This window comes from Balearica regulorum, chromosome 2 (assembly GCF_011004875.1).
Source record: "Balearica regulorum gibbericeps isolate bBalReg1 chromosome 2, bBalReg1.pri, whole genome shotgun sequence".
In the NCBI taxonomy this organism is placed as follows: Eukaryota; Metazoa; Chordata; class Aves; order Gruiformes; family Gruidae; genus Balearica; species Balearica regulorum.
In genome coordinates, this window is record NC_046185.1 from 17,010,021 (window position 1) to 17,298,378 (window position 288,358).

Sequence of the window (288,358 nt, forward strand, 5' to 3'; positions counted from 1 at the left end):
TAATTTGAAAGAGTAAACCTTAAAATAGTTTTAGAAGAAATGTAATGTGGAAATAGTTTATAAATTGAATCCAGAGATTATATAAGTCTGTGCAAGATTTTCCTTTTGATTTCAATATTCTTTCCATTTGATACAGTGAAAGAAATTTGGTCTCCAAATAAAATTTGTATTCAAAGTTGAAAACTTCAATAAGAAACACTTTCCACATTTCATCCTTGTATTTCTTTCTTATAATCAATCATTTCAACACTTCAAGTTTGAATATACAAACTTGATATGAAACTTAACAAACTAGGAAATGCCACATTTCAAGTTATAGTCACAGCACATGAATGACAATACAATTTCTTTCTTTGTGTGACAGACCCAGACAAATGATTATGATACTTTTAATATTCAGTTTGCTTCCTTTAGTTAACAAAAAAAAAAAAAAAAACCCAACAAAAAAAAAACAAAACAAAAACAAACAAAAAAAAATCACCAAAAGAACAAACCAACAGTCTGAGGACACATGCGGATGACATTTCTAAAGCACATTTTTGTGCTGCTGCTTTGTTCAAGGAGAGGGGAGGAGAGGAAAGGAAGCTGTCTCAAACCAATTTATGTGAGCAAAGGATTAATGAAAATGCTACTAAATTATATAATGGCTTCAGGCTTGAAAAATACAACAGCACTCTTGTTTCATAATGGATCTTTTGAAGAGAGTTTTATGCAACATTTACATTTTATTCAACTCTACATCAAGTAGAATTCCCACATTTGACTGCTGAAGATGGTAAAGGTAACATTGGAATACTGTCTTGATTTTAATTTTTTTTTATTTTTACTGTAGTGAAGTTATAAGGACAATGATGCATACCATGTATAAATTTTATGCTTAAGAAAGCAATTTTCAACCAACATTTCTGCAGAAGACAGGAAATGTTACCCATTTAAAAGTAAGTATCAAAAATAAGAGGGAAAGAAAGCATCAGTATTAAACCCAGTTAATTTTCTTGGCATAATCCTGCTTTTTACAATATACGTAGTTGAAAAGGCTTCTCTAATGGCGTTTGGTCTTTTAGAACAGAGACAAACAAATTTCAGCTATGCAAAAGATCCTATCCTGACATCGACAGTCAATTTATTATTACTTACATATGAAGTACACGTATTAATGACCCTTCAACAGCTAGTATGTAACTGTACTAATGATTCCATCATTTGTGACTCCTGGCATAAGATACTTCTGTCAGAGAGAGAGTGTTCCTGGAGTACATGTCATCTTTATGCATCCTTGAAAGAATTTAGATTGTTCTATTTTAGCTGACAGGTAACATAGGTTAAAGTTATGGTCCTTGCATACTTTGAAGTTCCAGGAAAATCAAAGTAATGAGGATGGATCAGCACAGCATATTCAAAGATTCACAATTATTCGTTGCATTTGTTTTATAAAAATGTATTAACAAGTAATATCTTAATGTATGCTGTATTGCCACATTATGTTATACAATATGTTAAATCAAATTCCAGGGAAATTAGAGAGAAGAACACAGACATTAGGAGTAAAAGTTTGAAGAGGTACCAGGAAGCTAACCTGCATTTCCAACGTCTCTGTCAACAGGTAATTTAATAAATAGCCTAGTTATACCAATATCTAGTTTCTAGTTTTCCAGTGTAATAGCTCAGCACACAGAATACTGGGGAAGTGGGGAAGGAAGAGCAAAAAAAGACCATCACTCATAAGAAGAAGGAGGATCTTATAATTTAGTTCCAGGAAAGCACCATATTCAAATAAAGCAAATTGCCAGTGTGGTAGGACTTAGACCACTGGGAAAAAAAAATTGAAAAAAATCTTGCAAAAGCACAGAACTGAGTCTGTATACATAAGTAACTCTGAAGGATAACAGATACAAAAATAAATGAAAATAAAGAGGGCAGAAGGAAGAGTTGAGATGTGCCAGCACTATTTTGGAGAACTCAGAAGCAACTGTAAAAGTGTTTAATTAATGTTGCAACTGTTGAAGGAGGCTTATTTTCTTTTTTTTCCCTTTTTCTTTTTTTTCTTTTTTTCCCCCTTCCCTTCCCTTCCCTTCCCTTCCCTTCCCTTCCCTTCCCTTCCCTTCCCTTCCCTTCCCTTCCCTTCCCTTCCCTTCCCTTCCCTTCCCTTCCCTTCCCTTCCCTTCCCTTCCCTTCCCTTCCCTTCCCTTCCCTTCCCTTCCCTTCCCTTCCCTTCCCTTCCCTTCCCTTCCCTTCCCTTCCCTTCCCTTCCCTTCCCTTCCCTCCCCTCCCCTCCCCTCCCCTCCCCTCCCCTCCCCTCCCCTCCCCTCCCCTCCCCTTCCCTTCCCTTCCCTTCCCTTCCCTTCCCTTCCCTTCCCTTCCCTTCCCTTCCCTTCCCTTCCCTTCCCTTCCCTTCCCTTCCCTTCCCTTCCCTTCCCTTCCCTTCCCTTCCCTTCCCTTCCCTTCCCTTCCCTTCCCTTCCCTTCCCTTCCTTCCCCTCCCCTCCCCTCCCCTCCCCTCCCCTCCCCGCCGCTTCCCTTCCCTTCCCTTCCCTTCCCTTCCCTTCCCTTCCCTTCCCTTCCCTTCCCTTCCCTTCCCTTCCCTTCCCTTCCCTTCCCTTCCCTTCCCTTCCCTTCCCTCCCGTTCTTTCTTATGGAATGTTTCTAGATTGCTTTCTATAGAAGATAATTTTGTCCACCTTTCAGTATCTTCAGAAATTTATCACACCAGTTGCTGTAAGATGAATTCTCTGGCAGACAGTGAGGCAAAAATGTGATCAAAACCCCTGACTGCACTGTGTGCCACAGTACGCAGTTCAGATAAGGCTCTACTTTTTGGCCATTTGAGCAGGATATTTTCTTCTGAGTATCCATTACAAAAAATTAGAAAGAAAAAGAAGAAGAAACATTGTGGCAAAATCCTGTATACTCATCGATTCACCTCTGGAACTTGTATGCACTACACCAATCAATTTGTAGACAGAGACTGCTAATTCTTCTTTTTAATGCTTAACTCTGGCACTCATTTACACTGGATCCTGCCATCTGTGGTGTCATGTCTACATCTCACTCTTTCCTGAAGTGTTATGCTTGGCTACACTCTAGGTCATCACACTTTAGGCAGACATCAGACTCTTTGTCCATTAAATGCATGCCAGCATTTTCAACACAAAACACTCTATTTTTTTGTCTGCAGTTCACAGCACTTCCATAAATAAGACAGTGTTAAGTCAGTCACATCTACTAAGCAAACCATTGCACCCTAGTGGGACATCATCACCTGTGGGTGCTTACTGAATAACTCACACTATCTCTGGGTTGGCTGGTGATAGTTTGAGCACCGTTCTAGGCATTTATCTGTCTTTTATGCCTCTGATTGACCTGTTGCATACTAATATTTGGAAAACTGTGTATAACTTCCATGTCTTCCCATGATCCTTTAGGAAAACAGTGTAAACCAATACAGTCTTCCCTGTAATTTTTCAGCCTTGGTCCATGAGTTAGAAAAGTACATCCTGGCACGGGCAGTGAAGCACAAGACCTAAGGACTTAAGGGAGTTTATTCCATCTGTTTGTGAATTATATTGCCTTTATTTTCCCATGTTGCCAGATATAAATTAAACACAACTGTTTATAAACTCTTTCAGCCACATTGTCAGAGATTTGTGGAAGGGGAATAATTGCAACAATGTTATATCTTTTGTAATACTCTCAGGTGTGCAAGTACAGCAATCTCTAGGCATACCTTTCTATCTTGAAGTATAACCCAAACTACCCGCTTCTGACTTGCTTTCTGCCCAGAACTGGTCCAGTTTTGCATTGATAAACTTTTCTAATACTTAACAGAAGTCCTCCATACATCTAAATTGTTCTTCCTGTTTTCATATCACTGAAATAATGATGTAGTTTTCTTTTTAATCCTCACTACCTTGGCAATTTATCCCTTACAGTAGACCCTCCCTGAAACTAACTATCCAGGCTGCAGAATTTGTAGGTTCAAACAGCAAATTTCAACCTTTTAGTTCCATTATAGAGGGATACAGTGCGTTTTACCAAAGAAAACAGGTTTCTTGCCACATAGATACCTAAAACAGATAGGTGAAGTTGTGTCATAGAAACTACTCTTCACTTCTTGAAGAATGTCAGTGCCTGTGCTGTTATAAATAAGAGTAGAATCTCACTAAGCAATTTTGTTCCTCATCTCACAAACAATAAATCACTGAAATAATGATCTATCTGACACAATCTTACCTCCAGCGTAATAATCAATTTCCAAATTCGTACTCCATACTACTCATGTGTTGCACAGATACGAGGTCTTTCTATGGACATGGATTTGGAACATAAAGCTTGATAATTCAAAATTTCAACTGTGCAACAAAACTAATCAGTAGGTGAATTGATTCTTTCATTGCCAGATGGCTGCAAAATCTTGAGCATTGCTAAAGTCATATCAAGTGACCTGGGTCAGTGTTACCCTTCAGTCCTGTAAACAGACACCCTCTGTAGAAAGACTAATTATGCATTAATGAGTATTCACCAAATCACATTTTAGCATCATTTCTAGATAGGAGTTTCATAGTTCTCTGAACTATGGACAACCCTTTTTTTGTCCCTCTTGCCCATGTTTTTCTGTAATACTGCTCTTCTACTCCAATGTTGATGCTACTTTCCTATCTTCCTTTTGACTCCTCATAGTTTCTAACAGAGCTTTAAAGACTTCAGTAACCCCTACTGAAATGCTCTTCTGGTTACAGATCATGCTCTGCCAAGCCCTGCAGTCCTCTTTCAATTCCCTTGCATGTTGCCTTTTCAGATGGTGAACATTTTCCCCATAGGTTTCACTCCAAGTGCTATGCAGGAAGACATATTTAGCCTATCTGTAATTGATAGTACAATTGTTCTTGGAGTTATCATAAGAAGTTGTGCTTGTATCAAGTAGAGAGTAGAGAATAGAACAGAGCATTGCAGTCAAATCCCTTGAACTAGTGCCCTTTTGTGGGGAACAGTTTTATGTCCAGAAGCAGCCCTGGGGTAAAGACTCAGATCCAGCTACTTTTTTTTTTTTTTTTGACTATTCCTTGATAATCACTCTTGTGTTTACAATAGAGTTCTTAACCTTCATGAACTGATTTTTGGTGCCCTAAACTGAAAATATCTTCTATCATGTGAAGTAACATGCCTGGAATTAGGGGGTTCCCTCTGAGCCCTTCTTGCTACAACTTCACCTGCAGGTACCAGGGATTTTGAGGTTTTCTTCTTCAGTTTCCTGGAGGCAACTGGTACTGACTGGTTTCCTCAGTACAGAAGAATCTCTGCAGGACCTTTGTCTGTGGGTGGCTCCCACAGCTTCGTGTGTGAGACATCAGAGAACTCTGCATCTACATAGCAGTCAGAAATTGTTTGCCTTCGAGCAAAGTGAGCCAAAACTAGCTGGATCCAGCAGTTGTATTTGCAGATGCAGAGGTTTTAACTCTGGTGTACTCTGTACATACAGAAATTAATAGACTGTACTTACCAAGTTTTCTGGTATGCACAAATCAGCTTTATGACTATATACATTACACATTGCCTCCTGACATGTGAAATGAGCCTAATGTGTCCAGGAAATCTGATAAAGCAATGCAAGGGGGCATTAGTTCATTACTCAAAGAACTATTGCACTACTAGGTGGCAAACACACTGCTTCAAACTTATAGCACATTTGTGCTGACACTATGCCAAAGAATTACACTAATTAGACTGAAAGCTATTAAACATGTTCTCCATAATATTTAACATAATTTCCTACAACAGCATGCTGTAACTTTTCTTGTCCAGACACAGAATTTATATGCTGGCTTCCTCTGTTCCTCATTCATTAAAACCAAGCAACACTGTATCAGGTATTGTTGCAAATCCTTTAATTCAGCCTTCTCCAAAGGCACTGTAAAGAGGTTTTGAAGTTTTGTTTATTGCAGAGTGATTTCTCAGTCATTTTTCTTTCACTCTTTAAGAGATGAAATGATTCAGTGACCTTGTCTCCCATTTGTGATAAATGTAGCTTTCTGTTAAAACAGAAGTTGATTTTCTTCATGTTAGCCTGTGAATATTTAAAGCATTGCCCTTGACCAAGAGTTAACAGTGAGCTTAGTAAAGGGTGTGATCACAGCCTTCGGGGCAGCAGAAGTAGCAGATTATAGAGCATTACTACTGGCAGAATGTAGTTTTGTATACCTCTATAATGTTAATACCATTAGATGAAACAATGGCCTGCCCTCATCTGTATCAAGCGATATGCTTGATTCTGGTCAATCAGCCTCCAGAAAGATAGAGAAGAAATAGCAAAAAATAAAATTAATTTAAAGTTAGGAGATGAAAAATTATTTAAAGACTTTGAAATGGAAAGAGATTTGAAAAATATTAGGGCTAAATCATTTAGGAAAATGATTAATAGGGAGCAAGATAAGAGGTTATTTATGAAATAATGAATTGTATAAAAAAAGAACAGAATTCTGTTTGTCTTTCTGCATATTACAAAACTAAGGGATGTGTGCTGAAACTAGAAATTTAAATTGTAAAATAAATGTATGTTTAAGCAACATATAATTAGTATGTAGATCTCACTTAAAATACATACTTTTAGAGCCTACTGCTTCAAGAAAAAACATATGTGTGTGGGGCAAAATAAATTTCCATATCAAAAAACTGCCTGAATTCTGGTTCAGATTTGTCCAAGAATAAAACTTGTCTAAGACTTAAACTAGTTATGAATCATTGAAGGCTGTGAAAGGTTCCATCCTGACTTTAGTGTGATCAGGTTTGGACCCTCTGTGCATGATAAACATGATTGCTTGGCAGAAAAAGGTAGATTTAAAATGGGAACCTGGTACATTTTGAGTGAAAGAACATGATACGGATGATAATTTGGACTGGGAAGTAGATTTGCTGAAAAAAGGATCCTCTTCCAGCCTTATATTTCCATATTTTATTTTAAAAAAGTGTATTAAGGCAAAATAAATGAATAATCTTTATATTTTCATAATGTAATTTTTAGAGCTGAAAGAGATCTCAAGAGATCATATTGCACATTCAAGGCAGGATTAACTATATCTATGTAATTTTTGACTGTCTAGGACTACTACACCACAAAGAGATCATAAGTCCACACTGTCATCATAGAATCATAGGATGGTTTGGTTTGGAAGAGACCTTAAAGATCATCTAGTTCCAACCCCCCTGCTACGGGCAGGGACACCCTCCACTAGACCAGGTTGCCCAAAGCCTCGTCCAACCTGGTCTTGAACACTTCCAGGGATGGGGCATCCACAACCTCTCTGGGCAACCTGTTCCAGTGCCTCACCACTCCAACAGGGAAGACTTTCTTTCTAACATCCAATCTAAATCGACCCTCCTTCAGCTTAAACCCATTACCCCTTGTCCTGTCACTACACTCCCTGATAAACAGTCCCTCACCAGCTTTCCTGTAGGCCCCTTCAGGTACTGGTAAGCCACAATTAGATCTCCCCAGAGCCTTCTCTTCTCCAGGCTGAACAAGCCCAACTCTCTCAGCCTGTCCTCAGAGGAGAGGTACTCCAGCCCTCTGATCAGCTTCGTGGCCTCCTCTGGACTCGCTCCAACAGCTCAATGTCTCTCTTGTGCTGGGGCCCCCAGAGCTGGACGCAGTACTCCAAGTGGGGTCTCATAAGAGTGGAGTAGAGAAGGAGAATCCCCTCCCTCGACCTGGTGGTCACGCTTCTTTTGATGCAGCCCAGGACATGGTTGGCTTTCTGGGTCAGCATTGCTGACTTGCGTTGAGCTTTTCATCAACCAACATGCCATTGTAAAAACCCAGATGTTATACTCAAAGTTGTAAAAGACTAGCAAGACCTTATTTTAAGAAAGATGTCCATCTTGGTCTGCATTTAAAGTGAATGAATCCTTTCCAGAGACCCTGGCAGAAGGCAAGGAGAGTGATCAGAATGCTAGAAAACATGGCCTATATGGAAGAATATTTGAGTGAATTACTGTTATTTAGTCTAAAGATCAGAAATATGTCATGAGTCTATAATAGCTATTTTCAGATCATTAAAAGGTTGGTTTGAAAAAGGAGAGAATAGTAGAAATCCAACTGAATTTTTTTTTAATCTTTGTTTATATAATTAATATATATAAAAAATAATATTTTGTGTCAGACAATTCTCATTCTAGTAGAAATGCTCTGGCTTACTACTGTATGAAAATCACTGGGATTTCAAAGCAAAACAATGAAGTATCATATTTGTTAGGTTAATTGAATTGGCTTTTAACGTGATTAAATAATAGTGTTATAAACCACAGACGAACCAGTCAAGATAGGCAGACTAATTACTTACCATGAACAAATAAGCATTTGAATTGGATAGCACACAAAGAAAATATTATATAAAAAACTTTTAGAAAGAATCATGAAACCAAATTGAATTTCAGAACCTGTGTTTTCTAAGCTGGTGAAGTGTGCTGCTGTTAAAACATATTTTCATGTAGTGTTTCATATTCTGTGAATAAATGTATTCCACTGAAACCGAAAAGTCTCATTCTTCTTTATCAAGCTGAGAAACCTTTTGCATTTCCCCTGGTGTCTGTTTGTTAGCATGCTGGTTAGCCCTGCTTAATTATAAAATAACTTTCTAATTCTCTAACAAGGATCGCAGTACCACGTGTCTCATAACGCACTGACAGAATTTAAACAGAACTGCCTGTTGACTAGTTCTTTCTGGACATTATCCTTAAAAACTGGTATTTCCAGTTCTGACACGACTGTACACTCGAAAATGGTAGTACAGATTGCTTAAAGAAATAAAACATGTTAAAGAAAACATGTGAAATCACTATTTCCTCCACAAAGGATAATTCTATAATAGTTGTGCATGCAACATTGTCAGCTATTTAATTCCAGCATTTACTATTTGACGTGAAAAGAAAGTAAATTAGTTACTTTGGATTGTTTGACTATTTCAGTATCTGAAGATAGCAATTCAATACCTTTTGTGAGCCTATTTGATAACTGTAAAGCTAATGAAGTAAAATTAACTACATCCATGACTTGCAATGTGGGTTGCTAATCCCCACTCCAGTGTTCTAAAAGCTGGGTGTTTTGCTTAAGGTAGAAATATGGTCTATGATCAATAGCAGTCAAGGAAGGTAAGCACCAGAGGAAACTTCTGTATGAATCCCTCTTTTATGAGATACAATATGATACAATCATTTCATGTGTTATGTAGCTCCTTTTTCCCCCATTGAATATATTAGTAAATGGACACAACTTCAGAAGGTGAAAGTTGGTAAAAGATAGGAAAGATGAATCTTCCATTGAGTGTACTAATTCTGAAAATGAAAATTTCACAGTTATCTTTCTTACCTTCCCCAAGCTCTTTCTATCGCCAGCTTTCACCACTTCAAACTGACTCTAAGTTTTTATTACTTTAAGCAACTTCTGTTACACCATTTCACTTTTATATGCTTATTCTATGTTCTTTGCTTCAAAAAATTAGAAATGTATTCATGCAAGGCTCATAGAAGATAAATTAATAAATATTTTGTAAATTCAAAAGCTCACATTGTTGTTGGATAAGAAAATAGTCTTAGATACTCTGTTTAAGCTACCATGGATTCACAAATTTCTTGTCGTCAGCCAAGCTAGAATATCTGATCAACGTGCATGCTCACTGCCCTTGACAAATATATGACTATGTAATTTGACTTAACTCACAATCTACATCAAGCAAGACAGCAGGTGATAAAAAGTCCACGCTTTTCTGGGCATAAGCTGAGTGCATATCCATGATATTAAACTACCAGCCTTGCTGCAAGCTACCTTGTATCACTCAACCGAGTGAAAGGGTGAGACACTGCTGCTCACAGGTCTATTGACTACCTGTTCTGAAGACAGAACTTAGTCAAATTTCAATTTTCATTCTTCCTCTTCCAGGCTTCCCACACCCCAAGCCTCCCCAAGAAAAAATTCTTTAAGAGCTTCCTACGTGAGAGGGAAGTCTGGTTTGACAGCCATACAAGCCTACTGGCCTCAGAATCCTGGGGTAGGAGGACTTCCCCAGAGAGAAGCCTGTGAATTTACAGCCTATTCCAGAACACGACCAGTTGATGGCAACCTCATTATCTTCAGTGCAAACTGGAAACTCCACATCTTTGATCCTCATTTTCCCACAACACCAAGACATAACAAGGACAATACATAATAAAATAGACTGGAACCAAAGGAAGACAAAAAGAAGAAAAATTATATATTGTGTGGGTATAAGGAGGCATGGAAAACTGTAGTGATCAGAACCATATGAATGAGCTTATAGCAAATAAACTCTGTACCCTGCTTCTTTTCTTAAGCTGAAACTATTCCAATCTACTCTGCAGCTAAAAGTACGTGAATTATCTTTACCTATCTATCTGCAGTGCTCTGCTTCTATGATCCATTTGCACATTTTTTCTAAATCTCACTTTAATACCTTCTACTTCTCTTTAGCTGGTGATTGACTTAGTCCTTAAACTGTTTTGTGATAGTAATTTAAGAATGCTGTATAAAATGAAATTGTTTTGCACTACTCCATGGAAATACAGTTTGGATCAAAAGCAGATGACTGGGTTTTCTTTTCAAACTGATTTATCTCTTGCAAACAAGATGCATATGCTGAAGAACGAATTACTTTGGGACAGAAATAAAAGAAATACATATAGTTACAAGAAATTTCACATGCATGCTAGTAAAAGGAGAAGCTTGAGTTCTTCATGTTGCTTTATACTGGTGAGGGCATCCACAAGCTGTAAGACATTTGTTGAAGAGCCCTGATGAGTAGAGAAAAACAAGAAGAAACAGAAAAATAATTTTTACATTTTGAATTTGAATCATCAAAGCAATGCCCAAATCAAAATGACCACAATAAACTGACAAAAATCACAATATATTTTAGGAATTTATAATCTACTGAAACCCTCTTTAAAGTTTCATATATTCTAGTAAGGACTGGTTTGGTTAAAAAATCCTCCATGTTTAAACCCTGTCTGACTTCTACTGTGAGTGTTTATCAAATCATTATTTTTTTAGTCCCTTAAGCATACAGTTATCTATCGATAAAGCTGAGGTTATCCGAGTTTCTGAGAAATTATCTGAGAAGTTCTGAGAAATTTACCCTTAGGAGAAGATTGAAAAAGCAAAGATCGGCATTGCATTGATCATATTCAGGTGTAGGTATAGCTCTAGGTGTTTGAGACCTCACTAGATGGCACTGCCACATATAGACTCCTACAGCCTTAAAATGTGAGGAAGTGTTCAACTTTGGGAAGAATAATTATGGTGATCTCTTCGTCACTCAGAAGTCCATGTGCATGCAACACTCGGAAATTTCAGAAATGTGCATTTCAACAGAAGTCAAATATTTATTTTGCTTTTGATAAGATTCAAATCTAGTAGTGAAGTTGTCTTATGGGACGTGGGGTTTGGAGCACTTAAAGATTGCTGAAATAAAACATTGATCTCATGTTTCTTTTCCACAGTTAAACAGTATGCATTTTCTGTGTGAATCCAAGGAGGGCTGTTGAATGCTGTCTTGCATTGCTGTACATAATCCACTTTCTGGTCAGTATCAACAGCTCCTATGTTGTCCTCTACACGTATGCTTGTGTGAAGGATTGGTTTTGGGAGCTCTGATAATAATTTCTATTCATCTCAGATTGTTTTCTTCTCCTTAGAGTCTTTTTGCAGATTGAAAATATTCACTAGATGACAAAAAGAATGCTCCTCTTCCCGTTTAAGGTATTCACCTGGGAAATGGGTTGCCAAAATTCAATGCTGCTTCGTCGTGTAAACTTTTTTGAAGGTAGAGCAAAATTTATAGGAATGACTGAAAAAAAAAATAATGGAAGCCTGGGAATGAAGAGAGGCTGAGATATTTGGGATTGTTCAGCCTGGAGAAAAGACGGCTCCAGAGAGATCTAATTGCAGCTTTCCAGTACCTGAAGGGGCCTACAGGAAAGCTGGAGAGGGACTGTTTATCAGGGAGTGTAGTGACAGGACAAGGGGTAATGGGTTTAAGCTGAAGGAGGGTCAATTTAGATTAGATGTTAGAAAGAAAGTCTTCCCTGTTGGAGTGGTGAGGCACTGGCACAGGTTGCCCAGAGAGGTTGTGAATGCCCCCTCCCTGGAAGTGTTCAAGACCAGGTTGGACGAGGCTTTGGGCAACGTGGTCTAGTGGAGGGTGTCCCTGCCTGCAGCAGGGGGGTTGGAACAACTAGATGACCTTCAAGGTCTCTTCCAACCCAAACCATTCTATGATGCTATGAAATCTCTGCTGTAAATCAGAAAGAAAGGCAATTTATTGAATTGGGTATCAGTCAGAGTATGCTGAGGAATATGTACCATTTTAAAATGTATTGTCCATTGAGATTAATTTCCCTTCAATATACATAATCTTTTCTTGTAAGTGTGTGTTGGGTTTGCATGGCAAGGTTTTGGTAGCAGGGGGCTACAGGGGTGGCTTCTGTGAGAAGCTGCTAGAAGCTTCCCGTGTCTGACAGAGCCAATGCCAGCCGGCTCCAAGACGGACCTGCCACTGGCCAAGGCCAAGCCAATCAGCGCCTCTGTGATAACATATTTAAGAAGGAAAAAAAAAAAACAAGTTAGAGGGAGCTTTTGCAGCCGGAGAGAGGAGTGAGAAGATGTAAGAAACTTTGCAGACACCAAGGTCAGTGCAGAAGGAGGGGCAGAAGGTGCTCCAGGCGCCGGAGCAGAGATTCCCCTGCAGCCTGTGGTGAAGACCATGGTGAAGCAGGCTGTCCCCCTGCAGCCCATGGAGGGAGGATGAGGGGGTGTAGAGATTCCACCTGCAACCCATGGAGGACCCCATGCCGGAGCAGGTGGAGGCACCTGAAGGAGGCTGTGGCCCGTGGGAAGCCCACACTGGAGCAAGCTCCTGGCAGGACCTGTGGCCCCATGGAGAGCGGACCCCATGCCACAGCAGGTTTGCTGGCAGGACTTGTGACCCCGTGGGGGACCCACGCTGGAGCAGTTCGTGAAGGACTGTAACCCGTGGGAAGGACTCACGCTGGAGCAGTTCTTGAAGGACTGTCTCCCGTGAGAGGGACTCCTTGCTGGAGCAGGGGAACGATGAGAGGAGTCCTCCCCCTGAGGATGAAGAAGCAGCAGAAACACCACGTGATGAACTGACCGTAACCCCCATTCCCCATCCCCCTGTGCCGCTGAGGGGGGAGGAGGTTGAAGCCGGGAGTGAAGTTGAGCCCGGGAAGAAGGGAGGGGTGGGGGGAGGTGTTTTAAGAGTTAATTATATTTCTCATTCCTCTACTCTGTTTTGCTTAGTAATAAATTAGATGAATTCCTTCTCTCAGTTCAGTCTGTTTTGCTCGTGACGATAATTAGTGAGTGATCTCTCCCTGTCCTTATCTCGACCCACAAGCTTTTCATTGTACCTTTTCTCCCCTGTCTAGAGAAGGATGGACAGTGACAGAGCGGCTCTGGTGGGCACCTGGCCCCCAGCCAGGGTCAACCCACCACAAAGTGTCAAAATATAATTGTATTGGGTTTGCGTGGCAAGGTTTTGGTCACAGGGGGGCTACTGGAATGGCTTCTGTGAGAAGCTGCTAGAAGCTTCCCCCATGTCCAATAGAGCCAATGCCAGCCGGCTCCAAGATGGACCCACAGCTGGCCAAGGCTGAACCCATCAGTGATGTTGGTAGCACCTCTGGGGTAACAGAGTTAAGAAGGGGAAAAAACTGCTGTGCAACAGCAGAGAGAAGAGTGAGAATATGCAAGAGGAGCAAGCCTGCAGACACCAAGGTCAGCAAAGAAGGGGAGGGAGGAGGTGCTCCAGGCGCTGGAGCAGAGATTCTCCTTCAGCCCGTGGAGACCATGGTGAGCCAGGATGTCTCCCTGCAGCCCATGGAGGATGATGGTGGAGCAGATATCCACCTGCAGTTCATGGAGGACCCCACACTGGAGCAGGTGGAGGCACCTGAAGGAAGCTGTGACACTGTGGGATGTCTGTGCGGAGCAGGCTCCTGGCAGGACCTGTGGCCCCGTTGAGAGAGGAGCTCATGCCGGAGCAGGTTTGCTGACAGGACTTGTGACCCTGTGGGGGACCCACGCTGGAGCAGTCTGCTCCTGAAGGTCTGCACCCTGTGGAAGGGACCCACGCTGGAGCAGTTTGTGAAGAACTGTAGCCCATGGGAAGGACTCATAATGGAGAAGTTCATGGAGGACTGTCACCTTTGTGAGGGACCACATACTGGAGCAGTGGAAAACTGTGAGGAGTCCTCCCCCTGAGGAGCGGCAGAGACACTGTGTGGTGAACTGACCACAACCCCTATTCCCATCCCCCTGTGCCACTGAGGGGGAGGAGGTAGAGAAATGGGGGGTGAAGTTGAGCCTGGGAAGAAGGGAGGGGTGGGAGGAGGTGTTTTTAAGATTTGGGTTTATTTCTTATTATTCTACTCTGATTTTGATTACCAATAAATTAAACCAATTTCCCTGTGTCCAGTCTGTTTTGCCCATGACAGTAACTGGTGAGTGGTCTTCCCTGTCCTTATCTTGACCCATGAACCTTTTGTTATATATTTCCTCTCCCCTGTTCAGCTGAGAAGGAGGAGTGATAGAGCAGCTTTGGTGAGCACCTGGCGTCCAGTGAGGGTCAACCAACCACAATAATGTTTCAATATTTTGTGTGCTTTCTTCATTTGTATTTATGGAAATTATTTACTGTATTTAACCTCAGTACATAGATAATTTCAAAATTAATGTAACTACAATCCATAGATGTTCTGCCTAAAGTACAGAGTATAGTGCTCCCAAGGAACTTATAATGTCACTGAAGTACACTAAACCTCACCCTCTGAGCTGTGGTAATCTTTTTTGCAGTCACAAAAAGCCAGCCGAAACTGAGAGTTATCTCTGTTACAAATAGAATCGAGAAGTAGTCAGAAAATCCTACTAGTAATTGGATGCTTCTACAGTGGAAGATGGAAACCTCATAATACACAGATAGAGAAAAAAGAGCATAAAAAGTCCCAACAATCAGTAAATATGATATTTTGAAATAATTTTCATTAACAAATAGTATATGTGCCAGCACATATTAGCCCCATTATGCAGATTTTCTTATGATCTGCTAGACATCATCATATTTCTTACAGTCATTGTTTCTAAATTATTTTTCTTTCTACAGTAGTGTGATTAGAGGTTATTAATTTCAACTTTGCCTACATAGTTTGAACTATTATAAAACACTTGAAACTAGTTGACCAACAGAATTCAAATGACATGATGACTATTATTAACAGTGTAAATAATTTTTTCAGTGTCCTGCCTCAATCATAGAATCATAGAATTGTTTAGGTTGGAAAAGACTTTAAGAGCATCAAGTCCAACCATTAACTTAGCACTGCCAAGTCCACTGAAGAAACATAATCTCATAGCGGAAAGATGGTATCAATCTTTAGTATCAAATGTAAAACTGAATAGTATTTGAATATTACAATGATTCTCAAAAGGATCTAAAGGATGTCTCTACTTGACAGGTCTGTCAGTGTGACCTTGGTGCCAGGGAAGGTTATGGAGCAGGTCATTTTGAGCATTATCATGTGGAACGTACAGAACAATCAGGTGATCAGGCCCAGTCAGCATGGGTTTATGAAAGGCAAGTCCTGCTTGACTAACCTGATCTCCTTCGATGAAGGGGTGACCTGTTTAGTGGATAAGGGAAAGGCTGTGGATGTTGTCTACCTAGACTTTAGTAAAGCCTTTGACACCGTTTCCCACAGCATTCTCCTGGAGAAACTGGCTGCTTAGGAGTTGGATGGTGTATGCTTTCCTGGGTAAAAAACTGGCTGGACGGCCAGGCCCAAAGAGTTGTGGTGAATGGAGTTAAATTCAGTTGGCAGCCAGTCACAAGTGGTGTTCCCCAGGGCTCAGTACTGGGGCCAGTGCTCTTTAATATCTTTATCAACGATCTGGACAAGGGGATCGAGTGCACTCTCAGTAAATTTCCAGATGACATTAAGATTGATGGGAGTGTTGATCAGCTTGAGGGTACGAAGGCTCTACGGAGGGATCTGGACAGGCTGGATTGATGGGCTGAGACCAACTGTATGAGGTTCAACAAGGCTTGGTGCTGGGTCCTGCTCTTGGGTCACAACAACCCCATGCAACGCTACAGGCTTGGGGAAGAGTGGCTGGAAAGCTGCCTGACAGAAAAGGACCTGAGGGTGTTGGCCGACAGCCAGCAGAATATGAGCCAGCAGTGTGCCCAGGTGGCCAAGAAGGCCAACAGCATCCTGACTTGTATCAGAAATCGTGTGGCCAGCAGGACTAGGGAAGTGATTGTCCCCCTGTGCTCTGGCACTGGGGAGGCTGCACCTCGAGTACTGCGTTCAGTTTTGAGCCCCTCACTACAGGAAAGACATGGAGCATGTCCAAAGAAGGGCAACGAAGCCGGTGAAGGTTCTAGAGCACAAGTCGTATGAGGAGCAGCTGAGGGAACTGGAGTTGTTTATTTTGGAGAAAAGGAGGCTGAGGGGAGACTTTATTGTTCTCTATGACTACCTGAAAGGAGGTTGTAGCCAGGTCTCTTCTCCCAAGTAACAAGTGATAGGACAAGAGGAAATGCCCTCAAGTTGCCCCAGGGGAGGTTTAGATTGGATCTTAGGAAACATTTCTTCACCAAAAGGGTTTTCAACCAGGGAAGTGGTTGAGTGACCATCCCTGGAGGTATTTAAAAGACATGTAGAAGTGGCACTTAGGGACATGGTTTAGTGGTGGACTTGGCAGTGCTAGGTTAATGGTTGGACTTGATGATGTTAAAGGTCTTTTCCAACCTAAATGATTATTATGATTCTATGATTCTATACACTGGAAATGAGGATGGTGGTGTAACACAGTAGACCGTATAGTCTTAGAGATCAATCAAACCTTTTTCCTGTATCCTACCTTTGTCATTGAACATTCTATCATTCTGCTGCAGTCTCTATATATTAAGCAATAAAAGATGAATGCTGGTCTTCTGATTGTTTCCCAAGTCATTTACTATTTTCCTGATGATATCAGAAGCAAAAATGTCACAATCCTTCTTTGTCCAGAACATGATAGATTTTACCTGCAGTGATAAAGTTCCTGTTGCTGAAATTCAATCTGATTTGTTTTACACATATTAGCAGGTTGAAAGTTTGGAAGATTTATATTAACACATGTAAGCACAATCCTTCCCTTTCATTTGAATCCCTGTAAGATTAATGTTTGACAGAGAGAAATACAGTTTCAGAAAGATCAACCGATTTTGTAGTGTTTAAAAAAACCAGTCACATTCCTAATAAAACATGTTTGTAATTACATGTGCTTAAAAATTTTCTACAGGTGTTACTTCTGTAAAGCACAGATCATAAGATCTATGTTAATCATAAGAGCAGATGACAATCATAGAAAATGTAATTTACAAACTAGTTTGATCTGCTCTAAATCTAGAAGACTGGCTGTGGCTATAGATTAAAAAAAAATAAGGGAAAGAATGCAAGAACTGAAAATATCTGAATAACATAAGAGAAGTTAACACTCAGTTATGTCAGCCTAAGTCTGAAGGAAGAGTAGTTCAATGAAAAAAAATCTTAAAGGGTCAAAGAGGAACGATAAACATAATGTATGTATGAACATCTAATGAAAAGCTTAGAGTTATTTAATCTGCCTAAATAAAAGAAAATATAGGATGGAGGATATACAAAATGTACAATGGCCAATGGAGAATTCCAGGCTAGCATCATATAGTACAGATTGCTGAGATACAGCACATTACAGAATTTATACCCTACACATCTTACCCTTCAGTAGAATCCATGGACAAAAAATTAGTTAATCAGGGCCTTTACACACACATTACACATACACATATGAACAAATATAAACCTACACATATACAGGACCTAACTCTTTCTACATATACATGGTATCTGTTTGGGTTCCATGTTATGATGGAAATCCCTTAATATAGAGTACAAGAAATGTTGAAAACAGGGTAGGCACAGGCGCAGAAATGTGCACGTGGGGGAAAGGGGCACAATAACCTCCATGATTTCATCATATTTAAGGATTTGCAGACATTTTGCTACCTCAAATCTGCATTCATATCCCTGACCTGTCTCCTGGAATGCGGTTCCTTACCTGTCCTCTTTTGCAAAACCCCATTATCAGCTCTGGGGAAGATGGCAAGTTAAACAGGACAAAGGATCAGATTGTTACATTCCTAATGAGAATTTTGGCAGGGGTACAAAACAGTATAAAATTGCAAAAGATACACAAAACCTGGAGCTGTAGAGAGACTAAAGTAATCAAATCCAAGAAAATGAACACTTATTAAACATTATGTGTTGATCTAGTCCTGGATTTCTCATCTACTTCAAATGCCAGCCAATGTCAAAGAGAACATAACACATCCAGGTATCATCAGCCTGTTTTAAGGTATCATCTGTTTTACTACAACAACAATAATAGCCCCCAACAATAATTATGAATGACAGAAAAATACAAAAAAAGAACAAAAGAAAAACTAAAAGGTAAACAACTTGACCTTAATTCACATACAAAATAGATTTTTGGTTTCCTTTTTTATGCAGTAGCTGAGAACTTGAAAATCTCTTGAAAGCTTTAGTCAATGTCTCATTGGTTCCTCTACGTGATCACTGTGGATCTTATGGCTAGCAAGCTCACAGATCCCAAATGTGTTGGAATTCATCTCAAACCAGATGAGGGGAAACATAAGTGTGTGCCAGTCCTGTCTCATCTTGTGTCTTAGTTTAACTAAGAAACCTATTCATACAGACTAGAGAAAAAATAAAAGCATTCTCCAACAGTAATTTAAGTTGTTTGAAAACTGAAGAGATTCTCCACCGTAACAAAAAAAAAGTCTTGCCAGGTGCATGGGGTATGTTTGAGAAGAGAATTGTTGTTTCATAAAGCATTATAGTGTTTTCTTTCATACATTTCTATTCTGAGCCAGTAGGATATTTTCTTTGTTTCAGTGTTGCTGAAAACAAGAGGTTTTCTTTTCTACATGTTTCTGTGTCTTGAGAGATAGCAGTGCAGCTACCAGAAAGAACTGATGAAATACATGATGGGACATTTGGGACTACAGTTTTTGTAACTCTTCTTCATCTCTAGGTTTACAAATCATTCAATTTGAATTCTTCCTTCCATTTCTTCCTGGAACCTTTCCCTTTTGTATAACGTAAGCATCGCCTAACTCATGGTTCAGTCTTGGGATCTGAAAGGGAAGACAAAAAGAGGCATCTGTCCATACCACAGATATACATTTTGGTATACATTTAATGTGCACAGAACTGGAGGAGAGGTGTGATTTTTTATTTCAGGAGTCATACCACTTCCTCACTTGCACATGTTCTTTCTGTGGTGATTCATGAATGGTGATATATTTCCTTGTATAGATGCAGTTCATATTGACAAAAGGAGTTTTTCTGCTATTGTAGTTATACTATTCCTAGAAAAGATGCTTGCTAACTTAAACCTTCCATACAAGGCTATTACAGAAAAGATGATTTTATTAATATCTTGAATGAGTATATGTAAATATTCTAATTTTAACTATATGTCAGTTTCTCTGTTAAAATTTTAACAGCGCTGTTATCGTACCCACACTAAACCAGGACTGTGTTGTTTTCCGTTTCTGAAAAATCATGTATGTCATTAAGAGGAAAAGAGTAATCAAACAACTTGAAAAATACTAAGGAAAATGCAGTACTCGACTTTATATACAGCCTAATATTATAGTTGTTGGCTAACAGCACTTCATTGCTCTTATATTGGGAATGCCGTGAAATGCAATCAGACATGACAGGATAGAAATTTGTAAAAGCCTATGTTTAATGGTTATCAAATTTGAACAGAAGGTTTTCTATAAAACTATTTAAGAGTGTCACACCCTGAAGCTAGGGATTACAGATAAGCTGCTGTCTGTGAGACTATATTTGATATACTAAAGAGTATGAATATGAATCCAAGAAAAATATGATAGAAAATTCCAGGCTTTGGGATTAACTGTGCATTTATTAAATGCATGCTATTTGAATTCCAAATTATATTTTCATAACAGGCCACATGTTCTATGTATCAGCTTATGCAATAGAGTTGGTCAATAGATTTAGTTCAGATGTTTTTCAGTTTGCGATGATTATATAATTATGGACAGAAACTATGTGGTTTATACTTTGAAAGTGAAGTTTATGGATTTTCTTATCTTTTATGGAAATATACCAAAGCTAGATTCTGGAGGAAGAAGACATTCAATGTATGAAGCAGTATGATTCTTAAAATAGAAGAATGTTGGGAGTCTTTTTGCCTTTTTTTTTTTTTTTTAAATTTGCATTTGTGTTTGTATTTGCAGGTCCCTTTGAGTGCAACAAGTCAGGTATACAGATCAACTTTAAAAAAAGGTTGTAATAAATTTGTTTTTTTAAGGCAACAGTGAAAACTAGCATACTACAAGTCTACTCTTACTGATGCATAACTCCTGCTGGAGCCAAGGTTTTAGGATGTTTGGGGTTATTTTTGTTTGTAAGCTTAATTTAAAATGAAATTCCAACTCTTAATTTCCCTGTTTGACAGTAGTACAAAATGAATAAAAATGAAGAAAGCAGGACTGAGTAGACTTGCAGAGCCAAAGGTATTGAAACCTCAATGTTAATTTAAAATGAGAGGTAGCATCAAAGGCAATGAATTTGTGCATGCCATTACTTAGCAGCATATAATTTGGGTTATTTCACAGCTCACAAGTGAAATGAAGTTCCATTTCAGAACTGCTGCAACACATTTTGCTATTTCTGCTATTACCAGCTCTCCTAAGAAATAAACCCCCTAAATCAGCCCATGACTATCCAACCATTACACGTAGAATGTTTTAAAGACTTAGAAGTCATCACTTATTTGAAAGAGGGTCTCCATGATAAAATAGATCTGATGCTTCTTCAATATTTCAGTGTAATGAAGTTTCAGTGTGCATTTAAGTTTGTGGCTTCACAATCAATAAAAGCCAAAGTAAACCTTTATTATTCCTTTAAAGTAAATGTTCTGTCTTTCTTGGTCCCCTTCTCCACCTTCTCTAATACCATATTCCCAATTCTTGCCATTCTAACCAACACTCGTGGGGTCACACAAACAGACAATCAGGTCAGTATTTTGGAAGAAAGTATTTTTATAGGGTTAATTTTCAAATGTGTCCAAGAGCTTCTAGTGTTGACCTCTTCTGTGATCATTAGCTTACAACAGCAAAGCCACTCATGAGGCTACTCTCTATGATTCTTCAGAAAAAGAGTACTTTAGGGAGACAAGTAAAATATGGATCTAACAACTTCAGTGTAACGTAAGACTCATTAGCAATTTCTTAAAATATCCATCAGTAAAATTAAATGCAACCTTTATACCAATGCTGCATTTATACCATTACTGTATAGCACTACCTTTATATCATCATTTGTGGTAACATGAACGGAATGTTTTTGAATTTTTTTTTTTTTTTAAATTAACTGCTGCAATGAAGCAATAATTCCTATATAGCCAAATTTCTATTGCCAACTCTGAGAAAGTAAAATCTGCCCATCCAATCGCCTTTGCTGATTTTTTTCTCTTCCCTTTGCTAGTCCTGTTTCTTTTGAAAACATGAAATAAGACATATCATTTTAGTCGGAAGTAAGTTAAAACATCAGAAAAAACATGAAAACTGTTAAGAAACTCATTGTAATTTGTATCAGGTTTGTTCTTCTTTTCAGATTCAGGACTTTGAGCCCCATCACTGAAAAGCCTACCATCAAATGCAACCCAGGTCAAATTAAAATTGTAATCGAGGCATTTGGCCTAGCTGTGTCAGAGCAGGCTTTGCTTTTTTCCTCCCTGGCAGGTTGTGGAGCCACAGGATGCTGGAATATCATAGATTATCATGAAGCCAGATCAATACCTACCTCCTTGTAAAACAGATCTGCCACTGCTAGCTCAGCTCAATCCAATGCAAACTTGACAATACTGCTGTAGCTATCTGTATCGGGTGCTGTATCTGTATCTGCATCCCAGTGCTATGGACAAAACTTGCTCATCCAGAAGTTGTTGGTGAATTTACTTGTAAAATCCATTTATTGCATATTGTCTCCTGAGCAGTTCTCACATGCTTTTGTAAATGTAGGAATAATATACATTTATTATCACAGTTAAAACATATAAATTTTAAGTGAAGCACACAAAACTCAGTTTGAAGTATCATTTAATGCATGCTACAGCTGTTGAGAGCAGACATTTCTTGTTCTCCACAGTAAAGGAAGCAGAAATTGTATTGAATTATAGGCTTTTAAGGAATTGCAGTTTACTATAGACTCAGCAGAAGCTGGTTAGCATCCATCAGTAAAATCTCCAAAAGATTCTGCCTGCAAACAGCCTTCTCAGCTCTGCCCTAGCATTCAGTACAACCATGCAACACATATGCAATATAGTGACTCTACAAAATATTTGCAATAAAAAGCTGGGACTCGGAAGCACTTACACGTAAGTAAGAGGGTGATTAAAGGCTGTAGCAAAAGAAAAGCAAAGCAATGAACTGGAAAGGAAACAAGGGACTAGCCAAACAAGAAGTAGGGGGCTGGAGGATTTGTCGGGCAAGGAGACAGGATGTCTACAGGGGTGGGGGAAACACTGGAGAGATTGAGACAGTGGAAAGAGACCTCTCAGTATTCAATTTCTAAGGATTAATCAAAGGTTGTAAAAAGTTGGATGAAAGCTTTTCAGATTTGTCTCAAGGTCCCTATTCTTTGAAACTGCACTCATTTCTTAGCTTCTAGTTCCCCCAAGTTAATGTGCCAAGTTTCTGTCCCTGGAGAGAATCTATTTTCCATCTGAAGCAATGTATGTTGTTTGGCTACAAGAACTGCTTTAGAGAATCTGGCTTTCCACAACTCAGAGACCTTCCAAGATGCTGGGATATATCCCAAAACATAGTTCTAGGAAGTATTACCATATTCATCTACTTACCGTTATCAGATTTATCTTCTACCTTATTTTAGCCAAAAGAACTGAAGTCTGGGACAGTCCCAAAACATCTTGGTAATCCACAACTCCAATATATCTCCTTTGGCAGAGCACGTGTGGGACAAGTGCTTGGGCCAGTCTTAATCATAATCAATAACAAAGTTTTTAATGTCTTTCAAGATGTTTCCCCACAGGCTAAGGTTCATTGATGTACACAAATCTTAGTCTGAGGACTGGCACCAAACACTGAAAATGGGAAAAGTCTTTTGGGCCAGTTTCTGTGACAGGCTGCATGCAGCTGACTGCTTAAACCTGATACACTCTTTTCACATCAAAAGTAATATCACTGATTAGTATTCTCTGTCCTGAATGAAAACAAAACAGAAAAAAACAAAATTAAAAACCTCAGGTTCTTAAGGATATGTTTGTTCTTCAGATTCGATGGGTTATATATAGCCTATATACATTGATGGCTGTGAATACTACAGTGGTTGAAGTGGAGCCTCTGAAATTAACTGAATGATACAGTCTATCTTTTTATCCATCCACTCTCACATAATATTTTTTGTTGATTTTCTGATACAGTCACCCAAATGTTTAGAAGTAACTTCCAAGAAGCGATTACATGTAAGTTTATGTCAAAGTTGTGTATATTGTCTGGTAACCGGTGTTGCAGGAGGCATCCTGCAGCTTAAGCAGCAGTAAGCTAACCCCAACCACCCTGTGAATGAGGGGTGAAACCTTGGTTTTGCCACAAAAGTTCAGCAGTGCTGCATTATGAAGTTTGGTTTTCTAGAAAAAAATGGTCATCTGAAAGAGCTGCAAGATGGGCACACAAAAGTTTCTAAATCAGACGAAGGCTTATTGCAACAAATTATTTTTTTTTCTCTTATCTGCCTGCAAGAAAAATACTTAAAAATCAAGTTAATTTTCCCACACTCATAGAGATGAATGATAACCAGGAGACCTCTTAGGACATGCAGAGTTATAGAAGGCATGTTCATTTTGATAACATTAATTTTGTCCTAGAGGCTGATGGTAAGGTCTCTCCATCTGCCAAGATCTCTGAGATGTGCTCTAAATTAATTTTGAGCAGATTTTCCATCTCATTGAAGATAAGCATCAAAGGAACATCATTAAGATTGTAAAATCAATCATGTAAAAGGTAGAAAATGCCAAAATCTTACACTGCATATCCAGAAGTGGCTGGAATAGAGATTGCTATACAACCTTAATTCAGTCCATTGCGCAGTCCTTAATTTCCACCTGCCTTAATCAGGGCAGTAAAAGATTTGTATCTTTAAGCAACAGAGAACTGAGTCTGAGATCTGACATGAAGATTTATTATTCACATCCCAATTTGTAGGAAGCAAAGGAGTTTTGCCTACCATAGACTGTAATAACAATTTTGTTAAAGTGCATTTCAAGGATACATCTTTTCAGCTTTGCTCATGGTTTTTGCTATATAAGATCTCCAAATCCTTGCCTGTTTTGCTTTCATTGACATATTTTTCTGTTTAAATTAAGGAATGACTATATTTAAAATTATTTGTTTCTTGAGGGCTAGTAAAAAAAGCTGAGAGAGGAAGAGTCTGTTCAGATTTCTCAGCTGGTTACTAAGTTAAATTTAAAAACTCGCTTGTGCCTGCTGTCAAGTTGACAGAGGAGAGTTCCAAGATTATTTCATTTATAAATGTCTACTCTCTTCACCCAATAATTCTAATTTATCTCAGAATAAAAGAAATTTAAATGTTAATTTCTCCTTGCTGATCAGAATAGTTGCTGTTTTAGGTTAAACATCTTGTTTAAATCAAGTAAATAATTAGAACATGTAACAAGGCACAAACTACACGAGTCATGTCCTGAGAAATTACAATACATGCATATATACAGCTTTGATATATACATTATGATTTTTGGTGAAGAAGTTATATTTTAAATTCTCTGACCAGCAAATCTTTTCAGAGGCTATCACTGGTTTATTCTTAGCTTTTCCTAATACTACTCAGTTTTGTGAGGGTTTTTTTGTTGTGCTTTTTTTTTTTTGGGGGGGGGGGAGGATGGGGGGGTTTGGGTAGATGGTAAATGAAGGCATAGAGGGATTAATCCAAAAGCATCCTTAAAGTATGTATAGCTATTCTGGGATTCTTAAAACTTAATTCTTTAGTAAAGTTATTATGCTGGATGTAAACTTAAAGATCAACTCCCATTGATTTCCTTTAATGATTTTCCTCAATTATGATACTCAGTACTAAGTAATAGTGTAGTGTCTCATACTTTTCACCTGGAAAATCAGAAATATCCAGTTAGCCAGAGACAATGTGTATGAAATCAGTCTTGAAGATTTCTTCTCTCTTTCCATGGATACTAGAAAAAAGTATAACACAACTAATTACACTTCTAAATTTATATACCTCAGCAAAATACCTACAGGGAGATAACTACATTTAGTATGGCAAAATTAGGCCTCGATATTATTACCAAAATGTTTGTTTCCTTTAAAAAGGAAAAAAAAGCCATATGGGACTTCATACCTATGGAGGATACACAGTGATACTAAACCAACAGTCCTTCATGAAGATCATTGGAGTACTTTGATACCAGTTCTCTGTCTTTCAGTCCCTGGTGGGTTTATTTATTTGTTTGTTTTATTTTTAAAAAGATTCATTGTATTATCCTTGTTTTGGACTCTATTTACCTGTTCGTTAGTGACTGAGCAGGTCCAAAGCATCCCCACATACACTAGATCATATCTGCCTAGAGTTTTACACCATTAATTTAAGTGATACAAACTCAAGCCAATATCTTCACCATGTTTTGTAGAGTTCCTATGTAAAGTAGCAATGTTCTGTTAAACTAACAACCACACAGTGGATTGGGACCTACAAATACAGGCTGGGATGAAGACTACAGGATTAGATACCTGCTGCACGTGAGAGAACTGTCCCAGAGGACCCTCTGGACTGAGCACAGCCAGTACTCTCTCTGCTCTTTAGAAAGGAGGTGAGAAGTTAGAGCTCTTTGTGACTTTTACATCTTCTGCTGCTGCACGGGAATGAGTTAGCTCCATCGCATTTCACGCTTAATCTTTTGTAAATCTGATCCATGAGGCTAAAAGCAAACAATCAGCTACAGATAAGCCATTGAAATTTGTATCATGGATGGTAAAGATAAACTAGATATGTTTTAATAAGATTTGACTGAGATATTTAGTTGATAGTGATTTGAAAAATCTGCAGTCTTTTGACTGTATAAATTCTGCATTCCTTCTCATGGAGATCAAAGGAAAAAAATTCTAGCCACAATTTGTGTGACTGAGACACTCAGACAAGGTCAGAATAATAGAGATCATGTCTTGCACAGTTTGATAAGTAAAGGTGTTTTGGGGGATATGAAGAACCTGTCTTCCATCTGACTTAAGCAGAGTAGGAATTCAAATCTCACATTATTGGTCATTAGCCAATGCAGAAGGCGCTGAATCAGGGCTTTTTTCTCTGGCTTTTAGTGCCCTGCTCATCCTGACACAAGGTAAAGCTAACTGTTGAAATCTCTGCAGATTTTTAAGGATTAGATTCTTCTTCTGTTAAGTAAAACCATATTTTTATCTTCTTCCAGTTTATACCTTACAAAATATGGAGTGAATGCCAGAAACCTAACTTTAAATGTTGACTCCGTTAAAAAGGAATCTATTTCATAGTATCACATCATTCTACCACATCAGTCAATATCAATTGTTCGTCACATTAATAACTAATTATATGGCAGTAGTGCAGCTCCAACTAGAATATTGTGTTACATTCTGGAAGTGATTTATAAGAAAGATGGACATATTGGAGTGAGTTCAGAGAAGAGCAACCAACGTCATTATGGAGAAAAAGGGAATGACCAGAAAAGCCTAAAAGTTTAGGCAGCAGTTAGTTACCATCAAAATACTGATGTTTACAATTTTCAGATAATTAGTCACATTTTTAGTACCACATAATTTTAATTGTGACCACACTAGTTTAGTGCAATAGAAGATGATAACAGTCTATACGCACCTGGTGTGCATAAAAAAGTAGCAAAGGAGAGAAAATATTTAGCAAAATATTGTATCAAAGGGAATATAACAAGTCATGACTATAGATTTTTGGTTTTTTTTAAATGGGGAAATATATAAGGACTAGAAGCAAATTCTTGACACTGAGCACCATCAGCCTTTCAACTGACTTCTCAAGGATGACAAAAGAAAACCTAGACCATGGCTTATTCAAACCTAGTCTCACAAGATACCGATTACATGTTCAATCCCTGACCCAGGGACAAAATGGACAAATGTTATAATAGTCATGTTTCATGTTGCTTATTCTATCATTTTCTGATAATGTCACAAAATGAAGATAAAAGTTTTCATCCCTCAGAAGTATTTAGTCATTAGCCCTTTTTCAATTTCCAGAGTCACTTTTTTTTAATCTGGACAACACATCCAGAAGTTCTGTGACAAAGAATAAAGTGATTGCTAATAGCATAAATGTCCCCATCTTAGGCTACTAGGCCATATTTGATAATGTAGAGATGTTTATGTTGGGGAAAACCCCAATTAAAAACAAACCCCCAAACTCCAGCTCTAACAATATAGCAATAAACATAAATAAAATAAAGGAATGATAAGGCTTTGGTACTAGACTCGGTAGTAGATTTGTAAAATAAAAAGGAGAATATAATTTTATATAATTTATGTGGCTTAGATTGCATTTTAAGAAGAGGTAATTCCGTTTTTTTTTTAAGGACAGTTAAAATTATTTTATCTACCTTTACAAATTCTTTTATGCACATACTATATATATGATTTACAGTTGCTAATTAGGATAACTTTCCCAGATGTAAATATGATTTGTCTTCCTTTGGTTTATTATCTTTTTACCTATCTATCTGCCTGATTTCCCAGCTTTCTCTTATTTCTTTACTCTCTGTACCAAACCACTTGAAGGTGAAATGTGAAATGACTTCCTTTCCATTTTAGCAGTAATTAATGCACATTTTCCGAGAGCTGCCTGGTGAAGTATAATCTTTGTCATAAGAGAGCTAGGGCTGGAAGAACGTCAGAGTGTCTTATAGTCTGTTGCCTTGTTTTAAGACAGGGCCAGCTTGTCAGGATCTGTTCTTAAAGTTTTCTGCTGGTGGAGATCCCACAGCCTTCTCAGTCATCACATGCAAGCAATGAAATATCCAGACCATTATCCTTTTAGGAAGTTTAAAGTAAATGTCTCAATTAACTCTTTCCCAATACATTTTATTTTTTCTCAGTTTCTACTATAAACACAGATAATAGATTTTGGAGGTTTTATTTTAAGCCTTCCCCCCCCCCCCCCCCCCCCCCCCCCCCCAGATTTAAATGCTCTTAAAAAACAGAAAATCAGTTTAATATACTGGGTGGCTGGAGACAATTAGGAGCAAATAACTAATGGATGTTTAATTTAATTTTTATTCAGTATAGCCTTCCTAACCAATCACTTTTAATCTTTATGGATTTTTGGCTTGTTGTGGTTTGAATATGTACTCAGTCTCATCATGCTTATAATGCCAAAGAAATATTGGCCAGCCAATCTTGCCTTTAGCTGCAAGCCTATTTTAGCCTCTGCTTGATTTTGATCATTGCCCCTAATTTGTGGTGCTGGGCACTTTTGACTCATGAGAGAGTATAGAAACTCTCTTACAAGTTGCTGTTATTATTATCTAGACTATTTAATTAATCCTTATATTGGCCTCTCTGAATGTCTGCAGAATGTCAGGTACTTTTTCCCCCCTTGTATTTGGTATTTATATTTAGGTTTTCCTACAAATATCTGGCTAAAACTAGTTGTGAAGAAAGGTTAGCTAATTAGCTAATGAAAAAGTTCAATGATGTCTGGTCTTGCTTATTGGCTTCTTAATAGCAAAAAGGACAATGGTAACAAAATGTTCATGTCAAAATGAGATGTCACAAAAATTTTACAGAAGGAGAGAAACAACTCAAATTTGGGTACTAGATAAATTTTTAAAAAAGGAAGCTATGGGAAAACATCAATGTTTAACGTGTAGAACCGCACAAAACCTGTGTATCCTTCATTTTTGGAGACCAGCAGAACTGAGCAATTCTATGTAGGTTTATTTAGATGTCACACTTCTAGTGCAATTATGAACCAAGCATGACCTGGTGCACACCTGAGCCTGTACAGAACCTAAAACAAGGATTCTGAGTTGACCTGCCTTCCTTTTAGATCCTTAATATGTCATGAGGGTGCAGCCTTCCTTCAAAGTTCCCTAGAAGTGGGCAAATTGGAGATCAGGAGTACAGGAAAACACTTGAGTTAATTCTTCTGAGTACAAGAAATGATGACTAAGTGAAAATTTGGAGTCTAATTTGCTTAGAATTAACAAACACTGATGATTAAAAAAACTATAAAACTGCCAGGTGCACAAGAAGCTGGGAGAGCACAGCCAGGACAGCTGACCCAGGCTGGCCACAGGGATATTCCCTGCCATAGAACATCATATCCGGATATAACTGGGGAAGCTAGATGGGAGGTGGGATCACTGCTTGGAAACAGCCTGAGCATCAGATTGGTTTGGGTTTTTTCCACGGGTGGTAAGCAATTGCATTTGTGCATCACTTGTTCTATTATTATTGTTTGTTCTTCTTGTTGTTATTTGTTATTGTTGTTGATTATTATTATTAGTAGTAGTATTAGTATTAGTATTATCATGATTTTGTTATCCTATTAAACTCTCTTTATCTCCACCCACAAGTGTTTTTTTTCCATTCTCTTCCCCAGCCCCTTGGGGGAAGAAGGGTGAGTGAGTGGCTGTGTGCTGCTTAGTTACCGGCTGGGGTTAAACAACAACATCTAGAAAATATGATAGCAATTGATAGATACTGGACTGAAACAACTGGAAAACATGCAATCAAAATACTCTCCATTGTAAAAAAAAAAAGTTTTGCAGAAAACACTCACTGATGGATAAATAGTATTGAATTTACTGTGGAATATAAGACTTGTGAAAAAAAAAAATATTCCACCTTAATCTAGAATATATAGGATACAAATAAATACTTGCAAATTTTTTCAAGATTTGAAGTCTGTTCATGCTAGAAAAGATAAGTGGGGAAGATGCAGAAAAATCTTACAGTATTTTGAAAGAACTGGTCCTCAGAATAGCCTGGAGGTTGTTGAGCTGGAAGCTAACAAGTAAAACAGATACTGACGGTGAGGGAAGCATAAACAGTACAGATGCACTGGTTTAAAACAGAATCAACTCGATGATAGACTAGCTCTGTCAGATTTTTTGCTACTTCTTTTCCCCTCATATCTCTAAAATGCTAATTCTAAGGCACTTTCATTGTTTTGGGGACAAAAGAAAGTATATATCCTTCTATCTATGCTTTATATGTTTCTTGCATATGTATATGTCTTTCTGAGATATCCCTTCCCCAGCTTTTTGCTACTGGATGCTCTTGCTGTGTGTGTGCTTGTGTGTGTAATAAATTATTTATTTGTCTTAGACAAAATAAAAAAATCAGAATGATACAAGAAAGAAATTCTCTCTTTGTGCACTTACCGTATGTTCATCTATGTACAATTGCATTATTTCTACAAGAGCAGGATGGCTGATTTTTAAATGAGATATTAATTGGAGAACTTGTTCCAGTGAAAAAGGGTACTTCGGAAATCCTCCAAATAGATGACAAATCCTGAACTGGGTAAGAAGCAAAGATAGAGGCTGCTTCAGTTAAATGATGGATCAAAAAAGAAAATAAAGAGTAACAATCTGGAAAAAAAAAACACAAACAAACAAAAAAACCCCCAAAAACCAAACAAAACTCAGAAGCAGCATTCAAAATTGCACTACCTCTCTGATCCTAGGAACCTATCTGAGTCCCGATGTACACATTATAGTACCAGTAGTACATATACACAACAAAATTATCCACGTCTTTTATAAGAGACAAACAGTAATTACTCTTGCACATGAGATTTCAATGAAAATGGAAATCAGGACAGGTAACATTTACAGTCGCACTAGAAAAGGTTTGCAGACTCAAGTTATAAACTCTTAGAATTATTATTTCCCACTGGATACATCAATGAATTGGAGAGGAAGAAGAAGAATTTTAAACCTCTGAATTTAATTTTAACAATAAGAGGCATTAGTGTTCAAACTTGCACATTTATCTCTTACCAATAAGGGATGTGACACAGATGAGGTCCTCCAGAATTTCCCTTCTGTGCAATTTGGCAAAAGAGTATTGCTGTTTCCCAAGGCTATATTTTAACTCTATGAATCCTCAATTATAATTACAATAGTTGAATCTTACTTTTAATTAAATATTGGTGTCTGCTACAATTTTCCCCATTTATATTGCCAGCAAATACTATATCTACAAAAACCGTGGTAGATTATTTGTTCCATGTATAAATGAGGCAGAACATAAAGGAAGATATAAGAAGGGATAGTATAAAAATTAAGATGTCGATGACATTTTGTTTACCACTATACATTATGCTAAATTGCTGCACCCAAAGCCAGCTGTAAAGCTAACAAAACTAATGCACGTTCAGCTGTTCCCATCTGATCAACAGAAATTAGTTCATCTTCCATCCAGATGTTCATTTTAAAAAAAGGTCAGTAAATCTAAATGTAATTTAATGTTAGGAAGAAAAAGAATGTGTTGAAGAAATATGTAACTCAGAGTCAAAATAAAGATGGAAAGGAACAATGTAACAAATACCAATGTCACCAAATCTGACAGTGAAGGGTTATGCCTACATTCATAAATATTTCACATTGAGTTATAGGAATCATTTTAAACTATTCACATTCTAAACTGACATCACACATGTGAATTTTACATTGTGTGTTACAGGACTAGCAAAATATTCTAACTGAAAAGTTTAGCAGCAAAAATTACTATGAAGGATTAATTCCAGATCAGAGCAAGCTGAAAAATCCCTATTTCTCAGGAATGTTCATGATATTCCTGATTTTATCAGGACAACCTACCTTGGCTGGAGGTAAAGAGTAAAACATCAGGAAAGTCTAAAAAAACTTTTGCATGCTCATTCATTGCAGTTCCCTGTCTCCTCCGATTCTTTTAGAGAAGTGGTGATGCACCTGAGGATCGCATTCTCTGAAAACACCTCTTGAAGGATGCAGGGTTATTTGAGATCAGGCCTATGGCCATATACAGCACAGTATTCCTAGTCTCCATTTTCACAGCTGGCAGAATTTGTATTCAAGTACTGAAAAATCTTTTTATAGTTCTGCTTCCCAAAAAAGAAATAGGAAAGAAACACCTTGGGTGCCAGGGCAAGTTTCAGATAAAACAAAGTATTTAGTTGTTTGGTTTTGTGTGTATGCTCCCGTCTGAAAAAATTCTGCAATTGATGTCTGACCCATAATTCAGTGGAAGCACTTTTTTACTCCTCCTGTAATATTCAGTGAGCAGAAGCTTCAGGCAAAGATGCCTCATGTAACATTCTGCTCCTTTCAAGGCAACGCTTATGCAGGGTAACCTGGCCAGCCTTCAAGGTGCCTATTAGCTTCTCCAGGATTAAAGCCTGCAGTTCACATTTTCTTGGCAAGCTCTGTGAGGGGACTGAAATGGCTCCTAACTCAGAATCACCTCCCCCTTTGCTACAAACTTTTAATACATTTAACTCTGTCAGTAGAGAATTCTTGCAAACATATTAGTCCAACCTCTTTGTATAATTGCCAAATAGCAAAGCTTCTGTCATTCCCACCAGTGAATTGTTTCTTATGATATGCTGAAATAGCAGGAAAAATTTCTGCTAAGCTTATGTAAAAATATCAAGGCATATATTAGATATAAAATACAAGCCAGTGAGCTACAGTGGGCAAAAGCAGATCTACAGAAGGTTGAACTACATACTCTGGCAATATTGCAGGCCACCTACATGGCATACTAGCAAGAAGATCTTCTTTTCTATTTTACTTGATTCTGGGTTTTCCTTTTCTGTGTAACACCTATGGGCAAAATTGTACTTTCAATTTTAATGCAGGGAGAGGATTTACAGCTACTTTAGCACCTGTGAGTTAATCCAGGTGAGAGAATAATTTAGTTGCATCCATTACAGCTGAACCATATGCATTTCTGTATTTGCAATGCCACAAATTGCTCTTTTTTAGGATCCTGCCTCTGGGCATTTTCACTGGCAAAGGGTACCATTTCTATAGACACAGAATGAGAGGATGACTGAGGCTTGCTGTCACCTCTAGAGACAGTCTAGTCCAAACTCCAGGTTCCTCAGGTACATTTCCTGTCCAGTTTTGAATGCCTCTGAGGATGGAAACTCCACAAGCTCTCAGAAAAAACTTATTCCAGTGTTTGACAACTTTCACAGTAGTAAAAACCAAACAACTCCCACCCCCACCCCACCCCCCCAAACTCCCTTATGGTTAATTGTCATTTCCTGTATTTCAACTTGTGCCCATTGTCTCTTGTTCTGTCACTGAGCACCACTAAGAAAAGCCTGCTATCTGGCTCCATCTTCCTTACACCGTTCCCTCTAGTCCCCATCAGATATTTATATACATTGAAAAGATCCCCTGTACCTTCTCTCCTTCAGGTTGAAGAGCCCCAGCTCTCAGCCTCTCCTCATATGAAAGATGCTCCAATGCCTTAGGGGACATACTGCAGTCTGTCCATGTCTATAACTAGGGAGCCCTGCTGCACAGCACTCCAGATGTGCCTCACCAGGACTGAGCAGAGGGAAAGGATCATGTCCCTTGACCTGCAGGCAACGCTTTGTGTAATGCAGCCCAGGAGACTGTTGGCCTTCTATGAAGCAAAGGCACATTGCTGGCTCACGGATAACTTGGTGTCCACCAGGACCCTCAGGGCCTTTTTCGCAAAGCTGTTTCCCAGCTGGTTGTCCCCAGCATTTACTGGTGCATGGGATTGTTTCTCCCCACGAGCAGGACTTGGCATTTCCCTTTGTTGAATTTAATGAGATTCCTGTTGGCCCATTTCTCCAGGTCCCTCTGAACGGCAACACAACCATCTAGTATCACCTACTCCTGCTAGCTTCTAGCTTTGTATCATCTGCCAGCCTGCTGTGGGTGCACTTTGTCTCATCAGAGACATTTCGTATCTTGTTAATAAAGATACTAAACAGTATTGGCCACAGTATCTGTCCCTTGGTACACCACAAGTTACTGCCCTCCATCTGGACTTCATGCGCCTGATCACAACCCTTTGAGCATAGCAGTTCAGTCAGTTTTCCAGCCACCTCACTGTCCAGTTATTCATATTTTGTCAGCTTGTCTATGAGGTTGTTATGGCAGAGAGTGTCAAAGTCCTTACTGAAGTCAAGACAAATGAAATCCTCTGCTCCCCACTTGTACACTAAATCAGTCATCTCATCATAGAAGGTTATTAGGTTGATCAGGCATGATTTCCTCTCTGTAAATCTATGCTGACCACTACCAAAGACCTTCCTGTCCTGAATAAGCTTGGAAATGGTTTCCAGGATTAGTTTCTCTATCACCCTCCCTGGGATCAAGTTGAGGGTGACCAGTCTGAAGTTTCCCATATTATTATTCTTGCCTATTTTTGTAAATGGGAGTGATGTTTGCTTTCTTCCAGCACTCAGGAAAATCCTCTAGTCACTATGATCTTTCAGAGGTAATCATGAGTGACCTCACAACGACATCAGCTCAGCTCTCAGCTGGCTCATTATCCATCCCAAGGTAGATCTGCATGCCTTGCCACCGCTCTATCATATCAAGGGCTACTGCCCCTCATTGCTATCTTGGCCTTTCCATCCTGAACAGCCATTGGAGCACTCCAGTTGTGTGAGATACCCCATGACATCTCTGGGATCCTAATGACATTGCAGCCCCAGTACTACACACAGATCTCTTCTCCCTCTCCTGACTGAAAATGGGAGACCCAAAGTATCTCCAGCTATCTCTGAGTTTAGCCACATGTATATTGCTGGATTCAGCTTGAGGCAGAACAGACAGTGGTCTGAAAACTCACTGCATATTTGAAAAGTGAACATTTCATCAAGTAGTTCTGCTATCACACTCTTTGCAATGAATGTTGATGGCATTGGCTATATACACAGACAATGCTCTGCATGCTACTTAACCTTTCTAATGAATGGCTTCCTATTATTTTCCTTAGCTATAACTTATTTCAGTTACCCTGACAACGATAATGTATTAGCATATTAGCCCTGGCACCCAACATACACCAGGCTAAGCATAAATTGCTAAAAGATGCATTCATAAATAAGGAACTTCAGGCTCTGGCACTGTTTCTTTCCACTCTTCCATTAAATAACAAATTTTCATGTGCTTAGTGCATCATGATTATCTATTGATAATTTTTACTGTTCAAATATCTTCCAACTTTAAAAAAAAACCAAACAACAAAACAAAAGCCACTGATTTTATGGCATTTTAAAATTGTTAATTGTTAAAAATTCTTTCATATCCAATACCACCATCCAAATAAGAATATATTTCTGTCTTTTCATACTCACTACTGCTAAATATTATCATAGAATCATAGAACGGTTTGGGTTGGAAGGGACCTCAAAGATCATCTAGTTCCAACTCCCCTGCTACGGGCAGGGACACACTCCACTAGACCACTTTGCCCAAAGCCTCATCCAACCTGGTCTTAAACACTTCCAGGGAGGGGGCATCGACAACCTCTCTGGGCAACCTGTTCCAGTGCCTCAGCACCCACACAGTAAAGAATTTCTTTCTAACATCCAATCTAAATCGACCCTCCTTTAGCTTAAACCCATTACCCCTTGTCCTGTCACTACACTCCCTGATAAACAGTCCCTCACCAGCTTTCCTGTAGGCCCCTTCAGGTACTGGAAGGCCGCAATTAGATCTCCCCAGAGCCTTCTCTTCTCCAGGCTGAACAATCCCAACTCTCTCAGCCTGTCCTCAGAGGAGAGGTACTCCAGCCCTCTGATCAGCTTCGTGGCCCTCCTCTGGACTCACTCCAACAGCTCCATGTGTTTCTTGTACTGGGGCCCCCAGAGTTGGACGCAGTACTCCAGGTGGGGTCTCACAAGAGCAGAGTAGAGGGGCATGATCACCTCCCTCGACCTGCTGGTCACACCTCTTCTGATGCAACCCAGGACACGGTTAGCTTTCTGGGCTGCAAGCGCACAATGCCGGCTCATGTTGAGCTTCTCATCAGTCAATACCCCCAAGTCCTTCTCCTCAGGGCTGCTTTCAATCCATTCCTCGCCCAGCCTATAGTCGTGCTTGGGATTGCGCCGACCCACGTGCAGGACCTTGCACTTGGCCTTGTTGAACTTCATGCGGTTCGCACAGGCCCACCTCTCCAGCCTGTCAAGGTCCCTCTGGATGGTGCATCCCTTCCCTCCAGTGTGTCAACCACACCATACAGCTTGGTGTCATTGGCAAACTTGCTGAGGGTGCACTCGATCCCACTGTCCATGTCACCACCAAAGATGTTGAACAGTGCCGGTCCCAGGACCGACCCCTGAGGAACGACACTCGTCACCATTCTCCACTTGGACATTGAGCCGTTGACCACAATTCTCTGAGTGCAACCATCCAGCCAATTCCTCATCCACCGAGTGGTCCACCTATCGAATCTATGTCTCTCCAATTTGGAGACAAGGATGTCATCCGGGACAGTGTCAAATGCCTTGCACAAGTCCGGGTAGATGACAACAGTTGCCCTTCCCTTATCCACCAACGCTGTAACCCCATCATAGAAGGCCACCAAGTTTGTCAGGCACGATTCGCCCTTAGTGAAGCCGTGTTGGCTGTCACCAATCACCTTCTTATTTTCCATGTGCCTGAGCAGAGTCTCCAGGAGGGTCTCCTCCATGATCTTGCCAGGCACAGAGGTTAGACTGATCGGCCTGTAGTTCCCTGGGTCTTCCTTTTTACCCTTCTTAAAAATAGGGGTTATGTTCCCACTCTTCCAGTCAGCAGGAACTTCGCCAGACTGCCAGGACTTCTCAAATATGATGACGAGTGGCCTGGCTGCTTCATCTGCCAGTTCCCTCAAGACCTGCGGATGCATCTCATCAGGTCCTATGGACTTGTGCACCTTCAGGTTCCTTAGATATTCTCGAACCTGATCTTCTCCTACAGTGGGTGGTTCTGCATTCTCCCAGTCCCTGCCTTCTGTGACTTGGGGAGTGTGGCTGAAGGATTTGCCAGTGAAGACTGAGGCAAAGAAGTCATTGAGTGCCTCAGCCTTCTCCATATCCTGGGTAACCAGGTCGCCCATTTCATTCCGGAGGGGACTCACTCCTCCTCTTATCACTAACATACCTATAGAAGCTTTTCTTGTTGTCCTTGACATCCCTGGCCAGACTAATTTCTATCAGGGCTTTGGCTTTCCTAACCTGATCCCTGGCTGCTCGGGCAGTTTCTCTGTATTCTTCCCAGGCTACCTGCCCTTGCTGCCACCTTCTGCAGGCTTCCTTTTTTTTTTTTTTTATTGCCTCTCTGTAGCTCAATAAAAGCATGGAGACATGTTTTCTGTGACTGAAAGTCTTACCAGACATCTTTTGACACCACACCCAGATAATCCACCTTGTGGATAGGTTTGGTTGTTGTTGTTGTTTTAAACTGGTACATCTAAGTATGAACAATACTGTTTGGAATATTTTGTTTCTCACTGAATATTTTAGCTGTATTCTTACAGGTACATTTTAAAAAATGGGGAAGGAATTGGGAAGTAAATCAGACTAATCTTGGTTCTCCTGACATGCTCTCATCAAACTCCATTCTAATGAAGGTTTTGAAAGCAGCACTAGGAAAATAGGATGAGAAAATAAGGTGAAAAGATTATAAGTTTCGTTCACATGTTCTGGGATTCTGTAGATAAGTAATGGCTTTACTGAATCTCAAAGAAACAGAAGCAATGAACATAGGGAGGGGAGAGAGGAAAAAAGCATAGCAAGACTAAGACCACAAGAATTGCCAGAGGCAAAATATGTCTGGGGAAGGGGAATGTTAACAACAGAAATCAGTGCTTTCGAGAGGGGAACTTAACTTTTCCTTCTGTTGCTGTGTCCTTTTTTCTTTGGGGTAGTGTTCATTGGACAGTGGAATGCAGTTCAAAAGACTGGAACTGTTCTTGGTCATTATTCACATCAGTCATGGAGGAAAGCTTCTATCTTGTGCTCAGGAGAGGGCTAGACAGTGCTTTGATAACACTTTACTGTGTTAGTGCTGGCACCCAATGTACACCATACTAAGCATAAATTGCTAAAAGATGCACTCATAAATAAAGGACTTCAGACTCTGGCATTGTTTCTTTCTACTATTCAGTTAAATACCAAATTACATTGGGTGCCAGCACTAACACACTGACATGAAGTAGGAGTAATGATTGAGGTAGAGCCAGCAATACAATGGATGTTTATATATGAAATGAAGTATTAGAGCACTTGTGTTCTTTGCTTACTCGTGTCCTGGATGGTCCTATCATAGTTGCTGTACTATTATTTGCAACTACATAGTATTTTTGTGACTGAAAACAATTTATAGTGTGCAAGTATTTTACAGAAAGATCACCTGTTCTGGTTGCAAATCTTCATGGGTTTTTTGCAGGCTGAAATGGTTCTTAAGCAAATACAAACCGGTTTCTGAATAAAAGCCTTCACCAATATTTCTGTGGTGTATCTTGCTTTTCTGCAGTTAGAAACAGCCCTGAACACAGAGGAATTTTTCCTGAATTTTTGACAGGCAAAGCAAATGGAATTCATAGGGTTTGGAGTGGCTTTCCTTGTACCATCAAACTTTACAGGACATCCTCTGGTGCTATGAAGCTTCAAAATTGGCACAGGATGACAGAAGAGGCAAAATAGTAAGCTAGGAGTGCATGCAGTTTGCTCTCACTGCACTCTGCTGTGCAAGTCTTAGCTAGCAAAACATTGCACAGTGTAGTCTAACTTTCTGGAAGATCACATGACGTGAAGAGTGCAGATATCATTCTTTTATTCTTCTGATCCTTTTTCTTCATTATTCATTCCTGTCCACGAATTTCGAAAATATCTGTATGATCATATATGTCTATGTTTCCCTCAGTTTACATCCTTTTAGTTTCTGACTTCATAACCTTAAAGAATAAGATAGGCTGAAAGGGATGTCTGGAGGTCATCTAATTCAATATCCCGGTCAAAGAAAGATCAGCTTTGAATTTAGAACCAACTGTGAAGCTAGATCAGGTCGTTCATGACTTTAGTACAAGTAAATTTATTTTACAGGCAGGCTATCTATATAGGTTTACTTTCTTGCGCTAATTCAGCCTGCATGGATTTATTCTGATCAAATAATAGTTGACCAGTTCACTGCAGCAGTACATTGTCTATTGGCTTTACCAACAAATTATTGTTCAAAGTGCCATTAGTGGACACCATAGAGCTTTGAACAACATGACTTTCTACTCATCAAATCATCATTTACAGACTTCCTCCTAACATTTAGAAGTCTTTTTTAGGATAGAACTCTGTAGTTAATGCTCCTGAGCACTAACCAACACTATTTGGTACAGCTTATCATGTATAAATGTGTCTGAGAGATTAATCAACAGGAGTGCGGTGCTGTCATCACCCAAGCAAATCCAACTTAATCTGTGCAAAAGTTCAATTATTGCAGGTTAAGCTTGTGAGAGCAGTAGAATAGAATGCTTGGGATAAAGTTTCTGGTCTGTTTTGAATAATATTGCAAAGGAATGATGGGGGTTATTTCATTTTGTTTCACGAGTTGCCTCTTGTCTTTGTAGGCAACAGGATTAGTATCATGTAATCAGACTATCAATTCTGAGAGAAGATAATTCTCATGATTAAGATATGTCTGTCCTACCTGGATGTTACATAGACTACTACTAGAATCACTGTGTCCAATGCAGTGTCTTTACAAATAACTGCATTTCCAAATCCTGCAATGTCTAAAAGGAATTCTGCCCTTATGGAAATGTGGGAGGCTTTGGGCAAAAGCTTAACTGATCTTCAAAGTAATTTTCCCTTTATCACAGTCCTAAACATCACAAAAGCCAAATATTTCATCATTAATGTGTTAATATCATGTTTGCTAAAATGTTTATGCCCTTTCTACTGACACTGTTTCAAGTACTATCTGTGTAATTTCTCACCTTATAATAGATGAGGAGACGATAGATTGAAAAAATAAATTCTAATTAAAAATGCCACAGAGCTTATTTTTAGACAACCCAGTAAACCAACGGAAATTAAAATGTCGTTCCAAAATTGTGTTTGAAAAACAATGTTGCTGACTAGTTTAAGGTTGCTTGTAAAGCTGCAAATCCAGAGAAGTTGTTAAAGTTCTATATTTTTACTGAACTGAATCAATATCACACCTTTGATAAAATAATATTTGAGGGATTAAAAATATGTATCATGTCATTATGATGAATTTACTTTTATCCACTTGTTTCATCTTGTGTTTTCCATTTCATTTGAGCTTTCCAAAATCCCCAGTGGTGCCATAGTTTGCCTACTCATTAATTTACTGGATTAATCTATGCTGCTTTTTGCTGAGTGAGTAGAACCCCTTTCTTAAAAAAGTAGACAGCTGAAGATTTGATGAGTGGTTTTTTTTGACAGGAGGGCACAACCAAACAGAAAAAAAACCAAACAGTTATTATTACAAATGTAGGAATATAAATATTTAAGATAAAATGAATTCTCTGTATGTCATGGTATCAATGTCAACTTTTAATGAGTTACAATTGCACAAAGAATTAATTAATTGCAATTAAATAATTCTATGGAATGAATTAATTATAATGAAGTATTAAATAATGTTTTTATTCTTATACAGGATAGGTGGTATTTTTAGGAGTAACTTCTGTAAACTCTATTTCTTTGAGAATTACATATTTGCATTGCGGTCAGACAGTATCTGCTTATTGTTAATAAATTTTAAGTATTTTATATCAAGAAAAGCAGATTTTTCATTCACTAGATATGCAGTTTACTCAAATCATGAAAGGAATCACTAATAAATACGTTGCTGTATTAATTTCCAGAGATATGTGTTATGGATTCTGTTTCTAGTAAATTGAGTTAAATATTCCATAATAGCTATTTGTTCATCGTAACAATAATATTTAATTCAGCAAATTCATTTCTTGTATCCAACCCTATGAGGAAAGTTAACTAAATAAAATGTAGATAACAAAATTATTTTCTACTAAATATGTACAGGTTGAATTTAATTCTGAGTTAGGAAGCCAGTTTCTTTCCTTTATAAAATTAATAAAGATGTATTTATTTCTTATTTCTTATTTCCTGATTTAACATCAAACATTGACAATCTCTGGATGGCAAGAGTTTAATAGAAGGAAAAGAAAGAAGAAGAATTTAACACAAATTGAACTATTCTGTTTAGTGCATCCTCCTATACTTATTGAAGGAATTTGTGAATGTTCAGAAAAAAGTCCTCTGCCCCTTGCATGTATTTCTTGAATTCTTTTTAAATATGGAGTTGACATATAAACATAGAACCACATAAACCAAAACAACTGACAAAGAGCAGCAGTTCTCCTTTAAAGGAAAGCAACAGTTGTAGCCATCTTGATTCAATTTCTTGTCAATTTTCTAAATACTATTTTCTAAATACTATTTCATTGGCTAAAAAAATCTCCTTAAGGGAAACTAAAACTTAAATTATCTATCTGGTTTTAATATGATAATATTGAATTCAATAGCTATTCTGTATGTGGTAATTCATATGAAAACTTTTAACTACAATAGTACTTAAATTAGATTCTTGCTTTACTTGAGCTAAATCTCAGTCTGATATAGCCTCAAAGATGTTCTCAGGAAATAATTTTGTTGCTAACATTCCACACTCGGATTTATTGATTCTTGTAGGTCAAACTTTGCTTTACTAATTTTTGCTCAGAAGCAGCAAAACAAAAAGGTTTGGTGTTTGACCAAAGCTGATGAATTAGTGCAAGCTCTCTTCAAGGTTTTCTGTATCAAAATGAGTCTAAGATACTTAAATGAAAAACTGCATTGCTCAGAACTCTTATTTTGCTCCTCTGTTAATTTTGAAGCTACCCAGTATCCACACATTCTGTGTGTTCTTGGACCTGGCCATATTTTGATGGGCCATAGAGCTCAGCAGCCAGAGCATGCCCATGCCCATGCTCAATACAGACTCTGAAACTGTCTGTAGTCCACAGTTAGGGATCTGCAGGATTGAAGCCCAAGAATTTTGTCCGACCATGCCTAACACATCTCACAAAATACAATGCTGACCAGAACTAACTTTTTTAAAAAGCTGGATCATGAAGGAAGTGATGGGTTTCATACTCATTGAACAGCTAATATTTATATATTTATCCAGAAAATATCAAATATGAGTTTTTCTCATATGAAATTTTATATGAGTTTTTCTTCCTGCCAACCCCAATCATTGCCTGTAAAAGGAGAAGGGTCAGCAAATTCTCTACCTCTCTTAATAAGGTGTGCAGCAAGACCAGAAACAGAGATGCAGTATAACAAGGAGAGAGTTTTATTTCTGCTTGCATAACTCCTTCCTTATTTCATCCAATGTTTAAATAAAAAAATCCCACACACAATTTTATCTGTGAGAAGACAGTGTCATGAATTCTCTGTCCTCTCTCTTTCCATCCCCATGAATCCTTCCTTCTTTCTTGTCCCACAACACAGTGAACTGAACTGCTTCTGCTTGCTGGTAAGCACCTCATCATTGTCACCCTTTTGTAAGGCACTTCTTTTCTCAGGATCCTTTCTGGCCACCTGAGACAATTTCTTTATGATATTTGATAATCTCTTTATCTATATGTGGGCATCCTGGATACATGAGAGAGGTCAAGGCAGTGCTATATATCATAAGGTGCCTAGGAGACATCAGCCATTATAATATTTCATATTGTATATTTTTTGAATATCTGGAGTCACGTTTCAAGGCTCAGATTTAAGACAGCACTAATATAGTCAGCTCAAAGAACCACAGTTCACCACTGAAAGATATTTCATCTGCGTGAATCTTCTAACATAATCTCCTTCTATAGTTTATTTAATGTTTTCTTAAAGGCCATCATGAAGAAGAATAATTGAGAAATATGACTCAGAGGACTAACAGATATTTTACTGCTAGAGCTCTAAGTTTAAAAGTGTAAAAATACATAAAAGCACAAACTTTCTATGTTAGCTTTCAGTGAAGATTGACATGTATGGTTAAACTACATCAGATTAGTAGTCATTAGGCAAAGATGATAAAGTAATCTAAATGTAATATTTTGGGCATAATTTATCAATTTTTAAATATTTTTGATCAGATCAGACAAAAAGCATTTCTATAAAGTTCTTTCGAATTCTTTTAAGCACTGGATGTTACCTCCAGAAACCTGTTTTTGCACAAGCAGTCTAGCAAATCAAGTTACTCACAGTGAAGTTAACACAATGAATGCTTTTAAGGGACCATGAAAGAAAACTAATTTCTCACTGAAAATAGTTAATGCTTACCTCAGCAAGGTAAACTATGTGCTTTCCCTGTCAGGGGAAAATATCAATAGCTGTCAGTATATTTGCCTTGTGTCTAACAAAATTACTAACACAGACAACCTGCAGTGAGCTGCTCACAAAAAGGATAAGATTAAGAACTTTTCCGTGGGTCAGTTTCTCTATTTTGTGCACCATGATAGTCCTAAGTGACACTACTGATCTGCCACAGCTCAATAGACACCTTCATATGTGGCCAGCTGTAGAGTGTTTTATGTACAATCTGCCTGCTCTCTGAGCTATTAGTGTTATTTTACAGTCCTTAACCTATGGAATTTGCTGTAGGAAGAAAGGAAGTAATTGCAAAAGTAATTACAAAAATGTGACTATTTATCTAACAAAAAAAGAGGTTTAAAAAAACCCCCAAAATCACAAAAATATCCTCTTAGAAATTCATATTCCATTACTGTTTTCTGCAGCCTGAATGGATTTATAGTAATTTTTTTCTTCTTCTTAATTTTCTTTCTGACTGTGGGATGTTGACAGTGTCACACAAGATTGGCCTGATCTAGCAAGAAGGATGGTAACTGTCACGAAAGCTTCCATGAGTTTGGATCAAACGCAGAAAAGAGAATGATTGCTTTCCGCTGTCTGGGTCTGCTTCAATTGAGCCAAAGCAACCTCTGGACTGATTGCAGGGGAATTCCAAGAGCACAGATGAACAAACTGACTCTCAGTGCTCTAGCTTATCAGTCCCCTGAAAACTAAATGGAGCTACTCAAATCAGTCTTGCAGTGCAACAAGATGTGTCCAGACATAAAGATTTTCTTCTCTCATCAGGATTTTGCAGTGCCATTCACCCTGCCATTTGTTCTTCAGGCCCCTCATCAGAATTTACATTTCTGCAAAGCCAAACCCAGTTTAGAGATGTTTCTGCTATGAGATCAGAATACAGGACCTACACAACAGCAAAGATCTGTTCTTCTTGATATGTGATTGTGGTGGGTTGACCCTGGCTGGGGGTCAGGTGACCACCAGAGCTGCTCTATCACTGTCCATCCTTCACTAGACAGGGAAGAAAAGGTACAATGAAAAGCTTCTGGGTCGAGATAAGGACAGGGAGAGATCACTCACTAATTATCGTCACGAGCAAAACAGACTGAACTTAGAGAGGGAATTCATCTAATTTATTACTAAGCAAAACAGAGTAGAGGAATGAGAAATAAAATCAACTCTTAAAACACCTCCCCTCACCCCTCCCATCTTCCCGGGCTCAACTTCACTCCCGGCTTCAACCTCCGCCCCCCTCAGCGGCACAGGGGGACAGGGAATGGGGGTTATGGTCAGTTCATCACACATTGTCTCTGCCGCTTCTTCATCCTCAGGGGGAGGACCCCTCTCATCATTCCCCTGCTCCAGCATGGAGGCCCTCTCACGGGAGACAGTCCTTCAAGAACTGCTCCAGCGTGAGTCTCTCCCACGGGCTACAGTCCTTCACGAACTGCTCCAGCGTGGGTCTCTTCCATGGGGTGCAGACCTTCAGGAGCAAACTGCTCCAGCGTGGGTCCCCCACAGGGTCACAAGTCCTGTCAGCAAACCTGCTCTGGTGTGGGGTCCTCTCTCCATGGGTCCACAGGTCCTGCCAGGAGCTTGCTCCAGTGTGGGCTTTCCATGGGGTCACAGCCTCCTTCAGGTGCCTCCACCTGCTCCGGCGTGGGGTCCTCCACAGGCTGCAGGTGGAATCGCTACACCCCCTCATCCTCCCTCCATGGGCTGCAGGGGGACAGCCTGCTTCACCATGGTCTTCTCCACGGGCTGCAGGGGAATCTCTGCTCTGGCACCTGGAGCACCTCCTCCCCCTCCTTCTGCACTGACCTTGGTGTCTGCAGAGTTTCTTACATCTTCTCACTCCTCTCTCCGGCTCCAAAAGCTCTCTCTAACTGGGTTTTTTTTTCCCTTCTTAAATATGTTATCACAGAGGCGCTGATTGGCTTGGCCTTGGCCAGCGGTGGGTCCATCTTGGAGCTGGCTGGCATTGGCTCTGTCAGACACAGGGGAAGCTTCTAGCAGCTTCTCACAGAAGCCACCCATGTAGCCCCCCCGCTACCAAAACCTTGCCACACAAACCCAACACAGTGATAAAGCATGAGAATACCTGTCTAGAAAGCTTACAGTGACAGCTAAATAATCCTTCAGTTTAAGGGAACATCCAAAGCCCTGCAGTTATTCTGTGGTATGGCACCAGTTCACAGTTTCCTCAGTATAACAGATGTGCCAGAAATGGGATGATGCATAAATTATTGTTGTATTTTAGTATGCCCCATAACTCTGAACCTTTGCATGGCGGTCAAATTCCTAAGTGACACGAACTGAGCAGCCAAACCTCACCTCACAAGAAGTGTGAGATGAAGCCATATTTTTCCCTGCTACATTTTAGCTCAGATGAATTTGGACACAGACCTTCAGAATAAAACAATGGGGCTTCTCAGAAATTACAGATTTAATATAACTGAATCTGTGTTTCGGAAACTATTATATTATGCATAATTCGTTTAACAAGTTACATAGTGTGAAAGCTCATTATGAATACTATCTGTAGCTGCCTAGATCAGTCTGAGTCCTGAGTAACTACAGGCATCACTCATGGCTGCAGACATTCAGGCTTTGCCTGGTGAGCCTTAGCTACAAAACATCCAAAATGTCTGGTCTGTAGAGAGAGCTAGCTAGTCTTCTGAAATGTTATTTTGGTTCTTTAGGGATCATCAAGACCAGCAAAAACTTCCTTGTCTGAACTGAGACGACTGCAAACTTTCCTTCTTTTGATTGTTAGTATAAAGGTTCTGATTCACAAGTAGTTTGGCATTAAAAATTTGCTCCACAAAAATTTAATCCATTTTGGAAAGACACAATCCCTCCTAACTGTATACAGGAATGAAATCAGTAGCCTATACCAAGAAAATTTATTTTGCAAATCCTAATGAACTAATTGCAACAATTTACAAGCAGACAAATAATTTTTCCTTTTTCTCCTGAGATATTGCTGGTGTTTGCTGGTGGAAATTTGGTAGGAACTGAGCTGTTCTGCTTTCCCTCAGATCTATTTTATTTTCAGAATCTATCTGACAGTAAGAAAAATCCAATGGCCTCATAGCTAGATTGCTTATTTATTGATTATTCCATTTCCACATGAGGTTATTTGCTTACCTTATTTTTGCAATTGTCAAGATTTAAGGGTTTGTTTATGCTTTTTCTTTTTTTCTTGCAGCTGGGGAAGTACCTTTGTGATTACCTTACAGAAGTACACAGTGCTTTAAGGTAAATCCACAAAATATTTATTCATCTGGTCAGTACTGTATGCCATGGACTGTTAATTTGATTTTGACTTCATACCTACCCATGGTTTATTCCTGACTTCTCCCAGTTGTCTGTCAGTCAAGTTACCAGGTACACTGTGCTGCCACCTGCTACATTTCAAAAGATGGTGGGACTGTGACTCCAGCACGTACTTTCTCATAGCACATTTCTCTGGATAGTGCAGGTGCTTTGCTGTCACTCACAATGTTAAAAATGGAGTAAAATAACAAATTGTCATGCCTGCCTTTGTGGCAGGATATTATCATTACACTAGCAAATAAGGAAGGCCATAGAGTAACAGTTCTGGAAAACGTATTTTCAGAAAGTCTCGGAAAAGCCACTTGTAAGATGTACATTGAGATGACTTTATTTTTACTTTAGTCCCTTAAACCAGGACCACATTGGAGATGTGAGCAGAGGACTCCTCATGGCAGATGCTTTGAGCTCAGTCAAACAGAAGGGTGGGCGGTTTGGGTATGCATGGATAAGCATGCATGAGAGAAGCAGGAGAGGAGAGACCGATGGTCAGTTGTCTCTTTACCAGCTGTTCTTCTTTCCTGTTGATCTTTTGGAGTGCTCTTTCTTCCTCAAGGAAAGGGACTCAGTTTGGGAAGGCATATATATATTTTTTTTTTTTTTTTTTTTTTTTGAATCACCCACAGTGATTTCAAAAAGCAATTAATACAGCCAGATGACATACCACTTTTCTGAGTTGTATCAGTTGTATATTGTGAATTCCTCATTTATGGATGGCAATCACTAGCTAGAAAAGCCCATTATAATAGGAAACAAAGTTATATCTTAAGTATAGATACTTCCACTAAAATGAATCCTTTCGTAGTATGGGATTTCCAGCCTCTACTGTTTATATTGCTCCGATGTTTTCTCCTACAATGTATGCTGATTGCATACATTGGTCTTGAGTCCAAAATATTTTTCAGATCATATTTTGAATACAGTGACCTCTTATTTCAATCAGACTGACTGACTTTTTGAATGTATAAATGAATGAAAGAATGAATTAGATGTTAATGTAGTTAATAATGGGTAAATTTACTGTCTAGAGATAAATGGGTTATTGGTAGCACTATAAAATCCTCAGATAAGTATTGCCACCATAGCATTACATTTTAGCCAATACATTCATTAAACAAAACAGGCTTTGTGACACAAGCAAGATCTAAAAGGATTAGTCTGGAAAACTGTTTTTAAAAATCGTACTTTTACTTGCTTGTTTTCACTCATACCATTTCCTATATTCCTGACAAGCAGCTTTCTGCTTCCTTTGTCCATGACTCTGTAATGTGCAAACTAGAAGTATAATGAGGAAGTGCTTAAATTGAAACACAATATGCATTGATTTCTTCTTAATTCCCTAACAAATTTTTCTTAAAATGTTTAGTAAGACTATGTCTCAGGATCCAATGGGTTTTTTTAGGACCTATACTTTCTCTTAAAACAGATATTTATTTTTTTCCTTGACACATTTCTCATTCCAAATATGTTTTCTTTTTCATCTTCTACCGCTAATTACTGTTATTGCATTTCAGAAAACTATTACTGGTTAAACTCTGTGATTTTTCTTTCTTTTATTTTTAATATTTTTTTAGAAATCTAGAGCCTAATAATTTCATTTCCTGTATGATTGAATTTAAGAGCTTCTCATAAAAAACAGCCAAATTCTGTGGAGGAACCTGTGTTTTAAGAGGAAGAATAAGGCATTTTTTGGATGGTGATAGACACATTTGATCAGACGAACCTATGCTAAAGCATGCTGAACAAGTCTGTGGCTCTCAGAATACTGGGATAAAGGGTTTTCTTCTCATCTCATAACTGAATAACAGAGAAAGTACCTGGTTCCATGCTACTGTCCCAGCTACTTGAAATTCAAAGGTAAAAATCTAAATTATAAACACCATATATTTCTTCCTTACTATTCTGAAATTTCTTTCTGAAAATATAAATCTTCTAAACGTGATGTCTTATAATTGATAAAGACCAGATCTGAAACCAGGTTTCTGGGGGGATTTTGTTTGTTTGTTTGGTGTGGGGTTTTTTATTTGGTTGGTTGGGTTTTTTTGTCCTTATAGGATTAGTTGCTATAGGATTAGGATTTAAAAAAAACAAAACAAAACAAAACAAATAGTCAGTGGAGAATTAAGGAGCAGCAGAGGCCAGAATATTTACCACTTGCTTGGATGAGTACTTCCCGTAAAATCCATGGAATGATTCACATACACAATTCCTACTCATCCTGACTTGAATTTCAAGAATTATATAACTTAAGTGTATGTAGGAATAATATATTGAAAAATGAAATATTATGTATTTGTACTAAAATCACTGGTCTATATAGAAAATTGACATCCCTATGATGCAGGATAAAAGAAACTCCAATTCTTCCTACTGTGTCTGCAAAAACACAGAGAGCGCAATAAGAAAGTAAGAAACATTGAAGTCATGGAGAACCAGGGATCACAGTTTATATGTATTTATTCAACATGATGTATCCTGGTATTCAGAAGTGAAAAAAGGTCATCATTTTTTAACTGAGATCAAAATAGAATTATTTTAAATGAACTGAAACTGCATAATTCACGTTTTCTAAACTTCTGATTTGTCTGTACATTTGTTTTCATGGGTGATCTCTTTACTGTTTTTCCTCTGTGTGGTTTTAGGGGATCAACCGGAAAGATAGAAGGGAATAGAAGGTTATTTGGCCAAATTCCAGTAAATCCAAGAAAATTAAAGACATAGTATTGAAAAGTGGGCATAAATCTAGGGTATCTAAATGACATTTTTGAAGACGTAGAGAGAAGATAGTGTTTTACATCTGTGGTTAAAACTTATGTTTTTCAAATGACACCACTGGACAGCTAAATTTGTTTCTAGATGACAGGGCACGTCTCTGTGGACCGTGTTCTTGCCAGAACTGTGTATCATCTGACTCCCAAAGAAAGGCTGAGCTTCACTTTCTTTTAAATCTGCATTCCTGGATTTTCTTTCCAATGGAAACTAATTCACAGGAAAGACTGACATATTTGAGATGCAGCTGATTTCACATCATCAACCAGGAACTGAAAAATCCAGCTGTTTTTACATAGCTTATGGCAATCAGAAGCAAATGCTCAGAATCAGAGAATATTATAAATTAATATCTATCACAGGGATTATATAACGATTTTGAAAATCAATTAATCAAACAAATAAACAAAAAAAACAAATAACCCTTAACATTTTGTAAAATGGTGGTCTCTTTTTTCAGGATGCCCTTGATATAGTCACATGGTGTATTGGGTCTGGCTGAGATGGAGTTAATTCTCCCCACAGCAGCCCTCATGGTGCTGCGCTGTGTGTTGGTAGCTAGCAAACTGTTGATAACACACCAGTGTTTTGGCTTCTACTGAGCAGTGCCAGCACACATCAAGGCTGTCTTTCCAACATTTCTTTTTCCCCAGCAGCAGGCTGGGGGTGGGCAAGATCTTGGGAGGGGACACAGCTAGGACAGCCGACCCAAACTGACCAAAGGGATATTCCATACCATATGATGTCATGCTCAGCAGTAAGAAACTGAGAATAGGGGGAGGAACAGGGCGGGGGCATTCGTTGGTTTTTTTTTAACAATGTTTGTCTTCCGTAGTAAGGGGCACGCATAGTGAAGCCCTACTTCCCAGGAAGTATCTGGACATCACCTGCTGATGGGAAGTAGAGAATAATCTTTGCTTTTTGCTTTGCTTCCGTGCGCGGCTTTTTGCTTTAGCTACATTAAACTCCCCACGAGTTTGGGGTTGTTTTTCTATCTTCCTTTCTGCCCTCCCTGCCTTACTGAAGAGGGGAGTGATAGAGCAGCTCTGGTGGGCACCTGGCCCCCAGCCAAGGTCAACCCACCACAGTCTTTTTTGGCGCCCAACGTGGGGCACGAGAAAATCGAGATAAGGGTAGTAATTGGAAGAGGTAACGGGCAAAACATTGACTGAATGTAACTTGAGAGTGAAATAGTGGTGAAGGGACAAGAGGTGGATCCTGTGTGTATTGTCTACTCTTGTTTGGTGTTGTGATAGTGTTTAGATTTTGGTGTGGGGAATTCTTTTTTCTTTTTCGTTGTTGATGTGATTAGTGTTTGTGAAGTTTTTGTGTTGAATGTATATTTTAATGATAATTCTTAAATATGTGATTCACAGAGGTGAGGGGTGGAATGTGTTCGGTTTGCATGGCAAGGTTTTGGTAGCAGGGGGGCTACAGGGGTGGCTTCTGTGAGAAGCTGCTAGAAGCTTCCCCTGTGTCTGACAGAGCCAATGCCAGCCAGCTCCAAGATGGACCTGCCACTGGCCAAGGCCAAGCTAATCAGTGCCTCTGTGATAACATATTTAAGAAGGGGAAAAAACCCAGTTAGAGAGAGCTTTTGCAGCCGGAGAGAGGAGTGAGAAGATGTAAGAACATCTGCAGACACCAAGGTCAGTGCAGAAGGAGGGGGAGGAGGTGCTCCAGGCGCCGGAGCAGAGATCCCCCTGCAGCCCATGGTGAAGACCATGGTGAAGCAGGCTGTCCCCCTGCAGCCCATGGAGGAAGGATGAGGGGGTGTAGAGATTCCACCTGCAGCCTGTGGAGGACCCCACGCCGGAGCAGGTGGAGGCACCTGAAGGAGGCTGTGACCCCATGGGAAGCCCGCGCTGGAGCAAGATCCTGGCAGGACCTGTGGCCCCGTGGAGAGAGGACCCCACACCAGAGCAGGTTTGCTGACAGGACTTGTGACCCTGTGGGGGACCCACGCTGGAGCAGTTTGCTCCTGAAGGTCTGCACCCCATGGAAGAGACCCACGCTGGAGCAGTTCGTGAAGGATTGTAGCCCGTGGGAGAGACTCACGCTGCAGAAGTTCGTGAAGGACTGTCTCCCGTGAGAGGAACCCCACGCTGGAGCAGGGGAACGATGAGAGGAGTCCTCCCCCTGAGGATGAAGAAGCGGCAGAAACACCGTGTGACGAACTGACCGTAACCCCCATTCCCTGTCCCCCTGTGCCGCTGAGGGGGGCGGAGGTTGAAGCCGGGAGTGAAGTTGAGCCCGGGAAGATGGGAGGGGTGAGGGGAGGTGTTTTAAGAGTTGATTTTATTTCTCATTCCTCTACTCTGTTTTGCTTAGTAATAAATTAGATGAATTCCCTCTCTAAGTTCGGTCTGTTTTGCTCGTGACGATAATTAGTGAGTGATCTCTCCCTGTCCTTATCTCGACCCAGAAGCTTTTCATTGTACCTTTTCTTCCCTGTCTAGTGAAGGATGGACAGTGATAGAGCAGCTCTGGTGGTCACCTGGCCCTCAGCCAGGGTCAACCCACCACACATGGCTACTGAAATAAGCCAAGAAGTCAGTCAGCCAGACTTTTTATTCATCACCACTGGGCAGTAGCTGTATGATATGCAAAAGTATTTTAAATGTTGTTTTCCATTAAAAGTGAGCATGGGTTAGTTGTCACATCACTGTACATCCAGACACTCTAAGAGACATAAAAAGGATTTTTAGCTTTCAAATTGATAGTTCAGTAGAAGTACACCTAGACTGCCAAATATATCTATTCTGGACAGGAACACCACTCTGCACTACTGTAGTAGATTGACTGTTTCCAGCCTGTCTAGAATTTGTTGTGGTTTTATGTCTTATGGTTGTACAACCGGGGTTGAAGGTCTTCAGTCTGAAGCATCCAGATAATAAAATGATTATGATATGATGTATCAGAATGCTCATTATGTTACAAAAGTGAGAGTATGTGCTGTGTCTCCTAAAAGTGACATTATGGTGGAACTGTGCTGAACAAGAAAAGCAGAAGAAGCTGAACCTGATGTCCATTGCATCAGAAACCTAGAGTGGTCTGGAATCACACACAGATTTCATTCCAGAAGAAAATTATTTGTTCACACCAAGAAAAAACCTGGGAATAAACAAGTATTTATGAATTTTGGGATGATCAGTAGACCAACATTTGGGACTGAACCATAGAGATAAATTATTTAACAATATAGATGTACATTATACTCAAAAGTTGCTTCATAGAATCATAGAATAGTTTGAGTTGGAAGGGACCTATAAATATCATCTAGTCCAACTCTTCTGAACAGGGACAGTACAAGAAACACATGGAGCTGTTGGAGTGAGTCCAGAGGAGGGCCACGAAGCTGATCGGGGGGATGGAGCACCTCTCCTCTGAGGACAGGCTGAGAGAGTTGGGCTTGTTCAGCCTGGAGAAGAGAAAGCTCTGGGGAGACCTTCTAGCAGCCTTCCAGTACCTAAAGGAGGCCTACAGGAAAGATAGGGAGGGACTGTTTACCAGGGAATGTAGTGACAGGACCAAGGGTAATGGGTTTAAACTAAAAGAGGGTCGATTTAGATTAGATATTAGAAAGAAATTCTTCCCTGTGAGGGTGATGAGGCACTGGAACAGGTTGCCCAGAGAAGCTGTGGATGCCCCATCCCTGGAAGTGTTGAAGGCCAGGTTGGATGGGGCTTTGGGCAACATGGTCTAGTGGAGGGTGTCTCTTCCCATGGCAGGGAGGTTGGAAGTAGATGATTTTTGAAGTCTTTTCCAACTCAAACCATTCTATGATTCTATGATTCTATGGTCTTCAACTAGACCAGGTTGCTCAGAGCACCATGCAACTAGGGATGTTACTAGGGATGGGACAACTACCACCTCTCTGGGAAACCTGTTCCAGTCTTTCACCACCCTCATTGTAAAAAAATTCTTCCTTATATCTAGTCTAAATCTACCCTCTTTTAGTTTAAAACCACTAACCCTAGTCCTCTTGCAACAGGCCCTATTAAAAAGTCTGTCCCCATCTTTCTTATAAGCCCCCTTTAAGTACTGAGAGTCTGCAATAAGGTCTCCCCAGAGCTTTCTTTTCTTGAGGCTGAACAATCCCAACTCTCAGTCTCTACTCATAGAAGAGGTGTTCCTGCCCTCTGATCATTCTTGTGGTCCTCCTCTGGACCCACTCAAACAGGTCCATGTCTTTCCTGCACTGAGGACTCCAGAGCTGAATACAGTACTCCAAGTGGGGTCTCATCAGAGTGGACTAGAGGGGCAGGGTCACCTCCCTTGACCTGTTGGCCACTCTTCTTTTGATGCATGCCAGGATACAGTTGGCTTTCTGGGCTGCGGGCACACATATCTGACTCATACCCAGCTTTTATCCACCAGTACCCTCAAGTCCTTCTCCTCAGGCTGCTCTGAATCCCTTCATCTCGCAGCTTGTATTGACACTGGGGGCGGGGGCTGGCCCAACCGAGGTGCAGGACCTTGCACTTGGCCTTGTTGAACCTCATGAGCTTCACATGGGCCCACTTCTTGAGCTTGTCCAGTTCCTTCTGGATGGCATCCTGTCCCTCAGGCATGTCAACCACATCACTCAGCTTGGTGTTGTATTCCTTCTTCTTATTCTTAATACAAGTTATATCATTGTGTAGTGTCATTGTTTGTGATGTGACAAAAACGTTTCTTAGCCATACAAGGCTGATAGCAACTCTGTCTTTGATTTACTGTACCTTTATTAGATGCTTAGTTTTATTTGTCTCCCTTCACTCCACTCCCTCCAAGGTGAATTACTTGCAAAATTCATGAGAATTGACACCAGTGGTATTCAAAACATTTATAGGCTTTCTGTATTATTTTTAAGCCCACTATTACATATTCTGAAATCATTATTAGAAGAAACATTTATCATAAAAATATTATTTTAACTGCATTTTTCCATTTATTCCAAGCATTACAGAGAGAACAAACCACAGAAAAATGACAGAAGATAGATTGGCAGATGGTTTGCTTTTGCTCTGCAAAACTTCTACCTTCTTCAATCACAACGTTAGTTCTAGGGAACTTCATCAACAATATCTAGAAGGAATTTTAACACTCTCTGTGTTACATTTTTAAACCTTCCAGTGCTGAGGAAGAAAGAATGAAGTGTCCTACCCTCTTGAGTATGTGGGAGGACCAAAAGCTCCTACTGTCTCTGTAGAAGTCTTGTCCCATCAGGTACTGAATATAACTGCTCTTGACTTTTAGATCATCTTGTTCGGGAGAAATTTCCACATTTGAGAAAAATTATTACACAAGTTTTTAGTGATTTTTTTTTCCTTTTAAAGGCAAAAGTTAACTCCATAAACAATGTACAGCTGTACTGACTAAATGATGCTGAGGTGTTCAAACAGGATTGCATCATTCATGATTTCCTGTCATTTTAATAGAATTGCTACACAGAAATTCTTCCAACATTCATAAGAGTCAAAGAACAGGAAAGGAATCATTTAAATAGGAATTTAAGAAGAAGAAGATAACATTATTCCATTATCAGGAACTTTAGCAGGAAATACTTTAACTTTTCCTCAGGTATTTTTCAGCTCCCTCACATAAGTTAACATGTCCTCTAAAATAAGAGCAATCTTGAAGGGCAAAATACATCTGTTTAGTGAATGTCAAAGCACTCAGTAAATGTTATCTTGGAAAGCCTCCGACACTATTTTCTAAATATGTCTTTAGCAGATTCATGACATATTGACATATTTTCAAGATACTTGAAATTCATAACTTGTATCATACTCCACTGACTTTCTCTGCTTTTGTGGTAAGTTCTTATTTTTCCTCTGTGAATAATGTCATTAGAGCTTTACTACAGGGTTTCAAGGTTAAGGTTGTTTTTTAGTTGTTTTGTTTTGTGTTTTACTAACCTTGATTAAAATCTATTATATCCTTTTCTTTTTGCTAATACAGCCAGTAAGCTTTTGGATTTCTTTGCTGCAATAGCATAGTGCTGACTCATGTTCAACTTGTTTTTCCAAGAATTTTCTGCAAATGCTGGGGGAAAAGTAAGAGTTAACCATACCCACAGCAACTCAGTGAAGTAGAATATGATGGAGAACTTCACATCATCCTGTTTCCCATCCTGTTTGCATGTGCCTACAAACACTTGAGATGGACCTTGGTCATGCAGCATTCACAGAGGATGTGTGAGAGCTTTGCCCATCACGTTGTCCCCCAGACACTTCCCTCACTAGGCATTAGTCTTGCCCCCATGACAGCTGAATCCTCTCCCTGCTCAGCAGTGCTCAGATATGTAGTGCCTTCTCCTACCTCTTTCTCTTTTCCTTCCTTTCTATGCAGTTTTCCCTATGTTAATATCGTAAGTCAAGAGAAATTGGTATACTGAATGTAACCACAGTGGAATAATTAGGGTCTGTTACTGTGCTGCATCTTGCAAAGTAACCCAAAGGTGTGAATGTGTCATGCCAGATGATTGGAATTGATAATTTTATTTGGGCTATATATTTGCCTCACCCCTAGAACAAGGAGACAGGAATTGGCTGATGTGTGCTGCTAGATCATCACTGCTATATAACAGCAATTTAAACATTTCCTTTGGCTTGGTGCTATGTACCCATGTTAAATTGTGTGACAGAAGAATGACAGAAGATGCACATTTGGGTGTCTGTCAGGAGCACTGCATTTTGGAGATTCTGAAGGACTCAAATTTTGAGAGTATAATCTTCCCAGACCATGTTCGTTTGGTTTTATAACCTGGCTTAACATGCTAAACTAATAAAATACACTATGTGATGACTATGCCTGCAAATCAGATGTGATTATAATTAATAATCCTCCCATTTTAAAGAGCAATTTAAGAACTTTGAACTGCCAGTATTTAAATTAGTTCAGTTACACTCTGTAAAGCTCCATAAAATTTACAGCTTTATAAGACTAGCTTGGAGGGCTGATAGCGCTGACAGCTCTTCACAGTTTGATAGACATTCTAAAGATGTTAAGAAAAAAAAAAATAATCTCATGTAATAGAAACAAGACCTCGCATTTCCTTAAATGTTTCAGGAAAATTTGCAAAAGTCAGAAAAAAAAAAATCCTCTTCTTCTCACTTTCCATTTTACAGAAACAGTTTAGTTTAAGTTAGGGTATAGAGCAGAGAAAATGTAACATTTTTTAAGTAATTGATTAAAAGCAAATCACCCAGAAAAGGAGAGAGAGGAGATGGTATATGGAAAAAAGGATGTAAGTAGGAATCACTACTGCGTTTGAGAAGCAGGAGAAAATAAAATAAGGTTTAGAGCAATGGCTCCCAACTTGCAAATGAATCTAGCTATTTCTCCCCAAGGCTTTGGAAGAAGAATAGTGAAATACTTTGTCAGTATTGTCAATTTCAAAAGTTATGACTTAGGTCCTCATATGACATAGAAGTCTTGGACATTTTTTTTTTTTTTTTCCCCATTTAAATTATACATCTGGGGAAATTTTTATTCTCCAGTTGGGTTTTCAGTTTTCAGAATGTCCTTGACATATTTTACCTCAGTCATGATACTAAAATTTGATCTTTCTAATGACAGCTAACATTCTTACAGAGTCTGAAGGCTGAATGAGTTGCATGCAAAACCATAAAATATCCTTATAAAAAGTCATAGAGATGCTAGCACTGCATCTTGTTAATCCTTGTTTAATACCTTATAAGTGCTGAGGCTCCTCAAAATTATTAAGAAGCTTTAATAAGAAAAAGGAAAAATGGATATCATACTTTGTTTGAACTTCATTATGGATCCTCACATCCAAGTTCTTTCTGTGTAATATATCCATTGAGAATTTATCATATGGTTGTTTGATTACTACAACATCCTTTACAAATGAAATCTTCCCATATTCCCCATCAGAACCCTGCTGGAAAAAACATTTTCTTATTCTGTTAACATAAGCAATCTTTCTGAATCTCCCTATTGGTTCCCAGTTTTCTTCTACAATTAACTATTGATTCTTCTTAACAAATATTACAGTTGAGTCTTCATAATTTATTCTAACTGGATTTCTTCTTCTCTGATAAATAAGTTGTAATATACACAAAAATTATTCTGCAGAAGGCTTATTGTCATTACTATCCAAGAAGTTTATCTAGATGATATAAGGGTCCCTCACTGTTTCATAAGCTGAAAATTAAAGGCATAAATATGAAAAATTTATCCAATATAGGGTTAAACTCTTGATGAACTGAACACTGGAAAAGAGTTTGCATGAACAGATATAATGACTGTGTTACAGCACTCTGCACTGTCTTGACTTGGGCTGAGCACACTGGTTTGTTTAGACTAAAGAAAATGGATATTGCAGAATGAAATCATAGTGGCAGGCCCTGGGCCAGCTCCTACTGATGAAATTGGAGATTTCTTCGGTGTCTAGAAATAGCATCACATAAATTCTGCCAGATATCATGGTTCTGGACTGATATTTGTAGGTTTGGCACGGTATGTTAGATGGATTCAGATTTCTAGAGAAATATTTTACGCAGCTCAGTCCCAGATGCTTTTTCAAATCCAGAAATGTAGACAGTATCCACACAAATTAATTCCAGTTATCATGCTAAGCAAATTTTTCATTCAAAAGAGAATATTTATTCATCCCAATTCAGTTGTAATCTGGGTTCTACTCTTTAAATACAGGCTTAAAAGCCATTTGCACTAGAAACTGTACTGTTTGTATGTGCAATAACAGAAATACTGACAATTTCCCAAGTATGGAGAAATCAACTATAAAAGAAGATCCATTACGTGTATAGACTAATGATGCTCAAACTTATGTGCTTATAAGCCTTAAGTACAAAGTTATATGATAGTATAGTATGAGCCAAGCTTGAGTGTAGATGAAACCACGATCACTGAGTATTTTCCTCTCACTTCACTTCTGTATTGTTCATCTTGTTAAACTACAGTAATGTTAAAACTATGACTGAAACTAAATTAGTCATATAAGATCCTTCTGTAGTCAATGAAGAGAAGTGAAACACTTTTCAGTGGAGTTTATTCCATCAAAAGACATCTGTCTGAGTGGATGAATGTCCTTATGAAAGTGCTTGTCTTTTTTCGCTGATCATAAAAGATCCTAAATGAGTAGCAAAACCCAGATGTTAAATTTTAGCTGGTTAAAGTTATGTAAGAATAAACCTGCAGCCAATCCTAGAGCCCTTTAAGCCTGTCTATCTATTCTAGGATTCATAACTTGTTTTACAATTCACTACCTACACAAAGAAAGTCTGTTTCTTTTTGATGAATTTTACCTTTACTTCAGTTTTCCAGATAGACCAACTATCCTTCCTGCACTAATGAGACATAAAAAGTATCACACTAAGCTCCAAGCTACAATTATTGGGAAGGCTTGTTCTTTTGGCCTTTCTGACAGTGGAAGTTGTTGAAGTCCTTCTATTTTATCTTTGCTAAACAGAGAGATATGAAGGTAGCACTGAAAGTTTTGTTTGTATTACTACGGTCTTTCACTCTAGTATAGTCAATGTCCCTCTAGTGAAGCAGAGAAGGATGATGCGAAGTGTGCAACATGCTCATGTAGGAGCTGCTAATGCTGCTGAACGCTATTCACAGTCAAGTATAGGACACGGTTGGCTTTCTGGGCTGTGAGCACACATTGCTGGCTCATATCCAGCTTCTCATCCACCAATACCCCCAAGTCTTCCTCCACAGGGCTGCCCTCAATCCCTTCATCCCCCAGCCTGTATTGATACCAGGGGTTGCCCCAACCCAGGTGCAAGACCTTGCACTTGGCTTTGTTGAACCTCATGAGTTTCACATGGGCCCATTTCTTGAGCTTGTCCAGTTCCTTCTGGATGGCATCCTGTCCTTCAGGTGTGTTAACCACACCATTCAGCTTGGTGCTGTCTGCAAATTTGCTAAGGGTGCACTTGATCCCACTGTGTCATTGATGAAGATATTAAATAAAACTGGTCCCAATATGGACCCCTGAGGGACACTGCTTGTCACTTATCTCCATCTGGACATTGAGCTGTTGACCACCAAACAATTCCTCATCCACCAAACAGTCCATCCATCACATCCATATCTCTGCAATTTAGAGAGAAAGACGTCGTGGGGGACCATGTCAAATGCCTTACAGAAGTCCAGATAGATGACATCCATAGCTCTTCTCTTATCCGCTGATGTAGTCACTCCATCGTAGAAGGCCACTATGTTGGTCAGGCAAGACTTGCCCTTGATGAAGCCATACTGGCTGTCTCAAATCACCTCCCAGTCCTCTATAGCATAGCTTCTAGGAGGATCTGTCCCATGATCTTCCTGGGTACAGAGGTAAGGCTGACAAGTCTGTAGTTCCCAGGGTCCTCTTTTCTACCCTTTTCAAAAATGGGTGCAATATTTCCCTTTTTTCAGTCACCAGGGACTTCACCTGACTGCTATAACTTTTCAAATATCATGGAGAGTGGCTTGGCAACTACATCAGCCAGTTCCCTCAGGACTCTGGGATGCATCTCATTAGGTCCCATAGACTTATGTGTGTTCATCTGCAGTAGAGAAACACACAAAGGCTTTTTTGTTACCTACACATAAGAAAAACCATCATATGCAGCTTTTCAGAAGTGGGCTGTATTGAACTGAGATTTCCTGTTCCAAAAGGAGTCAGTTACCTTACAAGTTTCTGCTTTATAATTATGACTATGCAGCATGCTCCGCAGGAGCTAAATAAAAGTAATACTGCACAGGACCTCTGGGAGGTAGAAAGGAACTGATATAGTTAAGTGACTCAGAGATAAAATGGTAAACATATTGAGAAATTATAAGAATAATTTCTTTCCTTAAAGATGACACAGCAATGAGATTTCAAATATCAGCCTTCAAGTATGAGTTGTAATCACTCTATTAATCATCTGTAATGAACTAAAGTATTTCAAGCAGAGATGTAGTCTTTTTGTAATATATTGGAGGGAACTACAGGATGACAATTATGACTACATTATTAGAAATATACTGCAAATTTATGAAATTTAACATATATTTCTTTAATAATCTCACAGATATTGTCGTCTGCCATCTACTATGCTTGATATCTCACTACTTGAGGAGCACCCGTTCACAGAGCACCTAGAATAAAAAAGCAACAGGGAGACACATAACAACTGAACTTATTCCATGACAATCCACGTGGAATGCATAACAAAAATTGAAGAGCATTTTGATTGAAACTGCCTGCTAGAAATCTTTGGTCATTTTCTGTAAGAATGGAAACAAAAGAAATGCTTCATTTCCCAAAGGAGAGGAAAATCACAAAAAAAAAAACAATCAGGATTGGAACTTCTAGGCTGCTAAAACTTCAGCGGTTTTTTTCCCAGCATGTAGAATTGCACATCTAATGGCTAAATTATTTTTTTACTAGATGAATATAGTATGGAAGTATAAATAGAATTAAAATTTTAAAATCCTAAGACATGTATTCCTTTTAGTATTTATGATGGCTGTAGTCTGACTTCCTTGTAAAAAAACATATGGCTCAGAAAAACAAAGCAAAGAAAATGGATAGCTCTTTATTGTATAATATAAACAGTAAACATGAAAAATGTCAATTTATATTATCATGTCAACTATCCTATTCAAGTCAGTAAGTAACACCATTGCTAATAATGTTCTACTTTTCAGCTTATTTTCTTTTAAAATATGCTTACTGTGCACAAAACAACTGAAATGCTTCACAAAAATGGTTATATAATCGCTCACTGCACTAAGATGTTCAGAGAAACAAAGTCCAAGTTGCCTTTTTAATTTTTTTCCCTTTAGCTGTGGATTTCTTTGCAGTTTCATTTTGCAAAAGATGATTGTAATTCATGAGTTTCTTGCAAGGTTGGCGGGTTTTTTAAATTTTTTTCTCCCTCTTTTCTACAGAAAGTACACTTGAGTCATTTTAATCGTTCTGTTAGATTATACTCTTTGCACAGATGAGTATAAGTAGAGATAAGTAGAGAGAGATAAGACTTTAGTGTACAAAATGGTGCAAAGACAAGCACAGAAAAGTAGTGTTGGTCTCAATATTTGACAGAGCTTAATATAAACCCCAAACTCTTCTGAACATATTCCTTGCTGTTCGAAAAAGAAAGGAGTTCACAAATTCTTCTGCCCTGAAATAAAAGTTGCACAAAGTTGCATGTGTCACAAAGATACATAAATTATATCTCTGTATTTACACCACAGTTTTTCAATCACATGCCATGTCTGTCTGAATTCTAATTTTTAATATATTTTCATTCTGTTGGTCTATATGATATCATCAATAGAAATTAAACAATTTATACGTCTTCTGGAAATCTTGGTGTTTAGTAGGGATGGGAATACAGGGAAGTATATTTTATTAAAATACAAAGACACAAACTTCTACTTGACATAAATAAATAAGAAGGCAACATTTGCAGGGCTACCAAGTTTGCTAAATCTTATAGGACCTTTTTGAGACTGTTCAAAGCAATAGGTAGGCAAGATATTTGTAGAGGGAGTCATCTGAACAGGGAAGTGAAGTGGTAACTTGCAAAGGCCAGAGAAGAGGTGACTGAAGTTGTCAAGATGAAAGATGATCATTAAGTCCTAATATTAGGTTTTGGAGGAAGAGCAAAGCAAGTGCTCTTAATTTCTTTTCTTACCTTAATGGATAGCTGTGGAAATGTTCTTATCTGCAGAGCTTTTATTCAGGAGTTACCTCACAAAGATGTCACTAAGGCTTAAATGCACAAATGAAAGATACAGGATAATAGACAGTGAAATTTAACATAATTTCTAAAAACGAAGCCTGGAAATAAATCTCAAAACATTTAATTATAAAGTAAAGTAACAGACTACAATTTATATTCTTAAATGAGGCAAATATTTTTTGAAAAATATAATAAGTATAAATCTCATATAAAAAAAAAATTAAATTTTCCCATCATAAGGAAATCTGGAAATGTATTGAAAAATTTAATTAATCTGGCCTCACTGTGCTGTGTAATGAACAATGTAGCTTAGACCCAATGCCAATGCAAATAATTTTCTTGAGGGCTAGAACATCTCAGGTTAAATTCTGAAAAACAAATCTTTTCTCTTGAAAATGTCAAGGATCTACCTAGTTTTTTTCTACAACCATGCAGTAACTTTCAAGCCATTGGAATTCACTGATTTTAAAAGAGCAAGTTAAACAGAATAACTTGATTAATTCATTCTTATTAATCCATTTTTTTCAAGCCCAGCCTTCCACATATCTGGCCTTTATTTTATCCAAACTAAAGCCCCTTCCTTCCCAAATCCAGCTTCCAATGGAGACTCCTAACAAACCTGCACAGCCAGGCTACTTTCTTGCACTTGCAGCTCAAGTCTTCATCAATAGTCCCTTCGCTTTACATCACCTCCCCTACCTCTGCTCTCCCCATTGCACAGACAGCCTCTGTTTCTTATTTAATTAATTGCTTTTATGCATTTAGAGTGTGCCTCAGCCTCATTTGTAGCTTTTGGCCCCATTTGCATCCTTGATTAGTGCCTCCTTTGGCTGAAAGGATGTGTTATGCTCCAGCAGTTGTTACTGGAGAGGAAAGAGAAATAAAAGAAAAGGAGGAGGTGAGACACAAAAGCTTGACAGATTTTTTTCTTGAGCTTCTTGAACTATGGCAGTTTTTCCTTTCTCTAGTTACATTTCATGCTTCCCTGACAGTGTTTCCCATTATAGAACCACTGATTTAAATACAAGATACGAAAGTTTTCAATAGTTTATAAAAATGTTCCTGAATCCTAGGCCTTTTCTATGAGTGAGCAGTCACCTATTCTGGTGGGAAGCTGGAAGGCAGCAAAGGAATAAGAAAGCAAAATAAAACTATCATTCAAACTTCACCTAAATTATAGTTTAAATTAGCAAATGAGTAAAAATCAAGAAACCTAATTCTATGGATGTGTTGCTGGGAAACAAACATGATGATATGGTGGAGTGGAAAAACATACTCCCTTCTACTCTAGAAAACAGCTTAATGTTTGGTTCTGTGTTCATCTCTTTCTCTTACTTTTCCTCCAGTCCTAAAATACATGCCAAAGTACATACTTACTTACAGATGTTCATTCTAATATTAACATACATAATGTTAAGAATAAAGATAGAGGGAAAATTGTAACTGCAGAGAAGACATTTTCTTAAAATTATTTTGATAACAATGAAGAAAACAGTTTCCAGCAAAAAAAAATAATCCCCAGAGAGTAAATAAATTATGACATTGTCATTGTTAGCTAATGTCTTCACTATTGAAAAAATAAGTAAACGTATTTTTTCCACTCAAAAGATTTGACCAGCTTAGTTCTATCTTACATAATCTCACTGTCACTCTATATCAGCTATTACAATTGTTTTGGGAAACAAAGGAACATCAGCAGAACACTTAGGATTAGTCTTCTGCAAAGGCATCTTGATGTCAACATCACTTTTTATAAAAACATTTTACAGAAGCATGAATAACAACTGTTCACTCTTATTACTAGCAAGTAATGAATGGCTAGAGATAGTCTGATTTCTTTCAGTCAAATAGGAAAGAGGCCAGTTTCCAAATTCCCTTAAGCCTTGCATCAATAAAATTAAACCCAGAATCAAACTTAATGTATTAAAAACATGCAAAGGCACGATTGCCTAAGTCATACTCAGCTGAGCATAAAAACAGTAGGAAAAAACCACTACTAAATATTGGCCCACTATGGGTTTAGCTCCTTTCACTTATGTTCATTGAACTGGTTTATTAGTGACATCCTGATGCTCTCACTCACCTGACTTCCATGTTACCACTCAAAGTGGTAATGAAGTTTTTAAAGAACTTTTTTCCCTGCCTGTCGATAGTAGTCATTCTTGTTCATCCTATGTATCAGATCTTGGTTCTGTCTGCATTTTGTTTCCTTGATTGATTCCTGTTTCCCCAAACCCTCTCTCAGGCTTAGTTCTTGACTAGTCTTTGCACAGATCTTGTGTGTGAGTTTCATGCTCTACATCATGTTATGGCTTAAGCTGAAGTGAAATTAATAGAAATTAATGATAGACAAGAACTCTGAAAGCTGGAGAAGGACTTTCTACAAGGGCATGTAGTGATAGGACAAGGGGGAATTGTTTTAAACTGAATGAGGATAGATTTAGATTAGATATTAGAAAGAAATTCTTCACTGTGAGGGTGGTGAAGCACTGGAATAGGTTGCCCAGAGAGGTTGTGGAGGCCCCCTACCTGGAAGTGTTCAAGGCCAGGGTGGATGAGGCTTTGGGCAACGTGGTCTAGTGAAGTGTGTCCCTGCCCATGGCAGGAGAGTTGGAACTAGATGATCTTTAAGGTCCCTTCCAACCCCAACCATTCTAGGGTTCTATAATTCTGTGATGATATGATTCTATGAACTTGTTAGCTCATCTATGAAAACCAACCACTCAGTGGATTTTTTAGCAGAAGTATAACAGAATTTTAATCTAATGGAAGGTCTAAGAATTTGCTTACTCAGGAATATTTAAAATAAATTGAGGTATTTATATCTTCTTTTTTTTTTTATGGTATTTCCTCATTTTGCCAAATATTTGGCCATCTCATACACTTGGCTAGTGTTTTACTAATTGCAATATCAAGGATCTGCTTGTCACTGCTGATAAATTGTATCTGTATACTCTTTTACCATCCTTTCAACTTCTTAGTTTTGGACTTTCCTCCTATGTATTATGTTTTAACTATAAGACACTGGGCATATTTAATTTCAGATCTAAAGCACTATAGCTAAATTTGATCCACTGGGGGGAAAAAAAAAAAAAAAAAGGTCTTTTTGATTTCTAACATCTTTAACAGAAGTTCCGGATACAATATTAGGAGCAGTCTTGGGGGAGTAATTAATGTAATACACTGTAAAGATCTTTGTCTTCTATGTACTGTTTTATGCATTGTCTTCTAATAGCTACAACTTCCCCAGACACTCAGTTTATATACCACTTCTGAAGAATTGTTCTCCCAGTTTAAGAAAGTGGACTTTAAATTTATTCATATATCTTGGTATTGGCAGTCACTGAAACTTCTTGTTACTTCCAGGTGCATTTTCCTATATGTCAGTTTAAGCTTCATGAGAGAATGCACTACAGCTCACCTACCAAGGCTGGATAGCAGATAGTGGGTGCAATGTAGCCTTTTTAGCTGTTTAAAGTGTTAATTTCAATTGGTAATTCTGAGACATCTCTGCCCAGCTGGGTTCTAACATGATGTTAAAGATCATAATGTAACCCTGTAGCCCACAGTAATGTGCTATCGCCATTGCTAGTAATGGGCCAAAGACTTTGTACTCAGTTTGCAAGGCTTCAAGAGTGAGGCTTTACAGGCTTCTCTGTTGTAGTTCTCCACCCCTTATTCCATACCATTTGTGTCATGCTCAAGTCCAACTTACTTTAATACATGTCCTTTTTGGCACCCACCATGGGGCATGAGGAATTCGAGATAAGGATAGTAAATGGAAGAGGTAATGGGCAAAACGTGGACTGAATATAGATAGAGAGTGGAATAATTGTGGAGAATTTCTGTTGTGTTAATTGTGGTGAAGGGACAAGGGGTGGATTCTGTGTATAAAATGTCCACTTCCATTCAGTGTTGTGATGATGTTATTTTGATTTTGGTGCGGGGACTTGGTTTTTTTTGGTGATGTGATAGAAGTTTGTGAAGATTGTGTGATGAACATGGATTTTAAGGATAATTCTTAAATACGTGATTCACAGAGGGGAAGGGTGGAATGTATTGGGTTTATGTGGCAAGGTTTTGGTAGCGGGGTGGCTTCTGCAAGAAACTGCTATGTTTCCCCTATGTTCGATATAGCCAATGCCAGCTGGTTCCAAGATGTACCCACCGCTGGCCAAGGCTGAGCCCATCAGTGACAGTGGTAGAGCCTCTGGGGTAACAGAGTTAAGAAGGAAAAAACCCAGAAAAACTAGTGGCAGTTTTTGCAGCCAGAGAGAGGAGTGAGAAGATGTGAGAAACTCTGCAGACACCAAGGTCAGTGAAGAAGGAGGAGGAGGTGCTCCAGGTGCTGGAGCAGAGATTCCCCTGCAGGCCATGGAGAAGACCATGGTGAAGCAGGCTGTCCCCCTGCAGCCCATGGAGGATGATGGTGGAGCAGAGGTCCACCTGCAGCCCGTGGAGGACCCCACGCCAGAGCAAGTGGATGCACCTGAAGGAAGCTGTGACCCTGTGGGAAGCCCACGCTGGAGCAAGCTCCTGGCAGGACCTGTGGCCCCATGGAGAGAGGAGCCCATGCTGGAGCAGGTTTGCTGGCAGCACTTGTGACCCTGTGGGGGACCCATGCTGGAGTAGTTCATAAAGAATACAAGATTGTCTATGTAAAACAAGATATTTATGACTCTAATAATGATGTAATGTAGAGAAATACAGTCCTGGTACAATAACAGAAGCCTTGAGATGTGGAGATGCAGGATGGATACAGAGTATACAGGCAGGGGATGAGAAGAAATGGGGCACAGGCTGGGCACTTGAGGGCCCACAGCTCAGCAATGGTCATTAAAGAAATGTAGACTTGGAGCTTGATAAAATAAGGTTTTAAAGGTGAGAATGAGAACAAAGAACATAGAGGATAAAGCTCAATAACATAGCTAAAACGCACCATACATACTACATGTGGAAATGCAGACCAATGTAGAAAGAGTAAAGTATAAAAATGTGGCAGTAAAACATATAAAAATAGCCTCAGTTGAGTTAAGAAGGAAGTGAAAAAAGTGAAGGACAAAGGAGAAGAGGAAGGAGAAAACACTAACATCAACATCATACGCTTCCCAGAGAGGAAATCACATTGCTGTACACCCACCAGACTGAAGCCATTAACCAGAGAATAACATCAGAAAAAGAGGCAGAAACTAGGAAAGGTGTATATAAAAATTTTAGCTCCATTATAATTATGAACTCTTTTTTTTTTTTTTTTCCTCCCTGTGTAGCAGTATCCATTTCTTTATTAACTTTTTCTTTCTTTTTCTTTAACATTTAGATCTTTCCTAATAATAAGTCTTGCATTAGACAATTATAATTTCAATTTTACTAAATAAGTATACACATACACACTACATATATACTATATATAAATATTATATGTATACATTCACAGAGTTAATTATCTTCATAGTAGATCCTATGGAGTTGTGTTTTGGATTTGTGACCAAAACAGCTGATTGATAACACAGGGATGCTTTAGTTATTGCTGAAAAGTTAACAGGGTTAACCTACAATATTAATATATTTTTAAACATGGAAATGTTGTATGTAAGGAGAATTTAAAAAAAAAAAAAAAAAAGACATTTATCTAAACACCAAACTCTGTTAGATTTTCTCATACAATGAGAAAAATTGGTCTAGCATAGCCAGAAGAATGCAGTGAACCTAAAATGTATATGCATAGATTTGTAGTCTACAGTACACATAATAGCTTTTCACTCAGATCACATACCATATGACAGTACATGCAGAGAATGCTTTGTAAGAACCAATTCAAAACTTCATTTTAATAAAATCACTGAGAGTTAGTACCTCCTGATTGCAGATCAAATACATAGATGAGAATTTCAATCTGAGGATTTACAAATTATGTTTATACATAGGTACCTAGAGTGAAGTCAGTCAGGGTGCTTAAATAAAGGGATTTCTTGTTATGGCCCATTTAAAATTGTTTGTGCAGTGAAATTCTGGTTTTGTAAACATTCCATTTTTGTTGACATTTGGAATCAAAGCCCATCTTTATTTCGTTCTAGTACTGTGACTACATGGTGATAGAGCATGAACCTGGCCCATTCATGAGTCTCACATGGATTAGATGGTTATTTCTACATTGCCTCCAAATGATGGATGAAATTCATACAATGTCGTGGTAGTTAGGCAATCAATATTTATGAGCATTTTTTGGTTTTGCTGACAAGTAGAAATAAAAACAATAATTTCTGCAATGTCTTAGAAAACAAACAATTCATAATTGAAAATAAATCATGGTCATAAACTAATCCTGTGGAGATTCTCTGTCACAGCTTTATATTTGAAATAGACATTGGCAAGGACTGAGTAGACTGGAATTCTTCATAAAATCTTTTTAAAATAGATGCATGCTGCCTTATATGATGATTTTTTTTTTGAAAAAGTGTCTTTTTAAATGAGGATATGACCATTTAAACAAAGGAAGGCTGAAGAATCAAGTAATGCAATGAGAGAGAAGAACGCTGAGCTCAATCAAAGAGATCTCAGTTTACTTGAGGAAACTAGAGAGGAGTTTCACCACATGTAGCAATAAGAGAGCAGGCAGGCATATCTAACTGGTAAAATATATGAAGTGAGTAGAGGCTCTTTCTTTCCACAGAAAGGATGAACTGAAATAAAACACATTTCCCAGTAATCTGCATTATTTTGTGCTTTCTCTCATCAGTGAGAAAAACTATGGTGCATTCAGAAAATGTGGTACAAAGTCTATGTGTTGCTGTATGTGCTTTTCCATGGCAATTAAGTGTCATCTGAAGAAACGTAAATAGAAAAAACCCCAACCAACTAACCAACCAACCAACCAACAAACCTAGAAAATTCACACCTTCAGTAAGGTCTGAGGAAATCTGATTGGACCAGGAGCTCTGTCTTGCAGGGGCACACATGATACGGCCATTATGGTGAGGAAATATTAACACCCTCCAGAACCCAGCGGTAAAATCATTGAATCTTAGAATCATAGAATCTTAGAATCATAGAATAGTTTGGGTTGGAAAGGACCTTTAAGAGTCACCCCTTAAACAACCTCCCTGCAATGAGCAGGGACATCTTTGACTAGATCAGAGCGCTGTCCAACCTGACCTTGAATGTTTCCAGAGATAGGGCATCTACCATGCCCACGATGTGGGCACTTTTGGCTGTATTCCCTGGAAGAAGTCATTGGTGTATAACAGCAATCATTCAGCCAGCATCTGCCACAAATGACTTAGAACAGTATTTCCACCAGCCAGTGTTACACTCACTCACTTGTATAGATCAGCTTGCAAAGTAATTTCCACCTACATATGGGAAAAGCTACTTTCAAATACAGCCCTGAAACCCAGCACTAAACAGCTCTCCTCTCAACACCTTTCACTTCAGCACATTGTACTATGCTATTCTTTATTTCCCCCCCCCCCAAATGTAACTCTGTTCATTGTCAGGTAAGCTCCCTTAGCAATCTTCCACTGCCAACAGCACTTTATTAAGAGCAGTTTCTAAACTTTCCTCACGGGATACTTTTTTTACACACCATGAATTTTATTGGCAGAATAGAAAGAAACTTTCTATTTTAAATACAAAATTATGAAGCATATTTTACCTTCTTCTTCATGTCTTAGCACTTCTCAGAACTAGTACTCTGTGAAGTGAATCACTGGTCACATCCACACTGTATACTGCTCAGTCTGGATCTTCCTTGGCGTTAATGTAATACTCCAGTGCCCTTAAAAAAAAAATCTAAGTTTTGTTTTGTTTTGTTATTTTTTCCATTTAAAATTGTCTAAATGAAATAGCAGCACAGAAGTTCTTTTTTAGTTAGAGAGAGAAGTCAGAGAAGTCCCTGGAAGTCCTGATAGACAAGAAGTTAACCATGAACCAGCAATGCAGCCTTGTAGCAAAGGCGGCCAACAGCCTCCTGGGCCACACCAGGCAGAGTGTTGCCAGCAGGTCAGGGGAGGCTTTCCCACTGCTCCAGCCCTGGTGAGACACATCTGAGTGCTGGGCTTCCCAGTACAAAACAGACATGGACATGCTGGAGTGATTCCAGTACAGGGCCAAGAAAATGATTAAGAGATTGGAGCAGCTTTCACATGAGGAGGGACTGGGAGAGCTGGGACTATTCAGCCTGTAGAAGAGAATGCTCAGGGGCATCATATTCCTGTGTACAAATACCTGATGTGGGACACAGACAGGAGTGTAAAGAAGATGGAGCCAGACTCTTTTCAGTGGTGCCCAGTGACAGGATAAGAGACAATGGGCACAAGCTGAAACACAGGAAATGCCAATTAACCATAAGGAAGATTTTTTAAAAATTATTATTATTTTTTATTATTATTATTATTATTATTATTTATTGTGATCGTGGTCAGAGAGGTTGTGAAGTTTCCATCCTCATAGATATTAAAACCTGATGGCACAGCTTTGGGCAATCTGCTCTAGCTAACCCTGCTTTTATCATGAGTTTAGACTAGATGATTGTCCGAGGTTTCCAGCCCCAAATACGCTGCGATTCTGTGAGTGTAGGTTTGGGACTGTATGGAAGTGCAAAACATATGGGCAAAGTATTAGACCCAAACTTGATAGAGACTTTTTTTTCTTGGAATTGAAACTGAAACTATCCTCCTTAAGAGTACGTTCTGTAAGTTATTAAGTTTCTTTTTACAATAGCTTTTCTACAAATATGAAGATTCTATTTAAACTAAACTACTCCAACTCTTTCTATATTTTAAATCATGCTTACTATAATTCTGACCATTATTTAACATTAAAGGTGCACATTTCTTAAGAATCAATTGATTTTCAGAAAACAAAAATGTGTTAAATCAGTGTCAAGAATAATATTGCACATAACATCACTTATCAGCACTGTGAGGGACTTTTTCCTGTTATACTGGAGTTATGTAATTTATATATGATTTCTTTTATACAGTTCATTATCAACCTTCTGTTCTCATGTAATGGGGAACATTTAGAAACTATTTCTGCAGAAAAAAACCCCAAAACATTGTTTCATTTTTGATACATCTCAGCAAATATTATAATCTATATTTTCTCTTTAAAAACAATAAAGCTTTCAGCTATGAAAATTTGAATTATTATTTCTCAATAGCAGCTTGACTAAAATTCCAATGGAAAGTGAATGGAAATATATTCACTGACTTAAGTGGGTTCAGGGAGTAGTCCCAGTCCAGACTTCTTGATTTTGACCAAATGTGTACACTTTCTAAATACAAAACTGGCAAGAAATATTTAGTATTTCCTCCTGCTGTACATGACTATATAATACAGCAAATTCATATGAGTTCAGATCTTCTAAAATAAAAAGATTAGACCTAGCTGACTTTAAACACCTACACATTTTCCTTTGAATAATTATCAGAAAATTGTTTATATAATTTTGTAAGTATATAACTAGTTGTTAGAACTCAATGGGAAAATATTAACTGCCTGAAAGCACTATTATCCATGTAAATTGCCTTTTTATTTTTTTTCTTTTCCAACATCTCATCTGTTATCTGGAGCAGAATTTCACAGTGGAGTAGTTGCTGATTTTTATTCCATATTCTTTCCCATGCTTTAAATGTGGTGGGATTTTTTGTATGAGTGGACAAACTTAACTGTGGAAGAAAATGTCCCATAAATTCAAACATTCATTGCAGCAGGTGTAGCTGAATGTCATCCAAAAAATAGGTAAAAATAAAAAAACTCTTGTAAAAATAAAGGGTATATAACAATGTAACTGAAAAGATATAAACTGTGATCCTACATTCACATATGGCTAGAAACAACTCAGGACAGGTAGATACTGGAGGATGTCCAGGAAAAGCAGCCCAATAAAAGTAAGTTTCTTCAATCTGTCTCCAAACTAAAATTAATATAGGCAGTTCATAACTATGGAAAAAGCCATCTGCTAACTAGGAAACATAAGGTCCACAGAGTCAGTATCATACAAAGCCAGAGTCAATTAACTTTTATTTCATAGAATCATAGAATCATAGAATGGTTTGGGTTGGAAGGGACCTTAAAGATCATCTAGTTCCAACCCCACCCTGCTGCTAGCAGGGACACCCTCCACTAGACCACGTTGCCCAAAGCCCCATCCAGCCTGGCCTTGAACACTTCCAGGGATGGGGCATCCACAACCTCTCTGGGCAACCTCTTCCAGTGCCTCACCACTCCAACAGGGAAGAATTTCTTTCTAACATCTAATCTAAATCGACCCTCCTTCAGCTTAAACCCATTACCCCTTGTCCTGTCACTACACTCCCTGATAAACTGTTTGGTTCCCAAAGATCTGAAAGTTCTGCTGAAATGAATCACAAAATGTTGAGCAAACTTAAAATCATAGAAACAAATTCTGATATAATAGAAGAATTATGTCTTTTTTATTTACTGTCTCCCAGTAGGACTTCCTATCTTCCAGAAAGTCCATGGAAAAGTGAATCCATATTCTCATTAGCTTTTATATCTCTTATTGCTAATTTCTGAGTTTGCTTTGAAGATATATAGTTTTTCTGGCAAAATCTTCCTTCTTATTTTTTACCATTTTTAAAAATCAAAATGAATTTCTGAGGAGCATAGAGATGTAAATCTGACTTGTTAAATGAACAAATCTCAACTTGCTTCTTCCTACCCCACATTCTAGTTTCTACTTGATGATGAAAATCCAAAGGATTATTATTTTCTAATATAAAACTGCACTTATATGAACACACTGCCCTTATTTTGAGGCTCAAGATTTGATTTTATTCAGCTGATTTTTAATAAAAGAGGAAGAAAAACATTATTGTTTTTTGAACTACTTCCTATTGAGCCAGCTAATGCTATTAAGTGAAGTGTTCATATACAAAGAATATACCATGTTATTTTTCTCCCATCAGGAAAAAAAAGAAAAAATTAAGCAGAAAACAGTTGAGTCACTTATATATATATATTCCTGAAGTTGGTTAATCATGTAAATAATATGCCAGCAGACTTTGTTCAGATACAAGAGTGGTCCTAATACTCATAGTCAAAGACTATTCTTTATTCTCAGTAAATTCCTTATTACAAATGTACATGTCCCTGTTTTGAGTAAAGTAGGCACCTGTTTAGGTTGGTAGCCCCGCTTTCATTTCATACAGACTAACCCAAGCAAGGTATTACTTTAAAACACACAGGTCTCAATGAGATTTAAACAAATCAATTACAGCTGTGCAGCAGCTGTTCAGAGGTTCAGCAACCCACAAGTGTTTGTAACTGACGTGCAGGGTGTGATAAACCTTTTGGGCTGGAGCATTCCCAGACAAATTATTAAGTATAGATACTATCAGGGGTCTTGCTTGACCTGCTGTAGCTCACTTTACTTCACTCTTTCACTCAAGGCATTATAAGGTGATAACCTGTTTTAACAGTAGTGCCTCTACAGATTGTACACTCAATGTCAAACTTTACTTGTAAAAGTTAAGAATGAATTTACTGGAGAATCTGCAAAACCTGAGGTGTTTGTTAGACTACCTAATACCAGAATAAGAAAGAAATGTTACCAAGATCTTGAAATAGCTATTGAAATTTTGGGATTCGTTCCTCAGTCTCTGAGTCTGAATGGGAAATGGAAATGAGAATTCTGGACAGTCTTGGAAATCTGACTTGATACTTACTTACCCCTTTAATTGTTTATGTGTGCAAAGACTTTTATAAGTATCTTTTCCAAAGTTAGTGAGTATAGTATCTGTAATAATATATAATAATTGGATAGATAAAATAGCTAATACTTCTAAGCGTCTGAGTCTGCAGTATGTAAAGATGCTTACAACCTTCTTTAGCTAGTAAACCAACATCTCATCCCTAATTGCACAATAGCAAGTGCTTTAGGCTATGCCTATAGATTATCTGAAGTCAGACATATTAAAACTACCTTGAAGCAATGAAAGGAATCTTAGAAAACGCTTCTGTGACCAGGTGGAATGTGAAACATTTTTAGGCAATCACTGTAATTCAAACTGTTGATTCAATGGCAAAATTAATTAGAATTTTTTTTTTAAATGCTACTACCTAAGTTTTTGTGGAGCTCTTTAAGGCATACAAAAAATCAGTAAGATTTCACACAGAAATTCTGATGATCTGTACATTCTATAAAAATAGTTCTGAAAGAAATACATTTTTTCCTGAAGGGAAAAGGCAATAATTGCTTTAGGTTTGACTTTACAGATTGTTCTTTCTTCTTTTATTCTCCACTAATTTTCTGTTTTCATAGACTTTAGAGCAGATAATGCTATATTTGAGACATGTCTTTCAGTTTTCAAGACCGAAGCTCAACTGTCCTTTTATGTCACATCAGTCATTGATAGGCACCTACTTCAAAAGCAAAAAAAAAAAAAAAAAAAAAAAAGAAGTCTTCTTACTTCGTATCTGTCTACAACATTTACACAAAGATTTTACTGCTCCATTTAATGGGAGGCTATTTGTTTCACTGGTATGAAAATTGGCAACAAAGATGTTTCTAGTATAGAAATAGAAATAATAACTAAACCTAACAAGTCTGGAAACAAAAAGTAAGAAATAATCACACATTTTAATGTTCTTAGGAAGTTAGCTTACTGTGGTTTATTTTTTGTTTTTAATATGAACAATTTTTTTTTTTTATTTCAGTCCTATGAAACAGGCTTCTCAGATACTACACACACACAAGTATTATCAAATTGTATAGACAACAGATGCTTGATCCCTTATACTGCAAGTACAAGATGTGAGGAAAACAGGGGTTTGGTGTGTTAGAAAACACTTCTAGTGTTCCATAGGAGTTAAACCCTTTTTCCAGTCTCCCTTGAGGTTTCCCACTGTGCCTGCTAAATTGCAGCATGTTTTGCTGAATATGGCAGAAAAATGAAATAAATTAAAGAAAGGTGGAAAACAAAACAAAACAAAACCCCACAAGCTTCCTTCATATTTGATAGTTAATGCTTTGATATCATAACACTTGGGAGTTCCATAAACCATAAAATAAGACAGGGAGGTGCACCATCGTCCTGAAGTGTTTCCTTTAATACCTGTTCATAGGACACATCAAATCAGGTTTGGCAAGAGAAGAGAAAGACCTACACAGGAGTAAAGGCACTTAATGCAGTTTGCTCTAAACTTGTTCCATTACCTTAATTTTAGCAGTCATACAAATTTCTACCAAATTTTAAAATGTCACATATTGCCAGTTTGAAACTTTTTTTTTTTTTGGTAACAGAAAGTAATTTTCTGAAAAAAAACTTCAGAGGACTTGTGTGAGTGTGGAAAATCCAGTGTTAGCCTTGCTTATATTTGAGACTAATTCCACAGTTCCTTCAGCATGATTACATTGATTTGTTTGAAAAAAATAGTAAAAAAAAGAGGATGGATTTTCTTGGAGCCTTTTCTATAAAAATAATTTTTTAATTGATTTTAAACACAGGTTGGAATAAAGCTTATACATTTACATAAACAAAGATGTTAAAGCCAATGTTGCAGAGACTTATGGTTAAGTCACTAGTGTCTCCTGGCTCCTGTGTGTTGGCTCTTAGGTACAGAGTGTTTAGGTTTGTACCTTTGGGTGGCTTCAGAGAGGTTATCTCTAAGAAATGTCTGTCAATTCTGAAGTACCAAATGATGAAGAAAAATATTCATGGGATTTACCTACATGATACCTGGCTGCTGTAATGAAGTAATTTCAGCAATTTATCTGTCCAATGGCACTGGAGAAGATGCATTTTTTGTCCAGTTTTGAGATTTATTTGGGTCAAAGTATATTTTGAGAATATACTTTCAACATATTGTAATGTATTATTTAAGTTCTGAGCCATATCTTCAGAAAATCCTACCTTTGAAAGATTACATTTATAGAATGTATGCTAAAGCTCTGGAAAAAGTGTGAGGTAGGCTAAATAAATGGTAAAGAAAGAGGGAACAAAAAAGCAAAGGGGAATGGTAAGGAAATAGCAGTAAATGGCAAAGAATAAAACCAGGATTATATGTATGTATGTATATTGAGAAATACATTCTGCTATAAGAAGATGGAAGCAGAAGGGAGAAATGGAAGAAAAAATACAAGTTGTGAGGGGACTAGAAATCAAAAAAAGTAAAAGTTAATGAAAATGAGTTGTCCTTGTCCTATCACTACACTCCTTCATGAACAATCTCTCTCCATCTTTCCTGTAGGCCCCTTCAGGTATTGGAAGGCCACAATTAGGTCTCCCCGGAGCCTTCTCTTCTCCAGGCTAACCAGCCCCAGCTCTCTCAGCCCTTCCCCATACGAGAGATGCTCCAGTCCCCTCATGATCCTTGCAGCTCTCTGCTGGACTCACTCCAGTAGTTCCCTGTCTTTCTTGAACTGGGGAGCCCAGAACTGGACACAGAACTCCAGATGTGGCCTCACCAGGGCAGAGCAGAGGGGGAGGATAACCTCCCTCGACCTGCTGGCCACACTCTTCTGAATGCACCCCAGGATACCATTGGCCTTCTTGGCCACGAGGGCACATTGCTGGCTCATGGAGAGCTCGTTGTCCACCAACTCCCAGGTCCTTCTCTGCAGAGCTGCTTCCCAGCAGGTCAACCCCTAACCTGTACTGGTGCATGGGGTTATTCCTCCCTAGGTGCAGGACTCTACTCTTGCCCTTGTTGAATTTCATTAAGTTGAAACTAAACTAAGATATTATTAAAACTAAACATATTATTGAAACTAAACTAATATATATATTTTATGAATAGTGGCCTTTTTTATTAAAATGGTGTCTGTGGTGGTCTCTAGAAAGTGCTTGCTTTTATTTTTTGTAATTATTCCCATGCTTAAACTGATAAAAAACCTCCACTAAATGCTTTTTAGAAATCATCCCCTTTTCATTCAGGTTTTCTGACTTTTCAAAGAAAGCAAGTACCTTTTTCATATATAGTCCTTAAATCTCCTGCTAACCTAATAATGAAAAAGATCAGAGTTTAATGTCCTTCTTCATTTTCTCTTCCCCTTCAAAAATTATACCAGGCTTCCTGAATATGTTTTCAGAAATCTATTTCAAATAATTTATAAATGGCAGTAGAACACAGGAAAAAAATTCTCCTTGGATTTTAACATGCACTGATTGTAACCATATTTTATACTATAAAGCATTCCTTTCCCTTTCCTTGGATGGAAAAGCAAAAGCTAATTTAATGCCTATTTCTAAAGCATTTTGTTGTTGTTTTACTTTCTAAGTGGTTCCTTGAATTTTGTTCAAGCCACTGAGGAACCAAAATATAACTCTAGCTAATCTTTGAAACTCACATGGAATGGCTGGTAATGACATCTGGATTTATGCTTTTGAATAGTGGGCTATTTTCAGAAATTACCTTCAGGTTCCTTCACAAAGAGACAAACTTTTAGAGTCCTATCTCTTTGACAAGCAGAATGACTCACTGACAAGATCCTATTAACCTCTTTTAAATTATGCTCTGCCATTTGTGAGGCTGCTTGGAAGTGCTGGTTTAGGGAAGGGAAGCCCATAACCAACATTGTGCTGTGTGAAACAGCAATTTAATGAAAAAAGTCAGATGTTTTGGAGGTAGATGAAAGAAGTGCCACTTAGTGAGGTTTCTTAATACATAAATATATAACAGCTTGAACGCAATAGGAAAAGTTGAACTTATTTCAAGTGAAATCTATATTTTTGCAAGATATCTAGAGAGAAGAAGAAAAGGAAAAAAGTTTGATTTTTTGGGTTCTTTTTTCTTTTTTTTTTTTTTTTTTTTTACATTTGTCAATGTGGTTTAAATGAAGGATCAGGAAATGGAATATTGCAGAAATTGAATACATTGAGGGCTTCTAATGATTTTCATTATATAATCCTGTGGTCCATGTTAGGTTTTGCAGAGGTTTGGAAAATGGATTTACTAGGAAAATATATGTAGGGCTATTTCTTTTTTCCTTAAATGGATAGATTCTATTGGATGATAAATAAATAAAGGCTAGGGGGCTTTCTTTCAACATAAGTGACTAGGGTTCAAATTCAGCAAGAATCCCATTGAAGTAATTTGTGCTACTCTGTGCTTATAGCGACCGACATTCTTAAGTACTTTGCTGAAGGGAGACCCAAAAGGCTAATTAAAAGTCTAGGGAAGTCTTGGATCATAACCACAGCTGGTGGTGTAGCTCCATAATGGATGGATTTTCATAGAAATTGAGTTATTACCCAGCCTGCCCCTACCCCACTAATACAAATCTGGACCACATAATTATATATTGCAAATTACCAGAGCTAGGCTTCCTTTGTATTACAAGCACAGAAGGAAAGAAAAGTGGCTTCTTATATCTTACTTTTCTTTCTTTCTCTCTCTCTTTTTTTTTTTTTCTCCCTGAAACTATGTAAAAATAAAGAAAATTGTCCTTGTATTAGAAACTCTGTCTTAGATCTAGCTTCATTTCACCTAATTTTGGGCATATCACTTAGGAACATAATTACTGTAAACACTTTTTATAATAGTTGAAGAAGTTTTACATCACACAGGGTGGTATAGCCCCCACCCCCACACCAAGGCTGATTGCATTTCTGAAATAGATCCTTACACGCATATGACCAAATGATGTAATTCTTAATGCATTTAAGCTCATTCATAATTATTTAACTTGATTTTCCATCTGTCTACAGACCAAGTGCAATCTGATACATTTTTGCACAAAATATAACATCATACCAAATTAAAAGAGTATAATATATTCCCTTTACCTAGAATAGCTACTGTAGGGCCAATAAATGCACAGTCTTTCTTGCACTGGTGTGCAGGTTTGTAGTGGTTTTTGTTTAGAAAATTTACAAATAAGAGTGAGAGAAGAGTCAACATTCTGAGTGACTTGCTACCTAAGACCTCAATTGCCAGCCCCCTAAAAACCCTATAAAAAGCAGTCTTTTTTGTATTGCAAGTTCAACATAATTTTGAGAAAAATACATAAAATTTAAAACTATGTGCATATAATACTCTTATCAAAAAGTTACAAAAGTGTCAACATTATTTTTGGGAGAAAGATGTATTGGGATCAGATGTCCAGCATAGTGTGGAATTATCGATTGCCTTTGAACTGCCATGTAGGTCACTTTTATCCTCTGTATACAAGGGCAAATCCCTCAGGATAGCTCTACTATATTTTAAAGGGATATATATGTCACAAAGAATGAAAGTTGACCCCTAAAATGCATTCAATACCTAAAATTCATTTAAGAAAATGCAAAATGAGTTTGCATCCATTAGTGCTTTATCTGATTAATTAACACTGTATCAAGCTACAAGACAATAATCAAATTACTTTAGAAGATAAAAGTGCTTTGTGTTTTATAAATTAGGGGGTTTTCCAAGTTTACACTAAAAATATTACATAGTCTATCTCAAAAGTAGACTCAGATTTAGTCCCTTATACTTAAGGAAAAATACTGTTGAATCCGAGGAGAGTTTTAACTGATTACATTTTGAAGAACTTGGCCCAAATTTTACATCATTTTGCTCTCTCTCTTTCATTGCTAAACCACAAATTGTTGGTAATTTCAGAACAGGCCATGAAGGTATTTATATTTTAGTCAAGGAACTAGAATGTAGCAATATACAACACATATCTGTAACAGAAACTTCATTTTGCAGGTGACTCATATCTTCCAGATCTAGAAAAATCTTGTTGTGTACAAACCTCAATCTGTCTTGTTATACTTCTGAAATTTTTAATCAGTCTTTGAAAAAACCTTATTTTTGTTGTTAAATTCTGAAGACTTTTACGAGTAAAGAAACATAAACTAGCTCAGTAGAACTAAACTCTTAGCTGATCATTCTTATTCTTCTTTGGACAGCTGATTAGTGTCCTAATAATGCTCTGACTTCCCCCCGCCCCCCGCCAGGTAAAGGTGGTGGCTGAAATTAGTTTCAGAAGAATATCACCACACTCACGTCTATTCAAAGCATACATTCAGAGTATACATAGAGGGCAATGACCACAGTGAAATAAAGATTTCTTGACTGCTGTGTACTATGAATTAACAACTTTCCTTTATGCTTTAAGCATAACCTTTCTTAATTTCTACTGAATTTTCTATGAAGTGTTACTTTGTAACTACTTTAACTATTCATACTGCAAATTCCATACCTTGGGTAGTGTATTGAAGATTTATCTGTTTGCTAGGTTTCTTTATTTTGTTCTCAGTGATATAACATATTCTTCTATTCCTATTAATTATCAAGAGTAAAGGAACTACAGAAAAAAGGGGGATTAAATTTAAAAAAAGGTGCCTTACAGCTTTTGCACTCTCAGTCTCAGCAGTTCATGGACTTCACTGAAGTGAATGAAGGAATGAATTTTATCTGAAAATAAACCGCAAACGACATAAAAACATTAAATAATAATCAGGGAAAAAAATTAATGTAATCCAGCTCAATACTGGAGCTAATAGTTCAGCCTTACACATAGCCAAATATATATGTTTGTTGATTTACAGTACGACTTGGCCATCAAAGTATTCCATGATTGACCAACTGCAAACTCTGCACTGGAACACTGAGTTAAACCACGACAGATTTTTATGCTACATTGTCACCAATTTTTGTCTCTCTTTATTCCTTTATGCCTACTCTGCTTTTATTCTTATTACCTATATCTGGTCTTAATTCATGCTGATAATGTACATTTAGACTACTGTGGACTTCAAGAGCACTGACATTTAACTGAAGAAAGATATCTGACATCAAATGTAAGGCAAACAATATGAAGCACTCTTTTTCCCAAACAATGAAATCGTGGATGCATTGTATGGGAAGATAGGGAGTACAAAAGTATAAATGGCCTTAAAAGAGGTCAGGAAAATTTACAGTGAGCATGTTCTCTAGCAATTACTATTATGATTGTTCAAGAGGAATTTGTGGCTTAGGATGTTTCTAAAACGCTGGTGCGTAAGGATTTCAGCTAGATCTCTAAATCTGTGGTTATTCTTGTGTTTTTTCCCTATGTGATGTTAGGCTGGAGATAGTTATCTAGACTTATTTGTTAAACTATTAAAAACAAGTCTCTAGTAATCTCTGCTCCCAAAGCTGTGGGGTCATGGCTCAGTTCAGATAATGGCAACTTCTGCCAACTCAGGGTTGCACCTATATGACTATATACTTCATCTTCTTTGCTCTTGGTCTTTTGCCCTTACTCCAAAATAACTGTAATTATTCAAGTCTCATTCTTCTATTCCTGAGCACATAGTGTTGACTGCAGTTGGAAATAAAAAATGGGGTCATGGGACCTTTTTCTGATTTGTTTAGTATGGCAGTTCTTATGTAAGCAGAGAAACAAATTTAGCAGAATCTTCACCACAATAACTGCATTAAAAATGCAAATTTGTCCATGTTCACTGCATCTTGATTAAAGTCTAAGAGTTGTTCTGCTGCATGTGAAATAGATTCCTACAGGAGAAAACTAAACCAGAATCTTTTTCCTCAGTGTGCTTTAGATGTGCTTCAGCCATCCTTGGGAAGGATAAAGACCTGAAACAATGACTGGGATTGCAGATAGCTTTAGATCATGGACACGGAGGGAATATGTGTTACAGGAAACAAGAAAAAATCTAGCCTTAATTAAATGAACTGACTTGCACATACCATTTATGGAGGTGACTTGCACAAACAATTTTGGTCTACTTCTGTCAAGTCAAACCACTTGGCAATGTAGTCATTGCTCACTGAGAAAGGTGAAGAGCATGGAGAATACCTCACACCAGAAAGCCCCAGCTGGCTTCTGGCCAGTTGGTGCCATGAGCATTAAGGAAACCCCAACCTGCCCCACTCAGTTCCAATACTGGGAACTGCACAGAACCAAACCCAGGTGAAAAAGCCACATAAGGCTCTGTTTAATGTCCCTTACTGCAGCCAGAAGAACCTCAGAACCTGCATCACAACAGCCTGAAATACTTACCATTTTGGATCAATAACATTTTATGTTCATCTTGCTTCACAGAGTGCTGGATGTACTTGGCAGTGCTAGGTTAATGGTTGGACTTGATGATCTTACAAGTCGTTTCCAACCAAAACGATTCTGTGATTCTATGCTGGGGAATCAAGTCCTGGAGATTTTCTAAAAAATTGTGCATCTTTTCATTAACATTGTTACTGATGTATATTGCTTATAGTTCATACTTTAAAAAGACACACCTCATGGTGTTACTGATCAATGTATTAGAAAATGGCTTAAGTGACTAAACGATATGAGTTAAAAACTCCTAGCAAGGTTTTTTTCTCATACAAACTCTTCTTAAAATAAACTGGGGATGATATTTAGAATTGTAAGGTGTCAAGATTTTTTTTATCTTCCAGATTCAATGGTGGATTGTCTTTCTTATTTCACTTTATAAATTTTTCTGTTTGTTTTCATGAAACATCTATGTGTAATCTTTCCAAACATAGAAAATCTTCTTGAACTGAAGGCATCATGTGTGAGCTGCTGTGTAAATGCTATGAGTGAATAAACAGGTGATTTCGATTCTCTCTCTGGGAAAACATAGGGTGAAATCTAAAATGCATCATATCCCTTCAGTTTGACATTTAAAATATGAATGGATTTCAAAATACTTGAAAATGGTGCTCTGTGTGTGGTAATTGCCTTAACTTTTGTAATTAATTTGCTGTTCAATGCTTGTTCACAGGAGTATTCATTAGTGACATCAGCTCCTAGTTAATGCAGTATAGTTGTACTTAGTCCATGAGAGTTAGATTTGTGATGTGGGGAGATGACCTAACCAGGGCCATACTGTTGCAAAGCCAAACACGTATTTGTGTCTGTCCCTCAGCTTTAACTAACATACTTTTGCCTCTGGCACTAGAAGTTTTATTTGTGAAGCCAAAGTACTTTGGCAGTCAGAAAAGTTTTGAGTAAAAGCTGAAGAAAGCTTTGAGCATTTCTTAAATTAACTTTTTTAAGTCATAGCCAAATCAGAGATTTAAAACAAACCAAAGCATGTTAAATGACCTCATAGGATCTTATTTTGTAATATTACTATTCAACTATTTTAACTTTCACCATGATTACCATTATCAGCAAATTTTGGAATTAATTTTACTTATTTTAAAAACTCTACATTGTTGCTCATGTATAAGGTGCTGTTGGGATGAATAAGTGAGTGAAATTTCTGTTCTAAGGACAAAAAAGTACATCCCCCGCTAAAATTCAAAGCGGCTTGTCAAAATCATATGAATTACTGAATGGGATTTAAAGAAAAAAGAATAAGGTCAGGGTATGGTTGCAACTGCCAGAGAAAATTAATGGCAATTAGGTGCTCGATTCATGTTTGTTTTCAAAAAACCCAATCCATAGACTAAATTTGCATGGAAACTGAAGTTAAAAATCCCAACCCACTCACAAAATAAAAAACCCCAAACACCTGAGAAGAGCTTACTACAAGCAGAAAAAACATAAAGACATATTAGTCTTCTTTTAATTAAATGCCTTCATCTCCACTCAGGTGCAAAGCAGTATTTGCTACTTCTGCACCTGACTCTGTGAGCACTTACTTCTCTCAGAGACTGGTCATTACTGAGGATCTGAAATGGTCACCTACTCCAGCTCACAGCCAAATCACCTATCCATGCAGCCACCCCCCCACTGCAAACATCTAATGACTCTTTTCTCCAGTGGCCTTATTAACATAATAAGCAGTAATTAAGAGCACCTGTGTCTAACCAGGGTTTAGCTTGGATTTTACTGCTTCTTGTCAGATCTTATTTATTTCTTTTAAGCTTACAGTTTAGCCTGGTAAAAGCTATTACCTCTCCCTACAAAATGTTAGCATGACCTCTATCAGCTTTCTCTTCCACAGGTCAAGGAACACCAGTAGTTCAATTGGTCTTCACAGAATACATTTTTGAAACTTCCAATGACTCATACTGTACCTCTTTTAAAAAAAAGCTGTCTTTCCTCATGTATTTAAATTTGTTATCCATGCTTAAAAATTCACATACTGGGAAAAGGGCATGTATTATCCTTTTATTTTATAATAAATGTCTATTTATGTGGGGTAATTTCCAGCATAGCTACACCAATTGAATTATTTTACTCTAGCTATGCTTATATAACTCCCCCATGTGGACAGTCAATCACTGAGTAAATCCAGCTGTCCTCAAGATTAATTACTTCTCAATAATAAAAACACTTTTGCTCCAAAATAATTTTGACAGTGGGAAGTCATATCAGAATAGTTTAAAGTTGACTAATTATTCTGCCATTTTTATGCCTGGAAATTTCTCCATGCAGATAAACCCTTCAGTTTATGCAAGCTCCTTTACATAGTCAGTCCCACAGTGGGAGCACAGCGTCTGTCCTTCGCTAGGGAGACCTTTTCCTTATGCCATAGGTGTCTGTGGGAAGAACTACCAGAAAGAATAACCACAGCATGATTATGAAACACCATGTTTTGATTTCCTGGTACTTGTATTTTATTCTCACTACTTCAGCAGTTTCTCTGACTGATTTTCTTTCCCTTCTTGCCACCCCCCCCCCCCCTTTTTTTTTTCATTTCAGTTTAATTTCCCCATTCACTTTAATTAAGCTCTCCCCAGGCTCACATGCTTGCAAGTTCTTATTTATTTATTTTACAGCAAGCTGACTAACTAGCCAGAATTTCCCCAAATCTCTAAGCTCTCATTAAAATCTTCTGTCAAATCCTTTCATTTTATTTTTAGCGAGACAGAGCTAGGCATAAATTGGAACAAAAGAAGTAGGGGGAGGAAGAATTACGCTATATAAATAGAATAAATTTATGACTACATAGAAGTAGAAAAAATAAAATAGGTAGAAAGGTACACACAAGTTGTTATTTAGATTACAGAAATAGGGAAGTTCTAATAAACCATTCCCTCTCCAGTCACAACCATCAAGTGCTGCTTGCTCTTTTCACTCCATATTTCCATGGTCTAGAAGAATTCACACAGTAACCCAGTCTCAGTTTCTACATAATTTCTTAGTATCCTTCTGAAATTATCCACGTTTCATGTAAAATCACTGCATTTATCATTGTCCTTACTATGCAGAGCGGTCATATGACTATATGTTGTGGTGGGGAACACCTGAGTGAGTATAAGGATTTAAGCACAATCTAGCTTAGAGAAAGATATGACCCCCATTTAAATCAGAAAGAAAATTACTAGAGACTTTCTCTTACCTGCTCTCCACTCATGACTATAAATTTTCTTGGAAAAAAGCAGGAAACTCTCCACAGATTTTACCTCCAAATTCTCCATCAAATTCCAAGAAGAAAGTACATGCCTAAGAATTTTAAGCATATGTTATTTTTATCAACATACAATAGGTAAAATAAATGGAAAAAAGAGAGACCAGATCTTATGATTCTTCTCAGAAACTTCTCCACAGCAAAACTGGAATGATTATCATGATTTATGATTCATTGCTGGCTGCAGCCCAGAAAGCCAACCGTATCCTGGGCTGCATCAAAAGAGGTGTGACCAGCAGGTCGAGGGAGGTGATCCTGCCCCTCTACTCTGCTCTGGTGAGACCCTACCTGGAGTACTGCATCCAGCTCTGGGGGCCCCAGTACAAGAAAGACATGGAACTGTTGGAGCGAGTCCAGAGGAGGGCCACGAAGTTGATCAGAGGGCTGGAGCACCTCTCCTCTGAGGACACACTGAGAGAGTTGGGCTTGTTCATCCTGGAGAAGAGAAGGCCTTCTAGCAGCCTTCCAGTACCTAAAGGAGCCTACAGGAAAGATGGGGAGGGGCTGTTGCAAGTGCATGTAATGACAGGATAAGGGGTAATGGCTTTAAACTAAAAGAGGGTAGATTTAGATTAGATATTAGAAAGAAATTCTTTACTGTGAGGGTGGTGGGGTACTGGCACAGATTGCCCAGAGGGGTTGTGGAGGCCCCATCCCTGGAAGTGTTCAAGGCCAGGTTGGACGAGGCTTTGGGCAATGTGGTCTAGTGGAGGGTCTCCCTACCCATGGCAGGGGGGTTGGAACTAGATGATCTTTGAGGTCCCTTCCAACCCAAACCATTCTATGTTTCTATGATTCTTTGTTTATGATTCTCCAATGATTTTTGTCAGGCTCTGTGGTAGTGTTCTTATCTGAGCCAATTTGAATTAATTTTTTTGTGGTTTCACAACACAGCACATCAAATGCTTCAGTAAAATCTAAATATATTGCATCTGCTATGTTCTCTGAAACCACTAATCCTGTAATTTTATTAAAAGCAGCAATCAGACTTGACTAGAAAGATTTAAACATCTTAATTTAATGCTCCTCATTGCTTGAATTTCAGTTATTTCTGTCATGAGTTGATATTCTGCAGATATATATTTACACAGTTGCTTAAGAGTATTTTGATGGATTTGAATTTTATGTGATAATTCAAGGGTCATTGCTCACCAGCACAGGTAATGGAAAGCTAAATACAGAGTAATCATAACTTATCTCCAATAATAATAGTAATGATTTTATTTTGGTTCAGCTATTTTTCATAAAGGATATTTCATGCCAATGTATTTGTCATTTATTTTAATATTTTAAAGGTTAGCCTTTATTGATTACTTTGATAAGGTAAGTATGGAATTGCTTATTGATGAAACAGTTACTACAAGGAATATTATTTTCAGAGGAACAGTACAGTAGTTCTCAGATAAACCTCTCTTTTCATTATCATAAACAGTGAAACTGTGCATTTGCACAATGCTGTGTCCTAATGGAAGACCAAGACATATCTTTAGAAGAAGGTACACTAAGCAAAGTGGTCAACCTTCGTTTTTAATATAAAACATTGTACAGTATGAGGAAATAATACACTGTTTATGTAAAATAATGCATATTTTAAAAATAAAATTGGTAATTAGTTAATTTTTCAGTTAGACAATCTTGATTACTTGATCATTATTTATGAGCACTCTTATAGCTGGAAGTTTCAGCTAAAGAAAAGAACTAAAACTTTGTTGAAGTCATCGGGCCTTAATGTGAAGAAACATTTCCCAGATTCTTTCAACACAAATAAGAAGTAAAATTACAAGCAGGAAGTGAAATTAGTGGTATCTTTTATGAAAAGTTTGTTTATTCCCTGCCCACAAGTCCTGTCCTTTTCCTCCTGTTCTTGAGCATCATACATCACCAGTACTAACTGATGAACCTTGCTATCTTTCTAGCGTATTGACACTGTCCTTTTATTTTTCAACAGCAAAATATGACAGGAACATCAGCAGGAGAGTGAAGTTCTTTCATAAACAGAGACTACTTAGAAATCATTAGAAATCAGACTGGATGTCCATATTCATGCTACTGAAATAGAAACACAACTGGGAGGTTAGATGTTTGGTAAAGAAAGGTAAAAAGACATTTGAGTGAAATACACCAAGTTATGCAAAGCTCCAAAGAGAAGGATCATGGGAGACATCAGAAGAATGAATTGAGATAGTCTCATGGTAATAAAGTAAAAGGAAATGTAGCTGCTGTCAAGGCTACAGAAGATGTTCTCTCTCAAAACTAATGTAAGGAAATTACAGAGAAAGCCAGCAACCTGAGGCGATCAGAAGAATTTTATCAGCAGCATAGTGAAGCGAACACTGGCACGACAAGTATCACTTCTTGTTTCCTTTCATATAATGACATTTTAGTTAAAAATTCTCTCATTGCAAGGGTATTTCAACAGAGATAACAGATAGAATTTCCTTTAAATCTTCTTAAACTGGACTGCTTCCATGTGGCAATAAACAAACTTTTGGAACGTATGAACAAATACAAGCCACTATAGAATTGACAGTGTTCATCTATGAAAAAAACTGCTGACAAAGTGCTGAGCAGTCAACAACCTGTTCACCTGCAGAGAATAAAATTCCTGTGAAAGCACTCCTGTGTCGCAGAATGAAAAATGTGAAAAATTTATGCGTATATGAAAGATAGATGTCCATGGTGCTTTTGTAACAAAATGTAGGCATTATTCATGACATCACAGCCCCCCTCTGATGTCTCCCTAAACAGTCTGCTAGAGATGTCATGAGGTAAATAGAACTTTATCTAACAAAAGCACTGAGCTGTGATGTCCTGTGAGCAGTTCTGTCGAAAAGGATGGAAATTCTAAGCAGAAGTCTTGTGAGACATTACAAGTCGGATTAAAAAAAAAGAGAAAATGAAATAAAAAAAAAAAAGGAAATTGGAGAGAGGAAGACCTTGGAAAACATCTTCATGTTTATATGTGTGTTATTCTAAGTAAATATGTAATACATTTGTATGATTAATTGTGTATGAAATAAGTCTGTCAGAAACTATTACCAGATGAAACAGGTAGCCTGCAAACATATAGAAAGTGAAAGTACTGGGATAGGAAACCTTTTGAGTGAGGAAGAGACAGAGGTCAAAAGCCTGAAGAGAAATCTTAGGGAACCAGAACTGTGTTACAGTGCATCACCCATGCACGGACAGAGTTAAATGGATGGAATTTAGAAATGGTATATAAGAAAGAGGAAGTGATTTTATGAGCCCTTCAAGGAAGCTCTTGTGTAGTGGAGTTGTTGAAGAGACAGAAGAGATTAGAGAAGCAGAAGAGTGATGACTGAAGGGACTGCAATAGCAATGGATGCATAGAAAGTTTCTATCTGGATTGGGCTTAAATGTCAATGTAAGATATAAGACACATCTTGAGCACTTTGGAGAGCGGTGGAGTTTCACTGGTAAAAATGACAAAGATAAATGTTGATAATAATGATAATTTGCATACATTTATAAACTAGAAGAATGTTGTCAATCTTCTAAATATACTTTGCAACAAAAGCTTTGAATTAAGATCTTCATGTTGTCAATGCTTAACATGCATTTTTTATTTGTCCTAAAATTTCTGAGTGCACACCGATTTTCAATATAAAACAAAAAAGTGTGACAATGCTTTAGTGACCCATTGAGTGAGTTAGCTTTCATTCCTTCCAAACTAAAGTCATACTTTACTGAAAAATTCATTAAGTGATAAATCTATGAACACTGGGTATGTTATATAATATTTTATGAGTATTATCTGATATAGGAAATTATGGGGATAAATGCCTGGAAGTATTTTATACATTTGAAAATTGATTATTTTGGTAATAGTTTTAAAGTCTTTAAAACACTTTCCTAAATTCTTCAGTAGTGATAATTAGAGTCTTGCAAATTTTGTCATTGTTTTAGAAAACTGGCTCCAGGATATTATTCTAGCTATTCTGTCTCTAGTCATGCCCTCTGGCTCCTGGTTTGATGCCCATAAAATTATGCAGAAAATGCATTTCTACCTACAGAAATTACATACAGATTCACTAAGTGGCTTAAAGTTCAATTTTAGCATTTCAAAAAGGAAGAGACCAGCATAATAATCTTTAAGTCAGAGATCAATGTTGCCACTCTATCTATGTGTATTTCACGCATATGGCAGAACTGATGGAATTTGACTTCTGAGTTTAGAAGAAATTGGCAAAAGAAGCAAGAAAATCATTTTCACACAAACAATGCTTTGTTCATTTCCAGAATAAGCAAGGTGGTTTTTTTTTTTCTCCTTAGTAATATTATTTTGTGTTTGGTGGCCTTTAGATATATGAAGAGTGAAGATGGAGATATATATTATATTGTATTTCCTAAAGAGGGATTTTATAAGTGAACCTGTAGGCATGTAACTACAAAGATAGGAATTCCAATGAGGATCCTGTAAAAGAAAAAAAAAACAAAAAAACCAACCAGCAATGTATATGTGTGTATGCATGCTAATTTAACATACACTGAAAAAAGAGGATTAAAATTTTAATTTCTTATTAGAAAATTACAGTGTATAATAGATATGTTTAATAACAACTATTATTGTATTATACTGAAACATGTCCAACGGATGAGACAAGAATAATACTTCTCATAACTAGTTATGAGCTAGTACTACCTATTCTGGGTATTTGATATTTGCTGTGCAAACTGTTTCAGCAGAATATATCTCCACTGACAAAAAGTGACTGGATCTTCTCCATGGCCAAGGTGATACACTTCCCTTCAACACAGACAAATATAGACTGGAAATTTACTTTGCCTCCAGGACTACCCAGGATGTTTTTTCATCCCAATTATATGAAGACACCCTGTTCAGAATGATACATGTCAAACGACGACTTTGGTTTGTTCAAACAAAACCAAAGGAAGATGACTTAGTTTATTGAATGAGAACAGAAAGAGTAGAACCATTCAATGTTCAAATAGAGCTCTGGGGTATGAAAGCCATTTATTATGACAATTCTGTCCAAAGTACACTGGCCTAATGCCTCACCTTCAGTGCATTTCTATTAAGTATTTGAAAATGCTATGCACAGTTAAAGCTGTCCTCTGGAACAGCAATAAAATCAGCAAACTATGGTTGTTAAAGACCTTGATAGGTGCTTATGGGACTTGTTTGAAGTTTGAATAATGAATCTAAAACTGTTCCCAGTGTTTTGTCTGACATGGCGTGCATGACAAAGATGAAAAGAAATTGGGTAAGGATATTTTCTTGCAACACTCCACTAGTCAGGCTGAATTATCTAGACTGTTAACCATCAGTGCACACAATGCTTTTAAAAGTATTGTAAAAGACTCTGACAATCATTACTACTTCTGAGTAACTCTATATTAGTGGAAGAAGAAAACATAACGTTTCAGTTTTAGGTGTCAAATGCTTTCTTCAAGTCAACTATAGTTACAAAGAAGCAGTAATTGTTCATTGAAAATTCCCATACCTTAACAGAGAACAGAGGTTTGACAAGTGCAGTAAGAGACATAAATAATAACTTGCCATTATTAAGGTAATGATAATGCATGATCTATGACAACCTTTTGTAAAACAGAGCAGTGCTGAAGACAAATAGTGTCTATAGTTATTTGTATGAAACTGATATTGCTCTCTTTTGGCATATAGGTGATGAATTAAATGCAGATTAGAAAAAAAAAGTATGTAGTCTTGCACTTTTAAATAATGAAATAAGTAATACATTTTATGTGTCTTCACAGTGCCCAACATTGTGCCAAGAATATATTAATTAGTATTAATTATTGTTACAATATCATTAACATCAAGGTTCAGATACTGAGAGCTTTTTTGTAGCATATTTTGTACGCTGCATGTATCAATGTACTTAAGTATGAATTTGTATATTGTATGTGTCATGTTTGGAAATGAATAGAGGTACTATAAAAGACCATTTCCTACCAATTAACTCTGTAAAAGTCAGTAACCTTCCTTTCTTACCTCAACAGAATAATGTTACTCTTCCAATTACATAGAATTTATCTTCTCTCTCATTACTTGCAGGCATAATATTTAGAGAGAAAAGCTGGTGTTAGTTTCACCCAATCCTCAGGGAAGTTCAATGAATCACTGTGCATGTTTATCTAACTCTTTACGAAGTACCTTATCCTGTACTGTAGAGGGGTCTAATGCTTAGACTTGATTTTATAGCTTTTGGATGGATGAAGTTAATTAAAATCAATCCCACTATAAATGTATTGCTCTTTTAAATAATCTAAGTTTCTAATAACCAACGTACTGGTCATTAGGCATTTCTGTTTAGTAAATCAAAATTCATTACCCAACATTAGATTAATTATACAGAAATTTTACCTAGAAAGGCCTGAATAAAATGCAGTATTTTCCACAAGCTTATCAAAGCCATAAGAAGCCATTTCTGTATTTTGCATTACAGAGGTATGTTGAATAATGAAGATTATAGTTTTTAAATGGTAGACAGTAAAGCAAAAATCAGTAATAGACAGAAATAATTCGATATCTTTGACCAGTGGTAGCACTAATTTGTAATGCTTTCAAAGAAAGCAATATTTCATAGTGCTTTCAGAGAAAGAGGACATACCTCTTAAATGATGTTATAAAGGTAATAGAAACTAAGCACAGGCAGAGAATATCTAGCAGAGAAGCACAATGTTAACAAAATGCCTAAAATGTACAGTATCTCTTAATATACATTAATTACATGGTTTGAGTTTTTAATATGTAACTGCAAGGTCATATAAGTATTCCTCTTCCTTAAGGAATCTCACTTGCTTGTCAATGTCTTGATTCTAATATCTACTGTTTTTCTCAGCTTACCTTAGAAAATGTTCACACAAGGACATTATGCCAAAATGAATGTGTAGAAAAAGAGACAGTGCCCAAAGTTACTGTTCCATATTGTTTTATGTTGCAGAATTTAGTGCTAAACTAATACCTTTTCCCAAAGAGGTAACACTTTTTACTAAGCATATCAGTTGAAGATTTAGGACAAGTGTTTTTAAAAAAAAAAAGATAAAATAAAATCAGACATTCAGCACTTGCACTGAGATCAGCATCTTTTCCCATATGCTTATTCTAAATTAGAACCATTCTATGATTCTAAATACTCTTTGTGACTGAATCAAACATGTTAAGGCAGAAAAGATTACTATATCCATCTTCCTAGGTTTCCTTTTTTTTTCTCTGTGCAATTAAGAAAGTATATTTATTGATGCTAAAATGTAATAAGAAATTAAGAAAGCTTAGGAAAACACATTAAGCCCAATGTTAGCAATGAAAAGCATATCATACAATCATAGAATCATATCATCATAGAATCATGGCCTTGAACACTTCCAGGGAGGGGCATCCACAACTTCTCTGATGAGCCTGTTCCAGGGTCTCACAGTGAAGAATTTCTTCCTCATATCTAATCTATATCTACCCTCTTTCATTTTAGAGCCATTACCCTTTGTCCTATCAGCTGGCTTGGGCTGAGTAGAAATCATATATTAAGTTTCAGACTCCAAAACAAGGACGTCGCCTTTTCTACCTGCATGGAAGATTTCCTGGGCCATGGTGATTCCTCAGCCATGCCTGAGTTGTGGTCCACAGTTGTGTTACTGTGATTCTAAGAATTTAGTAATATAGAAAATGAGTTCCAGGAGTGTTCCCAGGTACTTTTTCAGTAATTAATAAAGTCCTAGCCCTGCAGAGCTGTTGCATAGTCACATGTAGATCACTCAAACTTTTTTTTTTTCCCCTAAATCTTTGCTGAGGTTAAACATATTTAAACTTCTTGGGTTACGTTTATTTTTTAATAAAAAAATATATGAAAAAAATAAACTTCATATACTTTGCTACTTCTTTTGAGAATGTTGTGTGTATGTTCAGTTACTGTATTTAAGACCTATACAACATGAATTCCATCATGTTAATGCTTGTGGTTTAGTTTGTTTTTTTTCTGTCCTGTTAAATTTTTTACATTGCAATAGTAATAGATATACGAATAGTGGCACAAATCAGATGAAGATTTATAAGAAAAATTAGGGAACCTTAATCTTGTAGACTCACCTTAGAACTGTGATAGTCACCAGTGATATAGTTTCAGCTACTTTTTTGTGTAGTCTTTTCCATTTTCTTCTCACCTTCTTCTTCCACCTACATCAAGAAAATTAGGACTGCAGGTTCAAACAGTCTGCAGCATAATTCAGTTTTCATTCATGTGACTTTCTAAGTAACAGCCCTTTAAAAATGATCTTGACAGCTGAACAGTGAAAAAAAGTGATGCATAATTTTGTGCAATATTGATGGACAGAATTTCCTCACAGGTTGCAAGTATTTGGGAACAGCCATCAGAAAAAAAGTAAGAAGGAAGTAGTCAGTCTCTATTTTAAAGTACATTAAGCATTCCTCACAATAGTTTTATAGTTTATGTATCTAAGTTCAAAGCTGACACTAAAAATAATGAGATTCTGGGTTCAGGCTCTCAAACTCCAAGAGATTTTGCAGACAAATAATTCTCAGAAAGAGCTTCTCAGCAGCTGTGTAAGTAGTTGTTGTACATTATTCATCAGAACACTTAATGCTCTTTTAGAACTTTGATTCCAAAAATGTATAAACTTCTATCATTTTATTCTCAGCAGTCAGAAAAGAAATGGGTGTGGAGAGCCTTGAATGCTTATAGAAGTTAATGGAAATCTCCTGCTGATTTCAGTGGTCTTTGGATCAGTCTGTAAGTGTTCTTCTGCCTCCTTACAGTTATTTTCTGTGGCTCTGAAGTAAGCAAAGATCCTACTGAGTTTTAGTCACCAGGAAATTGAAGCAACCAAATAGACTACAAACTGCTGAAAATATTGTTTTGATGCTGATCGTGAAGAATTACATGAAGAAGTGGAGAGGTTAAGGAGCATCAGAGAGGCAGAAAGAGAGATAGACTGGTGGAGCCAAGCTCTGCCCTCCCTGAGGCAGAAACAGGGACAGCCAACAGACCAAAGCCAAAGTGAAGGGGACCCTGTATCCTCCCCTCACCAGGCAGAAGGCAGCAGCCTCAAAGAGGGGAGCGAGTGGAAACAAGTACATGCTCGGTGTGGCAGGCGAACCTTCTCCTCCTCACCCACCTCACCTTCCCATGTACCCCTGTGCAACAGGTACGAGGTTCTGGCTGTGGAAAGCCACTCAAACAATGATATGGATGACAGTCAAGCTACTCCAGAGGTAGCACCTAGGCCCAAAAGGCCCATGCCTCAGGTCGTGACCACCCCAACAGGTTCATCACCCCACCAGGCCTGATGAACCCTGATGGGATTCATCTCTCTCAAAGGGGGAAGAGGATCTTTGCCCAGGAACTAGTGAGGCTCATCGACACAGCTTAAAACTAGGCTCAAAGGGGGAGGGCGATAACATCAGGCTTATCAGCGACATGTTGTGGGATGATGTGCCCAGGTTGGAGGGACGGGGCGCTGGCGAGGGCCCTTGGCTTACTGCTCAGAGACGTGCTGGATGCACTACAGCATGCTCGAAGCCTAGAGGAGATGAGCCAGAGGCCTCGGATGCAACAGGAACCAACAGGGAAACACTGGGAGAATACATCAAAAGAATCCCAGCCACCCCAGCCAATAAGTCAGCCTCATTGGGGGCACAACTGAAATGCCTCTACACAAATGCACGGAGCATGGGGAACAAACAAGAGGAGCTGGAGACATGTGTGTGCCTGCAAGGCTATGACCTTATTGGCATTACAGAGACATGGGGGGATAGCTCCTATGACTAGAGTGTTGGGATGGAAGGGTACAGGCTCTTTAGGAAGGACTGGCAGGGCAGGTGAGGAGGGGGTGTCGCCCTCTATGTCAACGACCAGCTGGAGTGCATGGAGCTCCACCTGGGGATGGATGAGGAGCCAACTGAGAGCCTATGGGTCAGGATTAAAGGGAGGGCTGGGGCAGGGGACATCATAGTGGGGGTCTGCTACAGGCCACCTGACCAGGGAGACTGAGCAGATGAAGCCCTCTATAGGCAGATAGGGGCAGCCTCATGTTCACAAGCCCTGGTCCTCATGGGGGACTTCAACCACCCTGACATCTGTTGGAGGGACAATGCAGCTGAGCGTAAGCAATCCAGGAAGTTTCTGGGATGCGTTGATGACAACTTCCACCTCCAAGTGATAGAGGAGCCCATGAGGAGAGGTGCCATGCTGGACCTTATTCTCTCCAACAAGGAGGGCCTGGTAGGGGATGTCAAGCTCAAGGGCAGCCTTGGCTGCAGTGACCATGAAGTGGTGGAATTCAGGATCCTCAGGGCAGTGAGGAGGGCATGCAGCAAGCTCACTACCCTGGACTTCAGCAGAGCAGACTTTGGCTGCTTGAGGGATCTGCTTGGTAGAATACCATGGGACAAAGCCCTGGAAGGAAGGGGGGCCCAAGACAGCTGGCTAATATTCAAGGGTCACCTCCTCCAAGCTCAGGGGCGATGCCTCCCAACAAAGAGGAAGTCAAGCAAAATTCACCAAGAGGTCCCCCTCTGGATGAACAAGGAACTCCTGGGCAAAGTCAAACAAAAGAAGGAAGCCTACAGAGGGTGGCAGCAAGGGCAGGTAGCCTGGGGGGAATACAGAGAAACTGTCCGAGCAGCCAGGGATCAGGTTAGGAAAGCCAAAGCCCTGATAGAATTAAATTTGTCCAGGGACATCAAGGGTAACAAGAAAAGTTGCTACAGGTATGTCAGTGATAAAAGGAAGACTAGGGAAAATATGGGCCCCCTCCAGAATGAAACGGGTGACCTGGTTATGGATATGGAGAAGGCTGAGGTACTCAACGACTTCTTTGCCTCAGTCTTCACTGGCAAATGCTTGAGCCACACCGCCCAGGTAGCGGAAGGCAAGGACTGGGAGAATGCAGAACCACCCACTATAGGAGAAGATCAGGTTCAAGAATATCTAAGGAACCTGAAGGTGAACAATTCCATGGGACCTGATGAGATGCATCCGCAGGTCTTGAGGGAACTGGTGGATGAAGTGGCCAGGCCACTCTCCATCATATTTGAGAAGTCCTGGCAGTCTGGCGAAGTTCCCGCTGACTGGAAGAGGGGGAACATAACCCCCATTTTTAGGAAGGGTAAAAAGGAAGACCCAGGGAACTACAGGCCGGTCAGTCTCACCTCCATGCCTGGCAAGATCATGGAGCAGACCCTCCTGGAGACTCTGCTCAGGCACGTGGAAAATAAGGAGGTGATTGGTGACAGCCAACATGGCTTCACTAAGGGCAAATCGTGCCTCACAAACTTGGTGCCCTTCTATGATGGGGTTACAGCGTTGGTGGATAAGGGAAGGGCAACTGTTGTCATCTACCTGGACTTGTGCAAGGCATTTGACACTGTCCCGCATGACATCCTTGTCTCTAAATTGGAGAGACATAGATTCGATGGTTGGACCATTCAGTGGGCAAGGAATTGGCTGGATGGTCGCACTCAAAGAGTTCTGATCAACGACTCAATGTCCACGTGAAGAATGGTGATGAGTGGTGTTCCTCAGGGGTCGGTACTGGGACCGGCACTGTTCAACATCTTTGGTGGTGACATGGACAGTGGGATCGAGTGCACCCTCAGCAAGTTTGCCAACGACACCAAGCTGTATGGTGTGGTTGACACACTGGAGGGAAGGGATGCGTCATCCAGAGGGACCTTGACAGGCTGGAGAGGTGGGCCCGTGCAAACCGCATGAAGTTCAACAAGGCCAAGTGCAAGGTCCTGCACGTGGGTCGGCGCAATCCCAAGCACAACTATAGGCTGGGCGAGGAATGGATTGAAAGCAGCCCCAAGGAGAAGGACTTGGGGATGTTGATTGATGAGAAGCTCAACATGAGCTGGCAGTGTGCGCTTGCAGCCCAGAAAGCCAACCGTGTCCTGGGCTGCATCAGAAGAGGTGTGACCAGCAAGTCGAGGGAGGTGATCCTGCCCCTCTGCTCTGCTCTTGTGAGACCCCACCTGGAGTACTGTATCCAGCTCTGGGGGCCCCAGTACAGGAGAGTCATGGAGCTGTTGGAGAGAGTCCAGAGGAGGGCCACGAAGCTGATTGGAGGGCTGGAGCACCTCTCCTCTGAGGACAGGCTGAGAGAGTTGGGCTTGTTCAGCCTGGAGAAGAGAAGGCTCTGGGGAGATCTAATTGCGGCTTACCAGTTTCTAAAGGGAGCCTACAGGAAAGCTGGTGAGGGACTGTTTATCAGGTAGTGTAGTGACAGGACAAGGGGTAATGGGTTTAAGCTGAAGGAGGGTCGATTTAGATCAGATGTTAGAAAGAAATTCTTTACTGTTGGAGTGGTAAGGTACTGGAACAGGTTGCCCAGAGAGGTTGTCGATGCCCCCTCCCTGGAAGTGTTTAAGACCAGGTTGGTTGAGGCTTTGGGTAACGTGGTCTAGTGGAGGGTGTCCCTGCCTGCAGCAGGAGGCTTGGAGCTAGATGGTCTTTGTGGTCCCTTCCAACCCAAACCATTCTATGATTCTCTCTGCTCATACTGCAAACAATATAAACTGGGTGCATCTACAGTTTTATAAAAAATATATATTATACTAATGAAGCACAGAATTTAACACAGGTCAGTTCAGCCTGATATATCAGGTTATATATGCCTGGACAATAAGTCAAGCTGTATCCTATTACTTTTAATACTGGCACCACTGGCATGTCCTATAGAACATAACTGACAGTAACAGCTTCAGAGTGGCTGGCCCGTTGATCCAGTGACTTTTTTTTTTTAAGTTACATTTTTTATGTCTGCATTCTCTAATTTTTAAGACTTTTAAAAATGTAAGAGCATCTCTTCAAAGTATTTGCATTCTTGGAGTTATCAAAGATGTATCTCAGGTTATATATGCCTTTCTGCAAAGCAAAGTCCAAATGAAAGAAACTTATCTGACCTTGGAGTTTCCCTCCTCATTACTAAAATGGCTAGAAAGCAGAGGACACAGACAAGGGAGTATTAGGTTGAAAGTTCTCAACAGTAAGAGTTGGAAGCCAGCTTTACTTTCATTGACAATTTGATAAAATTGGCAGTTATTGGTGGTTTATTGAGGCCAATTTTTGGCTTTATTTTTTAAAGACCATGAAGGACTGCTAAGATTATCCAGTGTGACCTGCTTACCATTTCTGATCTGTGTTAGCAGGTAATCCTTCCATTGTACCAGTAGCCTGTGGTTTGAGGCAGGCTGAAAGCATCTCCTGTTTTGTCTGTTGAAAGAATTTTACCCATTCACACAGAAAATGCTTGTTTGTCTCAGCAGGAAAAGCCCTGGGCAAAAGACAGGAAGCTGAGAAAAGATAGAATAAACCATTAAAAAAAAATTACTGTAGTTTAAATATGTCAAATTCAGCCATTAGCCAATGAGGATAATGAGCAATAACAGAGGGAAGGATTTTGCCCCTTATTGTTCAATATGTGGGTGGTCTGTTCACTTTCACATACAGCTGCTTTGTAAGCAAGCTGGATTTTGGGCTGCAGCTGCTGAAACAAACAGTATAAAATGTTTTTGGAAAAAAAAATATGTTGGTACTTCCAATAGCAATTTTCTAAAACCCTTCTCTGCCTTGAGTGTCTTGATTCACCAGCTCAGTCCTCTTTAATAAGAGGCAGTGAAGCAAGTAAAAAAAATCAACAAACCGTGTCAGTACAGGTTACAATTTTGATCAGTTCTTTAAAAAAATAATGAAAATTCACACTGCATATTGTATAGGCTGCATACTGGTTTAGCACTCTTAGATCTTTAGAGAAGTTTGCATCCAAGAGACATATTTGTTTAGTCACAATTAAATCTGAACTATGTAGATAGTTTTAAATAATCATGTGTGCTGATTCCACCTGCAGCATGTGTTTAAAGCAGTATTCGATGAAAGTCTGTTTTTCAACTCTTAATTATTGAATTAATTTTCTTTTTTTTTTTGATAAGTGGATATTATTCATTTATATGCACTGTAATTGTGTGTGAGGGTATTAGGCTTTTTAATGTACTATACCATTTAGTCACTGAGAAAAAAATCTTTGCCTCAAAAAGAGCTGATTTTCCTCATTTTACATTTTTGCTTTTCTGAGGGTAAAACCAAAACAGCAGATGGTATCTAACAAATAGCATAACAAATATCAATATTCTGATAACTGGTTGCATCTTTTGTAAATCCCATAGTGCGAGTCTGCTTATCTTGTGTAAGAAGTGCCCTGTCTATGCTAACAGCCATTCAAAACTATGGGGAAAAAATGGTTAATGACCTCATTAGATCCACATTTCATTTAATACTAGTATTTCTTTGAGAAACTGTCTTAAATATTGATATGCATAGAAGTCAAAGCAGATGCAGAGGAGGAAACATGGTCTTTATACCAACTCTGTGATGAATCTGAAGATATTTTACTACAATTTTGAGTCATGTAGTCCTGTTGTCAAAATCAGTAGTCATCTTCTCAGACCAACATATATGAAGATACAAAAGATAAACAGAGCTTCAGAAATCTCCATCCTCTGCTGTGCAGGGAAGAAAGGAAAAAAATCCACCCCACCCCCTCTCACCCTCACCAACAGTGTAGCTCCAGAAGCTCTGCATGAAATGTTTCTGCTTCAGGGAAAACAATCTGGCCTCATCATGCCTAGTTGGAAAATGTTGTAATAACTTCCTTTTCTTTAGGCAATTTCCATAATCCAGCTATCAGTTATTCAAAGAAAGAAACACACATTATGCTACTGTATAAAACACTGCATGTTTACTAATCAGACTGAATTCTTTGAAATGAGCCCTTTCCTACATTTACATTTCCCTGTAGTGTCACACAACAGTAGCACTGGAATCCCTGTAATTGCAGAAAACTATTTGATTTCAGCTTCTTTTGCTTAAAATATGTTATTCACAGGAAGCTTTGTTATGATTAAATGCATTTCAGAAGCTGGATATCTTGATATGATCTTGAAAGGTTAAATGATTTCCCTTGGAGTACTCTAATTTTCATATAAATTACATTACTGAGGGCATAAACCCTATCTTCATAGATCTTGAAGACCCCATTAGCTGAATTAGTTGACAATTTACTAGTATCACAAAGTAGCTCAATGAATCTATGAATGTCGGTGTTTCTTAAGACAAGTGCTGGCTGAATTTCCATGTTAGCAGAGAACCACAAATGATAATGTCATTTTGGATAAAGTATATCAACATATTTTTACTAAGGTTAATGAGTACAAATATGTGTAGTAAGAAACATAGATCACCATAAATCAGCATGATAAGGTTTGTTATAACTGGGTATCTGTTGCTTCATTGAATGTTTTACATGGATGGCAGAAGCACATTCAGATTTGGTTATGTTGCAATTAATGAAAAGCCTGTGTTTGCACAAAGTTTGCAATAGAATTTGTAACCAATATAATTCACAGAGTGTCCTGCAGATACCTGGACAACAAATATACATTTCAGAGCTTTAAAAACATATCCTTCCTTGTTTTGTAATGTGCTCCTTCTTATGGCTTCAAATAGGCATGTCAGACCTGACTGTCCTAAGCAGCACACATACTTAACAATAAAAAGATTTTTCCCACCCCAGAAAATTTCTGATTTAAGTTCATACACTAGAACCAGTTAAAAACAGCATAGGAAACAATCTACATTTTGAAATAAAGTACAGATTTGTTGTTATTAGAATCAGGTCATCTGCTAGGCTAAAGCCAAAGCTATGCTCAAAGTTCCTATAATAATCAAATGTTTATGAATCATAATTGATATAAAGTATATGCCTGATTTATTTTATTAAAAACAAAGGAACTTCATTACAGACACTCAATCACACCACAATGGTTTATTAACTCTTCTCTTTCAAGAGCATTGGTCATTCAGATCCTGCTGCACTCTTGCAAAGACATAAAGAGACTACTTGTGAGCTCAGTGAGGTAAATTTTGATACTTTCTGGGCAATACAAGGAGTTATGTTATTCTCATTCATTTATTCTTGAACAAGTAGATAGTCAAGAGTAAAAAAAAAAGGATCTAAATGAGCTTGTCTACAGACTGTATTTAGAATGATTCTCGATAATCTATAAAATTACATGTTCTGAGCAGAACCTACATTGAAGAATATACACAGTTAACAGCGCACTTGTTATTCATTCTTTAGAGACTTTTCTCATGCTATCAAGTTGGAACAGATTCTCCAGGATGAAAATCCGTGTCCAAAATATACACTACTACTAATCACTGTTAGTTTTAATCAGATACGTCTTACAAGATAAAAGCCTCCTTGTCTGAAAACTGAAAACAGCAAAAAACTGTTCCGAAGTCATTGCCAGTGCTGTACACAAGCACACAATAATTTACAGGCCTCAAAGGCCTTTTTATGAAAGATAACTCTGAAATTGTCAATTAATCCAGGAATAAATATTATATTTTTGCCATTATAAGTCATGTGAGATATTTATCTATTTTTTAAAAGTATAGTTTACTTCAGTTTTATCTATTGGTGCATTAAGTCAACAGTAGCTTTATTAAACTGCATAGTGTAACATCCAGGAACAGGGAAATATGATCCAACAAGACTATTCTTCAATATCAGGTTAACAGAACTATGGGATGTGGGTATGTATTTGCTGTATTGAAAACAACTGGAGACATCTGTTCTTTTTCTATGGCACCTGTCACAATAATATTCAGGAGTTCAGGTAATTCCATTTCAAAGATTAAATAGCTCCTATTGCCATACACACTTTAATATGCAGGCTTAGGATGGACTCAAACTTGGCTAAATACAATCTCTGTAAGATGAGACTTCTGTTTTGGGGATTGTGAAATCCATCTATCTGGATTTAACTTCCTAAGCTTCTTTCATAATCAAAACCTCCAGAGGCTCATCTGGTCTTTTAAAGAGATGAGTAAGAGTATAAGGATCAGATCTGTTAGACATCTCCACATCTTCAGTGATTTCAAATCCAGCCAGACAGCTCTCTGGTGGTTAGACTGTGAAGACCATACTGCAAAAGACTGGTGTGGTGCTGTGCATATTCAACCATGGGTCATGACAATCTGAGTCTTAAGTTCTATTCACTTTAATAGGATTCAACCTTCATCCCACTACAGCATCATAACCAGTAGGTATTCTTGGCCAGCAATTCCTTCATCCTTTTGAACTGAGGACAGAAGATTTTAAGAAACAAACTTTAGCCTAGTTGTTAAATAATTTGTTTTAAACTAGAGACTAGTTCTAGAGTTCTCTAACCAGAACTGTTTCTTTGTTCATTCAATCAAAGCCTAAATAAAATGCACACACATTCACAAAAGCTGGAGTGAGAAACCTCTGCTAAACTTTATAGCTGAATGCCCAATGTACTAGGACACTTTTAGGCTTAGTTGCATCTTCAGTTAAGTGCAGAAATAGCTAATAGATGTAGGTATAAGGGAGACCTGAAAAAATGATGGACTGTATTGCTAACTGAATCCAAGACAGTCTTTAGAAAACAAAGACCTAACCAAGGTCAGACTGTATCTCATCTCAGCCCACAGAATAAGATGTGTTATAGAATTATCACAGCATTAATGTCTTCTGCTTTAAAAATAAATATCTTGGCTTCACCTCTACCTTAGCATTCATGCTTGAAAAATATCTTCTCCTTAGTATGACATTTATCAATCTGATCTTCCGTATTTCGTTGACGTTAGGCCTGTTAGAGGTTATAGTGAAAATAATTCATGCCATTCATCCTTTTTCTTTAGTATTTATCACCATAATATGTACCTATTGCTTCAGTCATTTAAGTTCACAAGATGGCTAATCAACATTTTTGTGTTCGTTTGACATGCAAAATTCCACCCTGTGGGGTTTTTTGCTATCTTTTCTTCTATAATAAAGATGTATTATAGCTTGGGCCAGATTGCCCTCAGGTTTGAAGAAGGAAAACAAATTATTTTGTCATGTTATTCAATCCACAATGTTGTGGAAAACTGTATTTTTTTTTTTAAATTGATACAGGATCACTCAAAAAATGATTAAATTATGATTTTGCTTACGATGCTAGGTTTTTTTCCTCGTTGTTCTGCACAAAATTTAGAGAAGGTCCTATTTAAGGAAACAACACTCCTTTCTCCTCTCCCTTTGATTTTTCGTGTAAATACTGCTATATTGATATCAAAGATGCTCGCTGCATCTTGTTGTAGTATGAAAATGCTCTGCAGCAATACAGAATAATTTATTGCAGTCTTAGGCAAGTGTTCATGTAAGTAAAAATGAATGTAAGTAACATTCCTTGTAATATTGAGATATTGCCAGAACTTCAATTTTCTGGATCTGACAACCAATTAATGTTCTTATTGAGAAGCAAATAAAAACTTTTGAAAAATATTACTCAATATTGATTTCAGGTATGTTTCTGATTAAAAGATTAGAGACTGACAGTTCCATGACACTATTAATTTATCTTATTAAAAAAATAAAATAATAATTTTGAAAAATATTATTTAAAATAATTTGTCTATATTTGCACAGCAAAGAAGTAAAACCTTTTTTTCTGCAAAACTTACAAAAATTTAATTGTTTGCTGAAATACTTAAACCAACAGAAAACAACAGCTATGTATTCACACCAGTATCCATTATCTGATTGCTGTGGAAGATTATATACGTTTTTCTTTTTGATTCAAAAGTCAGAGGGTGGTTGAATTATTTCAAGACGAGTTCTGTAGGGCATTTCAGAGACTCCATAGCAACTGTATTCAACTTGTGGCATCTGCACCACATGAAACTCTTCAGAGCTCTACTTCTTTGGGTTCAAGGAAGGTGTCATACTAAGTAATAATGTCATGTAGAGATTGTCAAAGGAAAACATGTCCATTATAAAAAGTAAAATAGTGCATATTGAATTAGCTTGGAATCTTAGCCACATGGAAATGGTAAAAACATTCTTTTTCTGGAAATAGCAATGAACAATGGCAATTCCTCTATTTTCCCCAAACTGCAAGCACTGAAAAAACTTACTAGGTAATGTGTTATTAAAAAAGATGTCATGTGTACTGTTGTACCCAACAGCATTTCCAAGAGATATTTCCTTACTTCTTTGTCAAAACTTACAAATTTTGTACTGTTTTCCTCTAAGGAACAATAAAAAATAACGCTTATGACATGTTTCTTGTGGAACTTTGACATTATGGTAACATCATTTTATAAATATGGTATAATTTTCCTGACTAGCACTGGCTGTAGCCACTGATTATTGCAAGTGTAGCAAGCATTATCATTTACAATATTTTACAACAGCGTATGTGTTTAAGAGCAACCTGGAGATAATTTTACACAAATGACATCAACCTTCTGCTTCCTTTCTTTCCCATTTTTTAAAAAAGGGGCCTAACATTTCCTTTGCTTATTACAATATGCTTTTTCCTGTTTTTAACTTCTGCTTTATCTGGAATGACAAATTTTTACAGATAATAATTGGAGCAGAAAGAAAATGATTATTTATAAATGTAATGAAAAGAAGTTGTCTGAGCAAATGACTTTCTCTTATAACTGTTCGAATTTCTGCTTCTCACCTGCAGTGCCATTGTAGTTTCATTAGTTGTCTGGTTAGCAGCTTTTAGATTATGTAAAATACAAAATTTAAGTGGGAATCATAATAAAAATTGCACATTTCAGGTCATCTTTTTTGTAACAAAAAGTCAACAAAAGGACAAAAGCCCTTTCTTTGCCAGTAGAAGACTTGAATAAGGCTGTAACAAGTTTTAAACCATACCAAGCAATGTTGTCATTGCTTTTATAGTTGCTTTTATAATTACTTTTTGTGTTATTAAGAATCTCAGACATGCACGAATCCAGGGTGGCAGCCTCCTGAACTGCAAGATTTACATAAAGAGGTCTTCTATATTACCTATGGTTATGGGATATAGGACACATGAAGTGTCTCAAGTGTGTATCACACACCTAAAAAGAGGGTGAACTGTAAATATAAATTAAAAATAGATACCCTCAGCTACTTCATTATGTGATTTGGATAGGCTGAGTGAGTAGGGAAACACAGCAATGGTGGTCTCTACATTTCTTGCTTGCTCATTTTATCAATAGCCATGAATTTGACTCCTCCAGCAGCCCCTGAGCCAGCTTATTCACTATTCATATGATATAGCCTCCAATGCAGCACGTATATTTAAGCAAACTCCATGTAGCTCATGAGGTATGTCTTGGTTATGCCAGTGTTAAATCCCATGCAAACATTCAAAAAAAAAAAAAAAAATCATTTTGACAGACAGAAATTATAGGTATTTATTTATTTATTCAATGTGCATTTCTGGTAGTGCCCTAAAAATAGGAGACACTTACTGAAAGAAAATGAAGTTCAATTCACAGGTCAGTGAGTATCAATATTACTACTATTAATAGAAATAATTTTGTTTCTCAAGTTCACTTTGATGCTGTAACACCTTTTTCCCCTCTTAAAAAGTGAATGATTAATTTCTTGAGTAAATGCAGACTTCAGCTAAGCTTCACTGATAATGTACTACCATAAGCTCTGAGGATACGAAGACATTTTGTAAAAAAATGGGTGAATATTACCAACATTTTATTCTTCTACTGTGCCTTCTGTGATTTCCTTACTTCTTGATCTGCATAGTATTCAGTTATTCTCAGTGCCCAGTGCAGGTTTTGGAAACAAAAAGTAAGCTCATTAGTTAGTTAGTTACTGTATTTTTAATAATAATTTGGATTGAAAACATCTACCATTTTAGACTTGGATCCTTATTGAACATCTTTCTTTAATAGCTTTTTTTTTTTTTTACCAATGTATGAAAGTATCAGACTAACCATACATGAAGAAATAAATGATGTTTTATTACCACTCATTTGGAGCCACACAGCACTCCACTTTATGCATAAAAAGTATTTCCAAAATCTGCTTTTCAAAGATTTTTAACCTTTACAAAATCTGATGTTATGTCAAATTCTGTCACTCCTGAATTTTTTTTTTTTTTGCTCTGACAGATCTTACCTGCTTACACAGAGTAATACTGAAATCTAATCAGGGGATCTGAGAGAAAGAACTGCAGAAATGATGTTTTCAAAGAAAATATGATGCTCAGAACTTCTTGGTTTAATTAATTTGTTTAGAGTTAGTGGTTTTACTAAACAGTGTTACAGACAGACTCATATAGCACTCACTAGTGATGCATTTAGAAAATGGGAAAGTTTGGCATTATGACAGGGTTTAACATTCAGAAATAGAAATATTTTCTTAAGCAAAGGTTGTAAGTCTCAATACCTCTATTTCTTGTCTAGCTTATTCCATACACAAAAGTGAGTATTCTGTTGAATTCCAATTGTTTTTCTTCTTTATCAGCTCTCCTTGAGCGCACTTCACGTACTTTTCACTTCTGATGTTATCAGCTGCTGAAAGGCCCCTCCAAATCAAAGTCTCTTAAGTATTAAGCCATATAACTTTGCACCAAGGTTCGCATATGAATGTCAACCAGGTAGCAGAAATATATGTAGTCTGTGACAGAATATCTGAAGGTAAAGAACAAGTGCCAATTTGTTTCAAAGTTCTGATTAGGGATAAATTATTGAAACATTTTTGCCTTCACCTATTACAGCAGGAGATCCATTAATAGAATTACCAAACAGAAGCAGACATGAATAGGATTGTCCTGGAAAACATTAACATTCTCATTGACAAAGTCTCTTATCTGGAAATTCATCTTGTATGTACTTCATAAATAATGCATAATCCATGTGTCAAACTTATTCTCACATTCTTATACACTTTCCAAAGGAAAACACTGTCCACAGTAGGAATTAAGCTTTTTACTGGTTTTAAATCCAAAATATAGCTTTCTTAATCATTGCTTAGCTTCTTTCAGACCCTGGATGTCTGAAATGTGTAGTTATCTACATTCCTAACATTGTGTTTCTAGAAATTGCTTTCTTGTAAGTCCACAAATGTCTCAAACTTGACTATGCTGACTTTTCAAAGTCTTCTTGTTAGTTATCTCACATATGTAGTTGCTTCACCTCTCTCACTGAATACAACCATGTCAGAAAAAGTAGTGATGTTCCACTGTATCTACTTGCTCTGTGATTGCTATGTGTCTGTTGGAAACCGTAAGATTATACAGAAGGAGAGAGCATCTCCTCTCCTTCAATGTATCTGGTCAAGGACTTTCTCAATGAAAAAAGAGGATAAGAAGAAAAGAAGACAAGAATATATAGAGACAAATCTGACTGACAAATGATAAGGGAGACAGGAACGAGAACCAAACCTGGTCAGTCATACTGACTGATAAGGCTACATGGAATGTGGGAATATTTATGTCAGTAAGATGATCTGATTGAGGACCTTGCCAAATGGGATACTAAGGAAAAGGGTGAAGCAAGGAACAAAACATACAGTCACAAACCTGACAGATTAATGTAATGGAGACAAAGACAAGAAACAAACCTTGTTAGTTTCACTAATCGATGGCCTATCAAGAATCTGCAGGCAAACCAGGAATTTGCAACCAATAAGGATGAAAAGATGAAGATTCTGGGATGCTGGGAGCAACGGTGTGGGGTGTAAGTGAGACTGTGCCAGCTGATGAGGGAATGTGCAGGGAGGTGAAGGGGCTCAGGGAGGAACAAAGGGAGTATAAAAGGAGCTAGTAACAAGAAAAATGTGTGTATTCATTATGCCTGTCTGACTGAGCCCTGCACCTGATCACTGCGGTCTGTCTTATCTTCTCAAACATTTTCTTAACTGTCTCTCTGCATATGTCACCCTCTGTCCCATATGCGTGAGTGCATATGTCTTTTTGCTAGCAAGCACCACACTGGGACAGGCGGGGAGTAGGAGACCCATGGGGTAAATAAGTGGGCCAGGCAGTGGTATTGGAGAGTTGTGTACGTGCCCGCATTAGTGACCTTCTGCCTGTGCCAGCCCAAGGAGGAGGGGACTTGGCTGCCTGTGCCTGTGTGCATGTGAGCCCTGTATGCAGATGCTGCTGAAGGCAGCACCTTCTCTGTGGAAGTCTGTGCGCCCAGCCACGTCAGTGTCCTGTGCGTGCGTGTGTGTCTCTGGGACCTGACCTCAGCTTCGCTACTGGTTGACCCTGCAAAGGGGAAAGCGGCAGCCGCATCCCTCAGCCTGGGTCCCTGGGCACTGGGCTGGGCTTCAGCAGCTGGGCGGGAGGGTCCCGGGCCAGGGCTGCTGCAGGAGACAAACACTCCTAACGTCACAAAGCAGAAATTACTCTACCTTTATGGCCTTTTTGCCTCCTACCCTTAGGTGCCTAAATTTTCCGATACAGAGGAAATCTGGGGAGTGGTAGGTTCCCTGGGCAATTAGCCATCAAAATGTCACATGTAGATCAATGCTTGGGAAATTGCTTTTCTTTAGGTTCTGAAAAAGTGTTAATTTTCAGTTTGATGCTCTTCTATGTAAATGAATTTTTTCTTCAGACTCAAGAGGTTGTTCTTGCATGTTTTTGGCTCTTTTCCTACACTATGCCAATCTTTGAAAAATAATAGCAGTTGTACGAAGAAGGCTTACTTGAAACTTTTCTTTATTTGACTTGAAATGAATTCAGATAACTTATTATAGGGATTGAGTTTTATGTGATGATGCATTTCTCATAACTTCAGAAAGTGAAATAAATGAGGAAAAGTCACTAAATTATTACTGTTTATCTAAGAGAGAAGAAAAGTTTCATGTAGGCTTTTTACTCCTTTTCACCCTCTAAGCATTAAAATGTCACTCATCATAATTTATTTAATATATTTTGCTAATTAAAATGAACTTACTAAGTTTAGATTTAAATAAGTTTAAATTCAAGTTCATTCAAAAAGGAAAGCATGACTTTTATTGATATTATAACTTCCTTAAAATTACAGATTCTGACAATGATTCACACATCCTTTTACAAAGCTAAATGACATTTTGGGCATCTTGGATGCTGTTATCTTTGGGAAGATAACACTACGCTGTGTGAAAAATTCATGCGTAGAGTTTTTAGCTCAGTTCAGTGCAGATCAGCTCAGTGCTTCCTCATGATGTGCCGCTCCTTTTATATCAAGAATAATAGTAGAAAAAAATTCAACATGAAAATAAAAGAATATGGAAGGGAAGCATAGCTTTTGTAGTTACAATAAAGAGAGGGAATCAAGACAAAAATTATAATTTTCAGCTATTACATAGATGACAGACATTGCTTTGGTAACAATCTATAAACAACCTCATGGTAAAAAGTAGACATCAACTGAAAATGCTAAAAAGAAAGCCTAAAGACAGAAGGTGAAGACTGACAGCTGAAGACCAGGAGTTCTTCACAAGAACAGCTATTTTACTCTCTGGCTTAAAACAGGTTCTTAGCCCTGCAGGCTACATGACCACTGACGGTGTCTCCAGATAAATTATGTTGATAGATAAAGCCTATCAACTTCTTGTCCAGGACACCAAACCCAGCTGGGCACTGTGTGTATGTGTGTGTGTGCTTGGGGGGGGGGGGGGGGGGGGGGGGGGAAGAGAGAGAGAGAAAGTTTATGTTACGTGTAAAGGCAAAATGCCAAATGAACAGACAATAGTGTATTGAAAGGAAAGCTGTATGTTACAGTGTATGGGAAACAAAAATAAAAATTATTTTTAAAAAAGGGGAAGAATTTGAGCTACTTATCATTCTGGCAGATTCTGTACCAATCTTGTTTAGATCTGGAGCTGAAATTACATTTTAGTTTCTGCAAGCCACCTGTTTTACCATATAAATTCATTTCAACATTTAACTGTAAAACTTACTGCCATTCCTTTACATAAATAGCATATTTTTATTGATTGTAATCCAGATCTTTCTGAGGTCAACATATTTATTGAAGAGCATCCTTAAAAAACTTTTACAGCCTATGGGTTTGAAGAATATATAAGTTCATAGGCTCTGTTTCTAGTGACATGAAAAAGACTTCATGCATAATTGCAAGATTAACTGGAACATTGTGTGCAACAATAAGAAATTACATAGTATCATTATCATAGAAATATTCTTAAACAGTAATTTTCATTAAATTTTGTGACGAGTTAGTTAGCATAAAATGAACATAAAATAAATAGCAAATAGACTGGGGGAGTTTTCAATGAAAAACACTGAGGTGCTGTATGTATGTATTATTCCAGGAATATATTATGTACATTTTAATATTTCAGACATTCATAGAGTATCATAGTCATACTTAAAGTTGAATCAGAGGAGACAAATTCTATATATATTTCTTTATTCTATATTATATTTCTTTAACAAAATTATAAACTGAGGTTTTTACAAAAAAATGTTGCACTGAGCACCCTATGTGCTGGTTTAACTGTGTGACTTGAAGCTTTATTATTAAAGCAGAAGAGCATTTCTTAGCTCTCTCACAAACTCATGTGAAAAATGTTAAGAACATAGTACGGTTGCAAAGTCAAGACCAGAAAAAGGATTTTAAATAATTAAGCTACTTCTTGAAATGCGAAGTATGTTGCACTGTTCATACCAATCTTCACATGAACACAATGATAAACCTGAGTCCACAGCCTGCTGAAGGTTTCCAGCAGAGTTAGTTGTGGGACTTGATAGTTTTCCAGTTTTATGTTTTAACCACAAGTGACAGTGCACTGGAGGAGCAAGATCAATAAAATAAGTATTATACACTTATATCATTTAAGTTGTGTCAGTATGCTGACATAGAAAAGGATCAAGTTAAGAATGTACATGTTTTTCAGAGCGGAGATTAGAAGTGCTGAAAGTCTGACCAGAAAAAAAAAACTTTTTTTCCAGAGGTTTTGGAAGCAACATAGTTGTATTAATTTCTGAAATATAGGAGCTTGGGAAAATCAAAGGACAAACAGTTTTCTACTCATTTATTTTTTATTTTTACCTTTTGGGTTACTCTTTCAATATTTTTGAAAGTAGACACCAAAATCCCATAAAAACCAATTGACTTCTAAAATATCTGTCCAGATACTTCTTAGAACTAATATTTGAAAATAATTCAAATAGCTTGAAAATAATTTGTATTTAGAAGGAAAAAATGCACAAAAAAAAAGCATCAGAAAAAATGTAATTTTTCATTTTTAAAATTCATTAACATGATTAACAGTTGCTATTAAAAACATGGACTTTTAACACAAAATCTTCATCCAAGAAAATCACCAGAGTTTCATTTGTTATTCAATCATACTTCAAGATTACATGTTATAGAACCATTTATAGACTTGCAATAACACAATGGTTTGTATCTGAGACTATTTATCTCAATCTGTTTAAATCCTGATGTGACTTAAAAGCAAATTAATCACTTTTAGCATTTTATATATTAGCTATGTGATAGATACACTAGGATAAATTGTTCAATTTAAGAGGATCAGAACATGATCCTTAATGAAGGATCTTCAAAAGCATCATCATAAACTCTCTAACATTAGATTACTTGTACTTTACTATGCACTTTTCTCAGCCCTACAGACTGAATGTTCTAGGGTGAGAGCTCTAACTTCCTAAAGAAAGTTGCAGTTGTAAACATATTTGAAGAAAGAAACTGCAAAGGAAATTGAACTATAGGGGTGCTTTTTGTCTAGACTTCAGTTCACATGTTAGTGCTGATTGTTTCCTAAATTCGAAGACATGAATTTCTATGGTGAAGCTTGTTAAATCTCTGTAAGAACGTGTCTATTGCAGGTATTGGAATAATATAAACATCTCCTGTAGTGCTCGTCAGCCTTTTTGAAGATTTTTCATTAGGATTTCAGAAGATGTTTATATTATCTAAATCTCTGTATCTTACTGCCAGATTGCTGCACCTTTCTAATCTAGATCAGTAAGAAGACTGACTGATTCCCAAAGCAGCTACTAAAGAATGACAACAGTGAAGTCTCTAAACTCTGACCAGGGGGTCTAACATCAACCTTGTCCTTTTACACAAATTGCTATGTACATTATACACCTATATGTCATTCATATTTTTAAACCATCTGTCCTCAAATCACAAACACAACTTTATGAAAACAAATATTAAACTCTTAAACCTCATGTGTCTTCATGGACTTCTGGCACCTTCCAGACATCTATCTGAAATCTTCCTAATTGATTCCTCTGGGAAGTTCTATTGTTGTCCTGAAATATCATTGTTGATTCAAAAAGAATATCTTCCATCTTCAACTAAGATATAGAGCAGTGTGAATTTGAAAGGCTTGCTTATCTCTGATCATACTCACTTGTAATATCATGAAAACTCCAAGATAGAGTAAGAATTTAGTTTAGATTACTTTAATCCATTCATTTTCAATTTCCCATAATCTTATTGGGACAACTGCTGGTAAAATTAGTGTGAAAGTGATTTATTTTTCTTTTAATGTAGCTCACACAGTCCTGTTTTGTTTTATTTTTTTTTTTTTTTTCTCCTCTGAGTATTTCTAAGCAGAAGTCTTGGCCCTTTGATGGATATCTTTTTGAAGTAGTTGATAAAAAATGCTTTTGGTGATTGGGAATCCTGCAGAATATTTTTGCTTGGAGGGAGAAGCAGTAAAAACTTCTCTGAATCTTTAGAACTTGTTTACTTTGAAGTTAAAGGCCTCAGTAAAACCTTAGTGAAAGTAGTGAGGGCTTCATGTTTTCGCTATATCAAGAATGGCTTGACCAATGAGTTAGGCAGTTACAAAGACATCTGACTGGTAGAAAGCTATTACTAGCTTGGTTGGAAAGTTGAATTTGGACTGAGTTACTGCTAAGTCAGTCATGATCAGTGGTCTGTCAGCCACAACTGACTTAATTCTGTGTTTTACCCAGAACAGGCTGCATAATCTAACAACCCACACTTCTCTCATCGATAGACTATGGCACATCTTAGTAAAATACAACTTGAACTTTTGTAACACTTCCCTGATTAGGCTCTCTTTTACATCTTCAGAAAAGTCTCATTGGCTGCAAGAACAGTGTGTTCAGCCTTAACCTTATGACAGGGCAAGTGCCAGAGGTATGTGAAGTGCCCGGACTATACCACAGGTTGTGCTTTCATGAAGCTATTAGGATTATTATGGAGTTGCCCTCCAGCAAAAGCAGGAGTGCAGTACACACAGCGAAAAGAGAAAACAACTGGGCAAAGGCACAGATATTTTAAAATTTCTGGAGGGGAAAAAAAAAAGCAATTTTGTGATGCTGTGAAATACTTCAGGAATCCTTAAGCTCTGGTGATCATAGCACATACATACTCAAGACGGCAGCCTGCTTCAGTCCTACTTCATGACAAACAGCGATAAGCACAAAAGCCATTCATCTATTTACTGTGTATTGAACCTACTCATCTGAGATACTCACCTGCCAGTGTACAATGTGCAAAAGGGCAGAACAGAAAGTACTTTCAAGCAGGAAAATCTTATGTTTAATTTTCTGTCAGGGAGATTCTGTAGTCCATTTTCTTTCTGATGTTTAGCCTAGCAACAACATCCTGTACTACAAGAGGGTTCCAGAAAATTTTCTTTAAATAATGCAAAATCAAGGGCCAGAACAGAGAGATGTGTACATTTCTCTCATTAATTGGGATTATAACTAAAGCAAGTCTACATGTTTATTTTCAGTATTGCATTTTCAAGTTTGTTACTATTTCAGCACCTTAAACTGGGCAAAGCACTTCAGAAACAACAACAACAAAAGTCCATTTTATACCTCGAGGTAAAAATGAAAGGTAAAATGGATTACATAACTTTATGAAAGAACAGATGTAATCAATGAAAAGTCCCATTGATTAAAAATGCAGTAACATTTTTCATGTAGCATGACTAGCACATGACATACCTAAGTGCCTATGCATATCTTTATTAAGTAAAACGAGGGAAGATAAAAGAAATGTTACAAGAGGGATGAAAAAGAGGTATGGTGAGAAAAGAAAGGTCTTGGGAAAAACAAATTTTATGTCTATACTGAAGAAAAGTCATTAAAATACCTTTTCATATCTCCAGTGTCAGTGACCTGAAAAGAAATAACTGAAAATGAGAGAGAAATCAGCAATTTTAATAGACACCTGCCGAACAGGTTTGATCTCCCAGAATAAATTAGATGTCTAACATTTTTAACACCAACACCGTTAAGTCATCCTAGAAACAGATTCTGACTCACCATCTCCTTGGTAACAGCTTAAACTGTTTCCAACCTGTTTGCCTAAAGTATAACTCCTAGCTGACCAGAAGTATAGACCTAAATTAACAATTTATTCCTATTTGCAAACTTGAAGGTCAAGAAAAGGTCTGTAATTTTTTTTTACTACAATTTTTTCTGTCTCCTGAAATTTGATAACAGCTTAAGAGTAAGGCTGTGTGGAAACTTCAAAACAAAGTCCAAAGGAGAGGCGAGAGGTGAATCTATCCTTTTACGGTGAGTGCGGAGTCTACTCAGAACTGTTCAATAAATCCATATCCTTAAAGAAATGGCACTCTGAAGCAGTAACCATCTCATTTCAGTTACAGAAAAATAACATGAAAGCCACATCCTTTTTCTGAACCCTCAGAAAGTTATATTTGGCATATCTCAACATTTCCAGGGGTCATTCACCAGGGAATCATTTAGATAATGAGTTTTAATTTTATATTTAAGTTTTCATGGCTGTCCATTGTAAAATATTGCAGCATCCCCCCAAATACTGCAACAATAAATTTCCAGCAAAGATATACAAATATATATCTTTTCCTAATGAAAAATTGAAGTAAAAAAAAAAATCTGTTCAAATAACATAACTTAGACATAAAGACAACAAAAACAAGACACAAAATACCCATTCAACTCTTTTATCTACTATTAAAATAGCCAACTGAACTACTGGGTGGTGTTGATCTGATTTTCAAAGTATGACATGAAGTACATAATTTTTCCTACAAATTACAATTTAAATGACAATTGAAAGTGCAGTTCATTTTTCCAAATGTTAAAATGCTTTGCATACAATTGAATCACCTTTTCCTGAAATAATAAAGATAGTTTAAAAGTTATTCTTTGATTTGAAGAGAAAAGACCTTTTAAAAATATGAAGTTAATGTCAAATCTGTTTTCAGTCCTGCAATATGAGCTGCCACAAGAGTGCTGCAGAACGCAAGATACTTTCACATTCTCAAAACTCGGAGCTCTCTCACTTTTTCTAAATTACATATTTGGTGGTCCTGGGTAGAACTTGACTCCCAGTAATTAGGGCTTTTATTTGTCATGTGGGAGGCTGAGGATCAAGACCTTGTTCCAATTAGTATTCAATTATTTATGCAAAGTGAATCAACTCTATCAGGAGTAATACCTTAGCAGGAATAGCAAATGCACTGATAGTGACCTGGACAAGGAAAGATGCTAAACAAGAAAATAATTTTCTTCCTCATCCCAAAATTGTGTAAAAAAGAAGCGAATCTTGACATATTTTTTTCCCTGCTTTTTCTATGTTAACCCAAATGCTACCTCTGGGATTAATAAATACAATATAATACATTCTTATGAAAAGTTTCAGTTTCCACTATATCATATAATATCATCCTTTAAAAAAAACCCAAAACATACACATAACAGCTCCCAAAAAGTACCATTTCCCACTACAGCCTCTACAGAAACATGATATGTCTCCACAAATATAAATCCATCCTTCTAGACTGAAACTATAGCACTTCCAGGTTTCCCTTCTTTTCAGAAACGCTGCCTAGATAGACTTTGAGGATTGTATGAAACTTGCCCAAAATTTACAGATATTTGGTTCCTCTTCAGGCTGGTATTAATCTACTGCAGGTCATTTAACTGCCACAGCTTTTCAAATTCCAGAAATGTTCACACCTCCTTGGCATGAAGTGACAATTCTAACATATCCTGGAAACAACTTTAAACTTAAAAAGGATGCACACTGCGTACACAGCCGGTCTGATACTTCATAGTCACAATTGCGTGTAATATATGTACAGCAAACCTGTCCATAGCTCTACCATAAATCAGGAGATGACAGTGCTATTCTTGGCCAAGGATCATAAGACAATGTAATACCCATACAATTTGTGTCACTCCAACACTAACAGCATTTTCAATCAGATAATTATTTTGCAAGAACCTGTTCTCTTTTAGTTGATTTCTTCTAATTACTGAAACTGTTTAAGTTTTAGAGCATCCCCTTTTAAGACTATGGAAAAATATTTAAATAATAATAATAAGTCTGAAGTAGTTCATTTTGGTGGAAAACTACTGAACTATTTTTTTTTTTTTTAATTTATGAAAAAAATTACAATTCCTTTTAAGCTTTTACTGAGACAGACCTTGAGCTATGACACTTTGCTTTATGCATATACCAGATGCTTATCCCTTATACAAAGAGATCAAGTTTTGGTGAAAAATTATTTTATGTATACTGCTTAATGTTGCTGTTGTTTTATTATTCTCATAGCATCCAGCTGTGCTATTCACATACAAAATACCTTTACTCAAAGGACTGTGCAGGTATAAAGCACAAAGGGATCCATAGACTTTATTAAGGTCTTATTTTTTGAAAAAAAAAAAAAAAAAAACCAACAAAAAACCAACAACAAACCTTATATAGGAAACAGGAGAATAAATATTCGATAAAAGAAAACAGATAGAGGAGTGTAAGGAAAACAGAGACAGTTGTGGTTAATGCAATAGACTGTGCTCTCTGCATTCAGGCCAAGGAAACATTCATGGAACACTTTGGAAGAGAAATATGAATTACTTTGTTGGATGACTATCCAAGCACTGTCAGAGGGTATTAGTGAAGTCACAAAAATACTGATTTGAAAATGTATTTGGTGTAAGGGATGATGGCAGTTTGTATCATGAGTGACCACCTAAGCTAAGACAAAGAAAACGCCAGTAACAGGTAAGATGGACCTTTCTTCTCAACTTAAATTTAAAATCTTCTTTGGAGTAAAATTTACTGTTTTATAGATTATCAGTGTTTATACAGTTACTATAATATGATGTGTATAAGTCTTTTGACGGTGTCAGAAACTGAAAGGTAGCCCTCTCGGTACGACATTTGCAAAATAAGATATACATTCCTAACAGCTAATTCTGGGAGACTTCCAGTCAACAGTGTATGGGGAGAGGAACACCTTTCCAAACAGTAAATGAGAGCATATGAGTTAGGAGCTTATTTTCTTCATTTATTTGTACAGAGACCCTAACATATGATACCCAAGTTTGGCAGTGTTATCACAGCCATCAAATTATGCTTATTTGTTTTAGAACCTTCATTTTAGGAGGTATGTGGAGAAGAATAGGCAAAATTGCTGTATATTAAGAAAGAGCTTTAAGACCTCAATCCATACTACCATATAGGACCTTCTTTTTGAATAAAATAAAGTCTTTGATTTTCTGGTGCTTCATTTAGCATTTTCCACAATATATCTTGTTCTTTCTTCATGACTAAAATTCAGGCATTGGATATTTTATAGAATTAATTTCTATAGCAAAAGAACAATTTGCCAAGTAAAACCAGATTTTCACAGTATTAGATTTGGATAATAGGTGTATTTAGAACATCCCCTAAATTGTTATAACTCAAGCAAAAGCTCAAGTTTCACTGACAAGTATTCCTCCTGTAAATTCTAAAACAAGTTTAAAAATGGTACCTCCTTTGGATACCACCAGACATGCTTAAGATCTTTTCTTATGCCATTTTCTGGCCAAGTCCAGGCCTAATTTTATATTCTTGATGAAACAGTCATCAAGAATGAATGAAATTTTGAGAGAGATGGCACTTATGTTGTGCAGAGAATGAGAAAAATCCTATATCATTGACTTAGAAGTCATATTTCCTGATATCCTGTCTAGAACTGTAAATTCAACTATATCTGATTAAAAAGAAGGAAGATAGAAACTTGCCTCTGATCACAGTTTTCCTTTGAGCTGTATTCTGAAAAGGAAATAACATAAAAAGGAGCAAACTCACTTTTTTCAGGGTTATGGTATTTGATACTATTTTAATATTTTGTCGTTATTCATTCGTTTTTACTCTACATTTCATGATAATATTTAAGATTACAAAACACCTACTATGCATTTCAGAAATACTCGTTCATTATATTCAGACTGGTTGTGTACTGAGAGTTTCGCTAATGGCAATAGTAAAAATGTTAATAAAGGAAAGAATTAATATGTCAATGATTGATTCACGTATGCATTTGCAGCAGTAATGTAAACACATGTTCCCTTAATAAAGCATGAAGATTCTGTTTTAAATACATATATACTGGGCTTCTATGAACATCAAAAGTTATCGACATAATTCATTAATACATATTTAAAATTTCCTGATGTATACCATTGATTCTGTGTAGGATAGTTTCTACAGGAAGATGTGGTCTGTTAAATAATTGTAAAATGGAATTAATGATGTTGAATAGTATAACTGCTGTTTGAGCTATTTTTATCAGAATGTATATGTGAGTAGTTTTTAATTTCATATCCAGACAGTTGTACAATGAGTTATTGGCAGAATCAGGACATGAAGTTATACAGCTTATCCTTTGTAGGAGGAATTTTCGGTGGATTTAAGCAAGCACTGCCGCTTCTAAGTGCATAGAATGCATTTTTGGTGGAGGAATACAAGCTTAAGCATCCCTGTACAACATTGATTAGTTTCAAGAAGGTCAATGCAGCAAAGCAGTGTTATGTTAACAATTAGAAGACAAAAGTATGAATAACTGGACAATCTAAATCAGCACAGGGTAATAAAGGTAAAGTACTATAGCCTTCTGGGGTCTTAACTTTCTTTTTATTGAACAAGGTGGAAAAAAGTAGGAAATTATAATTTTTATCATCTTTATACTGGAGGAAGTAAGGAGTAATTAGTAATTACCTGTCTATTAAGTAACATGAAGTCCATGGTGGAGGATGGAACGAAACCCAGATGGATTATGTCCTAGCTTAGTGCGTTAATCAGTCATTTCTACAGCAACTCCCCAAAATTATTTTCTCCCTGAAACTCTCCTTCATTTTATAAAAAGAAATCATCATTTAAACCAGTTACCACTTTCTCATACCAGTAAGCACAACTGAGCAGAGATATAGCAAGTCCATTCAGGAAAAAAATGTCACTGCTAAGCAAAGGGTGTAACAGTGTAAAAGTATGTAATCCCAGTGCAGTGTTGAGATAACTCCAAAACTCTAGCAATAGTTGCTTCTGAGAAAACATCAATTAATGCTTTTCCAACTCAGTCATCTGTTGACAATAAAATTTAAAAATGAATTTCTGTTGGACGGACATGAGAATAGGATATTTTCTGGAGGGACAGTCTAGTAGGGCATAAGCAATACAGGTCAGAAGGGTAAGGGCAAAGTCCTGTTCCTGGGGCAGAACATCCCCATTCACCAGTACATGCTGGGGGCAGACCAGTTGGAAAGCAGCTTTGCAGAAAAGTATCTGGGGGTCTGGGTGGACACCGAGTTAACCATGAGTCAGCTACGTGCCCTTGTAGCAAAGAAGGCTGATGGTATCCTTGGATGCATTAGGAGGAGTGTTGCCAGCAGATCAAGGGAGGTGATCCCTCCCCTCCATTCAGCACTGGTGAGGCCACACCTCGAGTATCATGTTCAGTTCTGGGCTGCCCAGTACAAGAGACACATAGACATACTGAAAAGAGTCCAGCCATGAGGGGCTGTGAAGATGATTAAGGGACTGGAGCATCTCTCATATGAGGATAGGCTGAAAAAGCTGGGACCATTTAGCTCAGAGAAGAGAAGGCTCAAAGGAAGGATCTTATCAGTGTATATAAATATCTGAAGTGAGAGTGCAAAGATGACGGAGTCAGGCTTTTTTCAGTGGTGTCCAGAGACAGGATAAGAAGCAATGAGCACAAACTGAAATGCAGGACATTCCATCTGAACATCAGGAAACTCTTTTTTACTGTGAGGGTGACTGAGCACTAGTACAGATTGCCCACGGAGGTTGTGGAGTCTTCATCATTGGAAATATTTAAAAGCTGTCTAGACATGGTCCTGGGCAGCCTGCTGTAGGTAACCCTGCTGGAGCAGTAACATTGGAGTAGATGACTTCAAGAGTCCCTTCCAACCTCAAGCATTCTATGATTCTGTGGTTTAGGTTAACTGATGGCTTTAACTTGGACTAAGGTGAGAAAAGCAAAGAACATATCAGAGTCCTGTATTTCATTAATATGGCAAAACACAGTTTATAGCAATGAATAGGAATATGAACACTAATGATCAAATTGACTCCTCAGAAACAGACTAGACAGCAGCCACATCCTCACCATTTATTTGTGGTTGTGAAGGATGTTGGAGCAGAAGCTCATTTTTTATATTTTCAAAAATGCTATAAAACTTTAATTTTATATAAATCCAAGGGATTAATATATAGCAAGGTCATTCTGACATTCCTACCAGCAGGTTTGCTATTGCTGTAATCAGCACTCCTGAGAAACAATCCACAGGAGAGTCTTGCTACGATAAATCAGTCTCCATTTTTCTTGAGCAGGTTCAGTTTTCCCTTAACTGTGGAGAGCTGGGGTCATATTTACTTCAGAAACTTAGGAACTCAGTTGACTCCAGACTCCTAGACATATACAAATTTCACCCCATATACGTACAAATTTCATCCCAGATACTCTTTAAACTAAACTCATAACTACTGTGCAGTTTCCTCATGAGACTCTTTTGCCAGACATCTCATGACAAAAATTCTTTGACTGTTCCAAAGAACGATTTTTATCTTGGTAAGTTTGTGTAGGCTAACCTGTAGTATCATGTTCCACATAATGGTTTTCAGGAAGGACTGATCTTGCCCAAGAGTTAAGGTATTTTTTTATTTTCTATCAGGAAATATGTTTGTCCATTTAATGCGGAAGCAGCTTTTATCACGGTAACTACAGGAACAAGATCTAAAATAAGCCCTTAATATCACTCTAAATCTTATATTCTCTTCTAACTACTTTCCTGCACATGTAGTTTTCTTACACAGAAAAAGGCCAGTGAAAGAAGATAGGGATGTCAATATGTTGTGAATGTAGACATCTGTGCAACTAACTGTAATCTTGAAAATGTTTCAAATCAATCTGAAGAATAAGAAAGGGCATGTGCCAAATTCTACTTCTTTGTAATGTTATCTATACAATTGGTACAGAGAAGACAAAGGATTGCAAAAGACCAATATTTGTGGCAACAAATGGGATCTTACCACTCTTTTTAAAAAACATTTTGAAAACAAATGTAGTGTGGTGGGAGATATGAAAAGAATGAAGAATGTTATAATGAAGAAATCCTATTCTACCTCTGACCAAGCTATGTGTCATGGAGATAGAATTTAGCCCTTTATGAAGCCACATTTCTATAACTTAAAGAAGCAAGAGAATTAGACTGTTGAATTGCTTGTCAGCTCATTTTTAAAGAGAATGCCTTGTTAGAAAAATCGCTAAAGTTTGATCTTTTTATCTCTGATCCCCATATTCATGTTCATATCTGTCAAGTGACACAAAACACTTGTATTATTTTTCATTCGTCCTAGTGCTTCAGAACACAGTTGTATATGAGTAAACTGTGTGATAATCTACAATAGTCATTGCAAACACAAATGCTAAATGAGGAGTTTAACAGACTGTAAAGGAAGAATCCTGCATCCAGAGAAAGTTGGAACTCTACACACCTCTTTTAGAGGGTATTTTTCAGGTTTCTAGGCACATAGCAAGGACATTAAGCAACTTTCTATTTTTCCAGTTGTACTCTGTGGACTAACACAGAAGTAAATCTGGCATGCAAACAAATAGGAAAGAAAAATAGGAAATCCTCTGATGTTATTATCCCCCACCATGTACAAAGCCCACTATGAAAACCACACATCACTTACTTAAAATTCATTGCTCACGTAGCACCTCAAAGGGACTTGATCCTGGCCTTATAAATGCTGCCCTTAGAGCTTTGCCTCATGCCTGAGATATCCATATAGCAAAGGTGAGAGAAAAGGATAGTGTCACACTAAAACCAGCTTTTCTGTGTTAGATGAGGGTGATTTCTTCCTCACTATATCACATAGGTGATTTTCTTAGTGTAATCCGTAAGTATTTATACTTTCAGATGAATGTCTGAACTGCTGCATTGCTGAATCCTTGGCTTTGCCTGTCAATTGCTGCTTGGAGTTATAGGGCTGATATTTCTTCATGCAATGGTAGCAGCTGCAGCATATTTTTTATCACTATAGACTATATATAAAAATTTACACAGAATTAAAATGGCTTTTAATTACTGCCAAACATATGTGCCCATTTCAAGCTCCCTTTTCATGGTATAAAAGACTACAAAGCAGTGGAGTAGTAGCAGAATAACTGTCCTTTGCATAAAATGTACATGAGTTTTCAGTTGATTTTCTTTTTAAATTCATATATATTTTGACCCTGAACATTACTAATGAAAATCTTAAAAGAACAGGTCAGCTTATCCTAACAATGAACATATTTTGAACATTTTTTTTTTTTTTTATCTGAAGCAGCAGTAAGAGAAGACTAAGCTGTATGTCTCTGATCCCTGCTGTTTTATGATTTTTAGAGCTTTACTAATGCATAAAAATTTCAGACAATTGCTTTAATTGTGTGACTAGGAACCACTGAGCACTTCCTTTTGATAAAACCTCCTCATTGCATTCTAGTCAGTATTTAACAAAAGCAAAGATCACAACTAATGGCTGCATAGTAACACATCTCTTTGTTTTAAATGGTTTTTCCCTGAATACAAACAACCTTTAATTTTCATCTCTAGATAAAAATAAAAATCTCTCCCTTAGACTTTTCCAAGTAAAGTATTTTGCTAGTTTACGAAACTAATTAGTATAATAATCTTCTGTATTTTTGTAGCATCTTTAATCTCAGTGTCTCCAAGTGTTTAAAGAATATTCTTTGGATTTTATAAGACCCTTGTGAAGGAGGTGATTTCTGGGTCAAATCTGCCTGTGCAGCTACACAGCTCATGGGAGTTCATTCATCTTCACAGGCTGTGCAATCACAGAAGCTGCTCTGTAATTGGAGAGGCTGTGTCTAACTCACAGAAACAGAAGCCAATTCTAGGCAACCCCTGTACTTGATAATAACTAAAAAAAAAAAACAAAACCCCAAACCACAACCAAAAAACCCACAAAACCCCCGCAGCTTTTTACATTCCCCTGATTCTTAGTGATAGACTAATTCTATCTTCCTGTTAAACAGTTGGGGGAGAATCCTTAAAAGCATCAGCAGAGTAAAAGATTCAGTTCAGAAATTACTTGTATAACCTGAACTTGAGCTACTTTTCCCCTCCTTAATCTTACTGAAATGTGCTTATTAATACAAATGGCATAAGCTGGGGTAATTTGCATACAAAGAAAACAGAAAAAAATATAAAATGCTAGGGCCTTCTTTTTACTTCATGTCATCTGTTTTCAGCATCCTCTTAATTGTCTTTTTTTCTGTTCATGTGGTTTTGAATTTCATTTCTTAATGTCTGGTTCAACAAGTGGGTCCAGACTCTGCAAAAATTTCTGAACATGTAATTATTTTTCTTATGTATGAAATGAAATTTATACATGAATCGGGGCATTACAAGACTGGACATTAATCTTACAAGATCTGTAAGGAGAAGGAAAAGTAAATGTTTTGGAAAATGATAAATCATCACGTGAACAGATGAGATGAAAATACTTTCCTTTTATCACCAGGAAAAGGGCTCCCTCTGTAATGTTTTGCAGTTTCATTCTTTCAGTTTCGTTCAGAATGGTAAAGGAACTAAGCTGTGCACTGTCAGTATACCATCTTTGTGCTCCTTTGATTCCTACACCTTATGTTAATATCATGTGGGTAGGATGGGTGCATACAGCTTAGGGGAAAGGTTCATGGATTTTGATGATGACTCATGAAGAGGAATTAAAAAAAATGTTTTAATATATTCTGTAATATGTTATATATGCTATATATTACATATTACATGTTATTATATGCATATCATGTCATGTATCACACATATATTATAGAAAGATAGAAAGATAGAATTATAGAAAGATAGAATCATAGAATCATAAGATTCTTTGGAAAGACCTTTGAGATCATTGGAAAGGTAGAAAAGACTTTTGAGATCATTGAGTCCAACCATGTCCCTAAGTGCCACATCTACAGTCTTTTAAATACCTCCAGGAAGGGGATCCCAGGGATACTCAACCACTTCCCTGGCCAGCCTGTTGCAATGATTGACAACCCTTTCAGTGAAAAAATCTTTCCTAATACCCAATCTAAACCTCCCCTGTGACAACGTGAGGCCATTTCCTCTCATCCTGTCACTTGTTACTTGGGAGAAGAGGCGAACACCCACCTGGCTACAACCTCCTTTCAGATAGTTGTAGAGACCAATAAGGTCTCCCCTCAGCCTCCTTTTCTCCAGGCTAAACAATACCAGTTCCCTCAGCCGCTCCTCACAAAGTCTAGCTTAATTTTTCTTCTTTGGACATGCTCCAACACCTCAATGTCTTTCTTGCAGTGAGGGGCCCAAAACTGAACACAGCACTTGAGGTGCGGCCTCACCAGTACAGGGGGATGATCACCTCCCTAGTCCTGCTGGCCACACGATTCCTGATACAAGCCAGGATGCTGTTGGCCTTCTTGGCCACCTGGGCACACTGCCAGCTCATATTCAGCCAGCTATCGATCAGCAGCCCCAGGTCCTTTTCTGCTGGGCAGCTTTCCAGCCACTCTTCCCCAAGCCTATCAAGATATCTTGATCCCTCAAAAAACTGATGTTTGCTTTACCCATATGGAAATTGGAAATTGGTTATACATAACTCCATAAGCAACTTTCCAGTCCTCCAAAGCATATTCAGTCACAGCGCAGTTGGAAAGCATCTCTTCTGGCAATGTAGACTAAAGACTCAGAGCAGTGAGTGTCAAGTGCCAATGAAAAAAAAAAGTAAAAGCAGCAGCTATAACAGCCCAGAGCAATGATTCTGCTTCTGGATGAACTCCAAGTGCCTTGCTGAGTGGAGCATCAGCAGTGCAACATTTAGTGTTTTTCAAAGCAGACTTACCTTCATGCTGTGGGGAATGCTTTACATTTAAATTCCTTGAAATTTAGAGCCATTAACTTTTCACAAGTTTTAATATTTGTTCTACCTGCTCTCTTAATTATCAGGGTTTTGTTCTTCCTCACACACCCACATGATCCTTCACCATGATCCTGTAATGATATCATGTTTACATTTTGACAGTTCACTTATTTCCAAGCAGTAGAATACTATGTCATAAACATAGTATTATGATTTTGCTGAAGAATAAAGAATAAGCTTTAAGTGGAAAAAGAAAGTTCATTTTTATTGAAAGACAAATGTCAACAATAGTGGCTGAGGGGAAATAGAACATTTCTGGCAAAAAAAAATTACTTGCAGAACCTCTATCTTTTTTCTTTCTGACTTTTTATATATCTTTCCACATATACAGTTACATATGTACAACCATGAGCATATGTGTACATAAATTAGTGTAATCTCTTTCTTGCTATCTTGATGATATTTACACTAAAGAATAAGATTTTTCAACAGGTGTTTATTTTATAAAAAAAAAAAACCACAAATTTTCTCACATATTTGACATTTTAATATAAGTCTAAGCCCAAGCAGTAAAAAACAATGTTTCTTTACCTTCACATCATGTTATGGTTTCAGAATTGCTTCTGTGACTGTGAAGAACCCCATAGATCCATCATCCTTCCAGCCCTAACAAATTCATTAATATTCAGAGATGTTCTGTAGATCACAAAAGTAGCAAATTCATATTTCCTGCACAAAATATTTCTGAAAAGACTTGTTGGTAACATTTGTAACCACAAGAAGTTAGATTAATCAGTTTACATTTGAAAGAGAAAGAAACACACATTGCCTCCTTGTATCCGTACAAACTTTAAGCGCATTTTTCCATTAGACATAAAATGGAAGGTGTTTTCCTCCTTCAAATCTTTCTTCTGCTCATTTTCAAAGGATATCTCTTTTCTGTGTCTAACCAACACTTTTCTTTCTGTAGTAGACCATTTTGCGCAAGATCTGCTGCTTCTAAACCCATGTTTATGGAAAAAAATCGTAAACTATCAAAAGCAGACATTCTTTTTAGAACTGTAGGTTTCTGACTGAAATATAGATTCTGAGAACACAACTTTAGAGGATTTTCAGAGATCTTTAAATCTGAGATATTTGGAAAATCTTTATTCTCCCATACCTTTAAATCCTTACCAGTTTTGCATTCAAAGTATCCCATTCTGGGTGTTGTAATGATAGGTAAAAATTTACTAGACATTTTATCTGATATTTGGTAGTTCTGCTGTCCAAGGGAGTCCAATTGGTTCTGGAAAATATCTTTCTTGTTGGGTGACAAGGTCTATTTTAGATTTGAGAAATCTGACTTGTTCCATTTAAATCAAATATTCAGTTTGGTATGTTTGTGAGAAGTCATTCTTAACTTTGAAATGATATGACATTTCTTCATTTTAAGCTTTTAAACTTTGGATTTATTATCCCATATAAATTCTTTTTTTACTTATATATTTATTAAACATTACCAGAATGTAAAACACTAGCATCATGTTAACTACTATGCTTAGCTAATGTGAAAAGCATGTTGTATTTTTCTGATTTTCTAATCCACACTTCAAGGAAATCTACTTATTCAAATTGTTAGAGTTTAATAGACTTTTAATCTATGTAAACCTGAGTAGATTGTTTACTCTTGCCATTCAAAAATTATATTTTGGAACTCAATGCATCTAAAAATCAGGTTCTTAAGGTCTTATGCATATTCTATTTCTGTAATCACATCAACAATAATTTTGGCCCTGGTTGAGAATGTAGCAGATACCATCTAAATCTGAAAAAAAAAAAAAAAAAAAAAAAAAAAAAGCCCAAACCAAATCTGTTTAAGAATGATGCAAATCCTTTATCTAAAAGAGATAGTATGCTTTCAACAACCCCATTTCCCAAAGCAATGACACACCTCCAAAAACCTGTGAACCTCAGCTTGGGGGGAAGGGGAAAAAAAAAAAAAAAAAGGAAACATCAGCAACAACAAAAAAACCCATAGCCTTGATCCAATAAACCTTGATTTAATAGTGGTTTCAGGATATAATCAGAAGCATGACACCAGTGAAGTATGTGCATATCATATTTGAAGGGAGTATGAGTGGGAGTACATAGTAGCTTTCTTATGATAGAACAGCTTAACCTGATGTGGTGGGTTGACCCTGGCTGAGGGCCAGGTGCCCACCAGAGCCGCTCTATCACTCCCCTCTTTCATTAGACAGGGGAGAAAAGGTACAATGAAAAAAAAACTTACGGGTCGAGATAAGGACAGGGAGAGATCATTCTCTAATTATCATCACGAGCAAACCAGACCGAACTTAGAGAGGGAATTCATCTTATTTATTACTAAGCAAAACAGAGTAGAGGAATGAGAAATAAAGCCAAATCTTAAAAACACCTCCCCCCACCCCTCCCATCTTCCCGGGCTCAACTTCACTCCCGGCTTCAACCTCCGCCCCCCCCCAGCGGCACAGGGGGACGGGGAGTGGGGGTTACGGTCAGTTCCTCACGCGGTGTTTCTGCCGCTTCTTCATCCTCAGGGGGAGGATTCATTGTTCCCCCGCTCCAGCGTGGGGTCCCTCTCACGGGAGACAGTCCTTCACGGCCTTCTCCAATGTGAGTCTCCTCCACGGGGTGCAGACCTTCAGGAGCAAACTGCTCCAGCGTGGGTCCCCCACGGGGTCACAAGTCCTGTCAGCAAACCTGCTCTGGCGTGGGCTCCTCTCTCCACGGATCCACAGGTCCTGCCAGGAGCTTGCTCCAGCGCGGGCTTCCCACGGGGCCACAGCCTCCTTCAGGTGTCTCCACCTGCTCCGGCGTGGGGTCCTCCACGGGCTGCAGGTGGAATCGCTACACCCCCTCATCCTCCCTCCATGGGCTGCAGGGGGACAGCCTGCTTCACCATGGTCTTCACCACGGGCTGCAGGGGAATCTTGCTCCGGCGCCTGGAGCACCTCCTCCCCCTCCTTCTTCACTGACCTTGGTGTCTGCAGATGTTCTTACATCTTCTCCCTCCTCTCTCTGGCTGCAAAAGCACTCTCTAACTGTTTTTCTCTCTTTCTTAAATATGTTATCACAGAGGCGCTGATTGGCTTGGCCTTGGCCAGCGGCGGGTCCGTCTTGGAGCCGGCTGGCATTGGCTCTATCAGACACAGGGGAAGCTTCTAGCAGCTTCTCACAGAAGCCACCCCTGTAGCCCCCCCGCTACCAAAACCTTGCCACGCAAAACCAACACATTCCACCCCTCGCCTCTGTGAATCACATATTTAAGAATTATCATGAAAATATACATTCAACACAAAACTTCACAAACACTAATCACATCAACAAAGAAAAAGAATTCCCGACACCAAAATCAAAACAACACTATCACAACACCAGAGTGAACAATCTACACACAAAATCTATCTCTAGTCCCTTCACCACTATATCACTCTCAAGTTACGTTCAGTCAATGTTTTGCCCGTTACCTCTTCCAATTACTATCCTTATCTCGATTTTTCTCGTGCCCCACGTTGGGCGCCAAAAAAGACTGTGGTGGGTTGACCCTGGCTGAGGGCCAGGTGCCCACCAGAGCCGCTCTATCACTCCCCTCTTTCATTAGACAGGGGAGAAAAGGAACAATGAAAAAAAAACTTACGGGTCGAGATAAGGACAGGGAGAGATCATTCTCTAATTATCATCACGAGCAAACCAGACCGAACTTAGAGAGGGAATTCATCTTATTTATTACTAAGCAAAACAGAGTAGAGGAATGAGAAATAAAGCCAAATCTTAAAAACACCTCCCCCCACCCCTCCCATCTTCCCGGGCTCAACTTCACTCCCGGCTTCAACCTCCGCCCCCCCCCAGCGGCACAGGGGGACGGGGAGTGGGGGTTACGGTCAGTTCATCACACGGTGTTTCTGCCGCTTCTTCATCCTCAGGGGGAGGACTCATTGTTCCCCCGCTCCAGCGTGGGGTCCCTCTCACGGGAGACAGTCCTTCACGGCCTTCTCCAACGTGAGTCTCCTCCACGGGGTGCAGACCTTCAGGAGCAAACTGCTCCAGCGTGGGTCCCCCACGGGGTCACAAGTCCTGTCAGCAAACCTGCTCTGGCGTGGGCTCCTCTCTCCACGGATCCACAGGTCCTGCCAGGAGCTTGCTCCAGCGCGGGCTTCCCACGGGGTCACAGCCTCCTTCAGGTGTCTCCACCTGCTCCGGCGTGGGGTCCTCCACGGGCTGCAGGTGGAATCGCTACACCCCCTCATCCTCCCTCCATGGGCTGCAGGGGGACAGCCTGCTTCACCATGGTCTTCACCACGGGCTGCAGGGGAATCTTGCTCCGGCGCCTGGAGCACCTCCTCCCCCTCCTTCTTCACTGACCTTGGTGTCTGCAGATGTTCTTACATCTTCTCCCTCCTCTCTCTGGCTGCAAAAGCACTCTCTAACTGTTTTTCTCTCTTTCTTAAATATGTTATCACAGAGGCGCTGATTGGCTTGGCCTTGGCCAGCGGCGGGTCCGTCTTGGAGCCGGCTGGCATTGGCTCTGTCAGACACAGGGGAAGCTTCTAGCAGCTTCTCACAGAAGCCACCCCTGTAGCCCCCCCGCTACCAAAACCTTGCCACGCAAAACCAACACACCTGATTATTTGACTAGCATGTGCCTTTACAAAAATATATGCAGACTTCACAGTGAAATCAACACAGATGGAATAAAATAATCAAGTTATTTTTAATTTCTTGAGTCAATTTGGGTTTCATTTCTGTCACCTAGTTTCAAGTCTTCTCTTTATCTTTTGGATTGAATCCCAGAATGTCTCTACCTTATAGCACTTTAAAAACAAAAGAAAACAAACAAAACCAAACAAACCAACCAAATAAAATCCTCCCCTCCCATCCACTAAGCTACTCTCTCTCTCAGCTGAACTTCTGTCATATGATGCAGCATAGGTCAGTGTTATAACCCATTCTGAAGAGATTCTTTGGAGTTAACTGAAACTTAAACTAACACACAGTATTTTAAATAGCTTCATACTCTACATTGAAAATATTCCATGAATTTAAAGCCAGAAAATTGAAAAACTATTTATAATTTTTATGATGTCCTGATGATAATTATCAGTCCTCCAAGAAATGTAACATCAAGCTAGGAATAGATGCTGAATGTTCCACTTAGATTTCCATACAATAGATTTTTGAGTGACAAGGTAAAACTCTAACTAAGAGTTTTAGAAAAAAAAAAAAAAAAAAAAAAAGAAAAAGAAAAAGATCTTTTAGAAATCTGAGTCACTAAAATCCCCAGTTCAATGAATGGGTCTGGAGCAGGAAACATTACTTTGATCTATCCATCTACAATACCCTGCACAGTGAGGTCTTGGTCCATGAATGGTACTCCTAATTGCAAGGTCAATAATCCTGCAAATTAAAAATTACTTTCCTTTACAAAATATTTAAGGAGGAATACATTTTTCCCCATAAATCCCAGTTGTTAATAGGTTTAATAGTTCCATGAAAAAGTACAGATTCTCCAAATATCATCAAAATAAAACTGATATGCCTGAAATTTTTACAGCATTTCACATCAAAGCTTTTTTTTTCTGAATAAAGACACTTATCAAAGTTTAACAGTTATAAAAAAGAGAGAAATACATTATTCCAGTCAAAGTACATCAGTACATAGCAGCTGTCTTATCAGTTTATAGGAAAAGTTAGGTTTAAAATTACACAAAAGAAATTTTAATTAAAATGTCCACCTATCATCACTAAAAAGCCGCTATCGTTATATGTCAGTTACCTTTTTCTACTAATTTTCTTCTAAGATATTACAAATCATCCCAAATAATGCTTTTCATTCTTCAAAAAAAGACTTTGTTAATGCAAGAATACAAATTATTGGGAAACATGGGATAAGGCAATCCCTTGTCTTTACTAAGCCTGGTGCGTATACGAGCTATTACTCCTATCACAGGCAAGCAAATGAAGCAACATTTCTTGGAGGCACATAGGTCCAGCTATAGGGACAAGTGAAGGAGTTATTCTCCATTTAACTCAAGAATAAAACTCCTGTTGAACCAAGATAGGAATTTCACAGATACTGAGGAGTGAAGTTCAAAATCAGAGAGAGTTTAAGTACAGTCATGCCACTGCTTGGCTTGAATACCTTACTGGGAATCAATGACTTTTCCTAGCTTGAGAAGATTTGCTTCAGAAAAAATTTTGTATGCTATAGAATGGTTTTAATGGTTATGGCACAAATTGATTGTTAAGGTTTAGGTATTGGCTGTACCACAACCTCTGGCTCCGTATTGCCATGATTTCTCAGGCTGATACTCAACAAAAATTCTCTGATTAACCTGCTGGCTGCAAGCCAGTTAACGGTTTGATGTCAGTTTGGACTTTGTGAACTTATTCCAGGGAAAGAAATGCAGGCCTAAGGGTTCTGGTTCATGAGTGAGATCTTCCCTTAAACTGGGGACATAGGTAGCTTGAACCACATACCTTTGCAGCCTTGAGCTTAGCAGTTTAGCTTCAACCACAGCTACCAGATGTGGTGTTGATGTAGCACCCTTATGATCTGGACTGAATCAGCTTCTTTGTGTCTCAATTCCCTGCACTATGGTGTTCTGCAGTTTATAGGAGTGATGCTAGAATCCCACAATATCACAAGTCTTTCTATGCTAAAACATTATGCTAGAGAGAACCACGCACAAAAAATACCTTAGCAAGAATGAGAACTCTAGGAGTCATAAACACTGCCATTAGAGTGGATATTGGAGACTAGGGATGAATAATTTCCAGTTCTCTGGCTGTCCTTAGGGATTAAAATTATGCATGTAGTGCAGCAAAGAGCTTTCTTTGAATCAGCAAATGGGTGCTACTTCTTGAGAAACCAAAAAAAAAAAAAAAAAAAAAAGTGAAAAAGTAGAAAAATAAGCAGAAATAGCATTTTGTGCATTCAAAATGTTCATTTTGTTCCCCATTTTGTTCACTAGAACTGCCGTGTCTGCTATCATGGTAAATCACAAGAGGATGTGGAACAAGTTCAAAAAACAGGTACATAATAGTTTACTAACTGATCAGGTAATGCAACTAAATGGAATAAAAATCCTTAGAAAAATGTGTGAAAATTCCAACACCAGTTTTGAAAATGCTATATCTTGTCATGACCAATATAATTTTGTTTTAAAACTCTTCTTTGCCATCGTTAGCCCCAAATACTTGCTAATAACTAGTATCGAGGTTGAACAATTTAGTATTTAGCAAATTGACTTATACCATTGAGTCATTCCTTTGCAACCTTGGCATTATACAATTTGACTTATTACACTAATGAGGTTTGTGTAAAGTCTGAATATTAAAAATTCACATTTTTTTCAATTTTCAAATAACTAATAAAAAACAGACTAAGCTCAAATCATTAATTACTCAAATATCTCTGAATAAAAATGCATCTGAAATGTATGTGAAATACTCAAAAAATCTAGGAATATACCATTTTTAAGATCTGTTTGCTCAGGTCCACTAAAAGACTATACATGATGTTTACCTTAATGCACCTTTTGAACACCTGTTCTTGGTTTCCCTGATGCACACATAAATCATCATAGACATAAAAGAAAACATCAAAGGTAAAGATTTCTTTGTTGAAAAAAGGTTCTTTAAAGAAGCAAAGCCACTACTTGGTCACACCCCCTAAGATACCCAAGACAGATAATGTCAACTCTTTCATTTTTTAATTTAAGGGACTTATGTGGGAGTTTTTACAACTCACAATAGAACTCATGAGAGAACTGGTGGATGAAGTGGCCAGGCCACTCTCCATCATATATGAGAAGTCCTGGCAATCTGGTGAAGTTCCCACCAACTGGAAGAGGGGAAACATAACCCCCATTTTTAAGAAGGGTAAAAAGGAAGACCCAGGGAACTACAGGCTGCTCAGTCTCACCTCTGTGCCTAGCAAGATCATGGAGCAGACCCTCCTGGAGACTCTGCTCAGGCACATGGAAAACAAGGAGGTGATTGGTGACAGCCAACACGGCTTCACTAAGGGCTACACAGGTTACCCAGAGAGGGTGTGGATGCCCCATCCCTGGAAGTGTTCAAGGCCAGGTTGGATGGGGCTTTGGGCAACGTGGTCTAGTGGAGGGTGTCCCTGCCCGCAGCAGGGGGGTTGGAACTAGATGATCTTTAAGGTCCCTTCCAACCCAAACCATTCTATGATTCTATGATAGCTTCACGATTTAATATGATTTTTTTTTGTGTACAAACATTCTTCATATATCCTTTCATTCTTTTCTCCAACCTAGACAACCTTGTCATTTCAGTTTTGTGAAAACCTTTTTTTCAGAACTTCTTACCACTTTTATAATTCTACTTGGCATTATAACCCAATTGTCTTTGTCTGTTTTACACTAAGGGGCTAAAATCATTGCAGAACTAAAGGCAGAAAAGCAATTATTCCCAGTTTCTTACATTGGGCACTTGTCTTAATACATCCCAAGATAAGGGTTTTTTCTGCAACAGTATTTCAATGTTAAATCATATTTAATCCCTCCTCCCAGCATAGTATAAATGCTTTTTCTGAACAATATCATTACCTATTAATTTAACCTGCTTTTCATATTTTTTAGTTATTTTTTTCCCACAAATTCTTCACTGAACTGAATAGTTCTGGGAGACAAACTCCTGATACATTTTGCAATTTGAAAGAAATCTATTGTCATTCCTTCTCCAGTAAGTTTTATGGATTGACTTGATAACATATCTTTGAAGGTTTTATTTTACTATGCTTTTCAGAATGTTATCTATGAGAAGTCTAATAAAGATAATAATTTTACACTGATTTCTTCTTTTCTGTCCAGTAAGCCATGTACTTGTTAGTGAAGGAAAGTTAATTTCAAGTGATCTTTATTGACTAAGAACCTGTACAAAAAATATATCACCTTCATACATCATAAACCTCTGCTTTTGTTTGTGTATAACCTCTTTAATCCACGCCTACAACCCTTTATCAGTGGATTTTCTATGCAGGTCATAAACTTTACATCTATCAATATTTTCAGTTTAGGTCCTTAGATTGCAATCTCTGTAGGCCAAGGCTATAATCTTATCACTAAACTTATGGCAGTGTATTTTCTCTCTAGGATTTTATACCACTTTTCTTTCAGTAATATCAAAGGACAAATTATACTCTAATATTGCAAATCTGTTAAAATTATATAGTTAGATGAAAAGCTGACTGTAATAAACCTTCATACAGATAATTTTATTTGTACTTTTTCTCCATATCATCACCAAAGTTTAACTCTTGCATTTTCTTATTTTGTTTCCCTAGTCAATTATACTGCTTACTGAGCAAGGAATCAGAAGTTACCCATGATCTCACTGACAGATGGTGGTCATTTATATGTCACTGAGAGAATGACTTTAAAAATGAAGAGTCATAAGTGACTCATACCTAGATTTAATGAAATTTTGGAAATGACACTCAAAAAATATTATGATAAAACTTATGTTCATTTATAAAATTGTCCGTAGAAACTTATTAATATTGGTTGAGTTTCCCATCCAATGCTCAATGTGTGTGGTTGTAGCCATTCTTCTAAAAGACCTCTATTTTAACATTACCAAAGGCAATGAATCTGTAGAAATCACCATCATGATGGGAGTTTTAACTTATCTTCAGTCTCCCCATTGATTTCTCTACCAAGAGAAAATAAAGTGATCATGCAAATGAACTCATATATATTATTTTAGCTCTAACTAGGAGATTAACAACAAATTCTACTGAATGGATTCTGTTAGGTTATGTGATTAATTGCTAATTTAGATAAAGACAACAGAGCCCAGAGAAATCTCTTTACCCTGAGTCAGAGACATGAGCCCCTTCTCCATCACCCCCCAGGGTTATCCCAGGAAAGTATGGGCTGGGTGGGAGTCCACAGGGGCAGCTCTCTGGGGAACCAAACAGACAGAGTCCTTGATCTGGCGGATGGCATTTACTATGAGATGCCAAAAAAAAAGAGCATTCTGGGATTGCACAAGAATTATTATGGGATGTTTAGGGGAGGAGCCAAGAGTGGGGAAGGGGAGGGATCAAGGTGGTTGGAAGAGTAGTAAAATAGAGGGATAAGGAAATAAAATGGGCTAGTCTTGTGTAAGAAAAGGATCTGTATGCTTGTCTAGCCATGACCTGTTTCTGGTCAACGTACTCCGTTCTGTGTTCCCATTAAACAGCATTTCAAACCACTTTCCTAAGTGAGGGGACTTTATTGGGCATGCATGTGCACATGAGGTCTAAGTGCAGCAGCTAGAGTAGGATCATTGGCCAGAGGGTCTTTGTGTTTGATGTGCCAGCAACAGAAGAAACTGGAGCATGTGTGTACTGTACAGGAGTGTGCATGTAGGTGCATGTAATTTGCTAGAGAACATCAGGCTGGACTAGACTATGAGTGGAATAAAAGGGATGGGAACTAGGTATCAGAAATGCCATAAAACTTTACTCGAATACTGGAGTGATCAGAGGGTCTGCTACTGACTTCTGGAGAGACAGATGGTCCAATATGGTTACTGAAAGATCAGGGGATCTGGGGGAAGGCTACTAGTAAAGTCACAGATCTAAACCACCTACTGGAGAGATCCATTCATGTATGTGTGCATGTCTGTGCATGAGGCAAATGAGGACACATGGGGAGCCATGGGCCAGCAACTGGATAGAGAGTATCTAAGGCTGGTTACTGGAGGGAATTAGGGGTTGTGTGCATGTGTGTATATTTTTGTGTGTATGTCTGGGTATCAGCAGCTGGAGTGGGACTGTGAGCATCAGGGGTTCATGTGTCCATGTGCTAGCTACTGGGGAGAGTGAGGATCCAGGGCCAGCTACTGTATCTAGGTATATAATTTCCACTGGTGTTTTCATCTTGATCAGCTGAGAGACAAACAGAATCAGACCATTTGTTCTCGTTGTATTTGAACGAGCATTGTGTGTTTTGTATCTGTATTGATCTGTATGGTCAACCATGCAAATATACACATACATACAGAGAGAGAGAGAGATTATACCTATTGGAGATACATGCTCACCCTCACTACTGGCTGGACCTGGGGTTATGAAGCTGCAGCAGCCTTGCCTCTGTTGGGCTACCAGACTTGGCAGTTCCTAAAAGATTCACCTTTAGGTAGTGAGATAATCAGGTCTTGTCATCAGCACAGACAAAATACAGCTGATTACTCAGCAGCACAAAGTAAATTTCATGGGTCCAAATGGCCATTCATTGCTTTTTGCAGGAGGTAAACAAACACAGTATAAACCAATGAAAATGGTTTTTATTTAAGATTTTCATTCTTGAATATGCAGGATTCTGAGCTAGACATCTTGCAGTGGCAAATGTTGTACACAGTAACTCTGAGCTCCACTGAATATTATGTTTTGGGCTGTTGTGTCTTTGCTATTGGATAGTTGTCTAGCTGCATGTTAAACTGACATTTGCTGGAATATCTCAGCTTTCAGCTGTGTAAAAAGTACAAGAATTAGAAAAACAAAAGCTTTTAAAGCAGGCAATTTCTATGCTGTTAGTTATTTTTAGAGACATGCTGGTTCACTAAAGGCTATCAGTGATTTCTTTCTATCTAAAACCTGTGAGATACAATTGCACTTTCACCTCTACACTTCCAACCTGGTGACTTAAAAAAAAATTAAATAAATACATGGGCCATGTAGAAACTTACATACAAAGAGGCTTCAAAATACTCCACAGGAGTAGAAACCAAATCAAAAATAAGTTGCAAATTCATCAAAATATGGAGGTCATGGGGATTAAACAACACACACAAGAAACTAAATATTTAACTCTACCAGTCTAAAACAAAAACTCAGTACAGATATCTTTAAAAGGTCATGAACCATTGAAGTGGACTTCTGCTTGACTCAAACTAGGCTTCTGAAAAACTGTTTCTTCTCAGGGGAGTAGTCAAAGGGGATTGCATTGGCTTTGGATGTTTACTTGCTGTCAGCAGGGTTTCAGTAGTGTCTAAGGAGTTTTGCTTTGAATTTTCTCATCTGCTTACATGTTTCCAAAGGTATAAAAAGTCCATTTTTCCCTTTCATTAAGATTTATCAGGTTCCCTGGTAAAGCTTGGATAATTGATATCAAAAGGCTTAATCTTCTCTGAGAGGTTACCATAGAAAAACCTTTACCACCACTAACTCCAGCATTTGGCTAACTTTTTCTGAAGTAGCACAATGACAAAGCCAGTGAAAGAATCAAAACAGCAAAAGCTGATATTCTGTAGAAATAAAAAAAGCACTACAATATTTAAAAAGAAGCTGGACTGATGTGTACCTGAGAAGAATCTTTGAACAAACTGAACCAAAGTGGATTTCAAGGTATCCCCTTTAATCAGAATATTGGAACATCTTAACAAGGAGGTTAAGTCTGTCTTCTAACTTGGATAAAACAGTTCTATGTATAACAGGCAATATGTGGAAAATTCTGCTATGCTTAGATATTATAACAACAGAACAATATAGAAAATGTCAATTTTCTTCAGTTCATACGTTTATACAGAAGCTACAGCTGGAGTGACTCCTCAAAAAGTGGGTAGCAATGCCAATACCACAACTAGGAAGAGGAAAAGAGTTCTAAGCAAGTGGAAATAGGAATAGGTGATTTCAGCTGCCTGTAATTATGAAAAAAAAAATCTGAAAGTTCATCAATTATAGAATGCTACTAATTATATAATATAATGGATTCTTTAACATTTGAACTGAAAACTGGAAACTTATTCCATATCTGGAAAAAGCCTGCAAATGTAACAATAATCTAAACTTCAGATGTGTTTCAGGTATATGTCTGAGTTTCATCTGTGGTGCATCAGCTGTCATATTGTGGAAAGATCACTAGAATTAAAGACAAGAATGGAACAAATCACTCAGCCAAGTGGTATGTCAGCTGTTTTCCTAAGTGGGAAAACTGATAAAATTATTTCAGTACTGCTAGCAACCAACACTGTGAATGAGCATAGTTGTAGTCCTTGGTGACATTTTATAACTTGCATTTAATCCACAATGGGAGAATTAAAACTTATTTAGTTATAACCTTTTTTTACTTAAAACTTACAGATGGCTCAGAAAGTTCCATTCCAAGAAACCCCAGACATACATTATTATTTGGAAAGTTTCTAGATTTATGAACTTTTAAATTTTTTGTTTTTAAATAATCACATTAAATATAATTAATATTTGCTGTTGCTAAATTCATCACCTTAAAATAAGATAAATAATCCTTTGTTCTGGATCCATTATTCATTTTTTGAAGACAATGGTTTTTATCTTGGAGGATGAAAATCCTTCTTCTCCGTTGATAAGTGATTGTCTAAAACCATAGATCTGGGGGAAAAAAAAAAAAAGGAAACATAACAAAAAATAAGTGGTTTGCAATAAGATATCCAGTAACACATGGAAATTTCTTAGCTAGTCATGAGCCAGCAATTCTATTATAGTGTTAACTTTTACAAACCCTACTTTAAATTGCATTTATCAATGCAATATGGTAATAGTTACAATTTTAGCCATAATCTCATCATACCATCATCTATCAAAGGTAGTACATATACTAAAATGAAGCAGTTAATGGAGAGTATGGAAAGGTTTTAAAATTAAAACTACATTATCATTTCTCATACACATGTTAGTGTGACCTACTAATGCATAGTTTTTTTCAGGAAGATATCTATTTACAAAGTGTTACTAGATGTTGCAGACCTCCTGCTCCTTGATTTTCACGGTAAACTCAGCATTTATAGAATGAAATTATTTTCTGTGGATTAATTGTCCCATTTGCCCTCTCCTTTCCATGAGCCTGTACTTGAGGAAGATATTTCTGAGATCAACAATCAGTGTATCTCCTGTATGTAAAGAAACACATGAAGTGCATCATGTGTCAGACTTAGCAAGAAGCAGAGTTTGTGTGTAACGTATTTCTGTGCATTGAAAATAATTTTCATTTTATTACCACCATGCAGAAATTGGTGGTTAAACAATGGCAGAAAGTGAAGTACTAACATTGAACATCTAAGCTTCAGCATGGAAGAAAAAGCAGAAATGACAGTGACAAGTGAAAGGACCAAAAGAAAGAGTACAGTGATCAAAAGGGAAAAGCTCAGAGGAAATAAGTTTGCAGAATGCATTTGAAATGCAAAAAGACATGAATTAAATGTGAAAAAAGTATGGCTGGTATGGAGAAGAGACTGTTTAAGAGGTATCAGCAAAAATGTATTTCACCATTCAGATTTGGTTCTGTCTGTTGAAGACCAGTTGGCATACAGAATTTGTCACTTATATCTCTTCCAGTCTTTGTATAGTCTGTCTCTTGGTATTATTTTTTAATATTAAAAGCTTCATAGTTATAAACTCAAATGTTCCAATACTCACCATTTAATCACCACTTAGTTTAATCACCAGCTAAGGACACTACGGAAACAGTAACAGAAACAGAATAGAAAGGAGAAGAACAGAACTAATACGAGACTGCAGTAAGACGATAAGTAAGTAAAAAGTCCCAATATTTAATTAAAAGAACATTTTGTGTTTGGATGGGATAACTTTCTTCATAGTAGCTAGTATCAGGCTATGTTTTGGATTTGTGCTGCAAACAGTGCTGATAACACAGGGATGTTTTTTGTTACTGCTGAGCAGTGCTTACACAGAGCCAAGGGCTTTTCTGCTCCTCACCCCACCCCACCAGCGAGTAGGCTGGGGGTGCACAAGGAGTTGGGAGGGGACACAGCCGGGACAGCTGACCCCAACTGACCAAAGGGATATTCCATACCATATGACGTCATGCTCAGCATATAAAGCTGGGGGAAGAAGAAGGAAGGGGGGGACGTTTGGAGTGATGGCATGTGTCTTCCCAAGTCACCGTTACGCGTGATGAAGCCCTGCTTTCCTGGAAATGGCTGAACACCTGCCTGCCCATGGGAAGTGGGGAATGAATTCCATGCTTTGCTTTGCTTTGCTTGTGTGCGCAGCTTTGTTTTACTTATTAAACTGTCTTTGAGTCAACCCACAAGTTTTCTCACTTTTCTGATTATCTCCCCCAACCCACTGGGGAAGAATGACCGAGCGGCTATGTGGTGCTGTTGCCAGCTGGGGTTAAACCACAGCAAAAAATTATAAATGCATAAATTCATTCCGTGCACTTTGTTATTATTCTTTCACAATTGGTAGTACCAAAAGCATTCCAGACTCTTACCAACTTTTCACAATCTCTTGTTTTATTACCTTGTATTTTCAAGGTAGAGGTGAAGCATCATCTGAATTAAAAGGGTGCTAAGGTGGTAATATTAATATAAGAAAACATTATACTGCAAACCATTCATACTATTTTGCCATATTTTATGACTGATCCACACAGCAACAATTGTATTACTGGGGTATTATGTAAAGTTGGATATGAATGTCATCAAGATGACTATTACCATGTAATCATCACTGTAATTGCACTAATATCAAGCTACAAATGTTCAATTTATATGGGTACAATGTATATATCTTGGATTATTTTTCTGTTTTATTAATATTCACACATGCATGCACATACAGTGGTAGAAACTGGGAAAAAAGGTAATGACATGACATGCAAAAAGAATCCTACGCAACCTAGACACCCAAATGATAAAACGCTAGTCACTGAAGCCCTAAAAAGTGCCACTCCAGCATACCAGTACACACCAGCCCACCTGAACCACTGCATACCCTACACGCATGTGGTGAACTGGATTACTGTGGTTGCTGTGCTGTGTACATGCACCCTAGGATTCTCTAGAAACCTTGCCCTGAGGAGGGACCTTCCAGGAAAGGTGCTTAGCTCTCAGCTGATGTAGATCTGCTCAGACCAAATTACTGATAGGACACCACCTAAATGTTTTGTATCTCCTAAGACTAAACCTATATTGTCCTTTAGAGTATAGGCCATGAAATGAAGCAAATAAACCTTCTCATACCTAGTATAACATAGCTGCTGATTAAACAAAATCATGTGTGAATAGTAGTGGAGGTGATTAGGCTGAGAGATAATCATGTCTGTAATTTTTTTTTTTTTATTTTCAATCCAAAAGAGTCACGGTCTTCAGAAACTATCTTCCAGGCACATTGTGTTTGCTTCAGCACTGGAGCGTAAACTGCTGGAGTATAAAATAATTTCATGAATTCAAACATTTATGATCTTTCTGGATGAACCAGGTTTCATTCTCGTTCTTTACAGATCTTCTGGAATATTCTTTGGAATGAACTGCAGATTTTTAGTTAGTGGTCTTCTGTATCACGTCAAGGGTTGTCAGCGATGTTTAAACTATTTGTCCATCCACATGCTCAGTGGGGACGCACACAGGAATACATAAACTGTATTTCCCTTTTTTGTTTCAGAAAGAGTTCTAAAAATGTATTAAGTGACAATTATGTTACCTCATTCCTTACTCAAGAGCATATGTTTTCTCACTTTTCTTCTTTCTGTGTCCAGGTCTCTGGTTCCACTCCTCAAGGCTTTTTTAGCATGTCATGACTATGTTATATTAAATATATTAAAATATATTACAGATGTTTCAGCTGTCAAATTAGTTAAGTGCTAGATTAAGACTAAAACTGCTGAAATTTGGAAACTTTCATTTTCTCCTTTACTCATAGAAAGTGCAGAGACAATTTTTTGAGTCAGTAACCAGCACTACTGCTTGATCCCAGACTATAACAGGACTTTACTTGGCTTAGCTTTTCATCTGTGTGCTGAATGGCAACATGATTTCAGTATTTGAAACCATCCTTAGAGTGTACCTTGGTTCTACTGCTGTCTCCTGTAAGAGCACCTCTGAATTTACTGAGCTGCTTTTTCTTTCTTCTCCTCTTAGAGGTTATTTTTCTCTCGTTCATTTTACATTTTGTGAAAGTGCCAAAAGGCAGGACATTAAGGTTGCATATTACATGTGTGTCACAAAATGTAATGGAGCAATTTAAATGAAATTATCTAATTGGAACCTGGAGAACAAAACCCATAAAAATTTAGAAATCTAATTTAAATTTAAAATTAAATATAAAATTGCTGACTATAATCCTTAACTAAAAAAGAATGAGAGGGAATATCCTATGAATGAAAAAGGCATTTAGTTCAACAGTCAAGCTTCATAAAAAAAAAAAGTATTTTGTGATCAATTTTCATTTTTTAAACTCAAATTTTAAAGATTATTATATTGAAGTTTAAAAATATTTTGGAAATGTTTCCTCTGCTATCACCAGCCTTACTATTCCTCTCCAAATATTCAACAAGATAAAAATAATGTTATCTTTATGCCTTAGGTTTTTCTAATTATGATTTACAAAATAGTTTCAGAAAAGATGCATAAAAATAACTTGTTTATATAACCTGTGTTAACAGCTTTTCCCAATCATTTTAAAGCATTTTCCACAAACTTTTTGTTCATTAACTGCTTACTGAATTTCAATAAGTAGACAATAATCTGATGAACATGAGATGGCTGTGTTGACAATAATAGTTCAGCAAATAGGTCTTGGGAAGGAAGCACTTTCTCAGGTAATTTTATTGTCAGAACGCTCAAAAATAAAATGCATTTAAAGACAACAATTTCACAGGAAAGACAAGTGAGTAACAAATATGATCTGACAGGCTTGTTTTTGGCTTGTTGCCCTCACTCTCTTTAACATCTTAAATCAGCCTCCAGTTTTTCCTTCTGACTAGAAGTTTCATTTTGTTCTGTATTTTTTTTCTTTTCTTTTTGGAAACTAGATATTCATGTGCTTTTTTTCAAGCTTTAATTTGAATATAGGGAGATACTCTCTTTCTTCAGGCAAGAACTCTAATTAAGATTAAAAGGGTTGCAGCGAATGTAATCTCAGTTCCACCAGAAACTTACCAGCTCAAACCTACAGAGGACTTCAATACCCAAAATAGAATGTAGGTGGAATTGAGTTGCCTATATTTAAACTTGCTATCTTAAAAGCTTGGCAACCCGCACCTTAGCCTACTCAAGGTGAAGGAATGAGGTGTACTTTTGTTTAACTCCACTGTGGGGGCTGAACTGCTCCTCAGCACATCAGTGCCTTGACAGGCTCCAAATGGAATGACAGCCTTTCTTAGCAAGATGGTGCTGGTGCTACAATCCCTCTTTTAAATAATTACCTCATGTCTAAAGCAAGTTTTTAAATCAGACAATGAGGATCAGCATCCTTCTCAGTTTAATGACCTCCATGAAAAGAACTGGAGATTAATTCTGTTTTCTGCAAGACCGATCTACTCACTAGGTATTTTTAAGTGTGTGGAGCACTCAACTCCCGATAAAACTGTGCAACAGAGAATCCAAATGATGTAAAATGGATCAAGCTCTTGACATTGTCAGAAGTGTAAATCCTGGGATGTTTAATTCTGGAGATTGTGATTCCTGATCCAGATCTGTTTGTGTATCTCGGTGAACAGATAAACACAGAAGCACTTCCTAAGCAAGGGCTGGCGCCCAGAACCTTTCCCTTCTTCATAAATGCAGAAGCAACTAAGTTGAAGAACCATGTACCTTGTAGTCAAGAGAAGAAAATATGAATTCTCTAAAAAATATTTGGATTATTGCACCGTGAAAAAGCTACAACAGAAGGCAATAGAGAGTTGTTCCTACTTCTGATGCATAGTCAGCTAGTTTGAACATACTAATAAATATCAGTAGATTTGAGTTTCAATGTTCATCTTGGATATCTCAGTTTTCACCTTGTTTTCAGTCCGGCTCCATTCTGAGTGTGATTCTTCACCATGTACCTGACTTAATGCAGAAAAGTGCTGCTATTTGGTCTCAAATATGATGCCAGTTTGGGAAGTAAAGTGGAGTGAATCACAAGATATTAACTGTCTGCAGGATGATGTCAAAGTCTCATTTGTCCCCGTCCATGTGTCTGCCCCCCCTCCCCCCTTTTTCTTTTCTTTTAGGTCTTGCAAAACATAATAGAGGTGTCAAACGAGACGTACAAATGTAGCAGAGTTTTCACACTCTGGTAAAAGATGTGTATGTATTTAAAAAAAAAATAAATTGTAAAGTCTACTGACATGCAATGCAGTGTTAGGCTTGGCCATTTCAAATGAAAATACATAATATTTTCATTGCTATTACCCAGAAAGTTTAGAAAGAAGTGAAAAGTAATGATTGAGCTGTTATTATCATATGTTCATTTCTATGGTGCTTTATCACTACAGATTTTTATCTTTACTGTGAGCACTCTGAGAATTATTTTTGTTATAGATTCTTATTTCTTACAGTTATTGCCTTGGTTTATGAAGATGTGAAATGGGAATAGTCATCCATTTGTGAGAATTGTTTAGTGAATGCCTCTTGAAAATGAAATTTTTATTATAGGTACTATTTGTCATAAAGTGCATGTTTGTTTGTACTTGCCATCGCCCATCTTACTTTAAAGAGACATCTAAATGTATGTCATAGATACAAATTTTATTTCAAATTAATTTTAAATGACCTGATACAGGTTTTTCCTTGTAACAAATAAATTATTTCTGAATGCACTATTGATTATTTGGAAGCACGTGTTTGTTCAATTACCTTAAAATGCATCTGTTTGCTTTGAGGAACTAGAGCTGTTTTCTGTGATCTGCTGTGGAGAATAAAGATGTATTTATGACCCAGCAGAAAAGCTCCTCCACTGAGCAGTAAATTGCAGTTAAAAATGACATTTATTCTCTTGCCAGAGGAACTGAACTTTTGAACAGTACCACCACATCTACTCTAAGGTTTCTTTAGAAGTTGTTTTCTGTGTGCATCCGTGCATACTTTACAGCATATACAAGTGGGTAGCTCTCTAACCTATGTAATGGTTTTCTTTGTATTGCTACAACTGCAGTTTATAGCTCTGCTCAGAGAAAAGCTGTTTGTAAAATCTATTTTATTTTTCAGTGAGGACTATACTCCTATTTTCGCTACTCTTTGTTGTAATGGAATTATGGCAGCAGCAGTAAAAAGTGAATAAAAGGCCAAACACTGAAAGGCAAGTAACTATAATAGGAAGATCACTTCCATTATGGGGATGATGAAATACATAGCAGTAATCAAAGGACAATAATTAGGAAAGCAGCACATAACCTGTTATATTTTTCACTTATATCATACATACCATATTTTGAACATTTTTTCATGATCATTCTACTTTCAACAAGTAAATATAGCTGTGAAATAAAAATTTTTTATATGGAAAATTCTACCATGCATTTACAAAATAGTAAACGATGTGCATGTGCTTGCACTTGAGAGACAAAGGACAAGTTAGAGAATATGAATGGTTCCCAGTTCTATTGTTTATTAAACGTAACATATGAGGTGAGATGATAAGAAATAGTGACCACATTTATTGTTGCTATTGTTTTTCAGTTGGATTTTTTTTACACTTGACTTTACTAATTTCATCGAGGTGAAACTCAGCTCTGAGCAGTCAGCTGAGTTATGTTCCTATACCATAGCCCAATTTTACATTCCATGGGAAGAAAATCTAACATTTCCATAACTAAAACCTGTGCAGACATTCACTGAAGTGACTATGCAAAAGAGATGTTTTGCTTTGAATTAGTCTCTTTTGTCTGCAAGTGGAGATAACACTCCAAACCATGAACATACACCCACAAATACAATACTGGTAAGATATTACGCTGTGCTTTACATCTGATTTTAGGTGGTTGCTTTCAACATCTGTTTTTCTCTCTGTGATAGTTTGGGAGAGAAGTTCCTCTTTGACTGTTTTTTTCCTCACTACTGAGGTTCGTTAAGCTCTCCTGAGTCTGAGTTGTTCTGAAGTTCTCTTTCAGCAGTATTTAATAGTTTACAGGCAAGATTTGACATGTGTTTGATACAAACACATGCTGACATGTCTCTCTTTATCTTCATTTGTGCAAATAAGTAAAATATGAATGATAAAACATGAAAAACATGTATTTGTGTGTTTTACATGCACTAACTTTACTTTTAATATGAAAACTTTGGGGTATAAGTAAGTATAAACTAACTTGCTTCGAAAATGCCCTCTAGTTAGAGAGCATTTTCTTATATCAGGTATAGTGCTATTTCATTGTCATTGAAATAAAAGTTCACTTTTCATTGCCTAGACAGTCGAAAAATCTATTGCAACCCTAGGTACCCAGAGTTATGCAAGCTGACATTTACATTTGCCATATCTTGGTTAATAAATTTCAGATTCTGACTTTCCTGACATTTTCTCATACCAAGTTACTTTCCTTACTCTAGGAGTTTAGCAGGTATGCATTCAAGTCTAAGAAACTGTAGGTGTTGAGCTTGGGGAAAAAAAAAAGAAAAAAAGAAAAAAAGAGTGAGTGCAAGACAGAGAGAAAACCTCATTGTATGAACATCAATGAATAAAATGAAAGGTGAATTGTCAGAATTTATATTTGAAGAAATGAGCTTATTTAAAAAATAATAACAAGGAAAAGCTAGAAAAAAACTTTTTGGCAATTTAATTTGTTTTACCAAAGATTTCGGCAATTTAATTTGTTTTACCAAATCTGTTTTACCAACAGATTTACCAAATCTGTTGATGAGATTTAAAGCTCTTGTATTGTTTGCACTGATGTAATCAAAAGCAGCCTATGTCAAATGATGTGCTATATAGCTTAACACAGAACGTTTGGAGACACTTCTGAAGCTATTGTTAGTATAGGGTCTAACTTGGGTTGTCATATTGATTATGGCTCTACTATGAAATATACCCACAAGCAATTGTATGTGTTTTAGCTTTAAAAGATTCACTTTTTAAGCATGTGTTTTGTTGCATAAATATTCACTTTACTGCTTTGATCTCACTTGATTCATTTTTTGTCTTGTTGAAACCAGCAGTCATTTTAAACTCTGGAAACCATCTCTTCTGAGGGTCTTAGAGCAACAAGAAACTATGTGACCACATTTATTTTGCCAACGTACATTGTAAGATGTATAAACTGCAGACAGAGCATTTTCAAGTTCCTTTGAATTCCCATATTAAATTAGTGTTTACCAAAATCTTAAGTCCAAAATGTATGTTTAGTTTTCTATGCAACAGCTTATTCAATTCCAGTTATGATTTCAGAATTCCTTTGTATTTGATTGTTAAAAAAATTAGGATCTGATTCTGATCTGGCTTATATTGGCATGATTTGACTTAAACATATCTAAGTATTGATCTATACTGGTAGTTATAAAAATAAAATTAAGTCTGATACACTGGACCATTTTCCTGACAACATTAGTTACTGTTAAACCAAAGTTTTCATTTTTAGCACACTCTTTTCTCTTGTTGAAAGCATTTTCTCTCGAGGTACAATTCTGCAGGCATACCACTGCTAACAGGCACTTATGTGATAAATCTCATGGGTTCAACATGAGCTTTCACAGTCACATCACAAAAACATATGGTTCTCCTGTTATAAGCTTTAGTGCTCTTCAAACATCCTGTGAGCAACTTTGCATGTGCAATGTCTGATTCTTCTGAAGAAACTTTCTGCGGCTCATACAAGATTCCCTGCCACCATCATCACCAGTTACCTTCATCTACCTGAGCTTTTTGACATTTTTACTGCAGCCTGCAATCAATTTTCAAGGTCATGTGGCTCAGTAATGGAATATTAACACCATGCAAGTAGGCTTGCCAGCAGGAGTTGTGTCAGAGCAATTTGACAAACAGTGTTTTGAAGGACTCTGACCTTGGAAGCCTCTTGCAGGGCAATCTATGAATTCGGAGTAGCTGTCAGATTGAATTCTAAAAGGGTGTATATTAATACACAGGATTGCAAATGAAGGTTCATTCATAAACACTGACATCCTGCCAAAAAATGGGTCAAACAAAAGTTTAATAGAATATCTATTCTCTTATTGCGAACACATAAAAAGCAAAAATTATCTATCTGCATCCTTGGAACACCACAAATTGTACTATAGTTTCCAATTCCTTATTTTTTACAATTAAAAATTTTCCTTATAACATGCCAAATCCTGCCCCAACTGGATACTGGCACAGGTCCTACTGATTTTAGCAGAAGTAGACCTGCCTCCAAAAGACAGTTATAACGATGCTCATGTTAAAATTGGGAACCACAGCACAATCTTTTAGGCCACAGCTAAGCATGTGAAATTAGATTTTTAAATCCATATTGATACTTCTACTTAAATTTGGTCTGCTTTTCAAAGACAGTCAGTGGCCATGAATCAACTGAAAAGAGCTAGAGGAGTGATGGTTAGGTTATATTTATCTATGAGTCTTAATAAGGATTTAAAGACTTAACTGCAGACATGCAGGATTGGAAATGTTGGCCTACGATTGCAGCTCAGACATCCCCAGTGTTTTCTGGGAATGATCAGACAGTTATGCGGTAAAGACCATGTGCAGTACTGTTGACTATAGCATAATTAAAGAGAGACAATAAAGCACTGAGGCCTCAGCTTAAAATATATTGTAAAATCACTTGTAACCACTGAACAGAATGATTGGTTTTTGTTTTTGTTGAAAAAAAGCCTTCTTCAAGAACTGAAACTACAGAAAAAAATATAAATGATAATTACACAGCCTAAGTATACATTTGTGAGGAACTATTGTCAGTAATTTTGCATTTACGATTATCATTTAAAAGGCAGATTCACAAAGCACTGAATTCTCGATTACAAAAAAGAAGCTTCCCTTTTGCAAATAGAACTGTGCTGCTGTTAGTCAGAAGTACTTATGTTCTTCATGCTCAACATTACAGTTTGTCTCCTTATCAAGTGTTCAGAAAACTTGAGTGCTAATCCTACCAGTTTGCACTGTTACTCAGCGCAGCATAGTAAGAACTAGATCAAGTATTGTCTGCAAAAACCCAGAACCATTTAACGTGTTCAACTGATGAAAAGAGATATCTCCTTTTAGCTGGTTTCTCAGTTCAGTACAAAATGGCCTGACAGCACATGCGAGTTATGCAATTCTGAAGCCCTGCCGATATCCACAGAATGAAGCAATAACCATTCTAAGCCTGATCCAAGGCCAGATGGAAGTGAAAAGGAACCATCTCATTCCTTTCAGTGGCTTTTGGATCATACAATCCTTGACAAATTTACCCTCTACTACACTCTGACATAATCTTTATATCACACAAGGCGGTTGGACACAAAATGTACTGACATCAACAGGCATAAGATTTATTTCTTCAAGAAAGTTGGTGAATGATATTCTTCGCATATCAAGGTTGATCCCCAGCCAAATACATATACCTTACTTATTACTTGTCATATGTTCACTTTTAGTACAAAAAAATAATTCCTTTTCAAGTAGAATGTTGAGTCCACTAATATTTTCAATGATTTTTTAAAATCTTTTTTCCCTCCAGAGTTCATTTCATGCAGTTCTGTAAACTCTGGTGCACAATCACGTAGGAGCAGAGGTGGGCAGTGCCAGATCACTTGACCTCCACAGTTCTCTGTTAGCGATATAAAATTGTTTTTCTTTACTGTATTTTTTCAACTCAGTCTCTCTCTATATCTTTAAGTCCATACAATATAAATTGAACAGTTATAATTTATGATGAACTTGTCTGTGAAATCATGGTTCTATTTACAGACATGAAGACTCTGCTATTACCCTCAGCTTTTCAGCACAATAATGATGAGCTATGTAGACAGTTCTGGGATAGCATTAGAACATTGTTGCTCATAACTTAAAAAAGCAGAGCCAAGGTAATTTTTCCTGTCACTGTACCAATTTGTATTCTTTTAACTATACACAGGTGAAGCTATTTTTTATTAGATTGTAATTCGATAGGTGGCACCCTACAGTCAGTTAAGAAAAATTTTCTAAAAATAAATAATTTTTAATAATGAAGTATAAAATAAAAAACAGTTTAACTGTTTCATTTGTAGACATATAGTCCTTAGATAAACCACATCACCATGAAAGAGGATAGAACAAGTGAAATAAAAAGGAAATATGTCACATCCTTCAGTGGCCTTGAGTCACAAGTTCTGCAACAGAGTTATCCTTCACTGCACCTCTACTCCTTATGCTGGAGGTTTATCTGAAAATAAAGCCAAAGATAACCCAAATAAGAATTGGAAGCAGAATTATAGTGAGAGGAGCTGTTGAAATAGAGGGAACAGAAGGTTGTGGGGCATAAAGGACAGTGCGGCAGTGGGGAGGAGTGTGGAGGAGGCTGCATATTTTCCATAACACTAGCTGAATATTCAGGTAGTTGGCACCAATCACAATGAACTGTAGCGGTGGAACATTTAATCTGTAGATTATAAGCATGGAAATGCAGTACCTGGGGACTATTTTTTGAGACAGAACTGGGAATTCCACTCCCTGCCTGCAATCCAGTTTCAAGCTATGTTATGGGAAAAAAAAAAAAAAAAAAGTGAAAGAAAAATAGCATTATTTTTGTCTTTCTACAGCCTTGCTGGGACTTGTCACCTATGATGCTGCCGTGTTGACTATTCAAAAGCTGAATATATTGAAATTTTAGCATTAATTTTTATCGGCAGATTTTGAAACAGGCCCTCTCCAGGCACATTGTAACTCTCTTGATACAACTATGTGTAATGGGCAACTTTACTAGAGTTTCTGTTAACAGAAAAACTTCTTTCAATGTCTAGTTTAAACATATTCCTTGTAATAGCATTGTACTTTATATCACATACCTTTTCTCCCGTACTGTTTATTAGGTCCCATTTCTGTTACCTTGTTATGGAGAGCAATCTGATAAACTTCTACAATGAAATGACTCACTTGCTAGATGAGGAGACAGCAGTCAACGTTGTCTACCTAGACTTCAGTAAGGCTTTTAACAGTCTCCCATGAGATCCTCACAGAGAAGCTGATGAAGTATGGGCTGGATGAGCAGTGAGTTGGAGAGAAAACTGGCTGAATGGCTGGGCCCAAAGCATGGTGATCAGTGCCACGAAATCTGGTTGGAGGCCAGTCACCAGTGTACACCAGGGATCAATACTGGGTCTGATCCTCTTTATTATCTTCATTACTGATCTGGATAATGGGGCAGAGTGTATCCTCAGCAAGTTCACTGATGACTCAAAGCTGATACACCAGAGTGCTACAATCCAGAGGGACCTCAGCAGGGTGAAGAAATGGGTTGACAGCAACCTCATGAAGTTCAACAAGAGGAAGTACAAAGTCCTACACATATGAAGGAATAATCCCATTCACTCATGTATGCTGAGGGGCAGCCAGCTGTAAAGCAGCTTTGCAGAAAAGACCTCAGAGCCTTGGTGGACACCAAGTTGGCCACGACCCAGCCGCGTGTCTTTGCAGTAAAGAAGGCTGATGGTATCCTTGGATGCATTAGGAGGAGTGTTGCCAGCAGATCAAGGGAGGTGATCCCTCCCCTCCATTCAGCACTGGTGAGGCCACACCTCGAGTATCATGTTCAGTTCTGGGCTGCCCAGTACAAGAGACACATAGACATACTGAAAAGAGTCCAGCCATGAGGGGCCGTGAAGATGATTAGGGGATTGGAGCATCTCTCATATGAGGATAGGCTGAAAAAGCTGGGATCATTTAGCTCAGAGAAGAGAAGGCTCAAAGGAGGTATCTTATCAGTGTATATAAATATCTGAAGTGAGAGTGCAAAGAAGAGAGGGACAGACTCTTTTCAGTGGAACCCAGAGACAGGACAAGAAGCAATGGGCACAAACTGGAAAACAGGAGGTTCCCTCTGAACATCAGGAAACACTTTCTTATACATGTTGCCCACGGAGGTTGTGGAGTCTCCATCATTGGAGATACTCAAAAGCTGTCTGGACACGGGCTTGGGCAGCCTGCTCTAGATGGCTCTGTTTGAGCAGGGATGTTGGACCAGTGACCTCCAGACATCCCTTCCAATGTCAACTGTTCTGTGATTCTGTGATTTCATGACTCTATGAGTAATTTTAATCTAATTTTCAGAGTTTAAAAAGCCAAGGGTGAATATATACAAGCATTTTATTTCAGATGTAACTTTGAAATGAATCTCCTCATTGTTTTCAACTTTTTGGTTCGTTTTGCAGAATAGTCTCAAAGTTAGATATGTCCTAAACTAGACTACAAGCCCACTCCCTCAACAGCTAATTTTCTTTCACATCAAACTAGAGCAAACTTGAAGCAAAACTCCTCAAACATCTGTAGTGTGGACATTAAATAATTACATAATATGTAATAATATAGATTTTATCACAATATAGATTTTATCATAAAATGTTTTAAAAAGTAGCTTTTAAATTTGTGTCTCAGAGTGGGATGGTGAAGGCAGTCTCCTGCTAACTAGGAGGTCTGGACCATCCTGGGCTGTAGAGTCATTTTCATTTTATGTTTAGAATACTTTCTCTATAGACAACATCAGATACAAGCCCCTCTACTTCTGAACTAAAATGATCCTTTCAGTTGTTGAAATTGGACTAATTTCAATGCCACTGAGGCTTTAATGTGAGGCATCAAAGAGCTATGGTTCTTTTAGGAATGAGCTGTCTTCCTCTCCCATTGCTGAAGCATATGTGACTGATCTGCCCAAAGAACAAGAGACATAGCTGTTCAGACTGGCAGGCTGCATGTAAGTAAGGGTTATGTTTCTGCACAAGGGAATTTGTAATAAGACAGAGTCAATGGAATCATTCTCTGAGATTTAGTGTAAGGACTAGCATCTCTGACACTGTGACTTGCCTTAGTTCATCAGTCTTGGGGATAGGCACCATTCAGAGGACTACGGAAATATCTGCAATGTGTGCTGATGCCTGTTCAATAGTTCAAGATACCCGAGTTATTCTTTTTTTCCTGTATTGTCACATACACTTCTTGACATAAAAATGCCTCAGTTACTCCAAAACTGCTATACAAAAGGTTATTGAAATCCCACTCTGCTCTAAGTGGTATAAAATAGGCACATATTCCTTGATCAGGAGTCTATTTGTATGTCCACAGGGGACAGACTAACCTTATGACATACATTTACTATCAACATCCTTTGTGCAACAACACATACTGTGACATTGTCTCAGTCTGCAGGCAAAAATATCTACCAAATGCAATCAGAGATTTATTCTTTTGCCCTCTCTTCTGTCTTTTCTTCAATATATTCTTGTTACCAGTCACATGTTCCTTAAACACATCAGGATGCAGACTTTCCATCTTAACACTTATCTCCTGTGATACTGTCAAGGTCAGCATCATTTTTGCTCGATAAAGCCCACCAGGGGCTACTGGAGAAGTTCTAGTCTTATGAATAGAAACGGAAGAAAGCAAATTACCTTCCAGTTATCTGCAATTTAATGATTATTTTGTTGCAAAATCCAAATGTCAAATGCTTACATGAAGAAATATTCACTTCTGTTATTTAGTACCATGAGGCACGTATGGCCTAATGTGTTAAGTAGTTCACTACAACAATTTCCAAATCATATCCCAGGCTCTCTCATGGTAGCTCTCACTAATAACTTGTATAAAACAGCAAGGTCATGCTGACACCCTGCTTTGTCATTGTAGCATAACTTGTCTGTCACAGGAAAAATGCACAAAACATCAGGGTCATAAAAATCTGACAGAGTCTACTTATTTTTATGTCCAATAAGGACAAGAAAAGCTTATTTTCTGAACAGCAGAAGTGTCTCATGAGAATCAGAAACATACAAAGAAAGGCAAACCAATTATTTATTTTTAAATAATAGCATTAGGTTCCTAAATGAAGCTTATACTGAAAAATCCATTAAGGAAAAGAAGAGAATCCCTTTGTGTATAATCAGATGATATTACCTGTCTCACTTTTAGACTTGCTGAAGCACATCCTATTTCTACCAAATGCAATTGCAACAGACCAGTTGCGATAGCAGACATAAATTTCCTGTGGCAAATATGTTAAATGTTTTTCAGCATTTATAAAGGCATGCATTACCACAAAAGTATTTATGAGAATAACATCACTATAAATTTCCAAAATAGTTATATTTTACAAACATGAAACCTCAATGTAGTTTCATGTTAGATAAACACAACTAGAGGCATGTTTTCTCTCTTATCCTTGGTGTACATACAGGAATTTTGTGACAAGTGAGGTGAAGTAGTGTGGGGCCTTAGGAAAACATGTCAAAGTTTGCGCTGTAAGTGAAAGTCTGCTTCTTGGTCCTGAATTTGGGCTTTCTTTTTCTTCTTAAGTATATTTGCAAACTTAAAATATTTTGGCTACTTTAGTAAAGTGCTCAGAAGTGTCATAGGTTTGGGGAGTTTTTATTTCATCTGCCATTTGAGACCACATAATTTCAGAAAAATTGAAGTGGCTAAATAGAAGAGTTTATCTTTAAGCAACCTTTCCTTTGCCTCCCAGTACAAACACAATTAGATCTCTAAAACACAGACCGGCCTTTATGAGTAGACTGGATACTCAGTCTGTTAGCTTTTCTTTTTCTCCTCCTGTCTTCTCTCATGAATCCCTATCATGAAATGACAGAGTTTTTGATTCTCAGAGAAGGAGGAGAGTCAGCAGAACTGCTGCCTTGGAATTCCCAAGGGCACACTTTGGCCTGTTTAGGAGCCTGGTTGACAGAACCTTTGGGAGGCAGTCCTGAAGGGGAAAGAAGTCCAGGCAGGCTGGACATTCTTGAAGAACCAAATATTAAAGGTGCAAGAATGGGACATCCCCATGTGCTGAAAGATGAGCCATCAGAAAAGAAGACCAGCCTGGATGAACAGAGAGCTTTGGCTGGAACTCAGGAAAAAAAGTAGAGTTTATGACCTTTGGAAGCAGGGGCAGGCAGCTCAGGACTACAAAGATGTTGTGAGGTGATGCAGGAAGAAAATGAGAAGGGCCAAAGCCCAACTACAACTTAATTTGGCTACTGCCGTAAAAGACAATAAAAGATGCTTCTATAAATACATCAGCAATAAAAGGAGGGCTAAGGAGAATCTCCATACTTTATTGGATGCAGGAGGAAACATAGTGACAAAGGATGAGGAAAAGGCTGAGGTACCTAATGCCTTCTTTGCCTCAGTCTTTAATAGTAAGACCAGTTGTTCTCTGGTTACCCAGCCTCCTGACATGGAAGACAGGGATGGGGAGCAGAATGAAGCCCCCATAATTCGAGGAGAAAATGTTAGTGTCCTGCTACACCACTTAGACACACACAAGTTTATGGGGCCAGACAGAATCCACCCAAGACCATTGAGGGAGCTGGCAGAACTGCTCACCAAGCCACTTTACATCATTTATCAGGAGTCCTGGCTAACTGGGGAGGTCCCAGTTGTCTGGAAGTTAGCAAATGTGATGCCCATTGACATGGTTTAGGCCCAGCTGGCAGCTGAGCGCCACGAGGCCGCTCGCTCACCCCTCCCCCCCGGTGGGATGGGGAGGAGAACAGAAAAACAAGGGCAAAGCCTTGAGGGTTGGGATAAGGGCAGTTTACTGGGACAACAAGGGAGAGGGAAACAATCAACAACAGTGCTGATAACAAATATTAACAATGGGTGATAATAGAGAACAATTTACCGAACCAATGACCGACCAACCAGACACTCAGCCCGTCCCGGAACCACGACGAAACTGCGCCGCCCCTCCCCTGCCCGACTAGCCCCCTTTTATGGTGAGCATGACGTCACATGGCATGGAATAGCCCCCGGCCAGCTTGGATCACCTGTCCTGGCTCCTTGTAAAATTAACTCTATCCTTGCCAGAACAAGGACACCCATCTACAAGAAGGGCCGGAAGAAGGATCCAGGGAACTACAGGCCTGTCAGTCCAACCTTGGTACCTGAGAAGGTTATGGAGCAGACCATCTTGAATACCATCACAGACAGGACAACCAGGTGATCAGTCCCAGGCAGCATGGGTTTATGAAAGGCAAGTCCTGCTTGACTAACCTGATCTCCTTCCATGAGAAGATGACCCGCCTAGTGGATGAGGGAAAGGCTGTGGATGTTGTCTACCTGGGCTTTTGTAAAGCCTTTGACACCATTTCCCACAGCATTCTCCTGGAGAAACTGGCTGCTCATGGTTTGGACAGGTGTACTCTTCTCTGGGTAAAAAAACCTGGCTGGATGGCCAGGCCCAAAGAGTTGTGGTGAATGGAGTTAAATCCAGTCAGCAGCCAGTCACAAGTGGTGTTCCCCAGGGCTCAGTACTGGGGCCAGTGCTCTTTAATATCTTTATCAATGATCTGGACAAGGGGATCGAGTGCACTCTCAGTAAATTTCCAGATGACACTAAGTTGGATGGGAGTATTGAACCGCTTGAGGGTAGGATGGCTCTACAGAGAGATCTGGACAGGCTGGATCAATGGGCCGAGACCAACTGTATGAGGTTCAACAAGGCTTAGTGCTGGGTCCTGCTCTTGGGTCACAACAACTCCATGCAATGCTACAGGCTTGGGGAAGAGTGGCTGGAAAACTGCCCGACAGAAAAGGACCTGGGGATGTTGGTTGACAGCTGGCTGAATATGAGCCAGCAGTGTGCCCAGGTGGCCAAGAAGGCCAACAGCATCCTGGCTTGTATCAGAAATCATGTGGCCAGCAGGACTAGGGAAGTGATTGTCCCCCTGTGCTCTGGCACTGGGGAGGCTGCACCTTGAATACTGTTTTGGGCCCTTCCGAGCCTGATGTAGACAATAAGAGTTGTGCAATGGATTGACTGGAGTCAGTACAACAATTAATGTCTTGAAGTTGTTAAAAAAACCCAAACAAACAAAAAAACTCTTGGTTTTCTTTTTTCAGTTTCAGTGGGACAGACCAGTACAGAAGGTCTGAAAGGAGAGACTCATAGTAGTATTTTCCTCTGCAGTCCTTGTGGCTGGATGGTATTCCATGTCCCCTGCATTTAAGTAATATGCTCTCATAAATTTGCACAAGTAATTGATCTTTTTAGGGGAAGTCTGTGTGATTGGACCAAAGGTTGCTACACTTTCTGAGTGTTCTCCTGTTTCAGTACTAACACTTCACATTCTGTCTTCGGGATCATCATATAAACAGTTGTTAAAATTGTAATCAATTATCTGTCCTTTGAGCCCATTCATGTCAAATGACTGCACACCAAGATACATTATATAAACTCTGTTTCTTCATCTTCACATGATCACTCACTAAGAATACAAGAAGAAAAGTCTTGGGGAGCCAGCTTATGTAGTCTCACAGTGTGATGTTGAGAGAGGCTCACAACTGCTCCAAAAGGCAGTGATCATGAAGTGGTACAGCTCCTTGCCTTTCTCTAACTGATGCCCTTTTGCATGAAAAGTTTGGCTAAATGCAAACTAGATATGAGTGCATTCTCAGTCGTCTCTAAATGACAACTGATAATGTGTTGTGTTTTGGTATTTTGGGTTTTTTTTGTTGTTGTTTTCTTTTTTTTTTTTTTTTAATTGAAAAAGAAACAAACAACCTGAACATGGAATGAGGAATTTTTAAAGAAGGATCTAAAAATATTCTACTCTGATTTCAGTACGTGTCTGGTAATCAATTTGGATGCAAAAAGCAACACAAAGTCTGTGAGAATCAGTGTAGCTTTCTAGAACTTTTAATATCCAACAGACTGTACAAAAGCAGGTTTTAGTCATAGCTCAGGAAAATAGCATGACATTGAAGGTCTCATCATCACCATTAACTGATGAAGTAATGCAAGTCTGGCATGAAGTTTCAGGCTTCATGGTAGTTAGGACTGCCTTAGGCCAACCATCATGTTACCCATCATTTAAGTTGCATATGAGTAATGGGCCTTTCTTTATGCTGAGAAATTTAGAAGTGGTAACAAATGTGGTGCTTCAGATACTTCCATGTAAAATTCAAAAGTTTTGATTAACATTTATCTTCTGCTACTGGAAGAGCTACCAACAAGACAAGGACTAGGGAGTTATGCAATTCAGTATACTTATTGTTAATCAAGGTGACAGCTTCATCTTGAATCACATCTAAGGCAAATGTAACTTCATTGTGGTCAGGAGCATTTTATCAAGTGCAAGTAGAGACAGAATATAGCCCCGTACACAGTTTGCCAACTAAAATATTGCTGGATTAGAAGGTAATGAATGGAAAGTATAATTTTAAGAACCATTGAGAAAATAGTTTAAAGATGTGCTTCTGTAATTTGGTTATCCCTTTGATGTAGATAATGGTTTCCATCCAAGTAAGTTAAGCAATGAGTGCATTTATGCCAATTTCTTATTAATCAATACCTTCCTCTTCTGGTTAGATTAATTCATCTAAGTCCATTTTGTAGATACCACTGAGGAGAGGCAGGTGAGTGAAATCAAGCTGTAGTTATCTTTAGCTGTGCTTTTTGCACTGGTGTCACAGTTCAAAGTGAGAGGAGAGAGAAGTATGAGAGTGCAGAAATGAAATGTCTCAAATAATTGAGGTTTTTGTCACATAAAAGTCTTAGAGGAAAGGATTGAAGTGTCGCTTGGCTAAAAAAAAAAAAAAAGCCTATAATTTTACTTTGGGCCATTTTCAATTACTGTTGCCTATGATCTTACTATTCTGAAATATAAGAAATACCTATTTCTGAAAACAAATTTAAAAATTAGAAAATGGGTCATCTTGTCTCCAGTAGACTCCAAATGTTTCATTCCTTGCAACTGCATAACTGTAAAAAATGCTACTTTTATATTTTCCCACAACTGCATATAAAAGCCTGAAACAAATTCAATTTCAAGCTCTGATTTTCAGAGATCCAGTTGCACTGGAACAATAGATAATCTGCAAGTTGTTAGCCCAAATATTTGTCGGAAATAGAAGAAATAAACAACGGAAACTTCTGAAGATTTTTTTTCTTGTTTTCCTAAGAGCAGACATAAAGTCATGGATTTTAGGACATGGAAGGAATCCTTTATTTTTTTCCTTTGTTTCCTTAATGATGCCTTCTTCTCTAGATCAAACTTAAGGACCTCAAGTTGGAGTTTTAACAAGACTAAGTGGAGTGTCCATATAAAATATTTATATAGAGAAGTAACAAGGCTACTTTTGTGCTTTATATTCACAAGCTTTACAGGTCACAAAACACTGAACAACAGCTACCACATATTAATGTTGAATATATATTTTTCATTTTTTTAATAACTTGATTTCAAATAAGATTTGCAGAGGTACATATGCAGTTGCATTACATAGGCTCCAAAGTAGTTATTAGACTGATAACACCACTAACCCATCTATTAATTACATACATGCTATATATTGTTGGTAACATAACAGCTGCCAGGGAGCTGTAATGATGTAAGTGCAATTAAACTGAGATTTTGGGGTTTTAATGTGAAGTCTTCTTTCTGGGCAAAACTCTGTCAAGAAAAAAAGTTGGCCATTCTTGCATCATTCTCTTTGAATAGGAACAGAGAAAGAATAATATGGCTGAGTCCTTTAAGGAAGAAAAAATGAATTACTGAGAAATACTGGGGAAACTACAAAACAAGTCCCTTGGCAACAGGTAGTACCATGGCTCAGATGTTCCCACAGAAGGTTTAACTTGGTTTACGATTTTTGGTGATCACAAAGTTTTGCTTACACTCTCATTTGCAATGTTGTCTACAATGCAAGACTTTTTAGTCATGATGTATATTCATGTGTGTACATATGTATATCATTACATATATATAAACACACACATGTACATAGATGGAGTTTCTATAATTTCTGTTATTTTATATTCATAGAATCATAGAATCATAGAATGGTTTGGGTTGGAAGGGACCTTAAAGATCATCTAGTTCCAACCCCCCTGCTGCGGGCAGGGACACCCTCCAATAGACTACATTATTTTTGAATGTTATATTGAATGTTTACCACAAAAAAATAGTAACAATTCTATTAATATGCATCATACTTTTTTCTTCCATAAAATCTGTAGGTAAATTTTGATGTACATATGATAAATACAGTCTTTTTTTATTGATCCTAAATGTATCTCTGCCTACCAGTACAAAATTCTAGTATCTGGCATTCTAGTTTTCTAATAATCTATTGTATTTTCAGGAACAACTGAAGCTCTGTTTTATTTATAAACTGTTCAAAGCATAACCACAATCCTATATTCAACCTGTGTTTTACTTCCAAAGCATCCTGCTACCAGTATAAAGGTTTTCCAGCACTCTGCCTTCTCACTTTGATTCCAGATTTTCTTTCTAACACAGTTTTCAAAAGATAAATTTTGGACCAAAAATTTTGGTCAATTTTGTGTGATGTCCTTATTTGAATAAATAAAGTGAATAAATAAATACAGCACAGGCAATACAGGTAAGATTAGATCTGAATGAGCGTTTGTGTTTGGAATTTACAGTAGACATTAAAGACTAATCTGTTTATTGTTCTGTCAAGACCATACAGAACATTTAAAATAATTTGATATATTGACCTTGGTGGACACATCATAGCATCTGCTTTTAAAAAAAACCAACTTCCCATAGAAGTCACTGGAAATGTGAAAAGAGACTAATATCTGAAACAGGTCCAATTAATTAATGATACTGAATTCTTCTCCCTGATGAGATCACTGTGATTAAACAGAGTGTGTGGGTTTGTGTGGCAAGGTTTTGGTAGCGGGTCGCGGCATGGGCTATAGGCGTGGCTCCTGTGAGGAGCTTCTAGAAGCTTCCACAGTGTCTGATAGAGCCAATGCCAGCCGGCTCCAAGATGGACCCGCCCCTGGCCAAGGCCAAGCCAATCAGCGCCTCTGTGATAACATATTTAAGAAGGGGGGAAGTTTTTTTTCGTGGCTGGAGGGGGAAAGAGTGTGAAGAGGTAGCATCAAGGTTAGTGCAGGAGGAGGGGGGAGGAGGAGGCGCTCCAGACACCGGAGCAAAGATCCCCCTGCAGCCCGTGGTGAAAACCATGGTGAAGCAGGCTGTTCCCCTGCAGCCCATGGAGGAAGGATGAGGGGGTGTAGAGATTCCACCTGCAGCCCGTGCAGCACCCTACACTGGAGCAGGTGGAGGCACCTGAAGGAGGCTGTGACCCCGTGGAAAGCCCATGCTGGAGCAAGCTCCTGGCAGGACCTGTGGACCCATGGAGAGAGGAGCCCATGCCAGGGCAGGTTTTGGTGGCAGGACTTGTGACCCCGTGGGAGACCCATGCTGGAACAGTTTTCTCCTAAAGGTCTGCACCCTATGGAAGAGACCACCCGGAGCAGTTCGGGAAGGACTGTAGCCCGTGGGAGAGACTCCATTTTGGAGCAGGGGAGTGATGAGAGGAGTCTTCCCCCCGAGGACAACGAAGCAGCAGAAACAACGTGTGCTGCACTGACCACAACCCCCATCCCCCTCCCCCCCTCACCGCTGAGGGGGGAGGAGGTTGAAGCCGGGAGTGAAGTTGAGCCCGGGAAGGTGGGAGGGGTGGGGGGAGGTGTTTTAAGGCTTGATTTTTTTTTTCATTGCTCTATTCTGTTTAGTAATAAATTAGATGAATCCATTTTTCTAAGTTCAGTTTGTTTTGCTCGTGACGATAATTAGTGAGCTCTCCCTGTCCTTATCTCGACCCAAGCCGTTTGTTAACTTCTCCTCCCCATCATGCTGGGGAAGGAGTGAGTGAGTGGCCGCGTGGCGCTCAGCTGCCGGCTGGGCCTAAACCACGTCACAGAGCTATCCATGGAGAACTTGAAATATAGTCTATCTCCTAACAACGAAACATTTTAGAGAGGAAAAATCTAATTCAACCAAAGGTGTTGAATGATATCCAAAAGATTTGGACTTTTTTCCTTCATGAATTATTTAAAATTAAGTGGTCAGAAATATTTAGCAAACCCACCAACTGGACTGTTTGCATGTCCTTTAATTCTGTGAAAAATGAGCAGCTTTATGCAGGTAGTTACTGAGCTTTGATTTTAGACAATCTTCTTGTTACTAAATTTTCAGTGCATTTATTTCAGTAGAATTCTCAGTATCTTTGTTATTACTATATAAGGAGAGATTACTTTTACAAATGACTGTGTCAACATTATAAATATCCCCACTATATTACAGTTTTCCCTTGGGTATCCTCACTATTGAGGAAATTGACCTTACACAGGATGATAAGTCATTCATGACTGGGAACCTTAAACTACAGATAGTGGAATAAATTTTGGAATCACTCAGTCTCTAACTAGACACTCTGTTTAGCTTCACCATAACCATAAATATGCCACACAAAGTATCCAGCTGAGCTCCTAATTCAATCAGTCTCCTAGTCAAATCTGTATTTCATATATTCTGCTAAAATGCGCTTCCATAAATGCACTTGCAGTGTGGAAAAAGTACTGGCAGAAGAGCTGTTCAGAAGTGTAACCTTTGCTGTGCAGATTCATGTGGTATTTGTAAAAGCATTTTCACAATTTTAGTAATGAACCTAAAGTTCATGGAAAGATCACATTCCAACAACAGCTTAGTTACTGAATAGCTAAAACATAAGCATAACTTACTTCATCTGCGCTTAAAGAGAACAACCAAAGTTAAGAAAGCAGTTCAGTCTCTAATGAAGAGATGGGAGAGACAGATGTGGGGAAAGGACTTGCCTGTCAGGCAGGAGTTATCCCTCTGACATGACCATCTCCCTCAAAACAGACCTGTAGAACTGATTCATCTAACCCTTTCCAAACCAGGCTGGCAGACTGAATGCAACATCCTCCCCTCAATTGCTTTAGGCTAAAAGAACTGTCAGAATAGTGCTGTTAAAAGCATCCTCTGTTTAGGTCATTCTACTCTGGGATATCAAGCACAGACCAGACAAGGACTGTATTTAGCCCATGCAATCTCAACATTTGTGCTTCTCCTCTATCTTAAAAAACCCCATATAAAACAGATGGAAGAGCGATAAATTCTGTAACAGAATTCCTGACTGGGCTTTATCCAAACTGCCAGAACTATTGGAGACTAATATCAAGTCCATTCTAAACAGATTTTAGTCACAGTTTGTGGTGTGATGGGTCATGAGGGCTTCCCAAGAAAGGTGAAAAGATGGATGGGTGGATGGATGGATGAGTAGTTTGATGGACAGAAGAAACAGAAGTAAATATTTGGTCAGTAAATAGGTAGATTTCAGAGCTGTGCAAGAATTATGGCAGTTTTGCTTACAGGCAGAAATTACTCTGAATAACAAGGTGGACATTATGGGAAGGTTATTGTCTATTTTCCTATATTCAAACCCTTTTATTAATGTAAGGAGGGGTATAGTCCTTCCCGTACTGTAACTTCTCTAATCCCAGCTCTTGTGATATCTGCTGTCAGAGAGGCTCCCATCGTCTCTTCCTATTCACCAGAAATCCCTCTCTTCTCCTAAATTTGGTTTAATACACCTGTTTGTATCTGCTATAGAGCACCAGCAGCAGCAGAGATGAGAAGGAAGAAAGAAGAGAGGATTCAGAAAGATGCTGGCCCACACACAGGCCTGACACGGGTTGCTGGGGTCTGTATTCCTGAGCTGCTGATACCAACATCCACATCTAACAGCTTGTCTTCATCTCATTTGGAAGAAGCGAATAGATAGAAGCTTCTCCTACCCTGGCTTGTGCAACATTGATTCAATTGAATTCTATGCCTCAGTGCAAGTACCTCTTCTCTTCTGTGCAGCTATTAAACTGCTCAAAGGGGTTTCCACTCTCTCCTTCTTCAGGAGGAAGGGACTGAGAAAAGGGGAGTAACCATCACAAGAACCCCAAAAGTTAGCAGGTTAGGGACAGATAACCTTCTCCTGGAGAAAAATTCTTGGAAGAGTGGAGGAGGCAACCAGAAGCAAACTCTGTCAGTATCTGCTGATGCTGCTAGGAGTTTGAATGTCTGCAGTATACCATTACCTGTTCAGAGTTGTTTCCATCACTTCACTCAGATCTTACAGGAATGGACCCCATGTTGACCACTGTAATAATGTAGATAATCCACCACTAATCTTAATACCATACTCTTGGAAACCCTTAAAATGTAGGGTGGTTGTGTTTTGTTTTGTTTTTCCATGTCATAAAAGGACTCTTTCCCCATGTACAAGATTTTAGCTGTCTCAAAAAAACGAAAAGAGAGACAGGATTACCCATATGCTTCTCATCCCTGCAGTCTCCCATGGCAAGAGGACAACATCATACTAATGGTTCCAGAGAGAGTATAATATTACCTGCACCAGATGAAGTACGAAGTTATTCTGTGGAAAGTAACTCAAATCAATACAAAATACAGCAGAATGCTCTGGGAGACATTGCCTTCCAACCTGCTCTCTTCTTTATTGATGTACTACTAAAACAAATTAAGTAGTACATCAATACACAGTTTTAATTAGGATACTGAGGCCTCAGGAGATGTCTGAGATTTTTTGATGGGAGAAGAAACTGTCAAGTCTAGCAATGAAAAAAACAGAGATAAAGGAAAAATCAGTGTCAAGGGAATAAAAAAAAGCTAAAAAAAATCACATGAGCTTGAAGAAAGCAATAGAAGACAGTGCAGGTGAAGATCAATGACTAGAAGAAAATAGGAGAAAATAGACTGGTGTTATTGACAACAGTAAAACTTTGTGTTTCCAGTTGTTTTCTAGACTTGTTGAAATTTTTATAATGCAAATGTAGATTTAAAAAGAGAAAGAAAAACTTGTTAATTGGAAGAAGAGAGGGGTTTTTTCCCTCAAGCTTGGATGGCAAATTTTCTTCAGTGAATTGTATCTGAAATCATTATTACATTTGGATTATAGATTTTCCTGCCTGAGGTAAACATGACTGGGGCAAAAAAGTGAAAGAAAAAAATCTCAGAGTAAGCAGTTAACTAGTAGTATAACCCAAACTAGTTATTAAATTAACTTTAGGATTTCCAAACTACATCTACTGACAATAAAAATGACCAAGGTTTATTTGTGTGTGACCACAAGCATGCTATGGACGTTACCACAGTTATGTTGTTATTTGAGATTGTATTCCAAAAGAAATAAATAAATTATATTTTTTAATGAATAAATACGAGACAGTTTTAATACACTACTAACCACTTTAAAATGTGTGCATGTATATATTAAAAGATGGGCAGTATTTCAATAGGTTATTTTTTCTTTTCAGCAATAAAAGGTTATCTAAATCTTTTCTGAAATAATTTATTTTTAGATTAGAAAAACTAATATAAAATAGCAATATGTTAACAAAAGAGACAAGGAGATAAATTCACTACTAATGTAGCTTCAGTGACTTAAAAGCAATTTTACTTCATTCAGTCCATATGCTATGATTGTAATTGAAAAAGTTTTCAGTTTTAAGAAATGAAAATTATGGAAAAGGTGCATTTTCAATTTCTTTACAAAAATTCTGTAACAAAAAGATTAATTTCCTTGTGTTGTTTTCTAACACTGGTAAAATTCTGCTGACTGTTTTCCTATAAAAGTATGTAATAAAATTTCTTTGGCTTTAGGAGGAGCAACAAGGTAAGGCTTTAACCTTTTAAAAGCCTCCCTTTTCACTTCTGCATTTTCTTTGCCAGCAGAAGAAGAAAAAGCAGTAGAAAATGCAGTAGAAGCAGAAAAAGCAGAATTAGAATCATAAGACTGAGTTACTACTTTTGTGAATAATTTTAGTCTTAATCTTTACTAAATCTACAGTAATTTCAAAGATTAATAGATTTGTTGCTAAACAATGAATGACATAATCTCAGGAGATCTATCTCTCCAAACCTGGATGGGTTCCCTATGTAATTTTGGACAGCTTGTTAAACCTTCTGTCTCCATCCTCTATAGAAAAATAAATAAAACAAAACAAAACAAAAAATCAAACCCTCCCAAGAATTATTACAACCTCTATTAAAAATAAGCAGTGCTAATAAAATTCATTAGTGTCTTTGATATACTCAGATACTATTGCCATAAAGAAAATACACAGTACACAAGATGATACTTTCCAAACCAGCCACGTCAAATACTGACAATGCCTTGAAGTTCCAGAATTGTGTTCAGCAATTGATTGCTCACCTGGTTAATGATTTGATGACTAACTGCTCTTAGGTATAGCACAATTTATTTCATCAACTCTTGCTTAAACTTGAGACAGAAGAAATAATCTTCTAACATTTGGCTCAACAAGGTTATAAGTTCCAAGAACACAATTACATACATCATGAAACAGTTTTAATTTGCCATTAAAGACTCACCCAAGGCAGGTCTTCAACTGCAGATCGTCTGTGTTTAATAATTGATGAGATCTGTATGCAACATTTAATCAGTTGGAGAAAAGGAGAAAGAAATAATATCTATAATATGCAGGTGGTGATTTTTCTTTGGAGGCTGATTTACAATCTGATTTCTTTGCGTTAATCTCTGTCACTATCCAAATGCCTCTTCGGAGTCTCATTTGTAAGGTGTTACTTTCTAAATGTATGTCTGTATAAATTTGAACTAAGGCAAAAAAGTTCCATTCTTTTCTTGTTCAGTTTCCTTTTGTGAATTATTTCCTTACTCTTTTTTTTTTTTTAATTTAAAAAATTTTCCTTGAGACAAGACCGTATTCTGTATTGTTATTAGATTTCTACTCAGAACCAGTTTGGAGGATGATGAATGCCGTAGGAAAGCTAGAAGAGGGCAAATAAGCTCCAGAATTAGATGAAAATGTATAGAAGAATAACAGCTATACATATGGTTCTCTTTTAAGCACTATTGAATAAAAGTACTTGCTTAGTTGCAATAGCAACTAAGGAAAGAATAACATCACCTTTTTAAAGTTTATCCCATTAGGCAAAAACTAAAACTAACTTTAAAAACCCCTCAAACCACTTAAAAGAATTAATATACTGAAATAGCAAGTGATATCTCAGACATTTACATTTTCCTTTACATTCATGTTTACAGAAATGCTGGAATCTGTCTCAAATCTCTTCAACCAATGAAAGCCTAACTCTGGGCTGTAATCAGATTTTTCACATATCCACTCATGTTTTCCTACAAAATATTTTATATATTTGATGGTTTGTACAGGCTTTGGGTGGAGAAGCAGAAAATCCTTAGCTTAGTGAGAGTTATTTTTCCTTTGCTTCTTGATCCTCCCTCTTCTGTCCTTCTTTACTGAGTCTTCTGTAAGGCTACTTTTCAGATCTTATTTTTCTTGTATTTAAATGCTCCCAGGGCCCACCCTTCAAAACACTTAATAATTTCAGCAGAAGGACTATTATCCGACACGCTGACCATCCAAGGAAGAGTTAGTTAGAGGTAAACTCAAATTATTTTCCTGAAAGTGTGTTTTATTTCTTAGAACAGAAAAAAATCAATTACAAGTGAATGGGCAACAACAACACAAGGCCTTCTTAGTTTTGGCTGATCAGGAGACTGGAAGACATGTCCACCCGATAACATCTTTCCTAGCACCAGATTACTCTTCCTTTTCTGATGTTCTTATTGCAACTCATTATATCTTGGAGCCATCGAAATGACATTATTTACAGTAGTGGCTATTCTATGGACCTGGACTATCTGCACTTTGATAGATTGCATACCTACATACAAGGTTGGGAGGCTAAATAAGATAATAGATTTGCATTTAATCAAACGAGTCTTCAAGCATCTAATCATTTCTTCCTTTCCATCTCTTTTCCAGGTGCATCAGAGACACCAACGGATATTTATCACATACATCACAAAAATCTTTTTATGTCAGTAGCAAAAAGTATGGATACATCGAATTCTTGTAAAAGGAAACACAGTATAAAAACCCCAGTTTTTTAAGAAATAAATTTGCCTGGTTTTTTTAATATTAAAATTGGCATATTTATGAACAGACAATAAATAATTTAGTGTAAAAATTATTTGTAAAATTTAGCTGGAAAAGATACTACTCTAAAACATTGTCATCTGTATGAGAAACAAGTTTTACCACTATGAATTCTGTTGCTGTGAATGATGACTAAAAACTGAAACCTGAGCTGTAATTGTATTTCATCATAAGAGCAAAACATAGTTAAATGAACCATCACTGTTTTGCCTGCTTGTTTTTTCTTTTCAGAAAGTGCCAGTAACATTACTTGTAAATGTTTTTACTTAAAAACATTATTTTTCTGCCAAAATTAATCAAATGTGGCATTGTTTGAAAGATCCAAAGTAATATCAATGCTTGATGCTGAGGAGTGGGTCCACATGTCACAGACACACTCATTACTGGAGTGTGATGGAGATCTGAGAGACAAGTTGCCCCATGAGGGAGTTAAGCCAGGCATTGAGGGTGACCCCGCTTGGGCTGTGCTCTCACCATTTATCATAGAATCATAGAATGGTTTGGGTTGGAAGGGACCTCAAAGATCATCTAGTTCCAAGCCTCCTGCTGCGGGCAGGGACACCCTCCAGTAGACCATGTTGCCCAAAGCCCCATCCAACCTGGCCTTGAACACTTCCAGGGATGGGGCATCCACAACTTCTCTGGGCAACCTGTTCCAGTGCCTCACCACTCTAACAGGAAAGAATTTCTTTCTAACATCCAATCCAAATCTACACTCTTTTAGTTTAAACCCATTACCCCTTGTCCTGTCACTACACTCCCTGATAAACAGTCCCTCACCATCTTTTCTGTAGGCCCCTTCAGGTACTGGAAAGCCGCAATTAGATCTCCCCAGAGCCTTCTCTTCTCCAGGCTGAACAAGCCCAACTCTCTCAGCCTGTCCTCATGGGAGAGGTGTTCCAGCCCTCTGATCAGCTTCGTGGCCCTCCTCTGGATTCACTCCAACAGCTCCATGTCTCTCCTGTACTGGGGCCCCCAGACCTGGACACAGTACTCCAGGTGGGGTCTCACGAGAGCGGAGTAGAGGGGCAGGATCACCTCCCTCGACCTGCTGGTCACACCTCTTCTGATGCAGCCCAGGACACGGTTGGCTTTCTGGGCTGCAAGTGCACACTGCCGGCTCATGTTGAGCTTCTCATCAATCAATACCCCCAAGTCCTTCTCCTTGGGGCTGCTTTCAATCCATTCCCCGCCCTGCCTGTAGCTGTGCTTGGGATTGCGCTGACCCACGTGCAGGAGCTTGCACTTGGCCTTGTTGAACCTCATGTGGTTCGCAGGGGCCCACCTCTCAAGCCTGTCAAGATCTGTCTAGATGGCATCCCTAAATGATGGCATCCCTAAATTGATGCAGAGTCCTGTGGGGGCTGAATACAAGGATGGAAAGCCAGGGACTGGTAACAGGGTCCATTGACAGCGCCTGATGTGACAAGTGATGAATCAGGTCTCAGATCCCTCCATGAGTCAAGCTAGGGGCAAAAGGAGAAGGGGCCAGGAGATGAGCTATGGTATAGTGGCAAGAGGTCCATCCAGGGGACAGGAACAGGACTGGAAACTGGCACTCCTATGGTGTTGATGGGGCAGGGTGGCGTGAGACCCCAGGCAGGGCTGGACAGGGCCAGGAAGGGTTGTTACTGTCCTCAGGGCCCTGAGAAATTTAACCGGTGCGCATCTGTCAACATCACATTGCAGAATCAGTCCTATCATCCTTTCATCTATAAATACAATAAAAATGCTGTTTATATGGAAGGTGTCTTTTCCTTCAAACCTATGGAGTTTTTCTTTGGAACACTATAAAACAATCCCTAACAGATGTTTAAAGTCAGGGCACATTGGCTATGTTTTGTGTCTCAATTCCCTTGCTAGCTAATGGATTTGTATTCAACTAAAGATAAACTACCAGCCAAAAAAGCCAGCGAGCAGCACAGCGTGTCAGTTTTCAATGAACTCTTTAAAAATACTGTAATAAAAATCTCATGTACTTAAGATCGTTTGTTTCTTAAAAGAATTAATAAAGGGAATTGCTTAGTGCAGTGGTTTGGCTGGTTTTCCTCTGAAAAAGCAGTCCTTCTATCAGTTGCCTTGTTTCGTAAACATAAAAGGCTGACTCCAGTTTGCTGCTCCCTTGACATTAAAGGACCAATTTTCAGGTTTGACCACATAAGATGTCTTTTAACTGCAGTAACTAAATCAATACATTAATGCTTAAAATGGTATTTAGGTGACTAAATAAGGATTTATGTCCAAAATTTTTATATGTTGCTGCCTAAAATTAGGAAGGGTAGATAAATCCCTAGTTAAAAGACAGGGAGATTACTTCTTAGTCAAGCAGAAGTGGGTTCGTCTTCAAAGCTGGAAAAAAAATCAGTGAATGTCCCTGAGATGTTTAGGATATGCATGCACTTTGCAGGATTAGGCCTTCAGAAAATTAAGAATTTTGTAGTGCTGCCTGCATTTGGCTCCTAATCTTATCTTCCCTCAGACATTTTTTTTTAAACGGTAGCACAAAAGATATATATGCTGAAATCGGGAAATAATATGTAGTTGCTGTAATATGATTATTTTAATTATTTTCTCATGACATGGAAAAGATATATGAATTCAGATTCACCTGTAGGTGGGATTCGCTACACTCAAACCTAGGTATCATTAAAATAGATGCCTTCATTTGGAAGTTGTTGCCTAGTTTCCTGTTACAGACAACAGAGGTGTAGTCAATATATTCACTGGAGTTTAGGTTTAAGTGTGTCCACTAGATGTAGAGGTTTAATATAGGATGAGGTGAATTATATCTCAGCTTCCACACTGATCAGCTCTTTGCCAGCAGTGAGAGACCTCAGGTGATTTTAGCATTGCAGTCACTAACATGTAGTCAGATTAACCCAGTCAAATCATAATATTTAAAACTTAATGAAGTTATTCCTCAGTGACAATGGTATGAGAAAAGAAATTATTGTTCCTTGTCAATGTATAATATAATACTGGATCTTTTCCCTTTATTTTATAACAGCTTCTTCAAAATCAACTGAAATGAAGTCCTTGAAGAAATCAACTTATAAATTTCACTTTTTCTGTTTTTACGCAAGTGTACTCTCCACAAGTGCTGAGCACATTTGATTTTAAAAGGAACATGAAAAAAAAGCAACATTAATCTGTTCAGATGTTTTTCTGTTCTTTAACAGCTTTGTGATGTGGTCAGTGTACTAGACAGATATAATTTTCTATTCATCTCTGCACAATTGTTTGATTGTTAGATCTTGCCATGGCAGGAATTCACTACTAGATTCAGGCGTGGAAATTGCATTTATTTGTCCTGTATCCAATACTATAAAAGCAAAATGGTGTGTTGTAGGGCAGTGATGGGTGATATCTACAAGCATAGAAAAGCTAACAGTCATTTTGCCTTGGCATTTGATTTGCAAAGAGAACAGATTATCTCTAGAGAGTCTTTATGCCATCTGGCATTAATTTACAGGTTAGATGATAACTTCATCTTGTGTAAATAAATATTTTTCTATGGTTCAGTCTTCATTTTAAGAAGCTTTGCCTCCTGGTTGGGCTGTACATGTTGTCGTGTTGATGTAGTGCACTTTTTTTTTTTTTTTAATAAAATGTCATGATTTTTTCCACATCACAAGACATGGGGGAGAGGCATACTTCCAGTCCCTGGTCTCCATGATAAGCTCACAGCTTCCTTTCCTGATGACTACAATGGCAATATTCCAACTGGACAAATGCTGGTGATTTAAGATTTTCTGCTTCAGGAAACACGTTTTGTTCACTAGTTGTCAAAGAGCTTTCTGAAGACAGTGTACAGAAGAAAGGCACTGTGAGGAGCCTTGTTAGCAAACCCAGGTCTTCTCTTCTTAACTGGAGAAATGTTTATGATGTCCTATGTTAACAACTGTTGCTGGAAGGATATTTTTTCTCACAATGAGGTGTGCTTATGACAATACATTGAATATTTGGTTGTCAGACAAAGCACTCCCCAGGTTACCAGCGCAGGTCATAAGATTGCTAAACACTGAGAAGGGGAAACGTACTGAACAATATTACCTGCCAACAACAGAGGTTAGTTTGTGAGACCTTAAAATTTCAGTGCAAGAGTAAACAGTGAGTGCTCATATAGTATTTTAATTTTAGGTAAGGACAAATTCAAGATGATATTTGAAAAAAGCTCCTCAAACATGTAGGTGTAAATACTGTACGAATTTCACCTCGTTGTTTTGTTACAAGCTATCTGAAGAAGATACCTTATTCTTTTTGGTTAGAGGATTAAATTCCATAAGAACTATAGGACACTACAAAGGCTTTTACATGTAAGATACCAGTACACTTTTGTCCACACCTGTGAGACAGACTAGATGACTGGGCTCAAATTCACCTGCAATGAGCTTATCATTCCAGGATGGTTCAAATTAGAGTTGCTTACGAGAAACAAGTATTTTTTGCAGTGCAGTACTTCTGCCTCAATTTAGGAATCAGCAGCAAAATGAGATGAATCTAATTGTACATGGGCCTATTTCTCTTCATGGACTCAGGAAGGAGTCTTGAAGGCTGGCTCAGCTCTAGATGCCTACAATGCAGAGTTGGACCATAAAATATTTCCTAGCAGAGGGTATAGATTATATTATTATTATAGGGTCCATAGATTATCTACCATGAAGTACCACAGTTATATTTCCCACAGATGCATGACTATTTTACTAGATCGTTGCATGATCATTTTTCTTGCTAGTGGGTATCTTGAATGCAATAAAAAAAAATAGTACAAATATAAGCAAAAAGACATTTGAAGCAGAGATCCAGGTTTCATTGCCACAAAATTTATGCAATTAGCTTGTGTAAATGGTACTACATTTATGTGTATGTTATGTAAATGAGATTTTCCCAGTTAATAAATGCTTTAAGAAATAGTGCATCAGACTTTTTACCTCTGCCAGTTAGCAGATTCTTGCTGATTTTTGAGCAAGAACTTCTCTGTTAAAGGTATCAATTTTTCAAAAGCCCATTCTTACTTGCAATTAGTTACTATAAGTAACTATTTTTAATCCCTTATTTTCTAGTATAATGCCTAAAAGCTGAGTCTTGCCCGGCAATAACAACCTGGTTGAGTCTGGATGTGTGGAACTGAAGATCAGAACCCACAAGAGACAGGCACAGTGAATGATCTTTCACAGAATCATAGAATGGTTTGGGTTGGAAGAGACCTTAAAGATCATCTAGTTCCAAGCCTCCTGCTGCGGGCAGGGACACCCTCCACTAGACCACGTTGCCCAAAGCCTCATCCAATCGGCCTTCAACACTTCCAGGGATGGGGCATCCACAACCTCTCTGGGCAACCTGTTCCAGTGCCTCACCACCCTCACATTAAAGAATTTCTTCCTAACATCCAGTCCAAATCTACACTCTTTTAGTTTAAACCCATTACCCCTTGTCCTGTCACTACACTCCCTGATAAACAGTCCCTCACCATATTTCCTGTAGCCCCCTTCGGGTACTGGTAAGCCGCAATTAGATCTCCCCAGAGCCTTCTCTTCTCCAGGCTGAACAAGCCCAACTCTCTCAGCCTGTCCTCATAGGAGAGGTGCTCCATCCCCCCGATCAGCTTCGTGGCCCTCCTCTGGATTCACTCCAACAGCTCCATGTCTCTCCTGTACTGGGGCCCCCAGAGCTGGATGCAGTACTCCAGGTGGGGTCTCACGAGAGCGGAGTAGAGGGGCAGGATCACCTCCCTCGACCTGCTAGTTATGCCTCTTCTGATGCAGCCCAGGACATGGTTGACTTTCTGGGCTGCAAGCGCAGACTGCCGGCTCATGTTGAGCTTCTCATCAATCAATACCCCCAAGTCCTTCTCCTCGGGGCTGCTTTCAATCCATTCCCCGCCCTGCCTGTAGCTGTGCTTGGGATTGCGCTGACCCACGTGCAGGAGCTTGCACTTGGCCTTGTTGAACCTCATGTGGTTCGCAGGGGCCCACCTCTCAAGCCTGCCAAGGTCCCTCTGGGTCCCTCTTTGTGTTGATAGAAGCTTAAAAAGAAATGCAGTACCCTCTAGGCTTCAAAGTTATGCCTCTTTTCCTTATAGTTATTGACTTTTACTTTTTTAACTGAAGAGTCGCACAGCTTCAATGGGAACATGGGAAGTGTCTCTGTTCCAGTGTTGTCAACCACATGATGGTTACAGCAGATCTTTTCTGAAGTAAATGCTTTAAGTCTGTAGGCTAAAGATGGTCAAGAACCTATATCATGGTCTTTGTGACCATCTGTGATAACCTGTAAACTACCATCAAAAAGGTAGGCAGCAATCCTTCCTCCAGGAGCTGTGTTTTTAAAGAAAATAATTGTGACTATGACTTATTCTGTCATATATTAAATTATTGAATATTAAATGTGCAAAGAATGTGCATATCTGTTCAGGTCCCTTTGGGCGTGAAGTCCAGCGACACTGGTTTTATGAATCATAAACAACTTAAGGTTGGATGGGGTCCTGAGCTGCCTGGTTCAGCCAAGACAGCAGATCCTCTAAGTATGTACATTGCCAAACTTTGGGCATTAATATTTTTTCTGGCACAACATTGGTTGCTTGCAGACTGTTAGGCACCCAAGTAGTTAGTTAGGCATTGCTGATCAGCTTTTTGGACTTTCATGTGTAGATCTCAATTACTTTGTATTTTGTCATATAAATGTCTTTTGGATCTCTCCCTGAGCTCTTCAGAAGATACAAAAAAATGGTTTGGTATAAGCCATTCAGTAAAGTGATCTATTGCAAAGAAAAAAGAAAAAGAAAAAAAAAGAAAGAGAACACTAAATATTAATTGCAATGGTTTCACATTTTTATTTATCAGTGGTTTAGAACTGAACAAAAAATCTTATGGACAATTGAGTTGAATTCTCTGCCTATTGCAGACAACTGTTTCATATCATCTTCTTTCGAAACCTTTTAAATATTATTATAACTGAAAATATTTGATCCTGTTTTTTTGAATGTATAAAATTATGTATGGGATCATTATGTCCTTCTGTGATTTTTAATTTGTGAAGTTGTTTTGAAACCAGGTTATAAGCTCTGCCTTGGAAACTGTTCACAAACACAAATGCATTTAAAAAAAATCAGGAGACAAACTTATTTTTAAAGATTTTATCCCAAGGGAAACCAGACACCTCCTTGAATTTCAAAATCCTGACAGTGTTAGTGATATTTAGATGGTTTCAAAGTATCTGACACTCTAAACCAATTCAATTATTCTACTTATTTTGGATTATGCATTAAGAATTGCAGTGTGTTATTGGAAGAAAAGTTGTTAGAATTTAATAAGATTTAATTCAGTGATTCATATCCACTGCTGTTTTGTGCTGATGATGAATAGGAGAACTTATCTTGGCTGAACTGCATGTCCTGAAAGGAAATTATGTGATCTTACAATGCTTTTCATGGTAAAGGAAAAAAAAAAGCTTTGGTAAGACTAGTTAGATTTTTCAAGAATGGGCAGTGTTGTTTTTAAATTTACATACTCAAAAGAACATTTGATTGCGATTTTTATCCAGAAGCACAAGATTTCCCAAATAAGGCACATAATTCCATTTTTTTTAAAAAAAAAAAGCCAAAAAAATCCCTGCACAAACAAAAAAAAACCCAACTAAACTGAGATGTTGCAAGAGGATTTTCTCTTTGCAGACGTCAGACAAAGAATACACTAAATTGTAACATGACCATAAAATCTATGCAAATCTAAATGTCTCAATTTTTTCCACAAAGGACAAGTTTGGAGTTTAAAAAAAATTCATAGGTAGAGAAGCTTCCATAAAAGTGTTGAGCTGAATGCTTCTTCATACAATATCTTAACAACTTGCAAATGAACAGTAATTGATCAAGACATAGGAAAAAAGCAACATTGCAACTTATATATTTTTTAAGTCATCACCAATTTGCCAATAAATGTAAAGTCTTAAAAATCATGCTGTCTCAGATGCCAGTCTCTGATGATGAGAGTGTGACAAAAATGAAGTAAAGAATCAGTGCTTTAAAATAGCAGTGTGACGTCCTCTGGAAGTTTTAAAGTTGAGAGCTTTTTGGTGAGTTAGTTAGTTACTTTTTTTTTCTGCTGTCAATGCTAGAACGTCTATCAACATGGTAGATATTGGTGCAAAATAACCAAAGTTGTTTGATCTTATAGATTAACTAACACCATTTACTACAACATTGATATTATTGACAGAATAACCTTTTTTTTTAATTTTTTTTTTTTTTTTTAGAGTTTGGGTTCATATTTTTACTCAGCTGAATTTTTATCCACAAGAACAGTGGTTAGTTACAGTGCTTCTCAGGAAATACATATCAGACAAATGTAGAATAAAATCAGATCAAAGTGTTGGACTGGATATTGAGGTGGAAAAAAATGCCATAGTATTTTTGGCTAGAGTGGAGATAAAATAAATTGTGGTCTCATACTGCTTAAAGAATAAAAAGGACTTACATCATTATATACAACTTCCTGTTATTTCTGACAAACACAAGACAGAATGTCAGTTATATATTTATCATACTATAGATGAAAATTCAGTAAGTTTGGAGTACTCTATAGGAAGGTCGTTCTGGAATTAATTTATTATTTCCTATATTTATTAATAGGTGGTCTATATACATGGATTCTTACAACCTCATTATCTTCAGGCTTAAATAATTTTTTCTTCGTATGTGTTATTTTATATTTGTAAAGATCACCTGTATTCAGATTCTCTCATCTCTCAGCCTTCAATGGAAAAATGAGCCAACAGGAATCTCATGAAATTCAAGGGAAGAAAAATGTTAAAAGTCCTTCATCTGGTGGCACCATTTCATGCTGGGAGCAACTGACTGGAAAGAGTGTCTTCAGAAAAGAAAGTGGAGGTCCTGGTGGACAAGTAGACCAGGAGCCAGCAATGTACTTTGGCAGAAGAGAAAGCCAACATCCCTGAAAAGGGATGCATTAGGCAGGTTGAAGGAAGTGATCCTTCCCCTCCCCCCAGCATCAGAAGTGCCCTGTCCAGTGAGACTTGTACGGGCCTCCCCAGTACAAGAGAAGCAGGACATACTGGAGTGAGTTCAGGAAAGGGACATAAAGATGATTAAGGGACTAGAGCATATTTTATGTGAGAAAAGGCTGAGAGTGCTGGGATTGCTCAGAATGGATTAGAGAAGGCTCAGAGGGTTCCTATCCATGTGTACATAAATCTGATGAATGCAGTAAAGAAGATGGAGCTGGGCTCTTCTCAGTATTGCCCAGTTCCATGGCGAGAGGCAATGAGCACAAACTGAAAGACAGAAAATTGCATTTAAGCATAAGAAAAACCTTTTTTACTGTAAGAGTGATCGAGCTGTAAAACAGGTCTGCCCAGAGAGATTGCTGAGTCTTCATTCTTGGAGATGTTCAAAACCCGACTGGACGCGGCCCTGAGCAACCTGCTCTCACTGACACTACTTTGAGTAGAAAGGTTGGACCAGATGCTCTCCAGAGGTGCCTGACAGCCTCAACCACTCTGTGACTCTATGTGATCCTGTGACTCAGCAAGGCAAACTTTTATGCACTATGTCTAATTTTGTCTAACTTAACCAGGAGGTACATGCTGGGACTCTGTTTCCCTATTCAGGCTGTAAAAAGAATTGTCTGGCACTGTTGGACGCTGCCTCTGCCTTTCTTTTCTGTGAAAACCAGGGACTGGCAAACAGAAGCGTGCTGTGTGCCAAGGTTTTAGTCTGTCCTGAAATCTGGCCAGGGCATGTCTGAGGAATTTTAAAGCACTCTTGGGTCGTAAGAAAATAAAAACACTCATATAGGGTGAAGCTGAGTCTTAAGCTAAATCACTGTGCCATGTCCAACACTGCCCATTAATGGGTGTGTAAGGAAAATATAGCAATGAGGCAAGCATAAAATGATGCTTCCTTAGAATATTCTGCTAGCTTTCAGAGTTAGGCATCTTGGGCACTCCCTGAGCTAGAATTGAAATAGAGGTAGATTGTAGCCCTTTGAAGATTTTTTTTTTTCTTTCATGAAACTATCCAGCTGCTTTTTGAATTATGTAAAATATTTAACTTGAACAATGTTCTGTTGCATAAAGTTTCAAAGTTTAACCAATGTATGCTGTGAATGACCACCTAACTGTTCTCACCCTTGCATCCATTTTCTTCAGATACTGGTGATGCCCCCTTTCCTTTTTAGCTTTGGAAGAAGCTGGTACTTCAGCTCATACTTTAAAAGTGACACTAAACTTGGCTGAGTATGTGTTTGACAGGTCTTCAGGTAGTTGCTATTTGTCACACTTCCACTGCAGCCAGTGGAGCTCTGACAAACTGCGCACACTTCAGGATCGGTTCTTAATTTCATTCAATTGCTTTTGCATAGCTCTTATTCTGGTTCTGAAGAAAAAAGAAATATTAATTTATGTAGGAAATATCCAAGAACATAACTTTATCTGAAAATTGTTTTGAATAGCGTTATAAAATTACTGCATAATTTTACAGGGCTTAACATAGGATTTGCTTATTCTGCTACGATCTAGAGAAGGATTTAATATCTATAATATTCAGATTTTGTAAAAGATTCACAGACCACATTTATTCTTCTTAATATATTATTTATGATTTAAATAAGGACTCAGTAGCTATTTAAGAGCCTTAAAGAATGCAGTTTTGAAAATGTGATTGTAATTTTTCAGTCCAACTATAAAAACCAATTGTTTTTCATATACCAAAGTCTTGATTTTGATGTCAGTTAAATCAGATTTATGAGATAAACTTAATTTAAAAAGCTGCAACGGAGATTAGATCCAGTCATTAATATCCCTTGAATAAGTAAATATTAAGGCCTCACAGCCTCATTAAACTTTGCATGACCAGACATCTAGAAAAAATAGTTTTTCACTATCTAATAGAAATTAACAAAATCAAACAATTCCATTTGGAATAATAAAAGCCTGTGGTGAAAATAATATGCTTTCAGGAGTGTTGCTTTGCACTGAAGTTATGACAAACAATAAAAAGAATCACACTACGTCTGTAATGCCAAACCCCTCCCTCCCCCCTCACACCATCAGTACCCCAGAACAGTGAAAATACGGTCTTTAGTTCATGATTTAGAACACAAGTAACCTTGCTTCAAATTGCTGCTCCGCCTTGTTTAAACTTGATATTTGAATCTAATTTTGTTCATCAGTGGGGACTGTCCTGATAAACTGTGGATTGGTCATGGGAACTGAAGAGGGAAATGATTGTTTTCCATCATTAAAAAACCCAAAATCTTATCTTTACTATTTTCACTTTTTGCTTCTTAAAATCAATATAACCTTGCTAAACATTTATTTATTGACAGCTTTTTTTTGTCTTGTGAGAATCATATTTGAGAAAGTTAAAAGCTTTCTTTAATTGTTTCCCCACCACCATGGTATGACTGCATACACTTTTTGTGACTATATAGATTCCTGTAATAATTATAGGAATTACCACACAAGTCAATATATTCTGATTTCAGAAACTAGCAGTCCATGAATTCCTCTTATACACCCGTAACAGTGTACATTTTCCTCTTTATAATACATACATCTATGATTTTAAAATAAGACTTTTCATGTTGAAATGTGAAAAAAAAATTGAAACCATTCTGAATCTAATGGATATTCATTAAGCTTGACAGAAAATTATTTTCCCTTTACAAGGAAAACTTTGGGATTTTTAATTTAGTCACATCTTTAAATGGAACAAAAAATAAACCAAAACCTCTCCTTCATATATCAAAAAGAGGAAGAAGAACAAAAATATATTTCTTTGGATAATACATAACATTTTAGTTCATAGAATCATAGAGTCAGAGAATCATAGAATGGTTTGGGTTGGAAGAGACCTTAAAGATCATCTAGTTCCAAGCCTCCTGCTGCGGGCAGGGACACCCTCCAGTAGACCATGTTGCCCAAAGCCCCATCCAACCTGGCCTTGAACACTTCCAGGGATGGGGCATCCACAACTTCTCTGGGCAACCTGTTCCAGTGCCTCACCACTCTAACAGGAAAGAATTTCTTTCTAACATCCAATCCAAATCTACACTCTTTTAGTTTAAACCCATTACCCCTTGTCCTGTCACTACACTCCCTGATAAACAGTCCCTCACCATCTTTTCTGTAGGCCCCTTCAGGTACTGGAAAGCCGCAATTAGATCTCCCCAGAGCCTTCTCTTCTCCAGGCTGAACAAGCCCAACTCTCTCAGCCTGTCCTCATGGGAGAGGTGCTCCAGCCCTCTGATCAGCTTCGTGGCCCTCCTCTGGATTCACTCCAACAGCTCCATGTCTCTCCCGTACTGGGGTCCCAGAGCTGGACGCAGTACTCCAGGTGGGGTCTCACGAGAGTGGAGTAGAGGGGCAGGATCACCTCCCTCGACCTGCTGGTCACACCTCTTCTGATGCAGCCCAGGACACGGTTGGCTTTCTGGGCTGCAAGTGCACACTGCCGGCTTATGTTGAGCTTCTCATCAATCAATACCCCCAAGTCCTTCTCCTTGGGGCTGTTTTCAATCAGTTCCCCGCCCTGCCTGTAGCTGTGCTTGGGATTGCGCTGACCCACGTGCAGGACCTTGCACTTGGCCTTGTTGAACTTCATGCGGTTCGCACGGGCCCACCTCTCCCGCCTGTCAAGATCCCTCTGGATGGAACATCCCTTCCCTCCAGTGTGTTAACCACACCACACAGCTTGGTGTCATCAGCAAACTTGCTGAGGGTGCACTTGATCCCATTGTCCATGTCGTCCACAAAGATGTTGAACAGTGCCAGTCCCAGGACCGACCCCTGAGGAATGCCACCCATCAATGTTCTCCACGTGGACGTTGAGCCGTTGACCACAACTCTTTGAGTGTGACCATCCAGCCAATTCCTTATCCACCAAGTGGTCCATCCATTGAATCCATGTCTCTCCAATTTAGAGACAAGGATGTCATGCGGGACAGTGTCAAATGCCTTGCACAAGTCCGGGTAGATGACGACAGTTTCCCTTCCCTTATCCAGCAATGCTGTAACCCTGTCGTATAAGGCCACCAAATTTGTAAGGCATGATTTGCCCTTAGTGAAGCCATGTTGGCTGTCACCAATCACCTCCTTATTTTCCACGTGCCTGAGCAGAGTCTCCAGGAGGGTCTGCTCCATGATCTTTCCAGGCACGGAGGTGAGACTGACTAGCCTGTAGTTCCCTGGGTCTTCCTTTTTACCCTTCCTAAAAATGGGGGTTATGTTCCCCCTCTTCCAGTCAGCGGGAACTTCACCAGACTGCCAGGACTTCTCATATATAATGGCGAGAGGCCTGGCCGCTTCATCCGCCAGTTCCTTCAAGACCCGCAGATGCAACTCATCAGGTCCCATGGACTTGTGCACCTTCAGGTTCCTTAGATATTCTCGAACCTGATCTTCTCCTACAGTGGGTGGTTCTGCATTCTCCCAGTCCCTGCCTTCTGTGACTTGGGGAGTGTGGCTGAAGGATTTGCCAGTGAAGACTGAGGCAAAGAAGTCATTGAGTACCTCAGCCTTCTCCATATCCTGGGTAACCAGGTCGCCCATTTCATTCCGGAAGGGACCCACATTTTCCCTCATCCTCCTTTTATCACTGACTATAGAAGCTTTTCTTGTTGTCCTTGACATCCCTGGCCAGACTAACTTCTATCAGGGCTTTGGCTTTCCTAACCTGGCTGCTCAGACAGTTTCTCGGTATTCCTCCCAGGCTACCTGCCCTTGCTGCCACCCTCTGTAGGCTTCCTTTTTTTGTTTGACTTTGCCCAGGAGCTTTTTGTTACAATATTATTTTTTGATTTCATTATCAATTTTTAATTTAGACTGGGTCTTATCATATTCCACAAAGTATTGACATTGAATGCTTAATTAATTTTATTTCCTCCTTTTTTATGATATTCAGATATTGTTGAAACTATTTCAGTGAAAAAGTTAGATTTAAATAAAATAGTATTATTATAATTAAAAACATAATAAAAGGTATTATTATAATACAAATAAAGATATCACTAAATTTATGATTAGAAAAAAATAAGCTCTAGTTTTCCCACTGGATACTAGCAGTAATGGAAACTTGAATTCCCATTTTATTTCTGATACAGACTTTTTGAATAGTATTAATTGAGCTACATAATCTCTTAGGCAACATTTCATTTGCAAGAAATGCAGTGAGGATTACTGGGCTGCTATTTGCTAAGGCTATGAGGCTGAAAGTCATTTAAGAGCAGGACATCATTTGGCTTTGAATAAAATCTTAATCTGTCCTAATTTGCGTAGGACACCAACTGACCTGATGATGGTTTTGAATTTTGCTTTCAAGGAGTATGTTCTGGGCTCAACTTGGAAGAGAGTAAAATACTCACAGGTTTATGAGAAGTTGATGAGTCCCAGAGCTGAACTCTGCTCAGCTGTTCACTGTGGACCGTGTGACTCCAAATGAATTCCTTCCTCAGGCAAAGCATCACAATTTTTAGTGGGTTCAAGACCAACTAACCAGCTACTCTTCTGGTTTAACCTAGTTGGGGAAAGTATCAAAACCTAAATTTCCAGATCTCAACACTCCTTTGGGAAAATATCAGTATCTTCTCCAAAGACTAAATATCCAGACTGAAGGGAGGCTTAGTAGAGGACATTCAAGAAATTTCAAGACCTCACACCAAAGAATTTGCTGCTTATATTCTTCTCTCAAATTTTACTCAGTCACAAAGAGTAGAAACGTCAGGAATGTTGCTTCCCTTTCCAAATGGACACAACTGTTAGGTGTGCCTTTATTCTTTCTGACTTTTGTTTGTCAAAATAAAAAAAGATTATAGAGGGGATAAGTCTACACCTTCTGTCTATGAGGAGACTGAGAGAGCATAGTAACAGATTTTCAGGATGAAAAGGAGAAAATCTGAACACTACTAGGCCATGCACTCTATATATATTAATAATGAGCAAAGGTTGAGAAGCTTATTCTGTGTATGGCAATAAGTGAACTGCAAAAGGACAGAGGATTTGGGGAACTATGTTTTCTCTTTATAGCTCCTTCGCATCTAAACAAAAGAGTGCTTCTATCATCTAGGCCTTGTATGAGATGAAAGCCCACCATACTTTGTGCTTTCATAAGTCTTTAAATCAGGGTCAGCATAACATTCAAAGTGCTTGGATTTCTACTGGAGTAAACAAGAGAACTATTTACTTTTCTTTCATCAGATCTTTGGATCCCAAATTTTTTAATACATGGTGCTTTGGTGAAATACTGCTAAACTTTATCATGTTTAGCTCTCCTCTCAATAAACTAGATTCTGAGCTGAGATCTGATCTGGTTTCATTGTAGTCTGTGGTTTTTGGGTTTTTTTGTTTTTGTTTTTGTTTTTTTTTAAAGGATGTTTTATATCAGAAAGTTAAACCTTTATTCATGTCCTGATTTAACAGTCAGACAAAACATACTGCAGCCATTAAAAGCAAATCAAGCACACTTTATAACATGGACATCTTCTGCACAATATGCAACTTAAAACAGTCATGAGAAAGCCAGTCCTAGTTAAATTTTGACATTTGTTGGAGGATTATCACATTGGTCTATCACTTTACTTGCCTTTGTTTTTAAAACTATATAATTAAATCAAATTAAACAATGGCGAAAGGGACACCAAAGGAGGTTAAGTTGTGTTTGTTAACATTTCATCACTATTTATTGACATACAATATGATTTCCAGACAAATGCAGGATCAGTAAGGAGGAAAAAACGTGTAACAGCCAGAAGCACTATACACAGTACTTCTAAGTGAATGTAAGTCAAGGTAAAAATTAGCCATCTCTAATGAAAAACAAGAGTCTAAGTAAGAGTTCTTGAACTTAGTATGAGTGTTTCTATTGACTACAGAAAGATTTTAAACATGCCTCATTATTTAGTTTTTGTGTCCTGATAGTGCCTCAGGGTGGAGTTCGGATCACTGACCTCCATTGTGTTAAATATTTTATGGATAAGCACAGTTCCTGCCCTAAGAACCTGACAATTCACCTTTGATATTCAGCTAAAGTTCTGCATAATTTGAAATGACATTGAACACAAAAGGAAACAAATTTAATTTTAAGCCAAAGGTTGAATATTCCTCTTCCTTACTCCAACTTAAGTAAATGGAGCTACTACAAATTTATCCATGGTAAAGTATAACGAAAAATTATTATATAAAGAAGAAGCCACATCTGCTTCTAAGCAAAAAGAGATAGGAATAAACACTGACTCCAACAGAAATTCAAAATACTTCATAGTACTACCCAAATTTAAGCAGAGACAAAGTCTGTTGTGCTCTGGGTTTACTAGGAGTATGATTGGTTCTGCAAGAAAGTTAATTTGGGAAGTATCCCAGATTAAGTAAGGAAGAGGTATCTTTGCAGCCATACTATTTCATTTACTAGTGGCAGTATTTTCCTCCTGGGTGCACAAATACATGGAAAAATACATTGTGGAACTTCAACTGGAGAGAAACAAATGCTTCCTGTCTGTAGCATGGTGCTGTATCTTTCCTGCTCTGAAAATTTCCATGCCTATGTAAGTTACCAGACAGCTGACCTCCTGCATGGCACACTGCATCTTGAAAAGCTAGCGAAAAGCTGTAGTACTGTGATGGGAATGCAGGAGCTGGCAGAAGCAAAGCAAAGAGACAAGGGGGTAATGCCTGCAGGAAACCTTGGTGTAAAATGGCATCCAAGAACAATTATGTGTCTTTCTGTCCTCATACTGCCATCACTCTCCTAGCCATGGAAGCCTGAGAAACTTTGCGACCACCAGCCTCTCAAATCACAGTTGCGGTGCATGACACTTTCAACATCACAGAAGCAAATGCTGCTTCTAAAACTATTCATATTATGACATTTTCTTGCTTGTTGCATGCAAATTTCACATGGCAGAAAGCATGTTGTGGAGACACTCCTCAGTTGTCCAAGGATATCTATGCCTCCTTTTCCTTTTAACATTGTCCTCTTGGCAAGCTTGCCTTTATATATAAGGAGCAAATGGGAAAAATACCTATAGCATCCCTGCCATGCATTTTGTTTTTCCCTTTATCAATTTTTTCTAACTTGAATCTATTTATCTTTGGAGCTTTGCTCTCTTCTGACTAGGTGAATGCATGTACAGGTTTTTCACTTGTTACACAAGATGTAGAAGAAAATAACCAACAATATGAACAAATACACATTGAGCTAAAATACCTAAAACTTTTGGTTTGAGCCCAGAATCAGGCTCAGCACTACTGTAAACTAGAAATATATTGTTGATGTTGGCATGCCAAAGGGCATATGACAGGATTTTAGCTCTGTTTAAGAATTTCTTTGGGTATTTGAGTCCCTAAAAATATAGCTGTTAATACTGCAGCAGGCTTTCCCAGAACAAATCTATACCCACAAATGTGTTTCACTATTGTACAGAAAACTGGCTTGGTCTATGTAAAGCTCATTGTTTAAATCAAGGAAACAGGACAGAAAAGCAGAAAAAACCCCCCAGTATCTTGGGCTAGGAAGCATATCCTTTTTCTTTTTCATTAGTTTTTAGTCTTAAGATCTTGAATAACCTAATCAGTGCATATTTTCTTTTATACAATATAGAGCTTTAGAATCTTTCCTGTCTCTGACAGAACCTGTCTTTGATTTTCCATTTCCTGAAAAGTAGCACTGTGCATTTTTCCATGTCTTCTTAGAAGGATTTACAGTCCATGTAAGCAAACATCCACAGAACTGTTATGCTCTTCCTCTTTAAGTCTCTTTGCAAGACACTTGTGATATGGCCACAAAACCAATGGTCCATTGCTATGGATTCAGTAAAAAAAAACTAGATAAAAAAAACCTTATAAAAACCATAAAACTTATTTCCAAGATCTGCTTGCACGATACTGGTTATCTGTCTTAGCTATTTATTGCCTGTTGTCTAAAGAGTAGGCATGTCGTAATTTAACCCCAGCCAGTAACTAAGCACCATGCAGCCACTCCTTCACCCCTCTATCCCACAGTGGGATGGGGAGGAAATTGGAAAAAAAACCCTCATGGGTTGAGATAAAGACAATTTAACAGAATAACAAAGCAACAACAACAACAACAACAAGTAGTGATGCACAAATGCAATTGCTCACCACCTGTAGAAAAAACAATCTGATGCTCAGTGTGTTTCTGAGCAATGAATCTGCCTCCTGGCTAACTTCCCCAGTTATACCCGGAGCACGACGTTCTATGGCAGGGAATATCCCTGTGGCCAGCCTGGGTCAGCTGTCCTGGCTGTGCTCTCCCAGCTTCTGGTGCACCTGGCAGGGCGTGAGAAGCTGAAAAGTCCTTGACTTGGTGTAGGCACTACAACTACCTAGCAACAACTAAAAACATCTGTGTGTTCTCAACATTATTCTCACCCTAAATCCAACACACAGCACTATACCAGCTATTAGAAAGAGAATTAAATCTACCTTGGCAGAAACCAGGACAAGGCAATTAGTTGTTTCCTGCAAGGGACATTTTTCGTATGGTTTTAAGTAATGTTTTGTACAAAAAAGCACCGACTTTTCTAGTACAACAGGATTGTATGCAGTCAGACTAACATTACTGTTCCATTCCTAATGATAACTGTTATGTCAGTGACAATAAGTACTAATTTTAATCAAAATCTCTGTGCATAAAGATGAAACTATATTTGAAACAAATCATTTTTATTCCATTAGTTCACACAGGCTTAGCTCAAGACTTCTCGTAAGACTGGCAAATGAAATGTTGCCATATCAAAAATGAGAAGGAAAAAAAAAGAACTTAGCCTTAAGGGTGGATTGCTCCTTGCTCCTACTGCCTTCTGTTGCTATGCCTTCTCTTTCCCCCTTATGGTGCTAGATTTCCCTCCAAAATCTATATCCTTTTCACTCCTACAGCATAAGACTTCCTTTGAGGTACTGTATCAAAGTAGTTGGAGAGTGGACAACTTTGTGACCCTGGCTTCGATGAGCAATAGCTAAGTTTCTTTAATATAGGGTGCTGATGGCACCTAGAGTTAATGTGGAAACAAACTACAGAGCACCAATACTGATGTGAATTATAAGAGCATCATCCTGGATAACTACAGCTTACTATAGTACCTCTATACTTTTTTGAGTTGTACCAGATCAGCTTTATACTTTCCATTAGGTTTAAATTTATAATTTAATAATTAATATAGGTATAAATTTACATATATATTCACATATGTACATATATAATTATACACATATAAACATAAAAGACTGTGAATAATGCTTTACATCCACTGTTCCAAGTAAAGACCGGATTCAACCTTTTACTTGGCTGTTATTGAGATTTGAAAATTACATTCCTGGAAAAATAATTGTTCATAGGTTTGTAGTAAGATGAATGTTTCAATGATGGTGTAATGTGGATGTTCCACATGCAAAATGTATATGCATATATAAAAACACCCAGCGTCTTAGGAAGGCTGCTTTTACCAGTTAATTCTTTAAAAAAATATTTTTGGTGAAGTGTTTGGTATTACAGGTAAAAAAATGTATCAAGCATTGGTTTTAGTACCACCATCTTATAATAATTGCATTCAGTGTTCAGCCACAGATGGCATCAGAGACATATTTCCACTTACATCTATAGCTACAGGTTATCAGCTACTTCAGACATAAGTAAATTATTCATGATTCCCTATTTATAGGATAACATTGTACCAAGGTGGATGACCTCAGCAAATGCCTTTATCTCAGCATCAGTACTGCACTAGGCTTCTGCATCAATGTGTCCTTGAAGCACAAAGCCTTCATGTTTCAGCACAGTTTTCCAAGTGAGATACTTTGGTCTTGCATTGACACAACCTTAAAGTATAGAACATGAAGGGGGATAATTTTCACAGTATCTAAATAATAATAGTGATTATTTATAAAAATATCTTGGAAAAAGCGTGACTAGAAAATGGTGTTGAATTTTTAAAGTGCCTTATTGGATCAATGGCATTACTCTCCCTTCCTTTCTTCTTTTGGTTAGTAATAATGAAATTTATTCCAACTTCAGCATCTGGCTTATTGGCACAGTCAGTTGGAGTTTTTTGCATTTTCCACAGGTTATTCATATATTTCTAACCAGACCCTGTCATACTTTCCATTTCCATTTGAATTTGTTGTGCCAGATCCTCCGTCAGCAATGAACACTCTAGCTAAAGCCTGTTGAATTCAGTAGAAAGTGTACTTCTGATTTCTGTCTTGGGATCAAGGCCTATATACCTTACAAATTGCTCTTGCAGGCAGTAGAGCAACCTCCTAATTGAGAGTAACCATCAGCTGGTGAATACAAACCCATTTGCCAGTTGAATCCACCAGCTGCAACTCACTATAGAGGACAAGTAGGTAAAACAGGGTAGTTTTAGGATGTGAAGATGGCTATAGACAGATCTCTACATATGGTATCTATCATCCAAATCCAGTACAGCAATTCCTTCTTCACTGTGAGAATATGGCATTGTGTAAATGTTTCAAAATCAGGGATATGTTTTCAGTGGATTATACTGCATGAGGTGTTATTTTGCAAAATTGAAAGTCTGGGAAGTGCTGGCTGTCAGTATGTCTTTCATATGAATTACACCTAGCTACATAACTGGAATGGAAAAAAACCCCAAAAGCTCCGCCAAAACCCAAAACCAAACCTTGGGTATCACAGAAAATTCTTTATTTTTTCAATGGCATCCCAAAAAGCAAACAAGCAAATGAGACTGCCTCCTCTGCTCCTCCTCCTTCCTCTCTTCTCAGTCACTATCTCTGTGGCTAAGTCTTTTTTTCTGGCATACGACAGACACAAGTTCAAAGCCCCTCCAAAAGTGGTACTTCCACCAGAGGTGTCCACAGCTGCAGTGTGAAGGGCTGCACAGCTGTGTGCTCCAGAGCCAGTCCTGAGATGAGACATAGGGAATAAATCACCCCTACGTCCCCAGCTGTGTAATGAGAGAGGGGTGGGAACACAACGCTGCAGCTGGGGGCTTCTTTCCTGCTCCACAGGCTGGTGTGCCAGGGGCAAAGGCTGGGCTGATGGGAGCTGCCAATAATAAATAGGGTAGAAGGCTAACGTCCACACCCACACAAACGCATTCATGTTAGCGCTGATTATTAGGTTGCTGCCTCTTCTAGAGTCTTGTTTCCTCTGTTTCTGCTCTAAGATTTGAATCCAAATACTGTGAAGTATTCTTAGTGACATTTTTGTGAAAACAGACATATTACCACAAAACGTTACAGTTGACATTTCCTTGCTATTTAATGAAAAAACATTTTTGTTGAAAAATTCCTTTCTGTTTTCACATCACGCTTTTAAAATGTTCAAGGAAGTGGTGGGTGTAGCAGGACAGCAATCTCAGCAAACGATCAGAGGAAAATCAGTGAAATAAGCCTTGAGCCAAAGGAAAATCATGAGCAAGTAAGGGATGTTTTTCAAAAATAAGCAATAGGAAGTCAATGTGACTTCTGCTCCTAAATCTTTTAGTCTGCCTGATACTGCTGTTTTAAATCTTTCTTCGTCTGTATATGGTGATTTTCCTTCACTAGGAAATATTTTTCTGTTGCTAGGAAGTAAATGTGGTAACCAAGATGCTATAAACCAACAATAACTTTATAATAACTTCCTTAAAGCATGATACTCAAAGAAGTTAATATTGCCTGCTCACATGGCAAATCTGTGATCATTCTATAATAGAACAGCCTGAGAAATTCTTCTCCAGAAATGAGAAACTGCAACATTTTCTTGCAAAGTGATTAGAGAAGAAGAAACATCTGAAACACCGGCAGATAAATTAATATGTTGGCTCATATAGTAGGTGATTCTGAGAATAAAGTGGATGATATACAGGAGAAACCTTTGGAGATCAAAAGAGAAACTTGTGGATATAAGCCCTGTTATAGGTATAAGGATTCTAATTCAGGTACTGTACTTCCTTAAAAAGGTTTTTTGTCCCTCTACAGATAGAAAACAACCACCTGGGAGATATGTATAGTGGTTTGATACTTCTCTTTCTTATCCTTTGTCTAGTAACCATAGGAATCAAGAACAAAATACCATTGAGTTGGAAGAGAAACTTTTTCAAAACCACGCTGCATAAATGGCAATAACTTCACAAGTACACAGCAATAAAAACATCACATACAGCTTCTGAATCTAATCTTTTGACCACTTTGATGAGAACTGTGGGAAAATTGCGATGTTTCTAGTTAGAATCTTGCATGGTCCTATGGGAAAGCCAAGACTATTTATGTTTTAAGCTTTATTATTATAATATGCAGGATGATTATTTTCCTGGAAGAATCTTGGGATAGGGCTTTGTGTTTATTTGCTGTTAAGTGGAATGTCTAAATAAAAGTATTGTGGTTAGACAGAAATAATGGAATATGTGGTTTACCATATAAGGATTTTTTTCTCTCTCTCATTTTCAATAGTATTGTGGCTCAATTTCCACTTTCGTGTTTATATTTTTAAATCTGTAATTAATTGAGGGCTCATTTTATTGTACATTTGAGACTAATTACTTCTTTGGTGGGCCCAATGTGGTATTTAGACATCTAAGTGCTTGCGAATGTCCACCGTTTTTTGCAAAGATACTTACTTGCAATATGAAAAAGATAAGTGAAAAGGTGGAGTTGTATTTAGAAATCAGACCTTCTTCATTATCTATTTATTTATATAATACACAAAAGAGGCCAGTTCACTTTTGGAAAGATAAAGTGAAATTCTTGGAAAACCCAAAATCACTCTATCTCTTTCCTCAGTGATGTTGTAAGAAGTAGTCAAAAGTACATGTTCAGAGTAGGCAGTAGTGCAATGCATTTATGTATGACATGAAGTCATTATACACAGCAGTACTGATGATGATTGTATTTAAGTTCTAGACTTTTTTTCTGAACATTTGGCATATATCAAATATTCATAGAGAAATTAATAAATAGAAAAATCTTACTAAGTGTTTTCGTAGAGTTGACTGAGAGGAAAGAAAAGATTTTGATAGATATTTCTTTAACTATCCCATAAAAATGTAATACATAATTATATATATTTAAGTAAAACTTATTTTCAGAATTCAGCAATTGCATCTGAAATGACTTTATTTCTTATAGTATTATGGAGCAGCTTTCCTACTTTACATATAATGACTTCCATTTAATCCACTTATTGGTAATTTGATCTGTTATCAAGATATCTGGAACTGGATCATGTGAATAATAAATGACTGGTTTTAAACTGTGTTTGCTTTATGCAAATATTTCTAGAAAATTCAAGAATCCTCAGCAGCAGGTTTTGGTTTTTTAAAAAGAAAAATTAGTCGGGGAATGAGAAAAAGAGAAAATCCTATAACGGACACAAAAGATAGGTAGCTAATACAAAATACATAATTATTTAAAATACAACATTACTATGCAGGACCATTGGTCCTTTGGATAACAAGATCAGCCATTTATTTCAATTTAAGGAACAAGAACAGGCAATTATCTTAATGTAAGAGAGAGGGCATCCTACAGATACATTATTTTTCTACTAATTCTGTAGAAATTACTGCTAATGAAACTTAAATAAATATCACTACATATTAATCTTTGTTTGGTTTTAGTAGAGAAATATGATATCCTGGCACATGACTGGGTCACATACACAGAGGACAACAGTAAGTGAATAATGTCTCAGAAATATTTCTGAGGAATTAACAGAGGAGTAAAGACAGGAAAGGCTATCTGAGGGTTTTCAAAGCAGGGTGCAGCAAAATGTTAGAGAGAATTAGACCCACTCTGTACATCTTGAGCATGCAGGTGACAAATGTGAATCCTACATTTCCTCTAGAGTAAAGCTCACGTTCACTTTGTCATCATAGGTTCTGAATATCTGGAAAGGTGGACATTTGCACCAGATACACTTGCATCAATCTCTGGTATTATGGGCACATGATACCCTGTGAAGAAATTGGAAATTACTCAGGAGCATTTCAGAGAATGACCATCCAGTGCTTTCCATGCCACCTACATTTCAAACCCACTGATATGATTCATACTCTGATATTTCAGTCCTTCTGTCTGGAGCCAAGAAGAATTTTTAATTTATATTGTCAATGCTATCTTCACAAGATGAAAAAACGGGATAATTGGGCATAAATCCTAAGCACAATTACAGGCTGGGCAAGAATGGATTGAAAGCAGCCCCAAGGAGAAGGACTTGGGGGTGTTGGTTGATGAAAAGCTCAACATGAGCTGGCAGTCTGCGCTTGCAGCCCAGAAAGCCAACCGTGTCCTGGGCTGCATCAAAAGAGGTGTGACCAGCAGGTCGAGGGAGGTGATCTTGCCCCTCTACTCCGCTCTTGTGAGACCCCACCTGGAGTACTGCATCCAGCTCTGGGGGCCCCAGTACAGGAGAGACATGGAGCTGTTGGAGCGAGTCCAGAGGAGGGCCATGAAGCTGATCAGAGGGATGGAGCACCTCTCCTGTGAGGACAGGCTGAGAGAGTTGGGCTTGTTCAGCCTGGAGAAGAGAAGGCTCTGGGGAGACCTAATTGGGGCCTTCAGGTACCTGAAGGGGCCTACAGGAAAGCTGGTGAGGGACTGTTTATCAGGGAGTGTAGTGACAGGACAAGGGGGAATGGGTTTAAACTGAAAGAGGGCAGATTTCGATTAGATATTAGGAAGAAATCCTTCACTGTGAGGGTAGTGAAGCACTGGAACAGGTTGCCCAGAGAAGTTGCCCCATCCCTGGAAGTGTTTAAGACCAGGTTGCCCAAAGCCCCATCCAACCTGGCCAGGTTGGATGGGGCTTTGGGCAACCTGGTGTAGTGGAGGGTGTCCCTGCCCATGGCAGCGATGTTGGAACTGGATGATCTTTGAAGTCCCTTCCAACCCAAACCATTCTATGATTCTATGATTCTACAATTTATAACCATTTTCAGTCTCCTGAAAATTACATTTTTTACAAACTGTTAATAGTCAACCAGCTGAGCTGTAGAAGAAGAGTTCAGAATTTAACCCCCATTCCCTATCCATTCCTTACTGGAAGGCAGTTTAAATAAAGAAACCAATAAATAAGAACACAAAGTATGCACCAATATTAGTCTGACAGTCTTGACCTTCTACTGAAAAAAACCAACCACACGACATGCTTTTAGATCCAGTAAATTTGAACTGTAACTGGGAAAGTCTTAAATTCTTAGAAATCTTACTGGTTTAACGTGTATTCCTTTTTACCCAGTACTTCACTATAAAGTACACTTAAGCATCAGTGCCCAAGGGATGTTGAGGAGGCATTATCTTTCTGGCAGAATGTATCACTGACTGGGTCAATTGTATGTCCTGGAATGGTTTAAATGGTCAACCCACAGACAAGAATGAGAATCAATCCACAGCTAGGATGTTAGGGCACAACATGAAACATGGGGAGACCTTGTACTGAAGCCTCATTTTAAGTCTAATATAAAATTATTTTAAATCATGGCTTTCTTCCTTTTCTGAGAATGCCTTAATTTTTGACTTAGATTATTGTTGTCTACTTTGGTTGAACCAGGATACTGATCAAAGCTGGTGTAAAGGTGAGTTTAGAAAGATTTTTGACCACTACTTTGGTAGAGAAAGAAAGAAAAACAGGAACTGAGTGAGACAAGTTCTTCTTTTAGGTTCTAGCACTGTCTTTGCAACCCTTAACACCTCCCAAAGAATTTTCTTGTCATAGTCAGTTTTTTCCACCCATGTGAATCTAAAGTGACAGCATGATGCTGAAGGTTTTGGATTATTTCCTTGAGACAGTTATGCTTCTCTCGAGAGAAGAAATGTGTTCTTATTGCAACTGGCTAAGCAGTGAGCATACTGCAGGAGATAAAAATCAACATTAAGTAATCAAGAATTATTTCTTAGTATGCGAGAAAAAAAAGAATTTTTATGTTGATAACAACATCAGTTCTTTAGTCCCACATATCTTTAAGAAATACCTTATGGAGGCAAAAATAAGACTGGGAACATAAAATAATAGTAGCATAAATATGCGATTACCACAGCTTGCTTGGATATGAAAATTCCTTTTCCCAAACCATTACTGACCCAAGAGATATTATCAGCTAATAATTGTTTGTTTCCCTAGAGCTGTGGCAACTAGTGCTGTATGCTCCTTTAAAGGAGCATAGATAGCCAAAACAGTTGATAAGTGTTCCTTTTAAGTAAAAAAACAGATACTTGTTTTAAAATAGGTACTCTGGGAATACTTTAGCTTGGCTGAAAAATAGGACCAAAGGAACTGAGAGATATAAATCCTTTTTGTGGTTGACTCACATAATATTCAGGTTAGATTTAAGGTTCAATTTGAGAATGCAAAGAGTTTCAATTTCATCATCTCTGCTTCCAGACCACACATTATTACATGATATGAGGCATCATCTTCAGATTTACATATTTTTAAGTATGGGTGGGAAAGCTTTAGTGTGTGATAACATACACTTTTAAATTTAGTCTGGATAGCAGCAGAAATGCTAAGATTAGGAACAGCTGTTGTATAAGTTTATTTGCAAGGTTTCCTAGGTTTCAGTGCCTAGCAGACAATAATACACACTTTCCAATTTCACTATTCTAGTACACTGATTTTTTTTCTTCCTCCTTTTCCTCTTAGCTCGTTTGTCCCTTTTCTGCATCCTTGAGTAGCTCATCATTTAAAATTTCTGAAGTGAGAGAAAAAAAGGATGGCTGCTTGTCTTGCACAGCTGTCTGTCTTTTCCAGCCCAGGCTTTCTCTTTTTTTGGTGGCCTGACTGCTTTAGCATGGACTTCCTTGAATAATTAACTAAGGATTGCATACTGCACAGGATTGTGGTGAACACACTGGATGTAATTTGATCAATCAGATCAGTTATTAGAATGATAACTGATTGACTAACACTTTGTTGTGATCTTTTACTGTCACTAGCTTCCTACCCTTTTTGCTAATACAGCATATAGGAAGGATGTCTAAGCAAGAGCCGTAGAGGACAGGGAAAGGAGTAAGAAAGGAGATCCATAAGTTCGTCCATCTCTGTGGAACTCTGCAGCTAGTTCCTTCTACTCTAGCATTAACCAAGTATGTAGAAAACTATTATTAGTGTATACTTGTTCCTCGGGTTATTTCTCCCCATGTGCAGGACTTTGCATTTCCCCTTGCTGAACTTTATGAGATTCCTCTCTGCCCATTTCTCCAACCTGTTGAGCAGATTGTTGTTCTGTATGGCAGCACAACATTCTGGTGTATCAGCCAGTTCCCTCAGTTCTGTATTATCTGTGAATTTGCTGAGGGTGCACTCCATCCTCTCATCCAGGTCATTAATGAGAAGTTTGAACAGTATTGGCCCCCGTATTGACCCCTGGGGTATACCACCAGTGACTGGCCTCCAACTGAACCCTTCCCCTTTGATCACAACCCTCTGGACCTGGTTGTTCAGCCGATTTTCAATCCACCTCACTGTCTACTATCTAAACCATACTTTGTCAGCTTCTCTATCAAGATATTATGAGAGACTATGTCAAAAGCTTTGCTAAAGTTGAGGTAAAAAACATGAACTGCTCTCCTCATGCCTAGCAAACCAGTCACCTCACTGAGGTTGGTCAAGCGTGATTTCTCTTTCATAAATCCATGCTGGATACTCCTGATCACTTTCTTGTCTTTCCTGTGTTTGGAAATACATTCCAGGTGGATTTTCTCCATCACATTGCCAGGGACTGAGGTTAAGCTAACTGGCCTGGACCTCTCTCTTCTCCAGACCCTCATCACATGGGGTTCTTCCAAGTAGATCTCTGAAGAGTCTGAAGTTTACTCTCCTGAAATTTAGGTTATGGTGCTTCTTTTTGCCTTCTTACCTCCTCTTAGGATCCTGAACTCTACCATCTCCTGGTTACCGCAGTCAAGGCTGCCTTGACTTTCACATCCTGGAATAGTCCTTTCTTGTTCATAAGTATCAAGTTCAGCAGAGCAACTTTCTTTGCTGGTTCTTCAGTTACCTGTGCCAGGAAGTTGTCTTCAACACACTCTAAAGATCTTCCAAATTACCTGAGTCCTGCTGTATTGCCCACCTAGCAGATGTCGGAGCGGTTAAAGTCCCCTATAAGGACTGTGAATGTGAGGCCTATTCCAGTTTTTTGACAAAAAGGTGATATCTACTTCTTGATCAAGAGGTCTATAGCAGATAATTACTACAATAGCATCCATGTTAGTCTGCCCACTAGTCTTTACCTATAAGCTCTTGACTTACTCCTGGAGGAATCATGGAGGTAGGCCTCCATGTATGCCAGCTGTTCCACATAAAGGACAACTCCCCCTTCTCACCTTCGCAGCCTCTGCTCCTAAAAAGCCTGTATCCCTCCATTAAAGCACTAAGTCATGTGCACCTTTCCACATCTTCATGTAGTCTCAATGTAGTTGTAATGGAAGAACTGTAAAAAAAAGGAAGATTGGAGGGAAATGGTTCCTTTAATGGTAAGAAAGAAAAACAACCTGGCTTAAGGCAATCTTTCGCTTTACTTATTTATATGCTCAAAATAAGATTTCAAAAATGGAAACAGCTAGTGCCTGTTTTGTATTAGTATGACAGGTTTAAGATGTAGGGAGTGCAAGACTTTGGCTCAAAACTGACTGGCTGATTAAATTTGATAGCCTTGTAATAGAATTTTATAAGACTTTGCAGAGGTGTATAGTACAGAAATGTGACTGCATGCTGAATAAGCTCTTATCCCCCATTTTTTAATACCAATACTGTGCAAACCAGGCTCTGAAATATATTCCTTAACTAAAAGATTTGCTATATTTAATTTATGTGGAGGGACAAGCATGTGGGAAATATCAAACTTTTCAGTTATTTGAACCACATTAACTAGTAAAATGTGCACTTTACCGACTGTACAGATGCTTGTATCTTATCTTTTGAAAATTACTTTGAAGAGAGATAGCTGAACTGCTTCCTGCTTTCTTCTTTTTATCAGCAGTACTGTCTTACTCCAGTATTACCAAAACATAAATCAAATTCACTTTTATCAATCAAAGTTCATTTAAAGGATATTTCAGCTACACAGATAAAAGATCAAACTGAGGCTAATCCAATCACTTTTGAAAGTGAAACATGACATTTACAAAACTATTTTTTGTAGGTATAAGACAATTCTTTCTTTTTTTCTGCTTCAAATCTAACATTTCTCTTCCATTCCAAACAAATTTTGCTATAGAGGACCACTGACATAAAAAGAACTTGTTTTTTGATAACACAATGGTTCCTATAGCAACGTATTAATTTGATGAACACAAGGTAATTAGGGACAATGAAAGAGATACTTTGAGTGACTTTGGAATATATTCAAATGTAAAAAAAAATGCAAAATATTGTAATACAGAAACTCTAGTCCTGATCATGTATGCTGTTGTGTGTTTAACAATACTATAAAATTTAAGATACAAAATTAAAATTAAGCTAAACAGTAACAGTAAGCGAAGCTGAAATCCTTTCTATTTAGATAGATATATCCACAAAGAAAGTATTTTAGAAAAAACACTTGCATATAGAAATTAGTCTTTTTCAAAACTACTGATAGGAACAGTGTATTCCACAAAGAGCAGAATAGTACATATTGAAGGATCTCGTAGACAGAAACCTGACTAATCACGACATTTTTCTTTACATACTTTTGTATAGATATATTATATAAATGCACACATATATGTCTACATCTTTCTTACTGTAATAGTTAATGCAAAATAGGATATAGTGACCCAACACTTCTTCCTTCACTTGGGTGTTTTACAAACTTCCACTGTGCTGTAAATATTTAGCCAAATTTGAAGGCAATGACAAAACTCCATTCACAGCAATGAGGAAAATAATCAAGTGGGAGGAACTGAGATATAGAGATTCCCAGGGAATATAGGGTTGATACGTTTCATACAGAATAAAAATGTTGTTCTACAGCAAATGTTCTTTTCGTGTACAAAAAGTCTTTTGTAGCTCTGCATGATCAACTGGTTTCCATTGACTGGTTTCAGATTCATGGCATACGGAAAAAATACTGGGGACTGGAAATGGGAGCCATTACTTACAAATAACATATTGGCAGAAGCTCAGGGATATTCTTAAAGCTCTGACTTCCCTACTTTGTGGTAAAAGCTGGAGAGGCGCGATGGGAAGGTTTGAATAAACTCAAAGGACAGTGAAAGCAATTTCTATTATTGAGGTTTTTCTTATTGTTGAGATACTTGTAATACTAGTTCTCACTAGCATAGAGGGAGATAAGTTTTGGAATTAAATGCTATTTTTAAAAATATTATTTGTTTCTTGGCCTTCAGTGATGTGCACATCATACCTACAAAAGAGTTTATTTATCACAAAGCTAAAGAAAAAACTATTCAAGATACTCAACTACTAATCTGAAAAAAAATCAGTCACAATTAGAAACACTGAATACTAAGGTCAGGATAAAAAAATCGGAATCCCCAACAGATTAAAGAATCATGCTACCTCTTCTTGGCCATCTGTCAATAATTAATAACTTTGAACTTCAACAGCTTACAGATCATTTCTTGTAAAAATGTGATTCCCCTCTTCCCTGGAGTTTTGCAAATGTGGAACAGCTATGTGAAGGCAGAAAATTGTACAATGGGTATTTAGCTTGTCAGAGTTTTTTTAAGCCTTGCTTACAATGTAAGCCAGTTACCAAATGCCCACCCAGCTGCTCTCTCTCTCTCTTATGTCTCCTCCTCAAGAGGACAAGAGGACAAAATAAGACAAAAAAGTTTATGGGTCAAGATAAAGACAGGGAGATTAGTAACTAGTTACCATCCCTGGTAAAACAGACTTGGGGAAACTTAGTGTAATTCATTGACAATTAAAATAGAGCTTCATGGTGAAAAATAAAGACATATTAAAACTACAACTTACCCCCGCCCCCACTTTTTTAATCAGGCTCCACATCACTCCTTCTATCCCAACTCATCTGCATCCTCCCCCACATCTCGAGCAGCACAGAGGGGATGGGAATACACTCAGTCCTCCACAGGCTGCAGGGTGGATAATTGGTCCACCTTGGTCTTCTCCACAGTCTGCAGGGAAACACCTGCTCCACTGTGGTCTCTCCTCCAGGCTGCATGGGAATCTCTGCTCCAGCACTTGGAGAACCTCCTTCCCCTCCTTCTTCTCTGATCTTAGTGTTTTCACTGTTCTGTATCACACTTCTTTTCCTCTCTATTCACTAGTGTTTTGATCCTTTCTTAAATGTGTTATCATAGAGGTGCTACCAGCTTGGCTATGGGCTCAGCTCTGTCCTGCAGTGGGTCCATTGGAGCTGGCTGCAAACAGCTGTGTCTGGCACAGGGCAGCCCCTAGCCTCTCCTCAGAGAGACCACTGCAGCCTCCTCACTGCCAAAACCTGGACATGGATATCCAGTACATACATGCACAAAAAAGTTGCTAAAAATCCCTTTAAACTTCCACTGTAATTTTGCATTGCACTAGAAAGGCTTTAATAATATCTCAAACACTGAACAACTGACAGTAAGACTGAAAGCTCCTGTTTCATATAGCCATATTATTTAAAGACAGTGTGAAGGCAAGACATCAATCCACAGAGGTGAATCTGAGCCTCCCACTGTGTTTATTGTAAAGGCTGCCCCAAGCCTGTGACTGCTGAGCTGTTGGGGTAAGGAAACAAAGAGTCCGATGGCCCTGGGTATAAATACCGTTCCCTTCTGTGCCCTTGGCTTCAGACCCTGACATGCTTTAGCCATGTTACCTAATGATCTGTGCAGGCTTAAGAAAGACTTTGGCTATTACTTATCAGGAACAAAACTATAAATAAGTTTTTCAGGCCATCTGAAAACATCTGCCAATAACTTTTAAAAGTGTATCTCCCATGTGTTCACAAATTCCACATATTTTACAAGGTGTGTGCAGTGGGGAAGCTATTTAATCAGTGGCTTTCATTACTACTTGCTTATAGATTTTTGTATCTCCCCCTTGGCAAATCTTTTTCCCTGCTACCTTAAGCTAGATTTCATGGATCTCATAAAATAATTCACTCCCCTAATCTTACCCCATTATAGCTTCTCCCTGTGGTGTGGGAGGACGCAGGGAGAACAGCATTCAGAATGACCATACTGTGTCCCTCTGGAAAGATGCAGCTCTCCCTTTTCCAGGACATAAAGGCCATGGTTGAGTCTTAGAAGAGCTCATACTGTCAGCCTGCCACAAAGTCCATTGCTACTGCTCTCCTGAGCTTGCATATAGAGTGGCAGCAATTCCTTATCAGAGGGGAAACAGAAGAAAGGTAAGGAGAAAAATAGTACATATATAAAAGTTGTTATGACTATTCCATTGCCTTCTATAATGTTCCAGTGATTTTTAAGTAATTTTCTTAGTCTGGGTTTTCACAGAGATTTGATTTGGAAGGTTTGGAAAGTTTCTGAATGTGACTGACAGGGCAGAGCAAGAGGAGGAGGAAAGCATTTTAAAAAAATTAAAAAAAAAAAAAAAAAACAAACAAAACTTTTCCAAAAGAAATTATTATGTTAATGTCTTTCTTTTTATTTTTTGGCAAGGAAACAAGAAAGCGCATAATCAGTATCTCCAAAACCAACTGAAATCTTTTGGGTTTTGGTGTTCCAGCATTAAGCTGAAGACCTCAGAACCTGATTTGAAACCAAACTGCCAGCCCTCTGGTCAATCTTACCAGCTTATTCTTGGGGGTTTGTTATTTATTTACAATGACAGCTTCAGTCATTGTAAGTACTTCAGAAATGAAACTTACAATAAAACATGGTGTTTAGCACTGTTTTATAGCATGAAACCTACACAATCATTTGCACAATAAATGTTGTAGCTATACTCACAAACAGCCACACTATCAAACATACTTTTCTTTTTTCTGTCTTTCCTTTCCTTTTCCATCTTTCCTCTTCTTTCCTCATTTCTTTCCTCCTTTCTTTCTTTTGAAAGTACTGGGTGGAAATCCTGAAAAAAAAATGTATCCTTGAGTTTATCACATCAATCAAGATCAATTCTGGCATAAAACCCAAATAAACATGAACAAAAATAATGAAAACATGCAAACTATGTCTTATAAAATTAATCCTGAACCTTCTAGTCAAGCTAGTTTCTTTTGACTCATCTCTGCTTGCTGGGCTACTTTTTCCTTAGGAACAGTGAAATCCATCCCTAGCATACCATTATAACCCTCTGTGAAATCTTTGTTAATCTCATTTCCCTCCTGCACTAAGCAGAGAAAATCCAAATGCCAGTGCCAGTCTTGGCACCACACACCTGAAGAGAAAGTACACACTGAATCAGGAAGCATATTGCCAGCTGAGATTTCTGCCAGCTGAGATTTCCACTAGCTGGAAAGCAGCAGAGCTGCTACTGCACAGTCAACACTGGAGGGTTAAACAAGTTTATTGATCATTAGAGTAATTTTCCTGCTACATTTCACATAAATTATGAACAAAGCATTACATGAAAATCTACTACTTGGGGCAAGAGTGCCCAAGAATGTGTTGTGCATATACATGAAGATGTTATGTAAATACATGATAAATATTATACAAAAAATAGTATAATAATTATGTATGCAATGTGTTATATGTCAATATATCTTATGGCAATATCTAATATAAACGTTATATATTTATGTTTATAATATATTGAATATTATATATTCACATATGCATTTATAGAGAAAATAGAAACATCTTCTGAAAGATGTGGGCTTGGTGACAATTCACTGGAGGTTGACACAAGTTAGATTTGCAGCAAATGTAAGTAAGTTTTATTCATCTGATGCATTTAACTGTCTTTAATTTATATATCCTTAGCTAAGAAACTATTCTTTTCTGAATGTTGCTGTTCTCTTTTATCATGGACCCCATGGTGAAATTTCTTCAGAGACTCCCTGGGTTTTTTGTAGGTGCATTCATGTCGGTGACTGTTCCTTTGTGGATGATATAGATTTTGTTTGTGAGTAAAGAGATCAGACTATATTTTATATTTCTCGTTAACTTCTTGCCCTCAGCTCTATTTCACAAGACATTCTGCTTTTAAAACCCTAAGATAAAAACTAGGTAAGAACTTATGCTCATAGTTACCATGTATTTAGTTTCCTCTCTTTTATATTGATGTAAAGAGATAATCTTGTGAAAAGAAAATTGGGTCTACTGAGTACCTCTCTATGTACACTGAAATAAAAAATTAAAAAATCCTTCTTTCCCTATATAAGCCCATAATGCATCAACATCTTGAATATCAATTGTAACACTGATTATCCCATCTCCCAAGGTCACCCAAGAATAGAGAGACAATGCAACTGCAAAAGCTAAGAGAAGGGTAAGGTAGATAATTAGAAGTATAGGATAAGTAAAGATTAAGTTAAGATTAAATGGGGTATCCTGAATAAAATAGATGAATAAAAAGGGAGATGTGACACTGATCAGCAAAATCAAGAAGGTTACAGAGAATTTGAATCCAGAACAATCAGTAGTTCTTCAAATGCAAGAACCAGCTCACACTCAATGAAATTTATAGAAGAAAATTTAAGTAAAAAAGAGTATATTTTTATAACATGTGTTTCACATGCTTAAAGTGTCTAAAATCTCAAAATTATAAATTAAATTAAAAGGGAATTAATGTGGAAAAGGTGCATCAAGATTATTAAGCATGATGATTGCTTATTGCAAGCAGTTAAATGATACAGTGGGGCATGTATCACTATGTTTGTCCTCTTACACCTTTCAATATGTACATCTGCTTGTGCTCTTGGAGAAAAGAGATAAGGTTAAATCTTTGGCCTGATTTGGTGGTGCCATCCTTTCACATTCTTACACAGAGCTATCACAGATTGTTTTCATTAATTAGAAAGGTGGTGATCGATGATGATGTAATCTTAAGGCCTGAAATGCTCTGTAAGCATATTTTAATAATGTAGGAACTTAAGCAAAAGATCAGACTGAACTTGTGTAAGCCTGAACTTAAAATTTATTTGCTTTACGGTCACATGCTATTCTGAAGTATTATAAGTATGTATGTGTTTAAAATATGACTGATATTTAGGAAAATGAAAGGAAACTTAGAAAAAAAACCCACAATTTTTGGTGGGGTATTGTTGGCTTGAGCTTGTTTTTCAGCAAAACACAAAGTAAAATAACCACTAACTAGTGGTGAATCACTGGGAGAGCTGGACTTTCTGACAGTAGATCTCTAGTCACGGTGTACTGTTTTCCTGGACTTTCCTGGACAGTGTGCTAGTTCTTTCGTTGATGCTCATGTGTCCAAACTTCAGACAAGGTAATTGGGCTGGTGCACATTAGATCTGATACTATAGCTACTATAGCTTTATCTGTGCTAGGCTCAGCACACAGGAATTCCAGACAGTGACAGTGATGGTATTTGTCACTTCCAGTTAAGAAAGTTACGGGCAGGATATTTCAGCTTGCTGCTGTTTTTCCTGCATTCTCAGCTGAAAGTCTGTGATGGAGAGAGCTCTCTGAGACTGGCCCTGGTCTAAGATAAACTCTTTATTCTTCCCATTAGACCTACTTGTACAAACACATATCCACTTCTCTTCTAATTCAAATATAAATAGATTAACTAAAGGTATCTGTGATTGATGTTAAACTGAGAGAGAGGAACAAAGAAGCTTCATATGGCTAGTAGCAATTGTGGCTACCCAATGTGAGGCTAGCCCAGTGCCTCCCAACGATTCTTTAATGCAAATGCCCATATCCTAACTTGAAGACTGTTCTGGTCAAGGTCTAAAACTCATACCTGGATGACTGCGAATCTTCCCAAACTACTTTACCTTTGGAGTGTCTAATACTACCAGATATAACACTCCTTGTTCTGAGTCCTAACTGGCAGGTCAGTGTTTTTCACAACCAAGGATGCCTTACCCTTGTTGAAGCACTTTTTCTCCATAGGTCAGCATATTGAGCAAATAAAGAGTACCTCAGATCCAGAAGAGGCATGTAGCCCTGTCTTAGAGGAAAGGGCAAACTCACTGAAGAATTGCTTTTGACCTTAAATCAGAACAGTACAAGGGCTTGATGGAGTTATATCTCTAAAGAGTTCAAATTGTAGAGTCAGATTACTGCATATCAAATTGCTAATGTTTAAGGCTGACCTAGAGACAGAATGTCTGCTTAAAGAAAGCCCAGGCACCTCATGGAACAAAAGCTGTTATAAGGATTACACATACAAACACTAAATTATTCTACACTCAGAAGTCTTATCGCAATTGTCATTGAACACACTTTGAACAAAGCGCGTTAGAAACATTCCAGCTGTAAAAGAATGCTTGCAATGTTTCAAGTATCAGCTCATTTTTATGTAGATCCAGAAAATTAAAGAAAAATATGGCAATTAGGCTGGCATTTATTATCACCCCAGCCCTCATACTACGTTACGCCCATCTAGAGGGAGATTCTGACCTCAAGGAAGTCCATGTAAGTTTTGTCATTGACAGAAATTGGTACAGGGATTTATGCAGTCTGTGTTCTGAAAAAATGACCATTGCAGAAGACAAGAAAGATACTCTTCAGAAGGAAGATAGTACTTGACAACACTACTAGCAGTCTGAAACTGATTAATAGGTCAGCTGCCCTCATTCAGGCTAAGCAGAAGGGCCAATGTGTTGCTTTACAACATTGTCATATTTCAAAAGAGGAAATTATCATCTTCAAAAAACATCAGTTCGAGGTTAAAGTCAGAGAGTAAGAGAATTTTCCCTAACTGGAATTACCCTAGCACAAGGATATTCATTGTAGTTCTTTGCTTTGAAAGAAAGAAAGGAAGAAAGAAAGTGTACGGAAAGAAAGGGTAGGAACAAAAAGTAGTTCCAGGGAGAGTTCTTCAGAGCAACAAGAAGGCTACAGAACAGATGGGAAGGAAACTGCATTCAGCGCTATAGCATTGCCTCTTATTATTATCTCTCCTTTTACCAGGAAATGCAGTAAAAGCCCCAGGTACTGATTACATAACTGTATTCATCTTGTAATTTCCCTTTTTTTTTCTTGAGTTGGTCCTCTTATTGTATGTGTTTATATATATATACACACACACTTATATTTTCATTTCTGACTATCCTATCTCAGATCAGTCACTTACTGAGGCACTTTCTAAGTATTGATTCTGCTTCTGACTTCATTCAACTGTCTCTTTAGTCTCTTTGCAATTTTGATTCTGTAAAACATTCATACAACTTGTGCTCTACATGATTTAGACTTTCCACATGTGCATAGTCATTATTGTATTCAATCCTAGTCCACAAGATCTCCATTTACCCTTTGATACAGAGAGCTATTCATCAGTGTATGCCTCCACTGCATCACAGTAAACTTAACTTCATTCACAGGAAGTATTATTATGCTTGATGATTCAGTATGACAGCATACATGGTAGATCAAAAAAAGTGAACACTAAAGCTGCATGAAACAGTTGTTATGTCCCAATCATAGCCAATGGAGAGCTAAATTATGGTTTCTTTTCAATGTTCCATTCAATTATTTTATCTTTAGCAGATTCTCCACGATAATCTTTGTAAGAATTCCTTCAGAATTAATAGTTCTCTGCATTTTAGTAGTCTTACAGACTACAAGGAGGCTTCTATTTCCAATTTTTTTTTTTCTTTATGTCTTGCTCTCCTTGTAGTATGCTTTTATATTGTGCTGGAATGGTGGGCAGGTCCAGAGTGACTGCATTCCCTCTTTCAAACAGTTCCCTTCTCCAACTTGTGATTGTGTGCATCTAACCTGTATTTTGTTCTTCAAACAAACAAACAAAACAAATACGTAAATATAATGTACCCTAAATTAAACTTTTCAACTACTGTGTAAACATTGGATTCTACTAGTAGTTCTGCTCCAGAATTATTCTGCTGTAGGATAGATACCAGGGAATCTGGCACACATACAGTGCTTGGCATTGGTTATTCCTTCAACTCTTGAATGTTTGTTAATGTCTCTTGACTGAATGATTAATGACACAGAGTCTGTTCCAGTATGAAGCTTAAACTGTTTATGATTTATTTCCTTTATACCCACTCAACCTTAAGTTTCTGTCTGCTTTGATATTGTATTATCAACAGCTTAAAGTGTATATACAAAAAATACAACTTGAACTCGGGAAGCTAACTTCTCCACTTTCTCACTGTGAGGGATTTATGGGCATGATCATAAAGGACAAGAGGAGGCTTTAGGACACAGGATTATCAACATATACGGGGCAGGCCTCAACAGAAGCCTTGATATAACTCAGTGAAAACTGCTTCATCAGAATGATGCACTGATAAAGTACAGACATCTTAAGACATAACAAGCATGCAGTCCCAGAAAAGTAGTTAAAATGTAGGCGTCATTTCTGGGCAATGTGTGGTAGAAAGTGTTCAGATACTGAATCACTCCTCAAAGTATGTTTTTCTGAGCTTCAACTCTACACTTCAAATTGAGTAAAATTTGATAGAACAAAAAGCTAAGTCTTTTGTGTAAAACAAGAAGCTTTAAGGGACTAATTTACATTAGTGTGTTCAATAGAGGCTATCCCTCATACATCGATGTGCTGGGTTTGGCTGGGATAGAGTTAATTTTCTTCATAGTAGCCAGGGTGGGGCTATGGTTTGAATTTGTCATGGAAACAGTGCTGATAACACAGGGATGTTTTCGTTACTGCTGAGCAGTGCTTACACAGAGCCAAGGGCTTTTCTGCTTCTCACCCCGCCCCACCAGCGAGTAGGCTGGGGGTGCACAAGGAGTTGGGAGGGGACACAGCCGGGATAGTGGATCCCAACTGACCAAAGGGATATTCCGTACCATATGGCATCACAGTAGGCATATAAAGCTGGAAGAAGAAGAGGGGGATGTTTGGAGTGATGGCATTTGTCTTCTTAAATAACCCTTACATGCAATGGAGCCCTACTTTCCTGGAGATGGCTGAACATGTGCCTGCCCATGGGAAGCGGGGAATGAATTCCTTGTTTTGCTTTGCTTGTGTGCACGGCTTTTGCTTTACCTAATAAACTGTCTTTATGTCAGTCCACAAGTTTTCTCCCTTTTACTCTTCTGATTCGCTCCCCCATCCCACCACGGGTGGAGTGAGCGAGCGGCTCCATGGTCCTCAGTTGCTGACTGGGGTTAAATCATGACAACCTAGAAAAATTCTTCTCTGCTACTTGCTTCAGAGGACCAGAAGAGGAAAAAATTTAAAGTAACTGCAGTGCAGTGTCAGGTAGAAGAGAAGAGGAGGAGGAAGGGGAAAGTAAGAGAGAAAAGTGGAGTACAATGGGATGCCATGGAGGAAGGATATAAGAGCAAGAATAAGGTTATTTTGGGAAAGAGAAGAAGCTTACAGGGACACTGCTTTTTGATTTATTGCCATACATGATACAAGAACATGTAGGGTTAACTAAGGTTACGTAGTATCTGAAACCACAATACATCACACTGTACCATTGTAAGCATATTTTTCAAACATTAGCAAGCCACAAATCTAAAACACATTGTGTGTGTGAAAATGAAACTGCTTTACAGTTTGCAATATGAGACAAAAAGTGCATCATTTCAAATGACATTTGGACTAGCTGTCAAGCAGAAAAGTCCTTATGTCTATCGCAGCATACTGGATCGTCCTTTATTGTCTGCAGCCAGGATGATAAAGTATTATAGGCAACAGCACTTAGAAAATGCTACTGTATTTCCTCACTAATTCGATGTCAGACAATATCCTGAAGGAGGTAACTAAAAGTTACTAGTTTTTATCATGAATATTTGTTCAGAATTTTGTAGTTGTTACCAAATCTGTTCATATATGTTATATAGCCATATCAGTTGCTTTAACTTGCTTGAGGTTGCTTGAAAAAAAGAATCATCTCCTGCTTTTTTTATGAGAACATTTTACCACTATCTATTTAGTCACCACAAGTTAAAAATTACACAATGAAATAAAAGAAATAAACTTGTAATGCCAGTGTTGCTGTAAGCACTGCAATCTAGTCTCTAATATACCATAGATGTTTCATTATATAAAACTGACAATTGCAATGCAATTGGTAGAATTGTAAATGAACAGTGCTGCAATCATAGAACTTTTCACAGAAATCTCAGCATAAGGTCACAGTTTCAGGAACTTAATTGACTGTTAACTTAACCTTTTTTGACTTGAATTCTGGAAGACTAAGAAACAGCTCTTTATCTAAAAGGTATATCAGATATTGTTTTGAAGAGATCACTCTAAAATTCTACATTTAAAAAGCTAAGTTATGTAGAAATTTTGAAATACATGTGTTTCTTCTACCAAAAGCATTCTGTCATCCTGATGTTTTAAGAGATGTTTTCACAAACATTTGGAATAAAAATGAAGCTGTTTTCTATGTATTTAATTTCACTTTTATTTCATCTGTCTCTGCCACACCCAGTACCTGAGATAGCTTTGTATATTTTCTTTAGAATTTTCTATTATCTCTGCCTATCCATGCTTATTCATTAACTTATTTTATATACCTATGTATCTCACTCTTAATTATAACCTCTGTAAATGAAACTTGCTTCCATTCTTATTGTTACCTCATTGTAATATAGATCTAGCTGCTAGTGTATGTAAGCATTAATAAAGGTTCTGTATCTGATTGCTAGTCCCCATTCTACTCCCAATACCATCCCCTTATTTAAAGATAGGCAGCTGTTATTATAGTCACAATGCAATTGTATATGCCATATAATTTATTAGTATATTCTCACAATTTATTTGAATGAGTGAGAGGTACTTGAAATCAGATATAAGGAGAAAAAGCAAAGAAGTCATTAGTCAACAAATATACTCCTATGTGATTAATAGTTCTTATTTAGCTGCTTATAGATTCTCTGAGTGTCACTTCTGGGCTGTCCTAAATTATTGCTTGTAGCAGTGCATGTCAGACAGAATAAATGCTTTATCTGTGTACCTGATGATTTGTCTTGAGCATCTCTACACCAATAATTTTCTACAGGGTTGAAAAGCTTTTATTATTTTTAGTAAAATCAATGAACAAACAAAAATTGTTGATCATTTTTTCCTTTATTCATTCTCAAGCAGTATGAACACTTGAGTTATGAAAGGCTTTAGTGGGTTTTCTTAATATAATCTTTTCGTCTAATGGATAAACTCAAAGTATTGTTTCCCAGTACATGGATGATTAAACTAAGTATATGAACTTTTGAGATAATTTGGATTTAGAATAAACCCCTCGAAGTTTATTCAAGTTGGCTGTTACTGTAATGTGGTTGAAGACTATCATGAAGGCTAAAGAAGCCCTCAGAAAATTTGGAAGTGGTGGTAGGTTCATGGACCTCGTCTGAAGGTTCGACATGGGAAGAAGCTTTGTGGATCTCCTTGTCATTCTTTCTCATTCAACTCAGTTCAGTGCTTAAGTGAAATGTGATTGTTTGAGATGACAGAGAATTCCAGGACTTGATCTTTAATGTTAAATACAAAATAGTCGTGGCAATTTTTTAAAGATTTTTGGATTAGTTGGTTGAATGTTGCAAGTTAAAATCAATCTCTAATTGACCTTGAACATAACTGAATACTTAAAGTTTCAATCTCTTTTCCCTGCAAGGCAGATGATTGAAGAAATTTCTTACATTTAATACTGGTCACTATTGTGGGATACTTGCACTGCCCACCCTTGTCCTGGCTAATAACAGTTGTTAAGACAGGTATGTGAACAGTGGCTATGAAAGGGACATCCTAATCTGCCTGAGAGAGCATTTGCTCAAACTGATCAATTTACAGATGAAGATGACTATCAGACAGCTTAAACAGTAACCTGAGAATTACAATGAGACTTTAGAAATGAAGATGAACTCAGCTGGAAAAGAGGTATAAAAGAGGCATGCGAATTTGCAAAATTTTAAGTTGTAAAATTTGTGAGGGAGAGCCCTAGAAGTGCAAACAGCAGGAATCAATATCTGTTTACACACTACTAGAAATCTCCCAATAGCATCAGGACCTCTGTCTTGGCCAAGCAGAGCCATCGGACACTGTGACAAGCTTAAATCCTGGCATCTGTGGGTGAATGTGGCCTCTTTGAGGGGCAGCACGAGTGCTCATAAAGCTGGAGCACCCATATCTCTCACAGCAGGTGCATGCAAGTGGGAGAATCCATGCGCCCAGGAAAGGGGACGTGTGTGGTTGCAGCCTACACTGCCTGTGAGAGCGTGTGCGCATAATTCTGTGTGTACGTGTGTACAGGTGGGAGGGTACAGCATTTTGAAATTGGTTATGGAGGAGTGTTTCTTAGCATTTTATAAGTGTCTGTTATGGAGGTTTATATGTTGTATTGCTGTTATTGATCCTGAATTGCACTGATTGCCTGCTAATTATGTGTCATTAATAAATCAATAAAACTTTTTGATCCTGATTTGGTTTAAAACACATGAACTGAGCATTTTTTCCTTGTGACAACTTTCATTACACTGATTGCATCAATACTTTCATAATTTCATAGACTCATATGGTCATTAAGAAAATGCATATATATTTTTATATGTATAAAATAGTTCATCATTTATATGGATGATGTTTTATGAAAGGATCAAAAGATGTGCAACAGTCCCCTCCTTGCCTTACATTTGATTTACAAAAGGAATATGCATCTCAAAAAAAGAAAAAAAAAAGAAAAAAAAAGAAAAAAAAGAAAAAAGAAAAAAAGAAAAAAGAAAAAAAGAAAAAAGAAAAAAAAAGAGGGGTAATCACACTACTTGCATCCTAGTTTATGCACGTTATATCACCCTAATAACTGCTGGAAGTACATTTGCTTTATTAAATTTGCAAAATCTTTGAGAGAGGAGTCTTTTCTTTATGATTTTTTTTTCTTCTAGGGAGACTGCCTAATATTGTAGGGTAAATGTGGTGCAATTTTAGACATTCCTACAGTACAAATAAACAGCAATAAAAATATTAATCCTAGAATTATATACAAACTGTGATCAGGATTCATTCCAAATCTAGAAATTTACAAGTCAAAAGGTTAATTAAAGTCCATATTTAATCAAGCTAGACAGTATTGATTTTCATGCCCCAAGTGAAAATTTTGTGTAGATAACAGAACTAAATTCTCCATTTGCTGTAAATGCTGATAAAGTTCACTGAGATCTTAAAATATTTCTGAAGGCACCTCAGAACATGAGGACAAAGTCTTAACATTTTCTCTCAGATCACCAAGAACTGGAGTAACTTTCTACTCGTTCTGTAGGACCACTGAGAGTGTCTGATTTATACACATGCCAGAAGGGTTAAACTATAGAAGTGTGCAATTTCATCCTTGTCATTATAGTGATATAATAGTCATTCAAGAAATAGTCATTCACTTTTATCTTTAATATTTTTATTATTAATATTGGTTAGAGTTTTTTCTCTTGATTTCTTGCTACAAAGCTGTACAGCTGATCTGTATAAACCATCGTCATTAGCATAATCATCTCTTTTTGATCAAGTCAATCCTTTTTCACTTTCCTCATGTTCTCAGTCCATTTATTTCATTATTTTTCTTTCTGAAAGCTGTTAATTCCTGGGATTTAGAAAGTCTTTTAGTTCCTTTGCTTCCTCTGACAGTTTATTCACCTCAGAGAGGAAGCATAAGAACTGGACAATTACAGAATCTCTAAATCTGAGCTTTTTCCTCTTAATTTTATGTTCTTAAGCATCCATTAGAATGATATCCAGCCTTTATTATTCTCCTTATTTGCCTAAAACTAAGTAATATTGACTAATAAAAGTATTTTTAATTTATTTCCAAAGAACAAGGCTTGTCATTTCCTCCTACCTAGAGATGATCTAGCTGAAATACATCTCCACACTTTTCTCAGCCTAAATCAATCAATTTCCCTATTTATTTCACAATGTAATAATACAAAGAGTTCAGAACAACAGAAACCATGGATAACAGAGAGTAGCCCAACCCCAATGTTGTCCCAAAACTGGGGGTTCATTTACCCGATGTGCAACACGCCAATATACACACAGAGCAGAAGTATTTTATTTCATATTTGCACAGATATGGGTGTCTGTCCCAAAAGAGCAACCCAAAGCTCTAAATCTGTGGTTATTTATACATACAACATTAATATATTCATCTTTATAATACGTATGCATGGTTATTCTATTAAATGATTGGTTTATATTTCTTCATCTATCATGCAAACTAGAATGCATGCTCAGTGAGATAGACTGGTGGAGCCAAGCTCTGCCCTCCCTGAGGCAGAAACAGGGACAGCCAACAGACCAAAGCCAAAGTGAAGGGGACCCTGTATCCTCCCCTCACCAGGCAGAAGGCAGCAGCCTCAGAGAGGGGAGCGAGTGGAAAGAAGTTCATGAACAGCGCGGCAGGCGGCGAACCTTCTCCTCCTCACCCACCTCGCCATCCCATGTACCCCTGTACAACAGGCACGAGGGTCTGGCTGTGGAAGGCCACTCGAGCAAGGATATGGATGACAGCCAAGCTACTCCAGAGGTAGCACCTAGGCCCAAAAGGCCCATGCCTTGGGTCGTGACCACCCCAACAAAGAAGAAAAGGAGAGTTATAGTCGTAGGGGACTAGGAAACTCCCCAGCCTGGTACAGCCCTCTGACTATTACCCGCTGCTGCTCCTCCATGTGGGTGGGGATGAAGCAGAGGCATGCACCACACAAGCAATCAAAAGGGACTTCAGGCTCTTAGGACAGTCACTGAAGGGTTTGGGAGCACAGGTAATATTCTCCTCCCTCCTTCCAGTTAAGGGCAGCAATATTGGGAGGAACAGGCAGACACAGTCCATAAATGCATAGCTCCGTGGCCGGTGTCAGCACCACAGCTTTGGGTTCTTTGAAAATGGGGCGGCCTACATGGCACCGGGCCTGATGAATCCTGATGGGATTCATCTCTCTCAAAGGGGGAAGAGGATCTTTGCCCAGGAACTAGTGAGGCTCATCGACACAGCTTAAAACTAGGCTCAAAGATAGAAGGGGATAACATCGCGCTTGCCAGCGACATGTTGTGGGACGATGTGCCCAGGTTGGAGGGACAGAGAGCTGGCAAGGGCCCTTGGCTTACTGCTCAGAGACGTGCTGGATGCACTACAGCACGCTCGAAGCCTAGAGGAGATGAGCCAGAGGCCTCGGATGCAACAGGAACCAACAGGGAAACACTGGGAGAATACATCAAAAGAATCCCAGCCACCCCAGCCAATAAGTCAGCCTCATTGGGGGCACAACTGAAATGCCTCTACACAAATGCACGGAGCATGGGGAACAAACAAGAGGAGCTGGAGACATGTGTGTGCCTGCAAGGCTATGACCTTATTGGCATTACAGAGACGTGGGGGGATGGCTCCTATGACTGGAGTGTTGGGATGGAAGGGTACAGGCTCTTTAGGAAGGACAGGCAGGGCAGGTGAGGAGGGGGTGTCGCCCTCTATGTCAACGACCAGCTGGAGTGCATGGAGCTCCACCTGGGGATGGAGGAGGAGCCAACTGAGAGCGATGCCTCCCAACAAAGAGGAAGTCAGGCAAAAACACCAAGAGATCCCTCCATGGATGAACAAGGAGCTCCTGGGCAATGTCAAACAAAAGAAGGAAGCCTACAGAGGGTGGCAGCAAGGGCAGGTAGCCTGGGAGGAATACAGAGAAGCTATCTGAGCAGCCAGGGATCAGGTTAGGAAAGCCAAAGCCCTGACAGAAGTTAGTCTGGCCAGGGATGTCAAGGACAACAAGAAAAGTGTTTATAGGTATGTTAGTGATAAGAGGAGGATGAGGGAAAACGTGGGTCCCCTCTGGAATGAAACGGGTGACCTGGTTACCCAGGGTATGGAGAAGGCTGAGGTACTCAATGACTTCTTTGCCTCAGTCTTCACTGGCAAATCCTTCAGCCACACTCCCCAAGTCACAGAAGGCAGGGACTGGGAGAATGCAGAACCACCCACTGTAGGAGAAGATCAGGTTCGAGAATATCTAAGGAACCTGAAGGTGCACAAGTCCATGGGACCTGATGAGTTGCATCCGTGAGTCTTGGGGGAAGTGGCGGATGAAGCGGCCAGGCCACTCGTCATCATATTTGAGAAGTCCTGGCAGTCTGGTGAAGTTCCCGCTGACTGGAAGAGGGGGAACATAACCCCCATTTTTAGGAAGGGTAAAAAGGAAGACCCAGGGAACTACAGGCCGGTCAGTCTCACCTCCATGCCTGGCAAGATCATGGAGCAGACCCTCCTGGAGACTCTGCTCAGGCACGTGGAAAATAAGGAGGTGATTGGTGACAGCCAACACGGCTTCACTAAGGGCAAATCATGCCTCACAAACTTGGTGGCCTTCTATGATGGGGTTACAGTGTTGGTGGATAGGGGAAGAGCAACTGACGTCATCTACCCGGACTTGTGCAAGGCATTTGACACTGTCCCGCATGACATCCTTGTCTCTAAATTGGAGAGACATGGATTTGATGGATGGACCACTCGGTGGATAAGGAATTGGCTGGATGGTCGCACTTAAAGAGTTGTGGTCAACGGCTCAATGTCCAAGTGGAGAACGGTGAGGAGTGGTGTTCCTCAGGGGTCGGTACTGGGACCGGCATTGTTCAACATCTTTGGTGGCAACATGGACAGTGGGATAGAGTGCACCCTCAGCAAGTTTGCCGATGACACCAAGCTGTGTGGTGTGGTTGACACACTGGAGGGAAGGGATGTGCCATCCAGAGGGACCTTGACAGGCGGGAGAGGTGGGCCCATGCGAACCGCATGAAGTTCAACAAGGCCAAGTGCAAAGTCCTGCACATGGGTCAGCGCAATCCCAAGCATGACTATAGGCAGGGCGAGGAATGGATTGAAAGCAGCCCCGAGGAGAAGGACGTGGGAGTATTGATTGATGAGAAGCTCAACATGAGCCGGCAGTCTGCGCTTGCAGCCCAGAAAGCCAACCGTGTCCTGGGCTGCATCAGAAGAGGTGTGACCAGCAGGTTGAGGGAGGTGATCCTGCCCCTCGGCTCTCGTGAGACCCCACCTGGAGTACTGCGTCCAGCTCTGGGGGCCCCAGTACAGGAGAGACATGGAGCTGTTGGAGCGAGTCCAGAGGAGGGCCACGAAGCTGATCAGAGGGCTGGAGCACCTCTCCTATGAGGACAGGTTGAGGTTGAGAGAGTTGGGCTTGTTCAGCCTGGAGAAGAGAAGGCTCTGGGGAGATCTAATTGTGGCTTTCCAGTACCTGAAGGGGGCCTACAAGAAATCTGGAGAGGGACTGTTTACAAGGGCATGTTGTGATAGGACAAGAGGTAATGGGTTTAAGCTGAAGGAGGGTTGATTTAGATTAGATATTAGGAAGAAATTCTTTCCTGTTAGAGTGGTGAGGCACTGGAACAGGTTGCCCAGAGAGGTTGTGGATGCCCCATCCCTGGAAGTGTTTAAGGCCAGGTTGGATGAGACTTTGAGCAACGTGGTCTAGTGGAGGGTGTCCCTGCCCACAGCAGGGGGATTGGAACTAGGTGATTTTTGAGGTCCCTTCCAACCCAAACCATTCTATGATTCTATAACTCTCTTCTCCACCCTTATCTTTTGCATAGGTGGTGTAATTGGGGTAGGTGATCCGTGGGCCGGTGGTCACTATCTCCCCCTGTTGGAATTACCTTTCCCCTAATTTCTGTCTTTGTTGGCAATCCTCAATGAGTATTCAAGGCTTGTTGGTCAGATTAACAATTTATCAGTTACACTTCTCCTTCTTGACAATCACATCTTAATTAGTACCTTGTTTAGATATATATCAACTAACACAGGAGTAGGACTATACAATGGTCGCCCTTATCAACAATAGTCTTCATGACTTATTATTTTGCTACAGCACCAACTTTGACAAAAAAGAGAAAAAAAAAAAAGGCGATAATCTCAAACCATAATAAAAAAAAAAATCAGCCGAAATAACTGATCTTTAAAATGTCATATACAGAAATAAGAAAGATGTTAGAAAAGTGTGAGGGAAAAGAAGGGAATCAAAGACAAATCACCACCTATAGAAAAGTGATCCTACCAAAAGTGGTGTGGAAAAAACTTGGAAGTTTATCTCTAGCTTTTACAAAAGCCACTTAAACGAAAAATGCGCTCCTATCAGATAAGTGCTCTGGCAAAGTATTTTGTTCACACTACCTAGAGAGAGGACTTGGTGTGCATGGAGATTTATCTGCTTTTCTTTTCTAGTAAGAGGAGTTAATCTAATAAAATCTTTCCTCAATTTGAAGCATCCTTTTTCACCGTTTTATTCATAAAAATCATAGAATTATTTAGGCTGGCAAGGACATTTAAGATCATCAGGTCCAACCATTAACCTAACACTGCCAAGTCCAACTACTAAACCATCTACATGGCTTTCAAATACCTCCAGGAATGGTGACTCAACCACTTCCCTGGGAAGCCCATTCCATTGCTTGATAACTGTTTCAGTGAAAATTTTTTTCCTAATATCTAAACCTCCCCTGGCACAGCTTGAGGCCATTTCCTCTTGTCCTATCATTTGTAATTTGGGAGAACCAACACCCATCTCAATACAACCTCTTATCAGGTAGTTGTAGAGAGTGATAAGGTCTCCCATCAGCCTCCTTTCCTCCAGACTAAACAACCCCAGTTCCCTCAGCCGCTCCTCATAGGACCTGTTCTCTAGACCCTTCACCAGCTTCATTGCCCTTCTCTGGACACGCTCCAGCACCTCAATATCTTTCTTGTAGTGAGGGGCCCAAAACTGAACACAGTGCTAGAGAGGCAGCCTCATCAGAGCTGAGTACAGGGGGGACGATCACTTCCCTAGTCCTGCTGGCCACACTCTTCCTGATACAAGTCAGGATGGTGTTGGCCTTCTTGGCCACCTGGGCACACTGCTGGTTCATGTTCAGCTGGCTGTCAACCAACAACCCCAAGTACATTTCCAATGGGCAGCTTTCCAGCTACTCTTCCCCAAGCCCGTAGCATTATTATGGGGTTATTGTGACCCAAGTGCAGGACCTGGCACTGAGCCTTGTTGAATCTCATACAGTTAACCTCAGCCCATTGATCCAGCCTGTCCAGATCCCTCTGTAGAACCTTCCTACCATCAAGCAGATCAACACTCCTGCCCAACTTGGTGTCATCTGGAAATTTACTGAGGGTGCACTTGATCCCCTCATCCAGATCATTGATAAAAATATTAAAAAGAACTGGTCCCAATACTGAGCCCTGGGGAACACCACTTGTGACCGGCTGGCAACTGGAAGGAAGTCTGTTCACCATAACTCTTTGGACCCGGCCATCCAGCCGGTTCAAACCATAAGCAGCCAGTTTCTGCAGGAGAATGCTCTAGGAAATGATGTCAAAAGTTTTATTAAAGCCCAAGTAGACAACTTCCACAACCTTTCCCTCATCCATTAAGCGAGTCACCTTCTCATAGAAGGAGATCAGATTAGTCAAGCAGGACTTGCCTTTCATAAACCCATGCTGACTGGGACTGATCACCTGGTTGTCCTGTCTGTGATGGCACTCAAGATGATCTGCTCCACAGCTTTCTCAGCTACCAAGGTCAGACTGACAGGCCTGTAGTTCCCTGGAACTTCCTTCCAGCCCTTCTTGTAGATGGACATCACATTTGCCAACTTCCAGACAACTGGGACCTCCCCAGTTAGCCAGGACTGCTGAAAAATGATGTAAAGTGGCTTGGTTTTGCCAGCTTCCTCAGTGGCCTTGGGCGGATTCTTTCCAGCCCCATAGTCTTGTCTGTATCTAAGTGGTGTAGCAGGTCGCTAACTATTTCCCTTTTGATTATGATGATCAGAGGGTTGGAACACCTCTCCTATGAGGACAGGCTGAGAGAGTTGGGCTTGTTCAGCCTGGAGAAGAGAAGGCTCTGGGGAGACATAATTGCAGCCTTCTAGTACCTAAAGGGGGCCTACGAGAAAGCTAGAGAGGGACTGTTTACAAAAGCCTGTAGTGACAGGACAAGAGGTAATGGCTTTAAGCTGAATGAAGGTACATTTAGATTAGATAGTAGGAAAAAAATTCTTTACTGTGAGGGTGGTGAGGCACTGGAACAGGTTGCCCAGAGAAACTGCAGATGTCCCCTCCCTGAAAGTGTTCAAGGCCAGGTTGGATGGGGCTTTGGGCAACCTGGTCTAGTGGAGGGTGTCCCTATCCATGGCAGGGGGTTGGAACTAGATGATCTTTAAGGTCCCTTCCAACCAAAACCATTCTATGATTCTATTGGGAGTTCACTCTGCTCCCCATCCCTGTCTTCCATGTCAGGGGGCTGGGTAACCAGAGAACAACTGGTCTTACTATTAAAGACTGAGGCAAAGAAGGCATTAGGTACCTCAGCCTTTTCCTCATTCTTTGTCACTATGTTTCCTCCTGCATCCACTAAAGGATGGAGATTGTCCTTTTATTGCTAATGTATTTATAGAAACATCTTTTATTGTCTTTTACTACAGTAGCCAGATTAAGTTGTAGTTGGGCTTTAGGCCTTCTAATTTTCTCATTGAATCACCTCATGACATCTTTGTAGTCCTCCTGAGTTGCCTGTCCCTTCTTTCAATGGTCATAGACTCTCCTTTTTTTTCCCGAGTTCCAGCCAAAGCTCTCTGTTCAGCCAGGCCAGTCTTCTTTCCTGCTGGCTTCTCTTTTAGCAAATGGAGACAGCCTGCTCCTGCACCTTTAATATTTGGTTCTTGAAGAATGTCCAGCCTTCCAGGCTCCTAAATAGGCCAATGTCTGCCCTCTGGGAGTCCAAGGCATCTACCATCACATCACCCATAATTCCTTCTCTGTTCAGGAACAACAGGTCCTGCAGGGTGCTTCCCTCATTGGCTCACTCACCAGCTGTGTCAGGAAGTTGTCTTACACACATTCCAGGAACCTGGACAGTCTCCTCTCTCCTGATTTGTATTTACAGCAGACATGTGGTAAGTTGAAGTCCTCCATGAGAAGAAAGGCTAGCGATTGTGAGACTTCTCCCAGCTGCTTATAGAATATTTTGTCTGCCTCTTCATCCTGGTTGGATGGTCTATAACAGACTCCCACCATGATATCTGCATTGTTGGCCTTTCCCCTGATCCTTATTCTTAAACACTATTATTGTCACCATCATCAAGCTCTAGACAATCAAAACACTCTCTAACATAGGTCTACCCCACCGCCTCTCCTTCCTTTCCTATCCATTCTGAAGAGTTTATAGCCATCCATCGCAGCACTCCAGTTGTGTAAGTCATTCCACCATGTTTCTGTGATGGCAACTATATCATAGTTTTCCTGCTGCACAATGGCTTCCAGATTCTCCTGTTTGTTGCCCATGCTGCGTGCGTTGGTGTAGATGCACTTCAGCTGGGCTATTGATGTCACTGGCTTTTTTTGGGGAGAAGCCCTAATTCCTACATGACCATTGTCAGGTGCTTCCATGGTTTCCAACACATCAACAACCCTTGCATCTTTGCTGCCGCATGGACCTCCAACCCCTATCTCCACTGAGACAGCAGACTGAAGGACCTTGCTAGCACACTGTCCCTCAAACACTGGTGTGCTTTGGCTCAAATGCTTTCATCTTCCTTATCTCTCATCTATTTCTAAAATTTTATGGAACTAAATCTACTGAAGTTAAGAGATTCTGTGGTTCTAAAAAAATGATCTTTACTTTTGAAATTTAGTGAAATGTAGTAATAAAAAATATATTTTAGACCTTTGTGAAAAACTGTGGAACGATAAACACTTCACTTCCTTAAATGCATAAGGGTTTGCTTCATAAGTTAATTGTTTCTTTACTTGCCTGTGTTGTATTTGCCTAAATTTTTGTATGTATAGCAGATATACAGTACATGGGGATAAACTAGAAAAATAGTCATTAATCTTTCTCCAACTTCCCAAGGAATAAGAAAGTTTCAGATGTACAACGTATCTTTATATTTCTATACTTTTTTAGACAAATTGATAAGGCTTAATAGTGGGCATTAGACATTTTACTACCTGTAAGATATGATTAAAGTTTTGAAAAACATGCTTTTGTAAACATCTTGTCACATGGCACAACATACTGTAAATTTAGCGTTACCTTCCCTGATACAGCACGTCCACTGTATAAAGATGTGTGAGAAACTAGTGTGATCATCACAGCTGATACAAGACAGCAGTAGCTTGTATTTTGCCAGGGGTAATCTCCTAACAATATTTTTATAAAGGTACCTATGAGAACATGTTAGAAACTTAGACTTCAAATTGACGATGACAAAAATAATAGTCACAAAGAGGGAAAGAGTAGCCTACCATGTTAAGGATTTGATGAGAATTAGTGTTGATTGCAATTTAGAGATTCTTAGTCTTGGAGACAGGACCAACAAAAATGTGAATTTCATTCTGTATTGTAATCATGTTTCTTTGTGTATTTTTGGGAGCTATACGATTGCAAGCTGTATGGAAAAGCTATACGGAACTTGGCCTTTGGTTTCAGTATTTTTTGCTTTCCTTAAGAGAAGGAGCTAATGAATCATTTATTGATTTACACTATTCACATGTTTTAAAGATTTCTTTTTTTTTGATAGTATAATTTTAAAATAAAAAGAAGCATTGTACCTTACAGATAGCTTTTGTTTTATTCTTATACAAACCAGATCATTGTCTGTATGCTGATCACTAATTTTAGTAGAGAATAAAGGAAGAGAAAGGGAAGAGAAAAGGAACGAAGGCAACAAAGAATTCTGTCAGATGCTGACACTGAATATGTTATATTCATATATGAATTTTATATGCATATATTCATATGACATATGAATATTCAATATTCTGTTGAATATATTGAAAAATATATTCAATGTAATGGTAGGAAAGTTGAATCAAACCAGGCGTAGAATTTTCTTAGGAAGTGAAAACAAAGCTTGCATAGAATTGGGCAACTAACTTACCTGAGAGGGGAGCTTCCAGCATTAGAGTAACCAGATTGAATAGGACAAAACTTATTGACCAATAGAATAATCGAATTTCTAGACAAATTCAGACTGTCTAACTGAATGGCCAAAGACGAAGTAACTGGACTTATGTATAAGAAGAATCAGCTATTAAACATGTACGTTTCTGCCTACATTCAGGATGAACATGGAATCTTACACACTAAGAATATTTCTACCCACATAGTAGAAAGGCCACAAATTCAGATAAATTCCCATGATTTCTTAAATGTAGCTTCTGTTTTCATATAAATCTTATAAATATCTTATTCATATATAGTTATATGTCTTACTCATGTCTTACTCATATATTTCATATAAATCTCTTACACGTAACATTTGATGTCTTCAGGGCAAAGGGTACTTGTTTTTGTAGGGAACTTCAGTTCTATTATAGTACTTTTTCGCAGCATGCTTGTTTTCTGCATGTTGAATGATATATTAGATGATTCCTCTAAGTCAGTAAATGAATTCTTAATACACCAGTATCTGATTCTAAGATTCCTGGCAATTACAGGGTAGGAAAAAAAAAAAAAAAAAAAAAAAAGAGAAAATGAACCCTAGCAAGAATGTGTGGGAGGGCTGATACACAGTAAAAAGACCATAAGATCACAGCTGGTAGGGAGAGGGAAGTACTGTATTAACATCAAGTGATTAACTTGCAGAAGATTAAAATGACTAGTATGACATTAGCAAAGAAAACATTGTTCTGTCATTTATATTATGTCAAAATGTCCTTGATGTCTCATAGATGGTTGTTATAAAGGAATCTTACTGACCTATGTCAAATATCATGCTCTTACATATCATTAGGATGGGATATCAGTATAAGTTTCTCACTAACTGATTTTGGATAAGAAACTGTGAAAATGAAGAAAATAGTATCTTTCTCAAAAGTTGACTGAATTAAACTTTTGAATCTACCATTTCTGGTAGGGATGTGACAGGAGCAGTTATAATATTAAGAGATTTTGTAGAATCACTTGATATTTGAGAAAGGTTATGGGGTAGAATTTTCATAATATTAATTCATTGGGAACCTGTATCTAATGAGATAATGAGGATGACAACAAGGTAAAGGCAAAGGGATTACTAATTTCTTTAAAATAATGACCTACATTGTCTTTTATATTCATTTTGTATCCCTACTCTGAACAGGAGACAAACTGAATTTCTTACAGGGAAGAAGAATCCATTTTTTTTTAAGAGAAAAAATGCAAAATATAGGTTTATTTTTATTTCTTGCAGTGAATTTCATACTAACTTCTAGTACCATGTTTGTGAACAATATGAAAATGTTCCATGAATGAAATGGTGATGCTTTTGAGGGAGATGATACTACTAAATATTTCCTCAGGTTACTTTTATTTCTTTTTATACTTCTATCATTTCAGTTTAAGTTTGACTTAGTTGTAGACTGTCATGGCCTGAATGAAGTCATGTCACCACTGAGTGCTGCTGTACCAGATACATTAGAGATCCAATATGAACTGGAGTTGAAGGCAGCCAAGTGGTATGCTACAATTGACATTGCCAATGCGTTGGGTTTTTTTCAGTTCCTTTGGCAGCAGAATCTGTGATGTGAGTTGTATCTTGTAGGAAGCAATTTGGCAGGAATGATCTGAACCGATGAAGAGTGAGTTTTGCAAGGGAGCAGGTGACTGCAATGATGATCCAAACTAAGATGGTGTTGGTGCCCAACAATCAAACATGTTGCTTCTCCTGCCCTGAGAACACATCTTGACAGATGGGGTCCAAGTCATAGCCTGTTCTTATGAACATTTGGAGCAGTGGAGTAAGTCTATGGAATGAAAAAATAATATCTATCTGTTTAAAGGACAGGGGACAGTAGTTAATGAGAATGTATAAATCTGTATTTTGGGTATAAAGATGGTTTCAGTAAGTAGTATAAGTTGTAAGGGTTGGTAAGAGGGGATTTCAGTAAAGAGAATTAAATAGAATGGTATGGTTAGAAGATATATATATATATGTATTAAATTATGTGGGATCTGAGCATGACACAAATGATATGGAATAAGGGGTGGAGATTGTATTTGGTCTGGCTGAGATGGAGTTAATTTCCCCATAGTGAGTGAGCAGCTGTGAGGTGCTTAGCTGCTGGCTGGGGTTAAACCATGACGCATACCATATGACGTCTGCTTAGCAATAAAAACTAAGAGAAAGAAGGAGGGGAGAGGGGCATTCTTTATTATGACGTTTGTCTTCTGGAGCAACCACTCTGCGCACTGAAGCCCTGCTTCCCGGGAAGTGGCTGGACATCACCTGCTGATGGAAAGTAAATAATATTTTTTTTGTTTTCCTTTGCTTCCATGCAGGCCTGTGCTTTTGCTTTATTAAACTGTCTTTGTCTTGACCCATGAGGTTTTTTTTCCATCTTACTTTCTCTGCCAATGTCCTGCTGAGGAGGGAGTGATAGAGCGGCTTCGTGGGCACCTGGTGTCCAGCCAAGGTCAAAGCACCACAACTGATAATGATCTTTTTATGTGTGATATTGTTCTTTTAAACCTCCATTGCATCAAACATACTTGTGCATGCATGCAAGTTCACGGCAATGTCATCCTGCCCAGTTAAACAGCATGAGAGATGCCACTATAGCAATAGCATTCTCTTTATCTGTGGAGGAAAAAAAAATCAGTATGATACATAAAATTTATATGATTCATAAGTACTGTGGTTCACACCAAATGGAGACTCTGTACTAAAACCAACAAAGGCTTGTCAGAACCCTCTGTAATCAAAGGAGGAGAAATACAAGTTATTATAGTTCAGCTCATTGTTATAAAATTCTGCCAAAAGATAAATAATATTTTGTGAACAGTTGCAGAAATACTTGCTATATGACGTAGTGATTAAGAGGATAACTGTCTGAGTGACCTGAATTGTCTCAATACTTTTCCACACCTAGTTTTGAGATATATTTGAGAAAACCTCAAATCAGTGATTACTAACATAAGAAAGAATTTATTTTAATTTCCTGCATAATACAGGCTGCAAAATTTTGACAAGTGATTCTAACATCAATTCCATGACTCTGATAGAGAAATAGGTACTATATTACACAGCCATTAAATCTGGATTCCTTGAATGAATATTATGAGAAAACCAGTATATCCCTAGAAAAACTGTTTCATTAATTAACAGCATTGATGTGGAAAACCCAAACCTCATTGTCTCACTTCTCATGAGGCATGTATCTTATTTTTTTCACCCTAACTTCACCTTTAAACATTTTTGTTTCATCAGAATATTAAAGAAGTGCAATTTCTCCTTGTCACCTGTGGTGTATAGACCCCAGCTGACAGCTGAGACCCAGTCCTTTGCTCACTTCCATCCAGCAAGAGGGGGGAGAGAATCAGAAGGAAAAAAGTGGGCTGAGATAAAGACAGTTTAATAATTGAAGGTAATAAATAAATAAATAATAAATAAATAATAAATAAATAAATCGAATGGACAAACAATCACTCACCACCTCTCACCTGTGAACTGACGCCCAGTCAGTCCCTGAGTAACAGGTAATTTGGAAAAATTCCCCCTCATCCACCTAAACTTGACACAGTTATATTGTTCAGCATAGTGTCAAATGGCACGGAATATCCCTTCGTTACTTTGGGTCAGCTGTCCTTGCTGCTTGCCCTCCCAGCATCTTGCACACCCCCAGCATACTCGCTGTGGGAGCAGAGTGAGAAACAGGTCACAAATCTAAACCACACAACACACAGGCTGCTATGAAGAAAATTAGCTCCATACCAGCTGTGTACAGTACACACCTCACTAAACTTCTTTCTTAAACTAACTGAACTGAGGTTAGGAGGTTAGGATAGATGGTAGGTTGTGGCTGCTGAAGAAGACAAGGAGTATTATAGCCCATTATACTGTTCTCATCCAGTTGTATGTTTACTGAGTAGCCCCACTGGGTCAACCCTATAAACCACTCTTCCACACAGTAATCTCACTAGGGAGAATAATACTGGGCAGTCAGTGACTTGTCCCATCAAGTTTTCTTGCAGCATGCTACAACAATTATTTTACTGAATATGAAGATGCCCCTGTATGTCTCATTGATTTGGTTTGTTGCTAGAAAAAGAAAAAAAAAAATAAATCCCCAACTTCACCTTTTTCTATGCTGCTCTGACTTCACATGTGCATCTTCTACCTGAAAGATGGCTTTTAAAATGAGTATATTGGTTTACCTATGCATGCATGTGGAAATTTATATATACATAAACATATGGTATTATTACAAATTCACTGTTCACAGCTAATTTTAGGCTTTCCACATGATGTAATTGATAAATGTTGGCAAATTAGTAGTGGAAAGATCAAAACAAAAAAATGAAAGACATTTCAAAATCAATTTACTAATCAGATCATAGACAGTTAAAATATTTTATCAGTACTTGTGAACAGAAAAACAGCCATTGGAAAACTTTTCCATTAGCATTAGATGTTTGCAGTGCATTACTCAGTCTTTAATATCTGTTCTGACTGTTCTCAAATTTATTTTAGTTGTTTTCTGCCTAAGCTCTTCCAGAGTTGATAGACGGTCCTCTGATGAGCAATTTGAGAGTCTGCCAAGTAAAGACTTGATTTAGCCAATGTTATCTTTCATAAAATTATTTACCATATTATGACTTTAATAAGATTAAGAAATTCAATATAGGTGATTTACATTTCCATGTCCAGGTTTTATTTTTTTGAGAATGGTGTTTGAGAAAGAAAGAACAGATAAGAAAGAAGAGAGAAAATAGAGAGTTATCAGATATAGTCTGACATTTACCATAGAAAATGGTAAATAATGGTCTTTATAAAAATATATAATATATAATATATTTGTATATATATTTGTATACATATTTATATTATATTTAATATATACATATTTATATTATATTTAATTTGTATATATATTTATAATGGTCTTTTTATAAAGATTTTTATAATGGTCTTTATAAAAATTGATATTAATAATCATACCTGTATGTCATTGTAGAAAAAGGTTTATGCAAGTAAATTAATAACAGTTATGTTTTTAATTATGTGAAAAAGTCAAACTCCTGTGTAGTAAAAATGTACCTGAGGCTTTCCAGTATTAAAAAAATACTTAAGAAATAAGAAAAATGAACAACATATTTTTTATTGTTTATGACATTTTTAAAAGAGTAAGTAAAACCTAAAAATTGTGAACTTAACCTACTCGACTTCACATTGATGAGAAAGACTGCTGGTAAATTGAAGAGGTTAATATCAACAAAGAAATTCAGACAAATGTAGTGGTTTTGAATGGTTTTGGTCATTAACTTGGAAAAAGTTTCATCTAGATAGACATTAATGAATTTGTGTTTGCATGGATAGTTTAAAATAATGCTTTTCCTGTGTGCAAAGAGCTTGGAAACAGTTCTGTGCTGCAGGTAGACAACATTTTCTGTGTAGTCATTAAAAAAGCAAAGGTATTCTTGAGTTTCACTGTGATCTCAATATGCCAGCACCTTTGAGACATCACAAAGGTCTTATGATTGAGGGATCACACCGAGGTGCAGAAATGAGATGAGCTGTAATCTCTGCCACACACTTCTGGTACAATCTTGAAAGAGTCACTTAGGGTAAATGTGAACTAAGCAGTACCAAGTCATAACTGAGCTAACTTGAAAATCAAAAGTGACATAGATATTAGGAACATATTGCTAATTAGCTGTAACACAGCGTTGCACTGTATAGCTATATTAGCTAACACCTCTGCACAGCAGTACTTTGTGCTACATGAATGCATCCAGCAATGAATTTACCATCATTAAGGCCTTTCTCCATACGCATGCTCCTGCACCACTTTTACAATAGCAGTCACAGCACTACACATCTTTCTTCTTCCTCATTTCTCCTCTGCTCAAAGTTTAAGTAGCATCCTTCCTCATCAGCTAATTTGTAACCAACTTTTAACTAACCTGTCACTGACAGAACACTGTACTGCAAGATGAATACAGGATTAGTCCCTCTGTTCCTTAACTCCAACAGTGGGAACACACAGAATTTTTTATTCTTCTCTCTTTCTGTCTTTTCTATCCTCATTATAAATTGTTTGAACTGTAATTTCTACAAATTGGTTCTTATTATACAGACATGTCTGGATCTAATCTGCAGTGTGACTGGCCTGCTGTGAGTGTGAAAATGCAGTCAGACTAGAAAAGACATGAAGACAGAAGTGTATTTAAAATGTCCAGTTTGGAAAAAAAGGTGGCAAGAGTTTTCTAGGTGTGAAATAGCACTGACATACTGGATACGTGCCCAAATAAGTAATTTTATAAATCTGTTGTTTTCCAGCAGTTATTCGTATTCTTTACAAAGAATTACATCACCTCAACATTAGAAGTTATGATATCACAAATCTACACATTGTCTAAGAATAGGAGATAATTATTTTTTGTTCATCACATACAGTCCAGAAGTATGATGTGTGTCTGAAATCTCTGCATAGAGAATAGGAATAATCTTTGTAAAGATTAGCTGAACAAAACCAGGATAGATCACTCTTTGGAGTTTCTTGCACCACCATGACAGATGGTACTTCTTAAACTAGATGTCTGCATTTTAGATGGATAAGATTGAATGAGATGAATCTCATCCTGTGGTTCTATATGTCAGACTAAGACTTAGTAGTACAAAGATTAAGAAAAAATAATCCTATATTAGTTAAACAGGATGATATCAATTTCTTTCATAGTCCATCTCTGGAAAACCCATTTCTGTACGGGCAATTCCTCTTAACCTTTTTATCTCACACTCATTGTGTCTCACAAGAATCTGACTGTCTGCCTTTCAGTCACTTTTTACTGTATTCCTTATTTTCTTTCTTCTTTTTCAAAAGAAGACCCTTCCTCTAGGTCATGGTGCATTCACTCCAGTTTTGAGTACACCACTGTCTGATTTTGTCTCTTCATTCTCATTCCAGGCAGTAATCACTAGAGGGTCCCTTGGAATAATTTTTTTTTTTTTTTTTTTTTTTCCCTCCTCCCCTTTTTCTTCTATTTGATTCTTTCACTCCCTCTTTTTTTCTGACCGTATTCTGGCTTTTCTGCAGATAAAATTCGTATCATTAAGCTTTAAGAGCTAGGCTGGGATTCAACTACTTTAAGCTAATATACTGTCTAGGTAATTAATCAAGACAAACATCTTCAGAAGGTGAATTTTACCAACATTATTTTTCTCAATCTGTAGTAGATGGGTAAATTCCACTTAGGTGTGTGTTACTGTTAATAACAGGAATCTAGAACCTTAACTTTAAATAGACGCCTTGTTTTTAGACAGTTTTCTGGAGGGTCAAACCAAATCTCACATGATTCCACGGGATTGAGGAAGAATACTGACAAACTGAGCCTTTGATGAAATTTGCTGGGAATAAATCTAAGACGTTTGATTTGTGACAGGGAAAAAAAAAATCCAAAACATAATTAGACTAATTTTAAGAAAGGACTTTTTACCTGTGCAGGCATCTATAAACTCTGCAGTTTTGCCATAAGCATGTGCAAATTGTCACCATAAATATCTTCAAAGGGATGCAGAGGATCACCTGATTTGGGTCACAATGGACTGAAATAAAATATATACAATGTTAACAGGATAGTGCGGAACTGACAGCCACACAACAGTGTGGAAACCACCTTGTCAGAGGCACCAACATTTCTTGACTTGTCTTTGTTGTTTTAATGACTAAGCAGTAGACACATCTGAGAATATAATTTGTGAGTTCATGATTAAAAACTAGCAGAATGCCATCCCTGGTCAATCAAAAAACAAATACACTTTTCCACAGAAATTACTTTTTCACAGTTCCTAATGGACAGTTTTCTTAAAAAATCAGAAAATACAGAATTCTGTTCTACATCCATAAGAAGGCTGCATCTTCCCGCTCTAGGTTTTTATGCCTCTTTTTTTTTTTTTTTTTTTTTTTTTTTTGGTAGATTTCTATGCCTATGCAGCATGGCTTCCTTATACAGCAAGAGAAATCTGGTATGGGAATTAATTCTCCTTTCTTATGTAAAATGACTTGGTCCCCTCCCTCAAAGAAAATATCAGAAATTTTATATTATTGGTTGTAAGCAAACATACTGCTGGAATGGATATTTCTTCAATAATCACTTCACTTTAGTAAGCAGGTCTGATGAAACTATGTGTTTCTCTGGTAGCCCGGGTAGTACAGCTCTAACAATATTAAGAAAATGAATTCTCGTGTAACTACAGCAGTGCAGTTTAATTGTAAATTAACATCACAAATTTTGGTTTTTATTGTTAGAAGGAAACAGCAAAAGTAACGTCTCTGACAGATCTACAGCAATTGAGCATTATGTTGATACAAGGGACACCTATGGGAACATTTCATTTGGGAAAAAATACATATGTGTGTATATATCTACATTGAAATGTTATGCCAATAGTTGAATGCATATTTACATTTCCAAGTACATTTATATATATAAAAATATATATTATACGTATTTGAATTAGCTACAATCAAACTAGTCTAAATTTCAATTCTTCATAACCTAACTGATATTTCAGTGTATTTCACATTCCCTGAGTATATGGAAAATTAATGTTAATAATAATTACTGATAGGAGCATCAACTTAGTAATTCAGAATATCCATGCCAATTATCTTATTACTATATTATTATATTACTTTATTACATTATTGTCAATTACTGCAATTATATTACTGAACAGAGCTGATGTTGCTCAGAGGAATTTCAAAGAATTTATTTTAACATAGCAACATTTATCATTAACACATTAATAGGAAGTTTTATGTCAGGATTAAAACATACAGCTTTATATATAAAGTGCCTGAAGAAAAAAATTAAATATTTAAGCATGCTTTTTCATGATAAAGAATGTATGACATTGTTTTCTAAAATAGGGTGGTAGAGTGTTGCTGGAGGATTTGTTAATTATTCAAAACAGTTTCTAATGCTTGTGACTCCTAGTTACTAGTTATTGGTGAAATTTAAAGATGTGAGGGCTGGCTTGTGTACATCCTTGGCACCCATACTCTGAAGTTACCTAACAGTAAAAGCAGGTGCTTTTTTTAAGTTCCTGTGAGCTCCACATGGATATTTGCCTCTGAATTTGGTATTACCTCTTGTGGTTTTCTTTGTGCTTCAGCTTTCCAGTGTTTTTGGCCACTGTAACTGAAGCAGGTAAGAGAGACAGACATGTCCTTATTCGTCTGTACCAATCAATCACAGATTAGTTCAAACTGGAGTGTGGTGGTAGTATGGCTACTAGAATAACAACTCCTTTTTTTTTTTTTTTTTTTTGAAAGACACTAGAATAAATTGATTTATCTAGCTTAGGAAAAGAAGATCAAGGATGGGTACAGTTCCTTAGGGATTCTCCAAGAAGAAAACCACAATGAACAAAAAAATCTCATGTGTAAATATGTATAAGTGAATTGGGATGTAATTTAAGATAGAATCTGCAAGATATTTCACCACTAAAGTGAACTTTAGGACAGCATTCTAACAGGAATAGGAAGAATTGAAAAGACTGCAGGAGCAGGTTTGATCTGTAAAAGAGATGATGTGTAAATATTTGCTGTCATAGCAGAGAAATGAGCTTGGTGTGCTCTACTGTCTCTAGATTTGATTTCCTTCAGTTACATTAATGCAATGCTTTCAATTTCAGGGGATTTGTTTCTTATTTATGGCAGCAAAAGGTAAATTCATGTGCAATATTCTTCTTGTGTTTGTACAAGCACTAGGAAAGCTCCTGATGCAGGCTCTCCTTCATCTTCCAGCTTGCCTTCCTCACTACCAGGCTTCCTTCCCTGACAGTTTTAGAAATAATATATTTCTATGTCTTGACCTGAGCAATTATGTAGAATGCTTGGACTGGCAAAATAGTGATGTTTAAACAATGGCACTGACATAATTGCTGAAGAGTGAATGGGAAGTTTACACTTCCCATCTGCTCATGTATAAATTAAACAAAATTCTAGAAGGTATGAAAAAAATATACCCCTGAATCAAATCTTTTCATTATTTTATGAAAGAAAATTATTTTATTCTATAAAAGATAGCTGTATAGCTCAACTTTTTGTATCTAGCAATGCCACCTTCTGCACTGGAGTCAGGTATTATAGTTCTACAGTGTAAGAATTATCTAAAGCTAAGAATAATAATAACCACTCAAGCCAATGTGTTGGTAGCTGTTTCTCTGTCTTTTACCAATGATATTCCTAACTAAAGACATTTTTGAAGCACTATGATTTAAATGTGAATTGACAAGAACACAAAAACATTTTGGAGGTAGAAAAGCCAAAAGCTTGTTTTCCCGTGTTTAGTTGAAATACAGTACAGGTAGGCAAGAAGAAATACAGCAGTGGAAAAAAACCCCAACCAACCAACCAACCAAAAAAACCCCACCAAAAAACCCCACTAAAAGCACACACTGTAAAGACAATACTTTAAAAAAGAGCTGGAAAGGGAAACAACAGATAAATGAGCAAAGGGGAAAGGAGGAAGAGGAGGAGGACCCTTAAATCTTAGATCTTTAAAATCTTCATGGTAGTCTTAAGTTTTTCAGAGCTTGAGGTAAAGGGAAATTTGCACAGCAACTTTTATTTTCCTTCAGTTGCTATATCACATTTGCATTTAGCCATAAAGTGTAGATGAGTGTGGCCTGTAACCTGCACTGATCGGCAGCGTGTGATTCTGATGTACAGCCTCCTGAGTAAACATGTACGTACAGACATTTCTCCAAATACATGTAAGGTTTAGATGACAAGATTGCAGTGGAGTTTGGTTCCTAAAACAGAATGATAAAAAAGAAAAGGAAGGGAATTGTTTCAGTTGCTGAGATCCACTAATGTGGAATATCACAGAGGAATGGATTTTGTCGTAACTCAATAAACTGTTGAAGACTAGGGATATGACATGAAGCAGGCTCTGTTGGCCTGGCCGAACATATCATTTGATCAGCTTTATCTGAATTCCTACTGGGATCATAAATGCCTACCTTGCAAACTAGGCAAATTAGATAAGATAAATTTATTATACTCACATTTATCCACAGACCCACAGACTGACTAAATGTGCCATTTATTTGATTTAGCTAAACACAGTTTAGTTCTCAGTCAATGAAAAGAGATTAGATTCATAATTCTTTTCTAAACTCTGATTTATTTTTTCCTTAAGCTACAAATTGTCCTGACAAGCTTACCTAAAACTTCACAGAGAAATAAGTACCTCCTCTTTAAAGTCATCTTATGCTCTCCTCCACTCTCAGTGTTTGGCCTTCTTGTAAAATGATTCACTCCTGGCAAGATTTCTCTGGGAAGGCTAGTTCGCGACCTGTATTTGAGAACAGTAGTTCTCTGGCAGTCAGCACAGATTGCTCAGTGCTTCTCTACTCCTAGATTCAGGTCTTGCATTCTCTGAGGTTTCCAAGATATAATGTGCCATGTTTGGAGGGTCAAGCAGTGAGATCCTAATATGCTACAATAATGAAAAACAGGCTGGAGCACAAAACAAATGAAACAACAGCTGCAATTTTCAAGGAGCTATTGATTTTCCACTGAGCAGGTGATTGCCTCTATATTTTGTTGTATGGTTTCCTTTAGCTAGTACATGTGGGTTATATCCACTGGTAGGTGAAACTTCAGAACAGATTTTATTTTGTTCAAACTGTTAATCCAACTTTCTGCAAACAATAATCTAAACAGATGCTGTATGCCCCAATATCATGCAATATGAAGATTGGGTAGAAATGCAGGATTTGCAAACCTTGTGACACATACATCTAACAACAAAGTGATAAAATTTTCCTTTTTAAAATGCAATTTTAAAACTAAAGTTATATTTAAACTATTTGGGCATGTATCAATCAGGAGGTTAATAAATAAAAACCTTTAAAACCAACAGAATTTAAGCAAATATTTTGGGTAAATTTCAGGCTTACAAACAGTAAAGTTATTCTGTGCCCTTTAGAGATATTTTAGCCGCTGGGAAAGATATTATAGGAACAATCAATTTTTTAATGAAGAAAAATCAAAATACAAACTGCTTTGCTTTACTATCCTTATTGAGCTGGGACATGCTGGATGTTGAAAGCAACGCAAGAACAGTGCCCCACAGTATGTTCTGATTTATGAATATGAATTACAGTTTCTTGGGCTTCTGGTTATATATATCTACAATGTCACAACTTAAAGAAGCCTACAAAAAGTATTTTTTTCTTGAGGACTACACAGGGCAAGAAAAACACAAAACACTTGGTCTTGGCTCAAAATATCTAAGTGGCAGTTACTGTGGATGAGGGATGAGAAAGAAAACCTTAGAAAAAGTCTTAAGAGGAAGAGGCATGAAGTAAATCAGAGCTGTTGCTAATCCATACGATAAAATCCTTGATTCCACTGATCATATTCACTGATCATTCACAGCAAACACCTCTAATCACTAATTTAGTGATTTAAAGATTTAAAGAAACAGAGATGGTAGGAAAGTACTTATGTTTGACATACAACTTAAATCACAAGCAACAGTAACTGTTTGAGATTTTCCAATAATGACTTATTTGTGATTTTGAAACAGGTTTTTGTTCTGGTGCCATCAATATTTAAACATATTAAACATGTCCTTATTCCTAGTTCTGAGGTAATCTGGGCATACTATTCCTACAGGTAAAGCAAATTGAATTTTCTTTTTGATGAAGCAGCTGTCCGTCAAGAAAAGCTGTTTTATCTAAAACTTCCCTTTTTTGCAGACATATGTCAAATTTTGACAACATGATTTACAGGAAAAAAATTACATGTTCATAGATTATATGAACAAAATCAAAATATTTTACTCCAATGTTATCAGAACTTTTCACTGTAATTTATTTTCCAATTCTGTTGTTTTATACCACACTACATTTAACACACTAAAGATATTTGTGATTTTGAGACAACATTAGAATACACTATAATCTCTTCTGAAATATTTAAAAGTTTTTGCTGTACTGCAAGCATAGACAAAAGACAAAGTAGAAAATACTTTAATTTTCTGATATGAACTTAAAAGAAAAAACTTATTTCAGGCCATTATTACTTGAAGTTTTACTCATATTTGAGCAAATTTGGAGAAATAAATTGGCATCTGAAAGCCTTCTTTCCTTCCATAAGTGTATTCTGGTATTTTGAGAAATAGATGGGTGCATGTGTACAGAGGGAGAGGGACAGGGGAGTGGATATCACGAGGTACAAATGGAAGGAGAGGACGGAAGGACACTTTGGGGGTTGCAGAAAAGGGTAAATATACTCCAGAGAAGACAGGTAAGAGAGATTGGAAAGAAATCTTTCCTACCTGAAGTATCTTACTATATCCTTAGATCCTCTCATCCCTCCTCTATTCATTTTCCATTTCCTTGACTTGGCATAAGTCTCAGTTCCTGAGCTACGAACCATCTTTTGGATTTAAGAGCCTAAATTAGACAACCAGATAATCAATCTTGTAAGATAAAATTTGCCTTCATTTCCTACATCTGGTAAATAACTTACTTTTCTTTTGCCCTTTATGTTTTGTTTATTCCCCCTCACTCCCCACCATTTTTATGCTCATGTTGCTTTTCCACTGTTTAGTAACCTTCCTTCAGCCCTCCTGTTGGAGAGATTGGTAGTTCAGACAGGTTAATCACACCCAGATTATCCCAGTTCAGTTGGGACTTGTTGGCATTTAATCTTGAGAACTGCATGGGCTCCCAGGTCTTTGCCATGAGCTAAAAGTATCCTTTTTGCTGCAGGAAATATCTCAATTTAGGTAGCTTTATGAAAGACAGCAGTGAGGATCTTAGGTATCTGAGAGATTTTTAGAGCCCATGAGGTTAGGCTGCAACCAAGTGGTAATTTTGAAAATGTTGATGTCTTGTAGATGCTGAACAAGGGAGCCTAAAGGATTTCAGTTCCAGGAATGAGGAATGGAGTCTTGAGAACTCTATTTAAGCTGTAATTTCTTACTATTTAAAACCAGCAGAAAAAAACCCAATTCTAAGGAAAAACAAAATACAAGTAATAGTTGTTTTTCTTTCCTTTTTTTTTTTTTTTAGGTGAAGAAATAATAAAAGGTAGGTCATGTTATTTGTCTAATTTTCATACAAAATTAAATAGAATCTCTAGACATTTGTTGACCCCTGTGCTTCCCTGCTTTTCAGCATGGTAATTAATTCAATGGAGAACTGTACAGACATTGTATACACAATATATGTGAACATTTTAGCTATTCAATTCAAGAGTCAAAGAATAACTGTATCTAGCTTACAGCTGGGAAAACCCATGACAGAAAAAAATAACAATTGTCTCATCAAAATTCAATTTATTAGATGACAAAACTGAACAAACCACGGAAGACTAACAAATAGGCAAGAGCAGTCACAGGTTATCATGACTTTTGCTCTTTAGTCTTTAAGAGCTAAACCTGATATCACATTTGGGGATTCATTGCTAATAATGCCTCTTCCAGTGAAGTGACTGAGCTCTCCAGGCTCCTTCAGAACATTTAATATGAAGCAGGGATGTGACGGGTTTGAGCTGCCCTTTGTAATTTATTCGTGAAAGTAAATAAGATACAGTAGTTGGAGGTATGCAGAACATGGAGAGACAGATAATGATCCATCAGCCAGCTGCAGTGTGTGGAGGGAGTGGGGACATCACTGGTTGTTCCCTTGAATGTATGCACTGTGCCTTCTAAGGATTTGGCCAGAAGTAGGAAGGAGAATGGATCTACTGTCAGTCCCCCTGCAGAGGCTTGAGAAGCCCATACTCCTTGAGCAGTCCCTGCTAAAGGAACAGCCTCAAGGAGAGTGTCTTAGTCAGCCTTTAGAATTAATAAATCAAAGGCTCTGAAAACCCTGTCACTGGCCTTAGGGAATGCAAAGCAAGATTTTTTTTTTTTTTTTTCTTTCTTCCTGCAGCAAGAAGCAACCTATCTACCAAATAAAGTAAGAAGGTTGTTGAAGTTTCCAGATGTCTTTGCCTCAGCCAGACGTTCCCAACTATGCTTGTGGTTTGCTCAGTCATTCCCCTGTTTTGGTCCCTTACCTATTCATCATGTGCCTTAACTTTGCATTTGAATTTTGAGTTTGAATGGGATTTTTTCTTTTTTTCTTTTTTTTTTTTTTTTTACTGTGTTTCCTGAGGGAATGTTTTCTTACCACTTCTTTGTTATAGACAAGGTATATAAACAAATGTTATATACATATATTCACAAATGCTTCTTCTGCTTTGAAAAAAAAAAAAAAAACTATATTAGCAATGGTTCCAAAAAAAAGTTATTTTTGCATATTGCAATAAGTCTTCAGTAAGCCTAAGTGAAAATCCTTAATTATAAAATATAATTAATTATTGAATTTACATTAAATGTTCACAACTGTTGTAAACATAAACTGAAACAGTAACACGGATGATTATGAATTCTTGATTATTTGCAAAATATGTCAAGAGTTTCTCTAAATATTCAGAGTTTGGACTAGCTTTTTACCAGGCCGTTGCTAGTTTGCTCACAGTATCACGCAAGAAAAAATCCCACAAGAGTTCTACACCTTAAGATAAAACATTATGAAATAAAGTCAAGACATTATCAGTAATATTGTTACTTTTAATTTTATTAACCTTATAGTTTCATAGAGAGCACACTATACCCAGTGATAACTGCAGAATATATGAATTAATTTCTGTCCAACCTCTACCCTGGATTTTTTTCTGATCTCTTTACTTGAGTCAAAATTCATCATTTTGGGAAATTCAACCTCATAGTTTGATGGCTGTACAATGAATTTGATCAAGACAGTGTTTTGTTGGTTCTCTGCAAGAAGTTGGCATATATAACATAATGCATATTGAGGTATTTCGGCATGGTGCATTTCGGCATGGTGCATGATGCAAGACCAAGAAATACCTTTAGTTCAGATTAAGTTTAGTAGGTGGTATCTCGAGCCTTTCCATTATGCCTAGTTCAGCTGAAAGAAAAGTTGCAGAATATAAGGATAAGCAGAATTAAGAAATAAAAGTAATTTGGACATGACAAAGTTTCTGTATCTTTGGGGACTAATCTAAGGGGATTTCTGTGGGGCCTTTACACTAGTAATGTGGCCAAAGTTCTGGAGGGTACAGTGGGCTTGAAATGCCTGGGTACAAGCCAGATCCAGTCTAGGAGAAATATAGCTTCATTCAAGGAACCCTGCACCAAAATAATAAATCTTCGCTCTCCAGACTGCAGTAGTTATGCAGCTCTACTGGCTCACATCTCTGCAAGCCTTGGAAACTCTGCGCTGTGTTCCAATGTGTGGTCTAAATTTACCCTAAGTATTTGACTACAGGGCAATTGTAGGTACCTTCACTTTCAGTGCACTTCAAAGACAGAAGTTATGTGTATACTGCATATTGTGTCGGGGCATTTCCTGAAAAGAACAAAATTAGGCAGCAGTACTTTTCAGATTTGACTGTGCTTATTTTCAGAAACCTGCATTTTAATGAACTGAACTTTTGTGCCGCACCGCAAGATATCATCTAGAAACTATAACTCTGTATTAATGAAGGACTGGTATTTTTCATTTTCAGTTAATTTCTTTAGGGATTTTTGCTTGATTTGTTTTTTATTGAATTGAGACATTTTTCTTATAGCAGATGACAGTTGTTTACATAGTTAATGTTATTAGCTAGGTTGAAGTTGAGATACAGCCATAGTTAGGTAAAGATTCTGGATGCAATATGACTTGTAAATATTTTGCCCTTACTTGAACACTTCGGTATAAAAGAATGAGTGACTTTCAACCAGGACATTGAATGCATTGCTGGTGCTCCTGAGTGTGTACTGCAGGACTCTCAAATATAGACAAAAGGCAAATTCACACCAGAAAGGACCCCTCCCACTAAATTTGCTTATGTAGAGCACCCATAGAGCTTAACCTGTATCCCAAAATAATGGCAGTGGTTAGTGTAAATAATGAATATGAGTGAAGATACATCTATTTCTTTCTTTCTCTCTTTGTCCCTTTCTGAAACTCAAATCATGTTTGTCAACATTTCCAGTTTATTCTAATGACCCAGTAAGTTGACATCATTAAAATAATACTAGTGTATGAAGAGTTGCTCTCTGCTGCATGACACCCACTGATGCTCTATAGTTTTATTACAGACAGGAACATGTTATGAGTTAGCATAGGTCTTAGATAATATGGTATTCATCCAGACTTTCTTTTATGAGCTTAACCTAGCTGGACTTCCTGCCTTTGCTTCAGCTAGACCTTCCCAGCTAGGCCTAGGTCTTAGTCACTCAGTCCCTGTGTTGGTCCCCTACTCACCACCAGTTCTTCCACTCCTTGTGTGAATCACACGTGCCTCAGATTTACATTTGAACTTTTAGATGTTTCGGATTTCCAATTACTCTGGACCTACTTGCTGCCTTTTCAGAGGCAAAGAGTATCTCAGACCCACCCCAAATGGTAGCCTTCTACAATCCTTGTCTGACTTCCACAGTTTGGGAAAAGGGTCACCCTCTGGGACTCCCTAGAACCCATGAGTTAATCCAGCTTGTGTGACATGAAGGAAAACCAGTTCAGCTGCAGCCAGGGAGCCCATTTGCTCCCACAAACCCCAATATTTAGACTTGTGCTTACCTAAACAGTCTCAATCTTTTGTTCAGTGCCATGTTAGAAATTTTCCCAAAGGAATAAAGAATGACCAGGACATACTGAGGTAACTATGTTGTGATAAGGATTTGTGGGCCAGTCAGTGTATTGGACTGAACGTGCGGCATCAATCACTGCTGACCTTCAGAAGCACTGTACATCCACAGGCCGGTGTCAAATGATCTGGTTTGGATACCTAATTTTATCGTACTCCTGAAATACCTCAAATTTCCATGGAATCCAAATAAAAATTGGCTATTACTACAGTAGAGATCTTAATAAGATTTTTCAGCTCAATGAAATAATTCCAGAGAGATTAAGACTCTGAAACCGTAGGTCTGAGAAGTGTGACCTGAGCACATCCATTTGCTTATCACACAAAAGTACAAGACTTCCAAGGTATATACAGAGAGAAGTTCAAACCTCTAACATAGATAAATATTGGAAGAAAAACCCTTTCCAAAGGACTTATCTACGTTCCAGTTTCCCTTGTCCTGCTGCATTTTCTGCCCTCATCAGTAGGAAAAAGCCTGTTCTGGAAGGGGATTGCAGGAAAAACACATCGCTTGAATTCCTGAAAAGGAGCAGCCTTGCTTTACAGTGTACACAGAGAAAGCAAAAGGGCTACTACATACCTCCTTAAGGTAACTAACATTTTCGAATTTTAGGATATTTGGTTGTTAAAAATATTTCTGCAATTCAGTCCCTCCATGCACAGTGTAATCCATCTGATTTGTAGGATTACATGTGCGCACAGCAAGAGCTGTGTCTAGCCTGTTCAAGGCTATCATTTTAAATTCCACTTTCTCAGAAAAATAACGGTGCTATGCAAAACCCACTGGGGATATGATCTCAAATAGTATTAGCCTAAGGTTTGAGGAAGAATCTATTGACCTCTGAGAAAGCTGCTTATTTTTCTCTTCCCAAATTCCTGTATTTCAGGAACCTTTTACCTAGACTGATAGTATCGGATCTATGCACTCTTAACTTCTAAAACAATTCAAATAAATGTATGGTTTTTTTTGGAGGACAAGACAACCTTTACAATGAAAGTACTGAGCCCTCACTGTGGGATACTGGCATGCCACTGACCCAGAGAGAGAGAGAGATCGACAACACAAATATAGCAAGACTGGGACACTGAAGTGGCTGAAGGACGACCAGTGCTAGATAAGTATCTTGATGGTTTACATGCGAACCGACCCAGGCGACCTAAACTTGCAGAGAAGACCTTTCAAGACTCCACTAGGTGGAGCTAAAAAGTTAGTCCTTATGTCCCTTCGGTGCGTGGGGCGCTCTCTGCTCCTGCTCATCACCGGAGCAAACGAGCTTTTTCCTCCTGAACCCATCTCAAGGACACTAAGGCAGCTGCTTGGCTAACCCAGCTCTGCTGCCTGAGCACATGGCACTTGCAGCCTGGGGATTTTTCAGAGATCTAGGATCTGATCAGAAAGTTTGATGCTGGTGTTTTGTTTTTTTTAAAAACTCGTGGACTAGAAAAGCCCACTTCATTTACTTGCATAAATGACATAGAATGAACTTTTATGCAAAATGGAGAATAATTTATAGCAAAAATGCCCGAGAAAACTGTACCTAAAAATTCGTGAAGCTGAGGGCCACTTAGTTTGTCTATAGCCAAAGTTGTATTCTCTGATATGAATATTGTAATAGCTGTAGACTTACTTGCTCAGATTGGGAACTTACTGTACAAGCATTGTGTAAGTATAGACAGGAACTGTTCACTGAGTAAAATGAATTTACTTTGGAAAAAAAATCTTCCTTTATTTGGGGGGTTACAAAGCATCAGAAAAGTCTGAAAAGAGAGTGATATATTTAAGGGAGACAGCGTGGTTTTAAGTAAGAACTATTGTTGGCATGGGACACATCACGTCTGAGAACCTATTGGTGTTACTGTATCATCTACTGATTGTGCTGCTACTTCAGAAAACAATGCATGAAGGCTGGCTAAATTGGTTTTGAAATATCATCTTGGAGACAGTTTTCCTCTCTTAAGACCCCAAGTGGCAAAAGCAATTGAAGGGAAAATAACACAATCAAATAGATGTAATGTAAAGGCAAATAGGCAGGAGAGCTGATAGTTTTGTCTCCAAAACAGCAGGAGATGGTAAAAGATTACAGGAAAGAAAGAAAAAGAAGGGAAATAGAGATGTAATAAAAAGTACTGAATCCAGTGACATAACTTGTAATTGCAAATCATACACCAGTGGGACAAAATCAAGGGCCAATTTTCCAGAAACTAAGAGATGAAACTGTTTTTTCTTTCATAAATGTTTTGTAATTTTGTAATGTTCTTTTATATAAGTAAAACATGAAGAAAAAAAGAAATTGAATTTTTTTTTTTACGTTTATGACTCATTCAGGACCATAGTTTTGGCTGCAAATTACTATGATATATGCTACCAAATTGGTTAAGAATGTTGCATATTCAAGTATTTTTAATACTCTAGCCTATGAGCCATTTCTTACATACGGTTCCTTTTCCCTCATGTCTCATTTTCCTTTCATTCCAGTTAATTCCTTTTTTCCGTCTACTAGTCTTCTTTTGAAGTTTTTCTTTTCATTATTTTTCATTCATAGATTTTATTTGAATGCATTTAGCAAAAAGAATATTTATTTTGGGAGGATTTTTAAAAATATTTTATGTTCTTTCAGGATAAAAATTTTTATGTGAAATGCTGATTTTGACATTCTGTGTGTCAGTTTCTTATCAAAACATTGACTAGTGTGGCTAGTAGGTAATTAGTGGAGGCTACATACTTTGGAAAGAATATAGACTTTATACACAACGTGTGGCACAGAATTTTAAAGAATTAAATATAGCTGGATATAAACTACTACTCTAAAATAAGAGTGAGCCATAAGTTTAAAAGTCAGAGTGGGTCAACATTCTCTCCAGTTCTTATTTCTGAAACATTTTCATAAAAATTTCCAAATAAATTTCCAGTTTCATCAGCACTAATTCTAGCCAATATATTAATTAATTAGAGACCTGACATGTTTTCTTTAGAATCAGTGGAAAACTGATTTTAATGAGCAACAAAAAACCTCTCAGAAATCAGACATTCTTCCAGTGCTTGACTGAAAACTTTGTCAACTGGGTGAACATCTGTAGTGATAACAAAAATTAAATCAGAAGAAAAATCCATGGGTTATCCTAATTGAATATGAAAAAATATAATGGTTTTGTATTGTAGGTTAACAGCTGCTCTTACTCATTTATCTCAGGGCAAAAAGGAAGTATATACCTGCATTAGCAAGTGTTTTAATCGTACTGGTGATCCTTTTGATTTGTAGAGGAAGTGATTATTTGTTAACTTACTTATTCCACTTCTACCCAGACTTCTATAGCACAACAGAGATATCAGCTCATAAGCAACTAACATGTTACCTAATTGCAGTCCAGATTTCTTTTTTCTGACTGCTCAAATCACAGTCTGGGGTGATTTTTCTGGGATGGTGCAACCATAAAGCATAGCATTCTCTGCTTACAGTGACAAAGCTGCAGAGGGCTTAAGAGTGAAAAGTTTAAGAATAGTAACATGAAAACCAGTTATTATTTATTACATTAAAAACCAACCCTGCGGTGTTGGTTTTTAATGACAAGTATGTAGTTATCATCAATTTTGCTAAAAGAAATGGAGAAAGAAGAGAAAGCAGGCTGTGAAGTTAAGAATACTACAGACAAACTGTTGAGCTCTGGAGAATAATGTGACAAACACAAGGTCTGTGGAAAAATGACTTTGCCAGACACTGTGATCACAACTCCTGCCCAGGGAAGCTTGAAAGTTACATTGCTAACTAGGCAAGAAATTGTACTGACCTTTTCACTGTATTACAAGCAGACCGCTATAACGCAAGTGATTGCTATTGAAATTGATTTTGGTAGCAGCACAGAGGACTCGTTTTTGTTGTTCATTGTGCGTTTGTCTTTTTAACAGTTTGAACTCATCTTAGTGCTGTGTAACAATATACCTTCGCTCAAACTGATTAAACTATATTGATTAATCATGACCTTAAACCCATGTACAGAAAAACAAACCAAAATAATCCCTTCTGCAAAATAACACAAGGTTGATATGGTCACTGCTACTTGCACTGTTTTCTCACTTCAAACACTCTTACCTTCCACAACATGCTGTTCACAAACAAAATAGGAAGATACCTCAGTGTAAAATTCATAACATCATTCTTTTAATATGACCATGAAGCAATTCTGAAAAAAAACCAACCAAAAACCAAAAACAAAACCAAAAAAGGATTATGCCCTTAAAGCTTTTTCAAGCAGCTCTAAAAATATTTTTTACTGCAAATTATGCAGAGTTAACTTATCATACAAGCAAGTATTGAAAGAAACTAATCTCCCCATCCTGATGGGAAATGTAATTATTGTATGTAGTTCTACTATAGTAAGTAGTGTGGTAGCCTGGTGACAAACTAATATGCTTTATATTTGGTTATTATAAAGACAATTAAATAGGACCTCTTTATAATGTGAATTATAATATATAATATTTTTTTTTTGTCTTTCTAGTACAGCAATAAAGTACAAATGGTGATGAAATTTAATTCAGCAACTGACCTGCATCCATGTTTTCATATTTTGTGTGTACAGAATAAAAAATTCAGTGGGGAAACCACATGAAAGTTTCACATTTTAAAGCCTTCTCACAAGAAATTTCAGATCTCCAATGAAAAAGATCTCTCAGACTCATTCCTAACTCCCACTCCAGCCACCACTACCCTGATGGATTCTCATGCATGGAACAGTTATTTAGTCTTTTTATCTTAAGAACACCGACAGGAGATTGAGGACTAAACAAAGTAAGTGCTAACCTTTTTTTGCATTACTAAGAGATGAGGTGCAACATGATATTGAATGAGTATGTCTGAGACTCTGTTGCTATTAATCTTAAATTGTTTAGTGTAACTGTACCAGATAATGATGCATTCACTGTGGAGTCATCTATTATCATATATTTAATTCACAGTGTTACAGTCATGAAGAAAAATATCTCAGCTTACAAATCTGAATGGTGTGGCATACCAGTAGCTCAAGATAAAAGCTACATATGGATTTTGTCATTAGCAGAAGAAATACATTCTTTGGCTGAGACTGATGGGCTTGATGCTGGTAGTTTACTAAATGAGTAGCATTACATGATGGCTAGTAAGTTTTACAAAGCATTAAACTGCTCTAGGAGTTGTTAAGACAATGTCATATCAAGAGATACCTGGAGTACCTCCACAAAGTGAAATATATCTGCCTATGAAAACACAGCTACGTGGCAAGATAGAAAATGGTGTTGGGAGGGATGAAGAAAGGGAATATTTTGTGATCTTGCAAAATTTTACAGTAATATTAATTGTTATTGTGGTTTCCACTCAGATCTTGCCTGCTACTGTCCCTGTAACTATTTGATTTGACAAGGAAAGTCATCATTGTCCTAAATTACAATAACGGAATAGGCAGGTTGGGCATTAGTGACAGAATAATTTATGAACCCATAAGAGCTTATAAGCAAGTATTGCCAACACTGCTTAGTTTGCAATGATGGAAACCAGGAGATGACAGTTGCTGCCTCAGCCATAGGGTGAAATTCCCTACAGCATTGTTTTCAGAAGCATCAGGGGAAAAAGTACATGTCAATGGAAAATAACAAAGGGTTTGATCCTCCTCTTCACTGAAAAAAAACCCCAAAATTTTCTAATTAATTGCAACACAAATCATGAGTGGGCCCTTCATATTGCTACTGTTGGTGATTCAACATAGGATAAAAGAAAATTCCAAATCACAGTTTATAAATGTAATCTTATTAGGCAACAATAAATGGGGGTAATACTGACTCCATGGGACCTAAATTGTATCATGTATCTTTTAAATACCAAACACCTGGCTTATGCTAAGCAAATTTAATAACAATTGAACATGACTCTCTACAGACTAGGGAAGGATATTTCAAAGTTCGTACCTTGGCAAAACGTGCCCAGGAAGAGGGCTTTGTTTATTCTGAGCACATTAACTTGAATATAGTAACTGTAACTCAGTTTTGATAGTAATACAGAAAAGAAAAAGAAAGGTATTTCTCTTTTAATCAAATCTTAGCTTTTGCAGATAGAAAATTACACCTATACAGATTTCAAAAAATAATACCCTATTTTGGGGCAACTTTAGGTGCATTCTAATTATGTCTGTGTTTGCAAATCATGAGCCTAAAAAAGTATTTACTATTATCATAAAAATATTCAATTACTTTCTTGATACAGAATTGTATTAGTAATAAAAATTAGTCTTTCAATAGGAAATTTAAGGAAGCTGTACAATAAAGGTGGGGTTTTTTTAACCTAAACAAATCATACAATGACAAACTAAAAGAAGCAGTCTCAATCTGTATAAAACAGCAAGTAGATGATCTATTTTAAAAGGCCATTGTAAAATTTACTGTCCTTGTTGGCTTCTTCCTGTAGGTCTTACTGTTTCTGTAGTCAATGGAATTTTTATTTTTGTATTAAGAGCACATAGGGAAATATTTGTATTACTATATAACTGATTTGAGTTGATAGAAAGCACAGAAACAAGACAATGTAATAAAAAAGAAGACATTTTAAACAATGATTCAGACAATGAATTAACACTACTCCTTAAGATATTATATAGCCTACAGTTTATTGTTTCTGTCTGGTTTTGGTTTTGGTTTTGGTTTTGGTTTTGGTTTTGGTTTTGTTGGGGCCTCTACCATAATTTAAGAAATAATGTACCGTTCAATTTGGAAAGGTACATCGAAAAAATAAAATTATTTAGATTCCTATCCTACTCTGATTACAATCAACCAAAGGATTCATAGTGATTTATTTGGAAGCTGAATAAGGTTATAATTACATAATAAATCAAGAAGACAACATATGTGTTGACCTCCACTATATTCAGGTTGACCATATCACTGAATTTCATTCTGCAACACTCAAATGAATCAGTAGTCAAGCAATTTCCTGCTGCTTTTTCACGGTATTAAGTTCTATCTTCACAACCCATTTGGAAGGGAATTAAAGATTATTCTCCACGTACTTTTCGAAAGAACAGAATTTTTACCCTCTTTAATCATATTCTTTTCTAATTTGTTCCCAGTTTTTTCATTTTCTCAGTGATTGCAATCTTGAGCATTTGCTTCTTGTCTTCAAGTTTTTAAACATTTTTTAACTCCTGAGGAAAAAAAAATCACATTTTTTTAAGGAAATGAGTAAAAATATCCAAATCATTCTAATTCATATATAATAGAATAGAAGACTCAAATTCTGACAGTTAAGTTGCATGTAGCAGAAGTAATTGTAGTCTAGATTTTGTAAGAACATTTTATATCTTTTATTACCTTTCAGTTAAAATAATTCTGATGTGATTTATATTAATTTCCTAAGTACCAGGCTTAGTAGTAGTTTCTTTATTTTAGTTGTTCTTATAGTTCACTCTTTCTTTATTAAAGTGTATAATCCAATGGAAAGGTGCAAAGAAGACCAACAACAACAACTAAAAAAACCCCCCAAATACCAAAGTACTGATGAAAAAGGAATACTGTTTATTCATGACTTATCAGATGCTTAGGCCCTACTTCACACCTAATGTCAATAAATCCTTGGTAGATCAGAAATTTAGAAGAGATTTTTTTTAACTTCTAATTCATTACATTCAATTTTCTCTAACAGTTATATGCCCCTATTAATGAAAAAAAAAAAAACAAAACCCCAAACAATAAAAAAAACCCCAACAAACCCACAAGACAAAATAATTATAAGCTGTTATAAACTATGATGTGGAACAGGAAGTGAGAACAGAAAAATCTATCTGATGATACTGAGAGTGTTAGAAACAGACCAAATGTGGCTATCCAAACTGGATTTTAACCATGATCCAGTTATGGTTAACTGGATAACCATGATCCTAGAATAGGGATTAATAAATTGCTCTGGTTTATCTATTTTCAAATTCATGAAAGCTTTGGGTGTACATGAATCAAATTTCATCTCCAAAGATTCAGCAGTAGATAAAAAGGGAAAAAAGGAAGACCCAGGGAACTACAGGCTGGTCAGTCTCACCTCTGTGCCTGGCAAGATCATGGAGCAGACCCTCCTGGAGACTCTGCTCAGGCACATGGAAAACAAGGAGGTGATTGGTGACAGCCAACATGGCTTCACTAAGGGCAAATCGTGCCTGACAAATTTGGTGGCCTTCTATGATGGGGTTACAGTATTACTGGATAAGGGAAGAGCAGCTGACGTCATTTACTTGGACTTATGCAAAGCATTTTTCTCTAAATTGCAGAGACATGGATTCGATGGATGGACCACTCAGTGGATAAGGAATTGGCAGGATGGACACACTCAAAGAGTTGTGGTCAACAGCTCAGTGTCCAAGTGGAGACCAGCAGCAAGTGGCATTCCTCAGGGGTCAGTATTTTGACCTGTGCTGTTTAACATCTTTGTCAGCAACATGGACAGTGGGATCAAGTGCACCCTCAGCAAGTTTGCTGATGACACCAAGCTGTCTGATACAGTGGACATGCTGGAGAGAAGGGATGCCATCCAGAGGGACCTTGACAGGCTGGGGAGGTGGACCTATATGAACCACATAAAGTTCAACAATGCCAAGTGCAAGGTCTTGCACATGGGTTGGGGCAATCCCAAGCACAACTACAGACTTGGTGGAGAATGGATTGAGAGCAGCCCTGAGGAGAAGGACCTGGGGGTGTTGGCTGATGAGAAGCTCAACATGAGCCTGCAGTGTGTGCTTGCGGCCCAGAAAGCCAACCGTGTCCTGGGCTGCATCAGAAGAGGTGTGACCAGCAGGTCGAGGGAGGTGATCCTGCCCCTCTACTCTGCTCTTGTGAGACCCCACCTGGACTACTGCGTCCAGCTCTGGGGGCCCCAGTACAGGAGAGACATGGAGCTGTTGGAGCGAGTCCAGAGGAGGGCCACGAAGCTGATCAGAGGGCTGGAACACCTCTCCCATGAGGACAGGCTGAGAGAGTTGGGCTTGTTCAGCCTGGAGAAGAGAAGGCTCTGGGGAGATCTAATTGTGGCTTTCCAGTACCTGAAGGGGGCCTACAAGAAATCTGGAGAGGGACTATTTACAAGGGCATGTTGTGATAGGACAAGGGTTAATGGGTTTAAACTAAAAGAGGGTAGATTTTTATTAGATATGAGGAAAAAACCTCTTCACTATGAGAGTGGTGAGGCACTGGAACAGGTCTCCCAGAGAGATTGTGGAGGCCTGATCCCTGGAAATGTTCAAGGCCAGGTTGGATGAGGCTTTGGGCAACGTGGTCTAGTGGAGGGTGTCCCTGCCATTGCAGTGGGGATTGGAACTAGGTGATCTTTGAGGTCCCTTCCAACTCTAACCATTGTATGATTCTACAACAAAAGTTGAAGTTGCTTCAGTGTTCTGTTGTTCAGATGATCATGATTTCTGATGCCAGAAAAACTTAAAACCCAGAATTCTTAACCTTAATTGATTTCTTTTTTGTGTTCCCATCTTCTCTCCTGCTTGAGACAATTCTAAATAGCTTTCTTTAGATTTAGGACCACAATATTAAAATAATAATACTTTTATAATTAAAAACATTAATATTTGGCAAAAGATCTGTCAATTTCACATAAATAGGTACACTATATATCTGTAGATAATGATTTTTTTTTTCTAGGAAATAGTTGTTTCAATAAAAATGGTGGTAGCAGGAAATAGTTTCATTAATCTGTAAAAAAACCATAGTAAGAATACCATGGTTTCTTCTTGATTGATCAACACAATGGTTTACATCCATATCTAGGCTGTGGAAAACTGTTGCTTTTCTCTTATGTCTCAAGGGATTTGAAGCAATGCATGCCACTTTTTTGAAGAGTGTTGTGCATCTGTCTGTTGCTCCTTTGAGAAGTGATTCTCTCAATTCCTCCTAATAGAGAGTTTAATTTGGTCTGTAATATTTAAACATTCATGTAGCAAGCAAAAGTAAAGAAACCAAAGCCTGTATTATGGGCAGTTACTTGCCCCAATGGGAACTTTAAATTGAAAACTTCTAAAACCGATGATGGAAAAGTATGTTTTCTACAGCTAGGTTAATGGCCACCTCAGTGATGGAAACAGATTTAATTTTTTATTCAAATAGAAGATTTGGTTCATTATTTTTTAATTGCAAGACAAAAATATGAGAAATGCATTCAATGATGCATCTCCCAGGGTCACTGGTGAATTTGAAACGCTATGTTCTCTAGGGCTTATACACCTGAATTAAAACAAACAAACAACAACAAAAAAAAAACCCCAAACAACCTAAAACCAAATAAACAACAACTTCTGAATATGGGCTAGTGGGCTATGACTCCTATGGCTATGGAAAGGCATAGAAGTCAGTCAGTTGCCAATTTCCTCTTTTCTTTGCTTGTTTTCAACCATTAAAAGACATTCTATCAGTTTCAGTACTTAAAAAAGGCAATAATTGATTAAAAGTCCTCTCTGCCTGAGATGTATTTCCAACAATCATTGATTATGATAATATCATTATAAGAATTCCTAATCTCTACTGCTGTCTGTGTATGCCAGTTCAGCATAACATTTACATTCTCTGCTAGTTCACCATGAATTAAAAGGCAACAGAGTGATTGAAATACACAAGAACTTATCCACAAGAATTTTCCCTTGATCAGTAGCAAGGATGGCATTTCTTAAATAAGATTTAAGATCATCTTAGTGGGTAATAAGTTCAAGTGGCTCTAAGAAAAGAAGGCAAAAGGACAGATTTTGTTTCTAGTATTGAAGGCACATATGGGTGGAATGTACTAGAGGTACAACCTTGGGAAGAGTTAATGTATAGGAAAACAAAGTGTATAGGAGTACTTTGCTCTGAAGCTCTGACACAGCATTACACATTGCTTTTTCCTGCTGTGAGTACCTCTCGCGTGCACGAGAAATCACATTTCATGATACAGGCCCCAAATGCATTCCTGGTATACATTCCCCAGTACATGCTCCAATTACTTTACTGATATTTCTCAAAATAAAAAAAGTGGTGCAGTAATGAAACAAGGCTTTTATTAAACTCATTCAAATATGCATCTACTGTCATTGATGTAAATGAGATGAATAAGCCCAGGTAGAAATATTCAGGCTCAGTGCAATGTTAAATATGAACAAGTTCTGAGGGATCTGCCTGATATAATTTCGATGCCACTTTCAATAATCTTTGAATGATCATAGTGACTTGGAGAAGTACCTGAGGACTGGAGAAAAGAAAATGTCACTCCTGTCTTCAAAAAGGGCAAGAAGGAGGATGCAGGGAACTACAGGTCAGTCAGTCTCACCTCAGTCACTTGGATGGTGATGGAGCACCTTTGCAGCTGCCAGTTGTGTAATGCTTTGGTGCTGAAGAAGCTAGTGGAGAACCAGAAATTTCCAGGCTAAAGAGGACACTGTATTTTTTTTTTTTTTTTCTTTCCCTGAGACACAGAATATCTTTCAGTGTGCTGTCATCACCAACACTCTAACAATGATGATATCTCCAGGTTTAGCTACTAATGATATAGAAGAAGGTGTTTAGTTGGAGAACACAGGATAGGTCTTCTAGCGTAGAATAGTTGAGACTGGTAGGTAGCTCTGGAGATTGCATAGTCTGGCCCCCTGTTCAAAGCAGGAATGAATAGAGCAGGTTGCTCAGGGCTATGTTCACATAGATTTTTAATATCTCCAAGAATAGAGACTCCACAGCCTTTCTAGGCAACCTGTTCCAATGTTGAATCATCCTAACAGTAAAAAAGATTTTATGTTCAAGTGTATTTTTCTGTATTTCAGAAATCTGAGTAATTCCAGAGAAGGTACTTCAATGTATACAATGTGAAGATCTTGCCATAAAAGGAACCGAAGACATCAGCAATTTAACCAACATTAGGTATAAGAATTGAATAAAATGAAGAGTTCATAGGTCATAAAACCTGTTGCTCACACCTGAAGCCAGACCACTTAAGACCTCAGATACTTCTGATTTGGAGCTCTTTTCCCTCTAGCATTCCCTCCTACTCTGCTGTTATCTTTATTTTTATCAGCTTCTTCCATGGACCAGAAAGAATAAGTCCTCTTCTTGTTTCGGAAACTGAACCTACGGTACCATTGCCACTGATGACTGGACACATCTGATCTGTCCCTCTTACCTCTGCCTTTACTCAAACTCTGTTCCTAATCCTGTGAGACTGACTTTTGTTCACTGGAGGAAGATGTCTACCTCTTTTAACCAAAGAAGAGGTTTTAGAAGACAGTGTTTGGCTGATTATCCACCGTTATCCACACATCCTTTGAAAATCTTCACCTTGTGAAATGTCCCATATCATGTTCTTAGATAAGTGAATCATATATGCCCACAGTAAAATACACATTATTTGTTGTTTTACAAAGCAATGTATGACACCATGTTGGTGAACTGTAATGTTTACTATTTATCAGTTCCCACACTTTGAACCATCTGAATACTTTAAGAGTGATTATAACATTTATATAAAAGGAATTACTAGAATCAAAAAAATTCTGGGATCCCACCAGGAATGGCATTCAGTAAGTGATAATTCCCTATTTACAATTATTTTGGAGAATTTAACAAACCTGACATTATTTTTTGTATTGCTTCAGTTTCATAATTATTTTTATTTATATATATATATATATATGCTTTGTAGATAATCCCATTGCTGCATCAGTGTTGAAATATACAATCATCTACTTCCATTTAAATCTGGACAAACTATTGTTTAGTTAGGGTGACATGAACAGTTTCTTGTCTCCTTTTTCATATATGGCAATTACTGAAAGAAATGTGAAACTTCTGTTTTTTCTGCCTCCAGAATGAATCAGTTCTACCTCTATCCTTGGCATCCTTTCTTGTGTAAGCACAGTCTGGCCTTCATCCATATTTATAATACAGGTTGCAACAAAGCAGGACCTTGGCACCAGTTCTTTCCTCTCATAAATGCAGTCTGATTGCATCACAACCTTCAGGAAAAAAAAATAAATCCATTTCTTAATTAAACCAGCAAACAAATGCATCTTTCTCCTTTTCCTTCCTGACCTTGTAGTCCCTCCAACCCCCACTTCCTTTCCTCAATCAGAGAAGTAAAAGGTACTCTCATAAAAATATTTAGGAGACAGAAAACAACATAATTAGAGTTTAAGGTCATTCATCAGTGTTAGTTTTGAACTTCACAGCTATTTTGAACCTCTTTTAAAATGTTCCTGAACTTCTATATGTTAATCAGTTAATGTGTAGAAGCTTATTAGCAGGCATATTTCAGATCTCTATACAAGACGCAGACGGTGGACCAGATGCTATGGGCAGCCCTCGAGATCTGAAAAGTACAAAGGTAGATTAAACAAAAGCAGGAGACAAAATATAAACGGAAGTTTAATTGCAGTCATTTAATTTTTAGTCCATTTTATCATAAGTCCACATATGCTCTGAAGTACAAGGGATGACCCCAGTCCGGCAGAGAACTTCACCATCTGCTTAACTCTCAGCATTCGAGTTGGCACATTGACCTTAAATGAAATAGTAAAGTGCTTAAACTTAAACAGATGCTTAAGTACTTTGTGGATGAGTTCTATGTTGTTTTTAAGATAGCATAATTTCTGTGTGGTTGAGACTTGAACTGGCTTTCCCTTAGAAAATGGGTTTTGACACACACTACAGCCCACCACAAAAAAAAAAACAACAACAACAACAACAACAAAAACTCACTTTTTTTTTTTTTAATATTGTATTCAGTCAGAAGACTTTATTGGTTGACACTCATCGACTGTGGAAATACTTCCCCGTGTCTCATTGCTTTTTGTTAGATGTCTACATGTCCTTCTTGGACATGTTTTATGAAGGAGGGTAGACATATTTTTTTCAGATTTCAGTAAATCATATGAGTTACCAGCGTTCAGTGGAAAGCAAGCTGTTCAGCAAAACTCTGATTCAAGCACAAATTAAGATACTTAAAACAGGTGAGCACCTCTGCAGTGAATGTCTAAAATTCTGTATTTACCAATGGAGATCTGGACAGTACAGTCAAAAGAGCCTGGAGAGCAGTTTTGCTCAACCTATTGGCTGTCCAGCTGTGTAGACCTCCAAGTGCTGTTGACTCCATTGTTTAAAACAAGGATTTTTTTTTAATTTTAGCCCACTTATGCATACATAAATTTAAGGTTCTTCATCTCAAACTGAATCTCACCTTAAAATTTAGTTGAGATGAATCCAACTCTAAATCTCTGTGTATAAAAATAAAATTCTGTAATGTGCTCTGCCCACAGATGTTTAACAATTTACAGTGTTTAGAAATTGAAGCTAAGCAAATTCAGTCCAGTAATAAGACTTTTTATTTAAATTGTGAGATAATTAGCTACTAGAGTAGTTTACAGAGAGTTCTAATTGTGCATCAGAGAAAAAAAGTAGATTGGTTGTTTCTCTAGTTGAGAATGCTAATCCTAGCTTTTACTGTAGGCCACATTTGGTATCCCTTCTGGCACTAAAATCTATGATATTTGACCTATCACAGGATTCACAGATTTGCCTCAGAAGAATTTAGAAACCAGCATTGGTTCTTAATGACCCATTACAACCCAGTTTGTAAAACAGTGTTTCTTGGGGTGGTTTTGGTTTTATTTTTTAAATACATTCGATTTACACTGTAACCTTTAAAATGCAGATTTCTTATTGCCTTGTAAAGAACAACTCATGCAAACTACAAGTATCTATTTCAAGCAATCCACCAAGCGCTCTCTCACAGCATTTGTGACAACAGGACGTTAATTTTAAGTATAGATCAGAGCTGTTAGTGCAGTTCGAAGACAGGACTTAATGTCATTAAATGAGCAATCAATTGCACAAGCTTCTAACAGTCGTATAATAAATCCAAGCAGTCAAAAACAACTCTGTGCCTACATTTTTTGTTCAGCTGGGTAGTAGCCTCTTTTTTTTTTTTTTTTCTTCTGCTTTTCAGAAGTGATTGATGTTCTGAAAAAGGAGAATTGAGAAAGGCTATCAAATTGACTGTCAGAATATTAGAAAGGTCAAAGAGTTTCATAGTTTGTACCAATCACTTCCAGATTATACAGAATGTTATAACTGGGCTCTCTTCTTTTCCTAATGATCGCGTCAAGAACAATAAATAGGACAACCTAAATAGCACAGCCTATGATAAGGAAAGCAAAACACATACCTGCGTAACATTTTTCATTAATCCCACCCAATAAGTATAGATTTTTTTCCAAGCTTTGCGTGAGTTCATGCTTTTTTCACTTTCCACAATAATATTTTTTTCTATATTCTTATGCAAATAATGATCACTACAGATGACTATTGGCTTTCTTTGACTTTGAGAAATAGGAATGGTCATATTTTTCACTCTGACATTGTGCTGAGAAATAACTTGTGTTTTTCCACTGATAAATATATGTTGCAATATTGTCTGCAAATTAAATGAGAAACTATGGGATCATATAATAATGCAGATTGGAAGGTATTGCTGGATCTCAACTGCCTCAAGCCACCAGGTAGAACAGGATCAACTTCATCCGGTTGCTCAGGGCCTTGTACAGTTTCGTTTTGAATATATTGAAAGACTGAGGTTCTACATCCTCTGTAGATGACACATTCCCGTGTTTTACCATCCTCGTTGTAATTTTTTCCCCTAATACCTAATCAAAACTTTCCTTGTTGCAACTTGTTCCTATTGCTTACTATCATTTCACTTTATACTTGAAAAAAAGTCTGTCTCTTCTCTACAACGTCTCATTAACACAGCTGGAGACAACAATAAATCTCCACTAGCCTTCCCTTCTTGAAAATTAATAAAACCTGTCCTCTCAGACTTTCCTTTGTGGCATGTGCTCCAGTCACCTAATCATTTTGGTGGTCCCCCCCTGAACAGGGTCCGGTCTTTCAACATCTTCCACCTACAGTTTCAATGGTGCTATGAAAGAGGATAATCAAGTCTTCATACCCCCTAGCTACAGCCAAATAAGGAAACAAATTATTTTGGGGAAGTAACCAATTAAGTTCAGCGTGTGATGATACCACTGAAATCTTGGTCTCCCACCTTTCCTTTTAATCTGTCAAAGACTGATCCTCTGTCATGCACTAGCATATGCCCTCATGCTCTGTAGTGATCTACAGAGACAACTCATATCAAAAGCTCACATAGTGGCATAGGCTTTATTCATGGTTTAGAGAAGGACTTACATAAGAGAACATTTAGTATGCTTTGTATCACCTTTTTACTACTGAAAACTCTTAGAGGAAAATAGTGTCTAATACTGACCACTGTTTTTATATTTAATCAACGTAATACTTTCCCTTCTCAGGCTGTTCTAAAACCCAAATGTATGGATGCCTCTGTAATTTAGGTGGGTTGCAATAATTTTTCTAAAACAGTGCGGGAGGATTGATGAAACAGAAAAGTTTAAGAAATATTATTTTACAGTAGAAACTATTCTGTGTGGGCAATGCTTTCCCTATGCTCTGCAATTAAGCTTTCTCTTTCTAAGCTTTGAAAAGTTTAGTTGTAATGGAATAAAATTAATTTTTAAATTATTCTCAGTCAGGATCTGGTCTGTAAAGGATCTGGTCTGAATTCTGAAATCTATTGCACAAAACTTTATATTAATTTAATGAAATTGGTTCCAAAAGCAAAATTATGCCGAATACTGTGTTATTCTCCCCCAAAAATGTTGTGTTTGGGGTTTTTTTAGTTGGGTTTGTTTGTTTGTTTGTTTGTTTGTTTGTTTGTTCTTAGGGATTTTTTATATTCATCTGAAAGTATCAGTTCTAGTTCAATGTTACCAATGGTTTGAAGGGCATAATTTTTTGAGGGAGTCAGGAGGGAGAAATGTATTTTTTATTAATAATTTAAGATGTGGTATTTCCTATCAAATTATTAGGCACAGTATAGAAAGCCCAGACTCTACCATTAACGTGCATACTACAGGAAGTAGTACAGACTTTCATGGCAGTTATCAACAGCTTCAAACATAGACAAATCCATGACTGCTATCACAGTAACACTGCTGGGACTAAAGAATATGAATATACTTGCCACCACAGTACCAGTAAAAGCTACCAAAACCGTTGCATTGTCCACCTAGAAACTGAATTTCACACAAATACGTGAAAATTAAAAAAAAAAAAAAAAAAAAAAAAAAAAAGAAATTGGACCTAGTTCTCCTAATCTCTGCCAGAGAGCTTTGGATATATGTGTGTTTGCCTATGCTGTATTAGGGCATTCACTGCACTTTGGTGGATTTAAGGACAATTCTATGCTGGTTCCTATATTTGGTACATTTTTGCTTACATGAAGAAACTACTAAAATGTATTCACAATACAGTTGGACACTAGATAAAGGATGGTATTGTAGAATTGTATTTCTGCAAGACTTACTTTACAACAATGAGACTAAACAAATAGTTTCATAAAAGCCTCAATATAATTGCTACGTCCTTTTAAAAACATATTTTCTGATACAGGGCATCTACTCTGAAGAATTACTTTCTGCAAGGAAAGTAAGTTGAGATATTTAACTCCTCAGGGTTCATAAGTGGCCTTTCTGCTAAACATTTATCCTAATCTTTTATGTTACTGCTCCTTATTTTTTTCTCTCCATACTTTCCTTTTTTTACTATTATGGTCTATCTGCTCCAGTAAAGCAATTTTTTACTATAGAAAAAAGGCGTCTGTGAGGAAAGAACCTAAACCTCTATTACTTTTTCCCAGTTACTCCCACTTATCTGAGATGAGAAAGAGATGATAGAGACAAACTGTCCCATAACATAGACACAAACATATGACCCGAAAGAAATTAAAAGCAACTTAGCCATTCCTTTATGTTGCCATTTTCAGTAGGGGAAAAGAGATAATAAAATACAGTGGAGTTAGAATGTCAACCTGTGGTACCACTTGTGTGTGATAATTGAGACACAAGCTACAGGACATTTGGACCAAGCCCCAGATGGTAAAATAGTAATGAGCGTGAAGACAGATTTCACCAAAGGTCCCTGAGTCCAGGAATGCCAGCTTTCCTGACATAGACTGCTTTGTTATTTGCCCAGGATTTCATCCAGTGTGGAAGGAGTTTTGAGCTTTGATTGCACTCTACCCTGAAGTGGTAGCTAGAACATCTACTCTGAATTTTACAAAGCACACAGTAAATTGCAGCAGGAAATGGTCTGGTGCAATTTACCTACCATTTAGTTGTGTTCATTTTCTCTCAAAATTCATTCCACATTCTACTCCTGAGAAGGATTTACTATATTCTGTCTCTAACCCAAATCTGCCTGGACAGTTCTGATCTAAGGACTTTTCTTTGGATTTTCCTAACTGAAGAACCACATATATTAGAAGTCTAGATATAATGAGAACGGGTTGGTTTTTTTGGTGGGTTTTTTTTTTCCCGTTCCTCATCCTCATAAAAACTGTGGTCACAAAGCCTGATCCATCCTGTGCTGTTTCCTGTTCTCATTACAATCTTTGTCAGAGAAATGAGACATCAGAGAATTTTAATACCCCGTACAATCTCTGAAAGACAGTAATATACTGTGTAACTCTGACCTTTTCAGTGTTCTATAATTTGATTGGCAGGAAGCCATTCTTGTTCTCTGTTACATTTCTGGCAATCTAAATCTCAAAAGAGAGGCTGTATGGCCAGCCAGTCAAAATGCAAAGTATGTCAGATGCAATGAGTAAGGCTCAATAATATAATTTACCGATTACATTAGACACCACTGAGAAATGAAATTCTTGTCACCAGTCAATTATTGTATGATAACAGTATTGATAAACAGCCAAAAGAATAAAACAATTCCACTTTTCTAAAAAGGGGTCAAAAATGCTTTTTTCCTTTGGATATCGATGAAAAGGGTGGTGTTACTAGGATCAATAAGGAGAGTGTAGTACTGTCCATATGGACAAAAGAGATATATAGCACAATATAATCCCTAACTTTTTATAAATACTTTCCCAAATCCCTTTGACTGCCATTTTGAATCTTCTTTCTTCTGACATAAAAGGAAAATAAGAAAAAAATAAAGAAAATAAATTTGTGAAAATTATTTGCAACTGAAAGAAAAGTAACTATTCTCTTGCTAATTATTGTTACAGGAAACAAAGCTAGTAAAGTCTAGGTCTAAAGACTTTGTATTCTCTGCCAGCACATCATAGTTGGTATCCAGAACTTAAAAGAATGAAACATGGATAGAAATCTGGATGTCTAAAAGCTTGACATCTAAGCCTGAGCTAGTCACTCCCATGTCCCTTTCTAATAAAGGTAACATTGACTTCAGCTCATCCTTGGACAGGTCAGATGCATTTCCTTCTAAAGGCAGATATTTGTATCCACTGATTACAAAATGAAGCCTAGAGTAACTAGCAAAGGCTTTCAAATTTAGCTTTCAGCAATGTGAGTTAACTTTCTTTGACTGCCAGATGCCCACTCATCTTCTCTTTCACCACCCTCCTCAACACGATGGGGGAGAAAATAAGATGAAAAAGCTTGTGTGACCAGATAAAGACAGAGGCATCACTTACCAATTACTATCATCGGCAAAACAGACTTGACTTGGGGAAAATTAATTTAATCCATTGTCAATTGAAATAGATTTTGAATACTGAGAAATAAAGGCAAAACGTAAAACACCTTCCACCCACTCCACCATTTTTCCAAGTTTCCAAGTTTGTTCCTGACTCCTCCATCTCCCCACACCCTGAGCAGTGCAACAGCGGTGGGGAGTAGGGGTTTTCAGTCAGTCCATAACACTTCCTCTTGGCCGCTCCTTCCTCCTCACACTTTTCCCCTGCTCCAACGTGGATCTTTCCCATGGGCTGCCACATTTCAAGAACTGCTCCTGCCCGGGTCCTCTCCACAGGCTGCAATCCTTCAGGATAAACCTGATCCAGAGGGGGGTCTCCACCCGCCTGTGGTGGGTTGACCCAGGCTGAACACCAGGTGCCCACCAAAGCTGCTCTGTCATTCCACCTCCTCAGCTGGACGGGGGCGAGAAAATGTAACAAAAGTCTCATGGGTCAAGGTACAGACAAGGAGAGATAACTCACCAGTTACTATGACAGGCAAAACAGACTCAACTTGGGGAAAAATTAATTTAATTTATTACCAATCAAATCAGAGTCAAGTAATGAGAAATAAAACCAAATCTTAAAAACACCTCCCCCCACCCCTCCCTTCTTCCCGGGCTTAACTTCACTCCCCATTTCTCTAACTCCTTCACCCCAGCGGTGCAGGGGGATGGGGAATGGGGGTTATGGTCAGTTCATCACACATTGTCTCTGCCACTCCTTCCTCCTCAGGGGGAGGACTCCTCGCACTCTGCCCCTGCTCCAGTGGGGAGACAGTCCTCCATGAACTTCTCCATTATGAGTCCTTCCCGGGGGCTGCAGTTCTTCACAAATTGCTCCAACGTGGGTCCCTTCCACAGGGTGCAGACCTTCAGGAGCAAACTGCTCCAGCGTGGGTCCCCCACGGGGTCACAGGTCCTGCCAGCAAACCTGCTCCAGCGTGGGCTTCCTACGGGGTCACAGCCTTCTTTGGGTGCATCCATCTGCTCCAACGTGGGGTTCTCCACAGGCTGCAGGTGGAATCTCTGCTCCACCATCAACCTCCGTGGGCTGCAGGGGACAGCCTGCCTCACCAGGGTCTTCTCCATGGGCTGCAGGGGAATCTCTGCTCCGGCACCTGGAGCACCTCCTCCCCCTCCTTGCACCGACCTTGGTGTTTGCAGAGTTCCTTACATCTTCTCACTCCTCTCTCTGGCTGCAATTGCTCTTCGTGGTTGTTGGGTTTTCCCCCCCCCGCCCCTTGTAAATATGTTATCCCAGAGGCACTACCACCGTGGCTGATGGCCTTGGCCTTGGCCAGTGGCGGGTCTGACTTGTAGCTGGCTGGCATTGGCTATTGGACATAGGGGAAGCTTCTAGCAGCTTCTCACAGAAGCCATCCATGTAGTGCCCCCACTACCAAAACCTTGCCACGCAAACCCAATACACCGCTGCAGTTCCAGTCAGGAGAACCTGCTCTAGCATGGGCTCTCCATGAGCTGCAGCTTCTTTCAGGAAGTATCCACCTACTCTGGTGTGGTTCTCTCCAGGGAGATACCTGCTCCACTGCGGTCTCCTCCATAAGCTGCAAGGGAATCTCTGCTCTGGCACCTGGAGCACCTCCACCCCTCCTAGTACTCTGCCCTTGGTGTCTGAAGAGTTGTTTTTATGCTTTTTTCCCCTCATTCCTCTCTCTCACACTACTGAACAGTGTTTTGCCCTATGTTTTTTTCACTGCTGGGCTTAGCTTTGTCCTGTGGTGGATCTGTTGCAGAGATGGCTGGAACTGGCTGCATCCAGCCTGGTCAGCCCTTGGTCCCTTCTCACAGAGGCGACCTTTGAAGTACCCCACTGCCAAAACATTAGCGTGGACACCTAATACAAAACAGCAAATACACCACCTCAGACTCCAGAAAGAAATGGCCTTTAGCTCTGGACACTCAAAATTTTTATCCATATCTGTGTTTTAAAGCATAAGCTGTGAGTCCTCCACTCATCTGCAGGATAACTTCAGACAGTGAACATACTATGATACATTATTGACTTAAAATATTGCTTTTCAAATAAGATATATAGCTCCACCAGCATATGTTATTTTAATGTTGTTTATCAATATTAATTGTGTTTTTCAGCTGTGGAAGAATCACATTAATCTTTTATGCAATTAGTTGTACCTACAGTAAAGACAAAAATCCTCCCAGACTTCTTAGATACAAAAAGCTGGAAGGCAGCTTTGCTTTGCTTATGAAGAAATATTAGAAGACAGTAAATATTCCCTTTCTCCTGCTCTTCTTTCCACATTTTAATTATGTTTGTACCATGTTTCACTGAAGAAGGACAGTTCCCTGTACACAAGGAGTAGTGTTTGCAGTGTTTGCAAGACACCCACTGCAAACACCAATGACAAGGAAGGAGCCCAAGGCTCTATCCTTCTGTCCTGACAAGCACGCATGCTATACCTCCCTGAGCTGTATTAATGTGCATAGCCCAAGTGCCTACATGTTGGTTTTTATACTAGTAGAATCTGACAGTGGTAATGCTGGAGAAAGCTGAAAGCTGCCTGTCTTCTTGCCTTTGTGAAATGGGCAATGACTTATCTCACCGATATCAGTGGATCCCCTTGTCAGGCCGGTTAAACGGAGGAAGCATTTAAAACAACATAGAAGTGGAAAGTGGCTGAAAAAACTGAAGTCACTGTCCCAAACAGGAGTTCAGTAAAACATCTGAGAATAAATTCAGCATAAGTTCCCAGGAGGTGTATAAAATATGTGGAAGCTGCATTACTTGTATTCTACCCGTGGAACAGTGTGTGCTTGTATGTGAAACAACACGAAAGGCAACAGGGAGTCAGAAGAAATGAAAGATTAATGGGGGTCAAACCAACCGTGGACAAGTGCTTGTACTAACAGAAAAGGCTGGTTAGAAAACTGAGAAGGGGCAAATTGTTTCCTCTGGCTTGATAAGGCCATTTGACTTGCTCATGAAAATCAACCAGACTAAACACACAATAGCTAAGCTCCACCAGTAATTTCTCTTAGCGGTATAAACAACCTGTAAGCCTCGGAATATTGCCTACCTGCTCAAGGAAAAAACCCTAAAACTCAAAAAATCCAAACAAACCAAAAATGCACCACAAGTTTACTTAGGTTAATTTAAAAAAATAAAAAAAATATTATGTTATGACTTTCTCCAAAATGATTTTGAATATTTTTTGTACAAAGAAGCAGCTGTACACATCCTTCAAAATGCTGCTTTCTCCATTGCTAAGAATTTTTTGCTGCTGCAGTCACTGCTATATGTTCCCTTTCCTCCCCTGCACTCTGAAAATCTGTCTGCTATAAGCTAGGGAAAAAAAAAATATCATTCGATGTATCTTCAAGGAACTTTTGCTTTGGTGATAGTCTGGTAGGGGGAAAGGCTGTTTCTAAACAAAAAATAGCTCAAAAATCTAAAATATTAGAATTAATCTGACTTTGAAATGAACATGATAATGAGACTGACTTAATCCTGATTTGCTTAAATTTGTTTCATCATTTCAATCAGCTAGAAAACACTTTCTTGTTCTCTCCAACATACAAAATAGAAATCACATATTTTTCTGAAGCACTGAGAATTGCTAAAGAATCTGCAAAAACCTCTTTTTGAGTAATACCAACAGCGTAACAGACATATTCCTCATACAAAGGGGATCTTCTTCATCTACTGGATTTATAAAATATGGTTACATTGTACTTAAAAGGAGCTGGATGAAAGACCACAATGCTGTTACTGTTTCTTGTACTACATGAAAAGCAAAAATTACAAGTGATCAGTGAAATGATACAGCAGGAAAAAACCATGCAAATGCAAAATTAACCAATTTAGAAATTGTAGTTGTATGCTGCTGCTTTTGACCATTTTTTCTTTTGCTTTACCCTGCTGCATTAAGTTTGCTTTTCTAATCTAGTATGGAAAGACCACATAAAGATTCTCCTCACCTTTGATGCTTTCAACTTCTTCACCCCATAATTTTCCCTACGTCACTTAGCTCTTACTCATGGCTCCTACAACTTCTGTGTTAGTGAAACCACAGAGCGCAACAAGAACATGACAGTGGGTGTCTGTGCCCAAAGCGTCTGTGGCCTCTCAAAGTGAGGTAAATGTTAGCAAACACCAAAGCATATAATTATTTAATCAGGAATTAACAATCTGGATAATATGGACTTGACATTTCCTACGTTAAAAGTATTCAACCAGAGGAGACTTTAAGGACTAGGAAAGGAAACAATCAGTAGCAGATCTCAGCTTCTTTAACAGGAGACAGATTAAGAAATCCACCCCAGAATCTGAGGTTTAAGATTTTTCTTATTTCCATTTAAAATATGATGACCCTTATTAAAAGCATAGGAGAAGTTTCTTTTCTCTGTCTTTTCCTCCTTTCTTTTCTTCCTTTGTCTGATACTTTCTTTTCACTGCTATGGGCTTAGAGTCAGAAAATCAGGGGGAAAAAAATCTCTTTTTTTTCTACATTAATAAAGGACAAGGTGGTTTAGACTGATGCATGGGAAATGCCATGTTATATAAGATGTTTGATAGCCATTAGATAACACCGTGTATTTATCTGTTGTTTGGTGATTAAATAGTTTATTTTCTTTTCTTGGCCTCTGTCTCAATTACACAGGAGATGCTTATTAGCTTATCAGTTAAATATACTTGTTGGCTTTTACTTACAACTGGTACCGTTACATTTATTTAAAAGTTCACTATATTTCTTCTGTGCTATGTCTTTCAATACTGAGAGCAAGAAACCATCTTTTTTAATCAGTTTCTAGAGGGAAATGCCTGAAAGATCACACTGCTGCAGAATGCAATAAAAGAACCTGAAAAATCTTTTATAATGGAGCTATAGTGGTATGAATGGAGTCATCATACATCTTCATGTCAGAACATCTGCACTTTTCACTGACACAAAGACCTCTCCATTAGCTGAGGGCCCTTTACCCACTGGAGCCATTTGAATTCATTCTTTGATCCTTAAAAAACCTCAGTGTTTGACATATTAATATTACTCTGGTTCCTGGAAAATATCACAAACAAAACCTTTTGTTTTGGAAAAAAAAAGAAAAAAAAAGATTATGACACTGCTCTAGACACAAGAGTAAAATGACCTATTTTCTGTGATTTTCTACAGCTAGAATTAGACAGTGATATTTTTTTGTGATTCCCCTGCCCAAAAAAAAAAAAAAAAAAAAAAAAAAAAAAAAGATTTATTACTGGAAATATATACTAGGAAAAATCTGTAGTGCAGCTATAACCTTCTTCTAAGGGGTTCAGAGAACCTTTTACAGTCTGAATGAAATTCGGAGGCATTTTGCGAGATGAAAACCCCCTTGATATTTGCAAATTCTGCATAGATATCAACAACTGTCAAATCAACAGTTGATTTGAAAAAGAAAAAAAGGGTTTCAAAAGTTTCTTGGGTACTTTAATACAGTGATCAGTTCCAGTATTTTGGAAAATTTATATCATGCATCTCATCTCATCTCAGTATTTTAAGTTTATAGGTCTCATGGGTTCATTTAGGAATAAGAAAGCCCATAAAAGTTAGACTTTTATCTGTCATATCAAGGATGTTACAGCATATAATATTAGTACTGAAATTTAATGCCAATATGAAGGGTGGCCAAACAAGCTATATTTAGCTCAAGAAACCTGAAGAAATTCAGGGCGAGAAACTGAATTTAAGAAACAGGTCAGCACACATTTGCACCTGTGAGGGAGTACCTCTGCTTCAGATACTCTGATAAATGCAGAAAATGCTTCAGAAAATCAGGCTTTTACCTGGAGTGAAGGAGCTCGGAATCACACAAGGTTGTTTGGATCAATACCTTTTAGGGATCTGAGTTATTTCATGCTTTTTCAAGGAACTGTATTCTCTGTTTCCATGCTACTTAATGCTTTTCTTTCTCCACAGATACTTCTGATTTGCTATTTGGCAATACAAGTTACAACTCAACTATACAGAGACATCAGTGAAATTAAAAAATAAGTAAAGCACCAAACAAGATAAAGCATGAAACATGCTGGATGCTTGGTGTGGTTGTTATCTTCCATAGAAACTGTGTTGGACTTGGAGGTCCTTTCAAGTGGAAAAGTCATAATAGTACGTAGTCACACACTCTAGCACTTTACAGTTATCGGGCTAACATATCCAGTTTTAAAATATGTTGATTGTTTTATACACTTTCCCACATTGTGTTTCGATACTTTTAATTGTATCAAATTGCATCAGTTGTGGATGGGAGATGGAAAGGAATACGGGGGGGGGGGGGGAAGGAAAAAAGAACAAAGTCAGAATAGAAATTAAAGGTAAGAAAATCAGGAAGAAAAATGAGGAATACTTTTGGGACTGATTCTAATTATCTTCAAGTGAGTCATAAACTTGAGAATGAATTTAGCAGGAATCAGATCAGGTAAATGACTGATTCTGAGTTCACTGGCATTTTTTGGTTTTCTGTAGGCACTAACAGGCTACTAACCTTGGGCTGTCGAATTGCTGTAGCTTTGTATGTTTCAAAAAACTCAAAACCACTTACTATTCTCTGAGGATTTGACCTATTGTTTAGAAATTCCACAGTTACAGAGTTAAAGACGATGGAAAAACAAACAGAAAAAACCTGAATCACTCTGAGTTTCCACTATGTCACTGAGCTGTCGCTTTGAAAATCCCAGGCAGAATGAGACAAGCTTAGTGAGGGATCCCTGTGGAGCACTCTGCCTAGCAACAATAGTCATGCAAAATGAGTTTCTGCATCCTCTTCTTGTTCATGTAGCTACCCCTGGTTTAGAAACATGCAAATACTACAGGCAGAGTAATTTTTAAGTCAATTGGTATTTGTAAAGATGCACATGAGAAAAAAAAGGTATGTAATACTCTGTTTTCTGATTGACCACACTTTGAAAAAAAGTTCATGTCACTCTGCACATTGGAATTTTCTCTGTTGTTTAATAGTACCATAATAGTAGCTTATATTTTTTTATTCTGTTACAAGCTTTAAATATTAGAAAATTAATATCTTTTGTTATGCTTATTTAGCAGTAGTTTCAGGTTAAAAGTCAAGCTTCTGACCAGCTGAGGTCCCACCTATGCTTCTTGCACATCATTTATTTTTCCTATGATGATAGGGATAAGTTTCTATGGCATTTGTTTCTTTCAGTTTAATCAACCTTAAAATATAAATAAATGCACTCTCTGTTGTATCTTAATTCAGGGTGTATTGGAGTACTTAGATCTTACAGCCAGTGTATGTATGGCAAGGAGAGCCAGTTGCATCCAAAGTGGCTGAAAGTGATTAAATAGCAAAAATCAAATGGAAAAATATCAGAGATGGTAAGAGTATGAAACTGAGTCTATTCTGGGCTAAAAGTTTCCAGAATGCAGTAACTGAGAATTCACGTTCAGTAAAAGGCTGTTTCTCTTATTCAAATTCTTGATCTATTTGTTATCCAAAACATGTAGGAATAAGTTCTACAAAGTTAGTATGTATCATGTGAAAAAACTGCTCATTTTCTTTAAAACTTATATTTGGTAATTCAACTCACTGCTCTTATTTTTTTAGAAGAAAAGGAATAATTCCCTACTTGCATCTGCATGTCCTTCATGGTTTTATATTGAGAATATTTTTTCAAGTTTAAAAATCTTATTTGGTCTTCTATGTCTCTGATCTCTTGTAGCATACCTCAGAACATTTTTTGCTTCCACTGTTGCTGCATTTTCTTGAGATGATTTGACCTGAACTATGAACAATATTATAGTGACACCATGGATTTAGATACTGGCATAATTACATTTCCTGTTTTGTTTTCATTTCCATTCCTAATATTTCTTAGCTGATCTTTTTTTCATGTATTGACAGACTTTATCTCCTTTTTGACAGAGCCATGTCATTTCTGCTACATTCCGGAAAGTATGCCTATCTAAAACATGAGTAGCTTTCCGGAGTGGCAGCTTATTCTCACATCATAACACTCAAGTCCCAGTAACATCTGCTGTACACACTTGGGTGCACTCATCTGTGGTTTCTTCATGATGCTTTTTAATAACCTGTGATCTGCCTGCACAAATATCCTGTGCCCAAAGGTGAGGAAAGTAGAATTATTCCATTTTGAAAAATGCAACCAGGAGCTACTTTCCTGAAGGTTATCTGTCCTTGTTTGTATCTGGAAAATGTTATCATCTCTATTTTTCTAAATGCTGCTCTTTAAAGTCCTTAAAAAACAGTATAGTGTGATGACATTGTAGGCTACTGCACTGGATTATAGTACTCAGGATCAGTGACTCACATATGTATTTCATTACTTCATTGAATTCCTGATTCTCAGTTCCTGATTTTCAGTTATTCCCATACTGCATCCTTTTTGTGTTACTTGCATATTCTCAGGCTTTTGATTGATTTTTTGTAAAGTAAATTGCTGGCCTCCTCTCATATCCTATGGCCTGGCTATATTTCTAATGACTTTCTGACTTTCAGTATCTTAGACATTTTTTCAGAATCAAAAGATATCTGAAGAAGGCAGTAGGTCTTTTCAGCTTCATTTTGACCTAAAATGTTTTCTGAAAAGCTGCTTAGGACAGTTGCATCTACATACCGTTGTTATGTATTGCCTCTACTTTAATTTCTTTAAGTAAGAAAGAATATCTTCTGTTATAATCAAGATGCTTGCACTTTCCTTCAAAGCCTAGTTTACTGTACATCAGTAATGACTTGCAGGCTCTGTTCATATCCAAAGCCCTTTGTACCTAACAATACTTGCCAAGAGGCATGCGAAACATTGCCAGGCTGTTCCAATGACACTGATGCTTTGCATGTAAAAATACATACAGTCAGCAGTTTAATCTGGTAAATCATGTAGAGTGCCCTCAATAGCTGGCAAAGATTAGGAATTCTTTTTCATTGCTTTGTTGAGTGGGTTTGTATGAATTAATCTGAATATTTTCTCACAGTACTAAATTTCTGTTTTTATCTATGCTAGTTGCAGTTAGGATACTGAAGGATTTTAATTTTTGCAGGTTTTTCAGTTTCTTTTGCATGATAAAAATCTTCATTTTGGATATGCCATTATGTATGTGGATACCTTATATTTTGCTGTAATTCTGCCTACAAACCCTAATGAGTGTTTTCCTTCCTTACTCATTCTGAAGATACCTTCAAATTATCCTCTGGTCATATGTATATATTGCACTGCTTTGCTGCCCAGCAACTGTATCTCAGAGTAAAACGTTCCTGTGTGTATTTTTTACTTTTTTTGCCCAGTGTCCTCACTATTAGAGTCATTATGAGATGAAATTATGGGGAAGTTGCAACACTAAGATATGAGATAGTTTAGTTTCATCTTACTTAGTGATTGGACTACTGCTTTTTCTCAGTCTGTTGTATCTACTCTTACATAGACACTGCACCAGAAAGCTCATGTTCTTTGTCCTCTCTCTGGTTTTCTTTTGCCTAACCCTGCATATACTGCTGCAGTAGCAGCAATTGTTTGAGTCTTTTCTTAAACAAATCTGCTGTCTTTACAAGTTGAATGACTTTCTATATGTGGAGCCCTCACATAATCTATCTTTAGAGCCTCTATTCTACTTCAATAACTGCCACACAGTCATGCCTTTAGGTTTAGTTCCCCAGCTGTATCTGTTTGCTCCGTTACCATTACTCCTTTCCCCCCACCACCACCTTCTAAACAGATTCTTTTCCATTCTGTGGGTCCTGGTAGTCTGAGTGCTACTTCTCATTAATCACACGAGATTCCATGGATACATCCACAAGACATAAGCTAGCTCCAAATATTCAGTTATGCCTACGTGAAAAAAACCGTAGCAGCTGTGGAAGTACTAGTTCAGATTATCCCTTCTCCCAAGCCATTGCCTGGTTTTCCAGCTAGATTACTGATTGCTCAGTTGAAGTAAAGCACTGCACTGACTCAGTTGTAGCATATATAGTTATGGAACCAGCTGATCTATAACTCATTTAAATGTCTCAAAGTAGCACTATATTACCTGGAGCAGATACTACCTACATTTCTAAAACTAAACAGGTTTTATTTAAAACAAACAAACAAAAAATCCTAAGGAGAGAGTGTAAACCCTGCAAATAACATCCAAGCCACAGTAGATAGTATAGATAATTTTAGAAAAGTAAAGCGAGAGGTGAAATAACCATATACTTTGACTCATAGTAAAGAAATAGCAGCGTATCACTTGGGGCCAAGAAGAATGGACTTATCTGTCCTTATCTGAATATGAGCTTTCATTAGACATATGGCTGGACTTTTTAAAAATCATATTATTTAAATCACATTAATAAAAATATGTTAAAAGAGATCACTATTCAATGAGAAAAGCATTTAAAATATGCTCCATTCTGTTCCCTATTCTATGCCTTCATTCCCATGTTAGGCCCATTTTATTGTTTTCCAATGAATTCAAAAATCTTGAATATTGAATTGAAACAATAAGCAGAGTCATGTATACAAAAATATAGAAATTGCTGTACACAGCAACTCAAAATATCTAGCTCATAGTATGGGGTCTCTGTTTTTTGTTTCCTCACAACTTCCACCACTTTTTTCCCAAGGAATTGCTTAAGTAAAATGTAACAGAATAGCAAGAAAGTTTCCAAAATGTACAGCACTTAATTAAAAACAGGCAAGTCCTGCAGCATTTAGGCTGGAAGTCAAGATGATTCCATGTTCCAGTTTGAGCCATGGCACCAACTGACTTTGGACAACTTTGTTGACTTTTTCTCCTTGTTCCTTATTCAGCTCAGCTGCACAGCTGAGTAAAAAGCAAGTCACAGTGACAGCCAGCTGCTGTGCCTGACCCATGCTCTGGGGAAATAAATTGAAAAGGAATAGGGAGGGATCAGAACACAGTAAACCACCTACCATTTCAAAACCGACAACTGCAGGTAGCAAAGAAGTGTCTAAATAATGTGCACAATCTGAAAGTGCTTAGTGGGCATCACCAAGATTTTTCTTGTTGAACAGGTTTTTAATCTCAACAAAAACCACTGTTGCTGACATTTTCTTGTGAGGTGACAAAACACCGTTTAATACCTGGCATTTGGATTCTACCTTCTGTACATCCTCTTTCCTACTTACGATAATCAATGTGTTTTATTTAAAACTGTTCCAGGGCAACATTCAACACTGCTAGTGCTTGGCAACCTATGTGTAGTCAATGAGCTATGAGCAGTAAAAGTCTGTAACAATGTAAAACCCTGCTGAAGTTTCCGCTGTCTCTCTAATCAGAATGGATTTAAACACTGTGAGCGAGAGGAGTTGCAGTGCTCCATCACTGAGCAACGGCAGGATTGAGACTTACCGGTACAGCAGTGTGGAGAGAACAGTATTGCTGCTATCTCTGTTATAGCAGACACCATTTCAACCTTGATAACATATTCATCATCAGATTGGCCTCATGAACAGTGATAGTTGTGTGTGTTTGACAGTGGGATTAATACCACCTATTCTGGGTTTTGTGCAGAATGAGGAGCAAGTGTAGCCTGCTGTTTCAGATTTTGTAAATAGAGATGACTTCAAGCAAGTAAAAATTTAGAGTTAGGGGCCTAAAATTACGTATCTGAATTAGTGGTTAATAAATGACTACACTGTGTGTTGTTGTGTTGCTCCAAGAGAAGGTAAAAGCCCTGAATTTGTTATAAAAAGCAAGAAATCTGGAGGGTGGGTGGCTGTGCGTTTTACCTGGTACGGTTTATTTTGCAGTCCATGATGAGTCTGTTTAGTAAAGAGAACAACCATAAGGTCTCCATGAATAAAAGGCAGTAGGCAGTGTCTCTCATAGTGTGCCTTGCAAATGTTCACAGATTTCACGCTCCTCTCAGTCTTTGGCTTAGTCACCAATGACAGGTCACAACTGTAAGGATAGCAATGCTTCAGCTTGGTCCCTAGATCAATCATCCATTTTTTTTCACTGCCACGGGTGCTAGCAGTGTAATTCTGGGACTGTGCCACAACCACAAAATGTCTGTTTTTTCAAAGTAGTTTTTGGAGTAACTGAAGCTAAGTAATACACCCTTTATCTCAACCTGCTCTGTAGCACTAAACATAATTGTGAACAGTTTATTGCGGAATTATTAGTCTTACACACTTAAGACAGCAGAAGAGAGCATACTGCTATAAGGCATCTTGCCAGAGACTGGTAATTTAAATGCTGTGATGCCAACACATTTTAAAACAGCTAGCACATGCTTTAAGTGCCATTGTTATCTAACCCTTATTTGATATCTTATAACTGGCAAACACTGAGGTAGAGAACAGAACTCTGCACCATACGAATGCAGCTGAAAATATAACACAGCCCAAGTATTGCCATTTCAGAATGAGCTATAAACCTGAATTATTAAACATACTTTATCAATGTTACACCAGGGATGGAGTGATTACAGAGCCCTTTATGTTGTAAGAATGTATAATTGTGATTCCTCCTTAAGAAGAAAGAGGATTTTTTACAAAATGCTTTGTATTTTTCAATATGCTGGGCTGCGTAGAACTGATAATGAGTTGAAAATTAAGACTGTCAGCAGTATATTTACAAATGAGCAAATAAACCAGTCAAATCCGGAAGCTATAATGACCTTTTTGTTTGGATCCTTCTGGGAGGGAGAAGGGCTGAGTTGGGGTGTTTGGGGTTTTGTTCCCTTGTTTGGGAGGAGGGCCAAGGAAGAGAAGCTCATGGGGGAAGGGAATCGACCAGGTCATTACTGCGTTAGAAAGCATCCCTAGAAGTACTGTGACAGAAATTCTAAAGATACGCTTTACCATTATCTTGCAGTTTAAACTGCAATAATAAACCATAAATATTCAATAGTGAGAAATATAAAGCCCTTCATCAGTATAAACTCCCAATGAACTCAATGGTAATTCTGCCTGTGTGATGAGAGAGTATGACATTCCCCTCTCTGAAGGAGGCCAACGCAAAGTTTATGCAGAACTAAAATCTGTCATATATTCTGTTTTGAGGGGTTATGTCTGATTTAGGTGATGAATTTTTACTATTTTTTTAAAAAAATCTCAACTTGAAAACTGCAGGATTTTCTCAGAAACTATACTTATGTCTCTTATCATAGTAATCATCATCTTTTTGGGGGTTTTTAGTTAGTACTACAAGCATTGCACCACATATGTCTCAATTTACCCGTGACAGCAGTCTACTTAGACATAACTGGCTAATTTAGCTTTTAAATCACCTGGGTTATGTTAATGTAAAACAGGTAGGAGAACACTAATTTTGATAGGATAGTTACATGAATGAACAGTGAAAGATTTCACCCATTCATGAATTAACAATAATAAAATGCAAATCAGTTTTACAGAGACAACTAAAACAAGATAAATGTTCTTGGCATTAAACACAGATGTCCAACTACTTTATGAAAAAAAAAGTCTTTACATTTTTTTAGATCCATTTGCAAATGTGAATGATGTTATCACTCATTTTCATTATTTTCAGTTTTTAGCTACTCAAACAAATATTTATCAAATATTTTCTTTGATGATTGGCAGCATGTTCTACTGACGCCCTATTTTGGCTCCCTTATTCTCAGTTACTGGATATATTCTCCATGTGTACTTCACTTGCATTGAGCTGGACATCTTGAGGAGTAAGATGCTATTTAATGACAGGATGCCAGAACGTCTCAAAATGCTCATGTAATTGGTCATTTAGTCATGGTTTAGCAGAAAACATTTTCAGAGAGATGCTAAATAATCATGCAACTCACATTTTACACTGTTTTAGTTATCTCAGATGCAGATAGCATTAGTCTGAGAGAGGGTGGGGTATTAGTAGGAGATGAGAACTAAATATCTAAGGTAAGTAAAACCAAAAATCATCCACCTACAAAGGGTAAGAACATTAGGCCTGGACTAATGAAGAAACAATATCTGCCTTGTGATTCAGCCTGTAAATGTTTAATAGATATTATCAGGGAGATAGGTAGAAGCAATATGGTAACAAACGTGAACAGGAAATATGAACTGAATCTGAACTGATCTGAACTGGACAGGTGAGCAGACCAAAAGCTTTTGACAGCAGTAGCAGGTGAAGTTTGTTTTTGTTTTTAAAGATATGGAAGAACCACATAAGGTGCTGTATAAGGGGAACAATTAAATAAGAATGTTCGAAGAACACTATGAAAAAAATTAAAGAAGATTTCGGAATTGAATCAATGTGGAATGGTCACTAGGGAGAGGAAAACATGGAAAAGTAATGTCAACAAGAAAATATTTGCACCAAAAAGGCAAATAATGTAGCAAAGATCTTAACTGATGTTCTACGCTATTTTCAGATATTGATATGCAGGGAAAAAAGCAAAATCCAGTGAGCAAAATTATCTTTGTGAGCATCTGCAAGATGGTCACTCTTACCTACTTAATAATTCTAAATGCACAAACTAGAGAGATGTCCAACTTGAGTATATAAGAGATGTATAACTGCATCTGGGAATCAATACATTATGTTCACAGAATCATCATTTTACATCCTACAATAACATTTTTTTAATCTGCTCTTATTTAGTGCTTCAGCTGCTGTCATATATGTTATAATCATAGTGTGAGAGATACCCAAGTGTAGTGATCAACATTAAATAAGTTTGTTAAAATATGTAGGGGGTTTTTCATCTTTTATGTCAGTGTGCATCTTTGTAGAAATGACAAATCAAAAAATTACATTAGAAAAATTACAAGAAAGAAATTAACAAGAAGATAGAAAAAATAAACAACGTTTGGAGAGAAGTTTAATACTTTCAAAATCCAAGACTGAAATGGATTAAAGTGATAGCTGGACGTTAGGTCCTCGTGAGGCTCTTACTGCTTTGATGAAAATATGATCCCCCAGTCCCTTGCAGCTTTAGTACTTTACAGTGAAGAACAATGTTCATATTTTCTTCTTCAGTCCACTATAAATTTGATAATCTCTAAACATTTGGGGTTGTTTCCAAAGTAACATCTATAATAAGATGCAAATGGAATAATATTGTACTGATTGACTAGATAAACACATATGACAAAGCATATGGTTGGTGTAATATTAGTGTATCACACCAGAATTATTACACCATGGATAAATTTGACCCACTGCATTCCAAAAAATAAATTAAATAAATAAATAATGATGGAACTTTCTGTTGCTCATTCAGCCAGAACAGCATATTCATGTTTTTCTTATTGAACACATTCTTAAATTGACATTGTAAAAGTAGAGAACTCATACAATGGAGATCATTGACAAAAAATGTTACCAACTTTCCAGCAGAGCATGTAGAAATAAGCATGCTGGCGCAAACGTCATACATTTATTTTGAGGCAATTGCCACAACAGAGTTCACAGTTGCACAGAGGTCACAATTTTCATCTGAGGCCTCGATTCAACAGTTCAAAGTTGTGAGCACTTTGTATGGCTATCTTTCTGAATTCAAATGGAATTTGGGAATCAGGTACATTTCCAGCTTTTATTTCAACATACATAAGATGAGTTATTTTGAAATTCTACTTCTGAGTCCCTTAAATATGCTTTTACAGCATACCATGATTTAGAGGAGCTACAAAATATGAAATAAAGCTGCTTATGGCATCAGTGTAAGTCAGCCTGCAAGCATAAAAGATGTTGTAATTTATAACCTTTCAATCCTTTTTTAAATTTATTAATTTATTTCTGTGCACACCTATTTTTGTAACCTCAGATTAATAAATACATGCACATACTAGTGTGCTTGAAGCTTTCTGAAGCTTATTAACAGGATTTGTAGCCAAGCATCTCTGTTGCTTGCTACTGAAGAAGAGAATGCTGAATTTATATATGTTCAAAGGAGAAGACACACATATAAATCCTTCCTTTTAGTCCTGTGCAGATATTAGTAGTAGAAGAGATTTTCTAGGGATGCATCTCATCACTATTAATATTCTGTGTTACACTATAAAATTATAAATAGTTCCTTTGATGTTATACGGAAAGGGAGATATTTTATTTTATTTTATTTTATTTTATTTTATTTTATTTTATTTTATTTTATTTTATTTTATTTATTTATTTTGTGTGTGTGTGTGTGTGGAAACTTTGCCATTGAATCAAGTTTCAAACTCTTTACACTGAAGAAGTCATCCTTCTCTTACTGGACAGTCTTGCGACAAAGCGAGAATTTAAGCTACAGCTGTAGTGTAGCAGGTTATCAGGGTTGTGCCTTTGTGTACACCCAGTGCACGTCCCTATTAATTGCCTGGATGATCTAGGAGCTCCCCACTTTGTCTGCATAGAAGAGCCAACAAACTGGTCTGAGACAAAGGATTCACCTGCAGCACTGTGAGATTCAGACAATCCCAAAGATTCCCCAGGCAGCTTCTGCTGCACTTGAACCAACTGACAGGTAGTATTTGTGTGTTTGATGTGTTGATTAACCCCCTGGGTGGAGACTGTGGCCAGAGACTGCCACAGGCTGTTCCTGCTGTAAAATTGATGAAAATTATATATAAATAAGAACCTTGTAAATAGTCAGTAGAAACTGTTCTTGCAGATGCAAAAATGTTCACATAAGACAATCTTCTGCAAATAGATGAGATGATAGTTTAGAAATGGTTTATACATAGTTTAATACAATTGATAGAAATGAATCATGCATGTGCTAAGGTTCGCCATGTGGGACCACGGCCCAGCTGGATATAAGAACTGAGCAGATCGGTGGTTTGAGGAGCACCACTCCAATCTAGCTGGATGTCGTTGCAAGGACTCTTACAACAAAGAGTCCTATCACCCTCTGGACTGTGACCAACCATCCTGTCACAGAGATTCAATTCCCTAAGCAAGCATTACACTATTTAAAAGACCCCAACATATTAACTTTTGGGGGTTTTGTTGGGTTGGTTTTTTTCATAGATATTCTGACCATGAGCGCAACAGTATTCAATTATGTGTGTGTGCAAAATGCAAAAAAAACCCCCACCAACAGCATAGACATGCAAATTCTTGTATAACCTTTTCTTACGCCAGCACATTTTCCACTTCGCTTCCCACCTGTGCTCAAAGGAGTAACTAGTGTTAAAGTAAATGGCAAACAGTGGACAGCAGATGAAAAAAGTGTGAAAGTAGGCTCAGCCATCCTTAAAGTATAAGGTTTAACATAATCTTAAGAAAAAAAGGGCTGCACTTCTCTTATTCCTTATTTTTATGAGGGAAATTAGTGACCATCTGTGCATTGGAATTAGCAGATTTTTTGCAGTGAACTCTATATGAATAGTTAGCTAGCTCTATCACAGTTCTTTGTGATTATTCCTTTAGGAAGATAATACAGATAAAAAAATCAGCAGAGTCTTCTGTAGGAGCTATTTCAAACAAAGTTCAGTGAAATAACAAGCAGTAGTCCAGGAAAACTATCCATAAATTTCTCGAACAAGTTACAATCTTTATTCAAGATCTAGTCACACATCAATGTGAAGTTGAAAAGTTGCACCAGTCTTATGTAAAAAGGATATCTTTCTTCAAGAAATAGTATGATAAAATCACCATGTCACAAAATTATCCACTGGTAAATTCATTGCATCTATTTCTTATTCCTTCTGTTTTTCCTTTGTAAAACCTTAATAGTATACAAAAGCAGTATTTGAGACTCCATATTTTTTATTTAATATTGTATGTTGGCCTGTATTTTCTTCCACTGAGAAAATCCCAATAAAACTAATGGATTTGAATGGATACAGCAAGTTCATAACATGGCCTTATCTGCCATAGGCTTCAGTTTTAAATATGCAGTCCAAGAGCTGTAAAATTTCTCTTTTCCTGTAGGAAATTTTAAGTCTGAAGAACAGTCCAAAGTAAAGCTTAGAGGTTTTTGCTCTTGCAGGGCAGCTGGAATTTTTTAGTCCTGGTACAGTATATCCTAAGGAAAAAGCTTATAGCTGTCAAGCCTTTTATCCTAAAATTTCTGTGCTGAATTTGAAAAGTACTTTCCATTTTGTGATCGCAGCTGTGGGCAAAGAGGACCCAAAACTTGTGGTTTGCAATGGTTTTATCTTTATATCAAAAAGAGAGAGAGTAAATGAAAGCTATTGAGCCTGAAACTGAATTACTAATTTAAAAAATGAGATGTGGGGAGCGAGAGCTGTTCCAGTTCAATATCCTGATCGTAAAATGAAAGGGAATACTTCAGGGATGAAATATGCTCAAACATACACACGGGTGACAAATAGAAGCTTACAGTCACATTTAGACTTAAGTCAATAATTCACACTTGAACTATTCTACCTCTATTTTGCTTTCTAAGTACCTATGAAAGGCATGATATGCTAGTCAAAGGAGCTTATCGTTACCACATATACACCACTTGTTGTCCAGCTCCTGTTGGCACCAAGGTGATCATCCTCATAACAGCTTGGTATTCAATAGCTCGGTGTATTTATACGTTACTCCATCAACAAAGTATCTTTCACTTTTTATTCTCTCTGTATATCTTTACTTGACTGAATTGATTTATTTTACCGAATGGGTGTAAGCATTTGGTACAATTTGTGGATTACATAATTTCTTTGCTATCTTCTGTCGTTCCGGCCAGGTTTTTTTTTTTTTTTTTTTTTTATTAAACGCTTTATGTATGTCAGTGTGTTCCTTTCTTTCAAAATGTTATTTCCCTGTCTACAGGGTCTTTGCTTAGACTTTACAGGCAAATCTTTCTTTGTAATTCAGGCTTGCAGGATCATTTTGTTTGCCCTCTACTGTACCTTTTCAGTCTCAACAATGTACTTCTTATATTGAGAAGAATAAAATTGCATGTGATAAAAAAATCAATTCAATTTTTAAACCATTATCTGGGGACCAACATAAAGTGCATTATTAGCAGTGCATTTTTTCTTTGAAGCCAACATCAGTTGTGAGATGAATTCAGGTCTCCCTGACTGCAATAAAAGTAAATGGAGTATAATGGGCCAAGGTGTTATACAGTACAAGGCTTTTCAAGTTAAATTTTGTCTCACAGTCAAGTGAGCCTGACACGTTACCATGGACATTAGTATATGTAAGATTTACAGTCAATGCAAGCCCTAACAAGAGATTGGAGGTCAAACCAAGAAAATCTGTGCAAAATTGAAGTAATTCATTACATATCTATTGTAGGCATCAGCTGGAGCCATGTGTCATCAATAGTAGGTTTTAAAGGAGCCGCATATATGCAAGGTGTTTCACAGAACAAATTAAGCCAGAAAAGTTTCATTTCTAAGATTGTTCTGTGGCTTCAGTTATGTAGTTCCTTGGAGTTGAAATTTAAGTTTGTGCTTAATCTTAAACATTTTGCTGCATTAGAGTCAAGCAACATTCAGAATTGCAAAAAATGGTAACCTAAAAGAGAAGAGAAGAGAAAAGGAGGATGAAGGAAAAGACAATGAGATTATCCTACCACTGTTCTCATTTCATTTTCATCCCTTACTATATATTGTAGTCTTATTGTTTCACTAAAATAACAGTATTTATGTGAATGATGAATTAATCCAATGAGAAAGATTGGTTCACTTCAGCTTTACCCGTCTCTGCTAGCTGAACAAATTGATGGCTGCATTCCAACATACAGTGATGTAATTCATTTGTATCTTAAAATGAATCTTCAGTATGACCCACACTGTTGGGGTTTTTTTTTATTTTTTATTTGAGACAACAGTACCATTAGATGGCACTCTGGGTAAAGTTGAAAGATTACTTTGTAAAGCTGTTGCAACTCAAGTACTTAATCAAAGCATAGTGAAAGAGAAAATAGCAAATATGTCATCAAATGAAAAGATATTCATATTCATTATACTTTCAACAGTCTATAATGAATGTCAAAGAAGTATTTAGATATTACATTTGAGAGTAACATTTGCACCACTTTTCTTTCTTTTTTTTTTTTTTTTAGATGAGAGGTAATGAATGCTCCCTGTAAAGAAGATATAATAATTTGTTCTTTTTTAATCTTTTTTTCAGCTTTCTATAGGAGATATTAAAGGCAAAACAAAGAATGTCAATACCTAATGACAAATGACAAATATCTCATACGTGAGCTTTTTATGGTACTATTCACTGTTTGAAAAAGCAAGTTACCTCTTAGGCATGTGTGACCATCTCACACGTATTTTATCTGAAAGTGAAAGCCTGAAAATTTTGACTAATATTAAGTTTGGCTCTCCTTTACTTTGTATGTGTAAGTATTACAGTGCAAAAACCCATGGTTTTCAAAGCATGTTCCAAGAAGCTTTTTTTTTTTTTCTTGACAGAGGAAGTCTCCATATGCTAAAGAAGCATGCAAAATTTCTGAAACTCAAAGCAGTCAATTATTTAAGGGAAAAAAATTCTTCTCCTAGAACTTCTAGACAGGTCTATCTTTTCATCTGTGTCTACTACTACAGTCATCCTGCATCCTAGTAGACACAAACCCAGTAGAATGTTTAAACAATGATAAAAAAATAAATATCTAAAAATTTGTCCTTTGACTCCAAAATTACCTTCAGCTAAAGTCAAGCAACCATGAAGCCAGTGGAACCCTGTGCAATTGCAAAGGTACACTGATGTAGAGCTGGGTGAAGGCTTTAATAATTAAATTATTACCTGACTTGTTTCGTATGCAAATTTAGATTGCCACAGTAAGAAAACCTTACACTTCAGAGATTTAATTCTACTTTCAAGCTGTATTTAATAACTTGTTTTCACCCAGTATTCCAAAATGTTCCAACAGCTGTAGATTTAATCTCTAGACACCTCTATCCTGACTAAAGCATCAAACATATTGCAAGCGAATGCTGTGAATTCTAAATTAGGCTTTTTATCATGAACACTAGCTAATATGCTTCACTCTGCTCTATGGTGTGAAGAAGAGCAAATGAAAGTTAAAGGCCTGGAAATGTCCTCCAATATGCATCTGGGGAGTAAAATATTCTCAGTATTCTTCTGCTGCTTCAACCATGTGAAGCTAAGTTACTAGAAAATCATATTTTGAAGGCTGTCCAAATTTTTAGGGTCAAGCTGTCAAACAACTTATGTCATGTGGACTTTTCATGTGCTGAAGAGTTCCTTAGAAAACCTTTGATAACTGATGATAGGAGAGTGACACTGACTCCTAAACATAAGATGAGGAAAAATTTAGCTTGAATATAGTATTAGTATCTACTCACAACTTGACATATAACACTAACACTTAACAGTACTGGAAGATTAACTGATATTTCAAAACTGGTCCCTGCATTTTATACTTGGTTTCCATCACCATTGTGGGTAAACAATTTCTTCTTCCCATCCACTGGTGCATTCCACAAGAACTCCCATTCTCCAGGAATGATGGTCTTGTCTGATATTTGACCACTCGGTGGATAAAGAATCGGCTGGATGGTCGCACTCTTCGTTTGACCTCAAACAGTTGTGGTCAACTGCTCAATGTCCGACTGGAGAATGGTGACAAGTGGCGTTCCTCAGGGGTCGGTCCTGGGACCAGCACTGTTCAACATCTTTGTCAGCAACATGGACAGTGGGATAGAGTGCACCCTCAGCAAGTTTGCTGATGACACCAAGCTGTGTGGTGTGGTCGACACACTGGAGGGAAGGGATGCGTCATCCAGAGGGACCTTGACAGGCTGGAGAGGTGGACCCATGAGAACCGCATGAAGTTCAACAAGGCCAAGTGCAAGGTCCTGCACGTGGGTCGGCACAATCCCAAGCACAGCTATAGGCTGGGCAAGGAATGGATTGAGAGCAGCCCTGAGGAGAAGGACTTGGGGGTATTGATTGATAAGCTCAACATGAGCCGGCAGTGTGCGCTTGCAGCCCAGAAAGCCAACCGTGTCCTGGGCTGCATCAGAAGAGGTGTGACCAGAAGGTCGAGGGAGGTGATCCTGCCCCTCTACTCTGCTCTCATGAGACCCCACCTGGAGTACTGCGTCCAGCTCTGGGGGCCCCAGTGCAGCAGAGACATGGAGCTGTTGGAGAGAGTCCAGAGGAGGGCCACAAAGCTGATCAGAGGGCTGGAGCACCTCTCCTGTGAGGACAGGCTGAGAGAGTTGGGCTTGTTCAGCCTGGAGAAAAGGCGGCTCTGGGGAGATCTAATTGTGGCTTTCCAGTACCTGAAGGGGCCTACAGGAAAGATGGTGAGGGACTGTTTATCAGGGAGTGTAGTGACAGGACAAGGGGTAATGGGTTTAAGCTGAAGGAGGGTCGATTTAGATTGGATGTTAGAAAGAAATTCTTTACTGTGTGGGTGGTGAGGCACTGGAACAGGTTGCCCAGAGAGGTTGTGGATGCCCCATCCCTGGAAGTGTTAAAGGCCAGGTTGGATGGGGCTTTGGGCAATGTGGTCTAGTGGAGGGTGGGGGGTTGGAACTAGATGATCTTTAAGGTCCCTTCCAACCCAAACCATTCAAGGATTCTATGATTCTATGATATTTAGCCACAGGTTTGAAGCTGCCTTTCCTTCTGTGTTCAGCCTTCACAAATAATGCTCTACTCAATTTTCTGTACTGGGGGAATAATAAAAAAACATAATTCTGTCATCACTAGGGCACTACAGACTAGAACCAAGTCTTCAGTCATTCCCAGATGATCCAGCTGATAGTGCTGTACTCCCTTTTTTAAGTCTGTATTAAGAAAGTTAGGTAGTGAAGCAAACTAAAAAAAAATAAAAAAATAAAAATATATATATATATATATTTCAAGAGGAAAGTTTTCAAAATTGGAGAATTTTCATTCACCTCACGGAATTATTTTCTGTCTCTTGGTTATAATCTAGTGAAATATATCTCCTCAGAGACTTATTCCTTCTTGCTTTGCAATAGTCCCTTTGATGTCTTTCGTGCAGATTTCTTCTTATCTTGCCCTTGACTATTATCAGCACTGAAAGATTTGCTCAGAGGTAGTTTTTCTTCAGCTATTAGTTTCTTTTTTATTGTTTATTCAACCAGTCAATTAAACTAAACCAATGTAGTCAATTCAGTAGACATTTCAGCAACTGGATCCAGAGTTTCCTTTGCAATAGGAACTGTGGTCTCCAAATATATACAGTTATTTTCTTAACACTTCAGGATTTCATCAATGGGTGAATGAACTAGCTGACCAGTTATCAGTGTAAATCTCCATGTTGTTTGGCTGCTGTGTTGGTTTTGCGTGGCAAGGTTTTGGTAGCGGGGGGGCTACAGGGGTGGCTTCTGTGAGAAGCTGCTAGAAGCTTCCCCTGTGTCTGACAGAGCCAATGCCAGCCGGCTCCAAGACGGACCCGCCGCTGGCCAAGGCCAAGCCAATCAGCGCCTCTGTGATAACATATTTAAGAAAGAGAAAAAAAAAACAGTTAGAGAGCGCTTTTGCAGCCAGAGAGAGGAGGGAGAAGATGTAAGAACATCTGCAGACACCAAGGTCAGTGAAGAAGGAGGGGGAGGAGGTGCTCCAGGCGCCGGAGCAAGATTCCCCTGCAGCCCGTGGTGAAGACCATGGTGAAGCAGGCTGTCCCCCTGCAGCCCATGGAGGGAGGATGAGGGGGTGTAGAGATTCCACCTGCAGCCCGTGGAGGACCCCACGCCGGAGCAGGTGGAGACACCTGAAGGAGGCTGTGGCCCCGTGGGAAGCCCGCGCTGGAGCAAGCTCCTGGCAGGACCTGTGGATCCGTGGAGAGAGGAGCCCACGCCAGAGCAGGTTTGCTGACAGGACTTGTGACCCCGTGGGGGACCCACACTGGAGCAGTTTGCTCCTGAAGGTCTGCACCCCGTGGAGGAGACTCACGTTGGAGAAGGCCGTGAAGGACTGTCTCCCGTGAGAGGGACCCCACGCTGGAGCAGGGGAACAATGAGTCCTCCCCCTGAGGATGAAGAAGCGGCAGAAACACCGCGTGAGGAACTGACCGTAACCCCCACTCCCCGTCCCCCTGTGCCGCTGGGGGGGCGGAGGTTGAAGCCGGGAGTGAAGTTGAGCCCGGGAAGATGGGAGGGGTGGGGGGAGGTGTTTTAAGATTTTGGTTTTATTTCTCATTCCTCTGCTCTGTTTTGCTTAGTAATAAATAAGATGAATTCCCTCTCTAAGTTCGGTCTGGTTTGCTCGTGATGATAATTAGAGAATGATCTCTCCCTGTCCTTATCTCGACCCGTAAGTTTTACCTTTTCTCCCCTGTCTAATGAAAGAGGGGAGTGATAGAGCGGCTCTGGTGGGCACCTGGCCCTCAGCCAGGGTCAACCCACCACAGCTGCAAAATTCAACTTTGTGAAATATCAGTATTTTAAAAGATAAAATGAAAAATAGCAACACAACAGCTTTTGGGTTTTTGCTTGGTTGGTTCATTTTCAAAATCACCTTTTAAGGTGCAGGAGAAATATGAATACAAAGATGAATAGAGAAAATGGAGAAAAAGAGGATTTTATCTGTGTATCAGAACACAAAATAGCATGTTACACCTAGTTTCAGATAGAAAATTTGCAGTTGTTTTCCGTTGCAGTGCACCTAGATGGGATAGCACAGAAAGCTAGAACACTATGAGCCAAATGTCTGCTACAGAAGATCCCAGAAGAAGGTGAACAGTAGAAAGTCAGCTACACTACATACTTCCATGAAAGTATAACAGAAAGCAATGGTGACTTTCATGGAGTGTGCTGACTATGGCAAAATAGTTATCCTTAAGTGTCAGACAAATGCCTTCTTAACTATGAAAATCTCTGAAGGTCTTTTATGTGGTGACTACCTTTTTTATGCATCTGATACAACTGCAGAGCCATCTGCCTTTATAGATCAAATAATACTGTGGTGTCATTATGTTCATATTTTTCCTTTATCCTTGTACTTGCACTCACAGTAGACAATATATGGCAATACAGAAAGATCTGGAAGAGGTGTAACAACAAGTCTTCCAGTGCCCTTAGCCCTTCTGCCTCATCTCCCACAACCCACTGAACGCATCAGTGATGACATCAAGAATGCTTTTCTACAAAAACCTAGGTGTATTTTGGTACAAAGGCCAATTGGATGCGCTTAATACTTTGCACAAACGAAAATGCAGAGATACTAGCTAACCTCAGATTACGAAGAGTTTAAAATGGCCAGCAGGAACCACCTGGGTACCTTGCCTCTGTGTTCGGGGTATACAGCTGGCATCTGTCTATAATGTATAATGCATGGGACAGTATTTTGCAGTACATACACTTCTAACTACTGACTGATGCTTCAAAAAAGATTATTTTCTGCTTTTCTTCTCCTTCCATTAATTCAAACTTCTTTACTCCTTTTTTCCATGCTGATGGACATATTGGAGGAATTCATTAATATGCTAAACAGTCCCCTCCAGTATGTTCAAAAAAAAAGGGCAACATTTTATTATGTCTAATCATATGTAGTGAACTGCAAACTGACAAACTGTCTGGGGATGTCACAAATCTTTACACCTACACTGCACAGGAATTCAGATCTGTAGCTTTTTACTGTGTCCTTCTAAAACCAGTGAATATAACAATGAGTTATCAGCACCATTAAAGTAAATATATTCCATTGTTTTTCTCATACTCTTCAATGAAACTATAAAATGATTGTCAAGAGTTGATGGACATTTACTTCTTAACAATTCTTTCTTAGGCAGGTGGCATAATCATTATTATTAAATACTGGTTACTATTACAGAACTGTTGGTATTATTATACAATAAACAGTATTTCTGTAGTACCTGTGAACAGACTTCCTCAAAAGCAAGAATTTTATCCCACGCCAAAGGTCAAGGTTTTGAATAGGCTTTCATGTTGTATCAGGAAAAACAAACAAAAAAGCCCACAAGGAAAGAACAACAACAACAAATAAAAAAATCAACAAACAAAAAAACCCTCTACAAAACAAAACATGAGAAAAATGAAATGAAAAAAAAGCCTAAATAACAAAAAGTCTAAGGAATTAATATACACTCAAATGAGCAATGGGGCTACTACTGGTGTTACTTACCATATGAGACAGCTTCCTGTCTGACCCCAGCAATACATCTTTCCCTCTTCTTTTCCCTACATTGCCACAAACAGAAAAAGTTGTGGAAACTGTAACAGAGACATGAGTTTAATAAGAGCATTATTGGAAAAGGGTACAGATGCAGCTTTCTATTCAGCTAACTCTCCTCAAAACAGTTTCAGTATGTTGATTATCCAGCCAGCTGGGAGGAACATTGATTGTGTTTGGTTGGTCAACAAAGACTTACGTATACCCTGGTTGAATGACCAGCAGGAATACATAGGGTGATGGGCTAGCCAGCTTAGAGGTCTGAGCTGCGTCCAAGCTACTAAATAGTCCAAACAACACACAGGGTCTCTCAGCTCTCAGTGGGCCCAGAAGTTACTTGATGCATGGATACAGTTTACCAGTTACGTAACACGGAGACTGTTCCTCTGTCTAATATGTGAAAAGATGGAAACAGATGTTAAGGGACTGGGCCAAAGGAACAGAGTGAGAAGAAAACAAAAATCTTAGTATATGTCTGTATTAGAATTTAGTTCAGCCCTTGAGAAAAAAAATCTATAGAGCAAAACAGATGGTGCTGAAGATCCAATATTCAACATCTGCTTTTCAGGGAGGTTCTTCGGATTAGCTGTTGTCTGATCCTAAGAGATGAATGTTCATTAATGCCAAGAATGCATTAGGTATGCTTCTGGGGTGCATCATCTGGTTTAGTTTCATCTAAACTTTGTGAGCTCCAAGCCTGCACTGTGATGCAATCGGAAATCCAATGACTAGGAACAATAAGTAGATTTGTTTTGCATTCTTAATCTAAACAAATTAGAGACACACCCTTAAGCATTAGGAATGGCTTATTCCTTTTTCTCTGTTTTGTCCAGTGCTTGTAGACTGTATATACACAGTGCATTGAATGTGAATGAGTATTTAGGATATTAGTAGTGACTGATGGACATATTTGATTTTAAGGTAAATCCATTAAAAATTAGCTTAGTCATAGAGTGAAAAATCAGTTACTAAGAAACCTGTAGGGTTTGAAGACTTTGTTACTTTTGTAGTTGATAAATCTCTAGTTCTTGATTCAAAGATCCAGGTTGTGAAAAAAGTGACTGAAATGTTCATTTAGCATCACCACCATTTGTTTCCTTATGATGCATGGAGTAGCGTGGAAGATGTGCAGACATCCTCAAAACTAGCTGATTTTTTTCAGTGTGGGTGTTCCCTCCCACATAGACTAAGTTTTGCTCAGTAGGTTTGGAATTCACAAGATGTGGTCAGTTTATTGCAGTTATCTGAAATGATCTAAAGAGTTTTCAACCTTAAATTCCTTGAAATACAGCAACAGTTCAGAATTAAGCAGTTGAGTATGGTGAGAATTGGGAGCCAACCATGTTCTATAATGGCAAAAACATGATTTTATTTTATCTTATTAGAGAAAATAAGTTTATGTCAGCATGTTTGAAACTTTTCCTGAATCTCCTCTGACATCTCTGTCACAAGCCAGCTCAGTGTTGTGGGACTGTAATTCCTTGCAATATTTTGCAAAGGGAATCATAGAAAGCTCCAAGAGAGTTTCCAAGATCACAAGCACAGGATTGATAAACAGCTCCGGAGATTTCAGAAGTGAACAGTGAGTGCTTCACAAGCATTTTCAGTGAAAAAGATTTTTCACTTAACGATGTGAGAGTATGTAGCTTCAGAAGTTTTAACCAGGCAATATTGAAAGTTGTTCACAGCTTGTTAACAAAGAGACTTAAGACTATATGATCTGATCTTCTTTAACCTTCAAAAAAAAAAAAAAAAAAATCTTTTGACTTTGATAAGATGAAGATCACCACCAATACAGAATATACACCTATGAGCATTTTACTGTGCAAAATGTGAATATTATTCCCATGTTAATAGTGCAGGAACATGCACAGAGAGGTTAAGTGACTCTCTTATGTGCAAAATGAGAAGGTAGCTGTAGATAGATCACACAAGTTCATTCTTACTCTGGTCACTGCACTGTCTTTTGGAATTACAATGTCATGGTGAGTTGTACAAAAGTAACAAAGTCATCAAAACTAACTAAAATTTGAGCCCTAACAAACATTATGCATCAACAGTTTCCTTCCTGGCAAATTCTGTTTTCTCAAAGAAAAGAATTATTAGAAAAGGACAACAGTTGACAAAATTGCAATCTAATGTTTTCTAAATTTATCCCTTTTTGAAATCAAAATGTCCTTGAAATTTCAGTTGATAAATATCTTTTCAAAAATACCAGGCTAAACCATTTTGATCAATCAATCCCATCCAATGCTTAGGAAAGTCTTCCCCTTGAAAAGACAAAAAAATAACAAAATGAGAAAATATACTGAAAAACTCATGAAAATGTGGAAGGGAAAGGGAATAGTCTAAAAGAATGAGGAAAAAAAGCACATGAGTCAAGGAGAGTGTTTGACTTTCTTACCTGAAAATGTTTATACTCTTTATTCAATATTTTCATTTAAGAAATACAGTTCTCTACCTGAGACATATACAAGCAAAACATGACACAGACCACAACTTGCAGCTGCTTGCAGTGCAAAATTCTTCATTCAAAAAAAAGATAGCTCTTTTTCCTGTAACCACCGCGAACTGCTCTTCTACCACATCTGAATATATGCTAGATTTTTACCAAGAAAAGCACATTCAGCTAATAAGAGCATTTTCAGAAGAGTGAATCAGACAGAAAATAGATTACAGAAGATCAGCAGGAAAAAAAGGAAAACAGAGTATTGGATGCTGAGGTTGCAGATGAATTGTACATTAAGATCTTTGTTAGCCATATCCCTTATTTCCCTTCCTTCTAACTTTGTCAGGTAGGTTTGAGTTCTTATATTTCCCTCTCACTTTCAGTGTCCAGCACCAGCTCTGAACACTGTCTAGTCATTCTCCTCAGCTGAAAATTCTCATTAAAGGACTTGACTTGTAGTTAACGGGATAAAATACATAGTGTTGCATATACTTAAGTTGAGCATACTTGAAATAATTGTAAATAAGTTAGCTCAGTATAAGAATTATTCTGGATGTATCAGTGCAGTAGGTGTGAACTGAAAACAGTAACAAACAAATATAACTTTTTAAAAAAAAAAAAGACACAACAACAAACAAAACCACCTTAAGTTAATCAATTTATCTTTAACCCTAACATCTCTGTAGTACACTGCAGACTACCATGGGAACATAGCACTGAGGTCCTGGACCCAAAGATTTTTTTTTCTTGGCAAGGATGTCCAAAATCAATCACAAACAGGATCTGACTATTGAAATAGATCTGTTAATATACGCTTTCAGTCCTCTTTATATAGAATTAATAATCTATATTCATATTTTAGACAAGATGATATGTAACTCCATTTTCAGTATCCCAGCAAAGCACTTAAATTTCCAGTGAAATAATTATGTTAAGTAAAAATTTCTAGGTAGGCACACAAAGATAATTAGTGCTAATACTTGAATATGTTTTTTTCCTGTGTGATTTTCATGCACTGAACTATATTCATATACACAGTTATGACAGCTTCCCTGTTTATATATGGTGTTATAAATCAAACTTCATTCAAAATTAAGAGTCTCTTAAATAAACATTAACAGATACTCAAGAATTGTTTTGATTTTTATGTATGAGAGGAGACTTGGGAAAGGAGGGTGGAGATCTGGAATATTTGCTAAGCTCTTATTGTTAGATTTATCCTACAAAAGGTCATAATTCAGCTCCCATTCAAAACTCTTTTAAAACTCCCAT